The sequence below is a fragment of the Pseudorca crassidens genome, chromosome 3, assembly GCF_039906515.1.
Source record: "Pseudorca crassidens isolate mPseCra1 chromosome 3, mPseCra1.hap1, whole genome shotgun sequence".
Taxonomy (NCBI): domain Eukaryota; kingdom Metazoa; phylum Chordata; class Mammalia; order Artiodactyla; family Delphinidae; genus Pseudorca; species Pseudorca crassidens.
The window spans coordinates 113,005,459-113,293,816 of NC_090298.1; the positions used below are offsets into that span (position 1 = coordinate 113,005,459).

The window sequence follows — 288,358 nt, forward strand, 5'->3', positions numbered from 1 at the left end:
CGTGGAAACCCCCTTCCCTCTGCCATGGGTCTTTCTGTTCTTCAGTAGCTCGTCTTTGACCGGCAGCTGCTAAGAATTCATGTTTCCAGCACCTGGTAGAGCACTGATACTAAAGAGAGAACACTCTGAGACTGTGACCTGCTCTCTGCCCAGGCTGGCTGGGGAGAGGGAACTAGAACTTGTCCCCTTCACCTCATGGCCCCAACAGCAATTCCTGGCAGTGACCTTGAGGGCCAAGGGAGGGGGGAGGAGGGCAAGGGTCGTCAAGCACACCAATGGGCAAGGTCAGAGCCTTGTGCCTAGCCCGAGACTTGGAAACAACTGCAAGTTTTCTGCGTGTGTGAAGAAGAGTCCTAGGAAGTCTTTTGGGTCTTGAAAGAATATCTGATAAATAGAAGGAAGAAAGAATTTTCCCTTGGTAAATTTCTGAGGACTACGTTCCAAGGCTCTTGAGGAGGGAATAGGAAGGAATTTAATTTCCCGCTGGAAGGATCTGCACGCTGAGGGGAGGGGCAGCAGCTCCCACCAGTGGTTGCTGCACAGGGAGCACGGGCCCCCTCAGGCAGGCTCTGGAGGGAGTTCAGAAGACCAGCCCAGTTTCGGGGGCCTTATGGCAAATCACTCACTTTTACTCAGACTCAGATTCCCATGCAGCAAGTTAATCCAACAGTCCTATATGCACGGGGTTGTGCAGGTGGCTGCCTGGTCTCTGCTCCTCCAAGGGCTGGTGACCTCTGAGCCACCACCTGCTTCTCTGCCTAGACTCGGGTTATCTGCAGCTCTGGCCTCAGTTTCCTCGGCTGTCAAATGGAGGTAATTGCAGCCCCATAAAGCTTTGGGGGGGCTTAAATGGGAAAATGCAGGGAAAGTACTCAGCCCCGTGACTGACACATAGCGACTGCATGCTCAGTGGTTACTTTCTTAAATAAATGTTTTATTTTGAAATAATTTTAGTTTTTGAGACGTTGCAAAGATAGTACAGAGAGTTCCCATATATCCCTCACCTATTTTCCCCTAATGTTAACATCTTACATAACTATGGTACATTTGTCAAGACTAAGAAACCAACTTTGATACATTACTATTAACTAAACTCAAGATTCTATTCAGCTTTTACTAGTTTTTCTACCACTATCCTTTTACAGTTCCATGATTCAATCCAATTCAATCACATTTTGACTTATTTTTCTTAGACTTCTGTTGGTCTGTAGACCCCTGAAGAGTGCAGCCATGTCTTCTCTTGTCTCAAACTTAGCACAGTCAAGCACAGGGCCTGGGTACAACCAGAGTCGGGGGTGTGATCCATGACTTTACTCTAAAACATCTTGCCTAAAATCTCTGTCCTTTGGGGAGACCATCAGGGCCCAGGGTGGCAGTCCTTGGAGCTCCCCCAGTCCTCAGCCTCCCAGCCTTATGGGGGATAGAGCCTAGGGCCTGTGCAGAGGAGCCCTCCTGGACTTTGGGGCACAGGGGGAGGTGGGACCACGAAGTTTTTTCATTGAGCCCATTTCTGGGAAGGGGTCACCTTCTGGCTTCCTGAGGCTCCCAAGCCGTTCTTGGCCCTCCCTCCCACCCTAAGCCAGTGCAGGGTCAAGTGTACTCTGTGATGGGAACCAGCCCACAGCCTTTGTTGAAACCTGGCTCCTTGGAGCATAGGCCCTGGCCCTCCGAGCCCTGCTAGGAAGAGGTTTAGAGAGAGCTTTGCTCAGCTTCCTGTCAGGGCCTGTGGAGGTGGAGAGAGGAAGTGGGTAGCCCAGAGGGCTTAGGGCCTGCATGGCATCTTCCGGCCTCATGGTAGATCCTTCCTTTCTGGCTTCAGGCCTCATGGAGGTTTCTGGGGACTCTGAGAGATGGGTTCCAGCCTAAGATGAGATGCCTCAGCAGGGATCTCTATTCCTGGGCCCACTGAGGTGCTTATGAAGGGTGGGTGGTCCCCAACCCCCCTGGAGTAGTACAGATATCATTGGAGAGTTTGAGATGAAGACCCTTAGCCCTTGCTCTGACTGGAGAGGTCATCTTCTTTTAGGACGTGCTCTCGGGGCAGCCTCTCAGGCCTGGCACTTTTACGTGGAACCACACTGCTGTCTGAGCAGTTTGGGGGCCTGTGTCTTGGAGTCATGGAGCAGACGCCCGACACGCTGAGTCCCAGGACACTCACATGAAGCAGCCAGCCTGCCTGGCGCTGGAGGATGGCTGACGACCAAGAATGTTCGCTTAACACACATTCCTTCTCCGAATCCTAAGCGCATGAATATTTTGAAACCTCAAAGCGGTTTGTTCTCTTAAAAACGAGAACCACATGCCCGCAGAGGCAGCGTGCTGATGCGCTCAGATGTTTCACATGTGAGATGGGAATCCTAGGGCTCTGGTGGCAGGAGTCCTGGGCTCCAGCCCCAGCTGTGCCACTAAGGGCCCTGTGACCTTGGGCAGGTCCCTGCCTCTCCTGGGCCCTCAGTTTCTCCAACCATCAAGCAAGAACACCGGGATCTTGATGGGCCTACCAGCTCTGAGGGTTTATGAATCTTGGGGGGATGGAGACTCTGAAGTTGACTGCTTTATAGGGAAGTTTATTTGAAATCCATGAAGGCCTATGATTGCTTGTAAATGTTTAAGATGCATTTTTTTAGTAAGTCTGAACACAGGCAAAAATGGCAAGAATGTAAACAGTCCTTAGAAAGGCCCTTTCTGCTGACCTGTGGTTGGGGACTGCGGTAAGAGCACACACGCAGTCAGGAAAAGGCAAAGGTGCGTGGCGGTCTTTCAGGGACCGTGGCCCTGGGGGCCTAGAGGACTGCTGCAAGGCCACCCAGCGCTGGTGCAAACTGGCAGTGTGGACACCTCCTTCCCCGCCAGTTGTTATGGCAGGAACGAGGGCTTGACATCTGCAACCATGATGTCCCAGCTCCCCTTGAGGAGAGTCCCCTGGACTCCCTGTTGCCAGCTTTGAATTCTTGTCAGAGCCAAACAGCTGGGCAATAAGGTCCCCAGCTAACCAATTAATGGGAAAATGGGGCAGAGGCAATGGCCAAACTATGGCCTGTGACTAGCCCTCTCCCGGGGTTGGGGAGCTCTGGCCACCACAGGAGCCTCTGGTCGGAAGAGCTTCAGGATTCTGGGGTAAGAGTGCTTTAGGAGAGAGAAAGAGTTCTGTCGCTAACAACACAAATTAGAAAAAAAAGTTACTATAAATGATCTACTTGGTGTCAATTGGCGGGGGAACCCCTTGTGAGAGGGACATGAGTCTGTAGGGCTTCATTCTTCCCTTCATGGAGTGTTTGCTGAGTGTCCAGTAGGTACCAGGTACAGTGTTGGTGCCTGACTTGATGGTGATTGGAACCTGGCAGGAGAGAAAAAGCATAAACGGGTGAACCACAGTTGAGGAAGTGGTGACCGTGGCAGACAGGGGGCCCTGATGATAATGGAGTGCAGACTCAGATACAGTGGTCCAGGAGGACCTCTCTGCAGAGGTGACTTTACTCTGAGACTTGAAGGATTAGGAGGTGCCAGTGTGCTGGGGGAGGGGCAGGGAGTCCCTGGCAGACACAGCTGCACAGGCTGAGGCTCTGAAGCTGGAAAGGGCTGGGCTGAGAGAAGGGTTTGAATAAGTGGGAAGATGCGGGCATTGAAGATGCACATGTAGGGTCTGCTTGTCTGTGTGCCCTGAGTAGGGGGTGGCTTTAGAGCAGAATGGTTGTGTGGGCAGCATGACAAAAGGACTGTTTGTGTGCACCCGTGAGCATCCTAGCACAATGTCCATGCAACTAAATGCCAGACTCTTGACTAAGAAGCTGAAAATCAGGTCTCCCAGGGTCTCATTCAAACACGGAATGAATTCATGGAGACTTTCCCGCCTCCACTCACTTCCCCTGCCAGTCATTGTCAGATGCCATTCTCATCTTTTGTCCTTGTCTCACGGTTACTCATATTTCCCCCAAATCTGCATGTTTACATTTCCTGCAGTCCCGTTATTCCAGTTGGCCCGTAATTGCTTGAGGAGAGGGTAGGCAGAAGGTCCTCCTGAAGTGTCCTGTTCCTGCCCTCCCCAGTCAGAGGAGGAAGCAGAGTGGGAAGAGGAATTTGACGGTGGCACACAGCATGTACTTGATGCAGCTCCTGCAAGGAGAGCCTGCAGGAGGGTGTAGATGAGTCAAAAGACAGGGCCTGAGAGAGCGGTGGTTGTGACGGGGAGATGAGAGGTGAGGGTGCCGCCTCTTCTGCAGACCGTGGGTGCACCCACTGATGGACGCCCCCCCCGCTCCAAAACCTCCTGGTCTTTGAGACCCAGCCCCAGTGGCAGCAACTCTGTGAAGCTTTGTGCAACTTTCTAGACCCTGTTGAAGCCTGTGTCCTCTGGACTTGTGAGTTTTAGGGTTGCCCTTGGTTGTCTAAGCCACACACCACAGACCCCTGCTACTCACAGTGTGGTCCATGGTTTGGCCACTTTGGCATCACCTGGAGTTGTTAGAAATGCAGATTCTCTGGGCCTTCCCTAAACCTTCTAAATCAGGATCTGCATTTTATGAAGATCCAAAATGATTCCTATGGTCCTTAGAGTTTGAGAAGCAGGGCCATAGACCTTCATCACCTGGTCTTCCAGAGGTGGGACTCTGCTCTCCTTGATGGGACGGTGAGCTCCTAGGAGCAGAGCCCCAGTCCCCACTCTTGAAGCTAAGAATAATGGTGATCTAGGCAGGGACTCAGCAAATCCTTGATTGGACATATTTGGAGGAGGTGAGGGGCAAACCAAACAGAGAGGCAAGTGGGGAAGAAAAGAAGAGAGCAGTGATGAGCAGTTCATCCAGGGTCTCAAGAACCTTGGACAAGGCTGTGGATCTCTCGGAACGTTCTTCGTGCAAGATCGTTTTCACTTAGTGAGTCCTAGACTGAGATGTTTATGAAATCAAGGCTACAGCTTAGAGATATTGCGAGATTGAGAGCGCAGTGACCGGATGTGACCACTCTTTTCCTTAACCCAAAGTCCTGGAGATCCCAGAGGGGCTGTTTGCTTCTCTATTTCTCTTTCTAAAAACCTGGCTTACAAAGGGAAGAGGTCAGAGAGACCAAAATTGTGAACCAGCACCAAGATATGTCAAGGACAGCTCCTCTCCCTCCCTTTCCCATCACCAGTACTCCAAGCTTAGTCATGAGGATGGAGGGACTTTGCCAGCATCCAAGAGGTCAGAGCTTTGGTGAGGGTGATTGAGGATGATGCTTCTTTCCCATGAAGGAGCCTCCAGACACACACTGATTTCTGAAGAATCAGCTGGGGTCATTGGGGGGCTGCTGCCTCAGAGAAGAAGGACTCCAGGGCAAAGGATGACCCTGGGAGCAAAGCACAGTCACATGCTGATGGCATGGAGCTGGAACACTCTTTCTTTCAAAGAAACTGATTATTATTAAGCACCTACCATTAGCCAGGTTCTGGAGAAATGAGAGAAGTTGCTCAGTTCAGTGTCCCAGTTCAAAGTTCAGACCCACAGGAGTTGTTTTGTAAGGGTGGCTTGCTTAGAGCTGAGCCAAACTCAGAACGCACATCCAGCCCGTAACCTTGGGTTGAGCTCATCGTCTTATTGGGATGGAGGAAGCTCACAGTCTGCCTCCGACAGACAGCCTTTCCTCATGACTCTAACCTTGCCCCCTGAAGAAGAGTTGTGTCTGTTCAGTTTATACATAGAGTAATGTACTGTTGTGTGTTGGTCTGCTCCCTGCCTTCCTCTTTGACCCCATCTCCTAGCACCCACTCCCAGGCCAGTTAACAAGTTATTGCCATGCAGCTCCAAACTCATCCTCATTTGCCTGCTCTGTGATAATGGAGGTGGGCTTTGTAAGTATTTTTCCTTTGCCAGCAGCATGATGCTAAGCCTTGTCAGTAGAGGACATTGAGGGGACACTGGAGAAAGAAAGAGTTTTCTTGTCCTGGTTCCTGTGGGCCTCATTTTCCCAGGCTTCTATAGAACACGCTTTCTGCAGTGCTCGGGTCTTGAGAGCCGTGGTTTCTGCTGTGCCAGGCTCCTGCAGGGCACATCCTTCTCTAATACCTGACTCCTGCAGAAGTGGCTTTTTGAGCTCCTACAGTGCCCAGTGGCTAGCAGCTCTCCACCCGCCACATCTTCTCTGGCAGTTTCCCAAAGTAATGCTACCAGCAAGGTACCTCCTTGTGAAAGGCCCCCTCCAACACTCCCTTGGATGAATTTATAGTGAGTTCTGAGCTGTTGTACCTCCTTGTGGACACCTTCTCCTGACATCCCAGAGGGCAGAGTCCTGGCAAGTCCCACCAGTGAGGTATCTAGTGACTTTTCTGCCATGCAGTGAACCATGACTGTGCCCTCTCTGAGGTCTGGATCCCAGCCCTTGGTGGGGCACTCTTCCTTGAGCACTAGGGCACTATCTCAGCTGTAGGGATCATGGCTGTTCCCTATATCTCTATCCCTGCATTCTTCAGACTCTCCAACTCTTATTGGCCAAGTCCCCGTTACTCCAATCCCCTATTAACAGTTCTTTATATTAATTTTTTATTTGAATTATTGTGTGGTTTCTATGTCTTTATTGGACTTATGGGCAGAACTTTGAACAGTATACTTGGTTGTACACTAGTGTGAAATGAGAGATGGCTGGAAGTATGGATCTACATAGATTTATGGGCAGTTACTAATGGTTTGGCTGGATAGTCAGAGGCTTGGAAGGAACATGATTAGAAGATTAGTGACAAAGTCTAGGGAAGAGGTATGTGGCTGGACCTCTCTCAGAAGGGGCACAAAGATATCTGTGAAGATATTTGTGTCCCATGTGATGCCCAAAGGGAACCCACTGTGGAGAAGGTAGACACAGTGACGTGTTTTGTAGACATCAGTCAGCCTTTTTCCCAGCCACCCCGGTGCTCGCTCAATGGACCCATGAATAAAGGAGCCACGGTGGCAGGGACGGAGGCTATGCAAGGGCTTAGCAGCATGGTCTCCCCATCACAGTGACTGCTCTGGGTAATACTATGGCTGGGTGCCTAGTCTGCCTAAAGCAGAAGCCAGCACTGAGACCCTGATATGACACCATTCCCTGGGGCAATAGCCAGCCACCTGGTGGCAGGTTGATTACATTGGACCTCTTCTATCATGAAGGAGGCAGATATCTGTCATCACTGAAATAGACACATTTTCTAGGTGTGGATTTGCTTTCTTTGCATATAGTACATCTGCAGCACTACCATCCATGACTCACAGAATGCCTTATCCACCATCACGGCATTCTCCATAGCATTGCTTCTGATCAAGTAGCTCATTTCTCAGCAGAGGAAGTGCAGTAATGGGCTAATGTGCATCCCATGAAATTAATTGGTCTTACCATGTACCCCATTAACTGGAAGTGGCTGGGCTAATTGGAAGGTGCAATGACTGAAGCCCAGTGGCAGCACCTTTTGTGAGACAGCATCCTGAAAAGATGGGGTCCTGTCTTATAGGACATAGTATATGCTTGAATCAAAGACCATAATGTGGTGTTATCTCCCCATAGCCAGGATACATGGGTTCAGGAATCAAGAGGTATAAATGGGAGTGGCATCTCTTACTATTATGCCCAATAATCCATGCATAGGGATTTTGATTCCTATTCAGGTATCCTTCAGCTCTGCTGGTTTGTAGGTTTTAGTTCCCTAGTGGGGAACACTTCTAAAAGGGGCTGCAACTGTGATTCCATTAAATTGAAAGATGAGACCTTGCCACTTTGGACTTCTTATGTACTGAATCCACAAAAAGGAGTTAACTCTACTGGCTGAGTGATTGATCCTTATTACCAAGGTGTAACTGGGTTGCAACTATACAATGGAGGAAAGGAAACTATTTCTGGACCCAAGGGATTCTCTGGGGTACCTCTTAGTACTTCCATGCCCAGTAGTAGAGGTTAACCAAAAACTACAGCAACCAAAAAAACAGTCAGGGTGACTGAGGACTCAGGCTCTCCAGGAATTAGGGTTTCAGTCACTCCAGCAGATAAGGAACCCCAACCAGCTGAGGTCCTGATTGAGCATGGGGGAAGCACAGAATGGTTAGGGGAGGAAGAAGCCATGTATATTAGTTACGACCTCAAGACCAGTTACAGAAAAGAAGACTGTACCAGCTTTGCGTATTTTCTCTTGTTTATTTTACATACGTGTTTATTTGTATATGCTAACTAATTTCTTCTCTCTCCTTTCCATTTTTATTTTCTGTACAAGTTGTTGGAGGTTAACTGTACCATTTAGTCTTTAGATAACAGATTATTCATTGGGTCTGTGATGGATCTAGGAGTAATTAATATGGCTACAGTGATAAATGCAATGATTGGTAAGACAGTGGGTCTGTTCATTTTGGGATAGCGTGAGAAATTCTTCACTTGGAAGGAGGTTAGTTGTATCTTATGAGGTGGAAATATAGTATTGTTTCATTGTTACATAGAAGGTCAAATGTGTGAGGAAGTGTGCTTGTGGAAACTGAGTAGCCAAAGGAGTGGACTGTGTGAGGATCAAATCTATTGCTTCTGAGCTCTAAACCCACCCTTCTTTGCCGGCTGTCAGAATGGAGGTGGGCTCTGCAGATGTTTCTTCTTTGCCAGCTGTCATAATGTTAAGTCTGATCAGCAGAGAACCTTGAAGGGACAGGGAGGAGGAAGAGACTTCCTCTTCCTGGTTCCAGTGTGTCTCACTTGCCAGGCTCCTGAAGAGTATGCTTTCTCCAGCCCTCAACCTGCAGAGGCTGACTTCTTGAGCTCCTGGTTCCTGTAAGCATGCTGCAGCCAGGAGAGCCTAGTGGCCAGCGTGGCCACTCTCTAGCAGCGTCATAGTGGAATGCTACCAGCAGGGCACCTCTACCTGAACAGTCTTACCGACATCCTCCCAGGTAACTTTGAAGCGAGTTCTGAGGCGTGGCACCTTCCTGTGGAGGGCACCCAAGAGCATATAAATTGAATAAATTGGTAGTCCCACCATTATGAGTGAAATGGAATAAAAGATTTATTATAAGAATGAAGAGGGAATGCAATTGTGGGAACTGGTGAAGTCAATGGAAAGCTCTTTTCTCTGCATCTCATGGTGGGCCTGAAGTTGCTATGGGTCCCAGAGCTGGCGGTCAGGAAGAAAAGCTGGATGTGAAGCGGGGAGAGTGAGGACAAATGAATTTGCGTGTGATGGGTAATTTTCTGTGTCAATTTGGCTCTGCTACAGAAGCCAGTTATTTAATCAGACACTAATCTAGATGTGGTTAACATCTACAGTCAGTTGACTTTAAGCAAAGGAGATTACCCTTGATAATGTGGGTGGGCCCTGTCTAATCAGTTGAAGGCCATAAGAGCAAAAACTGAGGTTTCCCAGAAAAGAAGACATTCTGCCTCAAGACTGCAGCCTCCAATCCTGTGTGAGTTTCCGCTTCTCCCACATAGACTGCAGGAGCCCAGCCTGCCCTGCTCCTGTGTGTATTCCTAGCAGTGCTGAACACAGGGCTTGGCCCAGAGTGGATGCTCGATAAATATTTCCTGTCTGGAAATGACAACCATCTGTCAGAGTCAGTGTGAACAGAGCTCTGCCTTGGGGCAGGGGCGGAAGCTGAGGGACGGAGGAGGCCCTTTCCTGTCCTTAGATCCTATGACAGTGAGTGGGAAGCTCTCCAGGTTGAGAATAGGTTTTTGGGAGACAAAGTGGGAAGGGAATCTGAGATCTATAAAGTAAAAATGAAAATTTAGGAGGGGTGCTGGAAGAGATGCAATTTAGGAGAAAGATTCTGAAACTTCAGGTTTGCTGGAGTGGTTGCTGCAGGTGAGGACTTCTGTGGGCTGTTCCAATGTGTCAGGCACTTTCTAAGAACGTCACATATATTAACTCATATCACCCTCACAGCTGCCCCTCGAGATAGGTACTATTATGATCCCATCTCACGGATGGGAAAAAGGAGGGGCAAAGAGGGCAAGTAGCTGGAAAAGGATACATTTCACCTCGTGAGTGCTCGTTCTCCAGGCACGTCCTCTCAGGCAAAGGGAAGTGGCCCCTTTGTCTATCCAGCCCAGACCCCCACTTGTATTTTCTGGAGTTTGCCCAGAAAATCCCATGAGGCTAAGTGGGTTTCCTATTTTCTCAGGGACCCATGGTTCGTTCTGCATCAGCCCTGGTGGTCCTCAGTGTGGGGACAGATGTCTGTGCAGATCTTTTCACTCAGAGCTGCAGAGCGGGCTTTGTGGCTACATGTGCGATTCATAAAGTTTGCATTTTCCACAGGACTTGGTTTCCAGAGCATTTTGGCCTGAGCACTACAAGCTTTCAAGAATCTCAGCCTAGAAATTCTGTCCACAGATTGCTCAGCTACATATATCCTTCCCACGGCTGTGAAGTTTGGCACGGGCGTTCTGTTATTGCTCCAGGATAGGATTTGGAGTTTTATTTTATTAATATTCTTTTCTGCAAGGATTTAGAGGGGAGGGGACCTGGACCAGCACTAGTTTCTTCAGGTTTATCATTATTCCCCACTGACATCCACATTTGGCATCTATCTGTCATCTTGGACCCCGTTTGCCACATTGACTCGTGTCTTCTGTACCTTGAGGGCTGGTCTTTGGGCAATGCATGGAAATAAGAGTGTGGCTCTAGGTGAGGGGATATGTTTACAGTCTATAAATTTGCAACTCCCACATTATTTGGGTTTCAGAACTATGTTTACATTAATTGTTTCTAAGTCAAAATAATCTTGACTTCAAGGCCAGAGCCTGGCTTTGTGGAATTTGATCCTGGGCACAGTGGGGCTCCTGGTCTCACTGTCCCTACCCTGGGCTGTGTTCTCAGGACCACACTGGCCAATATCCTCAGGGAATGTGTGCTGGTCCACAGCCTACACTGGCCACCTTGTCCAAGCCCACGAGTTCCGGGGCAGGCAGCATTGCAACTTCTGTGCCCAGCTTGGGCACCAGATGTTTGCTAAGGCTGAGAACACTGGGTCCTGGGTTCTGTCTCCCCACAAAGCTGTTTCCCTGGGAGATCTGCTATCTTCCCACCATGCTCCCAAGACATTCAACCTTGCTAGTCATGGAACCCCTGGGCCACTGTCTTCTTGTAGTTCTGAGGACTGTCCCACTTCTGTTATGGGTTGTATTGTGCTCGAAATAGGTATGTTGAAATCAAGTCCTCAGAATGATCTTACTTGGAAATAGTGCCATTGCAGATGTAATTAGTTAAATTAAGACGGGGTTATACTGGAATAGGATGGGCCCCCTAACCTGACGTCCTTACAGGCAGAGAAGAAGAGATACAGTGACACACAGGGAGAAAGCCATGTGATGACAAAGACAGAGACAGAGATTGGAGTTATGTAGCCGCCAACCAAGGAACACCAAAGATTGTCATCACCAGCACACCACCAGAGCTAGGAAGAGGCAAGGAAGGATTCCCTACAGGTTTAAGAGGGAGCATCGTCCTGCTGACACCTTGATCTCAGACTTCGAGCCTCCAGAGCAGTGGGAAGTGACATTTCTGTTGTTTTAAGCCACCCAGTTAGTGGCACTTTGTTACAGCAGCTCTAGGAAAGTAATACACCCTCAATCTCAGGGTCAGCACCTTTCTTGTCCCTCAAACACACATCCACACTCCACCCTCCAGAATGGTCCAGCATAACCCCTCCTCAATGGGTATTTGGACTCTTTTTGGTGGTGGATGCCCTTTTCAGAGGCTGAGTGTTGCAAAAGTGATGCTGAGACCAGCCACTTTTCTTCTATCGACAAACTCCGTTATTTATTTCTATCACTATTGAGTTCTAAGCAAAGCTACGTCGTATGAGTAGGTGACCAGGGCTAGGTAAAGTTTGGGGCCATCATCGAAAGGCATGAATTTTCCTTTAAGTTTACTCTCCCATTGTAGAGACCACGCTGAGACCCCGGTTTGATCCAAGATGTTTCTCAGAATGCTGAAAACAGGGCTTTCTGTGAGAAATGTAAGACTTGTAAAAGTCAAATGTTTGTGAAATGCAAACTCTTTCATATTTTTATGGCACAGGGCTGCTATAATCAGGGCATGAGCTATGAGATAAAGAAAACCACCAGTCAGCTTCCTTGTCCTTTAAAGCGCTGGGATATTATTTCACTTAGCCTTGGGCTATGTGGGTACTAGGTGTGTACCTCTGAGTTTTGGTCTTTCTCTCCTTGGTGTTCTTTCCAGAAAATCTCAGTCTTGAATTTCTCACCCGTGATCACTCAGTCACCCTCGGCCTTAGGGCTCCAGTCTGGCCACCGTTCCTGGGCCTTAGCAACTTGGTTCTCACCCTGACATTAGAAAGAAACAGCTTTCAGACTGGCTTCAGTTTGTATGCATTTAGTCCTGGGCTGCATGTCTACTCATGGCTCCGTGAACTGGGGTGAACATGGGGGCCCTCGCCTGTGCCCTACAGGCTGAGAAGAGATGAGGTCCTAGGGCTCTGCAGAAAGAGGAATTTCTCCAGAATGGCCAATGGGCCATAAAGTTATGGTTAAAGAGTGAAGCTACAAGCAAGAGAAGCAGGACTGAGCCTCAGCTCTTGAGTAGATGCTATGTACCAGGGGCCATGTGCTAAGAAGACTGATGAACAAACCAGATTGAAATCCCTGTCACTCAAGAGAAGAAGCAGGGAGATGAGGCTGGAGGTCCTTTGCTCAGAGGATTAGAGCCACTTTGGGAAGTGGAGTGCTCTGGGGTCAGGACAAGTGACTCACGACAGAGGCTGCACAGTGCTAGTGCTGGTGGCATATTTTCATGGAGGACTGGAGTCAGGCCATGGCGTGAAGTTAATTTCCCTTGTTAAGACTAGATGGTGGGTGTGGGAGATCTCATCTGGAGTGTATTGACCAGTCTTCTGGATATTTCCAGTGAAAGGGATGGAATTAATAAAATCTTCAGCTAACTCCAGTGAAGGAGATGGAATTAATAAGATCTGTAGCTAAATATCATCTTCCAATGAGCTCAGAAGAAAAAGGAGATGTAGAAATAGAAAGAGAAGGGGCAGAAAGAAGAAAGGCTGATACTGGCCTCCTGGCTCCAGTCCACAAACACCACAGTCCCCAGGCATGGTAGAGTAGCGCTCCCCTTGGGTACCTAGGGACACAAAGGTCTGCCGAGATGCCACCCAGCGTGAGAGCCACGTGGTGGCTTCCTGGGCCTCACAGGTGGGTTTCTGTGTTGGGATGTCAGCTCCAATCCAGGTGCTGGCTTCCGGCAGTGGTCAGCACAGCAAACATCCATCACATCACGGACTGGCGTGCAATGTGACTGAGACGTTGCAGTCCCCAGGTGGGCTCTCTCCATCCTCATTTTGCAGAGTTCCCTGCAGCCCAGCAGGCCCTACTGTGTTCTGAATGAAGAGCTGCCGACCGTGTGTCTGGTCTGGACTCTTGGAAGGAGTGTCAGCAACACCTACCAGCCAGCTTCTGCTGTAAGCAGGCTGCCACAGGCAACAGCCAGCTGGAGGAATGCATTAGCCCGATGAACCAACCTCCAGGGAAGGCCTCTTTTCACTTTAGAACTTTCTAGCCTTTTACAAAAACACCTAATTCAGGGGACTGAACCAACCATTGGCTTCAGTCAGAAGTATGCGATACACAACACACATCTCACACACACACACACACACACACACGCGCACGCGCGCACACACACACGCATGCAGGAGCTTTGGGGTTCGCCAGTGGCCATGTTTTTTGTTTTTGCAGACTGTTAATTGCAATCTCTCTATCTGCGCTGATCTGACAACTAGATAATTCCCTTCCTAAGACATTCTGTGAAGAACAGGATTCTGGTTTGGCTCTTTGCTCTTAAAAGTCAACTTGAGGGCTTCCCTGGTGGCGCAGTGGTTGAGAGTCCGCCTGCCGATGCAGGGGACACGGGTTCGTGCCCCTGTCCGGGAAGATCCCACCTGCCGCAGAGTGGCTGGGCCCGTGAGCCATGGCCGCTGAGCCTGCACGTCCGGAGCCTGTGCTCCGCAGTGGGAGAGGCCACACTGTGAGAGGCCCGCGTACCACACACACACACAAAAAAAGTCAACTTGAACCAAGAGGCTCTTCTCATTCTGTTGCAGGCTGGGAATGGTTTTCCTACCTTAATGCTCTCATGTTTTGTTCTTTTGCATCAGTACTGCTTTATGAGATTATTTCTTTCTAAATGACTTATAGGCTGTGTTTGTGGGAGGCAGGCACACGTGTATGTGTGTGTGTGTGTGTGTGTGTGTGTGTGTGTGTTGTAGGCTGAGATTCTGGAACTAAGGAGAATTGTGTGTTAAAGCACAAACGGAACGGTTTTGATATATAACTGCACTTATATTGGTTGCCTCCCCTCACTCCCCAGGCCTTTAATTGTTCATATTTTAACTGGAACACACTTCTGATCCATATGCGTAAGATTTAACTTTGGCTCGCTCAGCAGGGTCCTAAGCTTGAACATTTTACCTATAGAGAAGCCTTCTTCTTTTCAAATTAAAATTCTTTTTGAGATTCACACGCAGTTGTAAGAAATAATGCAGAGAGATCCTCTGCACACTTAACCCAGTTTCCCCCAATGATAACGTTTTGCAAAACCATAGTAAACTATCACAATCAGGATATTGATGATGATACAGTCAAGCTATGGAACAGTTCCCTCACCACAATGACCCTCACCCTCCACTCCCACCCACTTCCATCCCCTGCCCCTGGCAACCACTTCTCTGTTCTCCAGTTCTGTAACTTTGAAAGACATGTCTTGTTTTGTTTTGTAAATCAGGCTAATCTTGGTGAAGTTGACTTTATGCCTCACTAGCGTCCTAAGCCCTCTGCCATTGGCTAGATAGAAATTTAAAGCAGCTGTTCTCCATGCTCTTTACACAGTCAGCATTGTGCTGTAGCGACTGATAGTGTGGGCTCTACAGGTGGAATCATACAGGAATTACTAGCCTGGTGATCTAAGACAAGTTGCTTAACCTTCATATGGAAAATGGGGATGATAATAATAGGACCCAGAGACTGTTGAGGGATTAACTAGGTTCATAGATCCGAGTACTAAGGACAGTGCTTCTCAAGCTTTACTGTCACTCAGAGCTCCTGTCATTTTATGGGGCCTGAGAGTGTGCATTCTAACAAGCTCCCAGGTGATGCTAATGCTTCTGGCCCTCAGACCACGCTCTGCAGCAAGGACTCAGGAGTGCCTGATACACAGTAAGCACTCAAGAATCGTCGGCTGTGTTTTTCCAGATGAGTCTGAAGCTATGTTGGATAGAAGCCGGAGCAATGAGCCTGAGTTTTAAGGTTCAGAGCCTGGAATGCCCCTAGCTTTGCCAGCCCCAGGGCCAGCCTAGACCTCAAGAGTGAGGCTGCTGGTCAACCTTAACAGAAATGGGTGAGAGAGTGTGGGTGCGCCCCTGCCCGGATCTCTATCCCCATGCTGTTTCCTGTAGGAAGAGGCACGCCCAGGAGTCACTTCTCTTTCTTACTAGCGTCTCCTGCCTCCAGAAATGCAACTCCTGCAGGTGGCTTCCTTCTCCACCTGGGCAGGCAGGTGTTGGGGGGCGGTGAGAGAAGAAAGACCACCTGTGTCCAGGTGGCTGTAAACTGCCCGGGGCAACTGTGCCCAGCAGCTCTAAACTGCCAAAGGTTGACTTGCCCTTCATACATCAGGGATAATAGTGGGAATGATAGCTGTGCCCTGGCAGCAGCCCTACCACATGTCCTCGTGGAGTGTCTGTGCCTCAGGCAGCCACGGTTACTGGTCCTGAGATGGCAGCCCTGGGGAAAGTGAGCAGGCTGGGGTTTTTCTGTCCAAGGCAAGTTGGAATGCCATCTTCCTGGCATTAAATCTCACAAGTGACCCAACCTGGTTGTAGAAATACAAATAGCACATAAGTACACTCACAGGTGTGTGCATGTCCACTTGACACACCCCTGCTGTTACAGGGTATCCCCCAGCTTCTTCATGCCTGTCGACCTTCTGGGAAAAGATAACGTCTTGTGCTTGTTTTAAGTTGCATTTCTCTAATGACTAGAAAGGCTGAGCCTCCCTTCTGGTGTTTATTTGCCGCCTGCAGCTCATGAAATCAGGTTTCTAGCAACACCCTGGCCACCACCTCGGCACACCAATGAAGAGGCACCACCGAGGCTTCATAGGAGGAGGTGAGCAGTATTTTTTTGTTTAACGTAAAGACTCTGCTGCAGAAGCAGTGGCTGCAGCCCCCAGAGGGCCAGCAGCTCATGTTGGAAGAGAGAAGAAAGCTTCCATGTGACACCAGACTCTTTCTGTTCTGGTAACTATTCATCGTCATTCTGTGTCCGTGACGGTGCAGCTCCAGCCAGCCCATCTGTGTCCAACAAGAGGGCCATTCACGGATCCACATGGTCCTGAGGCAGTGTGATGCAGCCAGCGGGAAGAGCCCTAGGCCTGGGGCCAGCAGACCCAGGTTCAAATCCCAGCTCTCCCTGCGGAGAGCACTTTCCCCCAGCTCTCCTACTCTTTGCCGTCTTGCAGCTTTTGACCTGCCTCCTTAGGCCTCACTGCACCCTTGGCCTCTGTGGTGCTGTTCTTGCCAGCTCCTCTCCCAGCCACTGGGACCACTCTTCCCCTCTGCCCTTGAAGGGTCCTAGTCTGGGTGTCCTCCAAGTCCCTGTCTGTACAAGCAGTTCCTCCTGATAGCACCCACTGGGCAGCTTCAGCTTGTCTCCACCCAGCCGGCTTCCAGCAGGCACTCTCTCCTGGGCCCCTGCTCACATTCTCCTGCTTTGCAGCAATGCCATCTGGCGCTCTGTTCCCAGGAACGCTTGCCGTGTCCACACCTGAAGGCATTTCTCCCTGAAGCTTCTTCTGCTGTGGGCCGGGTCTTAGTAAATGGTACTGAGTAGTCACTTGAGCCAAAGACCTTAAGATTTCGGCCCTCCATCTCTGCTGCTAGAAACTTTTCCATGACTCCCCACTGCACACTGAATGAAATCCAGGCTCTCTGGAGTTCTTTCCTAACTTAAATTCTTGATTTTCCTCCTCCACTGATTTCCCTGAATGTCTTGTTCATTCAGGTCAAACTGGACTACTTATAATTAATCATGTGCTACCCAAATAATCATGTACCTTCTGATCTCTGCAGGCAGAGAGCAGGGTTTGTCAACGTTGGCACTATTGACATTTTCAGACAGATCATTCTTTGTGGTGAGGGGATCTCCTGTGTATTGTAAGATGTTCAGCAGCATCTCTGGCCTCTACCCAGTAACATCATCTCCCCAGTCATGACGATTAAAGATGTCTCCAGACATTGCCTAATGTTCCCTGGGAAGCAAAAACTGCCCCCTACTGAGAATCACTGATCAAGAGTTCATATTGTTTCATCTGCTTGGAAAGCCCTCTCCCATGTCTCCCTTCCCCTAATTTGTAATTTAGTGATAAATTCAACAAAGTAAATTATAGAAAAATATGCGCTATGCTAGTTATATGTGCAAGGGAATGAGGAATAGAATATGCAAAGATGAACAAAGTGATGTAAGGTGTGTTTCCTCAGGCTTCTCTTGTCGAGGGTTAAAAATGTGATGTCTTCTTATAGAACCCACCTGCATTTGGCTGTCTCTCACCTCCACCTGTTACTGTAGAATTCTGGCCCCAGAAATTCCTGGGAGCAGTTAATCTCCCATGGCTTCACAAAAGAATCCCATGACAGACAAGTTACCTCTCCCACGGAATCCACCCCCGGCCTCAGACACCTGTCAGGCTGGGCGATGCCCATACATGAGGTACCTGCCAAGTGCTGAGGGTTCTGCACCTCGAAGTGGCCCTGCATCTGTGGGAACCCTCACGGCACCACTGTCTCTTTGTGTTCTCTCCAGAACTATAGATACGGGATTCTAATGAAACTACTCTTTGCTGCTTAGACAGGTACCCATGGAAGGCTGGGCTGGGAGTCAGCCCAAGGGACAGATACTATGACAGACTCGTAATTCTGCCACCTTGGCTTTGTTACTTATCCAGCGTGTCATGCCTGATGCTCTCCCAAGATGCCCACCAGGGCAGGGTCCTGGTGGCTGGCCCCCCAGCTCTCCGGATCCGCTGAAACATGTCTGAATCCCAGTGGCATCAAATCATAATCAGTCTCAAGGCTGCAAAGAACAAAGAGCTTTATTTGGGGTCTTAAGTACTGCATTTCAGGAGACACAGATCCTAGTGAAACCAAAAGAGTGTTTCGGAGAGGGGCAAGGGTCAGGGGCTTATAAAGACAGAAAGACACACGGTTGTTCTAGTTGCCCAGGGAGAATTGTGATGGACTTTGATGCAATTATTCAGGACATATTTGTTCTTAAGGAATTGCGAGTTGTTTTAGGGTAGGGGTCCGATAAGTGGGTAGGCTGTCACAAGTTATTTTAGGGTAAGGGTCCAATAAGTTTCTTGAGTTTCTGACAGATCTGCTGGATGTCTTTGTCAGGACAATAAGCAGTCAAAAGGTCAGATTCCATCCAGGTTGAGACGTGAATATATCACACCTCTTTAATGGCCTCCTGGCTCCATTTTAGAGAGCTCTCTTAGCAATTACGATTCCATTTTGATTTTCCTTCCACAGCGGTGTCAACTGGAAAAAAACACAGTGTAAGAGCTGTGAGCTGAGTTTTATTCAGTGCCTTACTGAGGACTACATACTGGGAAACAGCCTCTCAGAGAGCTCTAACATTATATATGTGATTTTGGCTAAGCGGTATGTGCAATCAGGCATACATCTGCTCGTCGCAAGGAACAGATATCTCAGCTAATGATTTTAGTGCTTTTTCTAAGTATGAGAAGATGCAAGAATCTGGCTTCATAAAAATTTCTCCTGAAATATATCCGAGGGCCTGTTTGCCTGTTTTCCCAAAGCACAGTGTCTTATCTTGTTCTTCATCCTGAATTCCCTTCTGAGTGTACTGTAGGGCAGTGATAGCATGGCTAATGACATAATCCTCGAGGAATCAGATGGTGAGTGACAGTCCTTTTTTTTACAGTGGTGAGCATGAACCAATCTGGAATAGATACTCTGTGCAATGGGCTGTGACATTATGAATGAACTTTTTTTTTAATATCCAATTTTCTTAAACATTCTTGTTATTCTTTTTTTTTTAAAAAAAACCTGATTCATCCTCAAGTCTTGCCTTCAAGATTTCTGAGCTTCCTTCCTTTAGACCTCTCTGCTCCCAATATGACGGAATGTGGGCTCTCACTCTCCTACGAGGTCCTACACTTTGACCCTCTTACGGACCTTTAATAAATTCTGCTCTGTAGTATAGGTATTTGGGTACTTTTCTCTCCCCTCTGATGTGAATACTCCTTGAAGATATGGCGTGCCTTAAACCTACTGTAGGTGCCATCACTGTACGATGAAACTCCAGCTGCGCGACTGGACTTCATGAGTACATAACAGACATCATGTGCCATGGACTGGTGACAGAGGTGAACTGTAGGTGACATGAGGGTGTCACCTTATGTGACACCTACATAGAACATCCAGGACACTGTTGAACGAAAAAAAAAAAAAAGCACAACATGAGAGTGGTGAGTTAAGTTTTTATTTGGGGCAAAATGAGGACTATAGCCTGGGAGACAGCATCTCAGATAGCTCTGAGGAACAGCTCCACAGAGGTAAGGGGAAAGGTCAGTATTATATATGATTTTAGTGCAGGGAGGTATTGGAGTCAAGCACACACACGTTTTAGCAGGGCGTTGCTGCTAGTCACAAGGAGCAGATGTCTCCATTCGTGATCTTAGTACTTTTCTAATAGATATGAGAAGATGCAAGAACTGGGGCTTATAAAATCTTCTCCTGAAAATAACTCTCTGAAGGTCTGTGCTGCCAGTTTTCCCCAGAGAACAGAGTGCCTTATTCCTGATCTTCACCCTGAACCCCTTTCAGTGTGTGCTGAGGGTCAGCAGCTGCAGTGGCCATTGACTTCATCTTTGTAGAGACAGATGGCGAGTGCCAATTTTTAATTGGTAACACAAAGATCTTTGACCTGCTCTGACACTATTTCATTGGGGCCCTGGCCAGCTCTCATAACTCCTCCATCTCAGTGTCCCATCCATAAAATGAGGGAAACAGACCCCAGGGATCTGGCAAGACTCCATTTATGTGAACTGAACCACTGAGAGGAAACCCTCTCCTATTATTCAAGGGCTATTTTCCGTAATCTGTGCATTTTAGACCAGGAAATAGTGGTGTGGTTTTTCAGTAAAATACCCCAGTGATCACCTGTCTGTCTTCAGATATCGTTCACACAAAGAGCTTATATTCAGGAAGAACTCAGCAGGTTGGAAGTGAGGGTTGAAACCCAATTCCCATCACTCCTGGCCTAGATCCCTCTGCTCCTCAGATGCTTTCCTGTAGTCTTGGGGAACTTCTGGAAGCCGGGACCAACTTACAGCCACAGCCAAAAACCAGGACCCTTACTCCAGGGCACCAGGGCTCTGGGAAGGTTCAGGAAAAGCTTTGATTTCTAATAGAATCCTGTTGTTCAGGAAATCAGAGAGGGGTAGTTTAGGGGCAGAAACTTCATTGTTCAAGAGCCCACCTGCAAGTTGTGAGGGACCTGGGGGTTGTAGGTGCTGCTGACTAGGAAAAGGAAAGGTGTTCCCCTCTCCCCACCTTGCTGATTTTGCAGAGGGTGGGGACCACAGTGAAGGGAGGAAGGAGTTTGCATGGGAAGTATAGCTATCACAGAGCCTTGCTTACCTTATTCTGGAATAAGGTTTGCCATGAGTGGATTTCCCAGAAAATAGAATATCAGCCCTGTGAGCAGATTTTGAAAAAGTATTATCATCTGGGGAGAAATCTTTCTGATGGGTGTTGCACCTTGCCCAGCTCCTTAAAAGGAGCACGTGGAAGAGCATTTTGCTTCTTCCGCGATTCAGCCTTATAGCCCATCACTTGCACCTGAGCTTTAGCTAGTCTCATGGGTTCTGACACATGCCCCATGCTTTTCCTTCTGAGCCTTGGTGTCCTTGTCTCCATATGTCTTCATCCTATGACCTTCTACTCTGTATTCTCCCCAAAGCACACACAGTGAGTTCCAAATAAACATCTTTGAATGAACAGCTTAGGGTCATAAAGACCCCTACCATTTTGAAGTTCTGTCCAGTTGGCGAAGCACTTTGCTTGTCTTTTTTGAAACAGAGTTGTCCTCAGGGGCTCCCATAAGGGGGAAACTCCTGTTCATCCTTTCACTCCTTCTACAAACATTTCATTACTTCCTCCTTTGTCCTGGCATGATGCCAGGCATCAGAGGTGTAGAGATGAATCAAACCTGCTTCTTTCCCTCAAGGAGCTGATGATCTAAAATTTATATGAAGAAAGTGGACACAATTTAGTATGCAAGTGCTCTGCTGGGTCATGCCCCACCTGCCATGGTACACAGAGAAGGGGACAGTTCCCCTATGCCTAATGGCTAAGACAAAGGTGTTTTTAAAATTTCTTTTTGATTTCCTTCATTCTCTCTCTTTTCTCACTGTCATGCCTTGATATACCCGGTACACCTACTCTTACCATCTCTCCTTCTCTCTTATCACCGGCTGTTTCTCATCTACTCATTTCTAGGAAATTGGTTGAATTCGTCGTATCCTTTCCTTTTAGCAGTGGGTTTCAGCTCTGCCTGCCTGCACTTTACAGGTACCTGGGAATCCGTTAATCCCCATACTGTGTCCCAGGCTCAGAGATTTTGATCTAATTAGTCAGAGTAGGTCTCAGACTCCCAGCTGATGCTGGTATGCACCAGAGTTTAGAACTGTTTTATGGGCCATTGTAAATCTATAGATCTGGCAAGGCTTGGGGATGGCCCTAGACTAACCTGCAGGTTAAGGGCGTGGGTTTTGTGACAGCTCTTTTCTAAGCACAGAATCTATTCTTAAATCACTGGAGTCTGAAGACCCAGTCCTGGCCTCTTTGCAAGTTGTAACAGCCAGTGGAAGAGTCAACAGATAGAGTGGCCCAGGGCCAAGAAACGGCCCAATCCATACTCCAAGATGTCTTAACACCTCACAAGCAGTTGTGATGGTGACCGAGGTGATTTCTAATCAGGTGTTTGAAATCTCAGCTAATCAATGTTGGTGCTAACAAGGGGCCAGAGATTTTATCATAATGGCCAAATCATCATAACTCAGTCTATAAACTGAGAAGCTTCAAGTTTGAAAACTGAATGTAAGCTATTTATATACCCAGAAAGGTTAACTGTCACCTGACATCCATAAGATATACCTAGGAGGGCCAAGTTACCAAAGTAGTGACAAGCTGCCACCTTCTAATTTCTGAAAGATCTTCTCTCAAAAATCAGCCTAGTCACGGCACTTCCTTGGTGGTCTAGTGGTTAAGACTTCGTCTTCCAATGCAGGGGGTGAGGGTTCGATCCCTGGTCGGGGAGCTAAGATCTCACATGCTTCGCGGCCAAAAACACCAAAACAAACAAACAAAAAACCAGAAGCAATATTGTAACAAACTCAATAAAGACTTTAAAAATGGTCCACATCAAAAAAGAAAAAGAAAAAATCAACCAAGTCCGGCTCTGGCTGCATCCAGCTGTCGGTGAAGTGAGTCCACATAGCAGCCACTTGGTGCTGTTTGCAACACTCAGATGATTTTGGTCAATTGGCAAACATTTATGGAGCACCTGCTATGGGCCTAGCATAGAGGAACATGGACGTGGATAAACATAGATGTTATCCTTGAGGCACTTGCTGTCTTGTGAGACTGACTCCAACTTTTCTAATGTATGAAGATGAAATCATAGCCCAGAAGATAACTCATAGCTGCATCCTCCAGCCCAGGGCTCATGCAGAGCAGCAAACAAGGGCTGAAAAAGTCAATGGGGTAGGAGGCGCTTTAGGGCTCTGTTCCCTGAGCCTGAAACTCAGGGTAATTAGCATGCCTCCCTTGCTTTCACCCAGGAATAGGTAATGCAGAGATTAAACAAAGCGGTTTAATGCAACAGGTATGTAATGGGCATCAACCTTGTGATGAAATTGATGAAGCAGGCATGAAATACTCATGGTCTGTGACCTCAAGGAAGTGATGAAGGGAAGACAAGTGCTTGGCTTATTCTAATATAAAAGAAAATAATAGTGATAATTATGATGCTGATGATAATGGCAGCTCCCCTTTGGTGAGTGGTCAGTGTGTGCTGGGCACAGTGCTCAGTTCTCGTCCTGCACACATAACACACCCATTCTGTGATGTCAGTGCCCTTGTCATCATATACCCTTGAGAAAACCGAGGATGTGAGAGGTTGGCTAATGTGCCCAGGATCACACAACCTGTAAGGAACCTTCCCGAGATCCAAATCCAGGCCCATCTTCTCCATAGCCTGAGCACTCAACATCTGTGGTGCATTCTGAGAAGAGAGGCCTAAAGGAGATTCTTTGGGGGCTGGATAGGGGCTGGATTGGGTTCTCCCAGAAGCTGACCCTGAAATGAGGATTTGAATGCAAGTAGTTTATTGGGAGGTGATCCCAGGAGGCGCTGGTTGGGAGTAGTGATGTGAGACAGAGGGAAGGGAAGGGAAGTGAAGGGAAGCGAAGGGAAGCGAAGGGAAGGTCACCAAGTCATGGTACATAATTGAGAAGTTCCCCCTGTGGGCAACTGGATGTCAGTCTCAGTGGGACACTACGTGAGATAGTGCAGACCCACTTCAAAGCCATCCTACCTGAGTGGTGAGGAAGCTGAGATCCTTGTTACCATGCTTTTTACTACCTGTCATTAGTTGAGGGCCACTTTTTCCTTTTTTTTAATGTGGACCATTTTTAAAGTCTTTATTGAATTTGCTACAATATTATTTCTGTTTTATGTTTTGATTTTTTGACCCGAGGCACGTGGGATCTTAGCTACCCGACCAGGGATTGAACCTGCACCCCCTGCATTGGAAGGCGAAGTCTTAACCACTGGACCGCCAGGGAAGTCCTGAGGGCCACTTCTAAGGGCATTAATTCTTTGGTCCTCTGGCTGTGGGCAGAGCAGGCTCGGAGTTCTCAGTGGACAGCCTCATGTATCTAGGCAAGTGCACTGTTCTAGGCCTGTCTTGAGCTGTGGGCCCTGGAGGCCCAGGGTGAAGGATGGCAATGCAAGTCCTCCCCGATCTGCGCTGGGGAGGCTGTGTGATATGCTTGAGCTCAGAGACCCACACCACTAACTCTTCTTCAGGATTAGTGGTTTTCAGGCTCCACGGGGGTGAGTGCGAGCCCAGCAGAGAGGGACTTCTTACCCATAAACAGGGTACTTTGCAGCATGGGTACTTTGCTGACCTCCCCACGATGATCAGAATGATGTCCTAGCATTTCAAAGATCAAAGATCTGGGAGTTTGTTCGTAAACTGGTGTAGATGCCTTTGTCAACTGAAAAAAAAAGCACAACCTAAAAGTTGAGAATTATGTTTTATTTGGCGGACAAAACTGAGGACTTTAGCCCAGAAGACAGCCTCTCAGCTCTTACCAAAGAAGTAAGGGAGGAGCCTGGATAGATAGAGTTTTGCAACAAAAACCAGGTAGTCGGAACATCAAAAGATTACGGTTAATTAAAGAAAACCAGACATCTCAAGTTAATGAATTTAGCGCTTTTCTATGTATGGGAAGATGCAAGAGTCTGGGCTCATAGCAATCATTACTTTAATATGTACCTTGCTCTCTAGGGCCACAGTCCTGTTCTTTCCCATCCTGAGTCACCTCAGGGTACACGGTTGGGGGTGGCCGCAGTGGCCTCAGTGGCTGCTGGCTTGATGACTGCAACATCTTTTGTCTACTGATACGGCAGGAACATTTTTCATCCACACCCTTGGAGACAAATTTTACAAGCCCTGCTGAATTTCAGGGCAGTGGACCTGGATTTGAGTGTCAGCTTTGGTAACGTCAACCAGGCCAGCCTTTCTGGGTTCTTGTTGACTGGCCGGCCTGCAGCACCCCATGTCACTCAGCGCAGATCTGGACCCTCTCTTGGGAACATGGGGCAAACGACCCACTGTGTGAGCTCTTCTGCAGTTCCGTGAGGGATGGACACAGAGCAGTGGAAAGGAGCATGGGCTTGGGAACCAGGGACCAGGATAGAGGCCTGCTCTGCTCTTTACTGGCTGAATTGCTCTAGGCAAATCACTTAGTCATTCTGAGCCTCATTTCCCTCATTTGTAGGTTGGAGATAAAAATACTCCATTCTTTTTAGTGGTGTTGCGAGAATTAGGTCAGATAGTGCCTGTGCGATGCTTTGTATGGCCTGCAGGACATAGCAAGACTCAGTAGATGGTGGCTTCTTATCATCATCATGTTGCCCCAACTAGGATCCTACTTGGTGGAGGCAGGAGGGAGCACTCCAGTGCTTTGTGAGCCTGGAAGAAGTCCTGATGTCATGGGAGCAGATGCTCTTTGCTTGTCTCTGTCTGTAATTATGAGGCTTTGTTCTTTTCCACAATTAGACATATCAGGTTCAAAAGAGTCATTGTCTCACGCTAATGAATAGATTAATAACCTCCCTCCCCAGATGCAGGAGACTTTATCAGCCTCTTGAAATGTTGATGATATCTCTGAAAGGGAACTTTAGGGAGACGCTCCTAAATAAATCATTCATCCCTGCCACACCTGAGCCCCACCCTTGTCTGAGAGGTGGGGGCCTGCGGCCATGGCACGGTGTACTGGCTTGGGGGTCAGTCAGGGAGCACGTGAAGTGGGTGCCCGCAGGCTAGCCACTAACCAGCTGTGTGGGGAAAGATGAAAAGCCCGACTCTAATATCAGGGGGCAGGATAAAGGCTGAAGGAGCTAGAGAAAGGAAAAGGAATGCCTTTCAAGCTTGTGCTCAAGCTTGCGGCTCAAAAGTGTGTTCGGGCAGGCCCAGCTCTGAAGGCGAGAGGCTTGCGGTCACTGTGCCCCGCCTCCCCTCTCTAGAAGACCTGCTTCCCGATTGCTGTGCCCTTGGCTGAGTCTCTCCTGGCTCGGCGTCAGCCTTTAGGACTGAGCGTCATCAGTTTTGTTTCCTACTCTGATTTGGGGTGCAGACTGCTTACTGTGCTATGTGTGAAGGGCTCCTTTTCTCTCTTCCCAAGATTACCCAACCAATGTTGTTTCCTTTGTTAGACCTTCGCGGTCTCCTAGGAGTTTCGACTCGCCCAGGAAACAACAAGAGTCGGAAGCCGATGCAAAACGCAAGAGGTTTATTGAAGGCCGGTGCACCGGGGTTCCTTGGTCCTCACGCAGGAGGTCAAAGAAGGAACCCCTTTTGGGCGCGAATATGTCAGTTTTATAGGTTCCCACTTCCCCGTATGTAAATTATAGATTTGGTTGTTTTTTCCTGCTGATTGGTCCCGGCTTAGGCTCGGACCAGAGAGGGAACTTGTCCCCAGCGTCCTGATTGGTCTTTAACAGATACCTTTTTTACATTTTGTTTATCTCCCTCCTTCTCGGAAGGGGGCCGGACATCCTGGAAATTCACCCATTGTCTAAGAAGCCCCTATTGTCTGGAGAGTTCTTAATCATTAGCTGGAACAATGTCCCTCGAGTCCCACACCTTTATCCCTGAATATGTATTCCAGCTGTCTGATGTGGGGGGCAGACCCGTTAACTGGCAGAGGATCCCTGCTCCGATCTGGTGGGGAGCCCTACCCCTTTAGCATTTGATGAGATCTGATACTTTCTCATTTCCCTGCAGAAGGTCAGCAGCCTATGGAGGAAGCAGAACTTATCTAGAATGATGTTTCCCCAAATTGAGTAGAGTATCAGAGCCTTTTAACAAACACAACTGGTTTTCATAGTTATTCTTCTGCTTTCATAATAGACGTTGACCTATCCTGAAATGAACTATATACTTTTAAAATTATCTACCAGATCACACACAGAAAGCATTAGGTTTTTTTCATTCCTCTCCAGACTTAACATTTTAATTTGAGAGGCAGACTTGAATGAAAAACACTGAGACCAAGGTATCTAACATTTCAAGAGAAAATGGTGAGACTTTAAAAATGGCAAAGTTCACCAGGCCAGGCCCCCCATCCCTGGTATGGCCTGTTTGTAGGAGCTGACCTTCTCAGAAGGATTGGAAGTCTAAGCAAAGCCAACCGTTAGCTTCCAGATTGATTTTCCAACCAAAACTGGAACAGTTCTCAAATGGTCCCGGGATTTGGGGCTATTAATACCGAAGAACAATGAGAAGGAAAAAGTGAGTGTGTAAGAGGTGATTTATCACTGAAAGGAAGTTGCAAGGGTGGACACTTGTATGCAACCCAATCACAGACCCCTCTGGAGATGTTCCAGGGAAGAGATGGAGAAAGTAAAGGGAGAGCGTTTCCGAAGGATATTAAAGCTTATAAAAGGAGGTAATGTGGGCTTTGGGCCTGAAATGAGCAAGTGAGGCGCTGACCACGTTGAACTTCTCATAACCACAGCAGGCTTTTGTGCAGCTGTCATCGGCACCTGAGACACCCCATGGGCCTTCCCTTGTATTTATTTCTTACCATTAGTCCGTCACCAAGCAGGTTAAATGGCAGGAAGAAAGTCTCCCCACCCGAGTGTGGGACTGTGACCGCTGCGGCTCAAACCCGTGGTCTCAGCTCGGGTGTCAGGTTCTTGGGTGTCAAGGCCACAGCTCCAGCTGCTGACCAGTAAGACCAGCTATGGCCCAGTGGGGGTGGAGGCACACAGGACAGTGAGGTTGGGCAGGCAGAGCCTGGCTGGGTGTTCTGGGAATGGACACCTGACCTCACCATTTCTTTTTTCATAGTTCTTGCAAAAGTTATTTATTATTATTTATAGCTTTATTGAAGTAGAATTGATACACAATAAATTATACATATTTAAAGTATGCAACTTGCACACTTTCTATATAAATGTATATGTGTACAGATGTGTGTATACATGTGTCTTTACTTGAAGGACTGGGGAGAATCAGCAAATCCATAAAATGTTTTGTTTGTGTGCAGGGCATTCTGGTGGGATATACACCAATCACATTCCTTTGGGGTAAGACAAACAAGAGGAGGAAAGGCTACTGAGATGGGCTTCCAGCTATCAATCCCTGAGAGACCAGAGGTGGGACCAATGGCAAATATAAACCACGTTCCCCAAATGGCCAGGCAAGTGTCTCTAAAAATGAACAACATGTATTTATCTAATCTAGGGGGTGAGAACAATACCTTACACTGGTGTCGTCTGTTGTAGTTTTTAAAATGTTATACTACCAGTATTTCATGGGGGAGGGACAACATATCTGGATTGTTATTATGGTTATTACTAATCATCATTTACCAAGCCTTCTCCTTAGAAGTCATTCGATGGCTAAATGGGAGAGGGTAGAAGGGATTCATGTCACTGGAGGGCTGTGGCTGTTTCTAAGATCTGCAGTCCCGCTGGAGAAGCCTCTGAAGGGCTGACCAGATGACTTTCCACTGTTAACACTACATCCACTTGGCAGCATCAATCTCAACCCTCTGCTGCCCAGACCATGCCTCCTGCTAATGCACATTGCTGCCAACAGAGTGAAAATAGGGAAAATACTGTGTGTTTAATCAGTATTGGCCAAGGAATGGGTGGGGCAAGGGCAGTGGTGCAGAAACATCTGGGAATGAGGAGAGATCTGGTGTATGGAGGAGAGTCAAGCCTCATAAAGGCATTTATGGTGTGATTAGGACCAGAATTGTTGGCATCATATGTTTACTGGTCCCCCAGGATCTGCAAGGGCTGGGAAGTACCTCCACTCCCAATCTCCCCTTCTGCCAACTGGCATTCTTGTTGACTTAGCTGTTATTTAGAACATCGCCTCTGATCTCTCTTGGAATGTTTAGTTCTATATTCATAAATGGGATCAGGAAGAAATTTCTAAAAGCAAGGGCTTGGCTAGCTGTGGAGGCAGAAGTTCCGTTTGGAGGGAGCATCAGGAAAAGCACCGCCCCCCCAAGTATGTGTTAAAGAGCTGGGTGGTCAGCAGCGCCAAGGCAGGGCGAGGCCAGGAGTTCCATGTCTTCCCAGAAATGGGCCTGGTGGAAGGTCAGCCCTGTCACCATCAAATTGTTCCTGACCAGAGAACACGTATTACCCTGTACTTTCCAGTCCTCTGTAACGACAATTCGGGATAGCACCAAAGGCCCGAGTTTCCTCGGTGATGCCTGTGCTTTGGAATCAGCCCTATGGAGCACACAGTAGGGATGCCCTGAAGGAATCATCTCTCCTGCACAGCCTGGCTTGGCTCCAGGATGTCTCCAAGGGTTTTGAAATGGAAAAGAAGTAACATCCTCCCTGCAATGTCAGCGGACCAGAGGGTAACCTTGAACTCTCTGGTTTCAGTGTGGTGACCTAGGATGTCATCCTGGCTGAGACTTCATGCTGGATGCTGGCAGTTATCTGACGGCCGGAAGAGACCTGTTTGGCTTTCTTAAACATCCTCTGCCTTCACTTTTTAAAGGCATGGCTGCTTTGTTTATTTATCTTGTCAATAGATAACACATGCTCGTAATACAAATTCTAAAAACGCTGAAAGGGAAAGCCATGGAAAATCTTCCTTCTTCTCCTGGCCCCCCACCATCTAGTTCTCCTTCTCACAGTTAACCACTATTGCAGATTCTTACGTGTCCTTCTAGAAGCATTTTTGCACAGTAGAGCAAGTATGTAAATGAGTAATCCTTTTGTTACCTCTCCACAGCCCCGCCTTTTTCCCCCCCACCAGTGGTAGCAGTAGTAGGTTGGTTCTAAGGAAATAGACTCTGAGAGGGGATTCCGCAGGGTAGGAAGTTTACTTGGGAGTGTGCTTGGGACCCACATCTGTGAGGGAGAGAAGGAAGTGGGACTGATCAGAGGGAGGGATTCTAACTGTAATCACAACAGAGACCTCAGCCAGACCCTTGGGGAGCTCTGGAGCCAGGATGGCCCTTCAGAGTTATCCCAATTTGGGGGAAAAGGAACAGGGCTTTGATCAGTCTCTGATTATGGACATAATCTTTGGTGAGGCAGCTCTCTTATGGCCTGAGCAGCCCATGGAGACAGATTTGGGGTCCCTCTAACACTTGCGGCCGCTGGGGAATCCAGGCGGGCCCAGGCCAGCATCCACGTCAGCAGCATATGATACACATTGCTCTGTTCCTTACCTTTTTTCACCTTACAGTAGATCTTGAAGATTGTTTCACATCAGTACATAAACAGCCTCCTTATTCCCTTTTTAATGGCTGCAGAGTGTTCCTTAGTGTGGGTGTAGCATAATTTATTAAGTTCTCCATTGATGGACATTTATTTTGTTCGCGGACTTTCACAATTACATCCAGTTCTGCAATGTAGATTTCTCTCTTCATTCATGTGCAAATATATCCTATGGTCAAATTGCAGGGCCCAAGAATATATACAGTTTTATTTTTGGAAGATACTATCTAGTGCCATCCATTGAGGCTATATCAGTTTGCACTCCCACCAGCAATGTATGAGATTGTCTGTTTCCCCCAGTCTTACCAACACTATGTTATTAAACTTTTTTACTTTTCCCAATCTGAAAAGTTAAAAATGGTACCTTATGGTAGTTCCAGTTTGTTTCTTTTTTTTTTTTTAATGAGTGACATTAAGTATCTTTTTGTTACATTTAAAATCAATTTGTATCACCTTTTCTGCAAACTTTTTGATTGTAGCCTGCATTTGATTTAGTTCTTGGCCATTTTCTTGTTGATTTCTAGAAACTCTTTATAATACTATGAAAGGTAGACCTCTGTAATATAAATTGACAAGTTCATCCTTTAACTTAGGCAGACACAGAAAGTGTTCTATGTTTAGGGACCTTTTAATGAGTACCTTCTATGACATCTCTGTGTACGGCCTATGTTTTTCCATCCACCGCTGAGGATGAAGCCAGTCCCAGCTCTTCTACCTTCAGTGGTGAGGGCCCTACTTTGGCAACACAGTAGGTTCTGCAGTTTCCCTGGGGATTTTCCACCTGGGCTTGGTGTAGTGCAATCCCACCTATCTCCCATCTTCTGTGTCTCAGGTGACTGCCCCTGGAGCTGTAACATGTTCTGTGACTTGGTCCATATGAGGACAGAGTGAGCTGAACTTGGGTGAAGCTTCTCATGGTTTTTTCTCTTTATTTTCATAGCCACTGGGGTTGGACAGACCTGGGTTCACATCTTCCCTTTGTCACTAAATAACCATGTCATCTTGTTATTAGCCTTTCTGAGGTTCAATTCCTCATCTGTACATGGATGGATGGATGGATGGATGGATGGATGGTCGGATGGATGGATAGATAGGTGGATGTTTAGATGAGCTGCCTGGGGTGTCATCTGACACTCTGGGAAGGACTTTATTTCTGAAGGCACTGACTTTCAAAGGGAAAAGAAGGGTATTTGACAGAGCAGTAGAAGCCTGACAAGAACGACCTCTTCTCAGCAGAACCCAAGCCATGATACCTTTTTAAAAATCCACTAAGAAGGCATGACTGACTGGCTTTGCTCACCCAGGCTCTCCAAACCCAAAGTGTGTGAACCTGAGTCTCAGTATCCTTACTCTGTCAGTAGAGAGCCCTCGGGGAACTAGGAAGAATGACTGACATTAAAGAGCCTTATTTACTCTTCAAAAGTTACATACAGACTGAGTGAGAAGGTGAGCACTTTACCACCTAGAGGCTTCGAAAATCACTTAGTATGTTTTTCTATAAAAGCCAGTCATAATCTATCAAAAGATTAATCTTCAAAGATTTTATGGTAGCACTTAGAATTGCAGTATTTATACATGGAAAATGCTTCATTTATTACCAACTTGAGGAACATGGTATTGCAGATGAGTTAGGTTTCTATATACCTGAGGTTTGGTATTTAAATATACATTTTATTTTTCCAACAGTATGTTATTTAAAAAATCCTTCTCTTGTAATTTCCTTCAAGTCAATTTTGGACAAGTCTTATTTTTTTATGTCACTTTTTATAAAAATATGTTTCCTTCCCTTCTTAGTAAACAGCACACCTTAGACACAAGTTACCAATTTCGTGAAGACTTGGGGTGGTCATTATAAACAGACATTATTTTCCTGGGTTCTTGGATTCAGTAATGTTTTTAGGGGCTACTGCAGTATTCAGGGCTGCTTGGCCCTGCAGGCAGTGGCCTCTAACTGCTCTGCTTTTATTAATGGTACTTTTCCTCTCCCGTTTCATTGTCCTTCTTGTGTCTCCCTTTGTCCTGAGTGTGTCTCTTGCTGTACGTGAGCGTCTCGATAACTACTGACTTCTCTCAGGCCTTTTTTATAGCTTTTGTGGACAGAGTTGAAAGGTTGACCTTGCTGGGGGTCCGGTCTCTAGATAATACAGATATTCCTGTAGGAGATTATGACTTAACAACCAAGGTGGTCATTGTATTTAGTTAGGGCTGTGAGAGTATGTGTGGAGAGGCTCAGCAACACCGAAGAAGTGTGCCATGGAACAGTCTGTTTCAGCTTTAGAAAATAACAATAACAATGGAAAGAAATTGCTCAATAACTGATTCCGTGAGGGAACGTGGAGATTGTTATCCAGTGAATATTGATTTTAAAATTCAGGTTCATTGTAAACATGCTGAAAACAAAGGCTAAGATGCCAGCCCTCTGCATGAAAAGCAAACACTTACCCATGCAATAGGATTCATTGGGAAAGCAGTCTGCCCTTGTCGGTGGGCAAGCATGAGTTTATTGAGCAGCAATTGTGTCTGTCACCGGTGCAGGGAGGTGAGGGGTAGGTGGGACTGTGGGTGGATGTTTTCACCACCAGCTGCCCCCACCTGAGCCTGGCTGAGTCCTCACTGGGGATCAATGTCAATGGGCATTGATGGGACCATGGCTACCCATAGGATCAGATTATAACAACGGCCATCACTCTCTGAATGCTTACTGGGTTTCAACACTTTGCACACATTTCTCAGTGCATCCTTACAACAATCTTATAAGATCTATTATTACCTCTACTTTACAGATGAGGAAACTGAGACTCAGAGGGATTAATACATAAGATCAAGGTCACACATCTAGTAAGTCTGTCCAACTCCAGAGTCTGTTCCCCTAACCCACTATGCTTTGCTAGCTCTGATAAGTGATCTGCATTAAGTCAAGGGGAGGAGCCAAATGCTAGTCCTCTGGCCTCTGGCAGCAAGGAGTTGGGTGTTCCAGAGCCTCCTAGATATGCCATCATTCCTTCTTGCCCCACTCACGTCTCAGGAGGGAATCTACAGGCACCCTCTTAATCGTAACCCCTGAAACCTAGGGTAGCTATTGTGCCTCCCCATGTGATAGACCCTTCCTCTGCGGCACATGGTTATGGGAGGGCATCGGAGAATGGGTCAACCAAGGTTTATGCTCATACGGATTGTCCCAAGTGAGGCAGTACTATCATCTGGTGACAGCATACCTACATTGTTGAACACGTGTCTGAAAGAGGGCCTTGAGAGGTAAATGTGAGAGCTTAAACCTCGTATCGCAGAGTCCTATGCCAACAGAGGTGCCTTTTCGAAGTTCTGCTGTATGCGTTAGCACATCTGGACCCACACAGAGTAAGGACGGCAGGTGGCTCTTACTTAAAAATCCGAAGGTCCTAAGACTCCATGGTGCTGACTCATCTCCCTGTACATAAGAAGAGAGGAGAGAGAAGCTCCAAAGTGGCTGCTCTCTGTAATGCTGAATAGTGCAAGGCATTTCCCTAAAATAGCTTATTAGTGTAGCCCAGTTTTGTCATTAAAGGAAAACTGATCTTCCTGCATGAAAGCGAAGGCATGATTTTATTCAAATTGGTTCATGTTAACCCAGTCCCACTCTATTCTGGGTTCTCTTAAACAACAAAGGTTTAAGACCTGGCTGCTGTCTTGGGGACTCTGTCTGTTGGGGACTTCGGCTGAGGAGGGGGTAGGGAGAGGAGCAAGAAGCATTCCTTTGAGCCAGCCTGGCACTTGCCTTCAACCTGGGTGACCAACTGTCTCCATTTGCCTGGGAGTGAGGGGTTTCCCAGGAGAAGGGACATTCAGTGCTAAAACCAGGAAAGACCTGGACAAACCAGGATGAATTGGTTACCCTAAAAGTTGCTAAACCTCCTTGTGTCTCAGTTTCTTTATCTGCAAAACGGAGATGATAACACTAGATTTCAAAGGTGATGTGAGAGAGAATTGAATGTGATAGGATTTGTCAAGCTGTGGCTTGCGGGAGCATCAGTGTATGAACGCTTTAAGACATCAGGGAGGAACAGGAATCCCACAGAACTGTGGAACCTTCAGGAAAGCACAAAGCCAGCATGGGCCAAAGTGAACTGGGGAAGAGTCTGTGGAGACAGGTGTGCTCCAGAGGGGCCTTAGAGCACCAGTGAGACTTGGTCTGAAATTGCGCAAGGAGATTTGATTGTCTTAGAATAAACTATGGATGACTCTAGAAATAACTTTTTCCTTGCTTCAAGACACTTGTGTGTTTCAGAATTTAGCTACTGCTGTGCTGTGATTCTCAACCCCTTCTGTCTCCTGCCCCCCACCGGTCCACTCTTTTCATTGGAATTTGCTTCTGCTGTGCCATCGGCCCAGTCCCCCACCCCCCTCCCTAAAACACCTGCTCATTAACTGGCCACCAGCCCCCTCCCCATGAGAGGTGTCTGGTCAGCCAGGATTAGGGAAATTTAAGCTCAGAGAGGTTAAGTGACTTGCCAGGAATCATCCAGCAGATCAATTCTGAATCCAGAAACAGGAACCAGATGTCTGCACCTTACTCCATGCTTACTTTGGAAGGTGGAGTATAGGGCCCGGGAGCCCTCAGCAGAAAGACTGAACTCCTCTGGGAGAGACCAAGAATTCCAAAGCTGTCCTGTAATTTATGGTCAGGAGTTCCCCCTAAGTGTGTCTTATGGGAAGGCATTTTTTAAAAAATTCAGCTTTGAGGATACTCCCTGAGTTTGGAAGTTTTTACCTATGAAGGAAATCTCTATCATTTAGGAAAAGATGCCACAATGAATGAATTTAATGAATTAAGGATTTGGCACAAGCTACGTCAGGTATCAAGTAATGAGCTTTCCATTTCCAGTTACACATTCAGTGCCTCTCAATTCAGCCAAAATTGGCAAGAGTCAGGCTGGTTATTAAAGCAAAACCTGGAAAAGGCAATTAAGTGCTCCCAGGGTTAAAAGGTTGAGTCCACTGGAAACACAAATCACAAATTTTACTCACAGATATTCCTGTTACTCAGAGGCTCTGGCTCTTAAACAGCAGTGCCGGAGGGGGAGGGCTCTTCACTTGGGGCAGGGTGATAAAAGGCAGGCAAGGACCCGTCTGGTCCTTTGTCTTGCTGCAGAGGAAGAGGGGAGTGCAAGCAAGTCAGCTCTCCAGGAGGCTCAGTCGCGTTCCAGTAGCTTCCCTGGAGGTGGAAGGCATTGCTCCAGGCATCTCGTGTGTGCTCCTTGGACGTTTAGAAATAGGCTGACCAACCATCCTGGTTTTCCCAGGACTGAGGGGTGTCCTGGTCACAGAACTTTGGTCAGTGCTAAAACTGGAAAAGTCCCAGGTAACCTTGGTGACCAAATTGGTCACCCTGTAAATGACCCTGATCTTTTTTTCAAGAGTACTTATTTCCTGCCCAACAATTTTGCAAAATGATAAAACCAAAGGTGTTGGGTGTAGACTCCACCTCCATAGCTGTCAAATGGGAATCACTGAATTCCCACCACCTGGGGTGGTGTGAGGGTTAGCTGAGAGTAAGCAGGTGAGTGCTGGGCACAGAGCGGGGGCCTGGACAAGGTTGCCGCCCAGCTGTGCAGCCTATTTACTGCTCTCTTGATCAATGTGGCTGCTTTAGCAGCCCAGAGGGCTCAGAGGATTCCCGAGTCCTACCCAAGATCTGCTCACATCGTGTCACTCAAGCTAACATATCTTCGGAGAAGAGATGGACAGTAGCTCATGTTAGTTTTTTGTCCGAAAGTGGGTCCCATTTCAGGGCAGCCAGGAAGGAGAGCCGGTGCTCCTTGGAGAGTGACGTGCACTGCCCTGAGAATGGTTTTATCAGTTTTCTGATCAAACGTATTTTGGAGAGTCTGTCAAGCAGGTGGAGAAATGGACAATCTTGGATGGATGTGTAAAGGAGGCTGTTTTAATGTTTTAGTGTCTATCCCACTTTGTCCTTTCAGAGGGTTATTTGCATGAAAAAGTACCCCAGAGGAGAAGCTAAGGGACAAAGAGCCACTGCCACCTGCCACCTCTGAGAGCGGAGAGGAGCCAGCCTTGTGTGCATGTTTTAACCTCTTAGGAAAAAGTGACATAGCAGAGCATCTTAGTCCAAATTTACATGCAGTGCAGTCATTCACAGAGATGCTGTCTCTGCTAATAATCTAGCAATTAAAATGGAATGTGATGCTAATTAAACCTGCCACTCAACTCAAAGATGCGTTTGTTTTCTAATGGAGTTAGATCTGATCTGGCCTGTCTTCAGGATTTGGATTAGAACGGAAGGCCCAAAGAGGAAAGTTCCTTTCTAAATACCTTTACATTTTCTTCTTTTGAAAGTGAACCTTAATAGCAGCTAAGATCAAATTAAAAGCTCAAACCAAATAAGTCATCTTAAATTTTAGAAGTGTACGTCTTTGGCATGAGTTTTCATTGATTCCTTCCTTCAATGTACTTTTCCTCATTTGATTTGTGAGTAGAACTTTAATAGTTTGAAATGTTCATAGTTTGTTTAATGTTAAACTTTCTTTAAATTTATATTTGATTAAAACCCCTACCATTTAGCTTGGTATATTAGCAGGGATCTAAGGCTTCATAGTCTACTGTGAAGAATGCCTGCCCAAGAGGATTCTGGGCTTGAAACCTGTTTTCGTCGCCATATAATTAGGGAATTTTGAGTCAAGTTAAGGAAAGGAATGGATCAGGCTTGGGTGGACCTGCTCAGTTCTCCTTGGTAGGGACTGTCCTGTGAGCCCCACATTGACATAAGCTGATTGGAATATTGGGACTAGTTGTGCCAGGTGATGCAGCAGTTTCAAAATGCTCAGCTACAAAGAAAAGGAAGATGCGGTTGTATGCTAGGTCTCTTTCTGACATCTCCAAACTTGCCAGCCTGTGATAGTATTGGCAAATAAAAGACATGCGTACCTCCACAACCTTCTCCTGTGCTCAGGGCAGACATCTATAATCTATCCCTTCACTATTTCCTCTTGAACCAAGACATGGTCTGAAGCCCTGTTTACACTATTCCCCAAGTAGCCACTGCCAAGCGAATGGAATGGGGATTCAAGGGAGACATTGCCACCATCCTGGCTGTAAGGCATCCTCGGAGCACCTGCCATGTGAGACAGGAAGAGGGTTGAGAGAAAAGGAAAGGAGGCTATCAGGACGCAACTGCATTCGTAGCCTGAGTGAGGCCGGCACCGTCCTCCTCCTCCTCTCCTCCTCCTCTCCTCCTCGTGCCTGGCTCTAACTCACAGAGTGGAGAGTGCATGTGAGGAGATGGGCCTCCCCAGCTCCCAGATAAGCCTCTGGACCCTTTGTTCCACAGGCTTCTGGGGTTAGTGGGATGGAATATTCTAGAGAAAGAGCATTTCCTCGCCAAATGCTTTAGGAGACACACTTGAAAGGCAATGAGGAAGGTGTGACTGGCGAGCTCCAGGCCACCCGCTCACCTTGGCAGCCCTACAGGGTGTCTGTTTCCCGGCAGCATCTCACAGGAAGCCAGGCAGCCACAACAGTGGGCAGGACCACGGGAGGGCTTGCACGGAGACAGGGAGAGACTTTGCAAGAGACTCTTGGCTCCTGGATGAAATACACCGGTCCCCTGGGCGGCCAGTGTGCTGCATTCACTATTTTTTATTGAATCGCCAGCTACACAGATGTGTCCGCCCACACAGGCTTTAAGAGGCCCAGTCCTAACCTTGGGCTCCACGGAGGGAGGGCTGCAGAGGGTCAAACAGAAACGACAGTCTTCACCTTGAGGTATATGAAGACGAAACCAGCTCCCCTGTTAGGACACTACTTAGGTATTTAGGGATATGAAATGGCTCTGGGAAATGGCTGCAAATATTAACATTAAGATTAGCATTCTATCAGCTCCCGTCTCCCTGCTTTGACTTCTGCTCTCTGGAAATTCATTATCCACCTGGCAGCCAGAATAGCTGACCACTCTGGCCCTACCACCTCCCACTCACCCTTCATGCCCTGCACTTGCATCTTCCTGCATCTCAAAAGCACCAGGCCTTTCTGGGCCTCAGGGCGGTTGTGCTAGCTGGTCCCTCTGCCTGGACCTCTCTTCCCCGATACTTTCAGGGCTGGCTGCTTCTTGTCACTCATGGGCCAACTCAATGGTCCCCTCCACAGAGAGGCCTTCCCCGAGCCCCTGTCCACAGTGGTAACCTTCCCTTCCCTCACAGTCACTCTTGAGCACATCGCCCTGCTCTCTCTGCTTCCCAGCATTCACCTCTCTTTGAAACTGTCATGTTTAATGACTTTTTTTTCTTGCTTATTGTCAGTCTCTCTCTACAAGAATAAAAGATCTCTGAGAGCAAGACCTGGCACCCAGCACAGAATATGTTCTCAATAAGTATTTGACAATGAAAGGAGCTTTGCTAAGTCTCCTAGGACCAGAGGATTACTTTTTCCCTGGGTTTTCCCCGCTGGCTTTGCAGGGTGGTGAACTGGAATGGAAGCAGCCTGACCTTCCTGAAGCTGATGTGCCAAAGCTATGCATGCACAGGCCTGGGTGACTTCTTTCTCTTCAGCCCCTGCTGGATTCTGACAGAGAGCTGCCTTCCACCCACAGGGGCCTCTCTCCAGCCTGCCTCGCACCTCGGGGCAGCTGTGCTGGCACCTTCCTCCCGCTGCCTGTGCTGGAGGTGGCTGTGTTTCCTCTTGGACCCCAGCCATGGGACAGATGCTTCTGGGAGCCTCTCTCTGATTCTGGCCACATGTTTTTGCTCCTGCCCCAACCTTCTTCCCAGGACACGGGCTCCAACAAATTCCCAGCAGCTCTGGGATGCAAGGGAGGCTGGTCTTAGTCTTTTGGAAAGAGAGAATTTGCTGAAGACTCAGCAAGAGTAGGATCTCTCCCTTCTTAACCGAGACAGCCTATCCTAACCCAAGAGGATACAAGTCTTGGCTCTCTAACCTGCCGTGACTTGAAGCAAATCCAGGGAAGAGATGCACCGATGAGAGCCCTGCGCCCTGCTGCAAAGGTGACCTCTCTGAGCCTGTTTCATCACCATAAAATGGGTGTAACAGTAATATCTATGCCCAAGGGCAATTTTGAAAAGCCAAGAATGCAGCATGTGCATGGAAAGTGCCTGGCACGAGCTCAGTGCAGAAATACCCAGGAACGCCATGGAGTACTAGGGGAATACAGAGCAGCAAGGCTACTAGGTAGGGACCAGACTGATTGGGCTCGCAGGGGATGAGTCAAAGAGGGGTGGGGCAGAACCCTCCTCCCCACTCCCAGCTGAGGACAAGGTAGGGCCGTGAGTCATGCCAAATTTGGTGGCGCTATCAGGAAGTACAGGAGCTCTGAGTGAGGAGGATCTAAGTCTCACTTTTCTTGGACCCCCTGTGACAAATTCTGTACCAGTTAGAGAGTAGGTGTGAATGAAGAGATAGATGTGCAGCAGTGAATTCCAGGAGGACAGGGATGCTCAGCGAATGCTGAATGAATGAATGAATGGAGAATCATAGTCTCCCCAGCCCCCTCACATCGCTGCTGGGCCCCTCCATCTGCATGCCAATTCAAACCCATGCCATGGAATGAGGGCAGGCCCTGGAGTACCTCTGGGGAGCAGGTTTTCACACAGAAGGAAACTCACCTAGGGAATGTCTGCCACACCACCCCAACTGGGACCTATTCGGGTGGCAGCTCCCTGCACACTTGTGGGAGGTCTACAGGTTCGCTCAGAGCTAGGCTGGCCCTTCCGTGCTGGAGAGCAGCTCTAGCCAACCCTTCCTACGTCCTGCCAGTCATTGTGCTGAGGAGTGTGGGGCTGGTCCCAGTTTACAGTGGACCTCCCCTCTGAGCCAGCACGGGAGAAGCCACTGTGGCCTGGAAGAGCAGGGAGGTGGGACTGGGACATGACACCTGGGGATGAGGGACTGGACAATTGGAGCCTCATCTCCCAGTGGCTACCTCAAGAAGAAGAGAAAGGTAACAGAGGATAATGGAAAGGCCTCTTTAATTTTGTTTGAAAAGAGAAAGAAGCAGAATGCCTAAGCGTGTAAAAAGCACTATTTAAATTTCTTGTCTGCAGCATATACTCGAACCTATAATTATGGCTTTGGGGGAAAAAAAGGATAATTATGAACATTTCTGGGCTCATGAAAGACACACAATTGACATCCAAAATTATTTGAGTTAGAAATGATGCTGAAATGAGTCTCTTTTAAGGAGACCCAGAGGAAAAGAACTTTGCTTTTTAAAAACTCTTAAGTTCTGGATTAACCCTGGATGTCACAGGTCATCTCAGGTAATGCTTCACTCCTTGAGAAGGAGGTGACACACAGGCTGCCCCCTCTGCAGTGCCGGTTCAGCTTGGCCTCCAAGGGCCAGACTTCTTGGGCTTGGTGAGTGGTGGTTTTGGGGACTTCCCACAAACGGTGGTCACCAAGAACCCTGCTGGCCGTGTGTTCTGCTGAGGTAGCCACCCTGCCCCAGGCTGCTCAGGACACCAAGGAGCAATCAGAAACCTTTGATCCATTGGTTTCCTCAGGATATGGCGCGACTCTGAAGTCAGACTATTCAGACTCAAATCTCTATACCATATGGCTCACCAGCTGTGTGACCTTGGCACATCCCTGCCTCTCTTTGGAGACGTTGGACCAGTAGATTATGGGCGACTGGAAAGCCTCCTTTGCCACAGGCTGGACCCTGCCCTTCCTTGAGTCCCAGCTGCACCCTGTCATCCCGTGTGCCAACACCGTGATAAGAACGCCGAGTCTGATGTAATAGGAGGGTAGACCAGGTATATGACAGGTGTGCCAGCAGAGACAGCAGGGCACTGAGGGTTTCCGAGAGAGAATACCCCAGTAGCCTTCTCCCGGGGCCCAAGAGATGGCCATCCCTCGTGCATCCCTGAAGTGATGAGAACCCATTGCACAGGCCCTAGCTGTCACGAGCGCTTCTAGGAGCAGGCTCTCAAAGGCTGGGCTGCAGGCATTTGCTCCTAACAGCACAGCCTTTGAGGGCCTCCCCCCATGGTTGCATGAGGAGCCCATCCGCTCATGACCTCCCGCTGCCTCTGACCCAGGCTCCTGTATCACTCCGCCCCTGGACCTGCTGCCCTAACTGTCCAGGCTCTCCCCGGGCCGTGTGGAGGGCTCTGACATCTGCTGCAAGCAGACCTTGCCATCTTCAGGAATGTCTGCATCCCAGCCCTGAGGAACTTGCTAAACCACGCCATCTTCCAAGTCGTCAGTGCAAGGAGGCCTCTGAGAACCAACTCAAGGGGGCAGGGCTCACCTGGCATCCTTAGTGGTCCTACTAAATGCCTGGGCTGGGACCTGCTATGGTTCCCAGGGCTGCTGTAAGGTCACACTGTGGTTTTCTGAGTTAGGAGTTGGAAGCTCAGTGCCCCCGGGTGGACATGGGGAAGTCCACATAGCTGTTTATCTGGCTCGTGGTTCTTCAGCCAGCCATTTGTGGCCCGTGGTCATTCGGTGGTGACTCTGATCATTCAGCCATGACTCTAACAAAGGCTTTTTCTTAGAACTGATATTATCTCTTCAGCCTGAGGCTTAAGTGAAGTCTGATCTTCTAAAGGATCTAGAGTGTTCCCTCAGTGTTTATGGCTCTAATCAATACAACTGTTTTAAAAAATAACAATTGGAGATGGATCATACACCTAAATGTAAAATCTAGACTCAAAAAGCTCTAGGAAAAAAAGATGACTATCTTCACAGCCTTGGTGTAAGCAAGATTTTTAGACAAGATACAAAAAGCACTAACCATAAAGGGAAAGAATAATGATTTGTTGTCAAAGCTAAAAGTTTCTGCTTATCATCGTCAAAAGATACTGTTAAGAAAATGAATGGGTAAGCCACAGAAGGGAAACTATTTGAAATACACGTAGCTGATAAAGGAATTATATTCAGAATATATCAAGAACTTCTACAGATCAAAACAAAAAGACAAGCCAATTTTAAAACTGAGAACGGAAATCTCACAAAATAAGATATACGAATGGCCAATAAGCACGTGAAAGGATGCTCAACATCATTAGTCATCAGGGAAATGCAAATTGAAACCACACTGAGATATTGTTTCTCACCCAATACAATGGCTAAAATTAAAAAAGGGCTGATTACACCAAATGCTAGTGAGGGTGTGGAGCCACTGGACCTCTCGTACATTACTGGTGAGAATCTAAAATGATACAGCCACTTTGGAAAATGGTTTAGCAGTTTCTTATAAACATATATATATGTCTGTTAGCATGACTGACACCATCTTGGGCCTGTTTGTTTCCTCCTATGCTTCCACTGACCATACCCAGGGCTGTACTATGTAAATCTCTTCTCTGTCATCAAGGGCTTTGTAGTTAATACTGTTTAATGATCGTTAGGTCTGGGTGGCCTCTATGCTCTGTTAGTCTCCAAACAATGATGAAGACCTTCCCTGGCCTATTCCCAGTGCCCACGAGACTAGCTACCTGTTCATAAATCTTGACGTAGGAATGTACGTGTAGGTGCCCACGAGACTAGCTACCTGTTCATAAATCTTGACGTAGGAATGTACGTGTATGGCACCTACACCCATACCATCGATTAACTATAAAATTGTCCCAGTGGCCCCTTGGCAGTGTGGAGTGCAGCTGCGAATGCTGCTGGATGGCTGTCTGCCCGATCCCGCTCTGTTAGGTACGTTAAACTAACCCATTCACTACATGGAGCTGCCTGCCTTGTTTTTTGGTCTCAAGGTCCCGTCTCAGTTCTGTGGGAGATGTTTGTTCCCTCTGCCCTCCAACAATATATCTATTCTATGACCCAGTGATTTCACTCCTAACTGTTTACCCAAGAGAAGTGAAAACATATGTTCACATGGAGATTTGTACAAGAGTGTTTATAATAGACTTTATTATAATAGCCCTAAACTGGAAATAAACCAAGTGTTCATCAACAGAAGAATAGATTTTTTAAAAAGTGATATATTCATACAATGGCATACTACACACCAATAAAACCCAGCAAACTACTAACACCTACAACAACATGGATGAGCCTCAAAAACATTATCCTGAGCAAAAAAACCATAGACATAGAAGAATAAGTCCAGGGAACATACTATATGATTCCATTTATATGAAGTACTAGAATGAGCAAAGGTCGTCTAAGATGATGGAAATCAGAAAATGGTTGCCCCTGGGAGCAGGGAGACAGAAATTGACTGGAAAGGAGTATGAGAGACCCTTCTGGGGTGATTGGCATTGTCTCATATCTATACCTTGTCTTACATGATGGCTACATAGGTTTATACAGTTTATACAGGTTTATATTGCCAAAACTCATCAAATGCAACACTTAAGATCTATGCATTCTATTTTATATAAAATTTTATATATTTCATGGCTCAATTTAAAAATATCAAGAGCGGGACTTCCCTGGTGGCGCAGTGGTTGAGAGTCCGCCTGCCGTTGCAGGGGACCCTCTGCCGATGCAGAGGGTTCGTGCCCCGGTCCGGGAAGATCCCACATGCCACGGAGCAGCTAGGCCCATGAGCCATGGCCGCTGGGCCTGTGCGTCTGGAGCCTGTGCTCCACAACGGGAGAGGCCACAACAGTGAGAGGCCCGCGTACCAAAAAAAAAAAAAAAAAAAAGAGCCAGCATTTATTGAACATATACCCTGTGCAGGATTGTGAAAGACTGCCTATTAATGAACTCAGCAGTGATCACAACCTAGAGGGGTAGGACCCATCATGACCAACCTTCTTATCTGTGGGGTTGCAGAGACCATTAAGTGGAGGAAGCAGAACCTAAATCCCGTGGCCTGAGGACTTATTCACTCTAATCGTCTCCCATTTTGTTATCTCTGCCTCCCCATCAGCATTTTTCACGTGGCACATAGAAAATGGTGTTGGACTGAAAATGTGGATTTCAGGCATCGTCAGTTATTGAGTGAACGTGTGCTAAACATCAGGCACTGTGCTGGGGCTGAGGAGAAGCCGTGAACAAGAGGGGTGCCAGCTCAGGAGCCACAGTCTGGAAAGGTCTGCGCAGGTAGGCATCTGGTCTCCCTGAGTGTTTGCTACCCCGCTGCTACCCCTGGATGGCTTCTGGGTCCAGCCTTAGGTTTTATTTTCTGTTGCTTCCCAAGGCTCCACCCTGGTTCCGGAGGGAACTCTGGTTGGAAATTCTTCCCTTGATGTGCAGGTGCCCTTTTATCTTCACAGGCACTGGTTCCAGAAGCAGGTCAAAGCACAGGCACCCTGTCAGAGAGAGACAGTTCTCAAGTTCCCTCAGGCTGCAGTGCACACCTGGGCTCCCCACCTCGGGGTCTCTGGGGGATGTTCTGCCAGCAGCAGCACAGTAGATGCCGCTTGTGCACATGCTCTGAGGCCCAGGCCTACCCTTGCTTTCAGTTTCTAAACACAGGTTTGGTGCAGGTTGAGACATTATGGCCCCCATAAATCACGGGGAGCCGGGGCCTTAGGGAGCTTGCTTTCCTGCCTTGGAATCGACAGGCAGCTCTGCTGGGTCCTGTCCTGCCTACAGATCCGGTGATGGGCATCCTTCCTTCTCGTCTGCACAGAGTCACCTGGAGACCCACAGCTTTCCCCATTCCCAGTGTGTTCCCGGCCACCAGCCTCAGCAGCCGGTGGGCAGTGATGCCCACCTGCCTGAGAGTTTGGGCCATTGGGCCCCTCATCAAGATACCTGAGTGACCTATCCCCTGCCACCTCCCCTGGTCCACTCAGTCCAGGCTGTGCACCACCTTGCTTTCCCTGCACCATCTCTGGTCACTGGCAATCAAAGGCCTCAGCACACAGCTAAAGATGGGTTCATCTGGGGGTCATAGGCTGAGGTTTAACACCTTCAGATCTTATGAGATTTTTTTCTAATCATTGCCTCTGTTCTCACTCACCTTGGGATCACAGTAAGCCAGACAACCTGACAGGGACACTTGGTGACCTTCTGGGAGCAGTATGTTGAAGGGCGTAACCCCTACTACTACCACCAGCACACACACATCTTGAGCCCTAACTTGCATATTACAAAGCCCTTTGCTGCACATATTGTCACTCAGTCCTCATGTCATCTGGTAAGGAACACAACGAGGGACGCTTACTCTCACATTTAGAGGAGAAAGTGGGCTCCAAACTTTTGGTAGCTTGGCCCATGTCCTGTGGTGGTGTCTGAGCTGACAGACAGTGGTTCAGACAGACAGCCCTGACTCCCTGTCCCCAGAGCAGGGCCTCACGTGGTCCAGATTCGGGCATTCCTCACACACATGTATTACCATGGACCGATAGGCTGTATGGGGTGTTTCCTGGGATGTACCCAAGATATACCCAAGGTGGGGCCCAGCACGATCAAGACAGAGTCTGGCCCCTGCCAGCTCATCTTCCACACAGAAGCTAGGGTGATTGTTTTCTTCCAAAAAATTAATCTGACCATGTCACTCTCCTGCTTAAAGCCCTTATTGTGTGCTCAGCGCTGGGCTCCATGCTTTGTATGTTTATGTCTTCAATCCTCACAGCAGTCCTATGAGATAGGTGTTAGGACTTCGACGTGCAGATGAGAAAGATGAGTCTGGAGATGCTGCCTTTACTAACTTGCCTCCAGCACTGTGACAGAACACGTTTCTGTTGTTTTAAGCCGCTGGTTTGTGACTTTGTTACGCAGCTTTATGAAACCAATACACGATCTTACTCTTACAGTGGGGAGAGTCTGGGCCATGCCCATGGGTGCTATATTCTCTTCCTGGAGATGTTCAGTGCCCATCTGTATATGAAAGGCTCCGAGAAGTCCCAAAGCCAGGAAACCTGTTCAACATTTTTAATCAAGTATTTTCCAAACAAACTTGATCTTGAGACTCCTGTCTCACAAAACACCTTTTAGCTGGTGTGAAGCTGGGGCTCCAAGGAGCACGCTTTGAGAAATGCTGTTAAATGCCAAACAGGCCTCCTTTCTGGATACATGCAGGGAAAAAATGCCTTCCTGATTGGACCTGCCTGAGCTTTTTCATCACTTCTGACAACCCTTCGCCACTCTCATTAGCCCTGGAAAAAAAAAAAACAACTCAAGAAATTTAAGCACTATAGAAATGGCTATGAAAATGTCATTCACAGTGAGCAGTGAACAAGATGGTAATATTTTATATCAGGCAGGGACCCACAGGCAGAAATAGCAGAGGCAGACGCGCGGGCTTGTGTTAAAGTCTGAGATCTGGAGGAATTTCCCCAAAGGCAAACCTGGAAACTTCAATCGCTACTAAGGGATGCTTTTCGCGCCTCAGTCTCCAAGCCAAGAATGTCTCAGGGATAACGGCACAAGGCAGCCCAGCCAGGCCTCCCTTTGGTTCAGTCAGAGGGTGAGAACAGCAGTTTCTCACCCTCTTCAGCTGCAGATGCCAAGGTCAAGGATGAACCACACACTTGCTTAGTCTGCAAGGAGCTGTTTGCACCCCGACCCCACTGTGTTGTAACAGGGTGGGCATTTTTTTTAAATTAATTAATTAATTTAGGCTGTGTTGGGTCTTCATTTCTGTGTGAGGGCTTTCCCCAGCTGCGGCGAGCAGGGGCCACTCTTCATCGCGGTGCGCGGGCCTCTCACTATCGCGGCCTCTCTTGTTGCGGAGCACAGGCTCCAAACGCACAGGCTCAGTATTTGTGGCTCACGGGCCCAGTTGCTTCGCGGCATGTGGGATCTTCCCAGACCAGGGCCCGAACCCGTGTCCCCTGCATTGGCAGGCAGATTCTCAACCACTGCGCCACCAGGGAAGCCCCGGTGTGGGCATTTTTAAAGCAAGCTCAAGTAATGCACCTGACATCCAGCTGCCCACATTCTTCCCTGCCGTCCGTCCCTGCCTGGCTAACTTCCCTGACTCTGCAGTCTACTGTGTCCCCCTGCTGTACTCTCCCCAAGCACCCTGGATGTCCTCCTTAGAGCCGCTGACACCACGCTGTGACATGCTCAGTGGCTCCATCCAGAATGGAATGGTCATAGTCACCTCTGTGTCCTCAGCACCCAGCACAGTGTCTGGCCGATGGGACATCTTTGCTCTTCTCTAGATGCTTCCTCAGTCCCCACTGCCACGCCCTTGAGCATCCTTTCCCTGTATGCCAGCCCCCCAGATCTGAAGGGAAATGGTTGCAGAATCACCAGCACCCGTGAGCGAGCACCCTTCCAGTGATCTGTACACAATGCCAGGCTCAGTGTTTGGTTTTTACAGCAGGCCACACTCTTGCAAACATTTCCATCCTGAGATGTGGCAAATATCTGTGTCAATTGGCACCGTTCAGTTAGCGTTCCAGCTGTCACATCCATTTTGGACCTGGCTTGAAGTCATGAAGAAGGCTTAGGTTTTAGTGATGGGTCTGTGCACTGCTCCAGGCTAAGGAGGCTCAGGGGTGGAGAGCAGCCTCTGCTGCCCACACCGGGGTCCAGCTGGAGGTCTCCTTGCTGTGGGGCTTTGCTGTGGGACGCAGTCTCTGAATATGTATATTGGTGGCAAATCAGGTGAAAAACAAGGATGTTTTCTTAACCATCTCAACCTCTAAGTTACATCCGATCCCCAACCCCAGTCCTGCCCTTAACTAGAGCAGGTAGATTCTGGATTAGCTATCTAGGGGACAAGGCAGTTTATAACTAGTCTTCTCCCAGGCTCTGAGCTTTCCAGAGATCTTCCTCGTGCATCAGCAATACAGATTCTTGTCAAATATTGAGTAGGATGGTGGCAACTTCCCCATTTTGAAGAAGAGAAAACTGAGGCCCAGAGATGTGTGGTCATTTCGGTAAATTCACAGCCTCAGGACTTCCGACTTTTGGGTCAGTGCTATTCAGCTAGTTACTTTAGGGGACATGTATAAGGGTCAAACTGGATCAAAATTAGCTAGGTTTTTGTTTGTTTTTTTCTTTGTTTTCTATGTACTGTGTTCCAGGAAGTATGTAAAGAGCTTTTGTGAATTATCTCATTTAATTCTTCTATTAACTCTTTCAGGTATTATTATTATCCCCATTTTATAGATAAGGAAACAGAGGGACTGAGAGGTTAAATAACTTGTCCAGCATCACACAGCTAATACATGGCAGAAGCAGGATTCAAACCCAGCACTGGCTGATGGAAAAACTACGCTCTTAACTGAGTTTTCTGGCAGCTTCCAAATAAATATGTAGATAGCTCTCTGGTGTCAGGCAGACTGCAGCCTGCAGTCTAGGTTGATGATGCAAGCCCACCGGTGTCCCTGACTGCCGTTCAGGTGTTAGGGGCTGGGAGGATGGCTGAGGGTGGCCTCTGATATAGGTGGGCATGGCTGGGATGGTTAAAGGGGCGCTGGGGGCTGCCAGGAGCACTCTTGGCCGAGAGTAGATGACCTGAGCCTGGGAGGGATTGATCAGTGTTTCTGGGGCCCTGACTCCCCCCTGCCAGGCTCTGGAATCCCTTCCTGTTGTCATGACCACAGTCTTCTTCGCAGGCCTGTGCTCAGGCCCTTGGTCTGGACCACCCGATTCAGAGCTCCTGATCTGGTTTAGGGCCTGCACTTTCTAGATCTGACTCAGAGAGCAGCGCCCCATGCAGGGTGGGCAGCTGCCTTTGTGGCAGTCTCAGAGCTGCTGCTCAGCGAGAAGGCAGCCCCAGCACGTAGCAGTGGCGGGTCTTGGGTATGTTCTACAGCTTCTCGGAGCTGTGGTTTCTTCATCCCGAAAGTGGGAATATTCACATTTCTCTCCCGAGTCATTGTGAGGAGTTCGTGAGGTAATATATGAAGGCAACTAGGACACAGCAGATATTCCCCACCTCTTAGCTCAGAGATCACTTGATAATGATGAGTGATGATGACGATGGTGGTGACGGCAGTGGCAAGGATGACAAAGCACGGGCTCTGTACCCAGCAGGTCCCAAACCGTGCTAGATAGACTGTCATTTCGTGCTCAGAAAAACAGAGGACGGGACAAAACTGCCTGGACACAGTGTGGGCTGGGGTCATCCTGATAGTTTGTATCTGGGCTCTGGCTCCTGCACACTGACTTTGAACAAGCAGCTTAGCCTCTCTGAGCTGATCCGCTCAGAACGTTTACCAGCAGCACGAGCACTGGGCCTTCACTCCCAGGAGATGCCCTAGGCCTTCCCAGGGCATCGGGATGTCAGTGGCTCCTCATGGGTGACTGACCCCCGTGGCACAGTCGTACATCCTGGCAGGGTGGCAGAGGCTGCTCTTGAGGGTGTGCTGGCCTGGCTGGAACACAGATGAATCTGTGCAGCCACTGCCCACTTTGTTCTCAGGAGTCAGTCACCCTGCAACCACTCTCTTTGAACTCAGCTGTCTCATTCCAGCTGCCCAGCTGGCCATCAGTCCAGCCCTTTCTTTTCCAAGACAGTTTCCTGTCTGTGAGAAGCTGCCCAGCATCTGAGGCCAGACCCCCCTGCCTGTTACACCTGGCACCTGGGTAAATATGGCCTGTCTGCTGGCCACTTCCCCAGGGCAGGGCCTGGCTCTAGGCTGGGCAGCCTGGAGGGAGATGTGTGTCCTGGGCCTCCTGGGCCCCTGGTGACTTGTGCCGAGCGCTGAGGGTCCAAAGGTGATTCAGACCCTCTCTCCCATGGGATTGGGGGTGGAAGGTACAATAGAGTGAGGGTAGGATATCTCAGATAAACCTCCATTCAAATCCTGGTTCTGGGGCTTCCCTGGTGGCGCAGTGGTTGAGAGTCCGCCTGCCGATGCAGGGGACACGGGTTCGTGCCCCGGTCCGGGAAGATCCCATATGCTGCGGAGCGGCTGGGCCCGTGAGCCATGGCCGCTGAGCCTGCGCGTCCGGAGCCTGTGCTCCGCAACGGGAGAGGCCACAACAGTGAGAGGCCTGTGTACCACAAAAAAAAAAAAGAAAATCCTGGTTCTGCTACTCACCAGTGTATGAAGACAGACACTTATATTCTTCTAGCCTCAGTTTCCCCATATATGAGCTGGGTTAACAATATTACCCATATCAGAGGATGGATGGGAACATAAAATGCACTTAGCACACAGCCTAGCACATAATAAATACTCAGTATTTACCACGCATCAGCCATCATTGCTCTTCTGCATGGAGAGGCTCCTGGTTTACAAGGTGATGGACAAACAGACAAACTCAGGGTGGCTAGACCAGTGCTCTAGGGGAAGCAAGTGCTGGATGCAGTGGGAGCACTGGAGAAGGGGCCCCTAGAGCCACGTGGACATCCAGAAGGTACCGCCCAGGATGAGGCTTAAAGGAGGAAGAGCTCCCAGGAGGATGAAGATGTAAGGGGCTCAGTCCCTCCCTCAAGCTGCTGATGTGTGGCTGTGTCTCATCTCCCCAGAAACGACAGGCAGGGACACTATGACAAGTGTCCTCAAAGAGCTGAGGGGACACCGTGGGGCAGTGATGGGCAAGGGCAGCAGCCAGTTTTGGCTTTAATGATCAAGAAAAGCTTCATGGGGGAAGGAAAATGTGTGATGGATTCAACAACAGCTAGTGTTTGAACATGTAGACAGAGGAACGCACAAAGAGAATATGGTGAATGTGGGAGGTGTGGGTGTGCGTGTACAGTGAGTACACTCTGGGCTGGGGTCCCCCTGGTGAAGTGTGAGGGGGCCAGAGCTGGGGAGGGGGCAGGTCCACCCGGAGCAGTGGGTGGGAGACTGGCCAGGGTGGCACCCTTTATTCATGTCCTTTTGGGCACGACCCTTGTGTTTGGAGACTCTGAGCCCACGGTCCAAGTGCTACTGAGGAGGGGTGGTCCTTGGCGGGGGGTGGGGGGGGGCCTGACCGCATCTGATTGGCCAGCTCTGCAGCCCAAAGAGGCTGCCCTGTGGGGCTTGGCCCCTGCTGACCTCTCTTTCTGGCCTCGTGTTGCATCTCCGCTGCTCACTTTCTAGCCCTTTTCCTCCCCCATCACCAGGCCTCTGCTTTCCCTCGGTGGTTCCTCACCCACATTTTCCCTTCTCAGTGCTCAGCCTCTCTCTTCACCCAGTTGCTCAGACCCCCATCCCAGGAGTTGTCCTTGATTCTGCTCTTCCTCTACCCCTCCACTGTCAGCAAGTCCTCTACCTCCAAAAGCTTCCCAAGTCTGACCTGCTCTTTCCCTCTCCCCTGCTGACACACTGGTCCAAGTTGTCCTCACCTGCTGCCTCAAAAACTGCAGGGATCTCCAATCTGATCCACCAGCCACCATTCTTATCCCCTAATGTCTCTTCTCCTCACTGCAAACCAGAGCATTCGTGGCATCCCTCTCTCTCCACTCAGAGTAAACTCCAAGCTCCCTGCGAGGCCTGCAAGGTCCTGCATGATCTTCCCTGCCTGGCCCACCTCCCTGATCTCAGTTCCTACCTCTCTCTCCTGCTTGCTGCCTTTCAGCCACTTTGGCCTCTTTGTTGTTTCTCATATACCCCCAAGCACACTCCTGCCTCAGGGCCTTTGCACTTGCTGTTCCCTCTGCGTGGAGCACTTCCCTGAGATACCCTCATGGTTCACTGCTTCCCTACACTCAGGTCCCTGCTCCCATGTCACCTCTTCAGAGATGCCTCCCGTGACCCCCTTAGCTAAAGCAGCCTTCCCATCCCTATCTTTCCTAACATCCTGTTTTTTTTTGGTCTCGTAGCTCTTATCAGTCTGAAATGATCTCAAATATTTGTCCATGTGTGTATTGTCTGTTTCCCTGCTAGCCCATGAGGTCATGGGGACAGGGGACCAGGCCTGTCTTGTTGATTTCCGGACTGCAGGGCCTGGCACGGAGCAGGCTTCATAGCAGAAGGACAGTAAATATGGGTTGAGTGACGGATGGTGCTTGAGGCCTGGGTGCCTGGGGCTGAGCTCGAGGAAAGAGGGTAGGGCCTGGGCAGTTGGGATTTGGGCTGGGACATCCTTTTCTTTTTGGCCCCATGCTGCTGAGACTTGGACCTTCCAGCCTCCCAGGCGGCAGGGACTGGGGAAAAAGAATATAGATTATATATGGGTTCCTTTTTAGTTTTTTAATTTTTTATTATAGAAACTGGCAAACATCTGCAAAAGTAGAGAGAACAGGATAATCCATACCTGTGAAGATGACACTTGCTTTGCTGAAAGTTGGTGAAATGCCGTTTCACTGGATAGTGTTTTCAGTTAGGTCGCATGACTGTCCTGCCAAGGTGATTTTGTTATTACAAAACTCCATTTTGAGAAGAAAATAGCACACAGCGGATTTTGCTCCGCATACTGAAAATCTTTGTAAATTGAGATCTCAACCAACAACTCTTTGAGGTGACAGTAAAATAAAAATCCCTGTCACCTCCTCGGGTGCCCCAGCTCCCAGATGCACACCGGCTGCCCACTCAGCCTGCCCAGCCTGAGAACTCACCTGCCTCTGGGGAAAGAGCTAGCATCAGAGTCTGGACTCCCCAGGTTCAGGCTCTTGGGCCAGTTCCTCCAGCCCCACCCAACTTCAAGACCAACTCTCTGGCCAGGTTTCCCACTGAATTTTGTTGGAAGCTATGGGAAGACCCCAGCTAGAGGCCAAATCTTAATCCATAAGTCTTCATTTGCATACGTTAGTGAGCAGGAGAATTGCCAGCAAGCTCAATATGAATCCAGAGTCCTGTGCCCCGCCTCAGAGGTTCTGTGTCAGTATATAAGGGGCAAGGCCCTGGAGTCTGCGTTTTAATAAACCAGCCCCAGTGCTTTTGAAGCAGGGGGCCCTGGACCGTATTCCAGAGGCACTGCTCTGCTGAGAGGTTCACTGTGGTGGTTAAAAGGCACCGTTATTTGTTGGAAATCCTGAGTTTGAATCTTGGCTTACTATGTACTTAGCCTTTTTTGGACTTAAGTTTTCTCCTTTTTTTTTTTTTTTTGTGGTACGCGGGCCTCTCACTGTTGTGGCCTCTCCGGTTTCAGAGCACAGGCTCCGGATGCGCAGGCTCAGCAGCCATGGCTCACGGGCCCAGCCGCTCCACGGCATGTGGGATCTTCCCGGACCGGGGCACGAACCCGTGTCCCCTGCGTCGGCAGGCGGACTCCCAACCACTGCGCCACCGGGAAGCCCCTAAGTTTTCTCCTTTTTAAATGGAGATAAAAATAATATCTACATCATATGGTTCCTAAGGGTTATGTAAGATAATACTTAAGAGCTCAGCATGGTGCCAGGAACATTGTAAGTGCTTAGTTCATGTTGGCTGCTATTATTATTACTATTATTTCCCACCATTCCTCAGTGAACATCTGCTTGCTTCCCCAACACACATCTTTCCCAAGAACACCATCAGCTGGATCTCTGGGTTAAAAAAAAAAAGCCCTGATTTGCAGCATTTACCAGTTCCTGTGGTGTAAATACTCCCACCGTGGCCAACTTAAAGTTCCTAATGTGATGACATTGACCATGGAGTTGGGACCAGGTGTGCACAGCTGGCTGGTATGTGCCGGTACGAGCTGGCTCCGGGGCACCACCACCAAGTCTGTCTTCACTGTGAGAACCTGAGTACTTTGTCCTGGCTTCAGCTGGAGCTGGTAAGTCCAAAGGGCTGTGAGCAGAGTCTGATGTAATTGCTACCGTCTGCTGCAAGGGGCAGCTGGTTTTCGCAGTTTTGCTATCTGTGTGTACTCATAGCTAATGCAGGAAATGGTAATTGTAGCCTCAAATTACTGTCACTTGGAGCCCAGAGCAGACATGATATTCAAAGGGCAGAGATGGCTCCAACACGCTAATATTTACCATTTGTCATGGACCGCATGAAAGGGTGTGAGGCCTCTGAAGCCGCTGCTGTCTCCTCTGCTGGTTCTGGTTTTGTTTTGTTTTGATCACTGAGAAAAGCAGACTTATGTTGTGAAACAAGTGGGGGTCTTGGAGCCAGACTGTCTGGGATCAAATCCCAGTACTGTCATGTAACAGTTGTGTGACCTTGGGTCAGTTAGCCAACCTCTCAGATGCTCGGTTTGCTCCTCTGTAAAGTGTGCGTATTCATGAATACATTGCAGACTGTTGTGAGAACTAGCTGTGACGTGTGTCATGTGCCTAGGATAGGGCCTGGCAAAGAAGAGCAGCTCAACAAATAGGAGCTAAGTTACGGCTATTCCTGGGAGGAAGGTGCTGCCCACGTGGCCTTTCTGAAGCTGTTCTTTACCCAGGAGTTTAGAAACTAGCTGAGAATCCATCCTTATTTGTACAGGGGACAGGGTAGACAGTTTTCATAATGGCAAATTTCAAACATTTCATTTCTTCTTCAAAGTGATCTTTTCTACACAAAGTTCTTTCCTATTAACCCATCATGTGAAAGAAGCTGGGTGGAGTTTTGTTTTGTTTGTTTGTTTTTTTGCCAAATTTGGAAGCTATCTTTGGGATGCTTATATAAAATATAAAATAGATGGTTACATGCCACTTAGAGGCCTGGCCGTAAAATATGAAAGGCTCAGGGATGGTGGAGCCACACAGGGGAAGGAGCCTGGATGCCTGAGTTTCCTCTTGAGGAGAACAATGCAGGAAAGCAGGCCAACCAGAAATATCCACTGTGGATTTTCTGCAAGTGAGAAATAGGCCTTTTCTGTGTTAAGCCATTGAGAGGTGAGCTATTCTCTTACAGCAACTAGCATTAGCCGACACTGACTAATAGCAATCGTATAAGTAAAACACACTCTGAGAAGCCTAGGAACCACTCAAAGAGACGGTCAGTGATAGTCCAAGCAGCTAAACTGAGGTCCAAGAAGAGCTGCCACGTTCCTCCATTGTCTTAGATGTACAGCAGCAGTAAAAAGATCTGGACAGAGGAACCCTAACGTGAAAGACACAGGGTTGAATCCAGTTATGGTCTGTCCCAAGCCACACCAGTTGTGTTAGCTAGTTTAGAATAAAACACAAAGGTCTTTTCATGGTCCTGAGTTCTCTCCTGCTGTTCAGTCTGAGGGGAACTAAGGTTGGCAGACATGAGGCTTGCATGGAGTTGATGATATTCAGCTCTGTGTGCATTATCCGTGTCCCCAGCCCATGGGAGAATTGCAGCCCTCTCCAGTGTTGGCCTGGCAGGTTCCTTTGGCCTCCTATGTGGGTGTGAACTAACCATGCAGGGGGGTTCTCAGGAATGCCTTCGAAGGATCTGCTATTTTCATGCAATCTGGGGGAAGGAGAGGAAAGCTTCAGTGCTAAAGGCCTCTAGGAAGAGTGTCCCTGAGAAGTAGAGTCCCCAGCATCTCCTTTCTCTCACCAATCCTCTTCGTTCACTTCAACGCTCTCCCTCCCTATAGGCCCAGGAACGTATAGGACCTGCACAGACAAAAAACAGAGGCCTACTTTCAAATTGCTACTGACCCCACAAAACTCTTCCCAGCATGTTAAAAATCTGTCTGTCCTTTTGTGCCCTCTCCTCATTGCCTGCACCATATTCTTCAGTTACCTGGAGTTGGTACCTCAAGATTGCGGTTGTCTCCTGGACCCTCCTTCTGTGCAGTTTATTCAGTGCCAAGCCCTGGTAGTTCTCCCTTTGCAGATTCCTCCTGGGTCCTTCTTCCTAACTTCCACTCCTGCCGCCTCCGTGGGCCTTGAGCTTTCTCACCTGGGCTGTTGCAACCACCTCCTTACTGGCCCCCCTGCTTCCAGCATCCCTCTCCCACCTCTTCCCACCCAGGTACCCTGCAGGCTGTACTCTTCATTGTACCCCCAAAGCACAATGCTCCCAGCTCCTCGCAAGTCTGCTTGAAAACTTTCCACGTCTTTCTTGGCTGTGACCCTGAATTGTCGATGATTTTCAATGGAATCAGAGCATCCTTTGTTCCAAAATTTTCTCATTATTTTCTTTCCATGGGATTGTAGAAAACATCTCCCATCAGGCACACCCTACTGTTTTTGTGAAAATTATAGGCTGCAAATAACTGCTTAAGTCAACTGCCAGAGGAGGTACTCTCTTCAGAGGGAAAATTCCAGCTGTTGAACAAGTTTATGGGCTTTATTTTTAGAGCAAAGAGTTCATCAAGTGAAGAAGAGAATTTTCCAGGTGCCCCAGCTCCATTCTTATTGTAAAGCACATGTGTTTGAGTGGGCTACTTCTTTCAAGGGCAAATTTATGACCCCAGTACATATCCACCCCCTCTTTGGGCCCCTTCTGCAGCCTTACAGTAGACACTTTGGAGAACACACAGAGAGAAACAAAGACAAGAGAGGAGAGAGGGCCTGAAGAAGGGGCCACACCCCACCCCACTCCTCCTGAGATCTGATGAGTTCCCTGCCTCAGGCTCTGAGTTGATGCTTTGTCCTAGGATAATGTCTGGCTTAAGCCAGTTTGTTCCCTGAATCTGAACAGTCTCAAGTGAGACCCATCGAAGACCAGCTTCCTCCCCTTGTACACTTGTAGGGAGAAGAGGGTACCCAGAAGAAGCTGCCCGAGATCTGTGCTCAATCCAGGCCAGCCTCTTGCCCCTGGGACAGCCTGTCTTTCCACAAAGCATCTGGGACACAGCTGAGGAGCCCATGAAGTGTGTGCACCTGTCCCCTCCTCCAGACCTCACCTCCCTCAAATGCCCCTGTGCCTCACTCTGTCCTGTAGATGGTTAGACCATCCTCAGTGGCCGCCACTGAGGGAGACCCCATATTCTAGAACTTGCCCATTGTCAGGCAACCCCCTCAAAATTTATCCATCCTGTGTTCTTCTCCCCCCAAATCCTGCAGTCAGCTGATTGAATAAACTAAGTAACATTTTGGATTTAATGAACAGTAATCGCTCAGCATTAACCTAATACCTTGTTATTCAAAATGTGGCCACACACCTTATCTCTGATAAAGGAGGCAAGAATATACAATGGAGAAAAGACAGCTTCTTCAATAAGTGGTGCTGGGAAAACTGGACAGCTACATGTAAAAGAATGAAATTAGAACACTTCCTAACACCATACACAAAAATAGACTCAAAATGGATTAAAGACCTAAATGTAAGGCCAGACATTATAAAACTCTTAGAGGAAGACATAGGCTGGACACTCTATGACATAAACAACAGCAAGATCCTTTGTGATCAGCCTCCTAGAGAAATGGAAATAAAAACAAAAATAAACAAATGGGACCTAATGAAACTTAAAAGCTTTTTCACAGCAAAGGAAACCATATAAAAGATGAAAAGACAACCCTCAGAATGGGAGAAAATATTTGCAAATGAAGCAACTGACAAAGGATTAATCTCCAAAATATACAAGCAGCTCATGCAGCTCAATACCAAAATAACAAACAACCCAATCCAAAAATGGGCAGAAGATCTAAATAGATATTTCTCCAAAGAAGATATACAGATTGCCAACAAACACATGAAAAGATGCTCATCACTAATCATTAGAAAAATGCAAATCAAAACTACAGTGAGGTACCACCTCACACCAGTCAGAATGGCCATCATTAAAAAAATCTACAAACAATAAATGCTGGAGAGGGTGTGAAGAAAACGGAACCCTCTTGCACTGTTGGTGGGAATGTAAATTGTTACAGCCACTATGGAGAACTATGGAGGTTCCTTAGAAAACTAAAAATAGAACTGCCATATGACCCAGCAATCCCGCTACTGGGCATATACCCTGAGAAAACCATAATTCAAAATGAGACATGCACCACAATGTTCATTGCAGCTCTATTTACAATAGCCAGGACATGGAAGCAACCTAAGTGTCCATTGACAGATGAATGGATACAGAAGATGTGGCACATATATACAATGGAATATTACTCAGCCATTAAAAGAAACGAAATTGAGTTATTTGTAGTGAGGTGGATGGACCTAGAGTCTGTCATACAGAGTGAAGTAAGTCAGAAAGAGAAAAACAAATACCGTATGCTAACACATGTATATGGAATCTAAAAAAAATGGTTCTGATGAACCTAGGGACAGGACAGGAATAAAGACACAGATGTAGAGAATGGACTTGAGGACACCAGGAGGGAGAAGGGTAAGCTGGGATGAAGTGAGAGTGGCATGGACATATATACACTACCAAATGTAAAATAGATAGCTAGTGGGAAGCAGCCGCATAGCACAGGGAGATCAGCTCGGTGCTTTGTGACCACCTAGAGGGGTGGGATAGGGAGGGTGGGAGGGAGGGAGACACAAGAGGGAAGAGATATGGGGATATATATATGCATATAGCTGATTCACTTTGTTATACAGCAGAAACTAACACACCATTGTAAAGCAATTATACTCCAATAAAGATGTTTAAAAAATAAAAATAATGATGTGTAAACTGAAAACAACAACAACAAATGTGGCCACAGACCAGCAGCAGCAGCAGCACTTGAGAACTTGTTAGAAATACAGAACCTCAGGCTCACCCCAGACCTTCTGAAACAGACTCTCCAGTTTAACAAGATCCCCAGGTGATTCTAATGCACATTAAAGTCTGAGAAGCAGTGAGATTTAAGCGACATTTTGCCCCTTTCAGCAAATTACTTTTAATGTGAGACATTTCGTGTTAATGATGCTGGTGGTTTGGCATTTTCACACTTTTACTAAGGTTTTTCACAAATATGAGCTTCTGTGGTTATCAGAGCAGCTAGATTATGAGTTCCTGGAGGTGCCAGGACCCGAGGGATTTCTCCTGGCAGCCCCCCTCGGGCCTGGCATGTGACCCCAGTTTAATAAGTAGCTGAACAAATGAATAAACTTAGGGGCCCCTGAGGGAGTGAACAGCAGACATTATTTCCACTTTGCACATGAGGAAACTAAGGCTCAAATGGGTTGAGACTTGCTCTAGCTTAGTTCATAAGTGTCAGAACTGAAATTCCATCACTAGCATCTAACTTCCCATCTCCAAGTGATGAAGGCTCTTTGATGCTCTGTTTCAGGGAGATGTGTGTGCTCCCAACTCCCCCACCCCACCTCTCCTCCTCATAGCTGTGGTGTCTGCACGGAACGCCCTCCCTGCTCTGGGGCTGGGTGAGCAGAGAACCCTGTGGCACTCCGCACAGCCCACCTGAGCCTCCATTCTGGCACGCTGTCACAGGCCTGTGTCCACAGGGTGCTCCCCTCGACACCCAGGTGGCCACTGTAGGAAACCATGCCAGAAGCAGTTCCAGGAAGAGGGACTCTGGCTGGTCACCTCCCGTGCCCCTCCCGGCAGGAGTGCGGGCGAGGCTTATTGAGAATGATTTCTGGATTGTGAAGCTGTTAAGTTGGAATCATCTACCCCAGGACGCCCCCTTCCCTCTGAGGGCACTGGGCTCTGGCCATGCACGTGGAGCAGGTTAGATGTGGCCCAGTACAGAAAGGCACATATTCACTTGCTTGTAGGACCTCAGGGTGAGACCCTCAGGCAGAGTAAGTAATCAAGCAGAAGTGGGGAAATCCCAGACCACAGGAATGCACCGAGCCTCCCACTGGGAATTACTGCAAAGGATAGAAGCAGATGAGGGCTTTGCGGTTCCACTGATTCCCCCAGCCCCAGTCCTGGGCCTCACAAGTGGGGCACACAGACAAGGAAGGAGCCAGGAGGGTAGATGTCAACCTTCATCCTTTCCCACAGCGGCAGCCCATCACCTCGTGCCTTCCTGAAATCTATTCAGCTTGTTCTCAGGTGGAAGCCTGCCTCGATCTCTGGCTTGCAATGCAGACCAACCCCAGTGGGGTTGGGTATTGTCACCCCCTACACAGTGTGGCTTAGGCCGAGGAAAGGTAAAATCACTAGTGAGAGTTGGCACTCTTTGAGCACTTCCTACACCTGGCACCTTCTAAACACTTTACCTGCATCAAGTCATCTGATCCCCACCCCAGACCAAAGAGATAGGAAGGCCCTGTGATTATCCCCATTTTACAGATGAAGCAAAAGAAGCCCAAAACAGCCACGTGATTGCTCAAGCTCACACATTTGTGAGTGGAAGACCCCTTTTAACCACATCTCGAGGTTAGTGAGTTAGGGGATGACAGCATGGCTTGGAGGTAGGAGGAGTCCCTGTGGCCCTGTATGGTGCAGTTAGAGTCTCTGTGCCAAGGTGACAGGCAGACCACACTCTGCCCAGTGCTCTGGGCTCAGGCCTGGAGTGGGGGGCGATGACACTGGAGAGATGATGCCGAGGGGCAGGCCAAGGAGTCTGAGCTTTCCCCACAGACGAAGGGAATCTCTGAAGGGGAGTAGGAATCTGACCCATGGTTCAGGAAGGACCCATGGTTCAATCTTGGGGGCCTGACTGGAGAGGCAAAAGACAGGACTCCTAGAGGCTCACAGGAGGCTCTTAGGGCAGGGCAGACAGGAGGAGGTGAGGGCTTAACTGGGACAGAGACAGTGGGGCTGAGCAGGCAGGCCACATCTGAAAGAAATGGCAGACGTGCAATCAATAGAATGGAACCACTGATCCAATGTCTGCAGTGGTTCCTCTTCTGGGCTGGGGTTTCAGCCCAGAATGGGCACTTCGCTGTGTCTTGTCTCTCTGTGAACGTGGGAGTTACTACAGCAGGGAGGAAGTGGGTCAGGGCTGTGTTCGGGTTCCTGGAGTTGACCCAGGGCCCCCCGCCCCAGCAGGGCGGCACCACTCTTCCCCGAAAGCCTAATGCGTTGGTGAGTGACTTGGGATGGCTCCCCTCGGCTTCGGTGGCCTTTTCAACCCCACCTTCCCACTCCTCCCACCCTCCCCCGCATGGCCTGAGCCATGTCCCTTCACAGGCTGATGTAGACACTGTAGTGTAGCTGCTGGCTGGGCTGCTGCCCAGGAGGGCGTCAGGAGGCTGTGACTGGCGGAGGTGACTTCACCTCTCAGGACTCTCTCTAAAGCCCCAGGGAGTGGATAAAAGGTTTGGATACGGGAGAGATGGCATAAAAATGCACGTGTAGATAAAAACAAATTTCTTAAATTACTAATCCATCCGTTCTGTGCTAATCCCTCCTGAAAGAAAACTTACAACTTGGATAACACAGCCTTTTCTCTCTTGGAACCATTCATACCTGTAATTAGGAAGCTGTGCCTCATTAAAGCCATGGCCCTGGATTACAAAGCTGGAAGGCCTGGCTTGACCAGGGTGTAGCTTTCTGGGGCTAAAATCAGGTTCACGTGCCCTTGCCCTTGTGCAGTCCTGTTTCCCTGGGCTGCATGGCTCCCTCTTTACATTTCCTGGCTTTTACTTGGTCAAGTAGATGCCTGTCGTGATTTATTCTTTAATTCCTAGCACCATTAACTGTGCCAGTTACCCAGAAACAGTTACAAGAGTCTGTTTTCCAAGGCTTTGTGGTAGATGTAGCTTGGACCCCTTGTCACCTGGTGGTGTGTTTCCACCTTGAAACACGACTCTCACTGTTGAGAAGACATTTTGACAGAACCGTCTTCCTTTCCTCAAGACAGAGGCTGTTTCCTACAGGGAAAAGTGACCTTCGGTCTTACCTAGCTCCCAGATCCTGGACATCCATCAGATCCTCGTCAGGGAGAGAAGCAGGACTGAGCGCAATCACTGAGAAAACTTAGGGAGAGCTGCTCAACTCTACAACCCCCTACCATGCACGTGGTTGGTGTACTGACTTAGACAGCTGGGGTTTTTTTTGTTTTTTTTAATCTTTTTTTTTAACATCTTTATTGGAGTATAATTGCTTTACAGTGATGTGTTTCTGCTGTATAACAAAGTGAATCAGCTATACATATACATATATCCCCATATCTCCCCCCTCTTGCGTCTCCCTCCCACCCTCCCTATCCCACCCCTCTAGGTGGTCACAAAGCACCGAGCTGATCTCCCTGTGCTATGTGGCTGCTTCCCACTAGCTATCTATTTTACATTTGGTAGTGTAGATATGTCAATGTTACTCTCTCACTTTGTCCCAGCTTACCCTTCCCCCTCCCCATGTCCTCAAGTCCATTCTCAAATCTGTGTCTTTATTCCTGTCCTGCCCCTAGGTTCTTTAGAACGTTTTTTTTTTTTTTATTCCATATATATGTGTTGACAGCTGGGGTTTTAATGAGCACCTTTATATGGGCCCGCGGGTAGGTGGTGGTCTGGGTTTCAAGAAGCAGGTGAGCTTACTGCTGACCTAAGCACCTCCAGAATCTCCTGTACAGCCACAGAGGGTAGATAACATTTCCCACAGGGACCATTCTCTGATCTCATTTGTTATCATTTCTTTTTTTTTTTTTTTGCGGTACGCGGGCCTCTCACTGTTGTGGCCTCTCCCGTTGTGGAGCACAGGCTCCGGACGCGCAGGCTCAGCGGCCATGGTTCACGGGCCTAGCCGCTCCGCGGCATGTGGGATCTTCCCGGACTGGGGCACGAACCCCTGTCCCCTGCATCGGCAGGCGGACTCTCAACCACTGCGCCACCAGGGAAGCCCTGGTTATCATTTCTTTACACCTTAATGTGAATGAGTCTGCTACTTCCTGAGGAGTAGTGTGTAAACCTCTCTCATGGTAGACAGTTGGCTTCGTTTCCTCTTCAAGAGGTTTCAGGCATCTGTGAGAGGAATCTTGTCCAACAAAGAGTCTTTCCTGATATTGTGATAGAAAGGCAGTCCCTGATGTTATCTATGTAAAAGGTTAAAAAGGGATATAGACCCATGGGTCTGAAACCTTAAATTACAAATATGGGATTTGGGTTGTGGAAAGCTCCAGATTAGGAAGAATGGCCTCTGAGGCCATTTACCCCAAGCTCCTGCCAGCATGACAGTCCCCTAGTAGCAGTGTTTCTCAGCCTATTTAGACATTCCCCCCTAACTGCTGCCTTCTGTGAAATTTGAGTATCACAGGTACATCATATATCTGTTTGTGTACTATGGCCCTTTGGAGGGCCACAGCCATTATAATAGCTAAGACTTTTTGTCCCCCAAGCACTGATTTTGTCCTGTTGGTGTGTATCCCTCTCACTGAGAAAGCTTTCTCTCTAGCCTATCCGTGAGCAGTAGCTATGCAGCTTCTGCTTGTTTGTCACAAGTGTCAGGGACCTCACTACCTGCCTCCTTCTCAGGGTAGCCTTGGAATACTGCTCAGCAAGAGAGAACTATTGATATGCACCACTTGAATGACTCTCCAGAGAATTATAGCATGTGAAAAAAGCCAGTCCCAAAAGGTTACCTACTGTATGATACCATTTATATTATGTTTTTGAAATGATAAAATGTTAAAAATGGAAACCAGGTTAGTAGTTGCCAAGGATGAGGTGTGGTTGTAAAAGGGCAATGACAGGGATTCTGTGGCTCTGGGGCTGCCCTGTATCTTGACTGTACTGGTAGATACAGTAACCTACACATGAGATAAAACTGCATTGAGTTGAAGACGCACACACACACACACACACACAAAGTACGAGTCAAAATAGAGAAATCTGATGGACTGTATGATTGTCGGTATCCTGGCTGTGATATTGTGCTATAGTTTTACAAGATGTTAGCGTTGAGGGTAATGGGATGAAGGGCACAGAGGATCTCTCTGTATTTCTTAAAGTTGCATGTGTATCTACAATTATCTCAAAATACAAAGTTTAATTTTAAAAATAGCTAACTTTGAAAATAGAAATTAAACAAATTAAAGAGCCTATGTTTTCATTTTACAAATCTAGGATTTGTTTTTCCCTTTGGAATTTTCTTAGGGCCCACATCGATTGTCAGAGTCAGTCAGATTGACTTAAAAGACATGCAAATGAGCCCACTTGTGTACCAGAGGCAGCAAGAGTGTGCATCCCAGTGTCCTAGAGGTGGGGGCGGGGGGCCGTGTTTGCTGGGTGGGTCAGCGGAACTGTTCAGACACGCAGGAGATTCCCTCCCTCCCCATGGAGCCCCAAGGGGAGGGACGGACGGGGAGAGGTAATGGGGGGCAGGAGAGGATGCTCCCATATTCCCCCTGGGAAATCACCTTCAAAGGAAGAACAGGGGCAGGAAGGGAAGGCACTCAAGCTGCTACATGAAGAAGGAGCCAGGCAGAAGCTGAGAGCCCACAGAACCTTCAGTCAGGGAAGTGCCTAGACCTGCTCAGGAATGTGGGAGGGGGTCCGGGCAGCCCAGAGCTAGTCTCTGTGGATTGCACCTGCCCTGCCCCTGCCCCTTCTCACATGGCAGGGACATGCACCACTTCTGCACCAACTTGGAGGTCAGGGGTGCAGAGGCTCTGCCTAGCCCAGAGCAGAGCTTGGCTGCAGCCCATCCAGAAAGGGTTTTTTTTGAAGCAGACTCTGAAGGGGCTCATAGATCAGTTGGATCAACAGTCCCCTACCAAAGTCATTTGTTTTGAAAACTCTGTGTAATCCATTTCATTCTTATAGCTGGCTGAGGTTGCAAATGCAGTGGCCCAAAGTCACTGCAGCCCCTGCTCATTTTAGCAGCTGAGCTCCTTGATATGAGGTGGGGCCTTTCCCCAGGAAGACCCCCCCCACCCAGGTTGATCCAGGTGACTCAGACCCATCCCTCTGGCCTTACAGACAAGCCCCGTTTCTTGGGTCCAGGGCCAGCGGAAGCGGACTGCTGCCTGGACCCACAGAAGGGATTTGCATCGCCTACGTGCCCTTCTGTTGCCAGGACACAGCTGAGGTGCTTTTTAAGCACCTGAAAGCACCTTGGTCGATGTGGAATCACTGCCTAGGCCCTCTGTGAAAGGAAGATGTGGATTTGGTGATGGGGGCCAGGCCCTGTGCTGAGCTCTTCACAGACACTCAGACACACACACACACACACACACACACACACAGAGCCTCCCCATTGCCCCACTCTGACTTTGTCCTCCATTCTCCTGCAGACGAGGCTTACAGAGATGAAGGAACTTACCCAGGGTCCCAGCACTGGCCGTGCTCACCCTGAAACTTAGGTGTGTCCAACTTCAGAGCGGAGCTCTACACAGCACGGCCATCTGCATTCTATTCACAGGTCCCACTCTGCAGGGCCTCTTCTCACCCCTCTCTGTACCCGATGAGGCAAGGCAGGTGGGGATTATGATCCCCTCAATAGAGAGGAGCCCAGATCTCAGAGAGGGCAACGTGTCCAGAGACCCCCAGACTTGGCAGCAGAACTGCTCTCTGCTGCTGGCTTCAGTGTCCTTCCACCTAAACCACGAGACCCCTCCTGTGACCTGGGAGACTTGTGTGACTGAGGACACATCTACAGAGGAGGAAGCTGGCTCTCATGGGAACCAATGTCCTTGTGACCCCAGTATTTGCTGTCACTGGTACTCAATAACAGTGGTTTCCTCAGCTGCTTTGGTGCCCAGAGAAAGTTCCATAACACCTTTGGTACAGGTGTCCGTCTGGTCCTGCACAGCCCAGCCCTGGCACTACCCTGGCGGATTCTGGTCTCCTGATTGCCCGCCACAGCCCATTGCACAGAGATGCCAGGGTGGGGCAAGAAGGGAAAAGAGGAAAATCCTAGAAACCACTGGATTTACACCAACAAAAATGGAAAGTGGAGCAGGGGAGTGTAGGGATGGAATAAGGCTATTTTCTGGTCTTTTCCTGGGGGAAGGGGTGGGTCCTCCTGCCGGAGTTATAGCACACCCAGGTTCTGGCTCCACCTCTGGCACTGACCCATGTTGTCTTCGCATTCTTGGGCATATCGGAGTGCAAGTGCTGCCCTGACAAAGGGGTGCTCTTAGGGGTAGCAGAGAGGGACCTGGCCCGAGGGCTCTGAGCTCCTGTTCCCGTTTCAGCTAGCATTGTTCCACCACTGTCTGATTATACAAGGGCGCCCACCTAAGATTGCTGTTGAGAGGATTCCACACCTGAAGCTGGTTGAAAGCTACCAGCTGGGTGGTCTGAGTGCTGCACGATGGCAGCAGACCTCTGCTCTCCAGAACCGAGTGTAAGAGCCAGGAGAAATAAGAAGTAAGGGCAGTTCCTGCAGGAGGAAGAGACTTCTAAAGGGGGGAGTGGGCCAGGGAAAGGGAGAGGAGGCGACAAAGAAGAACTGTGTGTCCACAGAGGCTGCTGACAGCCCTGGTCACTGACTGGACTGGTGCCAAAGCTCTGGGAAGATTACCTGGACTCAGCCCAAGGAAGACATGGTCATGATGCCCTGCACTTCCTCTTCAATTATTATAAGATGTGCTCTGGTGACAACATGTTTCTGAAAACCAGAAATGACCAGCAGAGAGGACCTGCAGCCCAGGTATGTGGGACTTCTCCCAGCCTGGGCAGAGTGCAGTCTCCATTCTGCAGGCTCCAGGCGCCATGCTGGAGGGAATGGTACAGTGTGGTTTTGCCTTTGTTGTGAACGATTTCAGAAGGCCCAGAGCAGAGCAAAAGCTGAAAATCAATTCTCTTCCCTTCCGAATCTCTGTGTAAGCATGCTAATTGAGCGGGCAGGGATCAGCAGTCTGTTTTTCTCTTTTAAATTCCTAACATTTCTCATTCATGTTTGCTCGACTTGAAGACAGCACTGTGTCAGGCCCGACACAGTGCCGTCTGGGTCTGTCTGTCGGTTGGTCTGTCCACCTGAAGTTCTGTGCTGCCTGTCCCCAAGCTTCTCGCGCTGTTAATAGCAGTTGGTACCTTCTGGGCAGTTTGACCATGTAAACTGGCTGTCTGAGGGATCCGTCGATTGGTGTGTGAGCACAGAGGGAATTTTGTTTCCTTCCTCTTTCCAGGCACGTGGCTGCTCCTCCACATTTTTCATTTGTGCGGACAGTCAGGAGCATGGTGTGCATTGCATCACGCTGTCATTTACAAGGACACGTGGCCTTGGACCTCGGACGAGTTACTTGTTTCTTTGGAGACTCAGTTTCCTCACCTGGAGAGATGCATTCCAGTTTATGGACTGCCTGGGAGAGGCCACAGGAGTGGAGAGCCTGAGCCCCATCACAGCTGAGCTGAGGTGTGGCCCGGCCCGGTCCCAAGGAGGCTGGCGTTCCAGGGCACCTTCCAAGATCCCCGACTGTCAGGACAATGACATTGCTGTTGTTCAAACATGAGTGATTATTACAGGTACTGCATCTCTCCACCCTGGCCACCCACAGGGGTCACCAGGCAGGGCCAGACAGGGCCAGAGCACAGGGGCCTGATATCCCTAAGTGACCCCTTTGCTCACTACACAACATCTGCTTCTCTTCCAAGAGGCCTGTATGGCTGGGTATCTAATGGCTGATGAAGTAGCTGGCCCTTGCGGGCCTCTTCCTGAGGGTTCAAGGTTTCTTGATTCACAGGCTCCTTGCAGGCATGTGTTTTCATGGTCTGGCTCCGCGCAAACTTTCCCTTTGCCCTCATGTCTCTTTAACTCCCCATTGTGCCAAAAGTCTTGATGACAAAGCCCAACAATGTTTTTTTCAGTGGCCAGTCGATTGGCTATTCTTTCAGCTACTGTAAATTTGCAAACTTCCCTCTTCAATAGGTCCTTTGGGACCTGGAGCCATTTTGAATGGTAGCAAGTGGGAGAGGTGGAATATCAGAGAGAGAGAGAGAATGAATGAGGGGGACAGCTCTAGGGGGTGGCGCCAGGGGCCCCTGAACTACACATGCTCCCTTATCCTCTCTCTCTCTCCCTTTTTTACTTAAAAAAATGGGACAAACCACAATGTAACAACCATAACAAAAATGTTGCTTTAATCATTCCTAATCCCATCAGTCAAGCAAATCAACTGTTTTTAATTTTTGCTTCCAGAGCTGGTCTGTAAGTAAACATTTTTCTAAACAGCTGTAATTGGCACACAATTTTGCATCCTGTGTTCCCCTTCTCTGCTAAGCCTGGCCTCACATTGCTACACAGTCTTCATAAGTATCATTTTTAATGGCGCACTCAATTGTGGCCTCTGGAATTTACTTGCCGTCCCCATAAATGGCCATCACGTCATTACTTGTAAGAGCTAAAATTATCTGGGAAACAAGTATCTAGGTTATTCTATAATTTCTCAAGGTAACTGAATTCTAGAAGTATCTGGCCTTAACATGCTTCTTTGGGAAGGCACATCCCTGTTCCAAGCCTGGAGCTGTTCTCCATGCCTCCTCCTGTGTAAATAAATTCTACATTTTTGAAGGAGGCTCCAGCCCAGACCCCTTTGTCTGTCAAGAGCACAACCACAGGTCATTCTTTGCACGGTGACTTTTTTGAGTATGAATTCGCCTTGATGGAAGAGAGATCTTCCATCAACATTATCATCGTCATCACCATACTAAGAGCTGCCGTTTATTGAGCATTTACCCTGTGCCAGGCGCTGTGTTTTACGTCATTATTTTGTTTAATCCCATGACTTGCTACTGCTTTTATCCTCAGTTACAGATGAGCAAACTGAAGCTCAGGATGCTGAAGTGGCTTGTCCGAAGTCTAATAGCTCTCAAGTGTCAGAGGCCTTGTCCAGCCCCACACCCCCTGGGAGGCATCCCTCCAGGATGGGTGAGCCTTTGCACCATCTACCTCCTCACGTGAGGGTCTTTCATCCAGGGCAGAGTTTGTCTAGAGCTCCTAAGGTGGGCTGCTGGGCCCAGGGCACCTACTGTCTTAGTCTATTTTGGCTGCTATAACAAAATACCACAGACTTGTGGCTTCCAAACAACAGAAACTTATTTCTCACAGTTATGGAGGCTGGGAGGTCCATGATTTATGGCACTGGAAGATTCGGTGTCTAGTGAGGGCCTGCTTTGGTGTAACCTCACATAGCAGAAGGACAAGGGAACTGTCTGGAGTCCCTTCTATAAGGGCACTAATCCCATCCTGAGAGCTCCACCCTCATGACTTAATCACCTCCCAAAGACCCTTCCTCCTAACATCACTTTGGGCACTAGGTTTCAACATATGAATTTGGGGGACACAAACATTCAGTCTATAGCACTTATTACAATGAACCTTTCTCTAGAAGGGAAAGGAGACCTTCTCCCACCCCACAGGAGCCCTGGGCAGGAGGGAGTGCCTGGTGAAGATAGAGCCAGGAGGCCATGATTACTTTATAGAAATCAAGGCCCAGAGATGCCCAGAGCTGGGAAGGGCCTCACCCAAGGTCACGGGGTGAGTCACTGGCACAGCCAGCACCCACAGGAGGTGGGTCTCCTGACTCTGTCCTCCTCACTGGGAAGTGATTTCAACAGACTACACCTCAACCTGAAGGAGATGCTTTGGAATAGTCTAACCTCTCAGTTCTCAGAACATGCTGGTGCCGTCACATAGACAGTGCAGGGCAGGAACAGGAGAGAAGGCAGTGACTGGTGGCAAACAACATCGACTCAGATATGTCAGAAACACAACCCTGACTTGACTTGTCAGACTTACTAAAAAAGCTCCAGCCGAAGGGATTGCCCAAAAGGTGGGGCTCTTTGCTCTTCTGAGTCTTCCACAGGCAGCAAAACCCCCTGAGAGGGACCTTTACTATGACCACAACCTTTCCTGGGCAAAATTAAAGCTGCTATAGGAAGAGAGACAGCTTCATTCACTGATTCTTTCAACAGTTATTTATTGAGAGTTTCTGTGCCAGGTAATGGGGATAATGGGGGAATAAGACCAACTTCCTGTCCTTATGGAACATCCTCTTTGGTGGGGAGAATAAACTAGTAAACAAGATACTTCCTGAAGATAAGTGCTTTGAAGGAGGAGGGAGGTGTGGTGAGGACAGTGGGTGGAGGTGAGGGTAGGAAACCAGCTTGGAGGGAGTTGTCAGAAATGGACGGCCCTTCTGGGGAAGAGGCGTGTGTGCTGAGACCCAGCAGAAGCTGCTCAGATCCGGGGGCAGGACACTCAGGCTCTAAGGTGGGAAAGAGCCGGGGGAGTTGCCGGAACAGAAAGAGGGGCAACGGGAAGAGCTGTTATTTTAGGTTCAGCATTATTGCTGTTTAGAGCAAAGAGAGAACCCGCTGGAATTCCTGGCCTGTCTCCCCTTCCTCAGTCATCCACCTGGGCTGTATTCCTCCCTTGCCTCTGTACATCACTCCAGATTGTCCCCTCATGGGCTCTGTGGGCACGCTCCAAGGAGCAGTGTGTGGTTGGGCACTAGTGCAGACAGTAGCCCTTCGAGATGCACTGCTCCCTCCAGATTCTCAGTTCTCTCAGTCTGATGGCTTGTGTACATCTCTGATTGCTGCCTCCTCATTAGAGGCTGTTAACAGATCAAAACAGCTTTTCTTGGACTTTGTAAAGTAATAAGTCATGTTATGTTTAGCTTTTGGTTACTAGGCGGAGTGCTAGGGTTTGCAAAAAGCCAGCCTGTTGTTATTTAATTGGAGAAACCTGCTCTTGTTAAGGACTCAGCTCAACAGCCATTAGTTCTGGGAGAGACAGACCTGAACAGGCCGTGCCTACTCATTTGCTGGTTCCTGATGGACACTAACTGACTCCCAGATCTCACTGTCCATGGGCAGGGCTGATCCAGGTGTGCCCTGCACTGAGGCTCTGCTGCTGGGGTCTGGGCCTGGCTCGGCACTGACTGAGGAGAACCCCTGCCATCCCATCTCCTCTTCTCCTGAGGCTACAGACAGGGCAGGGGAAGGGAGTGCCCTGGGGGCTAATAGTGGACCCCCACTCCCATGGCTCTGACTCTGTGCTGCCACCTCAACAATGAAGCACTCCCAGTCATAAACGATATGCCCCATCTGTGTCCCCTGCGGGATTCGAGGCCTTTAATGAAGCCCACAGTACGCAGCCTCATGTCTGCCAATTTTCTGGGTATGGTCTCATCTACTTCCTTTTTTTTTTTTTGCCTTGTTTCAGATTTTTTTAAAAAATAGATCTTTATTGGAATCTAATTCTTCATAATACCGTGTTAGTTTCTGTTGCACAACAAAGCGAATCAGCCATATGCATACACATGTCTTCATATGCCCTCCCTCTTGAGCCTCCCACCCCTCCTCCCTATCCCACCCCTCTAGGTCATCGCAAAGCACCGGGCCGATCTCCCTGTGCTATGCTGCTGCTTCCCACCAGCCAACTATTTTACATTCAGTAGTGTATATATGTGGATGCTACTCTCACTTCTCCTCAGCTTTGCCCTCCCACCCCATGTCATCAAGTCCATTCTCTATGCCTACCTCTTTATTCCTGCCCTGCAACTAGGTTCATCAGTACCATTTTTTTTTTTTTTTTAGATTCCATATATATGCATTAGCATACGGTATTTGTTTTTCTCTTTCTGGCTTACTTCACTGTGTATGACAGACTCTAGGTCCATCCACCTCACTACAAATAACTCAATTTCAATTCTCTTTATGGCTGAGTAATATTCCATTGTATATATCTGCCACATCTTCTTTACCCATTCTTCTGTCAGTGGACACTTAGGTTACTCCCATGTCCTGGCTATTGTAAGTAGTGCTGCAATGAACATTGTGGTACATGACTCTTTTTGAATTATGGTTTTCTCAGGGTATGTGCCCAGTAGTGGGATTGCTGGGTCATATGGTAGTTCTATTTTTAGTTTTTTAAGGAACCTCCATACTGTTCTCCATAGTGGCTGTATCAATTTACATTCCCACCAACAGTGTAGGAGGGTTCCCTTTTCACCACACCCTTTCCAGCATTCATTGTTTCTAGCTTTTTTGATAATGGCCATTCTGACTGGCGTGAGGTGATACCTCATTGTAGTTTTGATGAGCATTTCTCTAATAATCAGTGATGTTGAGCATCTTTTCATGTGCCTCTTGGCCATCTGTATGTCTTCCTTGGTGAAATGTCTATTTAGGTCTTCCGCCCATTTTTTAGATTGTTTGGTTTTTTGATATTGAGTTCCGTGAGCTGTTTGTACTTTGGAGGTTAATCCTTTGTCTGTTGTTTTATTTGCAAATATTTTCTCCCATTCTAAGAGTTGTCTTTTTGTCTTGTTTATGGTTTCCTTTGCTGTGAAAAAGGTTTTAAGTTTAATTAAGTCCCATTTATTTATTTTTGTTTTTAGTTCTGTTACTCTAGGAGGTGGGTCAAAAAATATCTTGCTGTGGTTTAGGTCAAAGAGTGTTTTGCCTATGTTTTCCTCTAGAAGTTTTATAGTGTCTGGTCTTACATTGAAGTCTTTAATCCATTTGGGGTTTATTTTTGTGTATGGTGTTAGGGAGTGTTCTAATTTCATTCTTTTACATGTAGCTGTCTAGTTTTCCCAGCACCACTTATTGAAGAGGCTGTCTTTTCTCCATTGTATGTTCTTGCCTCCTTTGTCATAAATTAGGTGATGATATGTACGTGGGTTTATCTCTGGGCATTCTGTCCTGTACCATTGATCTATATTTCTGTTTTTGTGCCAGTACCATACTGTCTTGATTACTGTAGCTTTGTGGTATAGTATGACGTTGGGAAGCCTGATTCCTCCAACTCTGTTTTTCTTTCTCAAGATTGCTTTGGCTTTTCAGGGTCTTTTGTGTTTCCATACGAATTGTAAGATTTTTTTGTTCTAATTCTGTGAAGAATGCCATTGGTAGTTTGATAGGGATTGCATTGAATCTGTAGATTGCTTTGGGCAGTATAGTCATTTTCACAATATTGATTCTTCCAATCCAAGAACATGGTATATTTCTCCATCTGTTTATGTCATCTTTGATTTCTTTCATCAGTGTTTTATAGTTTTCTGAGTACAAGTCTTTTGCCTCCTTAGGCAGGTTTATTCCTAGGTGTTTTATTCTTTTTGTTGCAGTGGTAAATGGGAGTGTTTCCTTAATTTCTCTTTCTGGTTTTTCATTTTTGGTGTATAGGAATGCCAGAGATTTCTGTGCATTCATTTTGTATCCTGCAACCTTACCAAATTCAATTCATTTGTTAGTTCTAGTAGTTTTCTGGTAGCATCTTTAGGATTTTCTATGTATAGTATCATGTCATTTGGCAAATAATGACAGTTTTACTTCTTCTTTTCCAATTTGTATTCCTTTTATTTCTTTTTCTTCTCTGATTGCCATGGCTAGGACTTCCAAAACTATGTTGAATAATAGTGGTGAGAGTGGACATCCTTGTCTTGTTCCTCATCCTAGTGGAAATGCTTTCAGTTTTTCACCATTGAGTATGATGCTTGCTGTGGGTTTGTCATCTATGGCCTTTATTATGTTGAGGTAGGTTCCTCTATGCCCATTTTCTGGAGAGTTTTTATCATAAATGGGTATTGAATTTCGTCAAAAGCTTTTTCTGCGTCTATTGAGATGATCATATTGTTTTTATTCCTTAATTTGTTAATGTGGTGTATCACATTGATCGATTTGTGTATACTGAAGAATCCTTGCATCCCTGGGATAAATCCCACTTGATCATGGTGTATGATCCTTTTAATGTGCTGTTGGATTCTGTTTGCTAGTATTTTGTTCAAGATATTTGCATCTACGTTCATCACTGATATTGGTTATAATTTTCTTTTTTTGTGATATCTTTTTCTGGTTTTGGTATCAGGGTGATGGTGGCTTCGTAGAATGAATTTGGGAGTGTTTATCCCTTTGCAATTTTTTGGAAGAGTTTGAGAAGGATCATTGTTAGCTGTTCTCTAAATGTTTGATAGAATTCACCTGTGAAGCCATCTGGTTCTGGACTTTAGTTTGTTGGAAGATTTTTAATTACAGTTTCAATTTCATTACTTGTGATAGGTCTGTTTATATTTTCTAATTCTTCCTGGTTCAGTCTTGGAAAATTGTACCTTTCCAAGAATTTGTCCATTTCTTCCAGGTTGTCCATTTTATTGGCATATAGTTGTTTGTAGTAGTCTCTTATAATCCTTTGTATTTCTGCAGTGTCAGTTGTGATTTCTCATTTTTCATTTCTAATTTTATTGATTTGCATCCTCTCCCTTTTTTTCTTGATTAGTCTGGCTAAGGGTTTTTCAATTTTGTTTATCTTCTCAAAGAACCAGCTTTTAGTTTTATTGATCTTTGCTACTGTTTTCTTCATTACTATTTCATTTGTTTCTGCTCTGATCTTTATGATTTCTTTCCTTCTACTGACTTTGGGTTTTCTTTGTTCTTTTCTCTAGTTGTTTTCAGTGTAGGATTAGATTGTTTATTTGAGATTTTTCTTGTTTCTTCAGGTGAGTTTGAATTGCTATAAACTTCCCTCTTAGAACTGCTTTTGCTGCGTCCCATAGGTTTTGGGTTGTTGTGTTTTCTTTGTCATTTGTTTCAATGTATTTTTTAATTTCTTCTTTGATTTCTTCAGTGATCTCTTGGTTATTTAGTAATGCACTGTTTAGCCTCCATGTATTTGTGTTTTTTACAGTTTTTTTCCTGTAATTGATTTCCAATCTCATAGTGTTGTGGTCAGAAAAGATCCTTGATACATTTTCGATTTTCTTAAATTTTCTGAGGCTTGATTTGTGACCCAAAATGTGATCTATCCTGGAAAGTGTTCCATGTGCACTTGAGAAGAAAGTGTATTCTGCCACTTTTGGGTGGAATGTTCTATAAATATCAATTAGATCTATCTGGTCTATTGTGTAATTTAAAACTTGTGTTTCCTTATTTATTTTCTGTTCGGATGATCTGTCCATTGGTGTAAATAGGGTGTTAAAGTCCCCTACTATTATTGTGTTACTGTCAGTTTCTCCTTTCATGGTTGTTAGCATTTGCCTTATGTATTGAGGTGCTCCTATGTTGGGTGCATAAACGTTTATAATTGTTATATCTTCTTCTTGGATTGATCCTTTGATCGTTATGTAGTGTCCCTCCTTATCTCTTGTAACAGTCTTTATTTTAAAGTCTATTTTATCTGATGTGAGGATTGCTATTCCAGCTTTCTTTTCATTTCTATTTGCATGGAATATCTTTTTCCATTCCTTCACTTTCAGTCTGTATGTGTGCCTAGGTCTAAAGTGGTTCTTGCAGACAGCATATATATTGGTCTTGTTTTTGTATCCATTCAGCCAGTCTGTGTCTTTTGGTTGGGGCATTTAATCCATTTACATTCAAGGTTATTATCAATATGTATGTCCCTATTACCATTTGCTTAATTGTTTTAGGTTTGTTTTGTGTGTCTTTTTCTTGTGTTTCCTGCTTAGAGAAGTTTCTTTAGCATTTGTTGTAAAGCTGGTTTGGTGGTGCTGAATTCTCTTGGCTTTTGTTTTTCTGAAAAGCTTTTGACTTTTCCATCAAATCTGAATCAGATCCTTGCTGGGTAGAGTAATCTTGGTTGTTGTTTTTTCTCTTTCATCACTATAAGTATATCCTGCCACTCCCTTCTGGCCTGCAGAGTTTCTGCTGAAAAATCAGCTGATAACCTTATGTGAATTCCTTTCTATGTTATTTTTTGTTTTTCCCTTGTTGCTTTTAATATTTTTTCTTTGAATTTAATTTTTGTTAGTCTGATTAATATGTGTCTTGGTGTGTTTTTCCTAGGGTTTATCCTGTATGGGACTCTCTGTGCTTCCTGGACTTGGGTGACTATTTCCTTTCCCATGTTAGGGAAGTTTTCCACTATAATCTCTTCAAGAATTTTTTCAGGCCCTTCCTTTTTCTCTTCTTCTTCCGGGATCCCTATAATTTGAATGTTGGTACACTTAGTGTTGTCCCAGAGGTCTCTGAGACTGTCCTCAATTCTTTTCATTCTTTTTTCTTTAGTCTGCTCCTCGGCAGTTATTTCCACCATTCTGTCTTCCAGCTCACTTATTCATTCTTCTGCCTCTGTTATTCTGTTATTGATTCCTTCTAGTGTATTTTTCATTTCAGTTATTGTGTTGTTTATCTCAGTTTGTTTGTTCTTTAGTTCTTCTAGATCTTTGTTAAGCATTTCTTGTAATTTCTCAATCTGTGTTTCCATTCTATTTCCAAGATTCTGGATCATCATTTACTATCATTACTTTGAATTCTTTTTCAGGTAGATTGCCTATTTCCTCTTCATTTATTTGGTCTTGTAGGTTTTTACCTTGCTCCTTCATCTGTGACATATTTTTTGCCATCTCTCTTTTTTTTTTTAATTAGTGGGATTGTGTTCCTGTTTCACTGGTTGTTTTGCCTGAGGCTTCCGACTCTGGAGTTCGTAGGCTACTGGGTAGAGCTGGCTCTTGGTGCTGAGATGAGGAACTCCCTGAGACCTCACTTTTATGAATATTCCTTGGGGTTTGAGGTTCTCTGTTAGTCCAGTGGTTCGGACTCTGAGCTTCCACCGCAGAAGCTTCCACCTGACCCCTGGCTCGCAAATCAAGATCCCATAAGCTGCATGGGGTGGCAAAAAAAAGACCAATAACAAAGTAAAAAATAAAATTAGACTAGGAAACTAACAGATATGTTAGAAAGAATGTAAAAATAAAAATACAGATGAATCAACAACCGGAAGGTAGCTCTTGGCTATAGATAGAGGTGCCTAAGCAAGGGCGAGGTTTGGGTGGTGGGTGAGGCCAATGCTTAGGACCCACAGGGCTGGAAAAGGCCCTGGGGGCTGTGGGGGGGTGGGACTTAGGCTCAAGGAATAGAAGGGGCCCAGGCGTGCCCCCCACCCTGGTCTTAGATGACAGGGACCTCACCTGGGAGCCCAGCAGGCTTCCTGAGCTCAAGAGGGTGGGGCAAACGCCCTCCTCTCCTCTCCTGCTCCTCCATTCTGTGGTCTGAGAGGACCCCTCCCGTCTGCCTCTTCTGATCTCCCCGGCCTCCCTCCTATGCCTCCAGGACCAATGCGGCTGGTTGGGGGGGTGTTGAAGGGGGGTCCTTGGAGGGCAGGGGACTGGCCTGGGAGCTCAGCAGGCTCCCTGGGCCCCCGTGAGCAGGGAAAACTCCCTCTGCTCCTCTTCCGCTCCTCCTGGATGGCCCCTTCCCCCTGCCACTCCAGATCTCCAGCCTCCCTCCTATGCCCCCAAGACCCACGAGGCCTGGATGGGGCTTTGGAGGGGGGAAGCATCTTGGGAGCTCAGTAGGCTCCCCTGCCTGAGTGGGCTAGGCGATCGCCCTCTGCTCCTCTCCTGCTCTTCCCGGAGAGTCCCTCCCTCCTGCCTCTCTTTATCTCCCTGGCCTCAGGGACACTGATCTTGTCTGGCCTCCACTTCTGCTCCCCTCTTGGTCCCCCTACATCCTACTGGTTCATTCTGGGGTTCCTCCCATCTCCTTGGGGGTCAGAGACCCCAACAGTGGCCAGTAGGCGCCTTAGTTGTGGAGAGATGCTAACTCCGCGTCTTCCCACACCGCCGTCTTCTCATCTACTTCTTATTCTAATTAAGCCTTTTATTTTGAGATCATTGTAGATCCACATGCAGTTGTGAGAAATAGTACAGAGAGATCCCACATAGCCTTTCTCAAGCCTCCTCCAATGGTAACGTCTTGTGAAACTCTAATACAGTATTACAACCAGAATAGTGACCTTGATAGTCAAAATACAGACATAAGGATCCCCATGTTCCCCGTAAGGATCCCTCATGTTGCCTCTTTACAGCCACACCCTCTTCCCATCCCTCCACCCCTCCTTTACCATTTGCACAACCATTAAACTGCTCTCCATGTCTGTAATTTTGTCATTTCAAGAACGTTATGTAAATGGACTCACCCAGAATGTACCTTTGGAAATTGGCTTTTCCCACTCAGTGTAATTCTCTGGAGAGTCATGGCTGTTGTGTGTATCAATAGTTCCTTCCCTTTTATCATCAAGTAGTATCCGTGGTACGGATGGGCCTCTGTCTGCTTAACCTTTTACCCATTGAAGGACATCTGGGTTGTTTCCAGTTTTGTGCCACTCTGAATAAAGCTGCTATATACATTCATGTACAGGTGTTGGTGTGAACATAAGTCTTCATTCCTCTAGGATAAATGTACAGATGTGAGATTGCTGGGTTCTATGATAGTTGCATGTTTAGTTTTTTAAGAAACTGTTTTTATGAGGGACTGTTTTATTTTACATTCTCACCGGCAATGTATGAGTGATTCAGTTTCTATATATTTTCTCCAGCATTTTGTGTTGTCACTATGTTTTATTTTAGCCATCTGATAGGTACATAGTGATATCTCATTGTGGTTTTAACTTACATTTCCCTAACAGGTAATGGTGTTAAACATCTTTTCATGTGCATATTGGCTATCTTCATATCCTGTTTGGTGAAATATCTTTCCTGGTCTTTTGTCCACTTTCTAATTGGATTGTTTGTTTTTATTTTTACTGTTTGGTTTTGTAATTTGTTTACTTGCAAAGGATACTAGTCCTTTGTCAGATATGTGGTTTGCAAATATTTTCTCCCACTCTATAGCTTGTTTTTTCATTCTCTTAGCAAGGTGTTTTTCAGAGCAAAAGTTCTTAATTTTGATGAAGTCCAATTTATCAATTGTCCATTTTATAGATTGTGCTTTTGATGTTATATCTATGAACCCTTTCCTGGCCTTGAAGACTTTCTATTTTTTTCTAAAAGTTTTATAGTTTTAAATTTTACATTTATGTTCATGATACACTTTGAGTTAACTTTCAAATAAGAAGTGAGACTTAGGTCAAGGTTCATTTTTTTTCACCCACAGATGTCCAGCTGTTCCAGCACCGTTTGTTGAAAAGATTATCCCCTCTATTGATTTTCTTTTGCACTTTTGTCAAAAGTCAGCTGGGCATATATCTGTGGGTCTATTTCTGGGTTCTTTTCTGTTTCATGGGTCTATGTGTGTCTCTACCAATACCACACAGTCTTGATTGCTATAGTACATAGTAAGTCTTGAAATCAGGGAAAGCGGTACTTCCCATTTTATTCTTTTTTCAAAGATTATTTTAGCTATTCTAGTTCCTTTGTCTTTCCATATAAATCTTAGAGTAATCTTGCCTATATCTACAAATTATCTTGCTGGAGTTTTGATAGGAATTTTGGTATCTGTCATTTTATAAATAACTTTTCTGTAGCGAGCACATATTTTGTGTATTATTTTTAATAGGATGAAAAATTTTAAATTAGCAAAAAGAGAAATGATAACATCTACAAGTCTACCAATATATATACATCCTGCATAGTCTATTTCATAACCAAGCTGTCTTTCAGTTAATATATTATGACTCTTTTCCCATAGCAATATACACATTTCTATGTTATAATTTTAAATTGTTTCATAATATTTACCTGTGTGGATATAGCATTCTTTATCTGATCAATCCCCCATTGTTGGATATTTAGGGATTTTTCTTTTTTTAATTTATTTTTCATTTACTTTTTTCTGTTATAAATAACACTGTAATAAGTGTCTTAAAGCCACATCTCTGAAAATATCTTCAATTATTCCCATAGGAAAAACTTCTTTGAGTAAGTAGCTGGTGTTGTCTAGACTCTTATGTTTTGCTGAACTTAGATGGAGATCCAGTTCCTGGAACTGAAGATAATTTGTTTGTTTATTAGCTCAAAAAAGGATAGAGAATCAAACCGCTTTTTACCTCTGGCTTGCCTACCACCTCGGTTTCATCCTCTTGGAATGCCCCCACTGCCACCCCACTCAGGCTTGGATGGGAGAGGGGACAGATGAGAGATCCAAGTTCTCCACAACTCTCTGTTCTTAACATCTTCTCTGAGGCTCTCCCTGTAGTTCAGAGCTCTGTGTCCTATTTCTAACCCCAGATATAAAACAGATGGGAAATGGATCCTGTGCTTTACTCTTAGATTTCCCCCATACCCCTGCATTTGCCCAGTGATTCTCTAAAGCTGGTTCTGCCTTTCCAGAAGAAGGTACACAGGGACTCATGGGCCCTTACAAGCCCCTCTCCCAGCCCTGAGTAGCGTGTGACTATTTTCAGAAAACTCTTTAAGGGCTTCAAAGAGTAATAGGATAGTTTTCTGGGGTGCTTGTTAAAATTCTTGAATATATTTAAGGGATTTATATTTTCAAAGAGAGAAAGTTTTCTGTTTGATGTTGAGAAAAGTTTTTTTTCTTCCCTGTGAACTTAAATAATTTGCTTGACTTTCTAGTGGAAAGACAACAGTGTTCTTACATTCTGGATGTGGCATTTGTTAGATTGCTTAATGACTGACTGCAGGGAGAATGTATGTGTAAATGATTTTGAAATATGTTTTCAAACCAATGGCCATCTGTAAGTTGTCAGCTTAAAAAAACAAAAAAGGCATCTCCCATGAATAGAGAAGTTTCATTTCTTTGAAAGAAATAGTCACACAAAAAATCATAGTAGTTTTAAATGATCTTTAATGATGACCCAAAAGGTGCCTTCCAGAAGAAATGGTATCAGTCTTCCCCCTTGTGGATAACTAGGAAAGTACCTATTTCTCCAACTAAAATTTACATGGAAGAGTTCTGAGGGAACTGTAGGGCATATGAGATTTTTCCTTCTCATTTAAAAGTACGTTTAATGTAAAATTTGTGTTGAAGTAACAAAATACCTCTGTAATAACTGATTGGTTTTATGACTGGTATTTTAAAATACACACACAAAGTAAGTAAAAAGGTTAATGTGAGATTGTATATATAATTTATACAATATTCCTTTCTATCTGTCTATGTATCTATGTATCTATCTATCACTTTAGAGATTCCTGTCCCGTGTCCTCAGAGCCATGGCATCCCTGTGGGACAGGTCACTCTTCACATCCCTGTCTAGGTCTTGTAAGCTGAGAGGTTTATGGTACACCAGGAGCCTGTGGACTCACAGGAGAGGTGACAGTAATCATCACTGTCATGTGGTGGGGAGGTTACTATGTTCCAGGCACTATTCTTACCATTTATGACTGTTCTCTAAATTAATTCTTGTCACAGGCTTAGGCTGTTATTATCCCCATTTTACAGCTGAGGACTCTGAGACTCAGAGATGGCTAGAGACAAACTCCCTGCAGGGGACAGGGGACAGGGAAAGCACTAGAGAAGCTCTGGGCATTCGAGGAGGCAGAAGGAGGCCATTCTCTCTGTAATACAGTCTGAGAAAGCGGGACAGAAGAAGTATGAGGACCTGTTATAAGCTGAATTGTATCCCCCCAAATTCATATGTTAGAGCCCTAACCCCTAGTACCTTCAAATGTAATTTGGAGAGAGAGTCTTTAAAGAGATAATGAAGGCAAAATGAGGTCATTCAGAGGGGGCCGAATCCAGTATGGCTGGTGTCCTTATAAGAGGAGATGGGGACATGGACACGCACAGAGGGAAAGTCGTGAAGACACGGGGAGAAGGGACCCATCTACAAGTCAAGGAGAAAGGCCTCAAAAGAAATCAGCCCTGCCTCTACCTCGACTTCAGACTTCCAGCCTCCAGGACTGTGAGAAAATAAATTTGAGTGTTTAAGTCACCCAGTCTGTGGGATTGTATTATGGCTGCCCAAGAAGGCTAATAGAGCACCTGTGGCCACCCGGGAGGTTTCCTGGAGGAAGGCTACTGGCTTGCTCAGGTGGGAGTAGGGTTGCCGTGTGAGAGAAGGCACAGGGGGCAATGTGCCGGGTCTGTTAGGGGCAGCGCAAGTCCAATGGGCCGGAGGGGGCACCTGCTTAGTGGAGAGAGGAAGCTGAATGGTGAAGGGCCTAGAATGCCAGACCAGAGAGTTTGGATTTGGTTTCCTAAGCAAGAGGGAGCCACCAAAGATTTTTGAGCAAGGGAGTGATAGGATAAAATCCGAATTTTAGAAAGAGAAGTCTGGGAGCAGGTTAGGTTGGCAGGGGAGTGTCTGAGGTTGGGACCAGCTGAAAGAGGCTGCGGTTGCCTGGGGTGAGAGTTTTAAGGGTCTGAATGAGCATGACTGGGGAACAGGTCAGAAGTAGATCCCCAAGAAGGAACAGTTCATAGGTGACATGGAGGCCCCACAGGAGGGATCCGCATGGCACTGTCTGATAGGTAAGAGATATGATGACCAGAGTGTAGGGGGAGGCAAGGGTCGGAGAAAGAGGAGGACTTGGTAAGAGCCGTAAACCCTTAGTGGCACCCGTCTGTTACTGTGACTGGTATGTATAAAAGTACGTCTTTGGGCTTCCCTGGCGGCGCCGTGGTTGAGAGTCCGCCTGCCGATGCAGGGGACGCGGGTTCATGCCCCGGTCCGGGAAGATCCCACATGCCGCGGAGCGGCTGGGCCCGTGAACCATGGCCGCTGAGCCTGCGCGTCTGGACCCTGTCCTCCACGACGGGAGAGGCCACAACAGTGAGAGGCCCACGTACCGCAAAAAAAAAAAAAAAAAAAAAAAAGTACGTCTTTGATTTGCCAGCATTGAAAAGCAGACAGTCCTCTTAGGTGAAAGTTTGTCCTTCTGACAAACTTCTTATCTGAATTGGAAGAGGGGCTAGTTGAGCAGCTCATCTGGGGGCCCAGCTGAAAGGGGAAATTAAACACTTCATCAGTCCTTTCAAAAAGAAATAAACAATGTTAAAGGTACCAGGGGAGTTCACATTCTTGAAAGCTGCAGGAACCAGTGGCATGCTCCTGCCCTGAGATGGTTTATAACAGGAACTTTATTGGAGCTTTTCCTGAAAAACAGTAGAAAGTAAGAAAATCCTAGGGGAAGAGAAGGAGGGAGACACCAGGAGCATGGGGTAAAGGGGAGAACACCCCCAAACGGTGGGAGGAAAGTTCTGCTCCTGGACGCACCCCAGGTGAGGGACTTAGGACCAAAGGCCTCAGTTTCTCCTGACAGAGTGACCTCAGGCCACTGAAGAGCAGCTTCAGAGTGATAAAGGTGTCACTTCTGGCAGGAGGAGGAAAACACAAAGGACAATTCTGACCGCCAAAGACACAAATGTGGTGGAGTATTTTTTCCAACAAAGAAAAATCAAGTTGGCAATTGAAACAGAATCCACACTATAGTTGAGCTCCAGGCTTTTTTTTTTTTTTTTTTTTTTTTTTTTTTTTTTTGAGGTATGCGGGCCTCACTGTTGTGGCCTCTCCCGTTGTGGTGCACAGGCTCCGGACACGCAGGCTCAGCGGCCATGGTTCACAGGCCCAGCCGCTCCGCGGCATGTGGGATCTTCCCGGACTGGGGCACAAACCCATGTCCCCTGCACCGGCAGGCGGACTCTCAATCACTGCTCCACCAGGGAAGCCCTGAGCTCCAGGTTTTGAGGTCACATCTCACTGAGCATGGACTACCCATGCAGGTCTCTGCACTCTGGGCCTTAGCTCTGCACCCCTCACTCTGTTCCCTTAGCTGACCACTCCCATCTTATCGAATCTCTGCTTTCTCCAAACTCCACCTGGACTTTAGCAGCACAGGGACCATGTGTCCCTGCAAATCTGAATTTCAAACCTCCTGCAAGATGGTCACATGGTCCCTGTTACACAGATGAGGCATGAGGCACAGGGAGGGCTGATGTCCCTCCCCGTCTAGACTGTAATCTGTCTGGGCAGAGAGCACGCTCTGCCTCCAGAGCAAGGGCTAGAAGCACAGGCTCCGGAGGCAAGGGCCTGGGCCGAGACGCTTACCACACTGACCTGGAGTGAGAATCTCCACACCTGCGCTCTGAGTCCCTGCCCCTGGGATTATGAGGGTTTTTAAAGTGCTTCCTCAGCACAGTGCCTGGTGCTACGTCCTGGCTCTACCTGGATAAGACAGTCCCCATCTCCGGGCCCGATGATGCCCTGCTGGTCACAAGCATGAGGATCCAGTGAGGATTCAGTGAGGCCAGGAAGGCCAACGCCTTATGAACTGGCAGCAGCGCCCAGGGATAGGGGCTCTGCTGGACCAAACACTTGAGCTGCAGTTTGAGTACGCTCTGGCTCGTACAGTGAGTTGGACGCATCTTCTCCGGGGCTCAGTGTGGGCCGAGATGGCTGAGGGTTTGCCACAGAAATCCCGGAACCCTGGACTTGCACAGCATTCATGGGGAGGTGGCTCTCTAAAAGTCACCTGAAATGTCTTACAGGCAAAAAGGGCATCAACCCCACAGGAAAGCCTGAGGGGCTGGCCTTAAACTCTCTATATTTATGGGTTAGGGCAAAGTCTAACATGCGTTATGAAACGAAGAAAACAACTTGTGATACATGATTTCCTTTACGTAAAATTAGTGATCGTCATCCACATCGACAGATACACACGGACACAGGCCAGCCTGAAACCACATTCACCAAACCAGAAGGGACAAAGTGTAGTGTCTGTCCCACAGCACAGACATTCTCACATCTCCTCCATGTTCTTTCCGCATCTGATTACAACCTATGATACAGATATTTAAAGACTCATATTTTTATTGAAAGAAAATCTACCTTGTCCCAAGCAAAAATATCTATAAAATCATAGCTTTGATGTGATAATTATATTTTTTCTAATATACATTAAATTAAATATATTTGCTATCAAAATAAAAACTGTTCCCCTGTGTGTCACCTGAAATCATTCTTCAATGGCAAAGTGATTAAGTACTTCGGCTTTGGAGTCTAACTGCCTAAGTTTGAATTCCAGCTCTGCCACTTAATAGTGGCCATTGATTACTCAATACATTCTTAACCTTTTTAAACTTCATTTTCTTCTCTTTACATACCCGATAAGATTATGAAGTGGAAATAATCAATGAAAAATGATCAACATGGTTCCTGGCATAGAATAACCATGCAAATAAATGTGACTATTGAAAATTGGTTCTCTTCATGCCGAAGTGTAACTAGTACTAAATTTGCCCTCCCACTGTGAACAAATAGGAAAGTGGATAAACCAGGAAACCACTATTTTAAGACAATGGAAAACAGAAAATGCAGGACAGTGATTCAGGCAAGAAAGGGAACAAAGGAGGTGAGCCCTAAAATCACCACAGCTGTCCCCCTGAAGACCCTTTTTAAAATGCAGCAGGGAGGGGATACTCATGCAGAGCACAGTGCCTCCGTCTCTCTGAGTCGGGAAGGCAGAGATGAATGTTCAAGAAAGATGAGATAACCAGAACTTGCATATGATTCCTTTTGTGTGATTTTAGGGGAAAGGCAAAAACCAAAGGGACAGATAACAGATCAGTGGTTAAATGGGGGTGAGGAGAAGGGGATGCCTTCTACCTAGTGGTACAATGAATGGTGGCCAGGAGGTACCAGGTACCACCTCACAGGATCCCAGTCTGCACCTCTGTTCCCAAGTCCACATTGAGCCGTGCCATGTTAGCATCTTGGAATCAGCCAGGTGGGAGTAGCTACACCAGGGAAATCAGCAGACACTCCCATCAGGGCTTGGTTGTGTTGTTTGTTTTTGAGAGCTGGTTTACCAGAACACTACTGGGCAAAAGGGGTTTTGGGGGGGATAACTAAACTGTTCTATGTGTTTTTTATTGAAGTATAGCTGATTTACAATGTTGTGTTAGTTTCAGGTGTACAGCAAAGTGATTCAGTTATACATACATGTATATCTTTTTGTTTTTTAGATTCTTCTTCCTTATAGGTTATTACAAAATATTGAGTATAGTTCCCCGTGCTATACAGTAGGTCCTTGTTGGTTTTCTATTTTATATATAGTAGTGTGTATATGTTAATCCCCAACTCCTAATTTATCCCTTCCCACCCTCCTTTCCCCTTTGGTAACCATAAGTTTGTTTTCTACATCTGTGGGTCTATTTCTGTTTTGTAAAAAAGTTCATTTGTATCTCTCTCTCTTTTTTTTTTTTAGATTCCACTTATAAGCAATATCACATGATACTTGTCTTTGTCTGACTTACTTAACTTAGTATGATGATCTCTTGGTCCTTCCATGTTGCTGCAAATGGCATTATTTCATTCTTTCTTATGGCTGAGTAGTACTCCATTGTATATATGTACCACATCTTCTTGATCCATTCATCTGTCGATGGACATTTAGATTAATTTCATGTCTTGCCTATTGTAAATAGTGCTGCAATGAACATTGGGATGCGTGTGTCTTTTTGAATTATAGTTTTCTCTCGATATATGTCCAGGAGTGGGATTGTAGGATCATGTGGTAACTCTATTTTTAGTTTTTTAAGAAACCTCCATACTGTTCTCCATAGTGGCTGTACCAATTTACATTCCCACCAACAGTGTAGGAGGTGAACTGTTCTATATTTTGATTAAGGTCATGATTACATGTTCGTGTGCATTTGTCAAAATTCATAGATCTGTACACTCAAAAGCGTATATTTTATTAACTAAAAAATATATATAAAACTTGAAATATTTAGAAGTTAACATAAATTTATATGAAAATGCAAAGGACCTACAGTATGTTTTTATTTTTGTATTTTAAAAATGTAAAATATTTTTTCAAATGACCAAAGCTGACAGACTCCTGTAGCTGATTTCAAGGAATATAGTAAATTTATAGCAATGGTTCACAACTGAAAGCTGTTTTCCCCCCAGGGGACATCTGGCAATGTCTGGAGACATTTTCGGTTGTCATAACTCAGGGGAAGGGGTGCTACTAGCACCCAGTGAGTAGGGGCCAGGGATGCTGTTAAATATCCTACAATGCACAGAATAGCCCTCACAGCAGAGAATCATCTGGCTCAAGACGTCAGTAGTGCCAATATTGAGAAACTCTGATCACAGTAATCAAGGCAGTGTGGTATGGATCAACAAAACAGAACAGAGAGTCCAGGATGTATGGACCCACACATCTATGACTGAGCTTTGACAAAGGTGCTGAAGTATTTCAATGGGGGAAAGGAAAATCTTTTCAACAAGTAGTGTTGGCATAATGGATAGCCGAATGGAAAAATAAATCTTGATCCCCGCCTCAAATCATGTCAATTAACTCAAAAGAATCATAGTTCAAAATATAAAAGCTAAAGCTATAGAGCTTCCAGAAGAAAACAGAAATAAATCTTCAGAATATTGGGATGGGCAAAGATTTCTTAGGATTCCAAAAGCACAAATGAAAAAAAAAAATGGATTTCATCAAATTTAAAAACTTCTGTTCCCTAGAAAGACATTGTTAAGAAAATGAAAAGGTGAGACACAGCTTGGTGGAAAATATTCACGATACATATTTCTGACAAAAGACTTGTGTCCAGCATATATAAAAGCTCTTACCACATAACAATAAGACAGACAACCTTACAAAAAAGATATTTTGAAAAGGAGTTTCCTTTTCTAGTGTGATAATGTAAGGTCACTATCGTTCATTCCTCCCATTGATTATGACTAAAGATTCTGAACAAGATACAAAAACCAACTACCTGAGAACTCTAAAAAACAGATGAAACAGGTTGTGGAGGAGAGTCAAAACTTGGACAAGTGATCCATGCAGGGGTAGTTTTACTAGGTTCCTTCTTTTTCTCTCTGTGTCTCTGTGTCTGTCTGTCTGTCTCTCTGCTTTGCCTAGAGGGCCAACTCCATGGCCACAGTATCAAAAGCAACAGTGGAAGGAAGGGGACCCTGGAAGGACAGAGAGTGTGGGGGAAATCCAGGAGGAGAGAGAGCCAGAAAAGAGGTCCCTTAACTCTTCAAACCTGCATACAAGTGTTGACCTAACCCCTGAGCTACACATGAGTGGGACAGACCCAAACCAGCACAGCCAAGCTTTGAGAACCAAAATCAGGTTTAAACCGTGTGCATAAAAACTTTTTTAAATGAGTTGTATGATTTCAGAGACCCATATTTTTAGCCTAATCACTAAATAATGTAAGTTCAGGACAGACCCAAACCACCACTACAACACAACACAGCAAAGGCTTAGAAAACTGAACTCAGATTTGAACCACTGCATACAGGAGGTAAGACAGAACGTGCAGCTTGAACCTAACAGAGTTGATTGCCTTCTAAAACAAAAACATCAACTGTCTCCAGAGGATGCTACACAGGACCCAAATCTACACAATGTAATAGTCACGATGTCCAGGACATTTCAAAATTACCCAGCATACAAAGAACCAGAAAAATGTGGCCACTTCTCAAGGGAAAAGACAAGAGATGCCAGCTTCAAGGTAACCCATGTGTTGGAATTATCAAAGACTTCAAAGAAGCTTTTATAACCATGCTCCATCAGGTTAAAAAAAAATTCAGAATGAATAAAAGGGCAGAAGTTCTCAGCAGAGAAATAAAAACTATAAAAAAGAACCAGATGGAATTATTAGAACTGAAAAATACAAAATCTGAAATTAAAAAGTTCACTGGATGATTTCAACAGCAGACTGGTGATGACCAGAGGAAAAACCTGTAAACTTGAAGAAATGAATAGAAATTACACAATCTGAGGATCAGAGAAAAAAGAAAATTAGAAAAAAAATGAGCAGAGCCCCAGGGATCTGTGGGAAAATATATATTTTAAAAATAACATATGTGTCATTGGAGTCCCAGAGGGAGAGGAGAAGTAAACTGGGAAAAAAATACTTGAAGAATATTTGGCCTAAAGCTTCTCAAATATAGTGAAAGACATAAATTGACATATTCAAGAGGCTCTACCAACTCCCAAAAGGGTAAGGATATGAAAAATAATCTCTAGTGACAGCAGGTCATAGTTGCCTGGGGATGGACCTGGAGGGAAGGAGAGATTACAGAAGTGCCAGAGGAAATTTGGGGGGGTTGATAAAAATATCTGTTAACCTGACTGTGGTAATGGCTTCTCAGGTGTGGACATAAGTGAAGACTTATCAAATTGTACACTTTGAATAGATGCAGTTTATAATACTTTAATGATAATAAAGTTGTTAAAATGGGCAAAACATTTGGACGCTTGCAAATGAAGATACATAAATTGACAACATGCACGTGAAAAGATGCTAAGTGTCGTTAGTAATTAATGCAAATTAAAACCATAATAACATACCACTATATACCCACTAGAATGGCAAAAATTTTAAAGTGATGGCAAGAATGTGAAGCAACTAGAATGTTCATACATTGCTGTTGAGAATGTAAAAATGGTACAAGCATTTTGGAAATAGTGTGGCAGTGTCTTATTTAGTTAAACATGCACTTACCATGTGATCAAGCTACGCGATCCAAGGTATTTACCTAAGAGAAATGAAGACTATGCCCACATAAAGTCCTGTACCTATTCAGAGCATCTGTATAATGGAAATGACGGAAACGCCTCTACACAGATGACTGGATAAACACACTGTTATGCCGTACAATGGTGTACTGCTCATTGATAAAAAGGAGCGAACAGTGCCACAACAGGGATGAATCTTCAAATGTGGAATAAAAAGCTTCACACAAAAGAATACGTATTGTGTGATTCCAAAATGAATCAGTAGCATCAAAAAGCAAATCAGTGGTTGCTTGGGGTTGGGAAGCAGAGAGAGGATTACCTGAAAAGAAGTACTTCTGTATATTAATTCTGGGGTTGTTACATTAGTGTATAGATTGATTGGTATTGGTGAACCATATACTTTTTAGTGTATGTAAATTAGACCTTGATAAAGTTGATGTTTTAAAAGATGACTGTATAACATGAATTGAAATTATGATAAAACTAAAGAGATCAAAACAATATGGTATTGGTACAAAGAGAGACAAAGAGAGGGACAGAGCAATAAATTCGAGAAACTGACTTGTGTTTGAAATAGTTAAGAACTTAGAATGTGGGTTTACTTTGGTATTTCAAATCAGGTTGGGGGAGAAATAAATTATTCATAAATGATGTTGAGTCAACTGACTAATCATTCAAAAGATAAAATAAAATTAGAGCCTTATCTATTACCACTTACAAAAAATCACTTCCACATGGATTCGAGAGTTAAGTCTATTAAAAGAGAAAAGTGGGCTTAAATGGCCCAGCAGCCCATGGGTCCCAGGGCAGAGAGATGGGGGAGACCCGCCTGGGCCCCGGGGGGTCTGCTGGGTCACGCTTTGCCTGGAATCCTGCACTGCGGAAGCCTGAGGTCCTGGAGACGCCCAGACCTTGTGGCTTCCCCATGGTGGGCTGGGGCTCTCCTGTCTTGAGCCCTCAGGCTAAAGTGTAACTCTGAAGTCCTCTTCTCCAGGCTGTCCTAGTGCTGAGGCTCAACTCTCCAATCTGTAAAATGGCCTAACAGTGATGCACTTTCTGACTTGGAAGTCTGTAGTGAGGACTGCATGTGGGAAGCACCCAGTGGGTGGGACACTTGGGAGGCGACCTGGGAGAGAAGCCAGGGCTGCTGGCTCCATGGGAGAAAGCAGGCATTTGGCGTAATCAGTCCTTCCACAGCCGTCTCACGTCGTGCTCACTGGTGACCAGGGAAGGACAACACAGGAGGGGCTGCTGGGATGGAGAGCAGAGATCCAGGTCTCGGCTGCATCCCCGAGGGGACTGGGGCCCCCAGGTAAGGAGACGTCCAGAAGCCCTGGGCGGCAGTCCTTGGGACTCCTCCTCACCTCCTGCCAGAGGCCCTGGGGGACTCCACAAGTCTCGGGGCACAAGTCCCTGAGCAAGCTCACTGGCCCCGTCGTGGAGAACTGATCTGATTACAGAAGATGTCCGCCTTCCGTTTGTCCCCCTGAGTCTCTGGGGGAGAGCTGGATTAAGCTGAATTAAGAGGCAGGTGATGAGCCCAGGTGTTGGGCGCTTGGGCAGGAGTCTCCATGGTAACAGAGCCATCTGGCTTTCTTGCCTGGCACCAGGCCTTGTGACTTCACGATGGAATCTTCTCTGACAGGCAGAGGGGGATTTGCTAGGGGGAAGGGGAGGTCAGGAGGAAGGCACCTGCTGAGGAGGCTCTGTCTTTTCAGCCCGACTGTGAAGATGAGACTTGATCTTGTCATGACTCGGGGCTACTGCTGACTCTGGAACGGCCTCTGGAGGCGGTGTCCCAGGGACAGGGCAAGCAGCATTGTGCGTGTGCCATTTTGCCGAGCCCCTCTGGGGACCTGGAGGCACACCTGGCCTCCTTCAATCCAGGCCTGGATGGTGAAGTGGAGCCAGGACCCAGGCGGGAAAGGCTGCGGTTCAGGAGAGCTGCTGGCCCCCGGCAGGGAGGTCCACGCTGGGCCAGCACTACCACATGGCAGGAAGGGTAAGGCCTAGGTGAGCCCAGCCCACAGAGGGGGCTGCCGTCATGGCGATGGGCCTCTCCCCACAAGCTGCTCGCCAGGTGGGGCTGAGAGAGTGCTGCCAGTCTCCATCCTTAGGCCAGATCCCTTCATCCACGCAACCAGCCATCCAGCCAACCTGCGTGAACTAGTGTCCTAGGGCTGCGGAAGCAAGTCACCACAAGCTGGGTGGCTTCACACAACGCAGATTTATCCTCTCACAGTTCTGAGGTCTAGGAGCGAAAATCAAGGTGTGGGCGGGGTTCCTTCCTCAGGGCTCAGAGGGAGCACCTGCTCCTTGCCTCTCTCCTGGCTTCTGGTGGCTGCTGGCGCTCCTTGGCATTTCTTGGCTTGTGGCAACATCTCTTCAGTCTCTGCCTCCATTGTCACGTGACATTCTCCCTGTGTCTGTGTCCAAATTTCCCTCCTCTTATAAGGACACCAGTCATTGGATTTAGGGTCCACTCTAATCCAGGATGACCTCATCTTAACTGGGTTCCATCTGCAAAGAGCCTATTTCCAAATAAGGTCTCATTCACAGGTACCAGGGGTTAGGACCTCATTTCCTGTGGGCGACACGGTTCAACCCACGATACCGTGTAAGTCACAGTGAGAAGACCACAGGCTTCAGAGCAGGGCAGACTCGGGCTCAAACCCCAGCACTGCTGCTAGTCTCTCCTGTCTCTTTGGCACAACCGAGCTGGAAAGGCAAGTCTCTCCTCACAGGCCTCTTTAGGATTCCCGGAGAGAGAGGACTGCACAGCGCAGTGCCCATGGGGTGTCTGGGGAGTGGTAGAAACTCAGCAAAGGTGGCGTGAGCGAGACACGTGGAGCTCAGAAGAGGGCCTGGTACCCACTCTCCAGGAAGTTGCAGTCAGCAGGACGGCAGGCATTTAGCAAGGGTTAAGACTTACGATGGGGACCGTGGGCTCAAGCTGCCCACGGGAGCGTGTGCCACCACGTGGCCTGTGGCGAGGGAGGGGCACTCAGGCCCAGAGTCCCCATCAAGCATCAAGAAGGCCTCGGCCAGACCACAGTAGGTCCTTCCTATTGGGAGGGTCCTCCAATAGGGGCCCAGAGGCCACACATATACCCCATGGACCCCACCATGTACTCGTGGCCCTGACAGGCAAAGGTGGAGCATGGGCTGGCTTTTCACTGACAGGTGCTCTGGGTCCCTATGTTCCCTCAGGGCCTGGGAAGTAATTCCTCGTTCTCCACCCCACCCTCCCCACAAGAAATGGCTTCTCCCTCCTGTCGACATTGAGTCTGGCAAAGACTTTGTTCCTGGCCAAGCCCAGTTCAGTACTCTTTCTTTCTTCCTCTTTCCTTCCCTCCAACCTTCCTTTCATTTCTTCCAATATCTGGTATCTACTGTACGCCAGGGCTCTTCTAGGCTCCAGGGATATGGAAGACAGATGGGCTTTGCCTTGGTGGACTTTATAAATTGTAGGATGAAAGGCATTAATCAAGTAATCATGCAGACAAATGTTTCACAGCAGAGGACTGGGTGCCTTGAATGAGAGGAATCAGGATGGGGGGAGTCAATGGTAGAGTGATGCAACCAGACCAGGGGACTACAGGAAGAGACCTTAAGCCAAGAGCTGGAGAAGTTGTCAACTAGGAAGAAGGAGAGGGGAGAGATTCCAAGCAGGAGCATTAGCAAGTGCAAAGGCCCTGTGGCAAGAGGATGCTTGGCAAGTAAGAAGCACCTAGAGAAGGTCTATGTGGCTGAACTGGACAGAGGGAAGGGCATATGAGAGGCACTGAGAGCAGACTAGACTGATCATTTGTTGGAAAAGCATAGGCTGAGTGCCTACAATGAGCCAGGAACACCAGACAAAGACCACCGCACACACGGAGCAGGCAGACCACTGACTAAGAGAAATGCTTCAGTGCAGAAGTGAAGGGCGAAGTGATCCGGAGTCACGTGGGGGAGGCAGGGGCTGGGAAGGCTCCTCTGAGCTGAGAGTCTAAGAGAGTCTTTAGAGCACAGGCTCTAAAGCGGGACCTGCTTGGTGTGACTGACGAAGGGCAAGAAGGCTGGTGTGTCCCGCGGGCACCTTGCAGGTGAGGCTTGTGGGTAAGCCGACCCTGGATGGGAGCCACCCTGGGTTGTAACGAGGACAGCCACATTTGGAAAACCCCTCTGGCCTCCAATGTAGGCAGGAGCTGGGGTGGGAGCTGGAGAGGCTGGGGGAGTTGGGTGCAGTGACAGATGGAACTCCCTTCTCTTCCCAGACGTCCCAGAAGAGCTGCGAGGCTGAGCCCAGAGTCTTGCCCTCTCAGAGCCTCCTGCAGGAGGACGACCCAGAGCCCCCGTCCCAGCAACTGCAGGCCGCCGGTTCAAGGGGCAGTGAGCCCCGCAGCAACCTTGACCTCTCCCGTGGGCCCCTGGTGGCCTTGGAGTACCTGCCCTTCTTTCGCACCTACGGGCAGCTCCTGGCTGAGGAGGAGCTGGCCCCGCGGCCCGAGGTTTGCAGGGACCGAGGAGGAGACCAGAGTATCAGAGAGGAGGACTCAGAACCACCCAGTGGCTTCTTCCCTTACTACCGCTCCAAGGAGGAGCGTTTTCCCAGCCTGGCCCTTCCTGGCAGGTGGTGTGCAGGCTCCCGTGACCCGCCCGCCAGGAGGGAGCTGCAGGCTTGCTGCTGCTGCAGGACGACAGTCAGCGGCAGGTGTTCTGTGAGTTGGGGAGGCCACAGAGGGTGCAGGGTGCAGGGTGCACTGTCCCAGGGCCCCACACCCCAGGAGGCTTGACCAGGCCCCCGAGGTCGGCTGGGGCTCCTGGAGCAGCGTGTTGTTAGATAAGGGCACAGAGCCTGGAGGCAGGCTGCCTCAATCCCAGCTCGGCCACTTGCTCAGAGAATGTGTTTTAAGCCTCATGACCCTCAGTTTCCTTATAAAAGACAGAAAGTAATAGTAGCTACTATTTGTTTAGTCCTTAGGCTCCCAGACAAATGATTCGTGTGTGTCATTTCACTTTTCCTAGTAATAGTCCGATGAGGTAGGTCTTGTTATTTATTCCCATTTTATGGAATGAGCCTTGGAGAAGTTAAGCGACTTGGCCAAAGACACTGCTAGCAAGAGCAGTCCTGGGATTTGACCCAAAGCCCGTGCCCTCCAGAGTTCCTAAAGCCACTCCAGCCCCACAAAGCCGGCAACTTGCCCTGTGACTGCAGGATGGAGGAGGTGGGATGCGTGGGTTCTAATCCCAGCTGGGAGCCCTGGGAGGGCTGAGTGACGTCACATCGCCGAGTGCTTCCCTTCTGTAGAAGGTACGGCCCTGGCTTCTTCCCCTACGCTACTGTGGAGTGGAGGCACAGGCCAGTCCTGGGAGCCTGGCTGACCATCTTGTCTCCTGCTGACCCAGGCTGGCCCGGCAGGCCCAGACCTCATCTCTGGGCTCTCTCGCTCACCGACTAGCTGCCCCACCCTGCTGGCCTCAGCAGGGCACTCCTGTGACAGCGGCTTGGATGCGCCTGTCTCCAGCGACGTCGCCTTCGGGGGCCAGGCCCTGTGTGCTCCAGGATTCGTGCCTTACTACAGAAGCCCTGAGGAGTGTCTGCGCACGAGCCCTGGGCCTCCCGCCTGTCCACTTTGGGGCCAGGAGTCCACAGGGAAGCTGCCCGGGCCTGGTGCAGCCTCACTGCGCCGGAACAGGTGCTGGGGGCGGCAGGGACGACCGAAGAACAGCCCCCAGCACCTGATGATTAGCACACAGGCTGTGAAATGGCTGGCGGTGAGGTTACCAGAGCTCAGTTCGCCCTGGACCTGGAGCTGGCCTGGGACTGCAGCCTTCAGGCCTTCATTTTCCCCCCGGCGGGAGGACTCCAAGCCCCGGCAGGCTCCCCTGTTGGGCTGGAAAGAAGACCCTGCACCCTGCTAGCCAGTGGCTCTACCCTGGGGTGTGACTCAGCAGAGGGGAGACCTCAGCCTGTACCCTACGTTCAGCCCCACCCCCGGGAAGTGACCCTCCCACCCCAGCTGCTTCCACTCAGCTATCCTAGCTGGGAAACCTGCCCAGTGGAGAGCAGCTGCCCCAAAAGTGCCTCCACTAAGCAGAAGGGGCAGGGCTGGCTGGACACCTGGGAGGCGCAGAGACCAGAGACGAGTTTGTAAATAAATCATTTGACTACAAGGGTTGGCGTTGGTGCACTAATTTGATGCTTTGAAGTAATACCTGTGGCTTCCGTGTATTGAGCATTTACTATGGACTAGGCACCTCACAGAGACCGTCTCCATAATCCTTAGGGGCATACGCTTGTGTCATCGCCATTCTACAGTTGAAAAAACAGGCTCAGAGAGGTTAAGTAACATGCCCGAGCTCACACAGCTCACCAACAGAGGAGCTGGGAGTCACACCCAGGTCTGTCTGACCGGGGGTGGGGTGGGGGGGCTGAGTGCTTGAGCACTTCCCCACATGCCCCTCCTCCGTGAGTCTTTACACGGCAAGGACAGAGCCAGCTGCTGCCTGCCAGGCTCCCTTGGACCCACCCCCAGCTCTCCTTTCCTCACTGCCCCTCTGCCTTTCCTTCCCCAGCTTCCTCCTCTTTGGAGCAGCAGGCAGGACACAGCGACACAGCACACATCTACCGAGGCCCTGCCTTCTTGGACTTCGCGGATGTGCTGTCTGGTGCCCCAACTCCAGGTTCCCCCCACGCACCACAGCAGAGGGCCCTGAGGCTGAAGCAGATGGGATGAGGACACATGGGTGTGTCCGCCCACCCCACCCACTCCTGGGACTGAGCACACGGACGTCAGCTTCTGTTTGACGCTGTCCTTGAGTGCCCAGTCATACACGTCATGTCCCACCTTCACAGCCAGTCTGTCCCGCGGCGCTGATTCCATGACCCACACGCCCCTGATGGCTGATTCCTGTTCCTACACCAGGGCAATGCCTGCACCTCCTCCCCACTCTTCCTGAGGATGAGGAAGTTGAGGAGGAGGGGAAATAAATCAGTCGGTCACACTTCAGGTACGTGGAAGAATTTCTTCTAAAAAAATCCACTTTTTGATATTTCCTGCGACTTCCCTTTGGGCTGGGGGACTCGGGGTTGGGAGTATGATGGACGAAATCTAGGTGCCCTTGCTGGAAGACTCCTTGGCTTTGCTCTTGGAGTGGGGGAATTGGCCTGGTCCCTTGTGTGTTCCTCAGGGCCGAGTCTGGGCTGGGTCTGTGCTGGCTGGCATCCTTGAGCCCTCACTGCCCTCAAACAGTTGGGAGGTGTCTGGGTGTGAGTTAGAAACCAGGGCGGGGTGCCACTCTTTCTTCGTGTTCTCCGAGCTGGGTCCCAGGTACAGCTCCCTCAGTCCGTGTGTGGGGCTGGTAGAGAGCACAGGTAGGGCTGGGAGCCCTGCAGCCAAGTGCCAGGGCTGAAGAGACCCTGGAGCTTTTCAAGACTGAGAGCTCTCTTGAGGGAGTGGTTTGCAGGAAGGATCTGGGGCAGAGAGGTCCTGGGTAAGCGGATGGGCTTCTCTGCAAGAGCAATTTGCTCCTCATCCATTCAGCTGGCACTGGCCAGGAGCTGCTCTGTGCCGACTCAGACATGAGCACACGTGAGGACGCAGAGGCCGGAACAATGGTGAGAGTTAACTTCTGTTGAGTGTTTACTGTGCACCAACCACAGTGCTGAGCACTGTACATGATTTAACGCACTGATTTTGACTTTGGTTAGGTACAGTTAGCAGCCCCATTTTACAGAGGAGGATGTCCAGGCACAGGGAGATTAAACGGCCAACCAAAGAATACAGAGATGGAAAGCTTTAGAGCTAGGATCTAAACACTATCTAGCTCTGGAGTCCATGCTCTTCACTGTTATGCTTGTATTAGATGTCTATTTCCTTGTAATAAATTATCTCAAAACTTGGGGGCTTAACATAACAATGAACACAATTTCTCACAGCATTAAGGTTCAGGAATCTGGGAGCAGCTTGGCTGGGTGATTGTGGCTTGAGATCGCTCGTGAAGCTGCAGTTAAGGTGTTGGCCAGGGCTGCACTCATCTGAAGGCTTGACTGGGCCTGGAGGATCTGCTTCCTCCCTCACATGGCTGGCAAATCGGTGCCGGTTCCTGGCAGGAGGCCTCAGCTCCTCACCTCGTGGGCCCCTCCACAAGGCTGCTTGAGCAGCCGTGCAACATGGTAACTGGCTTCCCCAGAGCAAGTGATCCCAGAGACCAAGACAGAAGCTGTAATGCCTATTAACAGCTGAGCCTCAGAAGTCACCTATTTCTACCTCTGCCGTATTCTGTTGGCCACACAGGTGAGCTCTAATTCAGTATAGAAAGAGACACCACAAGGGCATGAATGGTGAGAAGCATTGGGGACCATCCTGGAAGATGGGCTACCATATGCTCTAATATAAGGTATAGTGCCAAATTCTGGGGATTCGTGGGGAGAGAGGGCTCATTCACCAAAGCAGGCCCTGGAGTCGGGGTGCGGCATCAGAGGGAAGTGGCATTAACACTGTTCTTGGGAGGGATGTGCTAAGATAACAGGGCTGTATCCCCAGAACCCAGCATTATGCCTAGTTCACGGGAGATACTCAAGCGTTCATGGTTGGATGAATGGATGAGGCATCAATAAGGGCAGAAAAGGGGGCACATTCTGGTTTTATGGGGCCTAAACTTAGGGGAGGAGTGGAGGAAGGGGGATGGAAGCCTCCTTGGTCATTCTGAGGCAACTTCAGAGGCTGCATGCAAGAGGAAAAAGGTGGAGCTCCTCAGGAGAAGGTGGAGAGGGGGCTGGAAGAAGTGACAGGCAGGGGCAGAGCCAGAGCTCGGCTGCTCTGCTGGGAGACCCGGCTGCAGCAGAACCGTGTAAGGCATGAGGCAGTGGGCAATCTCCCTTCTGCACGCCCCTCCCCAAGTGGACTGGTACCTCATTTAAGGCTGGTTCTCCTCAGCCTTCTCCCTGGCTACAGATTTGTCACTTAGGAAATCTCTACTTTGGAGAAAATTGAATCCACATGGTTTTGAGATTTTGTTCTTTTAAGTTTTTGCTTTGTACTTGCATCAAAAATGAGATGTCCTTGGAGTCCTTTAAATCACCCCTCTCTAAACAGGAAGTTCCTCTTTGCCATGTTCATACTGACCCTGGAGCAGAGAGCAGTGGTTTGGGGTGGGTTCCAAGCTGAGAGTTTTGTCACCCCATCTCTTTCTTTGAGGTGTGGGGTCTTAAGTCTGGCCTTTCTTTTAATAGATGGAGAAACTGAGGTCGGGAAGGAAGAGTGCATCCAGAGACGCAGAGCAAGTGGGAGGACCTGTGCCATCTCTGCGGACGGAACGTGTTGCTGGTTCTCGTGCCCACGCCCCACCCTCACCCAGAGGCTGATGAGTGTGCTGTGCGTGTGCTGGGTGAGGGGAGCGAAGGGACACCACAGCCCTTCTGAGAGGCTGGACCAGCACAGGCCTCAGCCTCCCCAGGCAAGCCCGCCAGGTTCCCACAGAAAGCAAGGCTGGTGTGCAAGGAGCCCAGGCCTGCCTCGGGGTGGGCCAGGGAGGTCTGTCCAGGTGAGATGCAGCTAGCCCCCAGATGGGTCCTCCGTCCACTCACAGGAGGACTGCGGACCGCCGATAGACAGCAGATGCCACCGCCCACAGAGGCACCTGGCCATCCAGGGCCCTGGAGCTCAGACTCCAAGCCTTCAGCCTCCTCTCCCACAGCAGGCGAGCTCTTTTGGCTCCCGTGCTCTCTCCTGCCTGGGGTCACTCCGCTCTGCCCTCTGCCTGTGATGTGATGGATGCCCTCTCTACTGCCTCCGCAGGCCAAAATCCAGATCGTCTTTTTAGGACCAGCTCCTTCCTGAGACTTCAGAGTCTGGCTCCTTTTCTTTTTAGCTCAGGCATGAGAGGAGGTTGCCTGGTCTCCCTCAGAGTTCTGCCCCTGAAGTTTGAGCCGGCTGGTGGAGGAGACTCGCTACACAGCGGCAGAGATGGGGCCGCCATTCCCAACACAGACTCCTCTCTCACCATCCGAGTCACCAGCTCTCTGCACCCCAGGCAGTTCAGCACACAGCAGTGCTCAGCAGGGGCCGCCGGATGTGACCTCAAGAGCTGCAGTGGAGTCCCCCGGCCATCGCCCACCTCACGCCCCTCTTCTCCTGCGGAAATCCCTCAATCCCAGATTTCCTGGTCCCCGACTTGCCCGGCCTCCGCTTGTCCTCAGCACAAGCCCGCTTATGCCCATCAGCTGAGAAGGAAAGGGCAGGCTTGCCTTGTTCTCAGATGTGCACAGAGCCGTCTCAGCCCACCGGACCCTGGCAGGGAGGCAAGGACTGAGGGCAGCCCGGGGCGCTCCCCTTGATTCCTGAGACATCTGCTCCAGCAACTCTAAGAATGTGAGCGTAGTTGGCAAAGGTTAATACCATCTCCCTGATGGTGGAGAAGCTGAGTCAGAGAAGTTAGGACATTTATGCACAGGGACCAGGGCAGGGAGGGGGCAGGGCTTTGGGGAAAGTCACCTCCACTTTCTGAGGCTTGACCAGGAGGCAGCACCTCGGTTATGCGCTGGGTCCTGGAGTCAAACAAAAGGTGTGAAGCCTTAATCCTCCACTCACGGAGGTTTTGTGTGGTTTTGGAGAAATTGCTTAACTAATCTGAACTTCATTCTTCTCACCTGCAAAGTGGGGAATTGCCTCACAGAATTTGATGAGCTAGTGTAGGAGGAACATATAGCACTGGCCCAGCTTGGAGCCCTGAGGTGGAAAAGAACCTGGTAAATCTGAGGCCTGGATGAGTCAAGGCAGGTGAAGAGATGGAGGTGTCACCTGTCCTTACTGGGGCCTCTCCCTCCAAGTACAGAGTCAGCTCCCAGGAAGCCTCAGATGGGTCCACATCAAGCCCCTCAGAGGTCCGCTCTGGCACCCTCAGACTCCTCCTGAGCCTCCCGTGTCAGCGCATCTTCCGTTGCCCAAGTGTATACTGGCTCTGACTCTGCCAGCCCAGTGCCAGGGAAACTGGGCCAGGAACCTCTCCCCCTACTGCAGCCAAGCCTGTCCTTTCCTCCTGGGAGTTCCAAGTGCTGTGCAGCAGCGCCCTCTGCTGACAGATCTTAAGAAGACGCCCACAGCCGGCATCTCCATGGCCCAGAATTTTAGACTTCTCTGGACACTGAGGAGGCCCGTCTCTACTCTACAAAAAGCAGAGGGGAAATTGAGCCCTGGACTTGCCCAAGGTGCCCAGTGAGCAGCAGCACCAGAAGCAGAGCCCAGGCAGCCCAGCCTCCCAGCCTCCCAGCCTCCCAGCAGCTGCTTTGCCCCCTCACTTCACAGCCACTCGCCTCTGTTACTTGACTTGGAGCATCAAATTGAAGGGGCACTGGACCAAATACAGAACATGCTCTGAACAGACTCTGTCAAAGAACTGTCAGTAAAAGAAGGAATCCTGCCCCAAATGAGAAACTCCAGTGGCACCTTCAAAATCACTCATCAGAGTCAGGGAAGGGACCCCAGAGCTCCCATTGTCTGAGGCCAGCACAGGAGTGATGCAGCAGGTACAAACACCCAAAGAAGAAAGACAAGACATGCATGTGTCCCACTTCATTCATTCGTTCGCACTCAATCATTAGTCATTACCGTTCATCTGCTCTGCAGCAGAGGCTTAGAATGCAGCAGCAGTGGACAAGGCGGACAGCGCCTACCCTCCTGGGCCTCCCAGGCATTGCACAAAGACTGACCAACACGGTGAGGGCTGGAAGGAGAAGCAGGGAGCCTCGAGAGGGGCAATGAGAGAGCCCTCTCTGCAGAGGATGTTTCAGCTTAGTCCTGAGGGAGGTAGAGCTGGCCTTGAGGATGGCAAGAGGAGGGAGCTGCAAGCAGAGGGAGCGATGAGTGCAAAGGCCCTGAGCTGGAAAAGCATCTGGAACTTTTGAGGGCCTGCAAGGAGCCGGGCTTCTGTGACATGCCAAGAAAGACCCTGGTCTCTTCTGCTCTGCCTTGTATCTAGACTCCTTCTTTGACTGCCAGCAGTCAGCAGGCCCTTCAGACTTGGTCTCCATGGCCTCCCCTTTTAAGGCCCGCTGAGCAGTGATGTCCACCGGGCCTCTGCCAGGCTCTGCAGGTCCAGAGGAGAATAAGGCAGTGCCCTCTTCTCAGTGTGTCCACAGTCCTGATGGGAAGGCAGACTATAATCCGTAGAGCGTGACGGCAGTGCTATGCATATGCCTGGAATGTTCTGGAAATACAGTTGAAAGATAGCAGATCCAGCATGGAGTGGGCCGTGCTTCAAGGAAGGCCTATCAGGAGAAGCTGAGCTGAGTTTCAAAGGAGTAAGGTGTGAGGGTTAGCTAGAGAAGAAGTGGGGAAAAGGGCGTTCCCGGCAAGGGAACATGTGGGCGGGCACACATGTGAAAAGCATGTGGGGCGTGCAGCACATACTACGCAGCTGGGGCTTTGGCCCGAGGGGAGGGCTGGGGTGGTAGGAGGTGAGAAGTGGAAAGGCAGCCGGACCCAGGCCCACAGACCCTCACATGCCAAGCTAAGGAAGTGGAACTAGACTCAAGGCCGTGGGGAGTCATTGGAGGTCTGTCAGCCGGAGAGCAGGAACAGATTCAAGGTCTCAGAAGCTCACTGTGGCAGCTGCTGGAGGGACAGAGGATCGGGGCAGAGGGACCCAGGGGCTCTGTCCACCATGATCCAGACAGGCAGAGGCACAGGGCTGGGCTGAGCCACATTGGGAGACGTCAGAGAGGGATGGATGTTGGGGCCAGGGAGGAGATGGACCCTGGACTTCACAGCTGATGGAATGAGGCCTTGGGGGAGAGAGCTGAATCGAGGGTGATGCCCAGCGTCTGGTTTGGGTGGCCAGCTGGGTGGGGCACTGGAGGGATAGTTAGAGAGTTAGTTAAACAGAGAGTCCATAAAAGGATGTGCTGAGTTAGAGATGACATGGGGCCATCTACTCCTCAAGTAGAGGAGTTGAGGAGAGGAGAGACAGGTAGGAGATGAGGTGTCGAGGTTGTGATCTGAGAGGTGATGGGTGTGGCTGGGAGAGGGTCCAGGTGAGGGCCCTGAGAGTCCCCAAACAGAACGAGGGGCAGGAAGTGAGTACTGCAGACAGAGAGAAGGAGGGAGAGCGCAGTAGTCAGGGAGAAAGGCCGCCCCACCGGGTGAGGGCAAGCTTCCAGAAGACAGAGGAGAGCAGGGAGCAGGGCCGGGTCTCTGCCGTGGGGTGTCAGTTGGGAGCACCTGGCCCAGGTGTAGCAGGTGGGGGACCTGGGCTTGGCCAAGGAGGTGGAGCCATGAGGCTGGAGAGACTCAGGGTGCAGCCAGGAGGCTGCAGGCCGGGAGTCGGGGGCCGGGGGGAGTGGGGGGCCTTCCCTGACTGCTGACTGACACTTGACTCCCCTCAGTGCTCTCACAGCCGCCCCCATGTGGCATCTCAGGCAAACGGTCCCCTCTCTGCCAGAGCCCTTCCCAAGAGCAGAGACTGACACAGAGTAGGTGCTTGGGAAACTCTTTACCTGAAAGGGCAAATGAGAAATGGGAAATGCGCCACTCATCATCAAAGACTGTCAGCATCGCCCATCTGCCGATCCCCACTGCGGTGGAGGATGCTCTGGGGGTTATCTTTGGGGAAGGAGCTGAAGGAGAAAGGAAATTGGGTTTCCTTCTGACCCTAGCAACCGAGGGAGTTGATCTCCTGTGCCTCAGTTGCTTTACCTGCTCTCTCCCAAGGGCGGAATACAAGTGTGCATGGCAGCACTACAAATGCTGCTCCAAAGCGGGGAAGCCAGGCACACGTAGCGGCTCAGAGCCCTCCCCAGAGCCAGCGTTCTGCTGGGTCTAGGATCCTCTGGCCAGGCCGTTGGCTGCCACGAGACCAGACCTGGGTCCTCCCCCTACCTCCCTTGTAGGTGTGCCTGCTGGGCAGATCTGTGGCCCACATTTGGGAACGGAGCACAGAGGTGCCTTCTGGAAAGGAGCCCACACCCTCCGCTCTGCTGCAGCTCATTAGCAGTTCAAGCAGCCGCTTTCTGGGCCCGGGAGGCTGTCCCAGGGCTCCGGAGCCTCTGCCTGCCAACTCAAGGCTTTCTTACTTGGTGCCAACACAGGACTGAGGGAACGACAGTCCGCCTGGCACCCTCTAGGTGGTCCTCCAAAAGAGCAGGCAGGCCTTGGTGAACTGGCAGACTCTCCACCTGTGGACTGGCTTCAAGGTGAGTTCACACAATGACCACTCTCTGGAGACCTTTCATTTCTCATAACTGTCCTGGCACACGTCCCAAGCATGGCAGGGCACAGCATGGTGAGGGGGGAGAGGTGCTACTGGTAGCCCCACTCCTCTCAGCCCTTTTCGGATCAAGCCTCAGTGGCAAACTTTGTCTTGCTTTGGAAGAGGGAGCCCTGGGCAGCTTCCACACCATGATGGTCTTGATGATGTGACATAAATGTGCCAGTGGGAGAGGCCCCTTCCTTCAGACATTACCCCTCACCATTTTTTGCAATCCCAGGTGCTAAGGCTGGGCCCCTGCTGGAAACTAGCAGGACACTGAGGTACACCAGTCCTCCTCCTTCTTGGAGGGAGGCCAGGGAGCTCTCACTGGACCAAAGGCACCTCCACGTAGCCAGGTCACATTTCCCAGCAAGCATGGACCTCCAGCTGGGACCTGGCTGGGTGCAGGGCTGCCTACAGAGAGGAAGTCTGAGAGAGAGGTGACCGCCCCTCTGCCTTCCTTCCGGGCTGGCTCAGGCTGAGCCTGGGCCTGGAGGGAGCTGGGCCCCTGCGGAGTCAGACCCTGGCCTTCCAGGTCTTGCCTGCTCTGGGGCCAGGGCCTAGGATGTGGCTGGAATGTCAATAAGCATCACTGCCTGGGGGTGAGACAGGGAAGAGAGAGGCCGTAGCTGATGGGGGTCAGCACAGGCTCAGGGAGACATGGGCACACCGTGAAGCACCATTTCAGGACAAGGGGGGGGATAGGAAAGTGGAGGGCGGGCTGAGAAGTGTGTGGAGAGAGGTCCAGAGCAAGGCTGTCCCTAGAATTCCTCCACCAGCTCACAGCTGGGGGGCATGAGACCCCCTGACTGGTTAGGGTTTCGTGAAACCTCCCTGAGTCTCCTACGAGCCGCCTCGTCTCTATTTTACAGGTGTACACAGTTAGGGTTCTACCAGAGAAACAGAAGCAGAGGGAGATTCTATGTTACATAATTGTAGGGTCCGGCTGGGCAAGTGTGACATCTGGAGGGCAGGCTGGCAGGCTGGAAATGCTCATCCCACAGGTGGCATTTCTTTCTCAGGGAAACGTCCATTTTGCTCTAAAGGCTTTCGGCTGACTGGACGAAGTTGACCCAGATTATCAAGGATGAGCTCCCAGACTTAAAATCAGTTGGTCGTCACCTCCACAGCATCCCTTCCCGGCAACACCTGGATGAGCGTTTGATCAAATCACTGGGTAGTGTCACGCAGCCAAGTTGACACATAAAAGTGACCATCGCCGGGATGACCCCCAGTGCCTGCTCACAGCTGATGTGAGGGGGAGTGAGGAAGTATGACTTGGCACAGACTCTGGCTTGAAAACGTCCTCAGGGCAAGGCAGCTCTGGCTCCCTGTGCTTGTCTGGGGCGTGCGGGGAGTGCGTTTGCAGGCTGGTCAGAAGTGTTCGAGCCAAGGAGGCTGAGCTGGGTTTGGGTCTGCTTGTCTGCAGGGGGTGGGGACTGGCTCAGAGAGCCCTGGGGGCTTTGTGGGTGGGGCATCAGCGGCTTCAGGGAGCTTCAAGGCAGGCACTTCCAGAGGCACAGCGTGCTGCCTGGCCACCCAGACCTCACGCCCAGGCAGCTCTCAGAGGAAATTTCCAGGCTAGCCTCATCCCTCCTGAAAGCCTGGCCAGGGGCAGGCTGAGAGTTTTCAGGGCTCTGGAAATTCCCACCTGGCCCGGGGTGCTCTCAGCAGGCGGCTGTGTGCCCTCAGCCGGGGGTGCTGCAGGACCTTCAAGTCTGGGTGGGGTCTCCCCTGGGCTCTCCACCGTGGCAGCTGGATCTCCTGGGAAAAAGCTCAAATCTGTCCTCACACAGCTAAACCTACAACTCAGGTGCGACAAGTTTCGTCTCCTAATCTGGACCAGTTTTCTAAAAGATTAAAATCTATGTGTCATACAATCATTTCCCTAGGAATGAGGATAATAATAACACCCATCTCACAGGGCTGCTGTGAGGGGTAAGCCCAGGTACAGTGAAGGGGGCCCGATGTCAGTGCCCAGGAAATGTTGAACATTATTAAGAGCGAGTACTTACTTAGCGCTGATTTGGAGACTGCCCCTGGGCTAGGTGCTTTCCACACATTATTTCAGTAATTCAGGAATAGATAGGGTTTTGAAACCTGGGGGCTAGAGAAAGGTGTGGAGTGCAGGCGGAAGAAGAGCCCCTGACCACTAAAGTTGTTATGGAAGATTGTGTGTCCTTTGTATTTTATAGAGAAACTGTCCATGGCTTTCAATCAGCTCAAAGAATTGAGAACTTCTGGTTTAGTTGATAGTTGGACATTCAATTATAATTATTTCAGCTCTGTTTTCGCTAAAAAGAGGATGTGTCCACCCAGCTAAATAATCCTATCACAGAGAGACCTTGGTGTTTGTAATCAAATACTTCTGGACTTCGGATAAAGCCTTCCTCTGTACCTCTTGTCATGAACTTTGAGAAATGTTCCTGAAATCATTTCCAGTGTCTCGGAGGAGATGTGAAGAACTACCATAACTACCGGTGGACACTCCCTCGCCTGGCCCGCGCGCTGCGCCTTTAAGGTCTACTGGGGGCGTGATGTCAGCTGCCCGCGGGCACTTGGAGCGCGAGCCCGGCGGCCCGCGCGCTTCGGGGATTCCGAGCCATTCCGAACCCGTTGTGGAGAAGGACCTGCCTGCCGGTAGCTCCGCGTCCCTGACTTCGCCCGTCCGGCGCGCTCGCCCGTGGGCCATGACCAGCAGACCCTGAACGGGCACCGACCCGGCTCCGGGAACGCGAGGCTCCGCGGCGCCGGCCATGGGCAACTTCCAGCTGGAAGACTTTGTGGCGGGCTGGATCGGAGGTGAGCGCATCCCCGGATGGGAGGGACCCCCAGAGGTGAGTGCGCTGACGGGACAGCCCGGCCCGAGAGGAAGAGAGCGAGTCAGCCGGGAATTGCGCAGGCGGAGTTTCCACGCCGTGCCGGGTCAGGGAGCTCCGCGCCCAGGCGCTGCCCACACGCGCCCTGGGTGCTCGCTGCCCGCCGCCCGGCTGGTCTTGCCGCTTCTCGCCTGCTGCCGCGACCCCGGGGGAGATTCATCCCGAGCCTGCGATTTGCCTCAAAGTTTGGGTCCGCGGAACTTGATCCTGTAATGATTAAACCAATGGTCAAAGCGGACAGCCAATGGAACGTCCCGGCGCGTACACACCCTTCGGCGCCCTGGTGCGCACTTGAGTCTGGGGACTCTGGGCTCTCAGGAACTCGTGTGTGAGGGTGGCGTTTGACCGCCGCCCGCCCCCGTGCGCGGGATGCGGAGCCCGGCCTGGCGGTCAGGCCGGCCCTTGTGGCGTCCGGCTGCGGGGAGCGGAGCGCAGAGCTGGGAGCCCAGCACCGGCTGCAGGTGTCCGCTGCCAGATAGGAGGAACCCTTCACGTTTTCAGCCACAGCCAACTGTCATGCCTCTCCTCGGGCACTGCTGGGCCCGCCGGTCCCTTCCTACCACTCCTGGAGACGCTCTCTGCTGAGCCTGGGGTGTGTTTGCTTAGGCAATAGTCGCATCCATTGCCTTGCTTCTCCATTATTCTCTTTCCAATAGGTCTATCCCTCCTCTTTGCTCAGCTATTGGGGGGGGGCGGGGGTGAGGGACTTTGCTTATTGTCAGATATAGCCTTTCTTTTGGCTCCATCTAAGAGGACCATCAGAAAAGAGCTGTTGGCGAATGCAGTCCCTCCCCAATGTAAAATCCTGAGACGCTCGCTCAGGTAGAGGCTATGGCTAGCATGTTTGTGCCCCACTAAGTGTTCTAGGTATGGAGACCAGGAGATTTGTAGGAAAGGAAAAAAAAACAAAAAAAGCAACTAACCAGCTAGGATCCCGGGTAGTTCCCCTTCTGGTGGCACCCTCCCACCTCCTAGCAGGAGTCCATGTCTGTCCCCCGCAGGTGACAGGTGGCTGCAGGGCCCCTGCTTCTCACCCTCCCAAGCAAAGGTGATTCCTCTCCCTGGGGGCAGTTCCATTGCACAGGCTCCCTTGGGTAGGGCTGAGACCTGCCTCTCCTAACTTTGCCAGTCAGGGGACTGTGCCCAGGGACCTGCCAGGCACATCCAGACCCTCTTCGGACAACCTTTCAGCCGTCCGGAGGGGGAGGCTTTCCTCGGCTGCCCTTTAAATAGTCAGACCAACTTCAGTAGGGCTGCCAGGGGCTTGGTTTGAGAAATGTCCTGGAGGGTAAGACTGTCAGAGCAGCTCAAAATCTCTGATGACACAGAGACCCTCCCCAACTCACACAGCAAGTAGTGGGTTGTCCTTTATTCTGAGATTGCCCTTACTTTGTTGATGTCAGCATGGTTTTGTTTGTTTTTGTTTTCGCTTCCATGAAATGAACACGAATGTAGTAGCAGTGAATGCTTCATAAGTGTCAGGTGCTGTTTAAATGCTACATGGATACTTTTAAAGCAACTTTATTGAGGTTATTTTACATATCATAAAATCCACTCACTTCAAGTGTACAATTTAGGGATTTTTAGTAATTTTACCAAGTGTTGCAACCATTACCATAAACTAGTTTTAAAACATTTCATCCCCCAGTAAGATCCCTCATGCCCATTTACAATTAAACCCCATCCCCTCCCTCTCTCTCTGGGCAACCACTTTCAGGCTCTATAAATTAGTGTTTTCTGGACACTTTATATAAACAGAATCATACAATATGTGGTCTCATGTCTACGTATATTTCTTTATAGCTCTAATGAGGTAGCTACTATCATTACATCCCCATTTGACAGATGAGGAAATGGATACTCAGAGAAATTCAATGACTTTCCCCAAACCATACATCTAGGATGAACACGAGGATTCCAACCCAGACAGTCTGGTACCAGGGCCATTTTAAGCCCTGTACTCATCTATAGCTGTTTTCTCTCTCAGTGACCTGTCATGATAAACTTTCACCATTACATCCTTCACATTTTGCTTGAAATTTTACTGGTCTGTAATATCCCAAGGTCTGGAAACCACTGACCTGATAATTCTGTTTCTTATCTTGTATCCCTGCTTTCAGATGGGTGGACTAATGAGTGTACAGGGAGATAATGGCCCAAGGCTGGGTCTGGGGCTGCTGCCCTGGGCTGAGGGATACAGCCAGAGCCTGAGGACCAGAGCTCCTTCCTTTCCCCGAAGGGAGGGTTTCCTGTAGAGTGAATGGCCCGGCTTTCCGCCGCCCACCGTCTTTCTGCCTCTGCCCTGTTCTGCGGGAAGGAGGGGTTGAGAGGGGCCTGGAGGTTCTAGACCAAGGGAACATTTGTTCTGGAATAGCTGGTTTCTCTGCCCTGTAGATATCTAATGTTCCAGGACCCCTGGTCTGCCCTACCTGGTGCAGTCACTCCTGCCAGCAGAGACACTGCTTCCTCATCAGCACGATGGGGAATGGGTCTCAGAAGGATGGCTCCTGCTTCAATCTGACAATCATTGCCTTCTGCGGTACGGCCTCAGGGCGGTCTTGCTTGCCTCCAAAATCGTTCTGGCCTTGTGAAGGTGTGTGTGGATGGGCACTTTTCATTGAAAAGATCCAGAGATCCATCACCTTTCCAAAGAGGCCTTCTTAAAAAAAAAATCGTTAGGGATGGCAGCCCCTTTGAGCATCCCGTAAGTGCCAAGCTCTGCTGGTCCTTTACATTTTCTACTTCAGTTCATTCTTAAAATGGAACCGTGAGGTAGGTGCTAATGTTATTCCCACTACACGTGCTACAGGGGAGGCGTAGAAAAGCTAAATAACCTGCAGATACCTGAAAAGTTTCTGGGTTTTCTCTTCATACCCTCCCTCTTTTTTTTTGAGGTGAGATTCACATAACAAAATGAATCATTTGAAAGTATACAATTCAGTGACATTTAGTACATTCACGGTGTTGTGCAACCATCTATCTAGTTCCAAAACATTTTTCTCACGCCCAAAGAAGTTTCTGGACCCATTAAGCAGGTTCCCCCTTTTCCCCTCCTCCAAACCCTGGCGATCACTAACCTGCTCTCTGTCTCTATGGAGTTACCTATTCTGGGTAATTCCTATAAATGGAATCATACAGGATGTGACCTTTTGTGTCTGGCCTCTTTCACTTTGCGTAATGTTTCCCACGTTCATCCACACTGCAGCACGTATCAGTACTTCATCCCTATTTACGTCTAGGAATATTCCATTGTATGGACACACCACATTTTATTTAGCCATTCATCCAGCAGTGGACATTGGGCTGTTTTTGCCTTTTGGCTTTTTTGCATAGTGCTGCTATAAACATGTGTGAACATGTACTTGTTTGAGTGCCTGTTTTCAGTTCTTTTAGGTATATTTCTAACAGTGGAATCCCTGGGTTATAGGGTAATCCTATGTTTAACTTTATAATAAGCCAAACTGTTTTCTACGGCAGCTGCACCATTTTACATTTCCACCACCACATTTCCATATATACAAGTTCCAATTTCTCTATATCATCACGAATACTTGTTATTTTCCTTTCCTTTTCTTTTTTTTTTTTATTATAGCCATCCTAGTGGGTGTGAAGCAGAATCTCACTGTGCTTTTGACTTGCATTTCCCTAATGACCAATAATGTTGAGCATCTTCTCATGTACTTGGCCGTTTGTATATCTTCTTTGGAAAAATGTCTATTCAAGTCCTTTGCCCTTAAAAAAGTTTTTTTTTTTTCTTTTTAGTTGTTAGAGTTCTTTACATATTCTGGATATTTGACCCTTATCAAATGTTCGATTTGCAAATATTCCCCCCCCCTTCTGTAGGTTTCTTTACCTTCCTGAGAGTGTTCTTTTATGCACAAACGTTTTTAATTTTTATGACATCCAATTTATCCAATTTTTCTTATGTTGCTTGTACTTTTGTTGTCATATGTAAGAATCTGTTGCAAATCTCCATTCGTGGAGATTTCCCCCTATATTTTAGCGTATGATTTCTGTAGTTGCAGTGCTTCCATTCAGGTCTTTGGTTTCTTTTAACTTTTGTATATAGTATGAGGTAGAGGTCTATTTATTCTTTTGCATGTGGGTACCCAGTTATCCCAGCACCTTTACCTCCCTTTTTTTAGGGTACTTGTTTCTTGAGGCAGGGCCCAGGTTTTACTCCATTTCCTTGCCTTCCTCCATGCGTGAGCCTGTGCCTAACACACGGGTGGGGGTTGTCCCCTCTGGTGACTGGGCATTGACTGAATAAGTGAATGTAAGTGTCTGAGTCCTCTGTTCTGTCCTAAGAACCAGCCAGTACAAGCGAGGAGTCCAGGGACTGAGTAACCAGGACGTCCTCTTTGATCCACAGGTGCAGCGAGCGTCATCGTCGGCCACCCTCTGGACACAGTCAAGGTACGGTAGCCATGTTGCCATTACCTTTTGGAAAGGGCCTGGAGTGAGTCTGACTCCGGGAATGTGCCTGCTGTTTCTGACCCCCAGAAAGCCACCAGCGCAGGGCAGGCTCTCTGTGCCAGTCCACGGGGGCGGAGCGCTAGGAGGCCCAGTTGGAATGCTCCCCCGTCCTTGCTGGGCAGTGATTTTGTTTTTGTGAAGCTCCATTTCTGCCTCCAGGCTCTCATGAGCTGCAGGGATGGGGCACTGTGAGTGCTCTCCTGCAAGCCTCTATGGAGCGAAGGAACCAGAATCTGGGCCCATAATCTAAGGTTGGGCCATTGGAAAAGATACTCCAGGCACAGAGAACGGCACGGGCAAAGACAGTGAGGTGGGGACACCACCGGGGGGACCGTGCTTTGGAAGGGCCAACACGGCCACTTCTGCTGATGCATCAGGTTTCTGAAAGCAGCTACGGATCAGAATCCAGGACTGGTAGGTCGGCACTCAATCCTTGGAGGCCTTGACCTTCAGGTTAGGACTCTAGACTTAGGTTGGGAATGGGAAGCCGTTATAACTTGACGGAGCCAGCAAAGCCACCTGGCATTGGGGTCATCCACGCTTCTTGTTCTACACGTGTGGAAACTGGCCCAGAAAGGGGAAGGGTGTCACCTCAGGTCATACAACAAATCGAAGCATTGAGGAGTGAGATGTTACAAAGGGACATTCTTTGGGTCCACCCCTACCCCTACCACCTGTCCCCATGGTGACCAGCACTCACAGCTGTACCCTGAGAACGTGGCCGCAAATAGTGCCTCCTCACCCTGACTTCCACATTTGTATCTAACGCTGTGCCAGGATCGTGCACAAAGAGGACCTGCCAGGCCCTTCTCCAGTGGTCACTGTGTCCCTTTTCTCCCCATCTTCCTCCCTGCGTGGCCGTAGGCCCCTCCTCAGTCAGAGCCCAGGCCTGCTCTCTTCCTGATGGGGAGGTCAGCCTATGTGTCTAAATAGTTAAAGGTGCTTCCTGGCCCCTCACACAGGCCCAGCCTTCTGCTCATACCTCAGATGCATCTTGGATGCTTTCTCTGTGCAGGCACTGTGGGGCTGGCAGGGCAGCAGTGGTGGACAAAGCAAGTCCAGTCCTTGCCCCAGCAGGCCTAACAGCCACATTTCTGACCCAGGCAACCAGTGTCTCTCCCTGGTAGAGCATCCTTCCCTCACCTGCAGCTTGGTTAGGGGAGGGTAGAGCTTGTTGGAACCCCCACCCTCATCCCCTGCCCCTGGCACAGGCAAGCCTGGCCGTTCTTTGCCTGGCCACATGTCACCTGTAAAGACCAGGACTCTCCTTCTTTTCTCCACTCTGCCCCCTGAGCCTCTGCAGGGGACCTTTCCTGATACATAAAATCTTGTCTCTGTTCAGCCTGAGAACCTCTCTGCTGAGGGTCCCAGCCTAAAGATGCTGGCTTACATGGCTGGCCTCTGGGTCCAGCCCGGGGCTGTGGCCTGGGGCCCTTGTTTCTCTCCAGAACATCCTCCTTCATTCTGGCTGGCGTTTTCTCTAGAGTTCCTGTTCACTGAGAAGGGTCTGGGCAAGAGCCTCAGAGTCAGAATAACCTGGAGTACAGCTCCAGCCTCCCACATACTCTCCTGTGCCTAGGGCAGAGCACTTAACCTCCCCAAGCCTCGGTTTCCTCATCTGTAAAATGGGAAAAGAGCACCTCCCTGGTGGGGCTGTCATGAGGATTGTCAAGTGGCAGTGAGGATAGAGCAGTGAGCGATCCCCTCCTGAACTGAAGAATACACACATTAGAGTGTGGGGAGGCAGATGAGTGACTTGTTCCTGGTTCCCAGGGTCGCCCCTGGGAGAGCCAATCTAGAAGGATCTGGGCTGCTGACCTGGGTCAAAGACTCATTCCCTGCCTGCAGCTGCCTCACCACAGGTGGGAGAGCCAGCACTGGCTACTTGGTGGCAGTAGAGCTGGGGTCAGAATGCACTGCTGGCTCCAGGCACAGCGGGTGCATTTAAAGTTTATGTTTGATGCAATGTGACCAGGGTTTTCTACTCAGGGCTCAGCTCTCTATAGCCCAGCTAGAGCACTATAAGAGAATAAATTTGCATTGTTTTAAGCCACTGGATTTATCGTAATTTGTTACAGCAGCAATCGGAAACATATACAGGGAATCAGCTTTCTTCTTCTGTGAAGTGGGGATGGTATCCATGCCTCAGAGCATTTGTGGGATTCTGTGAGAAAAGTTCCATAAGATTTCCAGTGTTTTCCCAAGTATGCAGTTGGTGCATACTAAATGCTAGCTCCTGTTGCAATTGGAGTCCTTAGAGGCTTGAGCTGTGCTGCTGGCCTCGGTGGCAGCTTCCTCAAGAGCTGACAGACTTTTGCTCTGGTCTAGACCCAGGGTGAGGGGTGCCCTGGGCTCTTCTGTGGCTTTTCTCAGACCCTCTGCCTGTCTACGGATGCCCCCAGTCACCAGAGCCAGCCTCCATTAGAGGATGCCACAGTTTCACCTTCCGGCCCCTCGGTTAGCCAGTGCAAAGGGCCGAGTGCCACAGCCACGCTCGGCTCCGGGGACGAGAGGGAAATACAAGACGGCCCTGCCCCAGAGGGGGAGCCCAAATAAACCCTAAGTAAACAGACAAACAGATCACATCATTGCAGCATGTAAGCTCAGACCCAAGAGGTGAGCAGAAGCTGGAGAAAGAGCCTTCCAGGGGAGGAAAGCAGGTGGAACGTTCTGGAAGTGAGAAGCAACGGATGCTCCAGGGTCCAGGAACGTGCCGCGTGGCAGGCCCAACGGGTGCGGAGGAAATGACATGCAGGTGGTGAAAGCCACGCTTCTGGGTGCTGGTTAAGGGTGGAATTTATTCTGAGTTTGGTGGGAGGCCACTGGAGAGCTTGAAACAGCAGTGACAAACATTCATCGTTGTTTGGAAAAGATTAGTCTGACTGTTGTGTAGACACAGGCAGAGGAGTTGGGGTGGGCGAAGCAGGAGGCCAGCGAGGGGCCCAGCCCATCATCAGGGTGAGAGATGCAGGGGTTCTGGAGATGAGAAGAGCAGGTTGCTCCTGGGAGTATTTAGGAGGGCAGACTGACGGACAGCAGGTGGGCCAGAGCCACGGGTTAGCTTTTTGTACTCAAGATGCAGCAGCATCATGTGTCCCCACACAAGCGTTGTTTTTGCACACCAAACTGGCCTTTGTTCTTCTCTCAGACCGAGGGGATTCCTGCTGCATTCAGCAAGGTGAGAACGGGACTTGGTGCAGGGAGAGGATGCAAGGCCAGCCAGGCCGGGACTGAAGTCCAGGCCTCCTTCCTGACGGGGTCACTGGGGCAGGGCCTTCCCTTCTCTGGGCTTCAGTGCTGGGAGCCCAGCGCCGTGAGGGAGGTGGGGATGTAACCTGTCTCCGGCTGGCCCTCACGCCCTTGCCTTTCTCCGCAGGCTCGCCTGCAGGCCGGCACTGGCTACGGGAGCACCCTTAGCTGCATCCGCACTGTGTACAGGAGGGAGAGTGTAAGTGCTCCCGGGGTGGGGTCTCCTCCTGGGGACCGAGGTCACAGCCCCTCACACCGGCACGCCCAGCAGGAGGCCTGTTTATTCCGCTCATCACCTTCGGCTCAATTTTCTCTCTTCATCTCACACCATCCTCAAATATTATGTGTTACCTAAACTTAACCCTGCCCCCAAGTGGGATGTTATTGAGGAAAAAAACTGGTTTGGCGTCACCTCTCTGGAGAAATTCGGAGGTATTTAGAACCACAATGTGGAAAATTCCTACAAAAACAGGAGGACCTGCCAGGTTTTCAAAACCTAATGTGTGGCGGTAAACCATGTGTTCACAGGCTCCCTTTATCCCAGCATGGGGCGGCGGGTGCGGGGAGCAGGCTCTTCTGATCCCAGACACCCCGAACGGGCTTGCACCCCAGGTCGCTCCAGACCATGGACCCAGGGGTTTTCTCTGCGAAGGGGAAATTCTGAATAGCATTTTGTAGAAGAAGCATCAGGTGACCTTCTTGAGAATGAGTATGTGCTTTTGGAAGACTCCAAGGCTCCTCCTTGGGGAATTTAAAATAAATTTTAAAATTTAGAATGAAATGACCTGTTGGTTTAAAGAAATAGTCGGGTGTAAGCCCTGTGGCAGCCCTGGGCTTCTCCTTGAGTCACTGGAAATGTGGCCCCGTTATTGACTGCTGTCCCCGCCCAGGCTCCATCCTAGGAAGTGCCCTGGAGCTCGGGAGCCTCCTGCCTGCACCTGGAGGTTCTTCTCTTCAGTCAGAATATGTCTTGTGTCCTGGTGTTGTTCTGACTCTCTTGATCGTCTGCTTTAAAATCAGGGGGAGTGCTGTAAACCCAGCACTCGTTGCTCTGGGGTAATGTTGTCCGATTCCTGTGTCCCCTGAACGGCAGCTGTTGAGCCTCCTTTTTGGCACATGTTCTCCGCAGTGTCTGCCAGCCTGCATCTCCGCTCTGGGGTTTCTGTGGGGACTGTGGGTGTTCCTCTGACACACAGCAGCTCAGAGCTAAGTGATGTCTCAAGTTATCTGAGGGACCTTGTTGTAGAGGAAGAGGCTGAAGCATGGTACGTGCGTGCATATGTGTTTGCATGCACATGCGTGTGTGGACGCCTGTGTGAGGAGGTGTCCTGCCCCTTGCAAACAGGGGGCATGCGTTCAGGTCGGGATTAGTGGGTTTGAGCACAGCCTGGAGTTTTTACAATGGCTTCCTGGTGCTTCTTCATCTTTGGTGCCATGTGTGCTGCACTGACTCCTCGAAGAGCCTGTGGAATCTTCCAGGTTCAGTGGAGCATCTGTGGTGTTTGCTGAGAACGCAGTGTGTATGGACAGAAGCCACATCGTGCTGTTCATCCGGGAACTCCCCCTCTGGCTTTTTTCCAATAGACTCCCATGCTCGGGGCACCCAGCTACATGCTGGCCCAGGTGCCCCTGGGATGCTGGGGGACCCTTCTTACCCCATCACTACAGGCTTAGCACATTATATTTTAATTGCCTGTCAGTTTGTCTGGGTCCCCCCTCCCCTGCCCCCAGACTGTGAGCTCAGTGAGAGCGGAGATTGTGTCTTTCTTGTTGTCCTCCAGGGCCTGGCACGTGCCCAGAGAATGCTTTTGTTGGAGTGACACATGAGGAAAGAGTGTGTGGTGCTTGGTAAGCCCACTACCCACTGGGGCTCCATGGGCTGCCCTCAGCCACAGCCCAAGAACACTGCCACTCCAGTGACAAATGCAGGTTCCAGGCCCAGCACATCACGGCTCAGGAACCAAAGCTTCATGCAGAAGCCGGTTCCTCCTCGGGTTAAGGATGCTCTCGCCCTCCCCTGTCTCTCCCCTCACATCAGCATCCTCTTTTATTCTTTCCACCAACGTACTGGTTTGCTTCTCCTATGGTGTCTCCCCTGCCAGCCCGCAGGCTCCAGGAGGGCAAGGTCTCTGCCAAGGGCAGCATAGGCCCTCATGCTTCCTCCCCCTGGGTCTCCCCACAGGTGTTTGGCTTCTTCAAGGGCATGGCCTTCCCCCTCACCAGCATCGCTGTCTACAACTCAGTGGTGTTTGGGGTCTTCAGCAACACACAGAGGTTCCTCAGCCACCACCGGTGCCAGGAGCCCGAGGCCGGCTCACCCCGCGTGCTGTCTGACCTGCTCCTGGCCAGCATGGTGGCTGGCGTGGTCTCTGTGGGGCTGGGTGCGCCCGTGGACCTCATCAAGATCCGGCTGCAGATGCAAACACAGCCATTTCGGGAAGGTAAGCGGCCAGGGGAAGTGGGCTGGTGTCTGGGGACCTGTGACCCTTTCCTGGTTTCCCAGGTCTGGGATTTGATTAATAATCTTTTTATGGAGCAGGGCATCTATGTTGAATCATTTTATCTGTAGTGGTAACTCTCACTGGTTAAGGATTTTCTACGCGCCCGGTGCCTGCAAAGAGCCCCGCATGGGTTCTCTTAATTCGTCTTCAGCACAATTCTCTGAGGCAGGTGCTGTGATTTTTTCCATTTTACAGATGAGAAAACTGAAGTTCCCAGAGGTTAAGATGCTTATTCAAGGACACACAGTTAATGACTGGGCAGTCAGGACCAGCTACATAACTTGCAGCCCCCCAGGGTGAAATGAAAATGCGATCTTTTGATCACAAATTAGTAAGAATTTTAAAAGGGCGACAGCAGAGCATTGAGGGGCCCTGTGTGACTGCCCAGGTCTCAGACCCACACCTGCCCCCCCCACACCAGGGAGTGCAGCCAGGGAGGCCTCAAGCTGAACTGGCTGCAGGGCCATGAAGCGGGCCGCCCCTCCCTCACCCTTGGTGTTCCATTAGAGCTTCATTTCTTTTTTTCTTTTTTTTTTTTTTTTGCGGTACGCGGGGCTCTCACTGTTGTGGCCTCTCCCGTTGCGGAGCATAGGCTCCAGACGTGCAGGCTCAGCGGCCATGGCTCACGGGCCCAGCCGCTCCGCGGCATGTGGGATCTTCCCGGACCGGGACATGAACCCGTGTCCCCTGCATCGGCAGGCAGACTCTCAACAACTGCGCCACCAGGGAAGCCCAGAGCTTCATTTCTTATGTGCTGCGTAGCTACTCCTGCGCCGCGAGCTGGAGCTCTCATCTCCTCCCTGCTGGGAAAGAGGTTTCTGACTCCTCCTGGAGCAGTTTTGATAAAGGAGGATGGAAAGAGTGGGAAGGTACTTGCTGTGCAGAGTAGATAGCGCCAGCTCCAGAGGAGGGATGAGCTGGGGGTCTTGGACAAATTTCAGTACCTTGGGGTTTGGTCCTTGGCTCTCATTTTACTCTGTCTCCTCAGGGAAGATATTATCCCTTCCTGGGCCTCAGTCTCTTTTCTGTATAATGGAAGGATTGCATCCCAGGTCCCTCCTTCACCTCAGATATATACCTGACAGACCTCATGGGTAAGACCCCTCTCCTCGGCAGCCTCCTGAACGGCCTCCGTGTGAACCCTCTGCCCACAGAGGCGGGGGGGTCGGCTCTGCCCCATGGCTGAAGCCCCAAAAGCTCGCTCAGGAGCATCCCAGGCCAGTGCCTCTCCTGCCCCCAACCCAGGTTCCTCGATTCAGCCTGCACTCCCTGCTCAGCCGGGGAGGGGTCTAGGGCAGGTCTGCACACACTCTGAGCACAATGCTAATACTCCTCACAGGGGTCCCTGCTACCCCAAGAACATGAGTCACACCTGCTGGATGCTCAGGGCCCCTGTCAGCATGAGGGGAGATGCAGGGCGACAAGCGGGTTGGCTCACCCAGAGGGTCACAGAGCATACTCCCATGGGGGCCGCCCAGGGAGACACGGGGCAGGCAGGTCCTTACCTCCATCCATCTGACATACTGAATCGTGTCTTGGTACAGCTCAGTTTGACCAAAGAGGTCACACCTCTGAGAAGAGTTTGGAGCTCGCTGATCTGGTCCTATCCCAGAGGCAAAAGCAAAGATGTAGAGAGATGAAGGGCGTCGTGGACAGGCCTAGGACCCAGGAGTCCTGGCCCCCAGGCTGGTTTTTTGCGCTGTCCTGTCTACTTCCAAAAAGCTGTGTTAGTCTAGGGTGCAGAGGAAATCTCTCCATAAGCCGTAAAGCTCTTTGGGGTCCAGATGTTGCAAGAGTCTCGGTGATGAGGCTCCTGGGGGCAGCCCCACCTCCTTCACAACCAGGGCACCTTGTCCATGGAAGGGGAAGAGAGAGGAGTAGGCATGCTTTGTACGTGTGAGGGGGCCCTCAGCCAGCCTAGACACCAAGGAAGGTGTTTCTCAATAAATGCCGGGACGTTTGGAGGCAAGTTAATGGGTAAACTTTCTTCACCGTGTTTGCTTCCATTCTCTGTTCTGTCCTCGCCCACCTACACTTTTCCTGCAGAGGGTTCTAGAATGGTGGCTGACTTGGCAGGCTAAGGCCTGAGCTGCAGGGGTCCTGAGGCCAGGCTAGAAGCCTCCGGAGACTGGAGGAAGGATAGGAGCAGAACAGCCAGGGCAGGAGCCTCACTTTTAGGGAGCTGAGCAGCCTCCATGAGCAGCTGCCTAAGTGTTCATCGTGTCCTGACACTGTGTTAAGCGCTGTGTGTGCATCATCTCATTTAATATCCACCCGACAGTGGGAGGTCAGCATGACTGTTAGCCCTGTTCATCTACCCAACGCACAATAGTTATGTACCTGCTGTGTGCCAGGCTCAGGGCTAGGTGCTGGGGACACAGCGATGAACAGAAGGCTCCGTGCCTCTTGTAGTGCTCTGTCCAGCAGACGGGCAGACAGGAATTGGGCCACTCCAAATAGGGTGGGTGGCAGGGAGTGGGTTGGGCTCTCAGCCAGGCTGGGGGTCAGGAAGGGCTCCGGGGCAGGTGGTGGGAGGGGTGGAAGGAGAGCGTAGAGGTCAGGACGGTACACCTGGTTAGGACAGCACCGAGGGCCACCCATGCCTGCTCTTCTGGGCCATGGGAGTCTGAGGCACAGCCCACCTGGGCTGGGACTCTCTAGAACTGCCCGTCCAGGAAGTCGGGACACTTCTGGAGCCTTGTTTCCTGGAGAAGCCCGCTGAGCAGGGAGAACATGGGGATGGTGTGCCCCCCCCCCCCCAGCATCTGGGCGGGAGGTGGTTCCGTGACCCTACTCCTGTCCAGACGGGACCATGGCCTCAGGCTGTAAGTTCATCCGCGTGGCGCAAGAAGGAAACCGGTTCTTAAGTAAACCGCTTGAGGCAGCGACAGAAAACGAAAATGTGTTTGTTCTGTCTTCCCCAGTGTGTGCCAGGAAGCTGATCTTTGGGGAGCTCAGGGAAGGCTCTTAATAAGAGACCAAGGGAGGTCCTGCACACAGATTTTTCTCAGCCCTGCAAAGCTCCAAGTCATTAGTGCCTGATCCCAGGGGCTTAGCTGGCAGTGCGGACACAAAACGGTTGACCTGAGTGGGCGGAGGGAAGGTAGAAACCGAGACTGGAGGGTCCGCCTCAGCTGTGCCCCTAGAGCCTCTGATCTGGACTAACCCAGAAGAGTCACAGCCATGGGGGCCGAGCAGCCAGTATTTACTTAGCCCTCACCACGTGCCAGGCACTGTGCGAAGAACTTGGTGTGTGTTTAATCTTCACGGCAACCCAATTCCTAGACATTTACAAAGGGGAGACTGAGGCACAGAGAGATTCCATCACCCGCCTGAGGTCACTGCCCTAGTGGAAGGTGGAGCTGGGATACAGACCCAGGCAACTGACTCAGAGCCCACTGAAGCTGTTTCTGCTTCTCATCCGCGTGGCGCAAGAAGGAAACCGGTTCTTAAGTAAACCGCTTGAGGCAGCGACAGAAAACGAAAATGTGTTTGTTCTGTCTTCCCCAGTGTGTGCCAGGAAGCTGATCTTTGGGGAGCTCAGGGAAGGCTCTTAATAAGAGACCAAGGGAGGTCCTGCACACAGATTTTTCTCAGCCCTGCAAAGCTCCAAGTCATTAGCGCCTGATCCCAGGGGCTTAGCTGGCAGTGCGGACACAAAACGGTTGACCTGAGTGGGCGGAGGGAAGGTAGAAACCGAGACTGGAGGGTCCGCCTCAGCTGTGCCCCTAGAGCCTCTGATCTGGACTAACCCAGAAGAGTCACAGCCATGGGGGCCGAGCAGCCAGTATTTACTTAGCCCTCACCACGTGCCAGGCACTGTGCGAAGAACTTGGTGTGTGTTTAATCTTCACGGCAACCCAATTCCTAGACATTTACAAAGGGGAGACTGAGGCACAGAGAGATTCCATCACCCGCCTGAGGTCACTGCCCTAGTGGAAGGTGGAGCTGGGATACAGACCCAGGCAACTGACTCAGAGCCCACTGAAGCTGTTTCTGCTTCTCATCCGCGTGGCGCAAGAAGGAAACCGGTTCTTAAGTAAACCGCTTGAGACAGCGACAGAAAACGAAAATGTGTTTGTTCTGTCTTCCCCAGTGTGTGCCAGGAAGCTGATCTTTGGGGAGCTCAGGGAAGGCTCTTAATAAGAGACCAAGGGAGGTCCTGCACACAGATTTTTCTCAGCCCTGCAAAGCTCCAAGTCATTAGCGCCTGATCCCAGGGGCTTAGCTGGCAGTGCGGACACAAAACGGTTGACCTGAGTGGGCGGAGGGAAGGTAGAAACCGAGACTGGAGGGTCCGCCTCAGCTGTGCCCCTAGAGCCTCTGATCTGGACTAACCCAGAAGAGTCACAGCCATGGGGGCCGAGCAGCCAGTATTTACTTAGCCCTCACCACGTGCCAGGCACTGTGCGAAGAACTTGGTGTGTGTTTAATCTTCACGGCAACCCAATTCCTAGACATTTACAAAGAGGAGACTGAGGCACAGAGAGATTCCATCACCCGCCTGAGGTCACTGCCCTAGTGGAAGGTGGAGCTGGGATACAGACCCAGGCAACTGACTCAGAGCCCACTGAAGCTGTTTCTGCTTCTGCCCCAGGGTTCTGTAGAAGCTGAGGCTACAACAACTTTGGTAATATCTGGGCCTTTGCACAAAATCATCATGTACAAAACCAGTTGCAAACTTTGCGGGAGGAAAGGGGACTTGGAGGATGTCTCCAAAATGACAGTGTTCAAGTAGTGGACATAGCTTGTGGGCTTCGAGGGATGGGTCTGAATTCTGTGGCTTTGGGCAGCTCCGCTCTGCGTGGCCCACTCTTCCTTACCTTCCCCTGTCCCCCAGATGCATGGGGAAAGGGCTTTGGCGACTACAGGTGCTGGTCAGGATCAACTATTGGGGATAAAGCATGGGAGGCAGGCAGTGGGTCATCAGGCAGTACTTTCTGCCAGGAATCTCTCCAGAAGATGAGGAAGGGTGTAGTTATCTTTCACTTGTTCCTCGGGAACCCTCTTGGCCAGAGATAGAAAACTCAAAGACTCGCTGGGACCAGGGAGGTAACATAAGTAAGCACAGGTACCTGGAAAATGTACCCTTTTCCATTTTTTGGACACCTACAGCCCTCCTAACCTGTGTTTCGTTTTTCCTCTTTTTATTGAAACACAGAACATACTTCACTTTCCATATCACTCTGCTGTTAGAAACACAGCAGTTCAAGCACATGTGTCAGCCTTGGTTCTGGGAAGGCAGTCGGGAGTGGTGCGCACAGTTGCAAGCTGCCCAGATCCTGTGGGAGGGGTGGCTGCAACCCGGCTCTGGCTGACTGTTGCCATGTGGCCTGGATCTTCTTTTTAAGAGAAGGCAGAAAGCTAGATTTTCCCAGGATCTTCCAACTGGAAATTGTCAGATAATTCAAGTAAAAACAAAACCAAACACAAACCAATGTAACACCATGCAGCCGAAAGCACAGTGTGGGCTGGACAGTGTGGGGCTGTGGTTGGCTGCGAGCTTGTGGTCTCTGCTCTGAGTCAGGCCCGCTCTCCCTGATAACTGGGCTGAGATGGGTAATTGCAGGCTACCCTGTGCAGGGCTTGTGGGATTGCTCATGGCTTGTGGCTTTACCCCAGAATTGCCAGTCCACTTCCCCGGGTGGTGACAACGGGCTATGAGAGACTACGCCACGTTGGAGACGTGCAAATATAAAGCCATTGAGTTCATCCTCACTGTCTGAATGTGGAGGGAGAAAGCGCCCACCCACCCAAATACAGTCACCGTTAACACATTAATATGTTTCCTTTTTCTGTTCTATATGCATGGATTAAATGTTTTAAGAGGTTGTACTAATGTTATATAGACAGTTTCACATCCTGTTCTTAATTCAACGTAAAACAGAAGCATCTTCCATGTTACTAAAATAGAATTATAAAATTAAAATAGATGGATAATATTTAAAATAGATGTACAATATTCCATCAAATAAACACACGCACACACACACACACGCACACACACACTTTGAGAGGGATGATACAGTGTAGTGAGAATTCAGTTTCTGGAGTTAGGCCACCTGTTTCTAATCTTACCCCCACCTGTTGTCGCCAAGCCTCAGTTTACTCATATGCATAAAAGACGTAACAGGAGTAGCTCCTTCATAACTGGGATGGGATGGGATAACATGTAACACAGGAAGATCTTAGCACAATGTCTGGTACGTTGAAAACACGAAATAAATGTTAGCTATGCAACTAAACTTATTAGTTAGAAGTCTTCCTACTAGTGAACATTTAGGTTGTTTACAGATTTTCCTCTTCTAAAAATAGTGATGTGATCAGCAAATTTGTCCATAAAGAGTTGCCTTCATTTACAGTCATTTCCCCAAATGTGTGGGCTCTTTGATTCGTGACTGGGCCAAAGAGTACAGTCATTTTTAAGATTCTTGGTGCATATTGTGAAATTTGTTATACAGAGGGGTTTTACCAAATTACATAGGCAGTTGCTAAAGTTTAAAGGGAGTGTCCGTTGGGCGCTGCCTACCAGTACATGCTAGACGGCAGTTATCCTCGTGAAAACTCTTCCAACTTCACGGAGGTTTTCTCCTGGGGCCTCTGTCATTTGGCCTGAACTAATTCAGGTCTGGCCTTGACAGTAAGGTGCCTGTAAAGGTGCCGTTTTCAAGTTATCATTACCCTTCGCCCAGGCATGAGCCTCACTAGGCACCCTGCTGGGCCCGAGCTGGAATTCAGGGGTGAGGTCCCTCTGCTGCCTGGGCCAAGTCACATCCTGGAGCCCGGTGGCCAATGACATTCACTCCTCCCCCATCTGGGAGCTTTCAGGTCTGTGTTTTCATTAAGAGCCTAATTAATGTGCAGATCACAAAGCCCCCAACACCACAGGAGGCCAGAGTTTGCGGAATCAGAGGGCTCAGCATTAACTCTGTGCTGACCATCATAGTAATTTCACCAGGCCCAGCTGGAGGCAAAGGGCTGAGGGTTACACTTGATTGAATTCACTCTTTGATTCATTCATTCACTAGTGTTTCCCGAGGCCCTGCTCTGAGCCAAGCAGAGTAGGTAAACCAGGTATCAGACACGCACAGCCCCTGCCTTCATAGAGCACTCAGTCTGGTGGGGAATCAGCTGTGCACCAGAATGAGAAGGGCCCCAGGAAGGCTCTGGAACCTCAGAATCTGGCTCTGCAGACCAGGAAGGCTCCAGAGAGGAAGTGGCTATTCATTGGGTGTTTGAATACTGGCTAGGATTTGGAGGTGGGGATGTAGGGAGGGAGAGCTGTTTCAGACTGAGAAACGATGTAAAGAAAGAGTCAGTGGCAAGGGACTTCCCTGGTGGTCCAGTGGTTAAGACTTCACCTTCCAGTGCAGGGGGTGCGGGTTCGATCCCTGGTCGGGGAGCTAAGATCCCACATGTCTTGCAACCAAAAAGCCAAAACATAAAACAGAAGCAATATTGTAACAAATTCAATAAAGGCTTTAAAACTGGTCCACATTTGAAGTGAGAGAGTGGCATGGACTTATATATACTACTAAATGTAAAATAGACAGCTAGTGGGAAGCAGCCATATAGCACAGGGAGATCAGCTCAGTGCTTTGCGACCACCTAGAGGGGCAGGATAGGGAGGGTGGGAGGGAGATGCAAGAAGGAGGAGAGATGGGGATATATGTGTATGTATGGCTGATTCACTTTGTTATAAAGCAGAAACTAACACACCATTGTAAAGCAATTATACTGCAATAAAGATGCTAAAAAAAAGTGGTCCACATTAAAAAAAAATCTTAAAAAATAAAGAGTCAGTGGCAGGAAAGGCAAGCATGTGGCAGGATGAGGGGGGAGGGGTGGAAGATGCAGGGTCAGTTGTGAAGAGCTTGGATTTTTAGCCGAGTATGGGTTTCCTTTCTGTTCTGCAGGCAGTGGAGCGTCTTGGACAGCAGCATGACCTGAGCACAGCTGTGTGGTAGGAAGTGAACCTGGCCTTCAGAAGGGATGGGAGGGGGTGGGAATAGTAGAGGTGAGGAGTCTGATTTGGAGGCTGCTCCACAGACCAGGTGAGAGGCTGGGAACGCCAGACCCGGGGCCGTGGGCTTTGGGAGTAGAGGGGAGCGGCAGATGGAAAAGGCATTGATGACGTAGAACCAACAGGCCCAGCAGGAGAGAGGAAAGTGTCGAAAATGACCCAGGATTTCAAAGTTGGGTGGCGATGAGGGAGGTGGTACCTCCCACGCAGGGAATTCACCAGCAGATGAAGCATGCAAGACAGAGCTTGGCGTGGAGTGGAGCACACATACTCATCGTTGCTGCTGCTGGTTTGGACCCTGGCTGGAGGGGTAGGCTCGAGTGAGAACTGTGGGGACTTGACCTTGGTTCCTGTCGAGGGAGGGACTGCAAATGGAATGTCAGGGCTGGAGGTCTAGACAGGGGTGCGACAGACATAGAAGTGACAGCTGAAGTCATGGCGTTAGATGCAAATGCCAAGGTGAGCTGCAATAAGACCTGGGTAGACGTCAGTGAGAAAACGCTGTAAAGGAGTTCGGGAGGGAACTATACTGATGCTAATAGCTGTAGTTAACAAGTATTGCGCCCCAGCCATGTGCTCTGTGCTAACACAAATCCCGTGATTCAGTCACCACAGCAACTCTATGAAATCCGCACATTCTCCATTTGACAGGTGGGGAAACTGAAGCTGGGCTTAAGTGACTTGTCCATGCTCCCTGGGCTCTTCCGCCCCGGGCCATGCAGCTCCACACCCTGGGAACACAGTCCTGAGAGACTCGTGTCACCAACGTGGGGAAGGAGAGGGTAGAAGGGAGAGTTGCTGAAGTCAGGGTGACAGTGGGGACGGAGACCAATGGGCAAAGAAGGAAAAAGACTTTCTTTTCCAAGTTGGGAGGGGAGAAGGCAAGAGACGATTGCGAGAGAATTTTGAGGCAAGAGGAAGGAAGTTGAGGAAGCCTGACTCTACCATACTTAAGATAATCTGATGGAATGAAAGGGACAGAGTGTGGCCAGGATTCGAGGAGGAGAAGGTCCTAATATCTGGACATGCCGAGAGGAGACAAGCTGGACTGGATGGTCACAGTGGGAGTGCCAGCTGAGGGGTGATCTGGGCAAGTAAGATCGTCAGCCACACACCTGAACACAAAGCCCGTTTGAGCTCAAGAATCTGCATGATGACAGAATGGGGCAAAACCATTTCTCCCTGGATCTTCTGAAATGTCTGGCTGAGAAGGTCAACAGCTGTGCCTCAGAGGCCCTGACTACATCAGTTTGTCTCTTTGGCAACACAGTTTTATTGCTCCCATAAAGATGTGTGGCTGCCAAGAAGGATACGTATCTCCAGGCAGGTTAGCCTTTTGATGCAGTGGACTTTCTAAGAATTTCCCAGTTCAGGGCAGGAATTATTGATGCTAAGCTCCGTAAAGAGATACACATTGATCCATTCAATTCCTAAAGAAGGAAGCCTCTGGGAAGGCAGGAACCCTTGGAATGTGATAAGGGGCACAAAAACCTGGAGACTAGCCAGGACCATACAGTCGGGGCCTTCTTCTCAAGTAGGCTGTGTGCCAGTAGGAAGTGAGGGCTGGAGCAATGGCAGCCCAAAAGTGGAGGGAGGAGGTCTGTGAAGAGGCCAGGCATATAGCCATGCAGTTCAAGAGGTGCCCTTGAGTTCTGGGCAGTGTGACTGAATATTTTTCAAACTGTGGTCCCACATAGCTTGCCAAGATTAATGAAGGTGTACACAACATAACACACCGTTGTATAAGTTACATACAGTGAGGACACATCCATTTGTTCTTTCAATCAATTGACAAGGGCAAATATTGTCCTGATTTATAGACTTGACACTAGTGTTGGTAGTTCTCAGAGCTGGGTCGGTATCTACAATCTTTCCACAGTAGGCTTGGCAGGTCATGGCAGGTGACAGCAGGGCATGGCTGCCTGAGATTAGCAAGTCCAGCACTTCCGGAATCTGAAGTCACATCAGGGCAAGGTAATAAAGACAGGAATGATAACTATTTGCCTCAAGTAAAGTACATTTGCACAACACACATTTTAGTAAAGTACATTTGCCAACGTTCTCAGTTAATTTTCACAAAAGCCAAATGATGTGGACAGGCCACTGATTCTTCCCCTTTTGTGTATGATGAGGAAACTGCAGCCCAGTGTGGTTGAGTCCTTTGTACCAAGTTGTACAGTAAATAGAAACTGAGAAACAGAGCAAATCCCAGCTGCTCCTAATCCAGGGCTCTTTCTACTAAACCATCTGCCTATCATGGACTCTTCAGATCATGAGAAAACTGCTGGACTCTTTAGAAACAGGAACTGGGCCAGAGCTTCCCAGTTGGTAATACCCTGGGGAAGTGAACTGAGGGGTCCCTCAGCTTGTTGAAACCCAAACCACAGAGGTTATACCCAACCTGTTTGTTGGAGGATGTCCATCCACATTACTGGATGCTTCCATAACATCTTCGACAAGTGTGGCAGCTTATGATTTGGAAGTTTCTTTTAGCATCTATAGTCTCTGGCACAAGGACCAGACAGGGCTGGGCTTGGAGGAATGCCGAACACAGGAGGTGAAGCTTTGGGAGGCCCCGGTGCTAGAGCTGCCGATCAGATGCTCAAGTGTTCACTGAACGGATGTTGAGGCACATACGGCCCACAGTGTCAGGCACAGGGCCACAGTGCCTGGGACAGGCCACAGTGTGTGATTCCTATCATCAGGAAACTCACTGAACTCACGGTTAAGGCAAAACAACGTGCTCAGGAAACAGCGGCAGCCAGGACAGACCACGGCAGGGGGCACAGCCTTGGCATGGACTAAGGGTCCCAGCTTTTTCTACGAGTACCTTTTACATATATACGATGGAGACCAACCCATAGAACGGCTGTTCACTTTGTGTCCACAGATTAAGAAAACACATATGACAAGAAGCTACCATGGATCATCAGTGTACTTAAGTAATTGTTATTGTGTTCCCACAATAGCACCTACACATATGAGAAAAATGGCCAGACATGTATGTGAGATATTTCAGGAATTCTGTCAATCTATAATGCTTGTGGATGGGTGGGTCCCTTGAAATAACCCCATGCTGCCCACTTCCATTTGAGAGCCTGCTGGCCCAGAGGCACTCGAGCACAGAACACTTGGTGAGCCTGCATGTCGTTAACTGGGGACCAGCAGGGCCTCATCAGTGGGTGGCGGACTTGTTAAGGATTTTCTGGAGAAAGTGACCTGTTGAGAAATGATGTTGTATTTCCACCCCACCCTAACATAGGCACACAGAGGAGGATTGATGGCGCTCTCCCTTCCAGAGAGGCTCCTGAGGCCTGGGCCCTCCTTACCTCAGTGGATCAGTGACCAGTCACTGTGTTTCAGCTGACTTTCCAGTTTCCAAGGTCATGACCCACTGAAGAAATTGAACAGCATTGCCTGAAAAAGAAGTGAAACTTGTTCGTGTTTGTGTCTGGGAAGGGTACAGCGGGATGCAGTGACAGGACCCTGGGTTCTGAGAAGAGGGGCACTAGTGGCAGATCTGTGGGGACCTCAGCCTGCATCTGGGCCAGTGCAGCCTCTCTGAGGTAGGAGGACCCCCCAAGGAGTGGCTGCATGTGTACCTGTTAGAACTGACCAAACCTGGACACCCGTACTCTCTGCAGAGCTCCCTGCAGAGGCACCTGCCTACAGAGGGACCTCCCGGCCCAGGCAGGAGCCAGCAAGCAAGGCACCAGACACTGCTGCTGAGCGGTGGAGCCAGACAGCCACAGTGTGTGCGCCGAGGAGCGATGGCGGGGACTGAGCTGGACAAGGCAGGGGAGCCCAGAGGAGGGATCTTTTTAGAACTGTGTAGGCCTTCCTAAGCTCCTAGGTGAAGGTTAGGAGCAGGGTGGAGGGCAATTTTATCAACTTTGAACATCCTGCTCGTCTCGGTGTAGGGCGCTTGAGTTGACCCTAAATGAATTTGGGAAAACAAAGAAAACCACAGGCATCCTGAGTGTAACTCTACCTATCATAGTAAAAGACTCTTGATTTAGCAAGTACAGCAAAAAATGGCCTTAATGACAAAGTGCTCATGATAAGAAATAATCAGAATTTGATTCATCATCTTATCCTCATTTTAGAACAAAAAATTCTCATTAGAGAAACTAAATACATTTCATTCTAGAAGGAAATATACCTAATGTGAACCCTTCCCTTGCATGTGTGCACCCCAAGCCAAAGCCCTGAAGGTTCTAGAACAACAGGCTGAGGGGCAATGGTTCAGTGTGAGCAGGGTGCCTACTTCCTTCCTTGGGTTCCTTGCACAAAGACAAATCCACATGTAGCAGATGTGCATATTTCCAAGAGCTGCTTGCCAGCAACCTCCCAAGTCAGTTCTTAAGGGTCACCAAAATTTGTTTTACACAAACTAAATTTGGTCCACTGCTAGAGTTACCAGAAGCTCTGATTCGGTGCTTTTCTAAGTCTAGCTGCCAAGACTCCTGGGCAACTCCTTCCCCAGCTGAGCCACAGAGCATCTTGTGGTCTGAGCAACTGATCAGAATCCCAGCGGTCTTCTGCCTTGTGGTCCCTTATGAATTGTCCATACCACTATTGCTAAAGTAGGTGGGCCCATAACAGAGATTTGCTTCTCATTGAGTGACACGTCATTGATGTCACAGAATCCTTTTGCCTTGAAAAGCAGGAGAGGCTAGGTAGGCTTCTTTGCTCTGCCTGAGTAACCAAAACAGTTTATTTCAAGTCTAAGACGTCATTTTCTCAGTAGGATATGGTGTCTGGTGCATGCCATGGTCAAAACTCACCAACTGTGCACTTACAAGCTACACCTTTTATGGAATGTAAATGATACCTCAGTTAAAAAAACAAACTAATAACAACAGGCAGAGGAGGCCAGAGGAGAAGACAAGGGCTATTAAGAGTGATTGGTCTTCATGGGAAAAAAGGTGAGACTTAAGAACAGGGAAGAAGTCCAGCCAAGAATGCATCATCTCAGTGTAATAACAAGGACACATCAAACAAGCCTCAGATAAGGAAAGTTCTGTTAACAAGAAAGGGAGTGGTGTGGTCTTGAAAAGTGGCAGTGTGATTAAAAAAAAACCCAAGAAAGGCTGTGGAAATGCTCCAAATGAAAGGAAGCTAAAGAGACCTGACAACTAAATATAATACATGATAGACTGGATCCTGTCCTGGGGGTTGGGGAGGAACACTCTAAAGGTCAGCACGAGATCACAGGAAGGTATGAGCATAGACAGTACATTAGATACAAGTATTGTCCATGTAGATTATGAACCCGGCTGTTGTCCCACAGTATGTAGAATGGTATCCCGAGTCTTAGGAAACACAGACTGAAGTATTTAGGGGTAAAGGACCATTTTGTATGTAACTCACCCTGAAATGGGTCAGAGAATAAAATTATGTATGCATGTGTGTGCAAAAGAATTTCCTTATTGCTTATTTTGGGAGAAAAAAATGAAAGTACAGATTTGGTTCTGGTTTGGGTCTTGATGTCAAGGCCGGTTCTCGTTTGGCCAAGTGTTTTTCCAATTTTATCAGATTCTCTCCTTCTATCAGTAACTCCTGAAAGCCACATTGTACCCACAGCTGATTCGTGAAAACCCTGACTCCAAGTCAGGTCACTGTTACCTGGAGATGAGCATGGCCCAGGCAAAGTTTAGGCACTGGGACAAAGGCATCTGTTCAGTTTAATTGCACACACGTGTTTGAGTGAAAAGTGAGGGGGCGGAGTGGGAGAAGAGGGGGAGGGAGGGAGAGAGCATACAAACCATAAAAAAAAATAAGGTAAAATGTTAACAATAGGTGAATCTGGGTAAAGGTGTTCTGTGTACAGTTTTCCTTTTTTGTACTTTTTTTTTTTTTTTGCAAATTTGAAATTATTTCCAAATAAAAAGTTTCTTTAAATATATTGGGGTTGAGGGAGCTGGAAGGAGTTCCAAGGGCTTCACAGTATCAACTTGTGTCCAGAAGGCCTTGGCCACCAGTTCAGACTCATGTCAGTATTCCAGGTCACCATGACAATTCTTTTGCTGTAATAATTGTAAATGGATCATTTTCAAGCAATAAAAGCTAGATCACTTATGTTACAACCCTGGGAGAATGTGAGAGAATTTCCTTATTGATTATCCTGAAAAGAAAAGGAAAAAAGTACAGGTTTTTTGTTGACAAAGTCAGTTGGAGGTTAGACAAGTTTTTTTTTCAACATCTGTCCCCCACACAAGCAGAATGTTATCAGGACATTCTCTTTCAATCAGTAACTTCTGAAAGCTACATCATACCCACAGTTGATTCATGAAAACCTTGACTCCTGGGACAGATCACTGTTACTTCGACATGAGCATGGCCCAGGCAAAGTTTATATGTTGGGACAATTAACATCTATGTGGGCTAATGTCAGAATTTCCCAGGATGACCCTGGTGGTATCATAGTGGATTTGGGAGAGAAAGGGGTGTTCAGTGACCTCTCAGTGGATTCTCAAAGACCACAGTGTCTGATCTTGCTCTGAGCTCAGCGGGCCATGTGCCCCTAAAATTGGCCACCACTCCTGCTCACTCCCTGCTATAGACTATAGAATGAGACTCAGCCTCCTGCCCACGCTGTAGTTGGCCTAATGTACGTGACCAGGATGCCTCTGTTCCCCCAACATAGAAAGAAAATACGGGATTAGTTTATTCAAGCATACTTTCCAGGCAAATAGGAACCTCCCCCTGGACCTCGCCTACTTCTGGGTTGAGTGAAAAGGACAGGTTGTACTTTACTCCTAAATCTCCGGTTTGGGCTGTGGCATCATGAAGCTGAGTAATTTTTCCTAATCTTCATTTGATAAAGATGGGGCTCTGTAGGGGGCTTGGATGTTCACCTATATAGCAAAAGTGATCTGTCTCTTAGCCAGCATGTGTAAAACCCCATTGAGAGGGTGATTACAGGGCATTAAACCCAGGTGGCAAAATACGCATGTGGTCACAGGCAAGCTTCATTCTGTTTCTGTCCTGGCCATGTCATGTTAGTTCTTCAAGAAGGGAAAGTTGAGAACATGAGTCCGCTTTATCTGCACTGGGACTAGGAGGTCTCTCTGGCCATGAGTCAAAGCTGTGCTAAAAGGTCCGTAGCAGGGGCCTCCCTGGTGGCGCAATGGTTGAGATTCCGCCTGCCGATGCAGGGGACACGGGTTCGTGCCCTGGTCCGGGAGGATCCCACATGCCGCGGAGTGGCTGGGCCCGTGAGCCATGGCCGCTGAGCCTGTGCGTCCGGAGCCTGTGCTCTGCAACGGGAGAGGCTGCAGCAGTGAGAGGCCTGCGTACCGCAATAAATAAATAAATAAGTAAATAAGTAAATAAGTAAATAAATAAATAAATAAATAAATAAATAAATGGTCCGTAGCAGAGTAGACAGGCATGAGGCAGGGAGATGGAAGAAGCCCGATGGAAGAATTAGAGGGACAGACAGAGTCACTACTTGCTGTCTACACATGTCCTATAAAGAAGCTACTGATATAACAACTGATGATCTGCCAGCAGAGACCCCAGAGGTCAGCTAAGGAGACAGCACCCTGTGCCCCTGGACTTTGAGGGCCAATGGCACCAGTACTGCCCTACAGCTGTTTCAGGGCACAGCCTGGCCAGGACTGGAGAGAGTCAGTGAGAACATGTCCAGCCCTCCAGCGAGTGCATCCTGCACCCAACTCACACCAGTCAACTTGGTCTCAGTAATAATCTGGTGATAACATTGCGCCCCTACAGTGTTCCTAGCGCCATGCTGAGCTCTTTATAGGTATTACCTTGTTGATACTCACAACAGCCTGTTCTCTTTTTTATTTAAAAAATACAATTTTCCAACTTTATTGAGACACAGTTGACATATAGCCTTGTGTAAGTTTAGGGTGCACAATGTGATGATTTGGTACACGTATGTATAGTGAAACGATTACCAAGACGAGGTCAGTTTACACATCCATCACCTCGCATAGTTACCATTTTGTGTGTGTATGTGGTGAGAATGTTTAAGACCTGCTCTCTTAGCAACTTTCAAGTATACAATACGGTATTGGCCTGTCCCCTTTTCAAAGGTAAGGAAACAAAGGCTAAACAGGTGCCTACCAAGGTCAGAAAGTTGGTAAGCAGGGCCAGGATTTGGAACCAGGACAGTCTGCGTCCAAATCTCATACACTTTTTACCACACTATGCATGAGTACACACACACACACACACACACACACACACACACACACACACAGGGTGTTGGATTTTCCAGCCTCTGCTTCAAGAAGGAGCTTGGTATGCCTCAGCATATTTGATCCAAGGCATCGTGCAGTCACATTTACTTAAAAAGACATAGTGATGGTTGACCGAGAACCTCTGGGCATTCTAAGGCAACAGGTGCTTTATCACCTGGCTGGGATTTTGTCCAGTCTGGCTGAACATGCTGGCAGGAGCTCCCTGCTGGGACTTCAGAATACCCATTTGAGTTGCCAAGACGGTCAGAAGTTTTGGTAAAAATCAATTGGTGACGTGAGTGGGAACTGTCAATGGGCTGGGCTGACTCCAATGCCAGACAGTGGTCATTCTCTTGCCCCCAGGTCACTTGGTATCTTTTTGCACTGTCTTTGCAGCCAACCTCGGTTTGAAGCCCAGGGTGGCAGCTCTTGGGGAGCAGCCAGCCTACCAGGGGCCTGTGCATTGCATCATAACCATCGTGCGGACTGAAGGCCTGGCAGGGCTGTACCGGGGCGCCAGTGCCATGCTGCTGCGGGACGTCCCGGGCTACTGCCTCTACTTCATCCCTTATCTGTTCCTGAGTGACTGGATCACGCCCGAGGCCCACACAGGCCCCAGCCCCTGTGCTGTGTGGCTGGCGGGAGGCATGGCAGGTAAGGGCGGCATGGCTGATCCCTGCCCCCGTGCTGACCATGGCAGCAAGACAGCTGGGGAGCCTACCATACCCTTCTCAGCCCTGGGGAAGGGCAGGGTTCATCCAGACACTCATCCAACAATTCTTTGTTAAGTACCTGCTATGGCCAGACCTAGCCAGGCAGACAAAGGGCTAGGAATGGGGAATGGTCCCCCCTCTTTCTCCCATCCCCTTCTCTCTGAGTCCCTATTTGGACTCTTACAGCTTTCAGCTGGAAGGTATATTTTGAGCACTTACTCTGTGTCAGGTATCACTGAGCTTTGAAAAGAAACTCTGTTATCATGGCTCACCTTTTTTGAATACTGGCACCCTGCAAACCTTTCCAATGTGAGATTTTCATTGGCCCCAGAAGGTAGGAATAAGTCTCCCTATTTTTCAGGTGAGAAAACAGGTTCAGCGTGACCAACTCAAGGTCACACAGCTAATGCAGACAGTATAGTAGGGACTCTGCAGTCAGAAAGATCCAAGTTCAAATCCACACTTAGTCATTTTGTGACCATGGACTGGTTACTTAACCTCCTTACTCAGAACCCACGCTGCATGCCCATTTCACCTTGGGTAAAAGTCAATGACCTTGCAATGATTTCAAGACCATCAGCATTCCAGCTGCCTGTTACCCTTCCGCACTCATTTTTTTTTGCTACCGTCCCCTTACTTTGCTCTGCTCCAGCCACGCTGGTCTCTTTCCTGAAACTTGACTGTGCCTGGCTCTCTCCCCACCACAGGGCCTTTGCATTTGCTATTCCCACTGCTTGGACTTAGCAATGCAGTAGGTCACCAGGGACTTTGACAAGACCCATTTTGATGAAGAGAAGGGTGTGAAAACCTGATTGAAGTGGGATCAAGAGAGAATGGGATGAAAGAAACTGGAGAACCCAAGGACAAAAAACACTTCTGAGAGATTTGAATGTGCTGTATCGGGAGAGAGAGAAACACAGCTGTAGTCAGAGAGGGGTATGGAAGTCAAGAGAGGATTGCTTCTCAAGAAGGCGGATAACTGATGAGAACGTACTGTATAGCACAGGGAACTCTATCTGATGCACGGTGGTAATCTAAATGTGAGGGAAGTCCAAAAGGGAGGGGATGTCTGTATGTGTATGGCTGATTCATTTTGTTCTGCAGTGGAGGCTAACACAACCTTGTAAAGCAACCAAACTCCAATAAAAAAAAAAAAAAGACAGATAACATGGTATGTTTGATGCTGATGGGAAAGATCCACTGGACAGAAGAAAATTGTCATCCCTCCTCCTCATTACCTAATCAGCTGTGCTTGAAACTTAGGAAACACATAACAGAGCCCACATCTTAGCCACCAGACCCCAGTGTTCCCATTCCCCGCCTTGTGCCTGAGGCCTGGCCTGTGCCAGCTCCCAGTAAGTGCTCAGTAAGTACTTCTTGACTGAGAACGCAGACAGGCCCCGGCTGCTCTCATTTCTGGTGAGAGCAGATGCGTGTAGCCTGGCAGTCAAACCTGGTTTTGTAATACCCTCGCCCATGGGCTGAGAACAGGGGAGTGTGCCAGGGCAGCACCTGGGCTGACTCCAGGGGAAAAGCGGCCCCATTTATCCTGGAAGAAGGCAGGAGGGACGAGAGGTCCAGAGGGCTCCCAGAGGACCAAGGGCAGGAGGCTGGGATGGGCAGGGGGCTGGGGACAGGCTAAGGCCTCTTTTGGGAGCCGCTGGGCCGCAGTTACAAAACCTTGCAAACCAGCTGCCTTGGACTTTGGCATCGGTTTGTTTTTCTCTCCCCATCAAAGAATGTGCCAATTTCTCTGTTTATACAATAACCTGGCGTTGTTTTCTTAGAGTCCGTTAAAGTCACAAAGTACTCAAACCAGGACACCTGAACTTATCCAATGAAGATGACCCAGCGGCACATGGTCCTAAGGCTTCTATTCCACATCACTGGAAAAGATAAGAGCTTTTTAAAGACCTGACCCTGCTCTTCTCTGCAATCCCTAAGCTGACCCTTCCTTGGCAAGCAGGCTATGGGAAAGTGTTTGTTTAGCGTCTTCTTCATGTTCAGAGTAAATCCTGCCTCTGGGGAGCTGCCAGCCTTCAGCCTCAGGCCTCACCCTGGTCTCCCTCCCCTGTGCCTGGAAAGTACTATGGGGCCTGTTCCTGTTCCTCCAATAAAAGCTGCTGATAAATCCTTCTGCTTAGGAAGCACTAGCGATGGACCTGGCCCTGTGCTACATGCTTCACATGCCTCAGGTTATTGTCCTCATAGGAGCCCCACGAAGATAGGTGCTGCTGGCCCATGTTACAGAAGACAAACTCAAGGCCTAGAGGTGGCAGGAGACTTCTGCAAAGTCCCACAGCCAGTGGCGAGGGAGGATCAAGAACCCCCTTCATAGGTCCTGACCTTGAGCTGTTTCCACGTCCCCCAGCAGCATATGAAGCCTCTGAATGGTGGAAATCTGCAGGGAGCCGGGTCCCCTCCAGACCCCAACCAGCCAGCCCCTGATACCTATTTGTCTCTCTCTTAACAGGAGCAATTTCTTGGGGGACAGCAACTCCTATGGATGTCGTGAAGAGTCGACTGCAAGCTGACGGGGTTTATATAAACAAATACAAAGGTGTCCTGGACTGTATCTCCCAGAGTTACCAGAAGGAAGGTCTTAAAGTAAGCCCCACAGCAGTCATGCAGGGTCAGTGTCAGTCCCTGGAAGGTAGGGTCAGAGATTTTGGAAGATGTGAGACTACAGAGAAGAGAATCAGGAAACCGAGGTGCTGGCTTTTAAATTATGAAGCACTTGTTTCATCCAGTCCTTGCCCCGGCCTGGAGGAAGAAGTGGGTGTGCACCCAGCTGATGGGTTCAGAGAGGACCGGTAACCTACCTGAGGTCACACAGCTGGTATGTGGCAGAGCCGGGGTCTGGACCCACATCTGTGTTACCAAAGCTGGCCTCCTCATCCAGAAAGGCTAGGAGCTCCTTCCTCACGCCCTGCTTAGCACCTCAGCCTCACCCCTCCTGTAAGTGGGAATTCCCAGAACCACCTCAATCATCACATCTTGCAGGTTCCAATTCCCTGATCTGTCTTCTGCTTTCCACCCCACACAAGTCCAGACCCCATCACCTCTGGTCTCGGCTACTGAGGCAGCCTCCAGCCTGGCCTTGTCTTCCTTCTCCTGAGCCTAAAGGGCTTATCCTAAACCCAAGCCTCTACTTGCCTCTAAACTATCTCAGAATGAAGATCAGTTTTCCACATCTAGTGTCCAAAGTTATAAACATCCCCATCTTTCTTGCCTCCCACTATACCCCCTAGTACCCTCATGCTTGCTCTTCCTTGAATGGGCCCCTGGCTTTCTTGGCATGCCTCTTAGTCAGCAGACTTAAGTGCAAAGCCAGGTCTGGCTACTTGTGAACTGGGGGAATCCAGGCAAGCTTCCCCTCTCTGGGCCTCAATTTCTCCAATGACAATCACCCCTACCATGAGCAGCAGAGATATTTGTAGGTTAAATTAAATTAGGCATATAAAAAGTGCTCAGTTTAATGTATAACACATAGAGAACATTTAGAAAGAGTCATCTGTTTATCATTAGCATTAGTATTAGTAGTTTTATTAGTGTTAATGTTACTATTGACCTATGAGGCCTTGCCTCATCCCAAGCCCTCCAATCCTTACTAACTGCCACTCCAGTGTGTCCAAACTTCTGCTTTTTTGCTCCAATGGAGTGCCAGAGCTTGTCCTCTGGAAAACTGGACTTCCACAAAGGCTCTCTCATCTGTGTGTGACCTCCCAAGTCAGTGTTCTCCAGCTGCTCCTGGACTACAGCCAAGAGTGGCTGGAGCCAATTCACAGGCTACTGCAGGTTTCACTGCCAGTACTGAGGTCTGTCTGACTATTAGCTAATGCACAGGTGGGAAAGACTCCTCTTGGGTCCCTTGGTGTATGGTACTGGATCCCACAACTCCCACAGAGGCACTTTTGTTCATGGATGGATGCTGAATTTTTGTTGTTGAACTGAGGACAAAATAAGGGACATTTGGGGCTGCCATGATGCTAGTGTCACTCTCCCCATGTATTTACCTTTTGTGAGATTTTTACAATATCTCTTCATACAGCTGCAAGTTAACTGTCTAGTGATTTTATTTCAGCCTGCAGGGCTCTCTTGAGAATTTCTTACCAGGTAGATCTAGTGGTAATGAACTCCTTCAGCTTTTGTTTATCTGGGAATGTCTTGATTTCTCTCTCACCCTTGAAGGATAGTTTTTCTGGATATAGAATCCTTTCTTGACAGTTTTGTTCTTTTTCTTTCAGCATTTTGGATATATTCGCCCATTGCCTTCTGGCTGCTAAAGTTTCTGATGAGTAATCTGCTGAAAGTCTTACAGAGGATACTTTTTATCTGCTTTCAAGATTCTCTCTTTGTCTTTCAAAAGTTTATTATAATGTGTCTTCTTGTAGGTCTCTTTGAATTCATCTTGCTTCGAGTTCATTGAGCTTCTTTGATGTTTATATTCATGTCTTTCATCATATTTGGGAAGTTTTTGGCCCTATTACTTCATATATTCCCCCCCCCCCCCTCTCTCTCTCTCTCTCTCTCTCTCTCTCTCTCTCTCTCTCTCTCTCTTCTCCTTGGACTCCCACAATGAATATGTTGCTCTGTTTGATAGTTTCCCACAAGTCCCTTAGGCTCTGTTTACTTTTCTTCAGTGTTATTTCTTTCTGTCACTCAGACCCAATAATTTCTCTTATCCTATCTTTAAGTTTGCTGATTCTTTCCTCTGCCTGTTCAAATAAACCTTTGAATCATTCTAGTAAATTTTTCATTTCAGTTATTCATTCATTCATTCAGTGCTTTTCAGCTCCAGAATTTGTTTGCTTTCTCTCTGGGTTTTCTATTTCTTTATTGATATTTCTATTTTGTTCACATATCATTTTCTTGACTCTCTTCACATCTTTCTTTAGTTCTTCAAGCATCTTCAAGAAGGATATTTTAAAGTCTTTGTCAAGTAGATATGCTATCAGGTCTTTTTCAGGGACATTTTATTTTGATTTTTTTTCTTTGAGTGGACCACACTTTCCTGTTTCTTATATGCCTTGTGATTTTTTATTGAAAACTAGACATTTGAATCTAATAATGTGGTAACTCTAGAAGTCCAATTCTCCCTCTTCCCCAGGGTGTGGTGGGTTTTGTTATTATTTTTGATTGCTGTAGACTATCTCTGTGCCAATGATCAATCTGAGGTGTAAACTTAAGGTTTTCTCAGTGTTTTTCTGAGCCTGTGCCTTTCCCTGGGCATACGCAGTCACTTTCTAATTTTCCTCATACATGCAGTCGCTTTTGAATGTCCTAGTCTGGCTCCCAAAAGAGGAAAAAGAGAGAAATGAAGGGAAGGGAAAGGGGCACCATCCCTTTAAACTCCCTGGAAGTCATTTCAGCCAGTGAACAAGGGGGTTGCAAGATGGAGGGGGAGGTTAAACAAGAATGACTGCCCTCCTCTTTGCACCTCATGATCAGAAACAGCAATCAGTGACCAGAACACAGATGTCCAGTATTTGGAGGACAAGGTTCTCATTGCCCACCCTGGTTCCCACAAGCTGTGTGCAGGTTACTCCAGGAACATGTGCATAGATGCCTGCCAAAGGGCTTGGGATGGGGGATGGGTAGCTGCTACTGTGCTAAATGCTGACATTGACTGAAATTAACCACTGCCCAAACCCTCTCCTGGAAGTTGGAAGCCTTCGGTAAACTCCAGAGTTCTAAAGTAGTTACATCAGACAAATTCTGTCTGTGTAATAGTTATCTAGGTGAGGAGACAGAGTCCTGGTATTTTCTACTCTGCCATGTTCCTAGAATTCTCACCTCAGTTGTTTTTTTTTCTTTTCCAGTTTTATTGAGATATAATGGACATATAGCACTGTAGATGTTTAAGGTGTACAGCATAATGATTTGACTTACATATATCATGAAATGATGACCACAATAAATTTAGTGAACATCTATCACCTCATATAGATACAACTTAAAGAAATAGAAAAATACTTTTTTCCTTGTGATGAGAACTCAGGATCTACTCTCTTAACCACTTTCATACATAATGTACAGCAGTGTTCATCATATTTATCATGTTGTACATTACATGTTGTACATCCCCTCCCACCACCCCTCACTTCTGGTAACCACAAATCTGATCTCTTTTTCTCTATTTGTTTGTTTTAGAAGTATAATTGACCTACAACACTTTGTTAGTTCCTGGTACACAACATAGTGATTTGATGTTCCTATGCATTTCAAAATGATCACCATGATAAGTCTAATTACCATCTGTCACCATACAAAGATATTACATAATTATTGACTATATTCCTCACACACTACATTTCATACCGATTACTCATTTAGTTTGTAACTGCAAGTTTGTACCTGTTAATTTCCCTCACCTATTTCTCTCCTCCTCAACATCCTTCCCCTTTGGCAACAACCTGTTTGTTCTCTGTATCTATGACTCTGTTTCTGGTTAGTTATGTTTGTTCATTTGTTTTGTTTTTTAGACTCCACATATAAGTGAAATCATACAGTATTTGTCTTTCTCTGACTTATTTCACTTAGCATAATACCTTCTAGGTCCATCCATGTTTTCACAAATGTCAATATTTAATTCAGTCTTGGCTATTGTAAATAATGCTGCAATGAACATAGGAGTGCATGTATCTTTTCTAATTAGCGTTTTTATTTTCTTTAGGTAAATACCCAGGAGTGGAATTGCTGGATTGTATGGTAGTTCTATTTTTAATTTTTTTTGAGGAACCTCCATACTATTTTCCATAGTGCTGCACCAATTTACATTCCCACCAACAGTGTGCAAGGGTTCCCTTTTCTCCACATCCTCACCAACACATGTTATTTCTTGTCTTTTTGATAATAGCCATTCTGACTGGGGTGAGGTGCTATCTCATTGTGGTTTTGATTTGCATTTCCCTGATGATTAGTGATTTTCAGCATCTTTTCATATGTATGTTGGCCATCTGTGTGTCTTCTTTGGAAAAATGTCTTTGCAGGTCCTCTGCCCAGTTTTTAATTGGGTTGTTTGGTTTTTTGATGTTGAGTTATATGAGTTCTTTGTATATTTTGGATATTAACCCCTTATCAGATATATCATTTGCAAATATCTTCTGTCATTCAGTAGGCAGCGTTTTCATTTTGCTGGTAGTTTCCTTCACTGTGAAAAACCTTTTTAGTTTGATGTAGTCCCATTTGTTTATTTTTGTTTTTGTTTCCCTTACCTGAGGAGACTGATCTCAAAAAATATTGCTAAGATTGATGTCAAAGAATGTATAGCCTATGTTTTCTTCTAGAAGTTTTATGGTTTCAGGTCTTAGTTTAAGTCTTTAATCCACTTTGCATTTATATAGGGTGTGAGAAAGTAGTCCAGTTTTTCCAACACCATTATTGAAGCGGCTTTATTTTCCCCATTTTATATTCTTGCCTCCTTTGTCATAGATCAATTGCCCATATAAGCATGGGTTCATCTCTGGGTCGTCCATTCTATTCCATTGATCTATGTGTCTGTTTTTGTGCCAGTATCATACTGTTTTGATTACTGTAGCTTTGTAGTATAGTTTGAAATCAGGGAGCATGGTACCTCTAGCTTTGTTCTTTGTTCTTAAGATTGTTTTGGCTATTCAAGGTCTTTTGTTTTTCCATCCAAATTTTAGAATTATTTGTTCTAGTTCCATGAAAAATGCCATTGATATTTTGATAGGGGTTGCATTTCATCTGTAGATTGCCTTGGGGAGTATGGTCTTTTTAATAATATTAATTCTTCCAATCCATGAGCATGGTATATCTTTCCAACTGTTTGTGTCATCTTCAGTGTCTTTCATTGATGTCTTATAGTTTACCAAGTACCTTTTACCTCCTTAGTTAGATTTATTCCTAGGTATTTTTTATGCAGTTGTAAATGGGACTGTTTTCTTAATTTCTCTTTCTGATAGTTCATTGTTAGCAACAAATTTCTGTGTATTAATTTTGTATCCTGAAACTTTGCTAAATTCATTGAAGAGTTCTGGTAGTTTTTTGGGGGCATCTTTAGGATTTTCTATGTATAGTATCATGTCATCTGCAAACAGTGACAGTTTTACATCTTCTTTTCTAATTCAGATTCCTTTTATTTCTTTTTCTTCTCTGATTGCTGTGGCTAGGGCTCCCAATACTATGCTAAATAAAAGTGGCAAGAGTGGATCTTCTTAGAGGAAATGCTTTCTGATCTTAGAGGAAATGCTTTCAGCCTTTCACCATTGATTAAGAAGTTAGCTGTGGGCTTGTCATATATGGCCTTTATTATTTTTATCATAAATACATGTTGAATCAATTGTCCTTTGTATTTTTTTAGCAGAAGCACAGTTTGTGATTCAACCAACAAATACAGAGTGACACATAAGAGAGATTCAAAAGAGATGCTCAGTTTTTATTTGAAATTTTTTTTCTATTTCCCCAAATATTAATGTATCATTTTTCCAAAAAGTCCTGTAGAAGCAAAATATATTGCTGATATTATTTCCTCCAAAAATTTACTGTGTTCTGTTAAAAGCAAAGTCCTAGAAAACAACTGAGGTCAGATGATTGATTTCTTAACCTCAAAAGTGTCTGACCCAAAGTTTATAGTCAGAGACAGGTTTTAAGCAGAGATAGCAATATTCAACTTGATTAACCACATCATTGACTGAAATTATTTTTTATTAGTTGCTTAAAAAATGTGTAGTATGTAGGGCTTCCCTGGTGCCGCAGTGGTTGAGAGTCCGCCTGCCGATGCAGGGGACACGGGTTCGTGCCCTGGTCCGGGAAGATCCCACATGCTGCGGAGCGGCTGGGCCCGTGAGCCATGGCCACTGAGCCTGCGCGTCTGGAGCCTGTGCTCCGCAACGGGAGAGGCCACAACAGTGAGAGGCCCGCGTACCGCAAAAAAAAAAATGGTAGTATGTGAACATAGGAAGCTTCAAAAGGTATAAGAGGATATACTGTCTAAATGTCCCTCCTGTGACCCCCTGCCAGTCTTCTCTCAAAGGCAATCACTGTTATAAGTTTCTTGTGATATATTTTCAAAATATTCACAGCCTATGCAAGCATATATGTGTGTATGTGTATTTATGTATGTTTGTATATGTGCTTGCATATAAACATACATAGTAACATGATTAAAAAGATAATCTTATACAGCCCTGGAAAGTTGGGTGGTCTCACAGTCAGATCCCCAGCTGCGGCAGGTGGAGCATCTTTTCCCAAGGCCGAGGGGTGGCTCCAATCCTACTGAGCTTGAGTGCTGGCTTTGTGGAGTGCGCATTCCCAAACAGTTTTACTGCAGCTCACTGAGGCTGCAACCTATTCTCACTTCCCTATGGAAGAAGAACTCAGTGATAGTAAAGAACTGGAAAGGAGTGAAATAATGGCAATGGTACCCAATCTTAGTAGCCCCTTGTAACTCAGTGATTACCAGTAAAGCAGTCTTTATGGTAGGGGAACTAGTAAGTCCATGGACTTCTGGGGCATTCCCAAGTCAGAACGGAAGAAAGGTGGGGTAGTTTTGGATCCATTCTCTGCCTGCTGCGAGGATCGTCCTAAACCACATGAGCATGGCTCACACTTGGAGAGCTGTCATCTGCAATAAGGAGGCTGGAGGAGTGACTTGATGTCCTCTAGCTCCACAGAGGTGACTGTTGTGAGGGGGTTTGTGACAGTGGGATGAGACTGGATGACTCTGAGGAGAGATGGAGGGGACCATTTGTAAGTAGGCACCAGCGTTGGTTACTCTTTGGTTCTGCCACTTGGGGGATCTGAAGGCCTCCCTCTACTCCAGGAATCCCCCACTACCACCAGGATGCTTTCAGCCCAGAGACCATTTTTTTTTTCACATCAAGGAGTTTGTTCGTTCATGCATTCATTCATTCATTCATTCACTCCTTCATTCATCTGCCTGTCCATCCATCCATTGATTCATTTAATAAGATTTATAGAGGATCCTCTAGTCCAAGCACCGTGCAGATGCTGGGGATTCAGATGTGAGCCACACACACAGCCCTGTTGTCACTACTCTGACTGGGACTTTTTTTTTTTTTTTTTTGCGGTACGCGGGCCTCTCACTGTTGTGGCCTCTCCCATTGCGGAGCACAGGCTCCGGACGCGCAGGCTCATCGGCCATGGCTCACGGGCCCAGCCGCTCCACGAACCTGCATCCCCTGCATCGGCAGGCGGACTCTCAACCACTGCGCCACCAGGGAAGTTCTGACTGGGACTATTAATGAAGGGATAGACAAGTCATAGGTGATTGGAGGATGGTGTGAGAAGTGCTGTGATGGCAGAGATACTGAGGGCACAGAAGACAGCGGGCCATAATCCTACTTGGGGTGGCCATGGCAGGGCTACCAGAGGCTATAGCCGAGTCTGGGGAGGATTCCAGCAGAGGGGACCAGAAGAGGCTCAGTGGTGAGAGAGAGCTGGCCTGTTAGGAGGAATGAATGGCAGGCCAATATACTGCCCACAGTGTCAAGTGTAAGAGGCAGCTCAGAGCAGTGCAAGGAGAGAGCATGTGGGTCCTGGCAGGCCAGGGAAGGGTATGGACTTGACCTTGGGAAGTGGGGAGCCATTGAGGATTCATGAGGAAAGACTCTGTCTACTGTTTTTGTGTTCCAAAAGCCAAGGTGATAGCCAGTAGCTCTGCACTATTTTTGCCATCTTTGGGCCTCACAGCAGAGCAGGCCATAGCTAGGGGTAAGTAGGCACCAGTGTTGGTTACTCTTTTGTTCTGCCACTCGGGGGATCTGAAGGCCTCCCTCCACTCCAGAAATCCCCCACTACCACAACCACCACCAGGATGCTTCCAGCCCCAGAGACCATTCTTTTTTCACATCAAGGAGTTCGTTCGTTCATGCATTCATGAACTCTGGCTGCCTGAAGTGGCCCACGGCTCCTGCACGGCCCAGTGCTATGGGAGAGGAGGGTCACATTCCAAGCTGCGTCCTGCCTGGCTTGCCTCGCCTTGCAGAGCCAAACCCCGGTGCACACGGGAGCCTCTCTGTGCACCCGGCATGGAATTTTCCTCTCAGAGGCTGACCCAGTTCCTTGCTGCTATTCAGTCACTCTGGCTGAGTCTGTGGAATTCCATAAAGGTTAGACATTAGAGAGGAGTCCTAATGTTACAAGGAGCCTTCCTGCCCCCTACCTGAATTGCTCCAGGGTTAGGCTGGGCCACTTGCTCACCTCTGGGGATCTTAAGCTCCCTTCCCTGGGGCCAAGGCTCCCTCACCCCCCAAGGTACACTGAGGGCCTTCTCTCTCCTTCCTGACAAAGCTGCATGTCCCAGGCTGCCACGAGTGCCATGGTGCAGGCTCCTCTCCTGAAGGATGTCTGTCACCTGATGTCCTGGCCCATGACAGTGGCCTGCACCTACCCTGACATCACAGTGTCCAACAACTAAGAAAACTGGGGACATGTAAGGGATTTCTACCTTCTGAAAATTATAGTACCAGGTCTAGTCCGTAAACAGTAAATTATACAGGCATCAATAAACAAGTTTACATCTTACACCTGACAGTTCTCAGGTCATTCACACTTGGGTAGTGATTTGCCTTCAGACACGTGATCTCTTCCCAGAGAAGACATTTAATGACAGCTCCTCCCCATTCCACCCCTCACCAAGGCCTTTATTTATTCTCATCATGTTCTAGGTTATGCTGTAGTTACTCCTGAATGGGGCTTATCTTCCCTAGTAGGTTATCAACTTCCCAAGGGCTGGAACCACACCACAGAGATCAGTGTCTACCCAGCACCAGGCAGGAAGATTCAGGGTGGAAGGAAAGCATCTTACCATATTCCCTAGGGGTGAAGACAAATACAGTCTTCTTGTACTAAAGGCCGGGTTTAGGCCACTGGTACTAACACACCTCAGCACTAATGAGCGAAGTGGAGTGCTTACTCTGTATGAAGTGGTGACTGCTGATAATAAGGATGGTGGTGTGCTTGTCAACAGTTAAGGAGTGCTTTACTGCTGGACAGGCACTGTGAAAATGCCTTTAAAAGCAACGTCTCATCTATTCCCTCAAAAATTGTAGGAGGTCAATGGTATTATCACCCCCATCTGACAGTTGGGAAAATTGACTTCTAGAGACTTTGCTATTTTCCCAAGTAACACAGCTACTAACTGGCAAACTGTATCTGGACTCCAGGTGTGTCACCTTGAGCAGGGCCTGAGTTCCCCCTACCCTGCCCCTTTGGGGACATCCTGTGAAGCACCTGTCACAGATGTTGGTCATGGCCGGGTGCTCTACCACTGCAAAGCGTGTGGAGCTCTGACTTGCAGAGTCCCGAGAACCGAGCATGTGTGCGCATGCTCACGAGAGAGCGCAACAATTAAGCGGAGCGTATGTGGTGTTCGCGGGACTCACCTGTGGGCGCATAGTATGTAGCGCATGCGTACCGGGCCTGCGAAGGAACGCGCCTTCAGGAGTGACGTGGCTGAGGGCGGGGGCGTGGCTGGGGTGTGTGTGTGCTGAGCGGGGAGGGTCTTCACCTTCCCCGTCCTTTGGGCTCTGTAGGGTCCAGCCTGGGACAGGGGGCTGCGTGGGTGGGCAGCAGCGCCGGCCCTGGCTCTGCCCTCGGTGGCAGCCCTGCGGAAGGTGCAGGTCAGTGCCCTGTGATAACGCCGCCTCCTGCCAAAGGTGTTTTTCAGAGGCATCACGGTCAATGCCGTGCGGGGCTTCCCCATGAGCGCGGCCATGTTCCTTGGGTACGAGCTCTCGCTGCAGGCGATCCGCGGGGACCACGTGGCGACCAGCCCCTGAGCGCAAGGTCAGTGCACCTCTTTCCCAGCCGCTTGTGCCCTCCTGGAGCTTAAAACTTTGTTCTTTGAGGTGAAAATGGTGTGGCCTTCTGAAATATCCCTCTGTCATTTGTTTCCTGTTTAATCTGTGTTAATTCTGGGCTAGAATTGCCACCCTTCTTGTCATCAAAAAGCCCTTCTGAAATGCCCACCTGTGGCTGATGGTGAGCTGGACGCTCAGTAACTGAGGTCGACACAGAACTTACCTGTTTATAGTGAGCTCACCTATCTTGTTTCCCATTCAGTAGCTTCAACAGCCCTTGAAGAGACACGTGTTTAGCTTCACTGTACAATTTAAATAACCCAGGCTCAAGACTGAGGACTTGAACCAGGGTACCCACAGCCTGTTACACAGGCAGCATCTCCCCACCTCCCTGCTGAACTCAGTCTAGGTCTGAGGACAGGCTCCCAGAGCTCTAGAGGACAGCCTCTGCTATACCATTCCTGCCTCCCTCACCCTCTCCTTTTCCTGTTCTCATTGTAGAAAGATCACTGCAGCCAAAGGGATCTAAAAACAGAAATCTGAACAAGTGACTCCCTTGCTCCAGTGTCCTCAATGGCTTCCCATTGCCCTCTAGGTTATGTTTCAGTCCTTAACAGCCTCGTTCTCACCAGCATCTTAAACATACCATCCTCACTCTCGCCTCTGGGTCTTTGTGCATGCCACCCTTGCCTGACACCGTCTTCTCAGGCCTTCCTCTTGTTTTTGGCCTCACCAACTCCTCTTTGTTGTCCAAGCCTTGGTGTAGAGGTCTCCTCCTCCAGGAAGCCTGCCCTGATGTCTCAGCCAGGAGGATGTGCGCCTGCTATAGGCTCTGCTGTGTCCCTACCACATGCCCTCGCATTATAACTGCCTGCCAACTTTCCTCACTCCCCAGCCAGCACGAAGGTCCCAGGAGAGCTGTAACTATGTTTTCACCTCTGTATCACTAGTGGTTCTCACGAAGCCTGGCACACAAATGGCCACTCAGAAACACCGTTGAGTAGACGGATGATCAACTTCCAATATCCCCTCAATTCCTCCCCTTCTTTTCCTCCCCTGTTTCTCCTTCTCTAGCCCCAAACTAGTTGTGTGCAGAGCTCAGAAGACAAAGTGGGATGAGTCACTGAATTTTCTAGAAAACAAGAGACCATTTTGCTTCAGTCGTGGTGACTGCAAATTCTCTCAGAAAGGATTGTCTTCATTAGGAAGGTCTAGCCAGCCTCCCTGTTGACTGCCCTGGGGCATCAGAGTCTGGCTAGGATGCATGGATGGGGCCAGACCCTAGAGCCAAGGGAAGGATGGATGAGAATGAGCCCAGGCCCAGCCCTGGACGCTGGCTTTAAATCCCAAGCTTGAGCTTTTCACTAAAGCACCTATATCCGCAGCTTTTGCTGGCGTTTTGCCCTCTCCTACTAAAGGAAAAGGGCAGCAACACATTTTGCATAATTAAATATCCTGGGTAAAGAGTCACTGAACTTGGGTTATGTCCAAGACAGGGAAGAGAAGTCTGGTTCTTAAAGCTGTGCTCAGATACTGGCCACATCCCCCTTTTAAGAGATGAAAGTGACTTTAAAACAATCCTATCATAAAATCAATGCATTTTTATTGTAGGAAAAAATAGAAAATACAAATAAACAGAAAGAACAAAATAAAAATACCTGTAATCTCATGACCTTGTTAATATTCTTCCAACTTTTTTATCCCCCAAATGGGATCCAACTTTACTCAGTATTTTATAACTCACTCCTCCCATTTACTAGTTCAGGACCATTTTTCCATGTCATTAAATCTTCAGCCGCAAAGCGGGTTTAATGCCAAGCCTTCACAGATCCCAGAGTCACTGGACGCTTGCCTGAGCCGTGGCACCCTGCCACTTGTGGCCACCCTGGTGATTGGCTGCTTCAGGAGGGAAGAAGGCGTTGCTAGCAAGCCCCATCCTGATTGTCCTGGATTTGACCTTTCAGAGCAGTGCCCCAACTGGAAGCTTTTCCTTCTGAAAGTGCTCTGATAGGACAAGGGGCACAGCTGTCTGTGTGCCTTTTCTTTGCTGGGGTGGCAAGGGGGCTGGTGCCTCTCAGGTGGAGGAGGGCGTTCCCAGTGACTCTTCCGGAGCCTCGTCTTGAGCAAGCCTCACCCAAGGAGTTCAACTTCCTCCTCTAATCCAAGAACACCAAAGCCCTTTAATGAGTCCTGGATCTGAATTTATCAAGTCGTGCTGAGGTCTCGGGCAGGTCATGCCCCAGGCAGCAGTAAAACCCACTCTTTGAAGACAAGGCAGCCAGTGCCCGCCTTGTAACCTAGACTGAAGACAGAGTGGGATGAGGTAGTTAGAGAATTAGGGAGCCTAAAAAGTGGTGGGACGCTGTCTATCGCGATTCCTGGGCACAGGTGGTGGGAACGGCGTGGAATTGTTTCCAGGTGCCTGCAGGGAATAGAGTCCAGCCCCAAACAGCTCCAGACCCCTTCCAACCACCGGATACAGAGCCCTCCCCCGCCCCCCCCCCCCCCCCCGCTCCCACGAAGTCCTGGGAAGGAAGAGCACTTCCCTCTCACTCATCCACTCAGTTATCTCGCTCCCAGATCACACATATGAGTGACCCAAGGATCATTTGAAGCCCAGTAAATACCGCACAAGGTGGTGGTTTTGTGATGTGGTTAGTTTTGTCTGTTCACATGGAGAAACCAGGATCAGACTGTACGAGGAAGATGACCTTTGGTGGTAGAAGTGGGGTCCCAGCCACTACTCAGTGGTCAGCGCTTGTGAATCCAAGCACTGACCTGAATTCTCAGGTCCGAGGCCTGTGAATCCAACTGCACCATCCCTACCGGCCCGCCAGCATCCCCTGCCCCCAGAAATTTCCTGGAATGATGCTGGCCCGCCCTCTGCTGTGATATTCAAACTTCATTGGCCCACTTTCAACTTCAGGAAAATTCATGTTTCAAGGCAGGAAGATACATGTTTTCCTAGAATATCTTTTATCGAACTTGTACAGATAACCCCGGACAACCTCATAGCCTTTCCCCAGTCTGTTCTCATGGCGATACTTTGCCCAGTGTTGCTTCACTAAAACAGTTTTCAGATGGATTGACTCCTGGATCTCGCTGACTGATAATCCCAGTTAGATGAAAGTCTTACCTTTCCTCTTTCTTCCCAGAGCCAGCATCACCTGACCAGGGCCTCATTCTGCTACAGCTGATACTGATGGCGGCATCTCTAGAACCTGCGGTAGCGAATTTACTGAAGAGAAAGAACGCCTCCCCGCCGACCCTCAGCCAACCGGTCTCACCTCCGGAATCCCTGCTTTCCCAGTTGCAAGCACTCTTCCTCACCTCTGGGCTGGGGCCGCTGAGCTGCTGCCTTGGAAGGACCTTTGATTCATGACCATCTATTGCAGATCCTCACTGGCACCTGATATCAAGCAGGATCAAATGGACCCTGCCCCCAAGACTGCTGTAAACTCACTGGGAATTCACAGAGGAGCTGGAGTTATCTCGAAGCTCCCAAATAAAAACATTTCTGTATCAGATGCTTCCGCCTGGCTTCCAAGAGACTGACCACCCTCATTCTTCCCTCTGCTTAGACCCCTGTGGATGTCACCGGCCCAGAGAGGAGCCCGCTCGACACAGGTGAGGAGAGGAACTCAGATGGCGAGCTCGCTTCTTTTTCCCCAGCTGCCTCAGGTGGGCAGGGCGGCGGGGAAGCCTTGTAGCAGGTTTCTCTTCCCCGGACAGTGACATGCGCGGCTGCAACATCTCCGGGATGGCGGCGTTGAGCGCAGGTCGGGTGGGCGTTCTCTGGGCCTTATTTTCACATGGAGGACAAAACAGAACAAAATGAACTCTTTGTCTACAGTCTGATTTCCATTATGATGTCACTAATCTAAATTTTACTTCTCCCTGGGACCACGTGGGGAGGCCACTGCTCTTTTGCTGTTATGTGTCCATGATGTCACTGCCACTTCCACGCCCCCAAGAGCGTCCCTAATCAGTCATACAGCCCCTTCCTCGTGAGCTGAATGCAGCTCCCGAATCCTTCTCAACACAGGGCCCTGGGAAGCCGCCTCCAGCCAGCGTGATGCATCTATTCCTGGCTTAAATCCTGGTGGGGAAAATATCCTTAGATTCCCCCACCACCACCCCTTTTTTCCCCCTTGAAAGGGTCTTCCTTGCTTTTTCCACTGTCTCCCATCCACCTTGAGTGATTTGGAGAATGTCTCTGAAAGTCCCCTCCCCCAGCAGACCCAGCACCAACACAAAGCATGGCTCTGGCACCGAGTTGAAAGTGTTCAGTCTCCTCAGCTTATGCTGTTACTGTAGCAAAGGGTTCCCTGCTTGAAATAAAACCCTCAGTGTGGTCTCCTTGATTTTTCTCCTTTACTATCCCTGGCACTGCGGGGTCCCCGGGCAGCTCTGTAGGCTGTGGTCTGAACTCTTCACCCCGCTAGCAGCAGGATGTTTGCTCATTCCTTCGGTCATCAAACATTTTTGAGCATTTACGACATGCAGACGCTGTCCTTGATGTTGGGGACAGCCATGAAGGGCCCCTGTGGTACTTCCATTCTGGCGTGTTAGAGACGGTTCTGTTTACATGAGAGATGGGTCTGCATGCATCGCTGGGCCCGGCGGGCACTATGGATGCTGGTGAAGAGAGGCTGACTAGCATCTGGTTCATTCCTGGGGGAACCTGAGATGTTTTGTATAGCACAACCCAGAACATGTTTCTTAAGTCCTCCTCAGCTAGACCATTTCCTGGCGCTGCTGCTGGTTGCCAGTTTGTTCAGAAGAGTGTTGTATTCACGAGGCCAGGTGGGGTCTTCTGCTGGGTGCTCCTGGTGAGCTGAGATCCACAACAACCTTCTGCAGGTGTCAGAACCTGTCCCAGTTTCTTTTGATCATCTTGGCTCCTCTGCGTGATTTAAGGAGGTAAGTTAACATGGAAATACGATGCTGGCCGTATATTAAGTGCAAAAATGAAGTGGAAGGGTAAAATGTGTGCTGTTACTCCTTTAAAAATATACATGTTGGGGCTTCCCTGGTGGCGCAGTGGTTAAGAATCCGCCTGCCAATGCAGGGGACACGGGTTCGAGCCCTGGCCCGGGAAGACCCCACATGCCGCGGAGCAACTAAACCTGTGCGCCACAACTACTGAGCCTGCATGCCACAACTACTGAGCCCGTGAGCCACAACTACTGAAGCCCGCATGCCTAGAGCCCATGCTCTGCAACAAGAGAAGGCACCGTGAAGCCCACACACTGCAACGAAGTGTAGCCCCCTCTCGCCGCAACTAAAGAAAGCCCGTGCACAGCAATACAACACAGCCAAAAATAAAAATAAATTAATTTTTAAAATATATATATGTTATATAAATATATTCTAATTATGCATAATTATATAGATATTGAAAAGAATCTGGAAGGATACACACCAAACTTAATAGTGGCTATTTTGGGAATATGGAATTGGGGGAAGGCTTTCAATTTCTACTTTGATGATGATGGTGATTTCTCTGTGCACCACTATAGTGTTTCAATCTTTTATAGTGAGCATATATTGATTTTATAATTTTTAAAAATAAAGCCACATCTATTTGCAGAGCTGGGTTCCATGCTGGGCACTTATTTCTCGGGCTCCCGCTGGCTCAGCTGCACAGGCCAACTTCAGGCTCTAAGTAACAGCCCTTCCTCTGCCTGCCCTGCCCACCCCCGTGCCAGTTACACACAGCCTGCAGCACACTTTCTGCACACACACACACACACACACACACACAGGAACACCTGGACAGCAAAAGGATGGGCCTCAACCTTAATGAAGGCACTCGACCCCAACCCAGACAAACCTCATGTGTAGCCAGTACTGGGAGGGGTCAACCAGCAATGGCCCCTCTTCCTGTTAGATTCTCCTGGAGGAGATAATCTTGTGGAATAATTGGGACCAACAGTTTGGGGGTTTTCCTTAGTCCACACGTCATACACTCAACCCAAAAGATGTGTGTTGAATCTGACTCTGTATCAGGTGCTTGTGCTAGGCATGCTGGGTGACCACGGGAACCTTAGTACAGGCTGATCTGTGTCATCATCAGGAATACGTTTACAGATGGAATTCCATTTGTTTTTCTTTTTTTTTTTTTGGCTGAGCCTTGCGGCAGGTGGGATCTTAGTTCCCCGACTAGGGATCAAACCTGTGCCCCCTGCATTGGGACTGCAGAGTCTTAACCACTGGACTGCCAGGGAAGTCCCAGAATTCCATTTTTCAGAGCGGCTGAAGACAGAACAGAATTTCACGCTAAGCACCAGGTTTGGTGCCTGTATCCTGGTCTTGGAGAACTTCAGACTTGCCCTTTTGCCTTTCTGGGGACGGCAAAAAGAATACCAATAACCATTATTCTACAGCAGAGGCTCTCCACAGCAGTCCTTTCACTCTGTAAAATTACGGAGGGCCGCGAGGAATTTTTGTTTATGTAGATTATAACATTTACAGAAATTAAAACAGAAGTTTTACAATGTTGTGTTAGTTTCAGGTGTACAGCAAAGTGAATCAGTTATATGAATACATATATCCACTCTTTTAGATTCTTTTTCCATATGGGTCATTACAGAGTATTGAGTTCCCTGTGCTATACAATAGGTCCTTATTAGTTATCAATTTTATATATAGTAGTGTGTAGATGTCAATCCCTATCTCCCAATTTATTCCTCGCCCCCTTCCCCCCGGTAACCATAAGTTTGTTTTCTACATCTGTAACTCTATTTCTCTTTTGTAAATAAGTTCATTTGTACTATTTTTTTAGATTCCACATATAAGTGATATCATATGATATTTGTCTTTCTGTCTGACTTATCAGTACTTCACTCAGTATGACAATCTCTAGGTCCATCCATGTTGCTGCAGATGGCATTATTTCGTTCTTTTTTGTGGCTGAGTAATACTCCAGTGTATGTATGTACCACATCTTCTTTATGCACTCCTCTGTCAATGGACATTTAGGTTGCTTCCATGTCATGGCTATTGTAAACAGCACTGCAGTTGGGATGCATGTATCCTTTTGAACTATGTTTTTTTTCCAGATATATTCCCAGAAATGGGATTACTGGATCATATGGTAGCTCTATTTTTAGTTTTTTAAGGAACCTCCTTGCTGTTCTCCATAGTGGTTGTACCAATTTACATTCCCACCAACGATGCAGGAGGGTCCCCTTTTCTCCACACCCTCTCCAGCAGTTATTGTTTGTAGACTTTTTGAAGATGACCATTCTGACTGGTGTGAGGTGATACCTCATTGTAGTTTTGATTTGCATTTCTCTGATAATTAGTAATGTTAAGCATCTTTTAGCCATCTAAAAACTGAGAATTTTTAAAGTATTTGTTTAAAGTATAATAAGCCCACTACATTTTAGCACACGTATTTTAATGAAAACAGTTATTCTTTCCAAACAAAAATAAATAATGAGAAAAGTTGCACTGCTTTACAGTTTTGCAAATCTCCTAATGTCTGGCTTAAACAGAGGACAGTTGGATTCCCATATTTGCTTCTGCTTTCGGTCGGCTGCGATATCCCTTGCCATGTAGTTTTCTGAAAACTCCATTGTTAGCTTGTGATAATGTGAGGATAAAAAAGGCAGATAATCTCGGTGTCGTATGAAAATAGTTTTGAGCACGGGTCTCCCTTTGAGAACTCCTGCTCTACAAAACAAAATCAGTCACCCAAAAGCGCTCTCGGCTGATGAACTGTAGAATAGCCACTAGGTGGCAGCAGAGGTCAACTAAATGCACCGCAGGTCGGGGCTTCTGTTACCTAGTGACATTGGTTTCAGTGGTTAGAGCATCTGGGCCCCATGACACTTCTCTTCCTGTTTTTTTGGGTCTCATCATCTTCGTTGTTGTCATTGTTCTTTTACTTCTCTGTGGTGGAACTAACTTCAGACCAGGGAAACCTTGCCTTGGGTTCCAGCTCCGGGTCTGTAATCAGCTACCTGCATGAACTTGGCAAGATTTGGCCCTCCTGGACCTCAGTTTCCTCATCTGTAAAGTGGCCACACTGGGTGGACCTCCCTTACCTATCTTCCAGGGATTCAGTAAGACTCTATTGCTAAAGTGGTTTTCTAAACTGTGAAGTGCTAAACATAGGTGTCAGAGGAATGTGGTGGAGGTTGGGTACTCTGTGATTTTTCCTGTTTCAGTTTCAGGCTGTCTTCCTCTCTCTGAGTCTGGGTTGTTGACGTTTTTCATGGGGTGACACAGAGTGGCTGCATCACCGGTCCCTGAGCCTTGTCTCTGCCTCTAAAACTCTGACTTCTACAGATGCTTGGCTCCTAGGCCTCTTGACCCCCAAGTAGACCTCCGATATGCATGCTTGGGGGGGTGGTGGATGCAGATGCTGATGTGACCTTTCTGATGCCCAGGATATCTGTCGAGTCATTGATTCAAGTCCTCCAGGGTTCTGACTCCCAGTGCCTCTCTCTGACAGGCTGATATCAATGAAGTTTCCAGGAAACATTTGGTCAAGCAGAGGAGTCCAACCTGTGAGCACCTGGGAGCGAGAAAAACCATCCAGAGAATGTCTGCTTTTTCCAGCTGCTGGTGGAGAGTGGGGAGAGGCCAGCGTGCTCTGGGCCCAGTCACCCTCACCAGTCACAGGACCCACCCCTAACTGCCTTGTGCCGGGTGTCACTCTCCTCCACACCTGTAGATTATGAAGACACCACTGTGTCTTACTCACCGCTGTGCCAAGCCCAGCACCTGGCACTCCTTGCGTGCTTTACTGGTGTTTGTTGATTGACTCAGCCACATCCTCAGGTGTACAAAAAATAAAAGAAGCTTGCTTTTTTTTTTTTTAATTTAGTTTTTTTCAAGCTTCCATTCTACCTGGTGGCAGAAAAAGTAATTTTGCCATTTCAGATGTAAAACTCAGAAATTCCAAGTTAAATACAGCCAGTTCAGGATTTTCTCCTTCTTCGCCCTCTCCTGGGGTGACTTTAGATTCTCAGGGTTTGGGGTATAGGGAGAGGCTTCTTGCTCTTGGGAGATGCTCCATCCTGTGCTAGCATTCTTCCTGTCTAGTCCTGGGGCATGGCCTTCCCTCCATGGTGGCTTCTGTGGAAGCATCTTCATTCCCATCTGGTCCTGGCCATATGGTTCCTGTCTGCCATATCTGCCAACCCCGAGGCCCCTCTGGCCTTACCGTGCTCCATGACACATCCATGCCCCTCTCTGTCCTATGGGAAAAGCCTTGCCTTCCACACTGGAACTACTCAAGGGCCTGCATCAGGCCCACCTTCCTGGGGCTCCCTATGCAACACCATGTAATGGGAGACAGGAGACAATTTCTTTTCCGATTGTCATCTCCCAGGGTACACAGGACATGTGGCTCGGGAGCCCTCCCTTCTCAGGTCCTCAAGCCTCCCTGGAGTTCTGCCACCACCACTCCAAGCTCAGCTGGGGGAGAAGCACTCACCAGTGTCTGCTATCATCTTCTCTAACTTCTCTTCCACGGTCCATACGATATTACTTCCTCCCCCTAGAGCTAGGAGCTCTACCTTTGGAAATTCAGAAGCCAAGAATTAACATCTATATTAATAAGTAAAGGACAGTCACCTCAGTCGATGCAGAAAAAGCATTTGACAAACTCCAGTACTTGTTCATGATAAAAACACTCAATGAACTGAGAACAGAAGAGAGCTTCCTCAACCTGATACAGGGCATCTACAAAAAGTCCACAGCCAACATCAAACTTACAGTGAAAGGATAGGTGCTTTCCTACTAAGATCAGGAGCAAGACTCTGACCACTTCTATCCAACATTGCACTGGATGTTGTAGCCAAGGTAATTAGGCAAGAAAATGAAATATAAGGCATCCACATTGGAAAGGAGAGCTAAGCTACTTCTATTTACAGATGATATGATCTGGTATATAGAAAATCCTAAGGAATCCACTAAAACCTATTAGATCAAATAAACAGGTTCAGCAAGGTTTCAGGATATAAGATCAACCTACAAAAATCAATTGTATTTCTATATCTTAGCAATGAACATACCAGAAATGAAATTAAGAAAATAATTCTGTTTACAATAGTATTTGAATAATGAAATATTTAGGCACATTTTAATAAAAGTACAGGATTTTTACACTAAAAACTACAAAACCTTACCGAAAGAAATTTTAAAAGATCTAAATAAATAGAAAGATACTCTATGTCATGGATTAGAAGACTAAATATTGTTAAGATAGCAGTACTTCCCAAACTGACATACAGATTTAATGAAATCTCTCTCAAAAGCCCAGATAGCTTTAAAAAACAAACAAACAAAACTGAAACGCTAATCTTAAAACTCATATGGAAATGCAAAGGACCCAGAGTAGCCAAAGCAATCTTGATATGGAAGAGTCAACTTGGAGGACTCACTCTTGCCTATGACAAGGTTACAGTGATCAAGATAGCGTGGTGCTGGCATAAGGATAGACTCGTAGAGCAACGGGATAAAATTGAGAGTCCAGAAATAAACCCTTATATTCATGGTCAATTGTTTTTTGATGTGGGTGCCAAGATAATTCAATGGAGAAAGAATAGTCTTTTCAACAAATGGTGTTGGGACAACTGAGTATCCACATGCCAGAAGAGTGAAGTTGGAAGCTTATCTCACACCATATATGAAAATTAACCCAAGATGGATCATAGACCTAGATGTAAGAGGTAAAACTATGAAACTCATAGAAGAAAACAAACAAATAAATCTTGTGACCTTGAGTTAGACAAAGATTTCTTAGAATACCAAAAGTGTAAGTGACAAAATAGAAAATAGACAAATTGGATGATAACTTAAAACTTTTGTGCTACCAATACCATGAAGAAAAGGAAAAAGACAACCCACAAAATGGGAGAAAATATTTACAAATCTTATATCAAATAAGGGACTTTTATCCAGAAGTACAAAGAACTCTTACAACTCAACTATAAAAAGACAAATAACTGAATTTAAAAATGGGCAAAGGCAGGACAGACAGCAGAAGCAAGAAGAACTACAATCCTGCAGCCTGTTGAACAAAAACCACATTCACAGAAAGAGAGACAAGATGAAAAGGCAGAGGGCTATGTACCAGATGAAGGAACAAGATAAAACCCCAGAAAAACAACTAAATGAAGTGGAGATAGGCAACCTTCCAGAAAAAGAATTCAGAATAATGATAGTGAAGATGATCCAGGACCTGGGAAAAAGAATGGAGGCAAAGATCGAGAAGATGCAAGAAATGTTTAACAAAGACCTAGAAGAATTAAAGAACAAACAAACAGGGCTTCCCTGGTGGCACAGTGGTTGGGAGTCCACCTGCCGACGCGGGGGACGCGGGTCCATGCCCCGGTCCGGGAGGATCCCGCATGCCACGGAGTGGCTGGGCCCGTGAGCCAAGGCCTCTGGGCCTGCGCGTCTGGAGCCTGTGCTCCGCGGTGGGAGAGGCCACAGCGGTGAGAGGCCCGCGTACCACAAAAAAAATAAAATAAAAAGAACAAACAGAGATGAACAATACAATAACTGAAATGAAAACTACACTAGAAGGAATCAATAGCAGAATAACTGAGGCAGAAGAACGGATAAGTGACCTGGAAGACAGAATGGTGGAATTCACTGCTGCGGTACAGAATAAAGAAAAAAGAATGAAAAGAAATGAAGACAGGCTAACAGACCTCTGGGACAACATTAAACGCAGCAACATTCACATTATAGGGGTCCCAGAAGGAGAAGAGAGAGAGAAAGGACCCAAGAAAATATTTGAAGAGATTATAGTCGAAAACTTCCCTAACATGGGAAAGGAGATAGCCACCCAAGTCCAGGAAGCGCAGAGAGTCCCACACAGGATAAACCCAAGGAGAAACATGCTGAGACACATAGTAATCAAATAGGCAAAAGATTAAAGACAAAGAAAAATTATTAAAAGCAGCAAGGGAAAAATGACAAATAGCATACAAGGGAATCCCCATAAGGTTAACAGCTGATTTCTCAGCAGAAACTCTACAAGCCAGAAGGGAGTGGCATGATATACTTAAAATGATGAAAGGGAAGAGCCTACAACCAAGATTACTCTACCTGACAAGGATCTCATTCAGATTCGATGGAGAAATCAAAAGCTTTACAGACAAGCAAAAGCTAAGAGAATTCATCACCACCAAACCAGCTCTACAACAAATGCTACAAGGAGCTTCTCTAAGTGGGAAACACAAGAGAAGAAAAGGACCTACAAAAACAAACCCAAAACAATTAAGAAAATGGTCATAGGAACATACATATAGATAATTACCTTAAATGTGAATGGATTAAGTGCTCCAACCAAAAGACACAGGCTTGCTGAATGGATACAAAAACAAGACCCATATATATGGTGTCTACAAGAGACCCACTTCAGACCTAGGGACACATACAGACTGAAAGTGAGGGGATGGAAAAAGATATTCCATGAAAATGGAAATTGAAAGAAAGCTGGAGTAGCAATACTCATATCAGATAAAATAGACTTTAAAGAATGTTACAAGAGACAAGGAAGGACACTACGTAACGATCAAGGGATCAATCCAAGAAGAAGATATAACAATTATAAATATATATGCACCCAATATAGGAGTACCTCAATACATAAGGCAACTGCTAACAGCTATAAAACAGGAAATCGACAGTAACACAATAATAGTGGGGGACTTTAACACCTCACTTACACCAATGGACAGATCATCCAAAATGAAAATAAATAAGGAAACAGAAGCTTTAAATGACACAATAGACCAGATAGATTTAATTGATATTTATAGGACATTCCATCCCAAAACAGCGGATTACACTTTCTTCTCAAGTGTGCATGGAATATTCTCCAGGATAGATCACATCTTGGGTCACAAATCAAGCCTCAGTAAATTTAAGAAAATTGAAATCATATCAAGCATCTTTTCTGACCACAACACTATGAGATTAGAAATGAATTACAGGGAAAAAAACATAAAAAACACAAACACATGGAGGCTAATCAGTACATTACTAAATAGACAAGAGATCACTGAAGAAAACAAAGAGGAAATCAAAAAACACCTAGAGACAAATGACTATGAAAACACGACGATCCAAAACCTATGGGATGCAGCAAAAGCAGTTCTAAGAGGGAAGTTTATAGCTATACAAGCCTACCTCAAGAAACAAGAAAAGTCTCAAATAAACAATCTAACCTTACACCTAAAGGAACTAGAGAAAGAAGAACAAAGAAAACTCAAAGTTAGCAGAAGGAAAGAAATCATAAAGATCAGAGCAGAAATAAATGAAATAGCAACAAAGAAAACAATAGCAAAGATCAATAAAGCTAAAAGCTGGGTCTTTGAGAAGACAAACAAAATTGATAAATAATTAGCCAGACTCATCAAGAAAAAGAGGGAGAGGATTCAAATCAGTAAAATTAGAAATGAAAAAGGAGAAGTTACAACAGACACTGCAGAAATACAAAGCATCCTAAGAGACTACTACAAGCAACTCTATGCCAATAAAATGGACAACCTGGAAGAAATGGACAAATTCTTAGAAAGGTATAACCTTCCAAGACTGAACCAGGAAAAACAGAAAATATGAACAGACCAATCACAAGTAATGAAATTGAAACTGTGATTAAAAATCTTCCAACAAACAGAAGTCCAGGACCAGATGGCTTCACAGCTGAATTCTATCAAACATTTAGAGAAGAGCTAACACCCATCCTTCTCAAACTCTTCCAAAGAATTGCAGAGGAAGGAACACTCCCAAACTCATTCTATGAGGCCACCATCACCCTGATACCAAAACCATACAAAGATACTACAAAAAAATAAAATTACAGACCAATATCACAGATGCAAAAATCCTCAGCAAAATACTAGCAAACAGAATCCAACAACACCTTAAAAGGATCATACACCATGATCAAGTGGGGTTTATCCCAGGAATGCAAGGACTCTTCAATATACGCAAGTCAATCAATGTGATAAACCATATTAACAAATTGAAGGAGAAAAACCGTATGATCATCTCAATAGTTGCAGAGAAAGCTGTCAACAAAATTCAACACCCATTTATGATAAAACCCTGCAGAAAGTGGGCATAGAAGGAACCTACCTCAACATAATAAAGGCCATATACGACAATCCCACAGCAAACATCATTCTCAATGGTAAAAAACTGAAAGCATTTCCTCTAAGATCAGGAAAAAGATAAGGATGTCTACTCTCACCACTATTATTCAACATAGTTTTGGAAGTCCTAGCCATGGCAATCAGAGAAGAAAAAGAAATAAAAGGAATACAAATTGGCAAAGAAGAAATAAAACTGTCACTGTTTGCAGATGACATGATACTATACAGGGAGAATCCTAAAGATGCCACCAGAAAACTACTAGAGCTCATCAATGAATTTGGCAAAGTTGCAGGATACAAAATTAATGCACAGAAATCTCTTGCATTCCTATACACTAATGATGAAAAATCTGAAAGAGAAATTAAGGAAACACTCCCATTTACCATTGCAACAAAAAGAATAAAATACCTAGGAATAAACCTACCTAGGGAGACAAAAGACCTGTATGCAGAAAGCTATAAGACACTGATGAGAGAAATTAAAGATGATACCAACAGATGGAGAGATATGCCATGTTCCTGGATTGGAAGAATCAGTATTGTGAAAATAATGATACTACCCACAGCAATCTACAGATTCAATGCAATCCCTATCAAATCACCAATGGCATTTTTTACAGAACTAGAACAAAAAATCTTAAAATTTGTATGGAGACAAAAAAGACCCCTAATAGCAAAAACAGTCTTGAGGGGAAAAAACGGAGCTGGAGGAATCAGACTCCCTGACTTCAGACTATACTATAAAGGTACAGTAATCAAGACAATATGGTACTGGCACAAAAACAGAAACATAGATCAATGGAACAAGATAGAAAACCCAGAGATAAACCCACACACCTATGGTCAACTAATCTATGACAAAGGAGGCAAGGATATACAATGGAGAAAAGACAGTCTCTTCAATAAGTGGTGCTGGGAAAACTGGACAGCTATATGTAAAAGAATGAAATTAGAACACTCCCTAGCACCATACACAAAAATAAACTCAAAATGGATTAGAGACCTAAATGTAAGGCCAGACACTATAAAACTCTTAGTGGAAAACATAGGAAGAACACTCTTTGACATAAATCACAGCAAGATCTTTTTTGATTCACCCCCTAGAGTAATGGAAATAAAAACAAAAATAAACAAATGGGACCTAATGAAACTTCAAAGCTTTGCACAGCAAAGGAAACAATAAAGAAGACGAAAAGACAACCTTCAGAATGGGAGAAAATATTTGCAAATGAATCAATGGACAAAGATTAATCTCCAAAATATATAAACAGTTCATGAAGCTCAATATTACAAAAACAAACAATCCAATCCAAAAATGGGCAGAAGACCTAAATAGACATTTCTCCAAAGAAGACACACAGATGGCCAAGAAACACATAAAAAGCTGCTCAACATCACTAGTTATTAGAGAAATGCAAATTAAAACTACAATGAGGTATCACCTCACACCAGTTAGAATGGGCATCATCAGAAAATCTACAAACAACAAATGCTGGAGAGGGTGTGGAGAAATGGGAATCTTCTTACACTCTTGGTGGGAATGTAAATTGGTACAGCCACTATGGAGAACATTATGGAGGTTCCTTAAAAAACTAAAAATAGAATTACCATATGACTCAGCAATCCTACTACTGGGCATATACCCACAGAAAAGCATAATTCAAAAAGACACATGCACCCCAATGTTCATTGCAGCACCATTTACAATAGCCAGGTCATGGAAGCAACCTAAATGCCCATCCACAGATGAATGGATAAAAAAGTTGTGGTACATATATACAATGGAATATTACTCAGCCATAAAAAGGAACGAAATTGGGTCATTTGTTGAGACGTGGATGGAGCTAGAGACTGTCATACAGAGTGAAGTAAGTCAGAAGGAGAAAAACAAATATCGTATATTAACGCATATATGTGGAACCTAGAAAAATGATACAGATGAACCGGTTTGCAAGGCCAAGGCAGAAGTTGAGACACAGATGTAGAGAACAAATGTATGGACACCAAGGGGGGAAAGCGGCGGCGGGGGGGGGGGGGGGGGATGGTGGTGTGCTGAATTGGGTGATTGGGATTGACATGTATACACTGATGTGTATAAAATGGATGACAAATAAGCTGCTGTATAAAAAAATAAAATTAAATTAAAAAATTTAAAAAGAATGGGCAAAGGATTTGAATAGATATTTCTATACAAGTGGCCAATGAGCACATGAAAAGATGCATCACTAGTTATAAGGGAAAAGCAAATCAAAGCTACCACGAGAGACCACCTTATACCCACTAGTATGGCTATAATCAAAAGGACAGATAATAACAAATGATGACAAAGCAGTGGAGAAATTGGAACCCTCATACATTGCTGGGTAGAAATGTAAAATGGTGCAGCCACTTTCGAAAACAGCTTGGCAGTTCCTCAGAAGTTAAATATAGCATTACCTTATGACCTAGCAATTCTACTCACAGGTATATACCCAAGAGAAATGAAAACATGTTCACACAAAAAACCTTTAAATGAATGTTCATAGCAGCATTATTCATAATAGCCAAAGAATGGAATCAACACAAGTGTCTATCAACTGATGAATGGATAAATAAAATGCCGTATATCCATGCAAAGAAATATTATTTGGATATAAAAAGAAATGAAGTGGAACTTCCCTGGTGGTCAGTGGTTAAGACTCTATACTTCCACTGCATGGGACGTGGGTTCTATCCCTGGTGGGGGAACTAAGATCTCACATGCAGCACGACGTGGCCAAAATAATAATAATAAAATTAAAATTAAAAAAATAAAAAGAAATGAAGTACTGATAACGTGCTAAAACATAATGAACCTTGAAAGCATCATGGTAAGTCAAAGATGCCAGTCCCAGAAGAACACGTCGTATTCCAATTATAGGAAGAATCCAGAAGAGGTAAATTTATACAGTAGAGACAGAAAGTAGATTATTAGTTGATTAGGCTGGGGGAAGGGAGGATGGGGAATGGCTGCTAATGTGTACAGGGTTTCTTTTGTGGGTGATGAAAATGTTCTGAAGTCAGATTGTGGTGATGGTTGCACAGCCCTGTGAATATACTCAAATCCACTGAGCTGTACACTTTCAGTGGGTGAATGGTCTTTGCATTTCCGCTGAGCGCTCCCTTTGCAGAGGAAGAAAGGTGTTGGTCTGGGGTGAATGAGGAGGGGAGCAGGATAGGAAAGGAATTGCAGGGCTGAGACTGCACAGTATCCTCCTGCCTCAAATGGGATGGATGGGCAGAGAGGGAGAGACAGACAGACGGATGTGGACTGGTCAGCTTTCAGGCCAGAAGCATCTGGGCTTGGCTTTGGCCAGTGACAATGTGCCCTGCTCTGGCATCTCCTGGGCACAACGCTGCTGGGGGCCTGGCAACCTGGACAAGGCAGCCAGGTTGTTGAGACTGTCTGTGTTGAGAGCCGACACCCTCCTGTGGGTCAGATTTAAGAATGTAGCTCTAGAGTCAGTTACCTGAGCTGGAATCTTGGCTTTTCCACTTGTGAGCAGTTTGCCCCTGGCAAGTTATGTAACCATGTAAACTTTCTGGGCCTCGGTTTCCTCATCTGTGCACTAGGCATAATTGCAGACAATAATTCTACACCGACCTCATGGGCTTGTTGTAAAGATCCAAGTAGATATTGAACAAAACATCATGAACCGAGTGCCTGGTACACAGCAAACAATAAATGTTAGTCCTTCTTTTTCTCCTTTCTCCAAGGTGACTTCTAGATAAATCTCAACTCCTCCGGCACAGGAAGGAGAGCAATGACAGGGCACCTCATCACAGGCAGGCCCTGAGAATCCTGCTTTGAGCTGGCTGCAGGGGTGCATTCGGTGGGTAACGCCACCTTTGCAGAAAAGCCAAGGGAAACCGCCAAGCTCTGCTGGTGACTAAGCTGTGACAGTGGGTTGCAGCCTATCTCTCTGCCCATCTTCTCCGACAGCTGATTGCATCCCCAGGTTGTGTTGTGAAACCATCACCAACCACTAGCGTCTGTCCTTGTTGTGATGCCCGTGTGGGGTGAGCATTGCTGAGGGGGCGGCTTCCAAGGCTGCAGGCTGTAAACCATGTTGTATAATGTGGCACAGCTCTGCGTCTGGGGCCAGTCATTCAGAAAACCCAGATGGAGGAGAGGAGAGGAGAGGAGAGGAGAAGGCCCTGCTGCCACAACCTGGATGCCACAGCGGGCTGTCCAGGGAGCCACAGAGGTCTCCGTCCCTCCTGAAGGTGCCCAGTGCAAAGAGAGGGCCCCCCTTTCTGTAAGTGGGGCCAGAGCTAAAGAAATGCCCACAGATCCCTCATCATAATGTTGAAATCCAAGCAGCTCTGGAAGCCCAAGATTTGTTGAGATTCATTTGGTTGCCAAAGCTGACTACCTCATGCGATTGCTCCTCTGTTTTTTGCAGAATATTAATGTGTTTAATTACAGGATCCTGCCCCAGGCCCTGCTATGGATGTTGTGTAATGTAAGAAGTGTGAACTGTGTATTCTCTTTCTAAACAGGTAAACAGTTTGAATTCTGAAAGCTCTCTGGTCCCCAGGTTTTTGGAAAATGGAATGTGGACCCATATTATGAATCTTTTTTACTGTCAGGCTGTAGTCAGAGGGAACACAACACAGACACGATATATAGAGTAAGAAAAGAGCAGGATGGAGAGAGCAAAGAGTTTGGAATCAGAGGTAGCTGGGGTTGGATCTCTACTCTAACTCTTACCACCCGTGGGACCTGGGGAAGGTCACAACGTTTCTGAGCCTTAATTTCCTCATCTGTAAAACAGAAATAATAATACCTACCTCCTACGGTTTATTAGGAGATTAAATGAGGTAATGCATGCTTAGTACATAGAGAGTAAGGGCTTAATCATTACATGATTAATATTAATAAATAATAGTAACTATGTTATTTGATAGACCATTTTCTCAGTGCTTTGTCCATGGGAATCCGCAGGCCAGCTAGGGAGCCGGCACAGAAGCCACAGCCGGACCCCGCATTTGACTCACCCTGCAGGGCAGGCCTCCGTTGCTGGGGGCTGGGTGCCAAGAGGAAGGGCACTGAGGACACTTAGGGGTCAGACTGTGAGTCTCGGGGAGGAAATAATATAGGAGATGCTGGGAGATACTCATTAAAACAGTAATAGCTGGAGCACGAATTCTCATGCTATGAGAGGTCCTGAGGAAACGTCCTCGACAGAACCTATACCCCACTCAAACCCCCCTGCCACGTGATGTTTTCCCTTTTCTGGGGAAGCCGATGGGTCAACAGACTATGACTGTTGTCTGTCTGTATGGAGGTCTGTGTCCCCTGCAACATGCCTGATGGCCTTCAGCACTGAGGGAAGACAGAGTTTAAACCAGTGAGCAGAAAGCCTCTGGACTTAGAGACCCAGCTTGTTGCCCTTTGATAGACATGTCACTGTCAGTTAATCACTGAGAAACTTGGCTCTTTCTGTCAAAACTAAGACTAAAATAATTATGATTGGATGTACCCATGGACCCACCATTTCTGCACCAAATAATAAAACACTCCCCTGACCTGGGCCCCCTTTGCTAAAACTCCTCCACTTCCCCTATGCGGGAGGGGCGTGGCTGCAGGTGGAGGATGAATTTCATGCCACCCCTGTCACTAATGGAGCTGCACAGCTACAGGGACCACACTGCCCATATCATCAGAGAACCTCACCTCTGGCCAAGGCCTGTTTGCTGTGCAGGTCACATGGATATTTCTTGACATTGTAACCGACAGAAATCCCTTTGAGGAATCCTGGCTCTGGGTGCTCTGAACTTTATGTATTATTGACACCAAAAGTACCAAAGGATGGTCTAGCCCCATAGGGAGAAGCAATTTTAATTTTACCAGTACCTAGAAAAATACTGCCCTTGGTAGATTCCTCTAAACCAGTGGCCCCCAGCCTCTTCGGCACCAGGGACCAGTTTCGTGGTAGACAATTTCCCCACAGATGGGGGTGTGGGGGGGGGGCTGGGGGATGGATCAGGCAGTACTGTGAGCCATGGGGAGCGATGGGGAGCAGCAGATGAAGCTTTGCTCGCTTGCCACTCTCTTCCTGCTGTGCGGCCCTGTTCCTAACAGCCCAGACACGGTTCACGAGGCTTCAAGTCTGTGTTGAGGATAACGAGTCTTACTGTTATTACAGGAGTATTTGACCCATCAGCCCATTGACAGACTTGTAGCTTTCTTTGTTCTGAGCATCAAGGAACAAATAAGCACCTAGAGACCAGACTTGAGTTTTTTTCCAAGATCTGTTTATTCCAAAATAAAGATATAAAATTTTAAACAAACTATTAAAACTGATTTTGACTTAGCATGGCTTATTTGATTTTTTAATTGCAACAACTTAAAGAGGAGGCTTTCTAAATTCAATAAATAGAATAAATAACATTTCAGCTTCACACTCTGCCTCTCATCCTTTCTTTCTGGAAACTTTCCAGGACAGTCTTCAGAAATGTCAGCATATTGCCTGTTGTGGTTTGGTTGCATGGCTGTTCACAGGAAAAAGACTGTTGGGATAAAAGTTGACAAAGGCAGAGTGACTAAAACAGTATGGAACCCAGCAGCCCCAGGAACCACCCTGCCCAGAGCCTGGTGAGTGGATGGGGGGGGGGGATGGTCAGTGGGGGTGGGGGTGTGCTGGCAGTGGGGGGCTTGAGGCATGGAGCAAATGGATGGGGAGTTGCTAACATTTTGTGTAGGCGGCATAGGTGCTTGACTTTGAAGTAGGATTTCAGGGGTCTGCTTGCCACACACACACAGACACACACACATCAAGTGGCCCTAAATCTCTAAATCTCCTCATTAGAGGAAACCTTCTTGGGATGCTTTGAGGCTTAAAATTTTGTTTTTGTCCTTTTTGGCTGTCCTTCCAAGGTCATTTTATAGCACAATGACTAAGAGCGGGATTTAGGAGTCCCATAGACCAGAGTTCAAATCTCAGCACTGCCACTTATTAAATATGCAGCCTTGGGCAAATCAGTTAACCTCACTGAGCCTCAGTTCCCACCTCTACAGCGTGAGGGTGGTAAATCTGACACTTGTCATTAAGGTAGGTATTCAATGAAACGGTATATATTAAGCATTTAGAACTGCATGCTGTTGATGGCAGAAACCCCCGCAGTTCAGTAGCTGAGTGAGGAGGGGCCCTCACAGGGTGACGGTAATGAAAAAAGTTCACTCCCTCCCCTCTCCTCCAGCGACCAGGGTGTATGCTCAAGAAGAGGACGCGCTGATGGACATTTAGGGCAGATGACAAGCTTCCACGTGGATGTGGATGTGGATGTGTCTTCCCTTAAACACCTCCTTGGCCGATGGAAAGAAAACTTTAACTTACAGGCCGGAATATCCACTCGGCAAACTGAATCTCTAAGATTATGTAGAACTGTATGGCCTACAGCCCTGATTCTCTAGATTTTAGCTTCTAATTACAATCAGGCTAGATTCTTTCATTATTCAAGAGGTGGAGAGAAGTAAAAGCCAACACAGGGGTGAGTGTTTTTTAAAGGGAGAGGGAACAATGAGCCATCCGGGCAGATCTCACTTTAATTCTCTTGCTCTGATTAAATTTCTTATATGTCCCTAATCAACCTTGAACTACCAGTTCCAGCTTTATCACCCTTTCTCATTCAGATGGAGTTGGCATTGACATTCACACAAAAATAACTAACCAGAGCACATCACAGATAAAAACACACTCACTCCACACTTGTTGTTCTGGAGGGCTTCAACTGTTTTCTTCACCCCATTGAAAGTCAGCAGGAAACCTGTTTTCACTATGGTGTTGGTCATCTGCGACAGACCCTCCTGTAAGCATGCTGAGGTGCAGTTGTCCTGGTAAATAACAAGGATTTAGGAAAAGAAACACTCAGAGGACAGCTTTGAGTAGGAATCACAAAGAGAACGCTTTTAGAGGCTATTTTAATTTAACCATTGTAATCTAAACTTGCATTATTTTTTAGACAGGTCCCTTGTCAGGCTAGGAAATGATCTTCAATATTTCAAGGTAAGGCCCTTTTCCCACAGCGACACTTCCTGAAGATTTCCAGTATGTTGCGCCCCAGGGAACATGAGGCCTGTGGACCCCAGGAAACAGCCAGTGCTGAGTCTACTTTTCAAAGGATGCTTCCTTGTTCCAAGTCTTGTCATAGTGAGTTTGAAAGTACAGAGAAAGGAAAAGCCTTTCCACAGCAGCCTGATGGGATGTGCCAGTTGAATACTGCCATTGTTTCAGCAGTAGCTAAAACCATGGATTAAAAACTGAGGGAATGGGCTGGGCCATAAGTGTGTGGTTCCTCCTCAGAAGGCATAATAGATGGACTGTGATAGGGAGTGACACCTGACCTCAGCTGTGGTGAAAAGCTCGGGTTCTCCCAGGCCTGGCTTGTGAGAGAGTCAAGCACCACAGCACCTTGGGCAGGTGCTGCTTCCTCACCTTAACCAGGAAATTCCTGCCACGCTTCCTCTCCACCGAAGTGGGGGAATGACTCCCTGGAAACCCTTTTCACTTTCCCTCCACCCACAATCTCAGACACCCTATCCTCCTGGAAGGCAGGCTTCAAACCTTCCAATAGCCACTCTAAATCAGCTAAGCAGAAGGATAGGGAGGGAGGGAGGGAGGGAGAAGGCAAAGTATGTAGAGAGTTTAGGCCAGTGGAAGGACAAAAGGATGTCATTTTATTTACATTGTTTTGCAACCCTAGAGATACCAGCAAATGGATTAGAAAACTGTGATATGAACTATATCATTTGTTATATTCTCAGTCCCAGTTTGATTTAATTGTGCACATGGCCACTAATCTAAAAACACATTCAAGATTCTTTTTTAAATATTGAAGTGTTCAGACTTCTCAAGGAGACTAAATGCAAAGAAATGTATATATCAATAGCATAGAATTTCAAGATTTTGAAAGCTTTTTAAAATTGTTACTAATCTGTAACAATTGTAACTAAGTAACGGTTTCTTATTTCAGATATCAAATAGAACAATTAATTTTGACTTAAAGCCTTTAAAAAACCATGATCAAGATTATTTTCTTTTACTATACTTACAGAAGGAATGGGCAGACACAAACAATCAGTCACCTGCGAAAGAGAAATTTCAGAGTGAAGATTCCAGATGTGAAAGCTAAAATTAGTTTGGAAAGATCTTAGAAGAGCATTTACTCACATTGGTGCTGCAGTTGCATTTTGAAGATGGATGTTCCTAAAAAAGTGAGTAGAGAAACAAGAACCCATGGGGGGTGGTGCATTTTTCATCCTCTTATATTTCACTTAAATGTTCAATAATTGCCTTTCCCGCTGGCGCCCCCGTCTGCAGCTTACCTGCAGGTTGTTGATGAGGTACTCAACATACTTGATCCCTGTAAAGGTCAAACACGTCTGGCTGGCGGTAGAGCAGAGGAGCAGGGCAGAGGCAAGGACCACGGCCAGGAGCATCTTGACAAGGGGCTGGAGCTTGGCCTTCAAATGCCTTCAAATCAACTTGTATTTAAAGCTGCCCTGCAGACATGGAAAATCCCTGACATCAAACTGATACCAATGCCCACTTTTTCTCTGTAAACTTGGGCCACTTGACATTGAAACAATATTTGTGTGTGTATATATCTCAAACTGAGTCACTTGGCAAAGACTATGTTACATTGTCCCACGAAATACCATTCCTCAGAAAAGATGCTTTTCAAACAGTTGGGTATCAAGTTGCTGCAGGAAAAGTTAAAGATCTTAAAACAATAATTTTTTTGAAGGCAGGAGATTCTGGTTGTGAGAGTGAAAATACTTTCCATGAAGGCCCAGGTCTGTATTTTCCCCTTTTTACTGATAAATGCTGATATAATAACCAGTCACTGGTGTTCTGACGAAGGCGGGTGTGGAGGATGAGAAATAGTGCAGGAGAGCGGTTCTGTCATCAGGGTTTTTGCAAGCTCAGTCTCATCATTGCTACCTCAATCTTACTATACTTTACTTCCAAATCTTAAACTTGTCTTCCATGCTTGGGGCCAGATTCCCTACCTCACACAAACGCATCCTGGAACAAGTGACTGAAGGAGGAAGTCTTCAACTTAAGCACAAGAATACAGCAACAGTGCCTGTTAAAACTGGCCTGGAGGATTCCTTAGTGTCTTTAGGGAATTTACATAGCACTGTGCAACAGCCAGTAAAAACTCCATGCTCAAAATAAGATAATAGTTAACATTTATTGAGTACTTATTACATACCAGTCGCAATTCTAAGCACTTTATGGGAATTAAACCATGTAATGTGTACAGTCATCAAATGAGGTCTGTACTAATTTGTCATCCCCATTTTTTTACCTTTTAAAATGCTGTCTGCCCCTTAGCTTCTTGGTTCTTTGGAGAAGTCGTTCTAATCCCTATGAGCCAGGAAGCAGTCTCACTGTAGCCCTATGAAGGAAGTAGTATAATTATCCTCATTATTTTATTTTATAGCTGTGGAAACTGAGGCACAGAGAGGCAAACAATTTGCCCAAAGCCACACAGCCAGAAAGCAACAAAATTTGTATTCAAACCCAGAAGTCTGATTCCCAGGTTCAGTCCTTAATATTCTGGCTTTCCTGCTTCTCTGTGTTTTTTGTATGCCTCTTCCATCAGGATATATACCTCTTGTGGGTCTATTTCACCCCTGTATCCTTAGCACTTGGGAAGGTGCCTGGGGAACAGTGGGCCATCACTAAATCCTTGTTGGGTCAAATCATTAATGCGAAAAGTTTTTGAAATAGTAAGAAATGTGCACATAAACTGAGATTTTATAAGACTTCAGACCTAGTTTCTAGGGTACATATTTGGAGGTGTGTGCGCTTAAGAAAATATATCTTCTACATAATAGAGACTGAAAAGGCACTTTGCTTGGCACTTTGTGCCGTAGTGGCCCACGGGGACAAACCCGTAAGATTTCTCACCACTACTCTTACTACTGTAAGAGCGTGTGACATTATTGCTTTTCTCGTTGCACGTTGTTCCTTACGAGCGACGATGGATCATTGGTGTTTGGCGGCTCTATGTGGCCACATTATCTTGGTGGCAAACAAGGGAAAAAGAAATTGGCTTTCTGCTTAGTTCCCCAAATCCTCCCGCATCTCTAACTTCCAGGCCTGTCCTCTGCAGGCACTAAGAAGGAGGTTCAAAGGCTTCTCAGCCTATGGCAAACACTTTTATTACTAAGTCCAGTATCTATGCCCTTTCCTTGATGGTAGAACCCTGATTAGTTCAGGGTGGCAATGTGTCCAGCCAAACATTCACTTTTTCAGCCTCTCTTGCTGCTATAGGTGACCATGTGACATGTTCTGATCAATGCAATGTCTGTATAATTCTTTTGCTTTCTTGGTACTAGGAGATAAAAGTAGCTGAAACCTGCCCTTACCCCTTGTTCCAGTTTGGGCATGGATGTTATGGCAGGAGCTTCAGCAGCAATCTTATAACCATGAAGGAATGGAAAAGAGAATTGCAGCAATAGCAGCACTAACACTTTACATAAATAGAAATTAATCATAAAAAACAATAACAATAAAACCATGAAAGCAACACCAGAAAGTAACAATAAGAATAGAAGAGTGATACTAAATTCTAGCTAGATATCACTGCCTACTGAAGACGCTGAGCCTTGAAACTCAGTAAAAATGGAAAGCTGTTATAGAAATGGAAAATACCATGTGCTGGAGAGATGTTAAAAGATATGCAAGGGTCATATTGAACCTTTTTCCCTGACATCATTGGAAGATTTAAGAGACTTGAAAGGACAGTCATCTCACTGTGTGAATCAACATTATTTAATGCTGTGTGTATGAACCATGGAAATCATTCCACACAGCATCAGGTGTGCCTCTCACACTGAGGAAGACCCCTCTTACTGCACAGATGGGGGCTGTACCCAGAAAGACGAATGGATTTGCCCAAAGCCCTATCTCTAGTTAATGGTGGGGGATAGTATAGTGTTGTGATTAAGACCAGGAAGCCTGAGAACAGACTGCCTGGGTTCAGACCTTGCTTCTATCGTTTGTTAGACACATGGCCTTGGGTGGATGTCTTGACCTCTCCAAGCTTCCATCTCCTGACCATAAAACACCGATGAGTGTGGAAAATGGGGATAGGGTTGTCATATAAGGCCTATCTCAGAGAATTCTTGTAAAGATTAAAAGAAATGTTTATGCAGCTTGTCATGCAGATTAAGTAGCCTCAGTTTGAAATTTGACAGGGCAATGCAGTCTAGCTTAGGACTCAACAAACTGTAACCTACTTGGCCAGATTCAGTGTAAACCCCGAAAGCTAAGAACGGTTTTTAATCCTTTTGAAGTGTTATTAAAAAACAATTAACAGATAAAAACAAAGAAGAATGTGTTACAGAGACCATATATAGCCTGTGATGTCTAAAATATTGACTATCTGACCCTTTACCAAAAAGGGTAGTTCACATACCACATTCCTCATTTTCAGAAGATACAATCTGTTATCTCCCACTCCTGGGAAGGGCACAGCTAGGAGCTGGTGGCTCACGTGTCTCTTCTCCCACCGTCCTTCTCTTATTCAGGTCAGCCCTCCATACAGAGGGGAAGGGAGTGGGGGCCCTGGAATCTTCGGCTGCCTGATTCTCTGCAGTGCTGGAGGCCCATCATTTCCTGCAGCTGTCTGTGGAATGAGCTCGATGGTGTCACGAGCCAAACACCTTCTCTTGGTGTAGCCATGACCCACCATCAGTGGTATCTAAAGTAGGCCCTGGTTTACTGAGAACAGTTTTGCATATTGAAGTCCAAAGAAAAGTGGGTGAACTAACATCCTTTTCTTCCTGGGCCAAATCCTGGCCTGACCAGCTAGCCTTGCGTCACCCACCCTCCTACCTACCCCCTAAGAGCTGGTGCTGGGGATAGGTGATCAGTGGACATTGGTGCTACTTGGGCAGGTTATCTAGCCTTTCCAAGCATCAGTGTACCATCAACACTCACCCGCACAGGAATCTGGGGCAGATCACCTAGGCCTACCTCACGGAGGGATAGGAGTGTCCCATTTGGAATACTTCTTCAGGAATGAGACACGTTTCCATTTGGAAATTTGGTCTGGTCTGATCCAGTCTCTACTCTCCCCTCACCTACCACCCTCCAGTCATGTTGGTTTCTTACTACATCCAGCCTCCAGGCCATTGCTCTTGCTGAGCTCTGCCTGGAATATTCTTCCTCAGCTCTTCCATGTATGGCCCGTTCTCATCCTTCAGGTTTCAACTCAAAAGCCACCTCCTCCACGAAGCCCTCCATGACCATAGTAGTCTTTGCAATCTGCATGATTCTGTCTTAAGGTCTATTCCTCCTTGTGGGCTGTAAGTTCCATGAGAGCCAATACGATGACTGACTCTTGTTCATTTGTATTCCCAGGGTGCAGTCTATATTAAGCATTTAGGAATTACTGGTTAAATGAATGAATGATGAATACATTTAATCTTGTAAAAGCTTATTAAATTTATATTATTTACGAAATGACCAATACATATTCTCCGTGGACCAGTAACAAAAAAAGAGCAAATATAACATTTTAAAAACCTGAGCCAGGAAAGTGATTCAGCAATGAACAAAATAAACCTTCCTGTTCTGTAGTCCCTTGAGAAATTTGAAGTACTTTTTAATCTCGTCTTCTTTTTCAATTCTCATTGAACTACATGAGGAAGGCATATCAGGTGTGGGAACTCCAGCTCTGTAAAGGATGAAACAGATAGAGAGAAAGAGAGGTGACTATTCTTAACAGTTCTTTCCCATCTCCCCACCCACTCAGTTATAAAAAAGAAAAGAATTAAAATTACTTAGATGGTAGCTCTGCAATTCAAAACACCATTAAACAGCAGATGTTTATCTACGCAAAGTCTACAACTTTTGAAGTTTAGCTTCTAGGATTTCTTTCAGTATCAAAATGTATGTATGTATGCAAATGATCTCTTACAAAGGAAATACACCAAGCTCAGAAATTAATTACTCACCTATTTTATCAAGAAGATTGGAGAGTAAGATGCTTACCAAGATTTAGCATAGATAACATATTTTACAATAAATGACAAAAGGCTATACTCAACCAGTTATTTTGTTCTAAAGATAAAGTTTGACATTTTTGTTTTGTGATAAAAACCCATGTGTCATGGATTATTTCTCTGGGAATAAAACAAAATGGTTATTTGTTCTAGGAAGCCACAGCACAAAATGATACACCCCAAAAAAAGGCACTCAGTTTCTAAGTAAAACCCATTCTCCTTTTTTCAGTAAACAACCAAGCGATAACTAGTTATGAGAATCCTCAAGCACTAATTTCTTAATCAAATAGTTATTTCTAAGTTAGTATTTCTCAATCAAGTGTGATGGGGCAAACCCCACTGGATGTGCTGTCATCCCTTTAGGGGCTTCTCCCCCAAGGAGGTGATTTCTAGCTGGGTGCCCAGCACCCTCCCCTTGCATCTATCCCTCCTAAGGAAATTCTGGGTCCCAAGGACACAGAGCCTACTGCTCCCAGACTGGCCCCTATGCAGTTTCCAGAGCTCCGAGACCAGCATCCTCTCTTCCCTCCCCTCCCCTCTTCTCCCCTGCACTGTTGGTGAATAACAATCCAGGCTACCTTTGTCAGTGGAATTTTCACACCCTCCTATCGACACAGCCCATCATTACCTGAAACCTGCCCCTACATTAGTTAAAGACTGTGGGACCCCCTATGCTGTGGCTAGCTTACTAGTGTCCATCTAATTAAGAAAGGATAAGAACTCCTGTTCTGGATCCCATTGGGGAAGGCACTAGAATTTGTTGAACCCTGACTACATACAAGGTGACATGTTAAGCACTTTATGTATATTATCTGACTCAGGCCTCTTGACAATCTTTACTAGCCCCATTTTTTTTTTTTAATTTTATTTATTTATTTATTTATTTTTGGCTGTGTTGGGTCTTCGTTTCTGTGCAAGGGCTTTCTCTAGTTGCGGTGAGCGGGGGCCACTCTTCATCGCGGCGCGCGGGCCTCTCACTATCGCGGCCTCTCTTGTTGAGGAGCACAGGCTCCAGACGCGCAGGCTCAGTAGTTGTGGCTCACGGGCCTAGTTGCTCCGCGGCATGTGGGATCTTCCCAGACAATGGCTCGAACCTGTGTCCCCTGCATTGGCAGGCAGATTCTCAACCACTGCACCACCAGGGAAGCCCCTACTAGTCCCATTTTATAGATGTGGAAATTGAAGCTCAGAGAGGCTGAGAGTCACCTTAGTCACACAGCTGGCAGTGTGAACTGGATTTATCTGCTTAGCTGGACTCTCCGATTCGTCCCAATGACACGTCTACTTATATTGGTGCTATTGTACCATGACCTTTCGTTTCTGTGGCTCTTCTGTATATCTAAGTATATGGTTGGGAATATCTGCCTGCTTCTTATTACTTGTCATTTTCAAAAGTGCCTTAGATGGCTTCAAACATTTATAGTTCTAGATTGGTTTTAGAATCCTTTTGATAAGTTTCCTCCCCCAAAAAATCATATTAGGATTTTAATTGGGATTGTGTTCAATATAAACTGAAGTTAGGAAAAAATGATGTCTTTGAAATATTGAATCTCTCCATCCAGGATGATGATATGTCTCTATATATTCAAGCCTTTTTTATTTCCCTCAATTCAATTTTATATTTCTTTTTTCGTACAGGTTTTGCAGAGTTTTGTGAAGTTTATTCCTAGGTCTACCTATTTATTCAACAGTATTTATTGAGAACTTATTATATCCTGAGCATTGTTCTAGGTCTCTGGGGATAAAGCAGTGAGCAAAACAAAGTATCTGGTCTTGGGAAGCCTACATTCTAGAAAGCAGAGAAAGACAATAAACAAACAAATATCTTGGTAATATGTCAGGTGGTCATAAGTGCCATGAAAATCGAAAGCAGGTAAGGAAACAGTGAGTGGTAGAAGGTGGGAGTTACGTTCTTTAAGGTGGTCAGTGATTTTGATCAGTATTAAATCTCTGATACGGTGATTTGAGTGGAGGTCCACAGAAAGTGGGTGAGTGCATCAGGCAGATATCTTGGAGAATATTTCAGGCAGTGAGAATAGAAAGCTCAAGGGCCCTGAGGATAGAGTGTGTCTGCCATGCAGGAGGAACAGCATGGAGGCTAGTGTTTCTATAGCAGAGTGATTGAAGAAAAGAATGGAAACATTGGGGTCAGAGAGGGGGCCAGAAAGCAAATCAAATAGAGCATGACAGGCGGTGAGGAGGACTTAAGATTTTACTCGAAATAAGGTGGAAGCCATCGGAGAGCTTTGAGCAGAGGAATAACATGATCTGACCTATAGTTTAGGTCATGAAGAATAGCTGCTGCATGGAGAATAGCTGGGACACAAGAGTGGAAGACTTGATCGCCTTTTACAGTTAGATCTGATAGGCTGGTGGGCTGGCTAAATGAGGAGAGAGAAAGAAAAGAGTCATTGACTGACATAAGGAAGACTGCAGAAGACACAGGTACTGGAGTGGAGGAGTTGCGATGGGGTGAATTTTGTTCTGGACGTGTTTAGTTTGAGATGCCTATTAAGCATCCAGGGGCCATGTTGAGTAGGTAGTTGGGTAAAAAGGGTAAAGAAAGAGATGAAGTGTTTTCTATTTTAATAGCTATTGAGTGCAGGGTTACATTTCCTAACTGGTTATTGCTAATATTATAGGTATAGAAGTTAGCTTTTGCTATGTAGCAAAAGCCCACAACACCTTAGTGGCATGCCACAATAATCGTTAATTTCACATATATTTATGGGCTTCAGGTGGGCTTGACTGCACAGCTCTGCTGATCTTGTTTGGGTTCACTTATATATCTGCAGGTTTGCAGGAGTTGGTTAATCTAGGCTGGGCCTGGCTTCCACATACCTGAGACCGTTGGGATAATCCCATGTAAAAGTTCTTCTCGTGTAGTGGAAGACATGTAGGAGTAAAGCCCAGTGCTTAGTTTCATCTCAGGCCTCTGCTTGCATCACTTCTGCCTACATGCCAGTACCAAAGCAAGTCATATGGCTGATCAATGACCGAAGCAGGGCACCTTGCCCATGGTGAGAGGAGATGTAGCAGTTATATGGCAAAGGGCATGGATATGGGGAGGAGGGAGGAACTAGGCCAAATGATGCAATCCAACACAAGAGAAAAATGATTAATGTTTGTATCTTTATCTTATACCCACCAACTACTGAACCCTCTTATTAGTTTTAATGATTTTCAATGGATTCTCTTGGTTTTTTTCCTTAAGTAGATGTTCTCATCTGAATATAATAATCCTCTAGTCCAGGGATCAGCAAATTTTTCTTAAATGTCCAGCTAGTGGATATTTCAGACTTCGTAGGCCATATGGTCTCTGTCCCAATTCCTCAACTCTGTTGCTGTAGCAGGGAAGTAGCTAGAGACATTACATACATTAACGGCTCTGGCTTTGTCCCAATAAAACTTTATTTAAAAATAAACAAGCAGTCAGCCCGTTTTCTGACCCCTGCTGCTATAATCAATTTCTTTAGAATACTATGTCTTGTTTCCTTTTGTTGTTATTATTTCACAGCTAGAATTAAGGAAATGCCATTTTTGTCATAGCAAGCCTCGTGGCCATTTTCTTCACTTTACTGGGAATACTTTCAGTGTTTTCCATTTAAATATCATGTTTGCTATTGATTTCATCATAAAGAATGGTTTTGTATTTCTAGTTTACTAAGTTATTAGAAATGTCTCTCAGTTTTACAGAGTGTCTTTTTAAGTTCCTGTCAGGACCGTGAGTTTTATCTTTTCACTTATTCACGTGATAAATTATTTTAATAGATTACCAAATGTTGAATCATCCTTACATTCCTTGAATAAAATCTATTTGGTCATACTATGTTACCTTTTTAACACACTGCTGGATTCAATTTGCCATTCCTTTATTTTGAATTTTTTATTTGTAATGCACACTGGGAGGTCTTCCTAGGCTCAAACAAACATTCAGCTAAATGTGGACTCAACTAAACATTCAGACTCACAAGACTATCCTAGGTCACACTCAGTACCTGCCTCCTCCGAAGGGTAGAGGATGGACAGAATTTGCAGGAAGGCAGCGTTGGTTGCTTCTCTCCATGGGAGCGGTCATCCAGGAGACATTCCTTTAGCCCTCCACATGAGATGGCTCAGGTGTGACGTAGCAAGACTCCCACTGCAAGGGGATAGGATGGTGGTGGCTTAAAGGCCTTGTGCCCCATAGGAGTCAATATCCCTTGGAAAAGTTCCAATGGGGGGGGCTTCCAAGTCCCCTGCATTCAGGGGAGCCCAAGGCTGTGATGTCCCCATGAGGAATTTATAGTTCATTGGTAGTCCTCCCAGTCCAGACACACTTTGCCAATCAGGCCCAGTTTATATTTTACCTTCATCTGGTTTTCAGGGAAACAGAACTAAAAAATTAACGGAAAGGCCAAATTCTCTTTTGGAAGGGGAAACTGCTGTGTTAATACATTACGTGCATCATCTACATCCATAAGTTCATTCCTAATTTTCTCTTTTCTGTGCTTTTTCAGGTTTTGGTCAGGATTATGCTATCCTCATAAAGTGCGTTAGGAAGCTTTCCATTTTTCTCTATACTTTTTAAGAGTTTAATCAGCCTGAGAATTTTCAGTGTTCACGCCTCCATGGAAAGCGGGGGATTTTTCTTGTTCATTTCCACAAACCCAGTGACAACAGTGCCTGGGACACAGCAATTAGATTATTTGCTGTCCTTTCTGTTCTACCTAGACAGGGGTGCGTGGCATTGTTCTGGGCTCCTGTCGTAACTTAAAGGGAAACTTTCACAATGTCTGGAGCCCTTGAGGTCCTGCAAATGAAGGAGGGTATGTCCTCAAATTCCTTGCAGCAGGAACCCAGTTAGGTGGCACCAACCTTGACTTCCAAATGGAACGGTACGTTTACACAAGAAAAAGTAATGGTATCTACATCATAAATCTGAAGAGAACCGGGAGAAGCTTCTGCCGGCAGCTCGTGCCGTTCTTGCCTTTGAAAATCCTGCTGGTGTCGTGTCATATCCTCCAGGACTACTGGCCAGTGGGCTGTGCTGAAGTTTGTTGCAGTCAGTGCGGCCACTCCTATTGCTGGACACTTCACTCCTGGAAACTTCACTAACCAGATCCAGGCAGACTTCTGGGACCTGCAACTTCCGGTGGTTACTGATCCCAGGGCCTGCCCCGCATCTCTCTGGGTAAGGCACGCTCTCCTCTGTACCGTGTGGACGTTGCCGTCTCACACATGCGCAAGGGCACTCACTCAGTGCATCCGATGTTCTTCATGCCGGCCGGGGAAGTTCTGCGCCTGCGCGGCGCCATCTCCCGTGAGCACCCGCGGAAAGTCACAGCTGATCTACGTCTACGGAGACACTGAAGAGATGGCAGAGGTAGAGCCGGCTACAGCTGAAAAGGTTGAGAGCACGGAGGAACTTCTGGGTGAACGGACTGCTCCAGCTCCCGAATTTACGGCCCCTCAACCGGAGGTGGCAGGCTGGGCTGCAGGCACAGGGGCTCTCTGCCCTCTTCGGCGACTCACCGTTGAAGACGAGTCAGCCCGCCTCCCAGGACGGCACTGCAGCCAGTGGGTAGGGACATCCGCCAAGTCCCCTTAAGCTGTTCTTCCGCAGACTGTGAAACACAAAATGCAAATCAGGTTGACGGAAAACAACCGTTTCTTTTTTTTAAAAAAAGCATTGCTGAACGAATTAAGTTCTTATAAGAACTTGTCCATAAAATCTGGTTCTGATGACTTTCGGAGGTTAACTCTGGCATTTTTTTTTTTTTTTTTATCTTTTTAGTGCTCTATTAGGTTTTTCACTTCTTGATTTTTTTTTTATTGTGCATTTTCCTAGAAGATGATCCCAGATTTTTGCTAACAAAGTAATGATATTGTGCATTTTGCCCACATTTTCTCTTTGGTGAAACTTGTAGGAAAGTTTGTATAGTTGATTATTTTCAGAGAATCAAGTTATGCTTTTATTTATCAATACTGTGTATGATTTTTCTTATTCTAATTTAGCATTTTTGCTAAGTTATAAATGATTATTGCCTTTATTAATTCCTTCTTACCTGATTTAGATTATTTTATTGTTCCTCTGCTAGCTCCTTAAGTCACATGTTTGCTTCATTTTTTAAACAGATAGTAGCTCCAGTTATTGAGTACACTATCAAATGTATTATCTCACTGAATCCTCATAACACCCCATAAGGCCTCATAAGAAGTCTTTAGTATAGTGGTTATGAGTGCAGACTCGAGCTACAGTTGCTGCCATTTGTAACTTGTGCATATGACTTCTCGGTGCTCCTATTTCTTCACCTGTAAAATGGGATAATCATATAATCTACATTATAGGCCTGTTAGAGGAGATAAATAAATTCATACACGTAAAGCTCCTAGAACTGTGTCTGGCACATAATTTGCACCATGGAAGTAGTTGATATTATTATTTAAAGGTGAGGAATTGAAGCTTTATAAAGTTAAGTAACTTGCCCGGGATCACATAGTTATTACTAGATAAGAAGCCAGTCTTTTGAACACAGCAACCCTGTGTAGATTTTGGGGTATGGTTTGCTTGTTCTCATTAATTTCTTAATAGTCTATAATTTCAGTTTTGTTTTCTTCATGAAGTTTCTGTTGGTTTCTTCCTCTGAATGAAACCTTTTTGTTTCTTCCTATCCACGTGATCTTCATCCTTGGAACTCAGAAATTTCACCAGAATTTGTGTAGTTGCGGCTATTCTTTTTGCTCCTGACCAGCAAATAGCCCATTTGATCTTAAGATCATAATCTTTCTTCCAGTTAAAATCTTTTCTATTAGTTTCTTGATCACCAATCTTCATTTTTGTCCTCCTATAATTCCTATTGTACATATTTTGAAATGTCTTAAACTTAGTTTTCTTGCCTTTGTTTTTCCCTTAAATTTCTTACCATTGTTTTTACTCCTGATTTCTGGGGGAACTTTTGGATTGGGTCCTTTAATTCCCAATTCAATTATTTGCAGAATCCAATCTGTTGTTTAAACGCCTCTATTGAGGGTTTTTTCCCCATCAATGAATATTTTAACTTAAAATTTCAATGTGCATTCCAAATAGTATGTAATGAGCTCATGAAGCCCATCATGCACCATTTTTATAAAAATGATTAATTAGGAATTCCACCAAAGCTTTCATTTCCATTAAAGTTCTTTGACCCTGGATATAGCCATCCAACTTCTCTTTCTCCAAAATCTGACACCCACTGTCAGACCCTAAACCAACTTATTTGGTTCAGGCTCACTCTCCCCCATACCTTACTTCAGCATCTTTCCATCTTCCTTTTTGATCTTTAGTAAAGTTTTAATTTTAGAACAGTTGAAGCTTTACAGCAAAGTTGTGACTATAGTACAGAAAGTTCTCATATAGCCCACATCTAGTTTCCCCAGCTATTAACATCTTACATTTGTTACTTATGTACATGGTACACTTGTTACAATTGATGAACCAATATTGATACATTATTATTAACTGAAGTCCTTACCTTATTCAGATTTTCTTAGTTTTTCCTTTATGTCCTTGTGCTGTTCCAGGATCCCATCCAGGACACCACATTACGTTTAGTCGTTATGTCTCTTTAGGCTCTCCTTGGCTGTGACAATTTCTCAGACTTTCCTTGTTTTTGATGACCTTGACAGTTTTGAAGAATACTGGTCAAGCATTTTGTAGAGAATGTCCCTCAGTTGAGATTTGCCTGATGGTTTTCTCACGATGAAACTGAGGTTGTGTGTTTTGGGAGGAAGACCACAGAAGTCAAGTGTTGTTTTTGTCACATCATATCAAAGGTACATACATCAACATGACTTATCCCTACTTATGTTGACCTTGATCATCTGGCTGAGGTAGCATTTGTCAGGTTTCTTACTGTTGGTTATTCTTTTCTCCTTTTTCCATACTGTACTCTGTAGAAGGAAGTCACCATACGTAGCCCACACATAAGGAGCAGGGAGCTGTGTTCCATTTTCTTGAGGGCTGAGTATCTACATAAATTATTTGGGATTCTTTTGCATGGGAGATTTGTCTCATTTATTTATATCAGTATGGACTCATGAATATTTATTTTACACTTTGGGTTACAATCCAGTACTGCCTTATTTATTTGGTTGCTCAAATTGCTCCAGCTTTAGCCACTTGGAGATGTTTGAATTGTCTTCTGTGTCCCTTTTGACCCTATCACTGTGGGCTTTTTCGTTTTCTGAGCACTGTATTACTTTCTGGTACTGTAAGATATTTCAGGCTCATCTTGTCTATTTGCTTCCCCAGTCCTAGAATCAGCCATTTCTCCAAAGAGTGCAGATTCCTTTTATTGGGGAATGGTATTAGAAAGCAAGATGGAAGCTAGCTTTGTTCATTGCTGCTGGGGTTTTGTTTTTTCTTCTTTTCAGTTGTGCAATTGTATTTTTTATCTTCAAGAATTGTTACATATTATTTGTTTTCCTAACAGCCTGCTCTTGCTTTATTGATACAATGTAAGAATAAGAATTGTTAAAAATATATACACAGGAAGTGGGGGAGGGAGAAGCTCTTTTATTAAGCGCTTTTCATTCAGTATTATTTACTCTGAATGTTCTATTTAAACTGCTGAGTATTTTTATATATTTGGTAATTTTTTGCTCTGCTGATGCATATGGACAGTTGTTCAGAAAGATAATCAGGACGGGCAGCTGAGATGGGTTCCAACAGAGACTATGTAAGCCAGTGTAATTTCTTTCAGTCCTTAACAAACATAGAAGACAAATTTAGATGTATAATTTTTCTGTAGCAGCTTACAGATTGAATAGTTTGTTCAGGACAGGGATGGTGCTATAAGCAGTGCTAAGCTGCTTGGGTGGAATTTCATGTTAGCTCAAGAGCAAGGTCTCCTTCTTGTCTTGGAAGTTGGACATCAGCTACCACAGAGCCTCCCTCTAGGTGACATCTTGGCCATCACAGAGTCTTCTTCCACCCAGAGGACAAGCCCTGTCCTCAGCAGCCTCAAGGATGCAGATTTTAAGCAAGGTTACTGGATTCCACTCCCCTTGGCCTCTAGCACCTGCTCTAGGTACTTTAGGTAAAAGACTCAAAACGAAAAAGTATTGAACTTTGTCTCTGCTCACTCCTTTTTTTTAAAAACGTCTTTATTGAAGTATAATTGCTGTAAAATAGTGTGTTAGTTTCTGCTTTTATAACAAAGTGAATCAGCTATACATATACATATATCCCCGTATCTCCTCCCTCTTGCGTCTCCCTCCCACCCTCCCTATCCCACCTCTAGGTGGTCACAAAGCACTGAGCTGATCTCCCTGTGCTGTGTGGCTGCTTCCTACCAGCTATCTGTTTTACATTTGGTAGTGTGTATATGTCCGTGCCACTCTCTCACTTCATCCCAGCTTACCCTTCCCCCCCCCGCAGTGTCCTCAAGTCCATTCTCTACATCTGTGTCTTTATTCCTGTCCTGCCCCTAGGTTCGTGAGAACCTTTTTTTTAGATTCCATATATATGTGTTAGCATACGGTATTTGTTTTTCTCTTTCTGACTTACTTCACTCTGTATGACAGACTCTAGGTCCATCCACCTCACTACAAATAACTCAATTTTGTTTCTTTTCTTTTTATGGTGGAGTAATATTGCATTGTATATACGTGCCACATCTTCTTTATCTATTCATCTGTCGACGGACACTTAGGTTGCATCCATGTCCTGGCTATTGTAAATAGAGATGTAATGAACATTGCGGTACATGACTTTTTTTTTTTTTATTTTATGTGGTACGCGGGCCTCTCACTGCTGCGGCCTCTCCCGTTGCGGAGCACAGGCTCCGGACGTGCAGGCCCAGCGGCCATGGCTCACGGGCCCAGCCGCTCAGCGGCATGTGGGACCCTCCCGGACCGAGGCACGAACCTGCGTCCCCCGCGTCGGCAGGCGGGCCCCCAACCACTGCGCCACCAGGGAAGCCCGACTTTTTTGAATTATGGTTTCCTCAGGGTATATGCCCAGTAGGCTGATTGCTGGGTCGTATGGTAGTTCTATGTTTAGTTTTTTAAGGAACCTCCATACTGTTCTCCATAGTGGCTGTATCAATTTACATTCCCACCAACAGTCTGCTCGCTCCTTTTATAGTAACCTGCTCTATCTCTAGCTCCCTGAGGGGGTACAATGGCAATCCTTTCAGTTACCCCAGGTGAACATCCTCTCATGGTGGGATGTCTGACCAGCCCTCCCTTACTCCACTCCTACCTGGGCCATTCCAACTGAAACCTCATAAAATAACAAGGTTGGCATGTTAGTTATTTACTGCTGCGTAACAATTTACTCCAAACTTAGCAGCTTAAAACAACACACATTTATTATCTCGCAGTTTCCGTCTGTCAGGAATCTGGGCGTGGCTTAGCTGGGTCCCCTACTTCAAGGTCTCTCACAAGGTTGCAATCAGATGTCAACAAAGGCTGTGTGGTCTCATCCAAAGGCTCAGTTGGGGGAAGGATCTGCTTTCAAACCCACATGGTTTGGGCAGGAATCAGTTCCTCTGTTTGGACTGAGGACTTTGATTCCTCTCTTGTTGGAGGCTGTTGTCAGTTCCTTGTCACGTGGGTCTCTCCGGTATAGCAGCTGGCTTCACCGAAGTGACCAATAGAGAGCATCTGCTAAAAAAACAAAAGATCTTTTATAAAACAAAAGATCTTTTATAACCTAATCACAGAAATGACACCCTATCACTAGGTCCAGCTCTCACTCAAGGGGAAAGGATTATACAAGAACACAAATACCAGGAGATGGGGATCACTGGGGTCATCTTAGAAGCTGGCCTACCACATGTAAGGATGGATCCTACTCCAGTCTCCAGCTGGGATACATAATTTTTTATCTGGTATGGTTGGGTTGTTTCTGTGGGACTCTGGGAAAGAATGCACATTAAAAAAGTGGGCTTAAAACATTTATCTAAGTCCTGGATATGATGAACTTTATTTTTTATATGCTGAGTTTGAAATATAGAAAGAGCTTCAGGTGAAATTTTTCATTCTGTTGTTCACTTAACAATAATTCTTTTGCCATTTTCTGTAAGCCAGCTTTTAATTTAGATATTCTGTGTACATTATCTCACTTTAAACCTCACACCAATTGTTTGTGGAAGGCATTACTACCTGGAATTTTGGGGTGAGAAAGTTGAGGTATAGAGAATTGAGGTAACTTTCCAATGTCTGGGCATCCCAATACCCTAAGCAGCTCCCTCCCAGCCCCAGGATTGGCTGACTCATCCAGCTGCAGTCTCCATCTCAAAGGGGACAGGGCTCTGTGTATCAGCACTTGAGGATTGTGGTAGAATCCACTTCCTATGCACCCCCTCAGATCTGTTAACTCTATGTAATTGGCCCCATATGCAAACGATTGGCCTCTGTTTCAGTTTCCACCTCTGTATCCTGCTCCCTTGGATGGAATGCATCAAAATGACTGTCTCCTTATACATCTCCTTATACAAAGTGACTGGTTCCTGACTCGGTCTCCTTATAATCATGGCAAGCCCTGCTCCTCCTCCACGGCTAGTGACAGGTCCTAGAAACCCAGCCCAACTTAGAGGGCAGGTTTCTCACTACCCACCCCACAACCCACTGGATTACTTAGACCTCCAGTATCACTAAGCTAGTGAGAGACAGAGCCAGGGTTCAACCCATGCTCTTTGTAGTATCTCATTCTGTCTCTCAGGTTGACCATTAAAGTAAACTGTTCAAACTCAAATCACTGTTTGTATTGTTCTTTCCATAGTCTAGATAGTATTAACTTGATTAAATAGGTAAAATGGAATAGAGGAACTTAATAAAGATACAGTGGCCACAGTCACAATTACAAGTGAAGGTCAGGGTAGGGGTAGCAGGCACCATGAACTAAGAGCAATGGTGGGGAGAAGCATGAGGCCACAGGCACCATGCACATCCCAGGGGTTTATTTCACGGCTCCTTTTGGTGGAAAAAAAGGCACCATCTCTGGCTACATTCTGTTTCCAGAATGCCTGGGACACCAAGCATGGGAGCCAGCAGAGGCCTCACCCACAAAACCATGTGCTTTAGTGTCTGCCTAAAAGAATGAAAGACTAATGTGTTTTCCAAGTTGATTTCAGAAAAAAAGATAAGCAAAGCAAAGAAAGTCACCTTGCTCTTCATGACGCTGCATAAGAGGCAGACTGGAGATCCTGTGCAGTATCTCTAAAAGTTCTCAGTAAGGGCAGGGGATCTCCAATAGCCAGTGTTCACTTCAGTCATCTTGATGGGGTTTCAGTTTGGCTCAAACAGTGCAGAAATTGCTGAATAGAGTATCATCTTAGTTAACAATGGTTACACGATTTTATGAAGTTTTGCTACTAATGGTCCTTTTAGATAAGATATTTGTTTTATTCATTCCAACTTGTCCGTATTATCCTTCTAAGGAAGCATTGGGGGTCTGAGGTAGGGTCAGGGTCAGTATCAGAGTGTGGGTAGGGTCTTTTTATAGGCTTGTCCCACTGGGAATGTTTGATTCAGTTGCACACTCCCTTTTTCTGGAAGCTTGCTCCCTCCTCTTGTGGCCCCAGTGACAGCACACGCTCGTAACTTTCTTCTGCCTCGTGCACTACCTCTCAGTGTCCTTTGCTGGCTCCTGGCTCCGTCCAGCCTCTCTGTACTAGATTGCCCCAGCACTTGCTTCTGGGCTCTCAGCGCTTTTCTACATGACTTAGATGCTCTCCTTCATTCCTGGCTTTACCCCATCCACATGCTGGTTTCTCTCAGTTGTATCTCCAGCACTGGCAGTTTCAGTGAGCTCTATACTTGTGTTACAAGTGTACTATATTTAAATATGTCTAGATTGCATTTCCCTCTGAATAATCATATCACCATTTCCCATAATCCCTTGGCCATAGCAATGTGACTGGAAAGAATTTTTGTATCCTTCAATTACATTAGAATTCTGTATATAGGGAGAAGATTCTCCCTGCCCCCACCCCATCTCTGCTGTCTGGGCTCTGATGCTTGCTTCCCAGGGCGGGAGAAGAGTGGACCAGGATGAATGAAAGTTGGAAGCCCACCTCTTCTGGTACCAAGGGCTTGTTGGGAAAAGAAGGTGGGGCAGAAGAGGCAGACAATGAGAGTTTTTGTTCAGGCTACTTTGGAGGCTAAGAGAGGAGATTGTCTCCCATCTGGGCCTGATGCCAGCTTGGGTGATGGGAGGCAGATGGTGGACAAACATATCAGAGTACAATCAGTGGTATGGCATGGTCAGGCAGAGACAGGGCTGGGTGGTCACTCTCTAAAGGTATCCTCAGTTCCCATGTGATGAGGATGGGACTCAGAAATGCCCACATGTTCCGAAAGTGTCCGTGGACCATGGCTGGGTAGAGAGCTAGTAAACGTTCATAGGGCCACAGTGTGGTTTGGGTCAGGGGCTGGGTGGAGAATATGGCAGGCACACAGAGGGCTGTACAGGGCCAGCTGACAAGAGGCTGAATCATCCAGGGAGTCCCAGAGCCTGAACCGAGCTCTCACCAGCCATAGGCTGCCAGTTTCAGCAGTGAACACCAGCAGGGCAAGCAGTGACCAGGGCCATGCAAACAAGGTGCACTGCTGCAGAAGCCAGAGGTGGTAGAGGACACCAAAAGGAACAAGGACTCCTGCCAGGCACTGCTGGGAGTGCACCATGGGTGCCCACCATCTTGGGGGAGAGAGGGGTGATGGGATGGAAAGCCGAGAGATTGAACCTGTTTAAATTCTTCCCTCAGTTGAAGAATAGCAGACTGGGCTGACTCTAGTTCTCTTCCTCCACCTGCCCCCATCCCTCAGTGGGTCAGGAATCTCGAGGAAGATGTAAGAGGCTATGATCTCTTCACACTTCTGAGTTCTACTTAATAGAATCAAAAATGTCCTCAACTCATATGTCTGACTGTTTGACACCTAACATGCATCTTAGGCTAACTTTGCCAAAATTGAATTCTTGACCCCTCTCCTAAAAATAACCTAGCCCACTCCCCAATTTCCCTCCCTCAGTCAGTGACAGCACCGTACCCCATGGGTTTAAGGATCAGCATTGATTTCTCCTTTCCCCTTGCCTCTCACATCTAATCCATCAGTAAGTCCTGCCAGCTCTTCATCCAGGCATACCCTAAACCCACTTCTTTTTTTTCTCCACCATAACTGTTATCCCTACAAAGATTCTTTCAATATCTTCCCCCCCTGTTCTCACTCCTGAGGCTGCTTCCTGCCCATATGGTGCATTATGTGTGATAGAAAAATATATGCCTTTCTCCAGGTGAACGTAGGCCCCTGCTGGACACAGGGCTTGGTGAGTCGTGCAAAAGCTGGATTTCAAGCCCACTCACCTACTCTGCGTGCCTTCCTCGCGTAGGATCCAACCTACATAAACAGAACCAGCACCCCTCCTCACTCCTAAGCTTCTCCCTATGGTCCGTTACCCACCAGCTGCCAGAGGGATCTTTTAAAAACACAAATCAGATATCACTGCCTTGGAAGACCCTCACTGTCTTCCCCAAACCCTTAGCACAGAGTTTCAGCTCCCCCCACCACCTGCTACCCCGTGACCCACGGTGTCCTGCATGCTGGGACCCCTGCTTCCTCCTTCAGCCTCATCACGCTCACTGGTGGCCGCTCTCTCTCTTTCCCTCCTGCACAGTGCTGGTCCACTCTTTGTGCTCCTGCTGTCCCCTCATGCTGGGAAGTGCAGGCTGGCTCCTTGTCATCCAGGTTCAAGCTCAAATGTCACCTCCTCAGGAAGGATTTTTCTAAATGCCCCTATTCATACCACCCTCCTCCCACACCCTTTATCATATTACCTGTTTTGTTTTCTTGAAAGCATTTACCAACCTCTAAAATCATCTTTTTAATGAAAACATTTCCTCTCTCTCTCTCAAGAATAAAAGTTCCAAAAGCAGGGAAAGCATTTCTGTCTGGTCTGTTTTCAGAGTCTTGAACAATGAATAGCACATATTTGTTGAATGAACACTTGAATTAAAGAATGAATGGTGAAGATGCATGTGGTGCTATTGTAGGTGTTTCATAAAAGGACTGCACTGCTGACTGGCAAAGTCAAGTCTTTAGTGTTTCTCTGAGAGACAGTGATGTGGCCCTCGACACACACAGAGGGAAGAATAGCACAAGAAACCAGTGAGCAGTTTGCTGGACAGTGAACCATACACTCATAAGTTTTTCGATAAATGACATGGCAAGTTGATACCAGTGCCATTGGCGAATCTTAACAAAAGTCATGCTTATGTAAAGTTCTATCAGTATTTCAAAAGTTCAGAAATAATTATTGTGATGTACTCTACTTGGAATATAAAACCGTTGATAGAAACTATTGATGTCTAGATTACCATATGAGTTAAGGCAAAGATTTCTTACCTAAAGAAAAACTTATTTTAACAAATAATTCACGTAGTATATTCTATTTTGCTAATTTCATGAGGGTGAGAGTGAGATCTCCCCACCCCTTCCTTTTTATAATGTCTAAATTATATAATATGGTAAAAGATGCCCTTCAGTTCTGTGTTTATGATATTAAGGAATCTTTTGGGGTGTTGTTTTTCATTACTCAATTTAAAACTAGAAAAGAGCAAGTTTGAAAGTGTCTGGGTACTTTTGAAAGTGTCTGGGTACTTTTACCATATGCAAAACATATTCTCCTGATGACCATCTTATTTTCTGACTCTGAAACTTATTTTTTCACCTTTTGTCTTCATCCTGGTTGTGGTTTAAAAAGTCTGATCACAAAGAATGATAATAACACATACTAAACAATAATTCAAATAGAATAATCTTCACATCTATTCATCATCAAGTGCTCAAGTTTTCTAAAACGTTGTTCATTGTGTTACTAAATCCAGGAACCGCCCATTTTCACACAGTTTATTCCACAGCCCTTGTAAATGAATATTACTACTTGTGACCGAGCCCTGTCGTAACCAGTTCATGGAACTACTACAATTAGGGCATTTATCAAGAGTCACCATCTTCTGTTACCTTATTTGTTCCTAACGTTCAATCCTCCAAAGATGGGCTTGTCGTCTGAGGCTCTGGCTTGAGGTTTCTCTTCTCACGGTTCCTTCTGTTCAATTTAGGAGAAGCAGTAGTGGCATAGCAGGCTAGGTTTCATGGCATTTATTGAGATTACTGTAAGATACTAGTTACTAACTTACGCTCTGTTGAACAGTAGAAAAAACAATTGATTTTTACTTGAAACCCACTCTACTTTTCTTCTTCTTTCCTCTTTCTCCCCCTTATTGCCTGCTTTCCTCCCTCCCTCCCTCCCTATCTTCCTTCCTTCCTTCCTTCCTTCCTTCCTTCCTTCCTTCCTTCCTTCCTGTGTATACTGAGTTTCAACTATGCATTAAACCCAGTGTGAAGTAACTACACATGAACACATTTATAAAAGACCTTATTCTGTGCCTGGAACACAGTAGATGTTCCATTGGCAAAAGAATAGAATCAAGTACATGGTTTCTACCTTTGATCCTGGCATGATCGAATCTTTTATTTGGAGTTACCTAGGCACAACTCAATTAGTTTAAATTGTCTTATCATATCACAGAATCTTTGGCAAATGATCCTTCATCTTTTGCTTAAATAAATGAATTTTGCCATGATGCAGTATGGTATGGAAAAAGACCTGTACTTCATTTAGAAAGTGTTGAATAATTCACAAGATAGAGTATATAAAGCACTGTGCAGTAGAAAATGTGTTGGAATGGAAATCAATAGATCTGATTTCAAGTCCAAATTTCGTCCCCAGTGTGCTGTATAACCTTGAGTCTACCACTCCCTCTGTGTGAACCCCACTTTCCCCATTTGAAAAATTAGAGGATGTATTACTCAGGATTCTTTTAATCAAAAGTGACAGAAATCTAGCTAAAGCTAATTCAGGCAAAAAAGAGAATTTTTCAAGTCAAACATCTTCAGGCATGGCTGAATCCGGGAATCAGACAGCATTGTTGGAACACTGTCCTTCTCTCTGCTCTGCTTATCTCTGTGTTGGCCTTACCTCTCCTCCTGCAGATGGACTTCCACTATGGGCTCAAAGGAAGGAACCACTGTAACCTCACGTTTGCACCATCCCAACTTATTAACGCTAGAGGAAAGGACTGCTATTTCCCAAGATCTGCATACCAATCTGAGGAAATCTGAGAATGGTTTGCTTTGGTCACATGGCTATCCTTTGGCCCTGTTTCTGTTGCTAAGGGGAGTAGGTACTATCCTTGTTTGCATACAGATCACATGTCTACCACTGAAATTGGTTTTGGGGAGGGATCTTCTTGGTTGCCACCTGGTGTCCGTTTTCTGGCCACAGAAAAGAGCTGGAAAGACTTGGGATGGCACAAGCGTGCTCTCAGCCTTCCCAGGCAATCTGTTTCTCCAAGCCTCTGATAGATGAGGAGACACTGAACCAGAGAGACATTTCTCCTTTAAAGTAAAACTGTGGCCCATTTGCTTTGCTCATTTCTCTGCCCTGTCCTAGTGGATGGTAGTAAGTTTGTCTGCTTACTAGGAGGGTTTCTATTTCCCAAAGAGATGAGGTACTCGCCAAAAGTGAAATGGCTAGACGGCGAATAAGTCTGGGCTAAAACTCATACCTACCTTCTCCCATCCAGCGTCCTCTCCACACCACCGTGCTTTTTCTTTGCTCAAGCAGGTAATACTGATTTACCACTTGGTGCCTCAGGTCATGGGCTGCCCTAGTGTGGAGGCAGTTGACAAGTTAATTCCTCCTGGGCCCAGCTTGAAAATCTTCTTATTAGTTTATATGATTTGCATTCCTAGAATACAGGCATTTTTGGAGCATTCTGGTTGACAAGCTCAATCAAATATCACTGCTTTTGGTGGTTGAGAGTCCGCCTGCCGATGCAGGGGAACGGGTTCGTGCCCCGGTCCAGGAAGATCCCACATGCTGCAGAGCGGCTGGGCCCGTGAGCCATGGCCGCTGAGCCTGCGTGTCCGGAGCCTGTGCTCTGCAACAGGAGAGGCCACGACAGTGAGAGGCCCGCGTACCGCAGAAAAAAAAAAAAAATCACTGCTTTTGATTAAGAAGATGTATAGAATGAATGATTATGTTGAATTACAGGACCTTTTGCAAGAAATGCAGTCAGTCATTTCCAGGCACACACAAAAGCAAGACATGGAATGTGCACTGAGGGGCTCAGAAGACAGCAGTTAACGTTTAGGAACCTCAATTTCCTCACCTATAAAATGGGAGAGTTACACTAAATGACTTCTAAGGTCCTCCAGAAGTCTGTGAATATATGATTCAAGGCCTGTTGGAGTCTCTTGCAGATTTTAGACCCATGGGGCAGAGTTTATTTTAATAAGTAGAGCAGCTGTGTGCTGGAGATGCTTGGGGTGCAGGGGTTGTGAGTGTTTGGCCTACTTGACTCTATCTCCAGGGCATTGGCAGTCAAAGTCCTGCCCCCAAACACAGAGGCCTGGCTTGTTGATTCCTGAAACGTCACTGCTGGCATTTCATTCATTTTACTTCTGGCTTTGATCTCTCCAAAAGGACATATAACAACTTTGGAAGAGGCAGCTTATTTAAGCCATAATCAGAGGCTTTCCTGTGTGCTAGTTTTGAAAGTAAGAAGAGTGAGGGTTCCAGGCATGAGAAGAGGGGATTTAAGGTGATGAGGGGCATGCCATTAGGAGACCAGGGCACCGAAGCCACACTCTAAACATTTGACAGCTTTGTAGGGGCTCAGTCTCATAAAGGACGCTTGTCTTTAGATTGTAAGTGTGGTCAACACAGAGCATACGTGTCACTCACACTTTGACCTCAGGAAAACACTTATGGTTAAGAAAAAATTGCCGAGAGTGAACCCCTCTTCCTTCGCCAAGCCTTCTCTGAGCAATCTGCTCAACTGTGATGTGGTAAGAAGACAGGAAGAACCAAGTGAAGTTAACTGAGGTCACTGGCTGGCCCAAGGTCGCCAAGGCACTCTGTTGATAGTCAACACTTCATTTCACTTTTTTCTCATGCTGATAAGCGAGGCAACAATAGACTTTCTAAGGCTTAAATGACATATTGTAAATGTCAGCCTGCTGCTTGGGCTCCTCTTTCATTTTCTGTTCTATTGCAAAGGTGTCAAAAGCCAGTGAGATCTTGAATCCATTAAGCCTTCTACTGCTACCTGATGTTTAAAGTGATGTATAAGTACATGTAATTATGGTGCTCTTTTTTTAAAACACATTTTAAGATGTTCAAATGAAAGGTATTATTTAATACTTAATTTCTAAAACATATAAAATGTGTAATGATTATATGCTGTCCTTAGCCTAAAATGAGAAGTTCTGTCTGTAATTCTGTCTTAGTACTTCTGCTGTTTTTTCTTGGAGTAGGGGTGGGGGAGTGGTAGTGACAGGTTATACCAACCTATCTATATATAGGCTTGCTCTGTCTATCCATCCATCTATCCATCTTCTGTCTACTGGAACAATTTTGTGAGATGACAAGACCTTCATTTACTCATGCCCTTTACAATTATGCTTTGAGTACTTCCTATGTGCCAGGCGCTATTCTAAGTAGCGAGGATACAGCAGTGAATGAAACAGGCAGAAACCCCTGCCTGCCTAGAGCTTCCATTTTAGTGAGGGCAATCGATAAGCAGAACATATAGTGTATTACACAGTGGTTAGTACTAAGGAGAAAATAAAATGGGTGACATTTGAGTAAAGCCTTGAAGGAGAAGAGGGAGTAAGCCCTGTGGATATCTATGGAAAGAGCATTCTAGAGAGAGGGCAAAGTGAATAGCAAAGGCCCTGAGGCAAGAGTATACTGGGAGGGTTTGAGGAACAGAGAGTAGAGTGAGGGACAGACGAGGGAGGAGGTAGTAGATGAAGTCAAAGGGATGGGGTGGCAGACAGCGGACTGCAGGGAGGCTTCTTAGGTCCTTATAAGGACTGCCTTTTACTCTGAGTGGAAGGACGCCATTAGAGGGTTTCAAGCAGAGGAGTGACATGGCTGACTTGACATTCTCATAGGAGTCCTCTGGCTACCGCATTAAGAATACATCGTAGCAGCAAGAGCAGAGGCAGGGAGGCCGTTAGGGGCCACCAAACACTCAGGAGAGATGGTGGTGGCTTGGATCAGGATTTTGGCAGTCAGGGTGAGGAGAGGCATTCAGATTCTGGACATGTTTTGAAGTTAGAGCTGAGATTTGCTGACATTTTACGGAAAGAAAGGAGAGAATTCTAAAGTTTTGGGCCTGAACGGAAAACATGGTGTTGCTATTTACTGAGATAGGAAAACAGCAAGAGAAGCAGGTTTTGAAGAAGAGGATCTAGAAGTCACTCTGGGTACAAATTTGAGATGACTGTCGGAAATGCAAGTCCAAGAGAGAACTGGATATAAAAGTCTGGGTTCAAGAGAGAGGGGAGGACCGGAGATCTAGACATGGGAGTCAATAACATGTAGGTTGAGCTTAAAGTCAGGAGAAGGGGTGACGTCACCAAGAGAATCAGCATAAATAGAGAAAAAAGTGCTCCCAGAACTGAGCCAGGGCAGAAGTCGAGGAGCTGGGAGAGGGGGCAGCCAAGGAGAGGAGTGGCCATGTTAACGCAAGTTCACATGCCCCACACACAGTGAGGCCAGACAAACTGAAACGCTGGGGTTTGGAGCAGAGAAAGGCTTATCGTAAGGCCGTGCAAGGAGAGGAGGTGGCTCACGCCCTGAAAAGCCTCGAGCTCCCCGAAGGGTCGGTAAAGCATTTTTAAAAGCCAGGAGATGGGGGGTGGGGGTCACAGGGTAAGCGGTCAGCTTGTGCACAGTTCTCTCATTGGCTGATGGTGAGGCAGCAAGGTGCTGTCACAGGGTTAACATTATCAGTGCTTAGGCTCCAGAAGGCCTGGGGCTATGTGCTCGTGGTCTCCAAGTAGTTCTTCCATTTGGTGGTGGTGGTGTGGGGTTTCACATCCACAAAACAACTCAGGAAATTTGCATCAAATACTGTTATCTAGGCACTTCAGAGAGGAGCTAAAGCAGAGGATATGGGGGAAGGCCTGTCCCGGGAAGGCCCCATAGGGTCCTGCTCGGTTACAGCCAGAGGAACCAAGGGAAAACCAGAGACTGCATCCATAGTCTTTGCCATGGAATAGGACATAATTAAATAGTGTACTAAAAACATCATTATACGTTATTGTCCTATATTTAGAAAAGTGTCTGTGATTTGGGTTGAGAGTAGGACAAACCAAAGCTAAAAGAACAGGCAAATGTGATGTCTTCTGGTCAGAGAAAGGTGATGCCTTTCCATCATTTTTCCTGCTTTGCAAGAGGCTGCATACCAAAGTATAAAATCTGAAGCATTTGTTTTAAAAACTATTTGGGGATTTTTTTTTTTCTGCGTAATTCAGGAGTAAAGTCATTATAATTCTCAACATGTTTCTATGGAATATTAGCCAAAAATTTTAAAATTAAATTTAGGCTATTTGAAAATAGGTTTTGTACAATGTCCAGAATATAGGGCAATCTGAGTTTGTGAAAAGGAACTTTTACTCAAATCCTTGACCTTTTATGGATAATGTTCTAACTCTGTGTTGAGAACATTTAGGAAAAGTGCGAGGGATGCCATGAATATTGCATAAGGAATGCTGTGATTTATTAATTAATGTTTTTAGCATAATTTTCTAGGTAGTTAATTCAAGGAAATGCAACTGAATTATACTCAGAAGTCAGTGAAGTAGTTGCACATCATCACCGTCACTTGTCAAAGGTAACCTATATATGGCATTCTACAAGCTTGAAATTTGTTATTTTTTCTGGATTCAAAATGAAAACTGTTGCAAAGGGAAATACATCAGTATAATAAGAGTTTGACTCGGTTCTCCTCTGAAGTACCCATACAATTTTTCTGCTAGAAAGAACAAATCACTTTCAGGATATGACTCAACAGCAACTTGCTCTGAACGAAACACACTTCATTCAATAGTGGATGCTGTCATGATTTCCTTTCAAAGATTTGAAAAGTTCCCTAAAGGCAAGAAGGTGTGATCGATGTTGATAAAGGAATATGAGTAACAGAGTTTTCTCTGAAGAGAAAACGTCTTTTATTAAACATAAGGGCAAAAATGCTCAACAAGGATTTGAGGATCTAAAATATACTCTTTCACTATGATTTGACCCACACTGAATACGTATTCTGTGACTCACCATCAAGGGAAGAAAATAGCTCCAATTCTCACGCATGAGATCTGCTCCCCGCTTCTGGAGGAAAATCGTTCCCCCTAAGCCCAAAGCTTTGTGCCTTCTCAAAAGCCTGGACTCCTCCTCAGAGACCATCTTATGAGCGCACACCACTCCACGTGCTGGGTACGCATATGGTCCGGAAAGTGGTTTCACTTAGATTTTTATTTGACATGTTTTGCACACCTCACCCCATTTTTATAAGGCTCAAATAAGAAGACTCATTTGAAAGATTTAAAGATGTAACTCTCTCTCTAAGTGTTGAGCTTTATAAGTTTACTCAACGGGGGAGTCCACACAGGGAAATGTAAAAACCAGACATGCTGTGTTCTGTTTGAATGTCTACTGATGCAGTAGTTTAATTAATACCACCATCTAGGAGCCTTGGTGGTAGGTGTGTGATCAGCAGTGACATGAGCAGTAGTGAACATTATTGTCGTGAGCATCTGGCTGTGTTGCCAGATGACTGTGTGGTTCAGTTTGTTCTTGCTCTGTTCTCTGTCTTGCACTGGTTACCATTGGTGTTGACTGGCAAACTCTGTTGATGTCTATGAGCCTGTTTTTTCAGTGTCTCCTTATTACCTTGGTAACAAAGAGCTGCCCTGTTTCTGTTTGGGTACTTGATTGGTGTGTTCGCTGCCAGTCTGCTGCTATGCTGTAGCATTTAAAATATTACTTCCCCTAAATATTATAGTATTTTTTCTATTTCCTCTGACAATTGTTCTACTTTTATGATCTAATGTAATTGACTGGCAATATAGTATATCCCTTACGATAATGAATAATAATCACTTTTAAAAAAAACCCCTACTTTGGAGCATTTTCTTTCTAAAACCAGTAAGTCAAATTAAACTATCGTGTAGTTAATTTCCAATCTTAAGATGTGTTGTTTTTCAGAGATTTTAAATTAACATAGGAAAATGTCATAAACAAGAAAATTTAATACACTGAAAGTGTGTACTGCTCTACATAAGGAAAATATTTCAGCGTTAAATTTTTCCTCTTGTTAAAAAAGCTAAGACATTTCATTCTTGCTAATGACTACTTCTTGAAATGCTCTAGAAATGGCTGATCACCAGGACAGCTATAAAACATGACCTACTAACATACTTTTATCAAATGATTTGAATGGCTGACCCTGTTTCTCTCTATAATCCCGGATTAGTGCTGACAATCAAATTAATAATATACATTTTGCCTTTCATAAATAAAGTGACTGCAGAAAATTATCTCTAAATTAACGAAGTATTTCTATGAAATGTTTAGTTAAACATAGCAATAAATTAGTTTCTTTTTAAAATAAAGTATATTTGCAGAATCATTTACTTGAGTTACAGCTTTTAAAACCAGATAATCTGCAAAGTTGAACATAATTCAAAGTTATACTTTATTTTAAAGACTTTGCATATAAAAGCTTGACTAGAAAAGCATTAGTGAAAAGCAACAGGTTCAAAATCATTTTTCTTCTCTGTTTTAAGAAACGATAAGTTCAGATCCATGAGATGGTACAAAACAAGGCTACCTCACACCAGGTAGAACATGGTGTTTATGAAATCTTGAGCTCCGTGCAATCCCCTTGATTTTATTCACTTTTCAAAACAGGATAGTGGCTTTGAATCAGTGTTGTCGGTGATGACTAACCCTGACCCATTTAGAAATGCTCATTGCATAATTCCCTCTTTTTACAGGGGCTTCATACTGTGTTTGAATACAGTAAAAACAGCAGCAAGTTCTTCCACATTTAGGGACACACTAACTGGCATTTCTGATTTTAAAATTAAAAGCCTTAATTTTTACTTTACTAATTTTACCTTTATTAATTTCCTTTGGGGAAAGCTTAATCTAAAGGAATATGAAGTGAAATCAGAAAGTCTTAACCTATTTAGAATAGCTTATATATCTTTTTAAATATTAAAAACCAAGTTCTTAAAAGGAAGGTAGGATAGATCTTCAGAGCATAATTATATGGATTTTAGGGTTCAATTGGGACAAACTGTAACAAAAACAACTTTTAGAGGGTCTTTTTATATAGGTAGTGTGTTTGGCAAATGTGACATTGTTTTTTCCCATCACACTACCAAAACTAAAGACTTTTTATTCAGTAGCAACTATTACTGATACAATTCAAATGTTTTTTTTTGTTTTTTTTTTTTTTTTTTGCAGTATGCGGGCCTCTCTGTTGTGGAGCACAGGCTCCGGACGCGCAGGCTTAGCGGCCATGGCACACGGGCCCAGCCGCTCTGCGGCATGTGGGATCTTCCCGGACCGGGGCATGAACCTGTGTCCCCTGCATCGGCAGGCGGACTCTCAACCACTGTGCCACCAGGGAAGCCCTCAAATGTATTTTTCTTTCCAGTAGGATACAGAGACAACTTAATTGTAGAGTTCTGAAATGATGTTGAATCAAATATGATTTAACCCCTGTGTAGTACAGAATTATCCTTACCTGAAGAGAGGTCTCATCTTCACCCTCAGCTCCCATAATGTGATCTCTAAGTCCTTGGAATGTTCTGCCTGATAAGAGTGTCTTTGTTTACCTGGGGCTTTGGGCCACACCAAACAGTCTCACAATGTGATTTATGGTGAGGGCTTTGGGCCATGTGGTATCATCTCTACCTCTGGTGGGGCTGGCCAGTAATCAGTCACACTGGCAGTCAACCATGTCTATGTGACCAAACCCCAATAAAAACTCTGCATACCAAGGCTCAGGTGAGCTTCCCTGGATGGCAATATTCCATGTGTATTGCCATACATTGTTGCCTGGAGAATTTAGTGTTGTCCATGACTCCACTAGGAGATGACAACTGCCGGCTTGCATGGGGAACTCTCCTGGTCTTTGCCCCATGCGTCTCTTCCCTTGGCTGATTTGATCTGTATCCTACCACTGTAATTAACCATAACCATGAGTATAGCCACTTTCAATGATTTCTGTGAGTCATTATAGCAAATTATCAATCTGAGGGTAGTCTTGAGGACTACCTGAATGGTGTCAGAAGCAAGATGGTCTTGGGTATCCCTGATATCTGTAGTTGGTGTCAGAAGTGACTGCAGTCTTGGGGACAGTCCTTTCCTGAACTTGATAATTCCCCAAAGTGAGACATTCTTTTATCCTTGAAAATATTTTTGGTGACATTTTCATTGCACAATTTTACTAATATGACAGTCCTTATGGCTGTTCCCAAATATTCCAGGTTTTTCCTTCTAGATATGTGATAGAATTGCACTTTCTCACCCACCTAAATTTGAGTGTGGCCATTTTGATGAGCTTTGACCAATGAAATGAGAATGGAATTGACGTGAGGTTAGATGCATAAGATACAATTATGCATCCCACTGCCTCTTCCCCTCTGCCACAAACTGATAACTTTCTAGATAGTAACTGTTCCATCATTCTTGGTCCCAGAATGAAGACAAGAGGGACCAGAGCTCCCAGCTGAATTATGAGAGAAACATAGCATGACTGAGAATTAAACCATTATCGTGTTAAATCCTTGTGGTTTGCAGTTATTTGTTATACAGCATAACCTAGACTATTCTGATTCAAACCACCAAAATCACTATTTGTTCATAGCATGACAATGACATTCCCTACAAAAGGACTATACAGAGATGCTCTTTTTAAAAATTATTATTGGCATAATTCTGTGGTCCTTAGCTTGAAATGAAGTATATCACAATTGTCTGTCCAGCATTCTTTTAGATATGGCCGTATCTGTCAAAATCTAATGTAGTTGAACAAATAATTCCATATCTAGGATTATTATTCAGTAATGTCTGCAGAGGTGCACTAAGACATGATCTTCATAATAGTAAAAACTAAATTTCAGCGATAGGATAATAGTTAAAGGAATTGTGATTTTTCCATATAAGGGGAACTTCTCACTCATCCACTACAAAATATGAGGGGGAGACCTCCTATTCCAACCACGATAAACAGGGACTAGATAGATTTACCCTCTATGGAAGAAAAAAAGGTGGGGAGGAGACAAAATATTAGAAACAACAGCTTTCAAGACACAAGACATCAGAAGCCCTATGAGTGCCGCCATTTTACTGCATTGAGAGCTTCTAGACTGCTATACAGGAAGGGGGAACCCGGGCTGAGTTTAGTGGACCCCCTGAACTTAGGTATTTGTGATATGCCACTAAAGCAGTACTTAGGGGGATAGTTATAGCACTGAATGCCTATATTGGAATAGAAGGAAAGTTCAAAATTAATGAACTCCACTTCCACCTTGAGAAACTAGAAAAAGTATATCAAATTAAACTCAAAGTAAACAAAGGAAATAACTATCAGAATAGAAATGAATGAAATACAAAACAGAGAAAACAATTCAGAAAATCAATGAAACCGAAAGCTGGTTCTTGGAGAAAAACAATAAAATTATTAATACTTTAGCCTGACTGAACCAGTAAAAAAGTGTAGAGACAAATTACCAATATCAGGAATGAGAGAAGTGACATCATTACAGATACTACAGACATTAAAAGGATAATAAGAGAATATTATGAACAATATTATGCCAGTCAATTTAACAACTTAGATGAAACGGACAGATTTCTTAAAAAATGCAAACGTCCAAAGCTCACTCAAGAAGAAATAGATAACATGAGTAGCTCTATGTCTACTAAAGTAATTGAATTTGTAGATAAAAACCTTCCCACAAAATAAACTCCAGGCCCAGATGGTTTCATTGGTAAGTTCTACCAAATATTTAAGAATAAATAATCCATTTTTATACAAACTCTTCTAGAATATTGAAGAGGAGGAAGTACTTCCCAACTTGTTCTATGAGGCCAGCATTACTTGTTATCAAAATCTGAGAAGAATACTATAAGCAAAGAAAATTACAAGTCAATATCCCCTATGAACATAGATGCAGAAATTCTAAACAAAATTTTAGCAAATTGAATTAAACAATAGATTAAAAAGATAATAAATTATGACCAAGTCAAGTTTATCCTGGGAATGCAAGATTGGTTTAACATTTAAAAAGGAATAATGTAATTCACCATTTTAACAAACTAAAAAAGAAAACCGTAAGACCATCTCAATAGATACGTAAAAAGCATTTGACAAAATTGAATATCCCCTATTCATTAAAAAAACAAGAAGGAAGCTCTCAGCAAAGTAAGAATGGAAGGGAGCTTCCTCAACCCGATGAAGGGCATCTATCAAAAGGCTATAGGTAACAACATACTTACTGATTAAAGATTGAATGCTTTCCGCCTAAGCTCAGGAACAAGCCAAGGGTGTCTGCTCTCACCAGTAATCTTCAACACTGTACTGTAGGTAAAGAGCAGTCAGGCAAGGGAAAGAAATTAAAAGCATGTATTTTGGAAAGGAAGAAGTAAAACTGTCTTTATTCACAGACAACATGATTGTCTATGTAGAAAATCCAGTGGAATGTACTAGATTCCAATGGAAGCTTCTAGAACTAAAAAGTGATTTTTTTTAGCAAGGTTGCAAGATATAAGATCAATGTACACAAATCAATTATATTTCTATATATTGGCAACAAATAATTAGAAATTTAAAATATAAAAAGAAATACTATTTACAACAACATTTTAAAAACTATAAAATACCTAGGGATATCTCTGGAAAAAAATGTGTGCAAGACCTGGATGAAAACTCAAGCATTGCTGGGAGAAATTAAAGAAGAGTTAAATAAGTGGAGTGATATATTGTGTTCATCGATTTGAAAACCTAATCTTTTTAAGATATCAGTTCTCCCCAAATTGATTTCTAGATTCAAGGTTATCTCTGGCAAGATCCCAGCAAGATTTTCTGTAGATATTGACAATCTGAGTCTAAAATGCAAAGAATATAGAATAGCCAAGACAGTCTTGAAAGAGAACAAGTTGTAGGGCTAAAACTACCTGATTTTAATAATTATTATAAAGTTACAGAAATCAAGACAGTGTGATATTGGCATAAAGATGGGCAAATATATCAATTAAACAGAATAGAGGGTCTAAAAATAGACCCACACATACATGGATAAATGATTTTCCATAAAGATGCAGAGGCAATTCAGTGGAGGAAAACAATAGTCTCTTCAAAAGCTAGTAATGAAATAACTGGATATACATATACAAAAAAAGTGAACTTTGATTCATATACAAAAGTTAAATGAATCATACATCTAGATGTAAAATCTAAAATTATAAACCATATAGGAGAAAATCTTTGTGAACTTGGCTTAGGCAAAGATTTCTTAGATTTGACATCATGATCCTTAGAAGATCAAACTGATAAACTGAACCTCAACAAAATGAATATTTCTGCCCTTTTGAAGGAGTGTAGAAAGTCAAGTCACAGACTGGAAAAAAATGGTTATAAGTCATATATCTGAGAGGGAATTTGTATGCAGAATATATGAAGTATTCTCCAAGCTCAATGAGAAAACAGACAACCCAATTAAAATTAGGCAAAAGACTTTAACAGACACATCGCCGAGGAAGTTGTACAGATGGCAAGTAAGTACGTGAAAAAATGCTCAACAGCATTTTTCACTAGGGAAATGTAAGTTAAAACTGCATTGTGATACGTCTAGACATCTATTAGATTAAAAAGTGTGGGTGAGAATGCGGAGGAAATGGAACTGTAATACGTTTCTGGTGGGAATATAAAACAGCCTCATTGGAAAAGACATTGGCAGTCTTTTTTAGAAGCTAAACATACATGTATTATATAATGCAGCTCTTCCATACTAGGTGTTCACCCAAGAGAAATGAAAGCATATGTCCATACAAAGATGTGTAATGTTCATACCAGCATTATTTATAATAACCAAAACCCAGAAACAACCCAAATATCCATCATCAGGTGAATGTATAAACAAACTGTGTTATATCCATAAAATGGAATACTACATAGCAATAAAAAGGAAAGAACTATGTATGATACATGCAACAACATGGATGAATCTCAAAACAATTATGCTGAGTGCAAATAACCAGACAAAAAAGAGTACACACTCTGATTCAATTTACAAAATATTCTAGAAAATGTCAACTAATCTATAGTGTCAGAAAGCAGATGGGGGAGGGGTTGAAGGAGGGATTACAGAAGGGCATAAGGAAACTTTCGGGAGAAATTCGTATGTTCATTACCTTCACTGAAGCAATGGTTTCAAGGTGTCCAAACTTATCAAATTGTACATTTTAAGCATGTGCAGTTTATCTTGTCAGTTATACCTCAATAAAGATGTTTGTAAAAACGAAAAAGAAGTAGGGGGATCTATATGTGTTGATAGAGAACTATGTCCATGGTGTAGTAAGCAAAAGAAGTTCCAGAACATTATATACAATTTGAGCTCAGATTTTTTTCAAACTAACAAATGAGAATAATAAAATCCTTGCCTCTCACTGGATACTTTTGGGTGTGTACCAAAGGTCTAGTAATTTACACAATGAACAGTGGTTATCCCCAGGGAATGAGATGTGGAGCAGGACAAGGAAGTGATATATACATATTTAACACTGAGCTGTTAACACTTTTGATATTTTAAGTTTCAATTATTTGTATACTAATAAAGGGTGCACTTTCCAGGGAGGTTTTAAGTTCTAGAAACTGGAATTGCAAATTCACTCCCATTCGGAGAGGCTGGTAGTCAGTTTCACGGCGCAGGTGGCTACAGCGATTTCGGTGAAGGCGGCGGGCAGAAACTTCCCACTGACCAACTAAGAAGGTGCCCTGCGGACTCCTGCGCAGGTGAGAGCTGGCGCGCACGGTCTCCCGCGAAAAGTGGAGCTGCGCGCATGCGTGAACGCCCGGGGGCGGTCTGGGAGACGCCTGCGAGCTCAGGGGTCTTCGCCACCGGCCCAGCGCACTCCGCTCCAGTGTAGCGGCTTCGAGCTGGGACGGCGTGGGCTGGTCCCGCCGCCGCAGCCTGGCCCACGAACACCGGGGCGCGCGCGGAAACACACGCGGTTCTGTGTTGCAAGGTAGCCTTTCCTTCTGGGGGGCGCGGTGGTGTGCGGGGATTGCGCCTCCGCTGGCTTTGCGAAAAGCCGCGGGCCGGAACGCGGGTCCTGACTCGGGCGGGTTGTGGTTTGGGGACCGGGAGGCGCCCCGCCCAGCGCACTTTCTCCGGAAACGAGGAGGTGTGACCTGGCCTCCGCAGCCGGGGCGCTGCCCGCCGAGGGCCGCCCGAGGCGGGGAGGGGGGGCCCCTGGCTAACGACCCCACCCGGCCCCAGGCCAGGCCACCTTGCCAACCTCCACTCCCGCATTTGACTTGCGTTGAGGTCGGGTCTTACGTCTGGTTTTTACAGCCACAGGTGGTTGGTTTTTTCCCGTGGTCGTTTTTCTGCAGGGCCCAGCTCGGGACCCAGGTTTCCCGAATTCAATCATTTTGTTCATCTTTGGAGGGTAAGCTCTGAAAGGATTGCATTCGTCTTAACCTCTCTCTCTCTCAAACGCGCATTACATGTTTCCAGTCCATGTAGTTGATGAGAATGCTAAGTGATTGATACACGCGGTTGCTTTTGCACGACTACTTGAAGGGTTTTCCTTTTACAGGAGGATCGTGTTAAGAGTTTAAATTTACAGAGGCTTGTCTGGGAGAAAAGTAGACTCAAGCCTTTCCTGTGAGTTGGAAGAATCTATTCTCTCTTAGGTATACTGGTTTTGTTTTTAGCACCTGTGCCCAGAAAGTTTCCCCAAAGTTGAAAAATTATGATTATTTCCTCAGAAAAATGTTGCAAAATGCCTTCCTGAACTCTTTGTATTAATCGTTGATCCCTTGGTGTACCCAGCCCTAAGATAGGGCTTTCCCCACGTCTGAAGGCTTCCCCGCAGGGGGCCTGGCTTCCTGTGCTCGCTCCTTTTTCTCTTCCAGAGTTGAGAGTAGAGGTGGTGAGGGTTAAGAGAGGGCAACAGCTGGGCCTCCCTTTCAAGGATTTTTAACAGATAGCTCAGTTCCAGTTCTGTTTAACCCTCTCCTTGCATCTCAGAAGGTGTTTTGAATCCACATGTAGTTTGAAAACTTCAGTTTTCATGAGTCATTTAAAAGCAAACATACCTATTTTAAAATTAAAAGTTTTCCTGAAAAATAAATATATCTTGATACAACAGAGACTATTGAGAGTGTATAGAAAATTGCTAAATCAATGAAAAAATATAACACCAAAAAGTTGGCAGTTACTGCTTTAGGAAAGATTTGTTTGACATAAATACTAATTTTTCTCCTGTTGAAACCTTGATGATATTGTAATTTGACTTTCATATTTTAAGAAATTGTAGGTTTTAGATTTAGAAGGGAACTTAGGGGTCATGTGGGCTGCAAAGAACATAAATATTTTTGAGAACATCCCTAAAAAATTGTTTGTCCTCTGTTTGGGATATGTTTAGTGGGAGGATTTTGCCCCTCAGCACAATTTGCTTCTATTAGAATGCTGTGTGTTTCAAAGCTATATTTTGGAATAAATCTTCTGCTCTCCCGCCAGGCCACGCCTCTCTGGTCATTGCACTGGTGACTGGGATTTCAGACCCCTTAGCAGAGACCATGTGCCTGTGGTGGCAGCAGCCTGATTTCTCAGTGTACCACCTTAGAAAAGTAGCTTAAATAAAGAACATTTGCTCATTATTTCTGTTCATCTTCATCTTGCTGCTTCCAACGAATTTGTCTAACCTTTTAGATAGTTTTGAATTTTTATTCTTTATCTGTAGTATTTACACAATATTTCTACTGTTGCGACTATTAAAAACTTGAAACTGTTAAAAGTGCCTTTTGTTTATTCATTTCACCAATCTGGAAGAATCTGGTGATGGTGCAGAAGATATGGCTTTGGATGTTTAGCTTTTCGTCTAACCTGTCTTTGATTATCTTTCCCTCAAGAATCCTGTGGGAGATTTCTTAGATACTTCTAGAGGCTCCGATTCACAGGGTCACCTTATCTACCAAATTAATAGACGTATCAAAAAAAGGAAATTGGGTTACGGTGGATAGTGAAGCCACCAAGTGGACTTTGAGTCATCATTGCATTCTTTCCCAAGTGCTTACAAACCTGCTTTATACTCTAGAATTGTGATCAGTGTCAGGCTTGCTCATCTCTCCCTTTTCCAAATTGTGGCTTACCACCCAATGGGATTCTGAATTCTGGGTTTGTCTTCCACCAGCCCTCACACTTTCAGATAGTGACTCTAAAACAGCAGTCAAATTCCTTCAGCCACCTGGGAAGTAATTCATCTGATCTTAAAGACTCCAGTGAACTGATCTGAGTTAGGTACTTTGGTACCACCTTATGGGTCTTAGGTAGTGATTCCCTATTTATATACCTTTACTAGATCTCTTCAGTGTTCTCTAGCATAAAGAATGTGCTGCACACACAAAATCAGCCGTATTGATAACTCAGTAGAAAATTTTCTACAGTAAATAAAATTGTGTGTCGTCTGATTAGGGAAATATGTCACTTGACTTTTCTTTCTCTTATTTGTGGTGTTCCTCTGAAAGTGTACCTGGTGGCTCCTTTCTGCCTACTTCTGGAGTGGAATGTAAAGGAGAGAGAGATGGCCTTGCCATTATCTGGAAAATAGTGTTTTGGATGATAGTAGAACAGCACTTGGCAGTGGGGAAATCAAATTGTGGATATTGACCTCTAATTCATTCTCCCTGTCTGTCCTCCAAAGTTCTATTTCAGGAGTAGGCTTCAGAGAGAAGTTGAGAGCTGGCAGGTGGTAGGCATTAGAGATTTAAGAGAAGTTTTTAGCGGATTGATAGGTTGCCTCCTCCACCTCCTGTGTGTAACTGAGTTAGGCTTACAAAAATTAGCACAATGCATTTATTTATTTTTACTTATGATACTTATTCATGATGTCCAGGCAGTGAGTTTTATCCTGGTGTAGACCTGTTATTATTTTCTTCCATGTCCATAGACTGCTCCTAATTCTGATAAGTCACTGTGCCTAAAATTGATCAAACCTCAAAGAGAGTATGAATCAATCGATTATGAACGAATCAATTATATGTCTCAATATAAGTGAAAAAATAAAAACCACAGAAGCTTATGTTAACAGCAGACTAGTCAAACAAACTACATTCATATGGGAATGATAAAAAATCAAAGTTCTGTCTGCTTAATTATTTTAACTGTAGTGGCGTTACGTGCTGCTAAAAACTGGAACTGATTTACACAGCCTATGAACAAATAATGTAATCATGGGCTACCTTAAATGTTCTGTAATACCTCTCCATATGTGTTTGTTAATATGTGGATTTTCAGAGCCCTCCTTTGACTGTTTGATCCACACACAGCCTTTTATTTGAGCAGAACTTCACATGTAATTCCTGGCAATGTAGCCTGCATTTATCAGGCTAATGTAGTTTTTTGTTTTGTTTTTAATGGACAGGTTTTCTTCTGAGTAGAAAATAGTTTGGGAATCAGTAATTTCCTGACAAAAACTTTCAGCGTATACAATGATATTTAAATATCCTAAGCATAAAAATTATTGGGATTTTACTTATATATCCTGATAAATGTGTTTTTGTGCTGTCTTGCCAAGCTAGGAAGTGAAGTCAAATGGATGTTGGCGAGCACCCCATGGCAGCAGTCACTTCATTTCGCTTGTTCAGAGGGGACTCTAACTTGGAAGCCTTCTTTAGGTAAGACAGTTGGTAGTTTGAAAAGGAAATAGCAGTTTTGAAAAGTGATTGTATATGCTTAGGCTGGAATTTCAAGCTAATAAAGATCAACTTGTCTTGAGTTCTAATATTTTCCTGATGCTCATTGCTATAAAATTATTATATATAAAATTTATGATTTGTGGGTGGGTTTTATATTCTGAAAATTAATGTACATGAGGAAAAAGAAAACTAAGGTGTTATTTTTAATAGAATTATTGGTACCTAATATCCTGAAGTTATTTATGGTGATTCTGTCAGTGAATTGGCAATTTAATGATTGTAATAAATAAACAGGTTTAACGTTTAATCCATGTTGATGCAGATTTAATGTATAGCACAATCCCCTTATTTAGAACTGCAAGGCAGTTTTCTAACTGGACATTTGGATGAAGTCTTTGTTTTATTTTTGGCTTCACTGCTTTTTTAATGACAGATTATGTTAGGGATAACTTTTTTGTAATTCCTTAGTAAAATTTTAACTCTCCATTCTGTAGGCTACCAAATAAATCAGTTACAAGCCAAATGTCAATAAACGTGCTCCACATCAGAGTTGAGAATCTAGTGTCCATTCCTCTACCTTCCCTGGGCCATCGTATTCCCTTTTAGGGAATTAGCCCTTTAAAATGTATATGCTTTGAATTATTGATGTCAGCAGTTTCATGTATTCTACATTGTATTGCTCAGTTATGCACATAACTGGTTTAGTCAGATTAAAGTGTGTAGTAGCTCTTTTGCCTGATGATTGAGATACATGTTTTTTCCTTTTTTTTCTCCAAACCCTAAAGATGACCTTTCATTTTGTTCAGTGACTTTATAGGTCATTCCTGTTTCTGGGATCCACCTCTATGTTGTGGTTAAGAAATGTTTCACATCAGACAGAGTGACTCACAGACAGAGATATTTACATATTAAATAGATATTTCATTAGAGTTGAAGGTAGGTTTCAATTATGACACCAAGTCTTCCACATATACATTCCTAACATTCAGGGGTAAAGAGAGGGTTATATAGTCAACATAAGTTCAGAACTACTCTTATCATTATTTTACCTTTTAAATTATTGTATACTTAAAATACTTTAGATTCTTACGTAAAATCTATGTACAGGATTATATACTTGGGTATATCTAGACCTGAAATTTGTTGGAACTTAGTTGTGTCTCAAGCTGACTAATACCTGGAGAGTCATCATTTCTTTTCGTTGGGAAAGAATGCTCATTCCTTTGCTATTTTACATTGGCTGGTAAGGAACCAGTATGCTGGTCACACAGCTTCTGTCCCTGCTATATCCCACTTCTCTACAGCTCTTGTGTCCTGGGTGTCATCTGAACATTGTCACAGGTCATTTGACTTTTTGTTAGAATTGTGCTCCAACTTAAGTAATGTCATGAAATTTATTCAGGAAGATTCACTGGACAATTTAATACAACAACAATGACTGCAGCATATATTGAGCACTTACTGTGTCCTGGCACTTAAGATACTTTAATCCTCTCAATAACCTTATGAGATTGGTACTGCAGTTCTCCCTGCTTTTCAGATGAGGAAACTGAGGCTTAAGTTAATTTGCTCAGACAAGATCCCATGGTCAGTAAATGGCAGAGCTGGGACTTACCCAGATTTACGCTTTTAATTATGTTTTACGGGCTCCCAGACCCCCTGGGAGTTCTTAGCACAATTGCAGTGTGATAGTGAGAATACAGTCATTGACGAGGAATAAACCTGGCACTTACACTGCTTCCTTGGACCTTTCCTCCTGGAAGCCTCCCCAACCACTCGCTCCCACATACAAACTCAAATACATGCCCTTCCCTTAATCTTCCATTGCAACTTGTCCCAACTTCAGTGATGGCATGTATCACCGTATTTTGCCGTTTCATCATAGCTCTTTGAGAGCAGGTCCCCTCCTATTTATCTCGTATCCGTAGCACATAGTAGTACCTATCAACGCATGAAAGTGGACGGTTCTTGTCAAAATTGTATTAAACTGTTTCTCATTTTCTAATATTGTTATTCCATACAATTAAAGCAAAATATATGATGGAAATGTGGGGAAAGTGGTCACTTAACATTGTTCAATGTTTACAGAATGAAGAGGAACAATTTATCTGTTGGGAATAAAGTTGTCCAGTCTTCACCAGCAGTGAAACAGCCTAAACTTGGGTTCTACTCTTCTCTCAACCAGACTCATACATACACTGTCCTTCTAGACTGGGCGAGTTTGCCTCACTATGTAGTGTTACGCATTTTTCAGTATCTTCCTTTAATGGATCGGGCCCGGGCATCTTCTGTATGTAGGAGATGGAATGAAGTTTTTCATATTCCTGACCTTTGGAGAAAGTTTGAGTTTGAACTGAACAAGTCAGCTACTTCATATTTTAACTCCACTCATCCTGATCTCATTCAGCAGATCATTAAAAAGCATGCTGCCCATCTCCAGTATGTCAGCTTTAAGGTAAGAGAAATAAACATTAAATAAAAACAATGACTTGGGTTTTCTTGACATTTGTGTATAACTAGATCATTATATTGAAGCAGTCAATGACTTTTGCAGAATTTTAATCCCAAACTATTTCCTATTTCTCTGTAGTTACTTGCATAGATTTAGGTGTAGCACTTGAGCTATAATTGAATAATTTAAACTTCAGTTTCCTTCATGTAGATGCCATTATTAAATTTCAGGTAATTGTATTTGAAAGTATAAATACAATTTGAAAGTGTAAATAAGATTTGAAAGTTTAAAGTGCTTAGAAAATTCACTTGTCATCATTTCTGTTTTTCATTTTTTATCTGAGATAGCGTGTATAGAGAAGAAAATTCTAATTTATTTTATAGCTTGAAGGGATAAGTATGGTTTTGCAATTGAATTCTATTAAATAATTATATTGCCAATAACTTTCTGATAAGTTATATTCAGGAAATTAAGATTTTAAATTGTCTTTGTAGGTTGATAGTAGTACTGAATCAGCAGAAGCTGCCTGTGACATACTTTCTCAGCTGGTAAATTGTTCTATACAGACTTTGGGCTTGATTTCAACGGCCAAGCCAAGTTTTATGAATGTGTCAAAGGTAAAGATGCTAGACATTTTTGTGAGCTCTACTAAAATTCTTAAATATTGTCGAACTAGTCAAAAATAATTCTATTCCTAAAAACAGACCATAACCCTACTTGCATTCAAATAATTATTTAAAGCCGTTTTCTGTTGACTAGCACTTATTTTTGATGAAATAGCTGATGCATGGTTTCATTCTTTAGATATATTCTGTAATTTTAGTAATTGTTTCACAGTAGATGTCATTAATATAAAAGTTAGATGTTATACTTAGAATTTTCAAGTGCCAGTTTACTTAGTTGCTTTGAATGTAGAGTGTGTAGGGCCAATAGTGGGTGTCTTTCCTGTAATTCTATAGTCTCTGCATTGGAGGTGGAACAATATAATGTTTAACTAAATGTCCTATACTGATTAGGATGATGATTGCATCCTTACAGTAGAAATTCTAAAACAGCAGTGGCTTGAAAACATGACTGAGGTTTATTTCTCTTACACTAAAGAAATCCATAGGTGCCACAGTCCATAGCTGGTATGAAGTTGTTTGGAACCCACGCCCTTTCTAGGCGCTCCATTCTCTCCAAGGTGTTTTCTTCATTTTCATTGCCCAAGATGGCTTTCTCAGTTCCAGCCATCACGTCCTTGTTCTAGACAGCTGGAGGGAAGAAATGGGGGGAGAAGGGTGTGCCCTTTCCTTTTTCAAGCTGTAAGTACCACAGGACTAGCCATAAGTACCTCATGGTGCTTCTGTCTGTCAGCCAGCCTAGCTCTGTGGCCACATCACATTTCTGGGAGGCTAGGACAGTCTTTTAGCTGGGTGGCAATGTGCCCAGCTAAAAATTGGAACCAGATTACCAAAAAAGAAAGGATGGATGATTCCTAGGAAGCAACCAGCAGTCTTGGCCACAGAAACTGATGACTGTCTTCTCTTCATTCAGTCTTCAACTTGAAGGCCATTTCCTCAGGGAGGCCCTCCTTGACCACTTTTGCTAAAACAACACCCCTTCCTGTAGTTACTCACTAATGTATTACAGTATTTTATTTTCTTTATATCCTTCATCAGGGCTTGAAATCACCTTGTTTATTTAACATGTTTACTCTCTTCTCCTCAGACGGAAAACATCAACCAACTCCTTGAAGGCAGGGATTCTATTTTGCTTATTTACTATTATAAACCCAGAATTAGAATAGTGCCTGATATGTAATAAGCACTAAACTATGGTTGTCTGTAAAACTGGCTAATGGAAACCTTCCTATGGAAGAGGACAGAGGAATAGTAGCATCTCCTTTCTCCCTAACTGGGTCATGGCTCTCCTCTAGCAAGCATTTCTGCTAGCCTGAAAAGAATGGGTCTTTTGGGGATTCAAGTAATTTAAGTAACCAGATGAAAACTTACTACTTCTAAATAGTTATTTCCTTGTTTATGAGCTAGGGAATCAGATCAACCTGAAATTCTGAGATTCTGGGTTGTCTCTCATGTTGCACATCAGCTTCCAGGGCTAGCTTCTGGGTTAGCTGATGCAGTCACTAGAGTGGAGGACCAGCGATTAGCAGGCTTCATTTCAAGCTCTGCCTCCACAGCAAAATGAGCTCTGTGGCTTCTGGCAAAGTTGTGGATCTCTCTGAGCCTCAGTTTTTTCATTTGTAAACTGAGGGAAAGTAATGTAAAGATACAGCATTTAGCTAGGCATAAGAAGTACTAAACTAATATATTGTTACTGTGATGAAATATGTACTCTAATGCTTAAATGTGTCCTTCAGTACTAAAAGAGTTGGGTGAGAGTTGATTAAAAGGAAAATAAACTTTATATTTCTTAAGGAAAATGAGTGATCTATTTCTATTCCTCTAATAATTTTTGGCACCGTAAAATTTAGTAAAGAGGTTTAGCTGTCCACCATTTAAAAATTTGTGTAAATCAGTTTACAATTAGTATAAACCAATGTTTTGTTATAAATGAATTGAGATGTATAACCACTTTGGTCATTCTGAGAGGGACAATAGAGCCTTTGATAGAATCCAAGTTGATTTTGAAAAAGGAAAAATGATCATGCATGGATTTCGTTTCCATACTTTCTATCTGTGTCAAAAAATACTGGATCTGAAAACTTGTGAAATTCCATCCATTTTGAAGTCAAACTGTAAATAAGCTTTAGTTTGTCAATCTTCAAAACAGAGAGAGTTTTCAAACTGTATCTTTGTTTAGATAATCTGCTAGAAAAAAATTTGGAAGAATATGACATCATTTATTCATTTATTCATCAACAATAAATATTGACCTTTTACTATGTGCCAGATACTATTTCAGGTTCTGGACATACAGGAGTGAATAAAACAGATAAGACTTCTATTTCTTTTAGGCTAAGGGGTTGAATAGGTCCTGAAAGCACAATTTTAGGTTTTGTGGGTGATATAGTTCTGCTCACCTCTAGCACTGTAGTGTGAAAGCAGACATAGCATTACGTAAATGAGGCAGCATGGCTGTATTACGGTCAGACTTTAATTATGGACACTGAAGGAACTTCATATAATTTTCACATATCACAAAATATTACTCCTTAAAAATTTTCTTTCAACCATTTGAAAATGTAAAAACCACGCTTAACTCATGAGTCATAGCAGTAACAAGCTGTGGACTGGATTTGGCTGGTGGACCATAACTTGCCAACCTCTATTCTAGGAAATAAATATGATTATATCCTTTTAATATTGAAAAACAAATCCTTAAGATTGAAAATAATTGAAAGATGTGTTTATGAAATCTTTGAAATTTCTTCCTTTCTCACCATTCCATTTATTAATGGTAAAAGTATAAAACTTTACTTTGTTATAGAAATGTCTTCTACTGGCTAATGGCACTGTAAAAAATAGTAGTATGTTGATTGCTTTTATTATGTTAGTGTAAGCATGTTGATATAAGTAGTTTTAATGAATTACTTAATTGAAGCTGTAGATGTTTAAATAATGTCTTTGTAATTTTTTTCTTATTGCCATGCTAGTCTCATTTTGTGTCAGCACTTACAGTTGTTTTTGTCAACTCAAAATCATTATCATCAATCAAAATTGAAGACACACCAGTGGATGATCCTTCTTTGAAGATTCTTGTGGCCAATAATAGTGATACTCTAAGACGCCTCAAAATGAGTAGCTGTCCTCATGTTTCATCTGATGGTAGGTTATATTTTTTTATGCTTGCATGTTTTTTTATTATAGTAGTAGTAATAATGCAATTTCCTATTGAAAACTACATGCTTATGAGACATAATTCATTAATCTTTTTTCAAAAGACCTCTTAATGTATAAGCTACGTATAGTTTAAATTGCTTCTCCTAGGAGTATCTTAGTTATGGATATTTTTTATTACAAGTATAATTATATATATCTTGGCATCCATCTCCTCAGAAATCATTACGTCTATTTTAGCAAATAATGAATAATATCAAATTTAAATTCACAAAATGTTCTATTAGTATCCATATTCTTTGTGTTTAAGGATTTTTCCCCATTTCCTGCAGGAATCCTTTGTGTAGCTGACCATTGTCAAGGTCTTAGAGAACTGGCATTAAATTATTACATGCTAAGTGATGAACTTCTCCTGGCACTTTCAAGTGAGACCCATGTTAACCTTGAGCATCTTCGAATAGATGTTGTGAGTGAAAATCCTGGACAAATCAAATTTCTTTCTATTAAAAAACAAAGTTGGGATGTACTCATTAAGCACTCCCCTGGAGTTAATGTTGTTATGTACTTCTTTTTATATGAAGAGGAATTGGAGACGTTCTTCAAAGAAGAAACCCCTGTTACTCACCTTTATTTTGGTCGTTCCATAAGCAAAGCAGTTCTAGGACGGATAGGTTTTAACTGTCCACGATTAATAGAGTTAGTAGTATGTGCTAATGGTCTTCAGGCTCTTGATAATGAACTTATTTGTATTGCTGAACACTGTAAAAACTTAACAGCCTTGGGCCTCAGTCAATGTGAAGTTAGCTGCAGTGCATTCATTGAGTTTGTAAGACTATGTGGGAGAAGGCTAACCCAGCTCTCTATCATGGAGGAAGTTTTGATCCCTGATGATGATTATAGCCTAGATGAAATTCATGCTGAAGTCTCCAAATACCTGGGAAGAGTATGGTTCCCTGATGTCATGCCTCTCTGGTAATTGATTACCAAAGATTCTTAACTTTTTTTTTAATCTATAAGATTAGCTTCTTTCTGTCTCTGCAAATGTACATTTTAAGATGCATTGCTGAAATGCCTTAGGTAAAATATTTTATTGTTTGCAAACTGTCTTAATGGATTACAGCAGAAACATTTGAGAAAATAAGAGAAATTTGAAAAGACAGAAACCATACATAGGGCACAGACACTGTATTGTGTAATAGATAGTTGATAGAAACAGTTGGTTTCTAGATAAGTTCCTCAGCCTTCCTTGAAGGTATATTTTGGCTTGCTAAATAAATTTATAATATTGAGCTCTGGATCCCTTAAATTACGTCATTTACAACTTTATATTGTTAATCATTTTTGTTTCATCTTGGTATTGATATATTTTACAAAATATTCAGTACTAAAAACTAAGAGTACAATCAAAATATAGATACAGAGGCTGGCTTAATTGTACTCCATTTTTAGCACTATATAAGATCATATTATGATTCAATAAATAACTTCTAATTTTCAGTGCACTTTGAATTCTACTTTATTATATTACTTGGGAGAAAATGGGCATTAGATTAAAATTAAATAATGCTAATTCATTTTCTAAAGATACTGTGATTGGTAATTGATTAAATACACTACTGAGATAAAAAGGTAAATTTTTCAGAGTGTGCTTGGGAGGGAATCAGCATTTACTGAATATATTTACTGTGTATCTGAAACTATGCCAGATCCTTTGCAGAAGTGATCTTAGAATTTAATTAGTAACACAGCTAAAACTCTTTAACGGCTGTGTATTTGTTGCCTTTAAGGTGAACATATATCCTTAGAATGACCCACAAGACCCTACAAGGTCTGGCTTCTCCCTGGTTCTTTGACCTTGTTTTCTCCTACCAAGTGCCCTTTGCCCTTCTGCTCCCATTCTCTTTCAGTTCCTTAAGACTGCCATGAACCCTCTAGTCAGAGTGCATTTGTGCATATTCTTTCTACTTCAATTACTCTCTTTGCTCCATCTTTCCTTTAGGTGTCATTTCCTCAGGGAAGCCTCCGAGAGTCTCAGTGTTCTGTGATTTCCCTTTGTGGCGCTTATCACTATTGTAACTTGCCCTTCACTTGTATGATTATTATCTGCTTCAACCATTGTGCTGTAAGCTCCATCGTTGCAGGATCAAGGTTGGGTTTTACTCACTGTTGTATCCCCAGCATCTAGCATAGTGTTTAGCACATAGTAGGCATTCGGCAAGTTTTACATAAGTATTTTCTTTTTCAGACTTTTTCCTCTAAGTCCTCTCCCCAATACCTTAAATTTCTAAGAAGTCAATTAAACTAAAAAAATTGAAATATGTTCATTATTTTCCAGTTTTGAATATTTTTATAGGAAAAAATTTTTAAATATTCTCATCTATTAAGGAATTAAAATATATTGTTATTTCTAAATGATGATTTTAAAAAGTAGCACAGTTCATATCCCTTTATTTAGAGACTGTCCTTGTGCATACGCTCTCACCACTGTACCACGGTCTTTGTTACTGTGACTCTGAGAACAGGCATTTCATTCACCTTTGTGTTTGAAAGTCTCAGAACACATTTAATAAATGCTTGTGGGACCAATATTTCTGGTTCAAAAATAAAACCCATTTCTTAAAGATAGTTATTACTATTGCAGATCATGTAATTTATACTTTGAGATTTCAGGAAAGTGCAGAAGCAGCATATTGTAGGGAGCTTAAAGTCTGATTAGAACCACAGGACAAACAACCATAAAGGAAACGGCGTGAGATGGAGAGGTCAGTCTGATTGGAGATCAGAGTAGTGGTGGAAACACTGCAGAGATGAACCTCCAGTCTCACCTGGTGTTACTTTAAGTGTATATACCTGAATGGTGAGGTGATAGAATGCCAGTGGTGTTTGCACTAGAGGATAATGAAGCAAAACAGAGAGGGGCTAGAGAAGGGAGGTGAGCGCACTAGCATGGAGGGAGAATGAGTACCAGTGGCCTCTTTCTCATTGAATGAGCTGTTGCTGCTCTAAATATTGGTCTTTGGTGGCCCAGTATTCAGACCAGGTTAGCTAAGCGCTATAGTGACTCTTAAAACAAAACTCAGAGTAAAATTGATCAGCTCAGTTAAATGACCCTGGTTGATCTGGTATACTTTTGATAAATTGAAGAGCAAAGGTTTTAGGATAGCCAAAAGCAAGATGAGGAAGTAGAGCATTTTTGTTGCTCCATCGAATGAAAATGTCGCCATTACTTTGGAAGTCCATGGAAAGTACTGCTTACCTAAGCATAGAGGTTTCTAGATAAATGAGTGAGTTCAGTATTAGATGGATTTCAAGCATTAGCCTTTGAAAAATATTTTAGTTCTGTAAGCAGACTTGTTCTTTAAAATGATTTTTTCTGCATGTGTTAGAGGGTTCTGGAAAAGTTAGGATAATTTTCTGGGCAAATTGTAAATGGAGAGAATGGGAGAAAAGGTTCTATTGTAGGTTATATTGAAGAGACACAAAAATAGGATTCTCTTTGGTTTTTTCCTGCCTTATAAGCCTTGCTTGCCTCATTTGTATTTTACTAAATATTGGGGAGATAGGCAGATTTTAAAGTTGTATGTATTGTTGTTAATATGCACTAAGTGTGATAAATGTTGCCATAAGGATGTAATAATTCTTCCCTCTCTAGCCTTGGCCTCTTAAATTGGCCACTTACCTTGTTCTTTCATTAAATTACTTTCTTTTAGAAAACTCAAAACATTTTCTAAATAAAAATGGATTTTATAGTCATTTAACCTAATATCTGACACCAAAGTTTTAAGTATATACTATAATAACCTTCAGTAAAGAAAATTAAGTTAGTCAGGGCTATTACTTCTCTGTCATTTGAACCTTTACAATACTTTAAACTGAACATTTTAACACTCAAACCTAAAGGAAAAGGAAATTAAAACAAAAAACAAACGAACAAAAAAAACCTCTGATATAATGCACCAGAGGGCGCTGTATTGCAGTGATTCCTAGGAAAGAAGTCCTTTAGTCTAAAGTTTGCATTTCCATTCAACAGATATGAGAGTGCTTGTGGAAAGCTAGGCAGAAGGCAATGTTCTTGCTCTACCTTGGAGAAGCTCTCCGTTCCAGGTAATGAGTCTGGTTTTTAAAACAGTCACTTCAGAAGGTTGATTATTTAGAAGGGTAAGCATATATTTCATTGTTCAAACATTTTAGAGCTCCTTTTAAAATTGCCTTTGAAATCTGTATGCAATTTCCTTTTTTGTGATCTCAATGGGAACACAGCCTTTGTCTGTTGAAAACAAATGTAATCTTTGGAAACAATCTAAAGTTATTTGGCACTAAGGAGATGAGTAAGGTAGATGATCAAACCAGACAGTGCTGGTGTTATAGTTTTCTTCTTTTTTTTTTTTTTTTTTTTTGCGATACGCAGGCCTCTCACTGTTGTGGCCTCTCCCGTTGCGGAGCACAGGCTCTGGACGCGCAGGCTCAGCAGCCATGGCTCACGGGCCCAGCCGCTCCGCGGCATGTGGGATCTTCCCGGACCGGGGCACGAACCCGTGTCCCCTGCATCAGCAGGCGGACTCTCAACCACTGTGCCACTAGGGAAGCCCTAGTTTTCTTCTTTTTAACCAAAAATTAAAGTCTTAATTTGCTAGCCTTGTATAAGATGTTATGACACAGTAGAGAATAGTATCTAACTGGATATGAGAAAGTACTAATTGTGTTGTTATATAGACTCTAAACGGTCTGAGAGCCATCACTGACTCTTCTTCCTGGAGACCCACCTGTAAGTCCTGTTGCCTCCATAACATCTTCTTCATAATAATAAATACTCATGAAATCACCTCCCAACCATAAAACTACAGCATTGATAGTAACTTAAATTTTTCTGTGTGGTCATTCCCTATCCAGTCCTGAGATAACTAGTGTTCATTATTTGCTTGATTTCCTTTTTATATATTTTTATCACATATGTATATGTGTTCCTAAAAATTACATTTTGGCTTTAATTGTTTTGACTTTATAAAAAGAGTATCATGCTATATGTGATCTTTTGGGCTTTTTTTTTTTTTTACTCAGAATTATATTTCTATGATTCATCTATTTTGTTATGTTTAGCTGAGGTTCACTACAGTATAATATTCCGTCTATAACTAAACCACAATTTGTCCATCTTCCTATTGATGAGCGTTTGAGTTGTTCCAGGTTTTGCTATGACAAATAGTGATTCATGATCATTCTTATACATTACATCCTAGTATACAAATGCAGCCACTTCTCTCCAGTAAAAAAGTTCAATTGACTGCATTTCCTATAGCATATCTCCACTAGGAATGGAGTCATTCTACTGGAGTTTTCTACATTCCAAAGAGTTTAAGCAAAAATTCATGAAGAGAGTTTCCAGAATGATGAATTCACCTTACTCATTTCTTACTGACTGCGTAAAATCTACAGAGCCATATTATTTCTGGTCCTTTGAACATTCATATGGTTTTATTTCTTTTTTGTACTTCTTGTCAGCATAACCAGGAAAGAATAATAAGGATATACAAGGATGTGTAGGAATCAGTAGCTATGATAGGCGTATGGCTAGATGAGGTTGACTGACTTGGTTTCATGAGATACTTCAGGTTAGGATAGACCTCTTTCTCTCTCTAGTACTCCCTGTAATGCAATCCTTCTGAAATCTAGAATATTCCATATTACCTTGGACTGCTGTCATTCATTACCTGGAAGATCAACTGCTTAGATAGAGCATGGGAATGTGTGGATATAAAGACCAGCCAACTCTGTCTTATCCGTGTAAACCCCTCACCCTCCAAGCACTTTGACAGACCTAAGGCTGTTGCTGAAATTCTTTACTACCTTAACTCAAAAGAAGCCTCCAGTTTATTCACCTAATATTTGTCAGGTTTATGTGTCTAGCATTGTACAAGACTCTATTCTTGTACCCTAAAAACACTTCAGGCTTTTTCTTATTTTGAAGCAGAAAGCTAGTGGGACCAGTTTGAATTCATATGTTTATTTATCTTACGTATTGAGGACTGAGTAATCTTTAAGAAAAAAGACACCCCAAATCCCAAAGATTACAGGTCAGACCTGAGAGATTAATTGACCCTCAAAACATCAAAGTGACAACGAGTTGAAACCAACGTGCTTTTTTCTTTCTTGCATTCATCACGTATCTATTTGAACACAGGTTTCTTGAAAAGCAGAATATGCAGCCAGGTTTAAGAAGATGGCTCTCTCTTTAGAAGATCTGGTTATTTGTCTTCCATTTATAGGTACACAGTAGGATCACTCAGGTCACAGTTTTCAATGTGTACGTGAGATTGTATGCCAGGATAAACTTTCTGCAAGGGCAATAGAGTGCCCAGTTTTTCTCCCTTCTTGATAGAACCTTTATATTTAATTGGCTTAATGTAGAACACTTTAATACAGAAACCTAAAAGAAAAGAAGTAGTAAAATTATTCATTATCTGGGTTTTAGCAGCCTTGAATCAGAAATTGTAAAAGAAAAAAAAAGCCAGAAATGAATTAAAAAATACAAAAAGAAAAGGTTGATTAAACTCAATGAGGGAGTAGAAGAAAATGACAGAATCATATCAGAAATGAAGATTAAAATTACAAGATGCCTAAGGAAGAATGGACTCAAATGAGTATTTTAAAAGGCATTGAAGAATAGCAGCAAAACACCAGGTAACTGAGAAAATTGACCCAGAACTATGTCAACTCCAAGACAGATTCCAATAAAACTATTAGACTTTAAAGACTAAGAAAAATGGAAATAACAGGCACACGAATACAAATCTTTTTAAATATCAAAAGAAAAATTTAAAACAAAGAAGACCCATCACATAGAGAAATAGAGATAATACCATTATAATACCATAATTACAACATAAAATAATGACAGTGTTTGGACCAAATATATGAGTTGTATCTATAAATGTTAATTCATATAGTAAAAAGATTTTCCTATTGGCTTGGAAAGCAAAATGCAATTCTGTGCTGTATACAATAAAACAGTAATTGAAAAAGGCTAAAAATTCAGGACTGGAAAAGATTTGCCCTGTAAATGGAAGGAAAAAGGATTATGATCCTGTTACCAGAGAGTGAAATTCAGGCCAAAACGCATTGAAACAAGACAAAGGAGGACAATGTATAATGCTAAATCCAATGGAGATATAATTATCCATGCAGTAAATAACACAGAAACCATCTATATAAAGGAGAGAATACAGGAGGTACAAGGATATATGGATAGAAACCCAGTAGTGACAGAAGACTTCAACACACTTGCATCAGTGAAAACAGGTCAAGTGGGCAGAAAACATAAGTAAGGCTATAGAATTGTCCTGTCCAACACAGTAGCTGCTACCCACATGTGGCTAGTCAGTGCTTGAAATAGCTAATCTGAATTAGATGTGCTTTAAGTATAAGATACACACTGGGGGCTTCCCTGGTAGCGCAGTGGTTGAGAGTCCGCCTGCCAATGCAGGGGACGCGGGTTCGTGCCCCGGTCTAGGAAGATCCCACATGCCGCGGAGCGGCTGGGCCTGTGAGCCATGGCCGCTGAGCCTGCGCTTCCAGAGCCTGTGCTCCGAAACAGGAGAGGCCACAACAGTGAGAGGCCCACGTACCGCCAAAAAAAAAAAAAAAAAAGATACACACTGGATTTTGAAGACAGTACTCCCCAAAACGTAAAATATTACTAATTTTTATATTAATTGCATTTTGAAATAATAATTTGGAGGTATTAAGTTAAATATGTTAAAATTAATTTCACTGTTTCTTTTTACTTAATATGATTACTGAAAAGTTAAGATTGCGTATGTGGCTTTTATTATACTTCTGTTGGACAGTACTGCTATAGAAGATCTATGGAAAATTAATAAGTTGCATTTTATGTACATATATTAAACAAAAATATGTGCAAGACCTCTACATTGATACTAATACAACTCTAATTAAGTTACTAATACAACAGTGTAAGAAGACCTAAATAAATTGAAGATTTAACAAGTTCATTGATTGGATGACTTTCATTACTTTTTTTTTTTTTTTTTTTTTTTTTTTGCGGTACGCGGGCCTCTCACTGTTGTGGCCTCTCCCGTTGCGGAGCACAGGCTCCGGACGCGCAGGCTCAGTGGCCATGGCTCACGGGCCCAGCCGCTCCGCGGCATGTGGGATCTTCCCGGACTGGGGCACGAACCCGTGTCCCCTGCATCGGCAGGCGGACTCTCAACCACTGCGCCACCAGGGAAGCCCGTCATTACTTTTAAGATATCAGTTCTTCTCAGTTTGATCCTGTATGATGAATGCAAACCCGAAGTCCCAGCAAGATTTTTGGTGGAAATTGACAAACTGATTCTGTAATTTATTTGGTAATGCAAATAACCCAAGAATTGCCAAGACAATCTGAAAGAAGATCAAAGTTGGAAGATTTATACTATTTATATCAAGATGTATTTTAAACCTATGGTAATTAAGACAGTGCAGTATTTGTGGAAGATTGACAAACTGGCCAGTGAAACACAATAGAAGGACCATAAACAGACCCATGTATATTCAGACCCTGATCTATGACAAGAGATACTGCCGTGCGGTAAGGAAAAAATGGTCTTGGCAAGTTAATGGTACTGAGTCAGATGTCGATATGGGGGGAAATTTTGATCCCTATCTCATTCCTTATACAAAAACCAATTCCAGATGGATTATAAATCTAAGTATGAACGATGAAGCAATAAAGCTTGTACACAGAAACATAGGGACAATACCTTTATGACTAGGGTGGGCAAATGTGTCTTAAACGGGTAATAAAAATGCGTCAAAGGTAAGGGAAAATATTACTAAATTGGACTGCATTAAAAATAAGAATTTTTGTTTATTAAAAAACACTAGAAAAGTGAAAAGGAACCCATAAAGTGGGAGAAGATACTTACAATACATATATTGGACAAAGGACTCATCCAAAAGACACAAAAAGCTCCCACATACCAATAAGAAAAAGGCAAAAAAGCCAGGGCAAAATACATGAATAGGCACTTTGCGAAAGACAATATCCATGTTATCAATAAATATGAGAAGGGGCTGAGTATCATTAGCCATCATGGAAATGCAAATTAAATTTAAGTGAGATACCGTTACATACTCATCAGAATGGCTGAAATGAGAAAGGCAGCTAGATAACACCAAGTATTGTGTATGGAGCAACTGGAACTTTCATACACTCCTGTTGGGGCTGTGAATTGGTACCACTACTTTGGGAAACTGGGTGGCAGTACCTTCTAGCACTGCAGATACATATACCAAGTAACCCAGCAACTCCACTCCTCCAGCGTTCTGCCAGTTGCTGAGTATATTGATTCCAGTTATGCATTCTGGTACCGGCGAAATTACCACAGGGTGGATATGTGGATGCACTAGGTCAACTGTAAGATGGACCCTAGGAAAAAACTATGTTGATCACCTGACCCTAGAAGCCCCTAGTCTGATGGATGGACTACAGTGGCTTGGATCTTTAGGAATTACTGTCAGTTTTGAGCGAGTCTCTTCTTCCCCAGTATACAGTCATCCTGCTAAAAGGCTGCAGGTCCTTTTGGGGATGGCTAGAAGTAAGGGTTACAGTATAAATTTTTGGCATTGTAATAGGGCCCTTCCTCAGAAGTACTCAGCCTCCCTTTCATTCAAGGGGCTCTGGGGCTGTGAACTGGCTCAAGTCTGGGAATGGGTGGATGGTGCTGGGAGGAAGGTTTTGAGGCCCAGTATTGTCATGATTGAAGTCAGAATTTTGTTCATCAGACCTAGAGTGTTTCCATTTATACAAATCAAATAAGGCTTTAGTAGGCTGCCCATGTATTCAGTTCTAGGTCACCATGATTAACTAGACAATGCCACAGGTCTCTGCTTCTGATGTATCTGATTACTGCTTCAGCTCTTCTCCCTGTTGGATAACCATGCCAGCCTTGGCTTCTAAGTGGACTCCATTCAATGGCAGTAGTTCCTCTTGTCATTTCAGGCCTAGAGAGGATAGCCACCAGATAGCTCCTCAAGGATGTGGGCTCCCTCACAAAATGTTTCTCACAGCCTTAGTGAGAGGAGCGTCTTCCGGATCCACTCCCAACAGGAATGCATGTTTATGTTAATGAAAAGAAATGTACAGAAAGTTCATAGCAGCATTTTCATAATCGCCTGAAACTGGATACTGCCCAGATGTCCGTTTAGAGAAGAATGATTAAATAGGTGAAGATATATGCATACAATGGAATGCTCTACATCGATAAGGATGAAGGGACTTAAACTACATGCAAAAACATGAATGAATCTCACAAACCTTACGTGGAGTGAAAGAAGCCCCACTCGAAAGACTGCATGCTGTTTAATTCTATTTAAATCATTTTCAGAAACAGGCAAAGCTAATGTGTGGTGGGATAGTCATCACCCTTGCTGGGAGTTATGACTAAAAGGTAGCACGAGGGGTCTTTGAACTGCTGCTGATATTCTTTTTCTTGATCTGATGTAACCAACAGGCTACACAGATGCGCTTGCTTTGTGACAGTTCATGGAGCTGGCCATTTTTGCTTTGTGCACTTTGCTGTGTGTATGTTCTACGTCAATCCAGTTAAAACAACCAAACAATAAGCCCAGCACCTGGAGTACGAGGAGGCCCAGCTTTACCTAGAACATAGAGCGTTTGAAAATAGTTCACATCAACTCTTGCAGAGATGCCAACATTTTCGAATTGTGGGATTTTGGTGAATGAAAGCGTCTGTTCGTTACAGTTAATACCGCAATGCTGAAAGTGATTTTGCTTGTAGATTGTTAAGCAAAGCCACGTGGGCCTCAGGAAGAAAGCCCTTCAGTCAACTATAGAGTTAGGTGGGGAGTGTATGCATAAAGAAGATGACTTCAGGGAAAGTGGTGGAACATCTGAAAATGCAAGGGCTGCTTTAGTTTGGTACTCTTTGTCCTTTAGGTCCTAGGTTTTGTCACTTTGAAGGAAGAATGAAACGTCTTTGTATAGAATACGCATTAAATAAATAAGCATCAGACATCTCCAGTATGTGCTCCAGGTATATACACCACCCCTTACCTCTTCCAGAGATCCGAACACCATTATTGATGGCATTTTTGTTTTTATAAGGTTTCTCCTGGCCCACAATCATTCCGGTGAAAGGTGCATACGCAGTAGATCCATCCGAGCACAAGACATCCACACCCCGGTGAAGCCTATGATTTCCAGGATGTAAATAAGAATGAACAGACTGAGGAACTGCCCTGGGAATTTTATTGCCCAGGAACATGGTGTTAGCCCACTGTTCCCAGACCAGGGAATCAAAAGTTGAAGCTGCTGGAACGTGTTGGAATGTCCCAGGTTTCCTCACTCTGTTTACCCAATTTTCACCTCCTTCTCTGCAGGTTGTAATAACGATGTTATAAAGGTTAAAACGTTTAACATAGTAAAACACAGGAAGCCTTTAAAAATGTTAGCCATTATTATTATATGGCATTTTGGGGAAATGAGGCAATCCGTGTAAGTAAATTTTATAGATAACTGCATCTTGACCCCTGCAAGACCACTTAGAAAAGAGATGACTTTTTATGGGAACCTATGATAAAAAATCATATGTTACCCTAGTCTTATTTTTCTCCCAGTCATCCATAAGTCATTATAAACATCATTTATTGTGTATGGTTTTAATATAGTGAGTGATACCTCCTGCATTTATTAAAGTGTGTGGAGCACAAACACAAAATGATCCCAGGTTGTGAGATTTCTTGTCGTCTCCACCAGTCCTCACTGTTGACACTATGCCAGTTCTCCACCAGCCTCTTCTCCCTTCTAATAGTCTACCTGAAAGTCAGATTCACTAGGACTGTTAGCATTATGTGTAAAGCAACATTGAGCAGATTCCAGGTGAGGAGCCAGTAAGTTATTGTATGAGTCAAGTGCATAAAGTTTAGGGTATGAACTAATTGAGTCTTAATTTTGGCAATTCAGCGGCCATTTCCCCCTATGTCCTGTCTCTTAGCCCTATACCAGGTATGTGAGGTTGCTTTGTAAGTAGTATCTGTGTGAGTGAGAGTTGTTCTGTGATTAGGATGGAGATCAGTGATACAGTTGGACACATGGCTATTTCATCAGAAAGTGGCACTCCCAAGATAGTACTGTGCACTGTTGAAAGTTCACATGTGTGTCTCTCACTGTCTGGAAGAGATTACCTGCTTAGGGCCAGCCTCAGTTGTTCACCTCCCAGAGCCTGGGTCAGTAACACCATGGTTTGATGGGAAGAGGATCCAAAAGCCTGAATTCTAGTCCAGCCTTCACCACCTCCAACTGTGTTTGGCAAGTCCCTTAACCCTTTGGTGCCCCAGTTCAAGTTCCTCATCTATAAAATGGGACAGTAATGTTTGGCTTCCACCTTGGAAAAGCCAGGTAAGATGAGTCAACGTGTGAAAACATTGAGAGAAAACACTGCTCTCCTCTCTCTTGCCCTTGTTCAATGCTCTGTTCCTAATTCAGAGCACAGAGTTGACGCCCTGTTCTTGGAAGTTGCTCCACACGTGGTAATGTAACTGGTTATATCTCTGAATTTTCCTGCTGTCGGAAGGGAGAAGATGGTGAGCACTTGAAGAAACTTCGGGCAAGGACACTAAGCAAAGAGGTTACGAGCCCAAAGAGGATATGGTTATGCGTGAAACCCTGTTACCTTTGAGCCGTGTACTGGCCGCAGCCGTGCCTGTCACATGTCCTGATCTCATTGGAAGACTTGCCAGCACATATAGTAGCCCATGGCCCAGCCAGTGCTAAAAAGGAGAAACAGGAGAAGCACATTTCCTGACCACATATTCCCAATCTCTACTATCCTTGTGTCTCCCAGTAGATTGAAAAATTCTGTTTTCACTATACTTTCTCTCTAATTTTTCTGTAGTTTAAGGGGTGGGCTTCCTTTAACTCCTGATTCAGCTATAAAATGGGCTTTTCCCCTGGTCACGGAAGTCTGTTTTATGACATGTGGAGTATTTGTGTGTTTCTTTATAAGCATTTACCTTTATCATTATAGTTTGTTTCAGATTATTCATTAAACAGTGGTATAGGGCTTCTCTGGTGGCGCAGTGGTTGAGAGTCCGCCTGCTGATGCAGGGGACACCGGTTCGTGCCCCGGTCCGGGAGGATCCCACATGCCACGGAGCGGCTGGGCCCGTGAGCCATGGCCGCTGAGCCTGTGCGTCCGGAGCCTGTGCTCTGCAACGGGAGGCCACAACAGTGAGAGGCCCGTGTACCGCAAAACAAACAAACAAACAAAAAAAAACAGTGGTATAGATTGCACTTTTCAAATTTTTTTTCGCTCATGACTTGGTATGGGGACCACTATGTTTAGGTTAAACAAAATAAACAGCATGGCTCAAACAAATAATTCTAGAAATTCTTTAGTTACTTTAGTAACTTTGAAATGTTCTTTATTGCTAGTCTTCATAATCAAATCCAAGAAAATGTTTGAATTAAAGCAGAAGCAAACTCTGCACTATAGCAAAGTTTATTTAACAGGAAATAAATCTCTTTCATATTTGCAAACATAGAAGAGGAGATTCTTAGAAATAAGAACATGTCAAACTAATTTAGCCTAGAGTGGAGTGAGAATAGAAAGTAGGGAAGGGAGTAAAACAGTTATTTAAAAAATTATGAAGCAGTAAAACATGGAGGAGCGCGCTGGCTCTCTTTGTGTATTTTGTGCAAACTTCGTTTTTAGTGCGACTTCTCTTTAATAGAGTAGGCACTTGATAAATGTTTATTTGAATTAAATTTCCTGGATTTCCAATTGTTAACGTTCGCAGAGAGATGCGTTAAGAAACTCGTCCTTTTACTTCAGGACAGACTAACCAAAGTAAAAGCAAGAATCTGCTAATTTGGTTGTTGATTTTATTTAAAGATATTTTGCTATTCATTAATATATGTGCTATGAAGAGAAGCTACAGAATATGGCCATTAAGCATATTCTTGAATATATCTCTAAAAGGTGGGTTTCATAAGTCTTATACTTGGAGCCAAGCTTCAGATCTCTTTGGCAACTAATATATAGCCTTCAGAATTGAGACATATATTAGACAGTTTATTAATTTATTCATTTTCTCTTGTGCTGTGGCAGTTCCCCTTGTCCTAATCCGTACTAGTCTCTGTATCAGTTTTATAAATCAGATTCTTATACAAACTTTATTTTCTAATTTTGTTCCGATTAAGTCCTAGACTAAGACGGAAAGACTTTTCTATTTTTCTCATGAAAGAAACAGAACATTCAGGTGGAAATCATTGAGGACCACCCCTCTCCCCCGTGTATCCTTCCTGTTCCACTTTTAATAACCAAATAGACAAGTTTCTGTTGTGATTATGATGTTAATGACTTTTAAATCTATCCTTGAAATTAGTTTTCAAAAGTCAGCCAAGATTGTAAAATTGTAATTTTGACTTACCGGGTGAAATCAAAACAGCCAGAAGGAGGACTCCTGTGGGAAACATTTGGCTTTGGTCTCCCTTAGGATGCTTCTTCCTCTGATACTTAGGATTGCCCCTATGCTCTCTTGGAAGAATACTCAAGTTTGAATTAGTATTTTCTAGCTATTTAGCCTTAGAATGCTGCATCTCTCATATCATTGTTATGAGACACACAAAAGAAATATGAGAACGGGGGGAATCAGATTCTGATATTCCATGGATAGCTGTTTGGCTCACATGTAGGACCTATGTAAAAGCTTTTGTTCTGAGGGAGTTAACTTTATTGGAAATGCTGACTAAATATTAACAGAAAGTGATAAGGCTGGGTGAGGAGTGACTCTTTCCTGGGCTGTGACTGGTGGGAGAATATCCTGTGAAAAATTGAATGCTTAGTACTATCTTCTAGAAGATCTACCTTTCACTTCCTGGGTAGGACATATTTCAGAAAAGACCATTAATAATGTATGACCCTCTATAACATATTCTTTAGTATATATCCCTTGGGTTTTTTTGGATCATCAGTTCAATTTCATCTGTGTAATGTTTGCAAATAATTTTACTATTTTGATAAAATTATATTTTTTTCCTTTAAATGTTTGCTTGTTTGTAACAATGTTACAAAATTAACAACATCCAAAGTATCCATAAGTAGAGGAAAAGATGACTTAGGATATCGTCATACAATGGAGTATAATAATAACATTTGGAATCTAATTTAACAGTTCAAATGAAGGCAATCTGTATGTTTTAAAACAGCTAGATCTACTGTTGAACACTTGTGAATAAAAAAGCTACGTTTAAAATGTTATACACAGAATTAAACTTAACCACTTACTAAATTTTGAAAGCAAGTGTATTATCTTTGTGAATAGCTGCATGTATAGTAAAAATACAAAAATGTGCGCAAACTAACTCTAGGATAATAGCTGCCTCTGAGGAGGGAGGGAAATAGAATTGTGGAAGGATATGCAAAGTGCTTAAACTCTAAAATACTTTATAAAAAAGAAAAAGATCAGAAGCAACTATGTTAAAACGTTAATTTATTAATTACTGAAGGTCAATACATGGGTATTTGTTATATTATTCTCTTTACTTTTCTGTATATTCCAAACATGTATTAGCACCTCCGCCTTTTTATGCTTAATATTAATTGAGGCCCTGGAATTTGCTATGGAAACGTCCCTATTTAAGTAATTTGTCAGGGTCTGCAGGAGACTGAGATTGTGGCACTGGTTCTTCACCCCTCCCTGCATCAGTGCCCTTGCTGTGTCTCACTGGGGGCAGAGGAGCTTTCCCGACCTTCGATTTGTAGTTCAGTGATATGACTTGCTTTGACCAATAAAACGAAGCAGAAGTGGCAATGTGTCCGTAGAGCCTGAGTCCTACAGGGTCTGTGTCTTTCCATTTGCCTTCTTGTGTTCTGCCATCGCTGTGAGGAGAGCGTTCCCAGACTCACCTGCTGGCCTCAGGAAGAGAATGCAGGTCACGTTGGAGCAGTCACCCTAGCCAAGTCAGCCCCCTGAAGCCAGCCTAGCACGCCCCACAAATGTGTGAGCAAGAATAACTGGTTGTCATTTGAAGCGGGTGAGTTCTGGGATGGTATGTTAAGTAGCAGTAACTAAACAATACCAGTTAGAGTATATTCCACTTCTTACTTCACACACAGTCTCTCAAGGAGGCATCTCGTGTGTAAAGTGCGGACTGCCTATGCATTTACTATATCAAAGAACTTGAGTCTCTGTACTAGAGGAAAAACAGTGCCAGCAAATCCAAATTTTTTTTTTTTTCCTTTGGGTTGCGTTCTATTTGGTTTAAACATGTATGTATTTTAATCCATCAAAACGTAAAATCAAACACATATTCACATAAAATGTATAAATGTGTGGATTTGTGGGATGGTGTCTGGCAACAGTATCACAAACCATAAGGTGATACTATTAAGTCCAAATATGCTTTTTCTTTCTTGGGATCTCTAAGAACAAAAGTGAGGAATTAACATACGGAATTGGGCTGGTGTTTTTAACTATAGTGCCGTGCACTGTGTAGTGCAGCGTATGTGTCAGGCACTCTGCTCACTGCTTATCTTATTTCATTCTCACTAGAGCCGAGGACAGAGGAGGGCTGTGTCTCCCAGGAACGGGCCTACCTTAGTATCCTCCCTCCGATGCAGTCATTGGTGGGGAGCAGCCAGGTGGAGGCATGGTCTTTGGTGCAAATGAGGTGTTGATTTCAAAGCACAGAAGCTGGGGACCTTGGTCAATTACGCTCCCTAGGGGAGGCCCTGGGAGCAGCATTTTCACGGCCACCAGCTCCACGTTGCAGTAATTTTCAGAGCAGTTTTAAAAATACAGGCTTCGTCATTAATTTTCACACACGGTGTTGATGATGTTACTACCAGCCCTATTTTGAGGATAATGTTCGTGAAGGTGGGAAGTGTGAGATTTGAAAATCCCAAGGAAATGAGAATTAGATCCCAGTTTTCTCCAAAATCCATATTTTACCACCTGCATCATAGTGCTTGTTCAAAAGAGCAACTGTCCCTCAGTCAGAATCTTAATTTCCAGCTGAATATCCTAAGAGCCCTAGCTCACTGATTGCAGAGTGAGGACCTCGAAAAGCTGAAATTGGGATGAAAATATTAACAGTAGCAATATCGGCAGCCCGCAGTTACTGAGTGCTTGCTGTTTGCTAAGTGGATCATTTTATTCACGCCTTTGAGTTGTAGGTACTATTGTAATTCCCATTTTCCAGAGGAGAAAACAAAGGCACAGCGTGAGTAGGTAAATTCACTCAAGATCATACAGGGAGGAAGTAGCAGATCTGGGATTCAAACCTAAGGGGAAGTGGGGAAGTTTTGCTGTGTTAGAATCGTCTAAAGACATTCTCTCTGAGGCATCTGTCATTTATCCAGAGCATTGATTCTCACCCGGGATGGTTTTGTCCCTTAGGGAATTTGGCAATGTCTAGAGATATGTTTGGTTGTCACAGCTACAGGGGTGTTGTTGGAACATAGTGGATAGAGGCCAGGGGTACTGCTAAACATCCTACCAGGCACAGAACAGACCCCACGACAAAGAATTATCTGGCCCCAAATGTTAATTGTGCCAAGGTTGCAAAACTGTGATCTGAGGTACACCCAATATTTTGTTTGTAACTAGAATTTAGAACATGTTGAACTAAATTTGTCTAGGTGATTACTGACAGGTTTAAAAACATCACGATGGGCATTAGCATATTAAACCCAGACTATATTCCTTAATTTACATTAGAAAATCACCAGCTCTCAGTATTTTTGAACACAATAATTAAACTCCATTGTGTCTAAGGAAATAGTAAGGGAGTTAAAGCAGATATAAGCTAGCTAACAGAACATTTGTTCTGAATAAGGCTGGCAGATGTCCATTTTGGAGTAGGATCCCAGGGCCAGAAAGCACTGCCATTGTTCTTTGTGTATAATCAGTGATTGTGAAGAATGATCAGATGGTTGCTACATATGAGAGATCTTTTGACTAGAAACAGTTATCTGTTAATAGACAGCTTTTTAAATTAATTAATTTATTTTTGGCTGCATTGGGTCTTCGTTGCTGCGTGCAGGCTTTCTCTAGTTGCGGCGAGCGGGGCTACTCTTTGTTGCGGTGCACAGGCTTCTCATTGCAGAGCACAGGCTCAGTAGTTGTGGTGCATGGGCTTAGTTGCTCCGCGGCATGTGGGCTCTTCCCGGACCAGGGCTCGAACCCGTGTCCCCTGCATTGGCAGGCGGATTCTTAACCACTGCGCCACCAGGGAAGCCCAGTAGGCAACTTTGAAGGAGACCTTTATCTTCTCTGAGCTATACTTCATAAAGAAATACATGTGGAAGTACACATTCTTACTGGGCTACAATTACTGACGGGCGTTTAACTCTTGCAAGAAGTAGTCAACTCTCAGCATTGTAAGTTGATCTCACATTTCTCTCCTACCCACCCCCACCTCCTGCCACCTCCACTGCCCCACCCCAGGCCTCATGCCTTGACCATTTTACTTTTCTTAGCACTTTCACCAAAGGAAGGGAGGCTCAGGATGAGGAGAAATTCAAAACTGGCTATAATTCAAATTTGAAGGCAGTGGTGATAAAACTATTTTTCCTATATTGAGATTTATTAAAAGTTACTTGCAGCACATCATTCTCATCTTTTGTTAGAAAAGCTTGAGATAAAGGAATGTAAGAGCTCACCCAGTTGCAAGGCTCAGTTGTTTCCTCCTGTCTTGTCTCTGCTTCTCTGTAAATGTCTTCTGCTTCTGACGAGGTAGGTAGTGAACTTGTGCTGAAATATCAAAGTGATAATACTGGCCAAACTGCGGGAGTTTATGAACAAATTGATTCTGATATGTTAATATTTTGTGTTCGTCTTGGTCTGTTCAGGCTGCTGTACAGATCCCCATAGACGGGGTTGCTCATAAACAGCAGAAATTTCTCTTACAGTTCTAGAGTCTGGAAGTCCAAGATCATGGTGCCAGCCCGGTCAGTTAGCATATAGATTAAAATCTATTTATCCCTTGATTGAGGTGAATTTACCTTAATCCAGAGTCTGGCCCTTAGTTTTTTCATTGTCTAAGACTTAGACGCAGGGAGAGTGATTCAAGTTCCTCAAGTTACAGAAAGCCAAATGCACACAGAGATAGATAGATAGATAGATAAATGATAGCTAGACAGACAGACAAATAGATGATTTTCAATGGAGATGATTCCTCTCTAATGGGAGGATATGCTCCCTTCTTGGTGTTAAAACCCTTGGGAAAGTGGTTTGATGAATGTAGAATGAGAGCAAAAAGAGGTAAAGAATTTTAAGGGCTTTTCCAACCAACTTTGTGGTCTGTCTGAAGTCTCTTTCCTTTTCTGCGATAAAATGGACTAGAAAATGTTTCTGCCTTCAGTGACACCAAATGGGCCCATAAACATCTTGCTCCTTGATTCCCTTTCTGGCTCCCTCGGCCCATGTTTTTCAACTAGGAGTATCTGGAGGTGGGCCAGGTAACACAAAAACGCACAGGATAAACATGGTGACACAGGTTGTCAATATTTCTTTAGGATTTGGAAATGGGCCAAAAGGAAGAGGCGTAACAACAGTATACTTTTGTATATATTTATATACATATAAATATAATGTTTTTATATCTGCTAACACACTTGATCTTTTTTAAATTGAGATTTCATTCACATATCTTAACATTCACCCTTTTAAAATATATAATTCAGTGGTTTTTAGTATATTCCCAAAATCGTACACCCATTACCACTAATTCTAGAACATTTTCATCACCCCAGACTGAAAAACCTGACACATTAGCAGTCACTCCTCATTCCCTACTTTCCCCAGCCCCTGGCAACTCTTAGTCTACTTTTTCACTCTATGGTCATGCCTGTTTTGGACATTTCGTGTAAATGAAATCATAGAATATGTGATCTTTCACGTCTGGCTTCTTTCACTTAGCATAATGTTTTCAAGGTTCGTCCATGTTTTACCATGTGTGAGTGCTATATTTCTTTTTATGACTGGATGATATTTCATTGAATGAATATACTACATTTTGTTTATCCATTCATCAGTTGATGGACAGTTGGATTGTCTCCACTTTGGGCTATTATGAATAATGCTGCTATGAACATTCATGTACAAGTTTTTGTGTGGACATATATTTTCAGTTCTCTTGGGTGTATACCTAGGAGTGGGATTGCTGGGTCATATGGTATCTCTGTGTTTAACTTTTAGAGGAACTGTTAAATGGTTTTCCAAAGTGGCTACATCAGTTTACATTCCCACCAGCAATGTTTAAAAGTTCCAGTTTCTCTACATCCTCACCAACCCTTGTTATTATCTATCTTTTTAATTATAGCTATTCTAGTGGATGTAAAGTAGTATCTAATAGTGGTTTTGACTTGCATTTCTCTCATAACCAAGGAAGTTGGACATCTTTTCGTGTGCTTATTACCCTTTTGTATATTTTCTTCGTCTGTTAAATGTCTATTTAAATCCTTTGCCCAGTTTTATTTATTTATTTTTTTTGCGGTACGCGGGCCTCTCACTGTTGTGGCCTCTCCCGTTGCGGAGCACAGGCTCCGGACGCGCAGGCTCAGCGGCCATGGCTCACGGGCCTAGCCGCTCCGCGGCATGTGGGATCTTCCTGGACCGGGGCACGAACCCGTGTCCCCTGCATTGGCAGGCGGACTCTCAACCACTGTGCCACCAGGGAAGCCCCTTTGCCCAGCTTTTAATTGGATTATTTATCTTTCTTTTCTTGAATTGTAAGAGTTCTTTATATATTCTGGACACAAGATCTTTGTGAGATAGATGATTTGCAAATATTTTTTCCCATGTGTGTTGTCTTTTCATTTTCTTGATAGTGCTTTGAAGCATAGAAGTTTTTAGTTTTAATGAAGTTAAAGCCTTGTACTTTAACTTTGGCTGCTTGTACTTTAGATATCATATCTAAGAAACCATTATCTAATCCAAGGTCATGAAGATTTATGCCTATGTTTTATGCTAAGAATGTTATTTTATTTCTTGCATTTAGGTTTATCTATTTCGAGTTAATCTTTTTATATGGTATGAAGTAGAGGGTCCAAATTCATTTTTCTTTTGTATGTAGATAGTTCTCTCAGCATTATTTATTAAAAAGACAATTATTTCCCCCATTTAATTTTCTTGGAACCCTTGTCAGAATTCATTTGGCCATTCTGTACTCTCAATTCTATTTCGTTGATCTATATGCATATCCCATGGAAGTATCACACAGACTTGATTTGTAGCTTTATAGTAAATATTGAAATCTGGAAGTATGAGTCTTCCAGCTTTTTCTTCTTTTTCCAAATTGTTTTGGTTACTCTGGATCCTTTGCATTTCCATATTAATTTTAGAATCATCTTGTCAGTTTCTGAAAAAAATTGAAATGCAGTTGAAATTTTGAGAGATTGAGTTGAATCTGTAGATCAATTTGGGGATTATTGCCGTTTTAGCGGCAATAAAGTCTTAAAGTCTTACAGTCCTTGAACATGGGATGTCTTTCCATTTATTTAGGTCCTCTTTAATTTCTTTGAATAAGTTTTATGGTTTCAGGGTACCTGTCTTGCCACCTTCATTTGTTAAATGTATCACTAAGTATTTTATTCTTTTTGACGCTATTGTAAATGAAATTGCTCTCTTAATTTCATTTTCAGATTGTTCATTCCTAATGTATAGAAACACAACTGCTTTTTGTATATATATCTTGTATCCTGTGATCTTGCCAAATAAGTTTATTAGCTCTTACAGGTTTTTTTTTTGATGAAGTCCTTAGAATTTTCTATATACAAGGTCATTTAATCTGAAAAAAGTCTTTTTATTCATCTATTTACTGCCTTTTGCGTTCAGTAAATATTTTCTATTGTACTGTATAATTTCCTTGTCATTTCTTTTACTATATATTTTTGAGTTATTTCCTTAGTGGTTCCCCTGGTGATTATAAATTAATTTACAACAATCTAGTTCAGATTAATACCAAATTAACTGCAATAGTGTACAGAAACTTTGTCCCTATATGGCTTCATTCTTTCCCTCCTCCTTCGTGCTTTGTCATATAAATTATACCTTTATACATTGTATGTCATCAACATACAGATTTGTAATTATTGCTTTCTTTACCTATGTATTGATAGTTACTTTTACCAGTACTCTTTATTTTTTCATGGAGATTCAAGTTACTCTCAGGTGTCCTTTGATTTCAGCCTGAAGGAGTTCCTTTGCATTTCCTGTAGAGCAGATCTGCTAGCAACAAATTCTCTCAGTTTTTGTTTACCTAGGAATGTCTTAACTTCTCCTTCATTTTTTGAAGGATAATTTTGCCAGATACAGATACAGAATTCTTGGTTGGCAGTTTTTGTCTTTTAGTACTTGGCAGTATTTTTCTTATATGTCATACCATTGCCTCTGGCTGCCATGATTTCTGATGATAAAATCAGCTGTTAACCTCTTTGAGAATTCCTTGTATGTGAAGAATTCCTTCTTTCTTATTGCTTTCAAGAATCTATTTTTGGCTTTGTCTTTTGAAAGTTTGATTATGGTGTGTCCAATCTTTGAGTTTTTCAGTTTATCTTACCTGGATTTTGCTGAGCTTCTTGGTTGTGTAGATTAATGTTTTTCATCAAATTTGAGAAGTTTTCAGTTATTCTTTCTTTTTTTTAAATTAATTTTTATTTTTTATTTTTTGGCTGTGCTGGGTCTTCGTTGCTGCGTGCAGGCTTCCTCTAGTTGCGGTGAGCAGGGGCTGCTCTTTGTTGCGATGCACAGGCTTCTCATTGTGGTGGCTTCTCTTGTTGCAGAGCATGGGCTCTATGCACATGGGCTTCAGTAGTTCTGGCATGAGGGCTCAGTAGTTGTGGCTCATGGGCTCTAGAGCACAGGCTCAGTAGTTGTGGCGCACTGGCTTAGTTGCTCCTCAGCATGTGGGATCTTCCTGGACCAGGACTCGAACCTGTGTCTCCTGCATTGGCAGGCGGATTCTTAACCACTGCACCACCAGGGAAGTCCCTCAGTTATTATTTCTTTAAATATTCTTTCTGCCCCTTTCTCTCTCTCTCCTGTCCTTCTGGGACTTCCATTATGCATATATTGGTATTCTTGGGGGTTCCCCACAGGTCTCTAAGCCTCTGTTCATTTTTCTTCATTCTTTTTTCTTTCTGTTTCTTAGATTGGATCATCTCAATTGACATATCTTCAAGTTTCCTGATTCTTTCTTCTCCCTGATCAAATCTTCTGTTGAGCAGAAGAGAATTTTTTATTTTAGTAATTGTGTTTTCCAACTCTAGAATTCTTATTTGGTTCTTTTACGTATAATTTCTGTTCTTTATTGAAATTCTCTATTTGGTGAAACATTGTTCTCATACTTTACTTTTTTATACATGATTTCCCTTAGTTCTCTGAATGTTTAAAGTAGCTGATTTGTAGTCTTTGTCTAGTATGTGCCATGTCTGGTTTTCCTAAGGGACTGTATGTACTGGCTATTCTCTGTGCGTAGTCCCTACATGAAATCGTGTGCCTGTATCTGGCCATCAGATCCATGACCCCAGGGGAAATGCTTGTACCTATGTAGGATGTAAACATCCTCCCTCTTTCTATCTACTGTGTGCTAAGGGCAGAGGATCAAAAATGAGGAGGCTACTCCTCACAACTCATTAAATTACAGTGTCTGCCTTCTCTGCTTACAACCACTAGTATTTACCTGAGGTTGCTCTCAAGAACACTTGTGAACCAATTGATTCTCTATCTCTTGCATACCTTTGTAGCTAAAAGAGAGTGGTAGTCATCTATACAAAATAAAATAAGATCATTCTAGCCTGTGAGATTTTTTTTTTTTTTTTTTTTTGAGGTACGCGGGCCTCTCACTGTTGTGGCCTCTCCTGTTGCGGAGCACAGGCTCCGGACGCGCAGGCTCAGCGGCCATGGCTCACGGGCCCAGCTGCTCCGCGGCATGTGGGATCCTCTCGGACCGGGTCACGAACCCATGTCCCCTGCATCGGCAGGCGGACTGTCAACCACTGCGCCACCAGGGAAGCCCTAGCCTGTGAGATTTAAATTAGACTTGAACTTTTACTGAAAAAACTGTTCTTTATCTCACTGGATACAAATATGTAATCAAGGAAGATCTGTTCTTTATTTAAATCCATTCTTTTCGAATGAGAGTCTCTTGGTTTTAAAATCCTGCCAGAGAATTTTTTTGTCAGAACTGACCATTTGAGTTTAAGGTTTCAGAATGTACTAAGCCCAGTCAATAGACAGTCCTCACTCTATCAGATACTTACAGACCCACAGTGGGCATATTTCCTCACCCAGTTTCACCATCTGCTAGTACTTTGACCAACAGAAAGCAAACATCCCGGGGCCACCTAGGGAAACAAAGACTTAGATTACCCCAAGCCGTGGTAAACAGATGTGATTGGCCCACTGAGCTTTGAACCCTGAAATTGCACCACACACAGACACCGTCAGAACATTGCCAGAGGTTATAACACACACATTCTTGGCGCCATTGTTCGGATTGACTCAGACCAGCTGAACATCTTAAACTGAGTAACAAGTGGATTATGATAATGGAAGAAATGATGCTCTCCTGTTAGGGGACTAAATTGTCTCTCTAGCTACTGATACCTCCTAAAAAAGGAACTGTCAACATGAGTGACTGTCAAAGTTACAGTACTGCTTCACTGTTCAGTGACTCAAGTTCATGTTCAGTGAGTAGTTTGTGCAAGGCACTCAACTAAGCGCTGTGAGAATGTGAAGATGAGTAGGGAGGCAAGCAAGCCAGGAAAGACTGAGAACATGGCAGGGGTCAACCCTGGATGTGAGAATGAGGGTGAGTGCAGGCCCAGGAGGAGTGAAACGGGTGTGGGGAGTGTTGATGGTCTTGAAGTTGGCCAAGCCCATGAAGCATTTCAGAGGGCCTTGGAAATCAAGACTGTGTGTTGATTTCCCACTGTGTTGCTTGTTTCTAACAATAAAGATGGAATTTAAAAATTTCATTTGACCCTAGGGAGATCTGGAACTGCTCCAGGAATACTCATGTTGGATGCTGTGAGAGAGGACAGGGAAGTCATTGTTGGATGTTTAGATATTTGTGCAAAGACTAAATATACTTGTGTTTTTATCTGTTTTCAAAGTTTATTTTTAAATTGTTTCATCAGAAGGTATCTCGGAGATATAAAACTTTTTTTTCCTGTTATTTCTAAATAGGAACTATCAAGGAAAGGAACTGGGTTGGACCTGATGTTGGTTGGACATAAAAGACAGAGAGCATGACCTTCAGAGGAGATGACTCTAAGGAAACCTTTGCCAGACAACAGGGTAAACAGAACTTTTCAGGGAAAGTGTAACAGTGCTAGCCTAGAAGTATCTTTTGCAATTATGAATTCAGAAAATTTGTTTCTGCTGGGGATATTTTCTCTCTACAATTAACAAAAGGGTATCCATTTGTATTAGGGTTCTCCAGAGAAACAGCACTGGTAGGGTGTGTGTGTGTGTGTGTGTGTGTGTGTATACACAAAATAACAGAACATATTTTTTCTATATAGAATATATATATATATATACACACAAAATAACCCTCTGTATACTGTATTCTAAAGAGAGAGAGTATGTTTTATTTTAAGGAATTGGCTTATGCAGTTGTGGAGGCTGGCAACTCCAAAATCTGCAGGTCAGGTGGGCAGGATGGAGACCTAGGGAAGAGTTGATGTTACAGCTTGGAGTCCAAAGGCAGTCTGGGGGCAGAATTCCCTCTTCCTTGGGGGACCTCCCTCTTTTGTCTCTCAAGACCTTCAACTGATTGAGTAAGGCTTTCCCACGTTATAGAGAGTAATTTGCTTTACTCAAAGTCTACTGATTTAAGTGTTAATCTAAAAAGTACCTTCACAGAGACATTTAGATGGTCTCTGACCAAATACCTGGGTACCATGGCCTATGCAAGTTGATACATAAAATTAACTATCGCAACATTGTAGCACCTTTGCTTCAGGAGTAAAAATTTAACTCTGTGCTTTGACTTCAAGAGTTGAACCAGAACAGAAGCAAAGCTTGGCATGCCATGGGGGCTTTCATGGGACTTCAGGAAATTTCATTTTGTTGGTTTAATTTATGGACGCTTTATATACTCAAGTACAATCTCATTGAAAACGTTCCTTACGGTCTGTTCAATTTAAAACCTTTGGTGAGGAGTTAGAGGAGAAATAAGACATAATGAAAATGATGGAGCCCTAATTCTCACATTTCATTAGCATGTTTTGCATTTTGTGAGCGCTCTGCACATCTCTTTGTGTTTTACCAGTGCCAAACCATACAGAAACAGAAGGGCTGTGAGAGAAGAGCAAAGAGTGGGTGCTGTAGAGAGCAAATGGAGAATCCTGCAAGGGAAAGTGCACTGAGGTTAGCCTGCAGCCCCCCACGTGTTCAATAACAAATAGCAAATGATAAGCTGTTCCAATGTATCATTTAAGAGCAATGTTAGAAGAATTTCTGGCCCATATTTTTTGAAACAAAAACCTGCTAAATGAAAAACAAGTCACCTGCTAAATGACTTCGTGTTTTTGTTGATCATTATCAAATATTCTGAAACATCTTTTTGTTAGTTAGTTTGTTCCTTTCTTCCCAAAACCTTGTTGTAAAAAAAGAAAGAAAGAAAAGAAAAAACATTACTGTGCCAAAATTAGAAGGCTTACGCATCGATCTTCATTTCATGATTGAGGGGACTTCATTCCTTGTTGTGTTTCTTTAAAAGAAAACAAAGCACCTTTTTGTTTTAAAGTTTACTGCCTCATTTGTCCCTGCTCCTTGTTTGTGCCAAAACTGAAGCTCAGACACGTGAAGCGATGCCTGTCTGACTCCTGAGAAGCTGTCCTGCGTCCATTCTCCTATCTCCAAGGACGGTCTCCCTGGGCAATTACTAATCCCAGGTCTCTTGGAATCACAGGAGCTCCAGGACTGAATATGTAGGGTAAATGTTTTCCCTTGTAAGTCTCACATTCACCTAATTCATGGAATGCCCCAAAGGAGAGATAGTGCTCTCTTCTGCAAGAGACAGAAAATATTGGGGAGTTGGGGGACCTAATTATAGTCTTACCTGAGGATGTGATGTGTGAAGGTGAGGGGATGGTCTGGAACACGGAAGGAGAATAAGTGGCAATAAAGAAACATTTTCAAGTGGGGACAAGGTATGTTGGAGCCCATGCAGAAGAGCCTCAATCTTCTGAGATGAGATGGGGAGAAAATGTGAGAGTTGCAAGGAAATGACCTGGAGCTTGAGATTAAGCATGGTTTGTCCTGGCCATGGGATCTGATAAATGGGAAATGAAGGAAAGGATTGCCAAGCAGCTGGGATTCAGGAGGCCAGTCTCTGTGATGCTCCAGGAGTGTCCAGCTGCGCAGGAGTGGGAGAAGAAGACGCGACGAGCAGAGGGAGGCCCCAAGGTAGCTAACGCATAGAGTCGACAAGCTTGATCGGAAGGGCTGACCGTGACATCTAGGCTGGACAGAGAGGCAAGAAAGAAGCCAGCTGGGAACTGGGAGAGGTTTGAGAAACTAAAGTCATGATGAGATGAGCCATGACAGGACATGTCCATGGAACGCCTTCCTGCCTCAGCCACCACCACCCTGTGTCCTTGTGCGTTTGCCTTTTCTGATCACTTGCCTTTCTTTCTACTTCAGTGCCCTTCCCATTCTTTAAGGTTCAGTTCAAGTCCTGTCTGCTTCATGAAGTTCTCCTAGCTCTTTCTAGGTTTGTCAGTGCCCCTTCTTGAGACTCCCTCCCAACTTTTTTTCTGGGGCATTTAAGTTATTTCAGAATTATAGTCATATATTGTATCCATTGTATACATCTTACTTCCTTGTGAAGATGTGCCGCCTCTCGGGATAAGAACTGTCACACGCTGCTTTTATTTTCCTAAAGTGGTTAAAAACTGAACACAAATATGCTTAATGTTTCAAGTATAGGTTGATTTCCAGTAAATAAATGGCATTACTACCATATACTTGAGACTACTTGGTGGATTTTGTCAGATTTTTTATACTGGAGAGTTTGCAATATGCTGTGCTGGTCACTCATGAGAAGTTCAAAATATCTGTCAAATAATTCTTACTTCCAATATAATTTATCTCTCTGAACCATTTTGATTCCAATAAAATATTCATGGGAGAGGGGATCCCAAGAATATTTGCACAGCTATTAAGTTATGACAAAATCAGAAGACCTGACTTTGTCCAGACATTTTATATTTCCTTGGATGAAAGATAGAGCAAGTTTGCTCTTTCTTTTAATATAATGACCAGGATCTTGCAACAAATGAATATTAAATGATAGGTTATTATAGAGGACCATTGGTGTGTTGTACAGAAGACAACTTCTCTGTGTGGACCAAATGGTCACCTCTGTCTCTAGCTAGCTGATGGACTTGGACAAGACACTTCCTCTTTCTGCTGTTTCCCTAGTCAGGAGTTGCATGGGTGGACTTTGGGCTTAAACAGTGTAGAGCTGTTGGAACCCCTGCAATCAGCAGGTCTGCATCGCTACAATGTGGTCTTCCACTAGTGGACGCCATGGAGCAGACTTCAGAGCCTCTGCCTCTGCCCCTGGGAGCAGCCTGCGTGCCTTTCCCATCTGGAGGCATTTGGGTCTCAAATGGAGCAGGATTATGAAAGTCACTGGTATTAATTCGATTCCATCAGCTCTTCTAAAGGTCTTCCTTGGCCCTCTGGTTTTGAGTCATGCCCATTCTGGAAGCTTTGCAGTTTTGCCACCACAGCCTGTTGCCATTGAAACAGAGTTTATCCTTTGTGGAAAATGCTGATCCTCCTAAAGCCTTGCTCTCTTTCTTCACAGGGCAGTTAATCTTTTTCTACATAGTAAAGCTAGGTTTCAGCCTCCCTGGGCTCCTGGATTGATTCTCACAGGCAAAATCTTAGAAGTGACTTAAATTGTAGAAGTTCAGAGCAGAGGGAAACCTTAGGAATCATTCCAGCCAGATCCTCTTGTTTTACAGAAGAATGTCCAGTCCAGAGAGGAGAAGTGATTAGTCCAAAGCCACACAGCCTCTCAGGGAGTGATTCAGGGCTGGAGCCCAGGGATAATTGTGAAGCAGAAGTGGAACCAAAAAGGGACCCTCAACCAGGTGGTTCCCCTTATCTTTCATTAACTGTCCTCTCAGGTGCCTTCAGTGACGTGGAAGGTATGTGATTTGCAGCTTGCTTTAGTCTGTTTTTGTGTAAATATCCTTCATTTTACCTTTATTGGCAGCTCATTATGTGCCAGGTGCTGGGCTAAACTCCCAAAATGCAGTATGTCTCATTTAATCTCAGGCTTATGAGGATGGGTTCTGGAGCAAGCAACCTGGGCTCAAGTCCCAGCTGCACTTCTCAAGGACCATGTGGGTTGGGACAAGTGATATACCCTGCTTGCACCTCACTTTCCTCTGCTGAACTTGGAGGATAATTATAGAACCTGTTTCTATTTGGTAAGATAATGCAAACAAGCCACTTAGCACCAGACCTGTCCCATAGGAAGTACCCCCAGAAATGGGAGCTATCGTTTTTATCAGTCTTAGGCATTAGTTGTCTTCATATTGACATTCAACATAAGAACCATCTAAATGTTCTATTTCTTATTTATAATGTGAATGAACTATTGAGTGTGTATAACTACCAATGTGTTAATAACTATTGTTTTCACTTCATCATACCAATAATGTTTTTGTGAGATGAATACATAAAACCAAAATGATATAATTATCCTTAAAAAAAATCTATTCTTCAAAAACAGCTTATTTTCTCACAATGCCTTTCTTTACCCTCAAATTCTAAAAGAGAAAAACAAAAAGAAGAAAATATTCCAGGTAAAGGGCATCTTCACACTTCTTTCTGATAGTTGCTTTTGTTTTTTCTTTTAAGGATTGGCACTCTGTTTATGGCTCTGACCAAATAACCCTTTTGGCTTTGGGGTTATGTACTTTCTAATCTGTAGGAGATAATCGCAGTTAACTTTTTTCTTCATAGAAGAGGACAGCAAAGACTTGAATCGCCCATATTGGTTAATGTGGCAGTGTTGCCCAGAGCCATGCGTAAGGATAGACCCACGTGTTTACAAGTTACGTAAGGCTTTGCCTTGTTGACAGCCATCGAAGTTAACACCTCACAGCTCGAGGATTCTGCTTGATTTCCCCGTGTCAGGCTCGGCATTGAAAGCAATAGCTGTTTGCAGCTTGATGCATTTTAAACCTGAAAACTGGGGTTCTAGATATAAATAGTATGAACAGTTGGACAACAGCGTTACCATCACGGTGAGATCACTTCCAGGAAAACACTGCAGTGTAGCAATGGGAATAACATCTGGCCTTTCAACAGTTGCATTTGATTTAGACTTGGACATCCTACATGAAATAGAGGCTGTATTTATTAATGACTTCAGTTTCCGTGCAATCACTCACTTTAACTTGCAAAGCAAGACCTCCACAGCCTGTTCGTTAAACCTACTATGTGAGGGTATGGATGCAAAGCTCGCTTGACTTAGTAATTGCTCGCTTGCCTGTTCCTCCCTGCCGCATCCAGTCCCCCTTCATACCACGACAAAGGAATACAGACAGAGGGGATCCTAGTGAGCAAAGTTTGTTTGTTTTTTGTTGGTGGTGATAGGCTGGGGCTGGGGCTGGAGAAAATGTCCATTAAATAAGATAAAATATGAATCTTTTTTTTCCTCTCTTTATTTCAGCATCTGGATATCATTATAGTTTTCCCTGTGTAACAATGAAACCCTCAATTTTTTTTTGCTGGGTACTTGGCCAACCAAAATAAAAACTTTATTCCCAGCCTTCTGTGGAGCTAGATGTGAAAGTAACTAAGTTCTGGCCAATGAGATATAAGCAGAAATAGTACTTGCAAATTCTAGAAAGTGTTTTTACGAGGACGTTATGAAATCCCTCTTCTTCTCCTTCCTGCATTTGGAATGTGATCCTAATAGCTGGAGTTTCAGCAGCCATTTTGGACTGAGGCAGCTTCAAAATGGAAAATATATATCGTGGAACAACACGGTAGAACAAGGCTGGGTTTCTGGCACCATGGAGAGTCTTAATCCTAGGTGGAGAACCTCCAGATTATTGTGGAAAGTAGTAAAAAGGAGTAATGTGAATAAAATTTTCAATACAGCTCAATGATTTATCAATAAAAAAAGCTCTATATAATACCACTTGAGGAAAAAATGTATCTTGCAGTTTGAAGTGTAGAAAGTTTGTCCTCTGTGTCAGTTTGCTGATCATGTTGTTTACCTTTCCCGTATTTCTACCGCTTTTTGTCTGCTGCTTCTTTCAGTTACTGAAATTGGTGTGCAATAATTTCCACTACGATTGCACATTTCTCTTTCTCTTAGCGTTTGAAGCTTGATTTGTGTGCTAATATTTTGAGGCTATTTTATTAGAGGCCTACAGTTTTAGAATACTTATGTTGTTCTCTGAATTAAACTATTTTAAAAAGTGTTCCTCTTTATGTCTGGTAATGGCTTCTATTTTGCAGTCTACTTTATCTTTAGATATTAATATAGCAAAACCAAATCTATTTAGTGACTTCCATATTATCTTTTTCAATCCTTTCAATCTTTCTGTATCCGTCTGTTTTAGATATAGCTCTTGTAAATGGCATCTGTTTGGGTTTGTAGTTTTAATCGTCTTGTAATCTTGGTCTTTTAATTAGGACGGGTAAAACTGTTTTAACCACCCTGAAGAAGCAAGATAGACCCTTACCCAAATTTTGGTTTGGATGTTGAGACGATGACAACATACATACACACCAAGAGGGTATGAAAAGATTTATTACTTACGTAACAGGCTGTCTGGGAGAACAGGTGCGACCTCTCAAGCAGGCCTGAAATGGCTTGAGAGCAAGGAAAAGAGACTGTAGTTAGGAGGCTGGGCTGGGATTGGGATGCCTTCAAACAACAGGGCTTGTGTGGCTTGACTCTCCCACTGGTGCCTTAGGAGGAAGTACCCATGTTTTTCTTAGCAGATGTAGCACAGAAGGGAAGAGGGAAGGCAGAGACTGAAGAACTGCCAGCAGTCAAACATCCCCAAACGGAGGCAGACTTTTTACTACCTAGACCAATTCACTTAATGTAAAAACTGATACACTTTCAATTAAATCTACCATCTTACTCAGTGTGTTCTATTTTCCTTGCCTATTCTATATTATTTCTTCCCATTCTTGACCTCCTTTTGACTAATTATTTCTATATGGCATTTACCCCTCCATAAGCTTGAAAGTTGTATGATTTGTAGTCATTCTTTTAATACTTATTCTAGAGATTACAGCGTGCATTATCCAAATCCAGTTTTCATTGGTGTTTTTGTTGCTTTCTGGACGCTCCAGTGGTTTTATTTAATACTTTAACTCTCTGCTATTGTTTGTATTTTAATATTTTATCTTGTAAACACACAATACATCATTATTATTATATGCAGTTGAACGTCATTTAGATTTATTCACATATTTTCCATTTTCATTGTTCTTTGTTTCTTTCTGCATCTCCAGACTCCCATCTGGGATCATTATCCTTCTACCTGAAAGAGACTTTTTAATATTTCTTATAGTGCAAAGTAGTTGGAGAAAAACTTACCTCATTTTTTATTTGTCTGAATTTTATCATGTCACAATTTCTGAAGAATGTTTTTCCTGGGTATAGAATTCTAAGTTACCATTGTATTTTTCAGCCCTCTGAAGATACCACTCCAGTGTCTTTTGACTCCCATTATTTCTCTTTAGCTTTAAGTCCAGTAGGGACTCCATTGAAGGTCATCTGATTTTATTTGTTTTTGTCTTTGGTTTTCAACAGGTTTATTATGCTGTATCTGTGTGTGGATTTTCCTTTTTTTTAAACATCTTTATTGGAGTATAATTGCTTTACAATGTTATATTAGTTTCTGCTATATAACAAAGTGAATCAGCTATATGTATACATATATCCCCAAATCCCCTCCCTCTTGTGTCTCCCTCCCACCCTCCGTATCCCACACCTCTAGGTGGTCACAAAGCACTGAGCTGATCTCCCTGTGAGATGCAGCTGCTTCCCACTATCTATCTATTTAGTATCTATCTATTTAATATTTGGTAGTATATATATGTCAATGCTACTGTCTCATTTTGTCACAGCTTACCCTTCCCCCTCCCCATGTCCTCAAGTCCGTTCTCTACGTCTGTGTCTTTAATCCTGTCCTGCCCCTAGGTTCGTGAGAACCTTTTTTTTTTTTTTAGATTCCATATATATGTATTAGCATATGGTATTTGTTTTTCTCTTTCTGACTTACTTCACTCTGTATGATAGACTCTAGGTCCATCCACCTCACTACAATAACTCAATTTCGTTTCTTTTTATGGCTGAGTAATATTCCATTGTATATATGTGCCACATCTTCTTTATCCATTCATCTGTCAGTGGACACTTAGGTTGCTTCCATGTCCTGGCTATTGTGAATAGTGCTGCAGTGAACCTTGTGGTACATGACTCTTTTTGAATCGTGGTTTCTCCAGGGTATATGCCCAGTACTGGGATTGCTGGGTCATATGGTAGTTCTATTTTTAGTTTTTTAACGAACCTCCATAGTGGCTGTATCAATTTACACTCCCACCAACAGTGCAAGAGGGTTCACTTTTCTCCACACCCTCCACAGCATTTATTGTTTGTAGATTTTTTGATGATGGCCATTCTGACTGGTGTGAGGTGATACCTCATTGTAGTTTTGATTTGCATTTCTCTAATGACTAGTGATGTTGAGCATCATTTCATGTGTTTGTTGGCAATCCGTATATGTTCTTTGGAGAAATGTCTATTTAGGTCTTCTGCCCATTTTTGGATTGGGTTGTTTGTTTTTTTGATCTTGAGCTGCATGAGCTGCTTGTATATTTTGGAGATTAGTCCTTTGTCAGTTGCTTCATTTGCAAATATTTTCTCCCTTTCTGAGGGTTGTCTTTTTGTCTTGTTTATGGTTTCCTTTGCTGTGAGAAAGCTTTTAAGTTTCATTAGGTCCCATTTGTTTATTTTTGTTTTTATTTCCCTTTCTCTAGGAGATGGGTCAAAAAGGATCTTGCTGTGATTTATGTCATAGAGTGTTCTGCCTATGTTTTCCTCTAAGAGTTTTATACTCTCTGACCTTACATTTAGGTCTTTAATCCATTTTGAGTTTATTTTTGTGTATGGTGTTAGGGAGTGTTCTAATTTCATTCTTTTACATGTAGCTGTTCAGTTTTCCCAGCACCACTTGTTGAAGAGGCTGTCTTTTCTCCATTGTATATTCTTGCTTCCTTTATCAACGATAAGGTGACCATATGTGCGTGGGTTTGTCTCCGGGTTTCTATCCAGTTCCATTGATCTCTATTTCTGTTTTTGTGCCAGTACCATACTGTCTTGATCACTGTAGCTTTGTAGTATAGTCTGAAGTCAGGGAGCCTGAGATCCTCCAGCTCTGTTTTTCTTTCTCAAGATGGCTTTGGCTATTCGGGGTCTTTTGTGTTTCCATACAAATTGTGAAATTTTTTGTTCTAGTTCTGTGAAAAATGCCATTGGTAGTTTAATAGAGATTGCATTGAATCTGTAGAGTGCTTTGGGTAGTATAGTCATTTTCACAATGTTGAGTCTTCCAATCCAAGAACATAGAATATCTCTCCATCTGTTGGTATCATCTTTAATTTCTTTCATCAGTGTCTTATAATTTTCTGCATACAGGTCTTTTGTCTCCTTGGGTAGGTTTATTCCTAGGTATTTTAGTCTTTTTGTTGCAGTGGTAAATGGGAGTGTTTCCTTAATTTCTCTTTCAGATTTTTCATCATTAGTGTATAGGAATGCAAGAGACTTCTGTGCATTAATTTTGTATCCTGCAACTTTACCAAATTCATTGATTAGCTCTAGTAGCTTTCTGGTAGCATCTTTAGGATTCTCTATGTATAGTATCATGTCATCTGCAAACAGTGACAGTTTTACTTCTTTTCCGATTTGGATTCCTTTTATTTCTTTTTCTTCTCTGATTGCTATGGCTAAAACTTCCAAACTCTGTTGAATAGTAGTGGTGAGAGTGGACATCCTTGTCTTGTTCCTGATCTTAGAGGAAATGGTTTCAGCTTTTCACCATTGAGAACGATGTTGGCTGTGGGTTTGTCATATGTGGCCTTTATAATGTTGAGGTAAGTTCCCTCTATACCTACTTTCTGGAGGGTTTTTACCATAAATGGGTGTTGAATCTTGTCAAAAGCTTTTTCTGCATCTATTGAGATTATAATATGGTTTTTATCCTTCAATTTGTTAATATGGTGTATCACATTGATTGATTTGCGTATATTGAAGAATCCTTGCATTCCTGGAATAAACCCCACTTGAGCATGGTGTATGTTCCTTTTAATGTGCTGTTGGGTTCTGTTCGCTAGGATTTTGTTGAGCATCTTTGCATCTATGTTTATCAGTGATATTGGCCTGTAGTTTTCTTTTTTTGTGACATGTTTGTCTGGTTTTGGTATCAGGGTGATGGTGGCCTAGTAGAATGAGTTTGGGAGTGTTCCTCCCTCTGCTATATTTTGGAAGAGTTTGAGAAGGATAGGTGTTAGCTCTTGTCTAAATGTGTGATAGAATTCGCCTGTGAATCCATCTGGTCCTGGGCTTTTGTTTGTTGGGAGATTTTTAATCACAGTTTCCATTTCAGTGCTTGTGATTGGTGTGTTTGTATTTTCTGCCTCTTCCTGGTTCAGTCTTGGAAGGTTGTGCATTTCTAAGAATTTGTCCATTTCTTCCAGGTTGTCCATTTTATTGGCATATGGTTGCTTGTAGGAATCCCTCATGATTCTTTATATTTCTGCAGTGTCAGTTGTTACTTCTCCTATTTCATTTCTAATTCTGTTGATTTTAGTCTTTTCCATTTTTTCTTGATGTGTCTGGCTAGTGGTTTATCAATTTTGTTTATCTTCTCAAAGAACCAGCTTTTAGTTTTATTGATCTTTGCTATCATTTTCTTCATTTCTTTTTCATTTATTTCTGATCTGATCTTTATGATTTCTTTCCTTCTGCTAACTTTAGGGTTTTTTTGTTCTTCTTTCTCTAATTGCTTTAGGTGTAAGGTTAGGTTGTTTATTTGAGATGTTTCCTGTTTCTTAAGGTAGGATTGTATTGCTATTAAACTTCCCTCTTAGAACTGCTTTTGCGCATCCCATAGGTTTTGCGTCGTCGTGTCTCCATTGTCATTTGATTCTAGGTATTTTCTGATTTCCATTTTGATTTCTTCAGTGATCACTTGGTTATTAAGTAGTGTATTGTTTAGCCTCCATGTGTTTGTATTTTTTACAGTTTTTTTCCTGTAATTGATATCTAGTCTCATAGCATTGTGGTCAGGAAAGATACATGATATGATTTCAGTTTTCTTAAATTTACCAAGGTTTGTTTTGTGACCCAAGATATGATCTACCCTGGAGAATGTTACATGAGCACTTGAGAGGAAAGTGTATTCTGTTGGTTTTGGATGGAATGTCCTATAAATATCAATTACGTCCATCTTATTTAATGTATTATTTAAAGCTTGTGTTTCCTTATTTATTTTCATTTTGGATGATCTGTCCAATGGTGAAAGTGGGGTGTTAACGTCCCTTACTGTGATTGTGTTACTGTCGATTTCCCCTTTCATGGCTGTTAGCATTTGCCTTATGTATTGCCGTGCTCCTATGTTGGGTGCATAAATATTTACAGTTGTTATATCTTCTTCTTGGATTGATTCCTTGATCATTATGTAGTGTCCTTCTTTGTCTTTTGTAATAGTTTTTATTTTAAAGTCTATTTTTTCTGATATGAGAATTGCTACTCCAGCTTTCTTTTGATTTCCATTTGCATGGAATATCTTTTTCCATCCCCTCACTTTCAGTCTGTATGTGTCCCTAGATCAGAAGTGGGTCTCTTTTAGATAGCATATATATGGGTCTTGTTTCTGTATCCATTCAGCTAGTCTGTGTCTTTTGGTTGGAGCATTTAATCCATTTACATTTAACGTAATTATATGTATGTTCCTATGACCATTTTCTTAATTGTTTTGGGTTTGTTTTTGTTAGATTTTTCCTTCTCTTCTGTTTCCTGCCTAGAGAAGTTCCTTTAGCATTTGTTGTAAAGCTGGTTTTGTAGTGCTGAATTCTCTTAACTTTTGCTTATCTGTGAAGGTTTTAATTTCTCCATCAAATCTGAATGAGATCCTTGCTGGGTAGAGTAATCTTGGTTGTAGGTTTTTCCTGTTCATTACTTTAAATATGTCCTGCCACTCCCTTCTGGCTTGCAGAGTTTCTGCTGAAAGATCAGCTCTTAACCTTATGGGGATTCCCTTGTATGTTATTTGTTCCTTTTCCCTTGCTGCTTTTAATATTTTTTCTTTGTATTTAACTTTTGATAGTTTGATTAGTATGTGTCTTGGCATGTTTCTCCTTGGATTTATCCTGTATGGGACTCTCTCCGCTTCCTGGACTTGATTGACTATTTCCTTTCCCATGTTAGGGAAGTTTTCAGCTATAATCTCTTCAAATATTTTCTCAGTCCCTTTCTTTTTCTCTTCTTCTTCTGGGATCCCTTTAATCTGAATGTTTGTGCATTTAATGTTGTCCCAGAAGTCTCTGAGACTGTCCTCAGTTCTTTTCATTCTTTTTTCTTTATTCTGCTCTGCAGTAGTTATTTTCACTATTTTATCTTCCAGGTCACTTATCCGTTCTTCTGCCTCAGTTATTCTGCTATTGCTTCCTTCTAGAGAATTTTTAATTTCATTTATTGTGTTGTTCATCATTGTTTACTCTTTAGTTCTTCTAGGTCCTTGTTAAACGTTTCTTGTATTTTCTCCATTCTATTTCCATGATTTTGGATCATCTTTACTATCATTATTCTGAATTCTTTTTCAGGTAGACTGCCTATTTCCTCTTCATGTGTTTGGTCTGGTGGGGTTTTACCTTGCTCCTTCATCTGCTGCATATTTCTCTGTCTTCTCATTTTGTTTAACTTACTGTGTTTGGGGTCTTCTTTTCGCAGGCTGCCGGTTCATAGTTCCCGTTGTTTTTGGTGTCTGCCCCCAGTGAGTGAGGTTGGTTCAGTGGCTTGTGTAGGCTTCCTGGTGGATGGGACTGGTGCCTGTATTCTGGTGGGTGGAGCTGAATCTTGTTTTTCTGGTGGGCAAGGCCACCTCCGGTGGTGTGTTTGGGGGTGTCTGTGAACTTAGTATGATTTTAGGCAGCCTCTCTGCTAATGGGTGGTGTTGTGTTCCTGTCCTGCTAGTTGTTTGGTATGGGGTGTCCAGCACTGGAGCTTGCTGGTCGTTGGGTGGAACTGGGTCTTAAATATGTCCTGGGTCTTAGTGTTGAGACGGAGATTTCTGGAAGAGCTCTTGCCGATTGATATTGCATGGGGCTGGGAGGTCTCTGGTGGTCCAGTGTCCTGAACTTGGCTCTCCCACCTTAGAGGCTCAGGCCTGACACCAGCCTGGAGCACCAAGACCCCGTCAGCCAGATGGCTCAGAAGAAAAGGGAGAAAAAAGAAATAAAAAAATAGTAATAAATTTTAAAAAATTATTAAGATTTAAAAAATAATTTTTAAAAAAAGAGAGCAACCGAAGCAATAAACAAATCCGCCAGTGATAACAAGCGTTAAAAACGATACTAAGATAAATGTAAAAATCAGAAACAAATCAGTTGCCGACAGCAAACCCCACATCTACAGTTGCTCCCAAAGTCCACCGCCTCAATTTTGGGATGGTTCGTTGTCTATTCAGGTGTTCCAAAGATGCAGGGTACATCTAGTTGGTTGTGGGGATTTAATCCGCTGCTCCTGAGGCTGCACGGAGAAATTTCCCTTTCTCTTCTTTGTTCACACAGCTCCTGGGGTTCGGCTTTGGATTTGGCCCCACCTCTGCATGTAGGTCGCCCTCAGGCATTTGTTCCCACCCAGACAGGATGGGGTTAAAGCAGAGGCTGATTAGGGGGCTCTTGCTCATTCAGGCCAGGGGGAGGAAGGGGTACGGTAGTTATAATTGGAATGTGGGGCGAGCCTGCGGTGGCAGAAGCCAGCATGACGTTGCAGCAGCTTGAGGTGCACCATGTCTGTGTGTTCTTCTGGGGAACTTGTCCCTGGATCACGGGACTCTGGCAGTGGTGGGCTGCACAGGCTTCTGGGAGGGTAAGTATGAAGAGTGACCTGTGCTTGCACAGGATTCTTGGTGGCTGCAGCAGCAGCGTTAGCGTTTCATGCCCGTCTCTGGGGTCCATGCTCATAGCTGTGGCTCACGCCCGTCTCTGGAGCTCATTTAGGCGGTGCTCTGCTTTATGTGGGCAGACGGGGGGAGGAATCCCCTCTCCTCGTGCACCCTGAAAAAATGGTCTCTTGACTGTTTGGCAGGTCCAGACTTTTTCCCAGGATCCCTCCCGGCTAGCTGTGGTGCACTAGCCCTCTTCAGGCTGTGTTCACGCAGCCAACCCCAGTCCTCTCCCTGGGATCTGACCTCCGAAGCCCGAGCCTCATCTCCCAGACCCCACCCACCCCGGCGGGTGAGCAGACGGGTCTCTCAGGCTGGTGAGTGCTGGTCGGCATTGATCCTCTGTGTGGGAATCTCTCTGCTTTGCCCTCTGCACCCCTGTCGCTGTGCTCTCCTCCGTGGCTCTGAAGCTTCCTCCCGCCCAACCCCGTCTCCGCCAGTGAAGGGGCTTCCTAGTGTGTGGAAACTTTTCCTCCTTCACAGCTCCCTCCCACTGGTGCAGGTGCCGTCCCTATTCTTTTGTCTCTGTTTTTTCTTTTTTCTTTTGCCCTACCCAGGTACATGGGGAGCTTCTTGCCTTTTGAGAGGTCTGAGGTCTTCTGCCAGCCTTCAGTAGGTGTTCTGTAGTAGCTGTTCCACATGTAGATGTATTTTTGATGTATTTGTGGGGAGGAAGGTGATCTCCAGGTCTTACTCCTCCACCATCTTGAAGGTCCCCCCCCATTTGTGGATTTTCTTTCATTCCTGTTTTGGGTTCCTAGAGCTTCTAGAATCTGTGGCTTGATATCTTTTATCAGTTTTAGAAAACTCTTAGCCATTGTCTCTTAAACTATTGTTTCTGATCCATTCTCTCTGTAATCTCCTTTGGAGACTGCAATTTCTCTTATGTAAGACTTGCATCTCATTGTCTGTATTTATTGTCTTTACTCTTCCTCTTACACTCTCTTCTATATTATTTATTTATTTATTTATTTATTATTCATGCTTCATTCTGAAATTTTTCCTTTTTCTAACCAACAGTTCTCAAATTTTAATGTCTTTAAAATGACCTGGGGATCTTTTAAAAATATAGATTCTGATTAACTAGGTCTGTAGTGGGGGCTTAGATTCCACACATCTAAAAAAGCTCCCAGACATTAAAAGGATAATAAGTAAAAACTAAGGAAGTATAAATAAAGTATGAGTTTTAGTCAGTAGGAATGTATCGTCATGCTGGTTATGAGCAGGACCCAGATTCACATTCGGGTCTGTGTGATTCTAGAGCCCATGTTCTTTCTCCATCAGGCTATAACTTCATTAAATCTGCATTAAGCAAACTAATTACCAAATGGAAAAAAGTAGGAACATATCAGTATTGGTTCATTAATTGTAATAAATGTACCATGTTAATGTAATATGTTAATAATTGGGTGTGGGTTATATGCAAACTCTGTACTACCATTGCAACTTCTCTGAAATCTAAAACCATTCTAAGATAAAAGTCTACAGGCATACCTCATTTTATTGTACTTCACTTTGTTATGCTTTGCAGATATTGCATTTTTTACAAATTGAAGTTCTATGGCAGTGTCAGATGATGGTTAGATGATGGTTATTATTTTTTTAATAATAAAGTGTTTTTAAACTAAGGTATATACATTATATTTTTAGATATAATGCTGTTGCATGCTCAGTAGACAACAGTATAGTATAAACATAACTTCTTTATGCCCTGGGGAACCAAAACATTTGTGTTAACTTGCTCATTTTATTGTGGTGGTCTGGAATTGAACCTGCAATATCTCCAAGGTGTGCCTGTATTTTAAAAAAAACACTCCTAGGTTATGTCAGTGCTACTGGTCTACAAATCACAATTCAAGTACAGTATTCTAACCTGTCTTACCAATTTTCTTTTCAGTTATATCTAATCTACTGTTAAACCCACTCATTAAGTTATTGATTTTAGTTATTGTATGTTTAATTTCCAAAACTTAAATTTGGTTCTTTCTTCAAAATAATTTTTAGTTATCCGACAAAAATTCTCAAGCTTGTCTTTTAGCTCTTTGAATATACATAGCAGAGTTACCTTAAAGTTTGTGTGGTAACTCTAACATCTAAAGTCTTTTCAGGTCTGTTTCTTCTCTTTATTGTTTTTCTCTCATGTTGTCTTTGAGTGGCTCTGGTTGTTTTTTTTTGTTTATTTGTTTGTTTGTTTGTTTTGTGGTATGGGGGCCTCTCACTGTTGTGGCCTCTCCCGCTGTGGAGCACAGGTTCCGGACGCGCAGGCCCAGCGGCCATGGCTCATGGGCCCAGCCGCTCCACAGCATGTGGGATCCTCCCGGACCGCGGCATGAACCCGCGTCCCCTGCGTCGGCAGGCGGACTCCCAACCACTGCGCCACCAGGGAAGCCCTGCTCTGGTTGTTTTTAATCTTGTGTTGGACATTGTATTTACAGAATTTTTTTGTAGAAATAGAGTACTAAGATGGGGTTATAATTCCAGAGAGGAATTATGTTTGCTTTTGCTAGATCCCTAAGCATCCCAGCAAGCCAGGATGAGCTCGGAAAAGCTCAATCCAAGAATGAGATGCGCTATAGTCCCTGCAAAAGCTTACCTACTTCTCGTTCCCTCTACTCTTGGGGTGCAGCTTTTCAGTGTCCCAGCCCAAAGCAAGGGGAATCACTTCTATCTTCCTCCAGTTGCTTTATCCCCTAGGCTGTGAAAAGTCTTTTCAGACTCTAAGTGTAAACAGTGGGTTGGATTAATTCCACCAGAGGGCACTGAGAGGAAGGCCCATCCCTCGTTTAAAATGATTCCTCTAATTTTAGCAATACACTCCTCTTCCAAGTCCTCATAATGCAGAAGTCCGTTTATTCAACCCAAGTACCAGTGACTTCAAACAGGAAATTTAAGAACACCATGGGTTTCATTCTACATCCTTCTTCCTCCGTATCCCAAAAAGTCACAAATTCAGATTGAAGAATAAACTTGGAAATGATGTATGCTGTCAAGGCAGAAATTTAAGTTCAGCTTTGTGGTTCTCAAATGTTAGTGGACATCAGAATTCTTGATAAGGTTGTTGACCATGCATATGTCTGTGTTCTATCCCCAGAGGGTCCTGAGTCAAAGTGTTCTCCACACACTCTCTGGAGTTGTTTTGATGCAGGTGGTCCCTGGGCCACACCTTGTAAGACCCTTTTGTGATTTTGGACTGAGCAAAGGAACCCTGAACTGGATATGATCAGAGTGAGTTCTTTGGCCTCTGGCCCACTCTGAGAGCTTGGGCCACTCACTGTATCTCTCTGTTTCCAAATTAATTAATCAAAAGGTGGGTTCCTGACTCACGCCCACTTCCCCAAATGCTCTGTGAAAGAAGGTATGAGGTCAACATGTGCTCCCTGTAATCAGTCCAAGAACAGAAATACTTACTCTTTCGGCCTGCTTATCTGCTAGGCATGTTCTAAGCTGAGATCCTCTGGGATTCCTTCTTGTGCATTAACATCACTTAGGACTATTTACAGTAATATTCATTAGGCCAGGTGTGGCTTTAAGCTTTCATGTCTCTCACTGTTACTAAGAAGACCTGTATTGTCCGAACACTGTGGCTCCTGAGAAGCAGATGGCTGAGGACAGCACCTTGGGACCTGTTTGCTTGTACTTGGTTTGGAGTTGTGTGACGGCCTCAGGCTGCGCAGGCAGAGAGGACAGGCAGCTCTAGGTGGCGTTATTGGAAGAGGGACCTTTGTTGACAAGGTTTTGGCTTCTGACCTGGGCCCATTTTGAATTGTCTGTGATCTGGTGTGGGCAGGCGGTCTCATCCTGCTGACAGACAGTTAAAGGTCAGACAGAAATTGTCAACTCGAGACAGCAAATAGATGTTAAGAAGTAAGACCCTGTTATTTCTCCTATTCTCTGTTCTAAACGTGAGTTATCGAGAGTCGTCTGTAAAAGAAAGCATCTGTCTTAGTTTTTAATTTTTTTTTACAAAGTCAGCTCTTTGGAGGTAAAATATAAAAGGAGAGAGACAGGCGTAACAAAGAGAAAAGTCATCTGCTCAGCACTGCTGGCTGTGGAGGTTGAGAAGTTGGCGTATGACTAGGTTAGTGGCTATCAGTTGAGAGAATACACATATTTATCGAGCACCTACTGAGTGCCAGGCCCTGTCCTGGGAGCTAAGGATAAAGAGGTGAATCAAAAGCAGTTCCTCCTCTCGTGGAGCTGATACGCCAGGGGAAGAGCCATAGTCCCAGCAGTGTGATTAGTTGCTTAATGTCTCTCCAAACTGCAGTATGTGCTATGAAGGAAAGGAACACGGTTCTGTTACAGCAGACAACAAGGGAGCCTGGCCTAGACTGAGGGTCAGGGCGGGCTTCTGTGAGGAAGTAATGCCTGAGCCAAGATCTGGAAGAAGGGCCGGGGATGGGAGGGGGCTGGCGCTGGGGCCACACCAGGGGCAGAGAAGGGAGGGCGCCTGGGCGCAGGGCGTTGCATGTGCCATGACCCCACACGAAGACGCCCAGTGTGTCCCGGAGGAGGAAGAGGGGCGCACGGGTGAGAGGAGCCCACGGCGGAGGCGGTGGGGAGGAGCGGGGAAGCCTTTATAGACCACGTGAGAGGCTTCGGGTTGTCTTAAACCGCGGGAAGGTTTAAGCAGAGTAGAGCCGTGATGGTGTTTGTGCTTCGAGAAGAGGACCCTGGCTCAGTGAGGAGTCTGGTTAGGAGGATGGCCAACAAGGACCCAGGAAGGGCAGGTAGGAGGACGTTGCAGTGTTAGCAGCTGGGCCTTAGCTGGCAGCGGACGTGGAGGGAAGTGGGCAGATTTCAGAGACGTTGAAGAGGAGAGACAGGCAGCAAGGTGGCAGTCACACTTGTCTTTCCTGGGCTGTGCTCACCTGCAGTCTCTCTGTCACAGGCCAGCAGGAGGTATCTGAATGGATATCGATAGTCCTGTCGGCCTCTCTGATGAGCCCAACACAGAATCTAGAATGGTCCGTTCCCAGCCAGGGTTTCCGAAGCGACTGCAGGGCAGACATTTCCATTCCACACAGCTCAGGTGTGTGGAGAAGCTGACAGCTGAGCGCGGGCCCTCTGCATGGGGCACTGTGGGCTAGGAAGGGGTGGGGGGTGCGTAGCTCCCTCCTCAGTGAGTAGAGAGAAGGCTGTCTCCCATCCTGTCTGTGGGCCACAGCTCTCCTCCTCGCTCCCTGTGTCAGCTAGCTCAATGAAACGTGCTTCTCCATCTCCATCTGTTGCATCCCTTCTCATAGGAAGTGATCTTGATTAGAGAAAACATGGAGGCTCCCTGAGCTCTGAAAGGCTTAAGTGACCCTAGTACATTTTCTTAGTCACGCTGTGGGTCTCCACCCCTCTCATTCTCCTTATTTTATGCTTCCTCTCTCTTCATCATATTTTTATGCTGCTTTTTCTCTGGATTTCCCATCCATGCTGAGAACAAATGACATGCTAACGTGTTCAGTTGGTATCATATGTGGTAGCTTTGAAAGAAAGTGTCAGAATGTGTAAGGGAAGTTATAGGGCAGTGGAAAGTATCCATGGCAATGTTACCCTGTTTAGCAAACAAGTTAAGAAAATTTATGCTGCGATAAAGCATAATTTAGAGATATGCTTTGGCTGGTCCAAATTGAAAACTGGTATTTTCCACTGGTTGACTGCAAAGCAAAAATAATATTCGTACACTTTGTGCCTTGAACTTTATAGCAGCAGTGAGACAGGATTTCTCACACTGTGTATAATTACGGAAGTGTCACGTGACTTTGGGGTATATCCATGACTCATAACACCATCAAATTTCATTTAGGACAAGTACACACCTTTTTCCATGAAGTAAGATGACCTTTGGTCATCCGTACTTCACCAAATGTTTTTCTTGCGAATTCTGCAAATATGTTAAGATAGAAACCTTTCTATGAAATCCAAAAATGCTTACTTAACACAATCAGTATTTATAAGAAGAAAGTGCGTTGCCATCACTCACCAGTGGTGCATCCCCAGTGCTACTCATTGGAGTCTTCAGGGTTCCAGCCACAGGTGTCTCTGTACACCTCGGTGCCTTTGGAATTACCTGGAGTGGATGTCTCTTGTCTAAACTTGGCCCAAGTAAAAAGATTAAAAGCAATAGCGTGATGCAGCTTTCTGGTGGAAGGTCTGGTTTTCGTGTTGGCTTTGAAACTGACGTCAATTCAGTTTTCTTACACATACAGTATGTCAAAACAAATTAGGTCCTGACATATGAGTTCTCCGGGATTTGAACCATACTTGTCCGCCTAGGAACTATGTACTGCAAAGGAACTATGAAAAAATCTAAGAGGACCTAAGTGTGGGAGCTTCCTAAGAGGTAGAAATCTAGGGCAACCATCTTCCAAAGGCAAGGGCAGTAAGTGACCAGTTGGTAAAGATTTGTGTCGTCACGGCAACAAATAACATGCTGTCCTTGCTAGTTGTCGATGATTCATTGTTGGGAGGACTTTTTCCTGGTAGCTGGAGTTAGACATATCCTGGGTAGTGGTATATATATTTTTATAATGCTGTATAAACATAAAAATAGCCCATTATCCAATTACCCAAGAGCTATCGGTAATATTTTATATTTTTGAATGTTCTTACAGTGTGTGTGTCCTTCTGTGATTCAAACTACTTTTTTTCATCCAGCAATATATTGTAAATACTACACTGTGCTGATGAAAACAACGTGGAAATCTGCTTAATTGGGATGTCACATGTCACTGAGCATAACTGCTTGGTACATAGTAAGCATTCAGTAAATATTTGAGGCAATAAAATGACAGGGGCAGCATGGTCTAGCTTCGGTGTGAATCGTAATAGGCATGTGCAAGTCTCTCTATATAAAACAAGTTATTAACATCTACTCTGTTTTTGGTGATCCTTGTAATTACCTCAACCAGAAAAGATTTTCTGATTTATGCCATTTTTGTCTCTTCGTCTGTCCTTCAGTCTGCCAGGCTGAACCCGGGCTACTCAGGTGGCACAAGGCAGGTGCTGCGTCTGTGGCTGCCTTTCCAACCCCAGGGTCTTCCTGTGAAAACACTAATGGTGAGGCCTCGGCCCCCAGGTGCTCAGTGCAGGGAGAGAGGCACGTTCAGCCACCACCCATTCTGAAACCCCACCGTGCACCCAGGGAGCACTTGGTACGGTCCTTCTTCTTCTGCCCACCTACCCCATCTCTCCCCTGAAATCACAGATAGCTGTCCAACTGAGGATGGTGTTTGCAGTTATTCAGAACACCTAACCTAACTTGGGATAAGCAGAGTTAAACCACCTTATTCTATATCAGAAAATCTGAGTCATTGTTTGAGTGAAGTCATTTTCCAATCCGCTTATCCACCAGACCTCCCGTGTTGAACACTGTAGCTTTACCTCTTCATTTTCCAAGTTACAGAAAAAAGTAGAAAATCTGGACTACAGCTCTATGATGCTCCAGTCAGTAACCTGAAAGGGAGGAACAAAAGCAGGGGAGCCAGAGGCCCCATGAAGCGGAACGTCACCTAGTGCATCTCAGAAGCACAGGCATTTGTCTTCAGAAGGACATGTTGCAACCCTAGAAAATCACACCTGGAAAATTATTCCAAACAAGGTTCAAAACATAGACTTCAGATGAAACAGTCTCAGAGGAGTAAACACCAACAAAACAGAGGATTTCAAAAATCTTTGAAATGTACACAGCCAAAGAGTTGTTTTCTGTACTTTGTGGGGTTTCAGGTTTAGCTCACGTTTATCACTTCCCTCTCAAACAAGTTTCTGATGCTGCAGGGCCATGGAAGGCTACTGTGAAAAGGCCCTAGAACGTCTCTACCAGCCAGCAAGAGGAGAAACAGCCCAAGACACACTGACAGAGAAAGTACCGTAAAACCTTCTTGCAGTGGCCCAACTCCCCTCCTGCCCGGAAATGCCTGCATACCCCACTGTCTGACTCACCCAAGAGCAGACAATAAGCAATCGCATTTGTTGATTAAAAGTCAACCTATCTAGAATATAAATAGTCCTTTCAAGTAGCTGCATTACTCTATCTGTGAAACATGTAGGAAGTCTGCTCTGTGTCATTTTTCCATTAAAATGCAGTCTTAACAGAATTCCAGCTACCCAATAACATCTGCTCCGAATTTTCTTATGATTTATAGGACCATGTGGCCAACTCCATGTATAAATATAGATTTTGAGAGGGACCTTGTTCTAAATACAAGTAAAAGTAGAAAGATAGGTATTTAATGACATCATCAGATTTGTTTTAGATCTTAGAACATCATATTGTCAACCAGATGTCCATATATCCATATTTATTATTTCATGTCAGTGAAACATAAGAGTGCTTCAGATGTATATGTTCTTTGTAATTAATTTTGAATATTTTACACAAATTATTTCCATAACAGCTGCAGGCAAGAGAAAGAGCAGATTCTATGAACTCTGCTCTGCGGCTGGTGAAACTCAGTGGTCATGCAACAATTCAAGAACAGGTCACATCCCATTCTTTTGACTCTCAGATTACTTTTTGGTTGATAGTTTCAACTCAAGATTATAAAAAAGCTTCCCCGGTGGCGCAGTGGTTGAGAGCCCGCCTGCCGATGCAGGGGACAGGGGTTCGTGCCCCGGTCCGGGAAGATCCCACATGCCACGGAGAGGCTGGGCCCCTGAGCCATGGCCGCTGAGCCTGCGCGTCCGGAGCCTGTGCTCACAACACACACAGTGAGAGGCCCGCATACGGCAAAAAAAAAAAAAGATTATAAAAAAAAATTTTTTTTTTTAATAAAAGTAAGAAGGAAATACATGGCCATATTTGACTGAGGGTAGAGGGGAGTGACAATGCCATTCAAATGTCAGGAAGTTCCTACGTCAGGGTGGCCTTCTATTTTGGCGGGGAGTTTTGTTTGGGCTCACTCTGGCCGCTGTGTGGGGAGTGGACCAAACTTTGGGGATGCAAGGGTGGAAGCGGGGAAGCTCTGCCACTCTTCTTCCAGGTAAGAGACTATAATCGCCTGGACTTGGGTGCTTGGTGCTCACAGAGAAGATGGAGAGCAGGACGTCAGCTCAAGAGAGATGGAGAAGGCACCTCAGACGGCTTGCTGGGTCTTATGGAGGGTGAGGGAGCACATGGGGAGAAGCTAGCCCTCAGGCCCCTGAGTGGATGGTCCCACCACTCGTCACAGGAAGAGGCCAGGGCTCAGATCAGGAGTTTCGGTCTCAAACTGGCACGCTGCTGAGACTTCAGGTGGAGGTGGCAGCTAGGAAAGCAGGCGGGGTGCTGGGCCTCAGCCCCACGCACACCGAGTCAGCTCTGCCGTTGTCTAGGTGGTAGGTGAGTGTCCTTGTAAACATTGTTTGGAGACAGTAGACTGTGACCACAAAAAACAAACATTGAAAAACACTGCTGTAAGCACTGGGGAGTCAGTGGAGGATTTTAATCAGGGAAATGAGTTGAATGGATTTGTAGTTGAGTCCACCTGGGAGCAGTAGAGAGGAGCTGGAAGGAGGTTTCAAGCCCCACTGGCCCCTCACCAGCTGTTTGGACTTAGGCTAATTAGGTCAACCCTCTGAGCCCCAGGTTCTCTGACAGCCAAGTGGAGATGGGACTGCTTCCCTTGGAGGGTTGATATGAGAGTTGGAATGAACATGTCTAGGATAGTACACACTTAACACATGTGGAGTCGCTTCTCCGTGACTGAGCACGTCTCCACGTGGTTCAGCAAGGGGGCGGCAGGAGGGTAGTTCCAGCAGCGTACCCAGGAGGGGCAGGTAAGTCCTGGCCTGTGGGAGGAGAGCAGAGTCCGGGCACTGGGTTGTGGACAGTGGTCAGGGCAGTGCTGATGAGTGGGGCTCTGATGCAAGGGAGTGTCGAGGAATTTGGGCAAAAAGGGGAGCATCTGGGGTTTGGTCAGGTGGCGGGACCGCCCGGCAGCCCTGTGTGTAAACAGGCCCTGTGTCCCCCCACCCCCAGCAGTAGCCAGCAGAGCTGTCTCCCCTTCCTTTCCTCTAGTGTGCTCTCTTCCCCTTTCCATCTCTGCTGCTGCTCGTGGCCACGGCTGAGCTTACAGCCTCTTCCTTCCTCTTCCTGCCTCCTAGCTCCCTGGCTCCCAAGCCTCTCTGCTCTTCACTCCGCTTTTCCCACGGCACTAGCCCTTGAGCACGCTCCCTTTCTTTTCCTACCTCAGAACTTGGTTTCCAGTTCTTTACAGTCAGCGTGCTAGTTGCGAGCTCTTTCCTACCAAACAAGGGATTGCTTTCTTTCTCTCTGGCTCTCTCCAGGGCTGGAGCCCTGCTGTTTTCTCCTCCCACTCCAGCTGCTGCCCTTGCCAGGCCTCATCTTGCGGGAGGTGTCCTGAGTGACAGCAGGAAGAAGGGGTCGTGGCTGGCTATCCAAAGGCCACCTGAGACAGCATGACCCGGGCAGTGGCCCTCCGGCACTTGGTGCGGACAGGGATGCCTTTCTTTGGTGGGAAGCCCTATGCCCCTTTCCAGGACCCGGCTCCTTTGCAAGTCAGACTATAACCAGGCTAGTGTCTGGGGCATGTGGATTCAGAGCAGGGGGGTGGAGCTGGTCCCTGAAGTTCTTCCTTTGGGTCAGGGTGAGGCCTCTGCAAGAGCCCTGCCCCGCTGCGCCACATGGCGAGAGCTGCGGGGAGGACAGATGCCCTTTGAACCTCCAAATCTGGGCCTCTCTTGCTGAACACATGCCCTTTTCTGTCCTCCTCTCCCTCTCCTCCTGGGCTTCCGTTGCTGAGCAATGCCTCTTTAAGTTGGTTAAGTCACCATTTAAACGACACTTTGCTGTCAGCCTAGGAGCTCATCTATGTGGGAGAGACACCTTTAACCCATGTTCTAGGGACCGGTGCCTGAACAGGCATCTGTAGGCGTTTTCCTAGGCGTCCTCTTTACAAATCATGTGCAGATCTCCACTTCCGAAAGGTGTGTCCTGTGATGTGTCCAACAAAGTCTGAGTTGACTCGGAATATACAAAGAATTTTTTAAAGTCAACTTTGAGGCATAATTTGACTTAAAATGCATCCATTTTAAGTATACAGTTTGATGAGTTTTGGCAGATCTATACATTCATGTAGCTACCACCACAATCAAGATACAGAACATTCCCATCACCCTAAATAGTTCCCTTGTGCCTCTTTGCTACTCTCCCCCGACCCCTGCCCCAGGCACCCACTTATCTGCTTTTTGTCAATATAGATTCGCCGTACTTTTTCTAGGTTTTTATATAAATAGATAATATAGTAGTAGTATAAATAGTATAGCATGTTTTTGAGATTCACCCACATGATAGCATGTTGTTGATAATTTATTCCCTTTTTTAATCTGAGCAGTATTCCATTGAATGGCAATAAAAATTTGCTAATCTCTTCACCCGATGATAGATATTTGGGTTGTTTCCAGTTAGCTATGACTACAAATGCCTTTTCCGACTCCGGATGTAGCACCTGGAGTGACCATAGTTATTGCCCTTAGAGAGCTTGAAATCTTGGCAGGAAGAGATTTAAATGATGGGATACTTGTGACGGTTTATTATTGGATGGAGTCAAGTGCAGAAATGCCTTGTATTTGTGCCAGGTGTTATGGAACAGTCGGAGAACGAGAGTACAGTGAGCGGGACTCACTGTGGGTGATTTTATTTCACTGGTGGTGGGGGGAAAGGGAGATATTAAGGATCCGTCAGATGAACAGAGACCAGGGGACAAGTGTCATGCCTCTGGGAGCAGGCTACGGAAGGGCACAGAGGGTGGCAATCCGGGCAGGTAGGACGGGCCATGCAGATACCCTCAGACCTAGATTAGAGAGTCTGTGTTCAGTGAGAGCAAGAGAAAGAGCTGGAAGGCCTTGAATACTGGGATTAGAAGCCCAGAACTGATGTTCCCAGGCAAGAGAATGGAGTTGCTGCTGGTTTTGGAGAAGGGAAGGGTATGGGAGAAAGCAGTGTTTCTGAAAGATTCCCTTGTCATTAATGTGTGAGATGGTTTGAATGGAGCAAAGACTGCAAGAAAAGAGAGAATGATGGGTGTTGATTTGAGCTTGTTTTCCTAACGGCTTCATGGGTGAAGTCCGATTGCCTTCCCAGCTGCAAAGGCATGCCCAGTGGGTGGTGGAGTTCAGCAGAGAAGCCCCGGGGATGGAAGTTGCGTAACCCGCCAATGCCATGGCATATTAGTGTGCCATTGCTGCATAACAAATTAGTTCAAACCTAGTGGCTTATATAATTTTTTTCAATCTCACAGTTTTCATGGGTCATGCCTAGGTTAGCTGGGTTCTCAGCTCAGGATCTCACCAGGCTGAAATCAAGGTGTTGGCTGGGGTTGTGTTCTCGTTTGGAGCTCAGGGGCCTCTTCCAAGCTCGTTCAGGGTCTTGGCACAATTCAGGTCCTGCAGTTGTAGGCCTGAGGTCCCCGTTTCCTTGCTGACTTAGAGGCTGCCCCAGGTCCTAGCCAGGTGGCCCCCTCCATAGGCTGTTCACAGCATGGCTGTTTGCTTTCTTCCAGGCCAGCAGGAGAGTGCCTGTTGCTGCTGCGTCTCTTTTACAGGCGTTCAGATTGTCAGGCCTACCCGGGATAACCTCCCTTCTGGTTAACTCAGGGGATCTTAATTACGTCTACAAAATCCTTTTTGCCATGTAAAGTAACATAATCATTAGAGTGATATCCCTTCCTGTTTACAGGTCCACTCACCCTCCAGGGGGCAGACCCTGCAGTGTGCACACCAGGGGGTGGCAATCTTGGGGGCCGTCTTAGAATTCTGTCTCCCACACGCGGTTGCTCTTTTGACTCCCTGTTTCTCCACCTGTAAAGAGAGGGGCTCTGGGCTAGGTCCTCCCAGAGGTTCTGCTCTGTGTTTCCCTTATTTTATGACTATGAAGTCAGGTTGGAAGCACTGTTACCAATCATCTCTTTCAAAATGTGACTTGAAGATTGTGGTGCCCAGGTGGGCAGAGATGTCTGAGAATCATTGAGAGGGGTGCGGGCTGCCAGGAGGGACAGCCACGTGACAGGCAGGTGGGTAAGTTGTGGAATGCATGGTTGGGGTAGTTAGGGCGGCTCACACATGTACTCTTTCATTCCCTTCTCTTTCTTTTCCTCCTTTTCTACCAGCACATGGTAGGATTGTACCTCCCCAGCTCCTGGCTGATTCAGCACGGCCGTGTGACTTACTTTAGCCAGTGAAATGTGAGCAGGTGTGATGTGTGTCGTTCTGAGTAGAAGTTTTACGAGCCAGTGTGTGTGTGTGTTTTTGTTTTTTTTTTTGCGGTACGCGGCCCTCTCACTGTCGTGGCTTCTCCCGTTGCGCAGCACAGGCTCCGGACGCGCAGGCTCAGCGGCCATGGCTCACGGGCCCAGCCGCTCCGCGGCATGTGGGATCCTCCTGGACCGGGGCATGAACCCGCGTCCCCTGCATCGGCAGGCAGACTCTCAACCACTGCGCCACCAGGGAAGCCCCAGTGTGTGTGTTTTGTCTCACTCTCTTTTCTTCTGCCACAGTGACTGGCAAGATCTGAGATGGTGGCTCCATCAGCCTGGGTCCCTGAGTGAGGGGGATGCAGAGCAAAGCTTCAGCCAACCCACAGTGGGCATGAGAAATAAACCTTTGTTGTTAAAAGCCCCTGAGATTTGGGGTTCTTTGTTACTGCCACGTAACCTAGCCTATCCCTGCCTGATACAAAGGAGGGTATCACTGTTAATCTTGCTGCCACCTTCTCTGTCTTTTTTAAATTGAGGTATAATGAACATACAACATTATATTAGTTTCAGCGGTACCACATAATGATTCAATATTTGTGTATATCGTGAAATGAGCACCACAATAAGTCTAGCTAACATTCGTCACCACACACAGTTACAAATTTTTTTCTTATGATCAGAACTTTTCAGATCTACTCTCTCTTTTTTTTTTTTTGGCGGTACGTGGGCCTTTCACTGTTGTGGCCTCTCCCGTTGCGGAGCACAGGCTCCGGACGCGCAGGCTCAGCGGCCATGGCTCATGGGCCCAGCCGCTCCGCGGCACGTGGGATCTTCCCGGACCGGGGCACGAACCTGTGTCCCCTGCATTGGCAGGCGAACTCTCAACCACTGCGCCACCAGGGAAGCCCAAGACTTTTTTTTTTCGTAATTGGAAGTCTGTACCTTTTGTCTGCCTGCACCCATTTCACCCACCCCCCAACTCCCTGCCTCTGGCAACCACCATTCTGTTTGGTATATCTATGAACTTGGTTTTCTTTTTTACTTTTTTAAGATTCCACATGTAAGTGAGATCATAGTATTTGTCATAGTATTTGCCTTTCTCTGTCTGACCTATTTCACTAGCGTAATGCACCCAAGGTCCATCCATGTTGCAAAAATAGCAGGGTTTTCCTCCTTTTTATGGCTGAATAATACCCGATTGTATGTATAGATTACATTTGCCTTTTCCATTCATCTGTTGGTGGACATTGAGGTCGTTTTTATCTTAGCCAGGCTTCTGATCCAGTTTCTGCTCTGAGATATAGCTGGGGACCCAATCCAAAACCTTCATAAAAAGTGACTGTGTTGCTCTATAGTCATGAATTTTCTGTCATTGAAACAGAACTACCCACCTGCTCACTGAGGGAAGACACTCTCTCAGACCCTAGTACCTCAGCCCTCCTGACAAATAAGCTAATTTATTTGAGAACAAATGAGTGTAATTAGCACATTCAGGGAAAGCTGCCAGTCAAATGCAGCCACACCTGATTTGGAGATGTTTGATGCAGTGTACTTGTCATCTCTTTCTGAAAATCTCAATTACCATGCCATCTGCACCGAATCCTCACTCTCTTCTTTCCTGACACCTATCACTTGTCTGTCCATCATGTAAGCATCTTACGATTCTTGTTTTTCCAGACTTTCATGCTGACAATGGCTTTCTCTTAGGGTCTTTTCTGCCACCACCCCCAAAAGGCCACTCAGCAGTTTCCTCTTCCTGTGTATTTTGAAACTCTGTTCCTTCTCTGATGTCTTCTCAAATCTCAGCCACCTTCACACCTGTTCAAACGCTCTGTTTGCTCCCCTTCCTCTGGGGACCACTCTACCCCCTTCTTCGTAGACTTGCCGTTGAAACTGTCTGCTCCGGGGTTTCTTCTCATCCTCCTCTCCCTTATCTTAGGGCTTTAGGGTGGCACTTCGTTACTGGGATTATCTACAGTCATTCTCTGGCTCTCAAGACTTTTGTCCCTGCTGCACAACTGCCAGATGAGGGAAAACTCTGGGTCATGCTGGGCTGTCACACAACGATCACATGCAATAATCTGGACTCATCCCAAAGACAATATAAATCATTAGTGTCTGCAGGTGGGGACCCCCATGTGGAACACAGGCAGAGATCACCCTGAAGCAAAGGCTGAGAACAGTTGCTGCTATGAGAGGAAATTATGCATGAAAGACTGTCACCATGTAAATTACTCCACGGTGCAAAGAGGAGGGAAGGAAGACACAGAGAATCTGGCAGTTAAAACAGTGACAATAGCCAACAGTTAATGAGCACTTACTATGTGCCAAGCACTCTGTAGACACTTCCTGTGGATCATCTCCTGCAGTCATCCCGTTTCCTGTGACATCACACAAGTCTCGTGCCCATCTGTCTGGTGGGGAAACAGAGGCTCAGAGAGTTTAGGTAGCTCGCCTAAGGTAACGCAGCAAGTGAGCAGAGAGCTGGGGTGAGATCCTGGACAGGACAGTTCCAGAGCCTGTGCTCCTATCCAGGAAAGGAGGGGCCCTACGTGCTGGATGGCGACCCCCTGGTGTTTATAATGATTCCCTCGGCTGCAGGGTGGAAGGCCTGCTGCTCCCCGGCCCCTCCACCTTCCTTTCTAGCTTCTTTACCCAAGGCAGACTGAAGAAACTTTGAACTCCCTTTCTCTGCTGGTCCTAAGAGCTTGGAGCCTCGGGGTCCAGGCCACGGGTTCCGGGGTTGGCTTGCCTCTGCCCGGCGGGAGTGAGAGGTGAGTGTGGGTTATAGCTTGGCCGCTACAGGTATCCTGTGGGGTTGCACTGCCTTGTCTTTCAGAGTCAGGGAGAATTGAATTATTCTTGCGTCAACTCCCCTGACACCGTGAAAACGATAGCCTCCCTCCCTCCTTCCTCTGCAGCTTTGCTCTGCTTATAAAATGAAAAGCAGATTGCCCCCGGGGGGCTCAAGCAGGCCCTGCATCCCAGGTGTGTGAGGAGGGGAAGGGCCATCTGCTTCTCATTGACCTCAGCAGAGCCTGCTTAGACAAAGGGCCAGTGTGCAGCCCTCGCCCACCCGAGCAACCACAGCCATGACCTCGGGCCTGCTGCCTGACAGGCTCGGGAGGTGCCCTCCTCCGCCCCGCAGGCCGGGCTTGGAGTGTGTTGCCTAGAGTGAGGGGCTGGTTTCCCCCTCATTTGGCCATTTCTTCTTTCTTTGCTTCCTAGAAGGATGGGTTTCAGCTGTTTCCCCAAGACTCCTGGTAACCTGATAGAGCGACGTTAGTATGTGTGTGTAAACATGGAATGTAATCCACATTCGATGCAGAAATCCTAGAAGAGTAAAAAGAAGCAAAAGCTGGTTACAGTTCCACTGCCAGGGGTTTTGGTGTCTGTTCTGCCTATTTTCCGTGAGTATTTTTCAACATTTATTTTTAAAAACAAGAAAAACCTAAAGCACACGTCAGTTAGGCAGTGTACTAAGTATCTGCCTGGAAGATCTCAGGCCGTAGACCCTGTACGGCCTGTACTTTGCTTAATACCGTTTTTACAAAGGAAGACACTGCAGTTTAGAAGGGGCAGGAAATCTGCCCAGGATTACCTGGGGGGATGGGTGCGGCCAGGGCTCAGTTGCAGGCTGGGTGCTCCAGACTGTACAGCCCCAAACCACCCTACAACACACCTGTGCATGGCATGTGAGCTAGTTTGTCCTGTTTTTCAGTAAACAGTAGATCAGGACCACTTTCCCATTCAGTCTGCAGTCCTCTATACATGATGTTTACAGCTGCATATATCCCATCCCATAGACTTACCTTAGCCTGTTTAGCCAATCCCCTGATTTTGGATTGTTCCACATTTTGCCATTATCATCCTGAGATGATAGCTCAATTCAGACGTCTTTAAGCCCATCTCCCATGATTTGGTAGTAGTGGGATTTCTGTGAATGGGCATGCATACTAGAAAGAGGTTTTTCTTTTAAAAAAAAAATTATTTATTTATTTATTTATTTATGGCTGTGTTGGGTCTTCGTATCTGTGCGAGGGCTTTCTCTAGTTGTGGCAAGCGGGGGCTACTCTTCATCGCGGTGCGCCGGCCTTTCACTGTTGCGGCCTCTCTTGTTGCGGGGCACAGGCTCCAGAAGCACAGGCTCAGAAGTTGTGGCTCACGGGCCTAGTTGCTCCGCGGCACGTGGGATCTTCCCAGACCAGGGCTCGAACCCGTGTCCCCTGCATTGGCAGGCAGATTCTCAACCACTGCGCCACCAGGGAAACCCTAGAAAGAGTTTTGAAAGCTATGGCAACTTGTGTTTAAGAAAAGTTACAATCGCAACACTGGGTATTATAATCTTTCATCTATCAAATAGGCAAGAATTTTTAAAATTTCTCACTTTTCTAGTGATCAAACTGCACTTTCTCATTCGTTCATTGTCAATTTTAATTTATTCTTTTGGAAATTTACTGCTTATGCTTTTTACCCAGTATTTTTTTAAATTGATTTGCAAAAGCTTATTACATTAAGGATATTGATCCTTTGCTGCCTTTGCAGATACGTATCTCGGTTTGTTGTTTACCTTTTTATCTTATGATGTTTTTGTATTTTTGTCAGAGAGGTTTAAAAACGTTATGCAATTCGTCTGTCAACCCTTTTCTTTGTGCTTTCTTCCTTTACTATTTTATTTTTTTCAAACTTCCTTCTGTCTCCCCAACAATATTATATAAACATTAGTATTGGATAGGATTTTTAGCCTGTTGTTTAAAATCAAACGTGTCACAACGTGAACTAAATTGCTGAGATGTCAAAGTGGGTAACTCAGTGATGGAAAAGAATGAAGTGAAGAACGCATATCAGCTGACGGCCCAGGAAAACAAAACTGATAAACCCATGCATGGACAGTGAAACCAAGATGCAGACTGACATAGCTGTTATTTTATAACAACTCTAAGAGAAAGAAATGTGTGTTCATTTTTTGGTCTGATTTTTCAAACTTGTCAGGAAGATCTCACCATTTCTTATCTAATTAGTGGAATTCATAAATGTTTTCTTTAAATATTAGAAAGTGTGGCTTAATTTTCCTCGTAATTATAAAGCTAACATTTTATGACTTTAAACAGTTTTTGCATAGAACTTCACCCAGTGTCTATGTGTTCAAATTTAAGATATAATCTCTATTCTGCCACAGAATTCAGACTCAGGCAGTGCCATCCTGACCTCAGCCTCCAGTCCTCAGTCCAGACCTCTTGATAGCTTATCAGTTTCTTCCCCATGGGAAGGAATAGAAATCTTATAGGTGAACAAGTTTTAGGTAGTTTCTAACTGTGAAACCTTTAGAGGTGATGTAATTTACTCATATACATGAGGAAGGATATACAAAAAGCAGGAAGGAGCAGCAAAATATGTACATGAGTGATCCACTCTACTGCTGGGAAATAACACGGAGTGCCAATGTTATTCCAACGTTACCTTTCCCAGGCACCTTTCCTTCCTCCCTCTGATCTCTTCTAATCACCCCAATTGGCCAAACCCAACCAGAAGCCAGAAGGCAAGAGAGCCCGGGCAATGTGACCTATAGACAGTACAGATCCAGGGTCACTGAGCAAGGTAGAGAAAAGTGGAGAATAGACCTGATGGTGAGCAGGGGCACAAACAGAGAATAGCCTGGATAAATAATTTTAAAAATCAAAAGTTCACCTTCCAGAGGTAACCTTGATTAACCCTTTGGTAGATTCCATCAATGACTTTGTAATATGCATTACTTTTTTTTTATGCATTACTTTTTTTTATTTACTTTCTTAAAAGTAATATGCATTACTTTTACTACTATATAGTTGTTTTTTAAGGCATAGTTAACGAAGGAACAAAGTTCCCAATGAAAAACTATTGAAAGACGGGCTTGATGACAGATAATAATTGCATTTGAGTGGTTTATTAACTTTCCCAGTACATTAAAACACACACACACACACACACACACACACACACACACACACAATGACCCAAGTCACTCTTGGAGTAATTTTTTTTTTCTCGTGAATTTTTTAAATACAGAAAACTGTTACTCAAACTTCTTGAAATGTAAATGGTCTTTTTTATTGAACTGTGCAGCTATTCTTTTGTGGACAAAATTAAGATTTTTTTGTTTATTAATTTTTAAACCACAACATGCTGAGTATGTGATTAGGGATAGCAAACGAGCGACACATGTACCGCCATGCTCCATTTTTTCCCGGGCCAGTCATCGCTCATTGATCCCCCTAATTATTTCCCATGGAGTTCAGATGTGGTTCAGAATCCTACTCAACACAACAACCCTCAGTACAGTGACTCTTACAAAATGAGACCTATTGCTGTCTTGTATGTCTAGCAGTCATTAAGAATAGAACTGTAGTGCCTAATAGTTTAAGTGGCCATCAACTGCAACAGAAGATTCCTCCTAAATTATGGGGTGAAAGATATGGCACAAAAATATCATTTCTTGGTCTCAGTAACATGTCAGAAGCAGAAAAACAGCTGAGGGAAAGAGTGAAGGGCTAAGCCTGAAGTTGCAGAATTCTCCAATAAAACAATCAGACTGGATTTTGAATTAGGGCTCTCCATAAAAATAGTGCATATGCAGAATTCCATATTCTCCTACCCTTAAAGTTTATGATCTCAGTCACTGGTGTAAGTCTATTTTGAGTGCTTACGTATCTAAGAATATCTGTCTATTGACTTTATTCTGAAGGCCACAAAATTACTGGGTCCCAACATTCTTCCCTCAAAACCCTCTGAAGGCTGCCACACATAGAGTGGTAAAGGAAAAGTCTGAAGCCAGCCAATTTTTATATTCTTTGTAAGAAGTTGTCTTTCTTCCCTGATGCTTATAATGTACAAGTAAGTTATTCTTAAAATTCAAATACTTTGCTAGAATGTGTTTTAAGTGAAGCCCTTGTATCAGGGGTCCCATTGCTAAATTTGGGGATCCACCAAAACGACTCACAAAAGTCCACGTGACGTGTACTCATGGCTAAGACTTATGACAGCAATGTATTAGGAGGATGCAACTGGCTTATAAGGGAAAAGGCACAAGCAGAGTCTGGAGGAACACAAGCACAGGCCTCTTTATGTTCTCTGACTCCCATCAGGGGTCACGCAGAGCTGACTTTTCCCCAGCAAGGAAAATGGAACAACATGTGTGATGTGTCTGCCCAGGGAATCCGATTAGAGATTCAGTTCTCAAGAGTGCCTGATCATACAGGCACTCTACCTAGCATGCACCAATATTCCAGACTCCCAGAGGGAAAGCAGGTGTTCACCCTAAACCACAGTGTTTGTAAAAAACAGTTCAGGCAGAGTGAACCACTCTTGCTTACCATTTAGGTTAAGTTTTATGTCAGTGTAGGGAGCTATTTACCAGCCAAGTTCCCAGACCCCAGCAAGCAGCTGGAGGTCTAAGGATAGCAGCGTTAGGCCTGTTTTGTTAGGTCTTTCCTGCACAGCCCCCCTTTAAACTTATTTTTACTCATAATACCATGAGCCCTTTCAATGTGCATACTGAATATAAAGTTTTCTTTAGTTATATCTTTCATTATTGCTTTTGTTCCAACCGTGTGAGTTTCTTCCTTAGGAAGCTCTATAGCTCTTTGTTGTGGCAAGATGGCAATGAGGAGAGTGAGAGAAAACCTGTCCTTTCCTTCCTTTCGCTGTCATCACTTTGCCCTTCTCCTCTATGTTCTCCGAGTCTCATGCTCGTCCCGTGCTACTGACGCATTTTTCTGTGGTATCAGCTCAGCTTCTTATGGACCTAATGCAGGGTTTTTGGTTTTTTGGGTTTTTTTTCTGGTATTGCATTTAAAACTTTTTAATTGCAAACCTGGGTGCTTTTTTCCAGATGTTCCATGATTACTTTCTAGTTGTTGTTGTTTTTCCCCTTCTACTCATCCTCCAACAGTTGGAAGCTCTTTCTAGATCCATTAGTTTCCAGTAGAGAGGTTGTGGGGCCTCATGCTTGTTGCTGCCTCTGTCATCAGGGGTTTCTGTTAAAAGCCCCGCTCAGTAGTTGAGTCATAGATCGTGGCGCAATTTTCTGGCCTTGTTCCTGGCGAGCAGCAGGTTTTTATTTACTGAACATCTGTTAGCTGAAATCCTCTTTCTCCTACATCACTGTTGAGCTAGCTCTCTGACACGTTATAAAGATAAAGTAGGTAGAAAGAACTGTACCCCGGCACACCTGCCTCCAGGCTCTGCCATCTGTAGGCTGGGGCTATAGTGCCAGCCTGTGAAGGCTCCCCTCCTGGGCTACTGTGGAGCCCAGTTCCTCTTCATCCACTGTCCCCAGGACATGAGGAGAGGGTGCCATTGAAGGCAGAGAGCCCTCTGGACAATGTCGCGGCGTTTTGGACTGCTAGCCCTTGTGGTCCTGGTTTTAGGGGCTGGCTCCCTAACCCACAGAATGGGTGGTCCTAAAATGGCATCTTTTTATCCAATTTCTTGTCTGGTGTTGGGTTGAATATTGATCCCAAGTCACAGAAGGAGATTCTTACTCTTTTTGATGTTGTGTTCGTTATTTTCATGAGAAGTTGGGAACAGCTCAGTGCGAGGCTATTAACAAAGCGTTGTTTTAAAAGGAAAGTTCTAAGGAAGCTTCAAATTAAGGGACTATCAAGGGATCCAAAGAATAAAGCAGCCAGTGGAGATTAGAGTCTCGTTAGGGCGCCAGGACAGATATACACGGACCGTAACTCACAACACCAATGGATTATGACGGGTGCACTGGGAGCCCCGTGGCTGGGAGTCAGGAACTCTGGCTTCTTGTTCCTGACTCCAGTGTGGACTTGCTGTGTGACCTCGGACGAGGCAGGGCTCCCTTCTGGAGCTCTCTTGCCTTGTTTACAAATGAAGGGATTGGTCTAGAGAGTTTCCAAAATGCCTCCAGCTCCAACATTCATCATCTTTTTCGACTGCGATTCAGTGGGAATGCTGTAGAAAGGAGGGATCTGCTGACCTTGGGTTGATCCACCTCCTCTAGGGGCCCAAGAAACAGAAACCACAGATGCCTCCCAGTGTCCAGCCTCAGAGCCAGCAAGTGCCCTGTGTCCCACCAAGGGTGCCCAGCTCCAATCACTCCACCTCATCTCTTTGTTGTTAGATTTTTTTATTATTTTTTTAGAGGGTGCATAAATTATATGAGTTTGCAGTTTGGAAAGGTCTTGTCTATTTGAATCATCCAGCTAGTTTGTATGTGTGTGTTTAATGTAGCAGAAAATGGGTTTCAGGCTTTTTTTTTTTTAATGAAAAGTCTTTTCGTGACTGATTCATAATTTAACCATAGGGAGTTGGATGATGCCTCATTTTGACAATGAGCCTTGATCATTTTGTTAGACCAAGTTTAGACAAGGGGTCTAAGGCAAAAGTGAGTAACTTCTGAGACATTAGATTGTGCAAAGTCCTCAGGACCTGGCCTGGAGCCTCCTGTGCTCCAGGTGGATTTTTTTTTTTTTTCGCGGTATGCAGGCCTCTCACTGCTGTGGCCTCTCCCGTTGTGGAGCACAGGCTCCGGACGCGCAGGCTCAGCGGCCATGGCTCACGGGCCCAGCCGCTCCGCGGCATGTGGGATCCTCCCGGCCCGGGGCACGAAGCCATGTCCCCTGTATCGGCAGGCAGACTGTCAACCACTGCGCCACCAGGGAAGCCCTCCAGGTGGATTTTTGTCTTGTATTCGGAAGTCTGTATTCTCTATGAGTGTCTAATGGGCAGAGGTGAGTCAGCGCCCATGGTGAGGAGCAGGGTGGCACCCTGCTCTCCGATGAGGCTGGTCCTGGGTGTGAACCCCCTTGGGGCAAGGCGATGGAAACCTGGGACCTTAGGTACTCCTGGGCTCTTAGGTACTCCTGGGCTCTGTCCTCCCCGTGGGAACACTGCTGACTTGCTCTCCACCTGATCATTCCATAGGCACAAGGCCCCTCTACCTCCTGTGACATCTCCTTACCCCAAGCCAGGATAGGAGGGGCAATTAGTGAATCTAGGAGATTATAAAACACTGCCAAAACCAGATATTCAGGTTAATGCAAAATCCACTTGAGAGGCATAAATAATCTAATTGGTGCTTGACATGCAAACAGAACAGACAATCACAAGCTCTTTCAAGTGCATGGTGTTCCAGCTCTCCCTTCTTTCAGGACAAACTGCAGATACTTAGTGCCATATATATCTTTCCATACTTTAGGGAGAGAGACTGTGAGGAGAATTTCTTTTACAGTTCATATCTGTGAGATGTTGCAAGAGGGGAAAATGTACACATCCCAAAGGCTCTTCCTCTGTGGCTTTCCCCGACTTCACTGCGTGAATGTCTTGTGCAGCAGAAAGATCATGCTCTCCTCGTTGTTTCCCGAGCTGGAGCACAGCATTTACCACATTGTCTTGTATTTGTCTGTGTGTCTGTCTCTCCCATCAGTCCTGGAGGTTAAGGACTCCTTAATTCCCAGAGGTTAAGAACCACATCCAGTTATCACCTCCAAAGGAGCCACTGCATAGGGCATGCTCAGCAGTGACTTGTTAAGCCAGATAAATAAGTCAGCTCTAGACTTAACTAAGGAGCTGGGAGGATGACATTCCCCAGAAGACAAGCTGTATCTGTCAACCAGAACAGCCTGTGTGCATTTAGTTTATGTAATTGATAAATATTTGTTGAGCATCTACTATGTGCCAGATATTCTTTTAGATACTATGGATGGAGTAGTGAATAAGACAAATAAGATTCCCACCCGCAAAGAGCTTAAATATAATGGGGAAACAGATAATAAACAACCAACAGAACAAATAGCAGCGGTTGTTAAAGGAATGAAAACAGGATGATAAAGAAAAATTGGGGTCCAGGAAGACCCGTCTCCTTTCACGTAAGATCTGAGAACAAAAAGAAGTCAGAGAGAAGAAAGAGCATTCCAGAGGAGGAGACAGCTAGTGCCAAGGCCCTGAGGCAGAACGAAATGTGGCTTGTTAAAGAACAGGAAGAAGTCCAGAATGGCTGAAGAGCACAGAGTGGGAGTGGGGAGTGGTTGGCGTGAGACTGAAGCAACAGGCAGGCTGCGGCCAGATCACAGAGATTACTCTAAATGCATTACTCTAAATGCACAAGGGTGCTCTGAGCTGGGTGGAGAAGGGTGGAACACATCTGTTATGGAGGCGTTTTGAGAAGACCTCATCATACGACTAGGGTCTCATCCTTCTAAGGGGATGGTCCTTCATACTTTCATGCTGTTTTCCAGGGAGGGAGGTGATTCTTACTGCTCTTTTGCTACAGCCTTGTTTGCTTAGCCCCTCTGGTGCATGTTTGGACCTGTAGAGAAGAGGGATGGCCCTGGCCCTGGGACTGGGAGGAAGGGAATGGCCCTCGTGAGGATGGAAACCACAACTTTAGTCTTGAAATCATCGAACACTCTGCATTGTCCAGGGCTCTTTGAGTTGAAAGTGACAGAGACAACTTACAAACTTGCTGAAGTCAGAAAGAGAATGTGTTGGCTGCCAAAGCTGACTTCAGGGGTTGAACTGGCCTCCACAGCTCTGGGTCAGCAGGACTGTCTCCGTCACTTGGTTTCCCCATTCTGTTTCTCTCTTTGTATTGGCGTTATTCTCTCATATTCCAGGAGAGCTTCCTCCCAAATGCCCTTAGTCCCACATAGTGGGGTCTGTGTCCCAAGCCCCATGCTTTGGAGTAACTTGCTTGAAATTTACTAAATCCCCTCTCATTCCAGGGGCCAGCTGGAACACTCGGTTCCGTCTATATGAACTCTGGTCCTCATTTCTTCTGTTTAGGGTGCTCTTTGACCCTTTCACCTCTGTGGGGTAGACCAAATGTTCCGAGGAACTTCAGGACTCCCATTCATGGCAGTATCCTGAGGGCCATATGGACGGGGCCCCAGTTCCAGGAAACGGTTTGGGAAATAGATCACTCTCACAGGGCAGCACGGTATTTCTTTCATAGAGTCTCACGGGATTGGGCCACCAGAATGGTGCTAACATGCCGATTCAGGATGACTTTTACTCCTGTCTGACATAGAATGAGTTCAGAGCTCTGGGCTATCCTGATCCTTGGGCTCCAGCTGCATTTGAAGGCCTGAGTGTCAGTCTCTCCTGTTTGGGTTCTGATTGTGGTGCATTTTTATTTTTTATTTTTTTTGCGGTATGTGGGCCTCTCACTGTTGTGGCCTCTCCCGTTGCGGAGCACAGGCTCCGGACGCGCAGCCTCAGCGGCCATGGCTCACGGGCCTAGCCGCTCCGCGGCATGTGGGATCTTCCCGGACCGGGGCACAAACCCGTGTCCCCTGCATCGGCAGGCGGACTCTCAACCACTGCGCCACCAGGGAAGCCCTGTGGTGCATTTTTAGTCTATAGCATCTGCAGGCAGCAGGTTGATGGCAGGCATCCTTCATCCTGTTTCCTGCTTCTGCACGCAGGGTGACCACTCCAAACTACGGCACCTGTCAGAGTCTATGCCACGTGGCCATGCCTGTCTCCTCCAAGGGTTTCAAGAGCATTGCTCTATAGCACTACTGGGTCATGACAGTTGATATCCTCTCTTGCATCTGCTTGATGTGCTGACTTTGTGCCCTCCTGGGTTGGTTGTGACCCACGCCACACACGGGACAGGCATTGCTTCTGCAGATCTAGGTAAGAATATAGCTCGCCTCTGCCCACAACCTCCAACATCTTTCTACCCTACATTTTCATTTACCTCTCCTCCACCCATGATTGGAGATTTAACCCTTGTAAAGCCAGGACCAGGTGGTCCAGTTTGAAGAAACACAGTCCATCTACCCAAATTAGTTTCAAAATAACTCAGATATTTAATTGTTACTCTTTTAAGAATTTAAAAGGGGTCTCAGTGTATGCTCCAAAGCTGTTCTCTACATTTCCCTGGCAATAAAGCCCTAAACCCACAGCCTGCAGGGCTTTTTTTTCTTCATTTCTACTCCCCTCTCCCAATAATTTATTATCTTGATTTGTACTGTCCAGTACGGCAGCCGCTGACCACGTGTGGCTAGTAAGCACTTGAAATGAAACTACTATGAATTGATACGTACTTTATCCACAGAGGATTTTGAAGACTTGTTATTAAAAGAAAAAGATATGTAAAATATCTGATTAATAATTTTTTATATTGAGTACATGTTCAAATGATAATATTTTTTAAATATTGCTTTATAAATTATATATTTGAAATTAATTTTGCTTGTCTCTTTTTGCTTTTTTGATATGGCTACTAGAAAAATTTTAATTTCATGTTTATATATGTTTATTACATATTTATAAATATAGCTCATATTATATTTCTTTTGGACACACTGAGTCAGATCAATGAAGACTTCCTAGTTTTCTCCTTTTCCTTCTGCTTCTGTGGTTCTTTTTTTCCTTGCTCTGATATTTTGATTTAAAAACACAAAAGTTCCAGTAAATGGTGGGACAGAAATGAAACTCTCCTCAGATGGAGCTGTCAAAAGGGCAAAGGTTCTAAGAGATGCAAATACATTAATCATCTTTGCCTCATCACACATGGGTTAAATAACGTTAGGATCAAAATAGACATTTTAGGAAGTAACTGACTTCACTGTTTGTTGAACTTGCCGTCATAAAACTTTACCACACGGAAAACAACATTGGATGGAGGAAAGGCACTAAATTTTTTTTTCCCCTAAAACTCTTACCAGGGCTTCCCTGGTGGCGCAGGGTTGAGAGTCCGCCTGCTGATGCAGGGGACGCGGGTTCAAGCCCTGATCTGGGAAGATCCCACATGCCGCGGAGCGGCTGGGCCCGTGAGCCATGGCCGCTGAGCCTGCGCGTCTGGAGCCTGTGCTCCGCAACGGGAGAGGCCACAGCAGTGAGAGGACTGTGTACCGAAAAAAAAAAAAAAACAACTCTTACCAGTCCACATTTTGCTCTAGAGTTTAAATTCTTTCATTCATAAGAGTGCTCCTCTCCAACTTCTGTTCTCTCCAGGCTCTGCCACCATCCCATACTTCTTAGTTGACACAACTAATATAAGACAGTTAGTTCTTTTGATTTAAAATTAGCAGGCAACATTTTCCTATTTCGTTTTTCTTCACTTGGATAAATGTCTAGTTCCCAATTCATCATCACCAATAACTTAAGACTGCCGTTTATTCTTCACTCCAAGGAGACTGTCCCAAACTGTTGAAAGCAATGCCGCTATGACTCACACTTCACATAAAATATGTCTGGGTGTTTGGGAAAACGGCCAAAAGGATTGTTTAATCTTACCTTGTGATAAGAGATATAAAGTAGTTGGGAATATAATAAGAGGATTTGTTTTAAGCTTTGAAGGTTTTTTTTTTATTTGTTTATCTTTTAAATCTCTTTTTTAAAATTGAAAAGCAGTGCACAGTGACAGCTAACAGGAGACTTATCCAATGTCTAAGTATTCACATGTGTAAAAAGTTGAATGTGGAACTGAATAGATGCATTTGAAACAAATCATGGCTGAGAAATAACAGAGGATCTTTTATTTGATAATTATTCTCTCTAGGTTAATAAAGGAGAAGTTTACTCTGGGTGGTTGTAGCCAAAGATTTAAAAGCTAACTATTGTTATCATCCTTTGGTTTTGAAAATCAGAAATGAACTTGGAAAATGGTTTTCTAGAATTTCCAAGGAACTCGGGGAAGGTGAGGAGTCTCTCCCTTGTCTTTTCTTCCTATAATGCCGTATGCTTTTCTTTGCCCGTAAAGAGCACACGTATATAATTTTAGGATTTATCATTTAGCGTTTGCTGTGGTTTTGTGTATTTAATATTTCAGACAACTGCTTGTTCACATTAGTTGAAGAAGAGAGGAAGTGGAGTATTGTGTAATTAAACGGAATCTCGGGAATTAACGCTGGTATTTGGTAAGCCATTTCCTCTTCTTACTATAAGGGTCTAATTCATGCTTTTCCGGATAAATAGCAAAATTGCAGTTCTCATCAGAAACCTTGAACTCAAAATAGAAATCTCTAAGTGCCTAGTGAACTTTGAGGTGGCATTTTCTTTAAAAAATTTTTGGAAACAAGGGGGAGTTCAGAATTTAGATCTTTGGTGATTCTGTTAGCTGTGAAGAGCTGAATGTAACAGGCACATGCAAACAAAAGTTTCTCAGTGTTTGGCCCAGAGAAAAAAGCTCAAATTTTTCCCCCTCTGGGCTGAAGTTTCTGTGTAGAGTGGAAGTTATACAGTGTGCTGAAAACCCTTGTTGAGATACAGGCACTGAAGCAAAAGTTGGAGAAGAACAGCAGCCTCATCTGGCTCTGGATGAGGCCAGCAGCACATTTCACAAAGTCCCTGGCTAGAAGCAGCTTTCAAAGGTCCCTTTCCCCACCCCTCTGCTCTCTGTGCTTGTCCTCGGCCAAGGGTAATAGGCGGCTGTATGTTCCTAAAGATCTCCTCAGGACACCTCCCAGCAGCTTCTGCAACCCATTCCAAGCCTAACACTGAAGATAATCTTTTAAACATGTAATCCCAATTTGCCCAGCTCTAGCCTGGGGCCCTGGGGGGTGCTGCCTTAATACCACATGTCTAGGTGAGGCGCAGGGAAAGACTGACTCATTTCAGTCTCTGTCAAAAGTCTTCCTCTTAAGTAACATGCACTAAGGAACCAACACTTCCTAAAATATCTCTTGAGACCTCTGGTTTGGTGCTAAGAAGATAAGAATGCAAAAAATTGCTGGCTCTCTAGTAAATCCTACTGTACAGTTGCAACCTTGTCAGGATAAATTTGCATCTCAGAGACAAAGTGAACTTTGAATGTGACCCACACTGATACGCTTCAGGACCCTGTCTAAAAAATGGGCTGGCGGGCTTCCCTGGTGGCGCAGTGGTTGAGAGTCCGCCTGCCCATGCAGGGGACACGGGTTCGTGCCCCGGTCCGGGAAGATCCCACGTGCCGTGGAGCGGCTGGGCCCGTGAGCCATGGCCACTGAGCCTGTGCGTCAGGAGCCTGTGCTCCGCAACGGGAGAGGCCACAACAGTGAGAGGCCCGTGTACCGCAAAAAAAAAATAAAAAAAAATAAAAAATGGGCTGGCAGAGACATAGGAAGAGTGGGGACCAAAGCACTAACACAAAAATATATATGCACCCCCATGTTCACTGCAGCATTATTTACAGTAGCCAAGATATGGAAACAACCTAAGTGTCTAGTGATGGAAGAATGGGTAAAGAAGATGTGGTGTATACATTTATATAATAAAATGGGTTATTATTCAACCATAAAAAAGAACGAAATCCTGCCATTTGTGAAAATGTGCATGGACCTCAAGGGCATTATGCTAAGTGAAATAAGACAGAGAAAGACAAATGCTGTATGATCTTGCTTATATGTAGAATCTTTAAAAAAAAAAAAACAATTCCTAGAAACAGAATAGATTGGTGGTTGCCAAACAGGGGAGTAGAGGTAGAGGTAAAAGGGGTCAAAAGGTACAATCTTCCAGTTGTAAAATAAATAAGTCCTGGAGATCTAACGTACAGCACGGTGACTATAGTTAACAATACTATATTGTATATTTGAAAGTTGCTGAGAGAGTAGATCCGAAAAGTTCTTGTCTCAAGAAAAGAAATTGTAACTATGAGTGGTGATGGGTATTAAATAGACTTGTGGTGGTGATCGTTTCACAATATATATCAAATCACGTTGTACACCTAAAGCTTATACATTGTCATATGTCAATTATAGCTCAAAACAACAAAAAAAAGTGGGTGCCTAGCAACGGGCAGGAGATGAAAGGAAGAAGGCCACCAACACTAAAGGAGCAGCAGCTTGGATCCCAGATTCCCTGGGGAGGAAAGTGCATGGTCAGCCCTGCTCAGAAGCACAGGGACGACAGTGATGTGAGGTGAAGTCTTCCCTGCATCCTGTTTCTAGACATTGAATATCTGGTTCCCTGCCTGAATTTTATAAGAGCAAATCACTAAATGATTCCCATAACATGAAGGGAAAACAGGAGAGCGGTCCAAGCCCAAATGCTAATATGCCAGTTTCTGCATCAAAAGAGCATTTATTAGGGGTTTGAATCGAGGCCAGGCCCAGGCAGCCAGGGTAAGCCAGAGGGGGAGATGGAGAATGTTTCCTTTGAGGTTTGGTGGTCAGGTTTCTGCTGGCTGTGGTAGTGAACCTATCTTGTCCCACCAAAGAGTAAGGCTATTATTTAGAAGGGAGAGGGCCCACATTTGAAGTTCTGCATTAACATTGCTACCAATGATAGAAAGCTTTTTATTTCTAGGCAACTTTTATGTTGCAGAGACCAATGCAACTTGCCTAATGTGGGTTTTGCCCACTCCCCTTAGAGTAGTAATTTTAAAAGAGCTTGAATTTAATGGAACAAATTGGCAAGTCAGATAATCCCCAGCGGTGGTGGAGATGGTCTGCAGCGCTACAGGGGCTCTCAGGCCCTGCCTGAATTTTCCAGGCTCTGGAGTTGTCCTGGGCCTGCCCTCTGCCTGGGGAAGGAACAGGGCAGGGGACGCAGTTGTGTATGAGTAGGTCTCGTGTGCCAAGCCGAGAGCCAGGATAAACAAGGATACTTGGGACCCTAGTCTGCCCTTGAAGCCTTCAGCCTCAGGGGGCGGCTTGGAAAGGGGAAAGAAGATGCCCAGTGTGAGTCCAAAGCAGAAAACAGGAAGGGCCATGAGAAAGTCAGATAAAACATGGCGGGGAGGTCACCACCGGGCGGAGGGGATCATATTTCACATGTGCCTCAACAGATGGGTAGGATTGGGGCGAGAAATAGTACAGAAGATAGATCGAAGCGGGTGAACGTGTGGGAAACTTTGAGGGGTGCTTGGGGAAGAGCAAGTCCTCCAGTTTGATTGGAAAGTGGGGGAGCCTTTGGAGCCAAGGTTGGGAAGAGTATGTAGGGCTAGGTTGGGAGGATCTGGCTTAGGGAAAGGGCTGGGGGCTGCCAGAGTAGCCCCAGGGAGAGGAAGTGAGAGTGCAGCTGTGAAGGGGGTGCTGAAGGCGTGCCGATGCGTCCGCGACAGCGGCTCTCAGCATTGGCTGCACACGGGATCGCCCTGGGAGCTGAGAAACTGCTGCTGGGACCACAGGACCGGAGCTCTGGTTTAAATGGTCTGAGGTGTGGCCCCGGGCAACAGGATTTGTGAAAAGCTCCCCGTGGGCAGTGATTCTAAGATGCTGCCAACGTTGAGAACCTCCGGTTTGTGGCAGAGTCTGGTTCAGTAGGGCGGGGCTGAATCTCAGTCTTCGAGTGGCAAAGGTCTGTAGGACTTGGCCATGCCATGCCAGCAGAGCACCTGCCTGCAACTTAACCCTTGTGCGAGGAAAAAGTGAGAAAACCTTTGGCCTCTTTCATCTGGTTTGCTCTGGGATGCTGGGCCCCTGCTGAGGGAGGGCAGCCTTGTTCACTAGTGGTCGCCGACCTTCAAGGGCAAATGGAGACTTTCAACTGAAACACACATACCCCTGGGGCTCTAGGAAGCCCTGCAGGGGGTGTGTGGACAAACAGAGTTTTTAGCAGAATCAGTTTTCTCAGCTTCCACGCCTATGCTCTTCTACAGCAGACCTGCCTGAGCGACCCCTCCTCCATACCGATGCACCCATGCCGCCTCCTCGCTCCCACTGTCCCGCACGTACTCAAAATACAGTATTCTGCATCTTTGGCGGTTACTTAAACGTATGATAGAAAAAATTTATATATCAAGTTTAAAATTTGGCTCCGTGATTATGCGGTCTTGGCCCAATCCCACCCCTTCTGAGGTTCAGCGCCTCCTCTGTAAAAACGGGGCCAACCAGCTCCACTCAGCAGGGTTGTTGAAAGATCAAATGAGGGAGCCCCAGAAGTAGCCTGGCCTGCAGCCAGCTCTGGGTGAATGGCAGATGTTAATAACGGAAAACCGTCTTGGCATGTGCATGAGCTCCTTGAATGTGAATGCCCTTCCCCCTTATTAATGGGTCCCAGATTTTATTCCCATGGAAGCCCAGACCTCTCGTGGAAGGTGGAGTGTGATGCAGTGAGGTTCTGTGCCTCTCTCGTCTTCCCTTCTCCAACTTTGTTGAGGAAGACCTTCCAATGCACCTCCTCCAACTGGCCTTCCCTGAGTAATGAAGCCTCATGACGCACGACTTTTCTCTTCTCTGATCATTTCACTGGCTCACTCTGGGTATGACATAAATGAGTTGATACATCAATGAATGAATGCCGGGAATAGGGTAGCGAATGAGGCAGGCAGTTCCCCCGCCCTTTCCAAACTTGCGGTCTAGATGTCACCAGACAGTTACAACACTGACAGATGCCACAGTAGTAAAAAAAAAAAAAAAAAGAGAGAAAGAAAAGAAAAGAGGCCGATGCAAGCCCAGTGAAAGGGCATGAAGGAAGGGAAGGCTTCCAGGAGGAAGCGTTGTCTAAACTAAAATCAAATGGGCAACTGGAAGTCAAGCAGCAGGCTTGCCTCTGACCAGTGGGTTCAAGGGCCTGGAGGTAAGAAAGAGCATGCTTGTCTCTGAGAACAGAAAAGACTTAGTAAATTTGGCCATGGAGATGAAGGTTTCCCAGTGTTTTTCTTCCCTTTTGTTGGCCCTCCCAGATGATGGTATGCTCTGGAAAACACAAAGGATCTTCTACATCTTTTATGTTTATCCCCATATTTGCTCCACTATGCAAAACCCACTACTGACACTTTAATAAATGCTCACTGGGCATTGAACTTACTAGCAAAGGAGGCCTCCGAGAGCTTCTCTGGAGCTCTTCTCATACCTCTTTGGATCTGGACAGCAGTGCATGGAACCCAGTCTAGCCAGGGAAAGGGCTAACAGAACCCCATCTGCTGGCCCCTAAGACATGAATCCCTGGGAAGCCATGCTCTGAAATATCTTTTCATGCGTTATTCCAAAATCGGGATTATGGAGGAGCATTTCATCTCCAAGGGGTGTGCACCCCAGTGGCCCTGGGGCTGAGGCCAGGGGCCTGGGGGATGGATGAAACGTGTGGCTTGTGTCAGCCTGCCTTTCATGTCCGAGACCAGAGAAGGGCAGAGAGACAGCAGCAGGGACGGGAGCGTAGGATCATTCATTTACTCTCTGGCTCTGTCACTGGCCCATCAGGTCCCATCACCAGCAGACAGATTCAGCCTTGCTTGCTACCCCACAGTGGCCCTGGCGAGCCACATTCTCCCCCTTCTCCCTCACACCCTTCGGGGCTTCCTGTTCAAGTGTACACAGTTTACTCCTGCAGATGACTCGGGAACAAGCTCTGGTCCCTGACAAAACCAACCGAGATCAGATATATCTTTTGAGGCACGAAAGCGGGAATTGTCTGTGATCTTTCGGCATGGTATTTTCCTGGAAATCCACAACTAAGCGCTGCTTGTGGTCTAGAAAGCCGTGAAATTCATTCTTATGGTTGGCTCCAAGCTGGTCAATGACCGCACAGGCCAGCTTACTCCCTATCTGTCTGCGGGACAAGGCCACATGTATGTCAAACCAGTTTATATGCTTCTAGTTTTAAATATTCAGAGCTGATTTTCCCTGTGGTTGGATGAGCAGGTTCGCAAATAAAAATCAACAGAAGAAGGAGGCTTTCCCAAAAGGCAGAGGAGGACGGAAGCAGAATGTGAGAAGCCTGGGCTCCGTTGGCCTGGCCTCACGGCCTTGGACCTCTTGGAACCTGACTGATGCCTTGACCGTGGTCGGAGGTCCATGGTCAAGTTCCCCATGTGCGGACGCTGGCCACTTGGTCTATGCCAGAACCTGCCATTTCCTAAGAGCACCTCTTTTTGCTACTGAAAGCAGGCCCAGCTGTCCTTTATGAGTCCTTTCATGGGCATGTTCTATAGGATGTCTTTCCTGACAAATCTCAGCTGGGCCCATTCACTCCTGGCTTTGTTTCATGGGTGTGTGCCCTGCCTCAGGTTGTAAGTGCCCTGAAGTCAGAAGCAAGCCTGCCTTCTCACCTCTCCTCTCGGGAACTGTAGAGGAGACATTTCATCAATGGTAAGGACCGGGTCCTGGGCTAACGACTACACATGTACCATTTCCCTAGTGATGTGATGTTTGCCCCCAACTCAGCCCCCATCTTTCTCCGTCATTTAGGGCTACCGTTATAAGGATACGATTCTTTCAGGAGACGCCTTGCACTGAGGTTCTTGCGTTTGACTGGAATCAGTTCCATGGCCTGTGCCCACTGAACACTCAGCAAGGGCCATGCTTCCAGCCGAGCAAGTCCCCTGAGATGAAAACACAGAGAGGAGGCCATTTTGCCGGGACCATGAGCCGCCTGCTGTTAGCTGGAGAGGAGGGACTTTCGTCGGTTACTGTCACCAGGCTGACACTGTACCAGACCCCACATCTGGAAACAGTTATGACCCTGCAGTCCTCCTTTCTGCTCCTCCATTTGTTAATTTACTGGTTTGGAATGATCAGCTCAGGTCCCCGGTGTAAATCATAGGAACCAAAGTTAAAAAAGAGGCCATGACTGTCACAATACTCTTTGAAAACAGACCAAGGCCTTTTCATGGGGCCTTGGATGAACTTTGTATCTAAGTATGTTTTTGCAGTTGCGTATTGTGCTGGACTTTAACCCCCGAGCCATGCCTTTATGAGCTCTGCCATGAGCCTCATACCCTTCCCCGACTCAGCACAGCTCGGCCCCATCTGTCTCAAGGGCCCCACAGGATTTGCACTTCGTGGATTTGGACCCACACAGTCCGCTGTTTGCATGCACATCATACAGACACACACAGAGACGTACACTTCTTGGCCTACCCCGCCCCCTTTAAAACGTAAGCAAGTAGAAGGCTTGGAAGGAGCCTGAACATGTTTGCACGCCAGCAGCACAACATGCCATTAGTTGCTGATGGTACCCTGAAGATGAAATAGAGCCCCAAAGGCGTAGGGGCCTGCTTCAGTGCCTGTTGATTTTGGAGTGGAAAGTGCTCGCATAGAAGACCTGGGTCTATTTTTGACGGGAACCAAAAATTAAGCCTTAGGATATTTAGTAGATTTCTAAACAATGGAGGAAAAAAACCCTGGATGATCTTGGGAAGATGGCGTTTTCCTTGGCCATTAAGAGTGGACGCACAGAAAAGCAATTCTTTGAGGCTCTTCTGTCTCGGGAACTGTAAAGCCCTA

At 45.3% G+C, this 288,358-nt stretch overlaps 4 protein-coding genes, 1 long non-coding RNA gene and 1 pseudogene across 6 annotated transcripts; 4 read left to right on the top strand and 2 right to left on the bottom strand.

Moving 5' to 3' along the window:
- Window positions 1-53,384: 53,384 nt before the first annotated feature.
- LOC137220810 (uncharacterized) lies at window positions 53,385-99,604 on the top strand. Its single transcript, XR_010941804.1, has 3 exons — window positions 53,385-53,522; window positions 95,080-95,514; window positions 97,739-99,604. It is a non-coding gene; the product is annotated as an uncharacterized lncRNA (long non-coding RNA).
- A 5,181-nt stretch (window positions 99,605-104,785) lies between these two features.
- Window positions 104,786-149,114, top strand: SLC25A48 (solute carrier family 25 member 48). 2 transcript variants are annotated; one of them, XM_067731813.1, is made up of 8 exons: window positions 104,786-105,552; window positions 110,002-110,045; window positions 113,482-113,553; window positions 115,537-115,795; window positions 132,488-132,745; window positions 135,278-135,411; window positions 145,449-145,578; window positions 148,748-149,114. In XM_067731813.1, exons 1-7 carry the CDS (start codon window positions 105,507-105,509, stop codon window positions 145,569-145,571), a joined length of 936 nt encoding a protein of 311 aa, XP_067587914.1. In that variant the 5' UTR covers window positions 104,786-105,506; the 3' UTR covers window positions 145,572-145,578; window positions 148,748-149,114. The 2 variants fall into 2 exon arrangements, with proteins under 2 accessions (XP_067587914.1, XP_067587915.1); XM_067731814.1 differs by lacking the exon at window positions 113,482-113,553.
- Window positions 149,115-166,060: 16,946 nt separating this feature from the next.
- IL9 (interleukin 9) lies at window positions 166,061-169,184 on the bottom strand. Its single transcript, XM_067730109.1, has 5 exons — window positions 169,071-169,184; window positions 168,916-168,951; window positions 168,798-168,830; window positions 167,448-167,579; window positions 166,061-166,255 (listed from the first exon to the last, which is right to left on the bottom strand). The coding sequence occupies exons 1-5, from the start codon at window positions 169,182-169,184 to the stop codon at window positions 166,145-166,147; spliced, it is 426 nt and encodes a 141-aa protein (XP_067586210.1). The 3' UTR covers window positions 166,061-166,144.
- A 9,355-nt stretch (window positions 169,185-178,539) lies between these two features.
- On the top strand, window positions 178,540-179,358 carry LOC137221012 (small ribosomal subunit protein uS2-like; annotated as a pseudogene).
- Window positions 179,359-209,675: 30,317 nt separating this feature from the next.
- On the top strand, window positions 209,676-214,793 carry LOC137220812 (F-box/LRR-repeat protein 21). The gene is made up of 4 exons (XM_067730110.1): window positions 209,676-210,041; window positions 210,533-210,655; window positions 213,634-213,805; window positions 214,150-214,793. Exons 1-4 carry the CDS (start codon window positions 209,676-209,678, stop codon window positions 214,791-214,793), a joined length of 1,305 nt encoding a protein of 434 aa, XP_067586211.1.
- A 5,011-nt stretch (window positions 214,794-219,804) lies between these two features.
- Window positions 219,805-228,523, bottom strand: LECT2 (leukocyte cell derived chemotaxin 2). The gene is made up of 4 exons (XM_067730111.1): window positions 228,269-228,523; window positions 226,510-226,606; window positions 224,892-225,028; window positions 219,805-220,241 (listed from the first exon to the last, which is right to left on the bottom strand). Exons 1-4 carry the CDS (start codon window positions 228,312-228,314, stop codon window positions 220,075-220,077), a joined length of 447 nt encoding a protein of 148 aa, XP_067586212.1. The 5' UTR covers window positions 228,315-228,523; the 3' UTR covers window positions 219,805-220,074.
- Between the last annotated feature and the right edge of the window lie 59,835 nt (window positions 228,524-288,358).

Coding starts and splice junctions, on each gene's coding strand:
- SLC25A48 (XM_067731813.1), top strand. CDS start 105,507: ATGGGCAACTTCCAGCTGGAAGACTTTGTGGCGGGCTGGATCGGAG. Junction 105,553..110,001: donor TGTGGCGGGCTGGATCGGAG/GTGAGCGCATCC, acceptor TTTGATCCACAG/GTGCAGCGAGCGTCATCGTC. Junction 113,554..115,536: donor CTGTGTACAGGAGGGAGAGT/GTAAGTGCTCCC, acceptor GTCTCCCCACAG/GTGTTTGGCTTCTTCAAGGG.
- IL9 (XM_067730109.1), bottom strand. CDS start 169,184: ATGCTCCTGGCCGTGGTCCTTGCCTCTGCCCTGCTCCTCTGCTCTACC. Junction 168,952..169,070: donor ACCTCATCAACAACCTGCAG/GTAAGCTGCAGA, acceptor TCACTTTTTTAG/GAACATCCATCTTCAAAATG. Junction 168,831..168,915: donor AATGCAACTGCAGCACCAAT/GTGAGTAAATGC, acceptor TCTCTTTCGCAG/GTGACTGATTGTTTGTGTCT.
- LOC137220812 (XM_067730110.1), top strand. CDS start 209,676: ATGAAGAGGAACAATTTATCTGTTGGGAATAAAGTTGTCCAGTCTTCA. Junction 210,042..210,532: donor TCCAGTATGTCAGCTTTAAG/GTAAGAGAAATA, acceptor TTGTCTTTGTAG/GTTGATAGTAGTACTGAATC. Junction 213,806..214,149: donor TCCTCATGTTTCATCTGATG/GTAGGTTATATT, acceptor CATTTCCTGCAG/GAATCCTTTGTGTAGCTGAC.
- LECT2 (XM_067730111.1), bottom strand. CDS start 228,314: ATGTTTCCCACAGGAGTCCTCCTTCTGGCTGTTTTGATTTCACCCG. Junction 226,607..228,268: donor GGCTGTTTTGATTTCACCCG/GTAAGTCAAAAT, acceptor TCTCCTTTTTAG/CACTGGCTGGGCCATGGGCT. Junction 220,242..224,891: donor TGTTCGGATCTCTGGAAGAG/GTAAGGGGTGGT, acceptor CTTTTCTTTTAG/GTTTCTGTATTAAAGTGTTC.